The sequence below is a fragment of the Microcebus murinus genome, chromosome 6 (assembly GCF_040939455.1).
Source record: "Microcebus murinus isolate Inina chromosome 6, M.murinus_Inina_mat1.0, whole genome shotgun sequence".
Classification (NCBI taxonomy): domain Eukaryota; kingdom Metazoa; phylum Chordata; class Mammalia; order Primates; family Cheirogaleidae; genus Microcebus; species Microcebus murinus.
In genome coordinates, this window is record NC_134109.1 from 51,384,518 (window position 1) to 51,610,036 (window position 225,519).

The window sequence follows — 225,519 nt, forward strand, 5'->3', positions numbered from 1 at the left end:
ACTCTAAAACTATTTTTAAACAAAGTGGTAGCTACTCAATTAGGTAACAAAATGTTTGTCAATAATTAATTCTACTTTACCTGCTTTCTATTTGCTTTTAAAAGTTTTATATTTAATCTAGACTTCTGTAAGAATTCAATGTAATTTAAATCTGAACTTAGAATATTACTGTACAATTCATGTGGGTTTTTTTCTTTCAAATGAAAGTTAAATTGATGCAATCACATAACGTCAGGCTTTATATTTATAACACATTGAGTTTTTTTCTGTAGGTATCCCAAGATAACTAGAGCTCAGTAAAAATACTAGTTTTTCTTTACCTTGGGAAAGTAAGTGACTACATGGGCATAATTAGTAACGGGAACTGATCCCTGCAACCCCAGCCACTGGATAATGACATCATCTCAGGACATTGTGAGATAAAAAACATGACTTATTCAGTAGAATTAACTTCAGTGTAATTCACATAAAACAAACATAATATTCAGACATGAATAGTCTATTTTTAATTTAAATGGCATACTAAATCAGTAGCATTTCCTAAGCTTCCTAATGGATTCTTGGCCCATGTGCAAAATGCAGAAAAACAGAAAATTTTTAAGTTGTATTTATTATATAATTATAGGAGTAGGCTATTTGGGTATTTTTATTTGTATCATAGTACCTCGCTATCAAAGTGTGGTTTGTAGATCAGTAGCATTGACCTCACCTAGAAGCTTGTTAAAAATGCAGAATTTTAGGCCCCACCTCTACCTCCTGAGTCAGAATCTTTATTTTTAAACAGAACTCCAGTGGATTCATATGCACATTAAAGTTTCAGAAACATCGTCATTGAAAACTTTAAAAATCTCTTCTAGCTCTGTTTTTCCAGAGTCAGAATTCTGTACTCCCATTTAAATAACTAAAACACATTAATAATAGATGTTTTATTGAGTCCTGCTTTCCTTTTCAAATTAGCTGGAATAAAATATTGCATGAACTTGTCAAATAATGAACAAATAACTGACTATAATGGCTAGAATGAGGGTTATATGAAAATTGTGGTTCACCAGGGAAAACAAACCTGATGTATATGATAACATTCTTTCAGCATGCTAACTGCTTGTAAAATTGCAAAAGATGCTACTAAATAAGACAAAATGAAGCAGCTATAAAGAAATCAAAGAAGCACATCTAAGACAAAGACAAGAAGAAAATCATAATGTCAAATGGAAAATTTCATTAGAATAGGAAACATAATAGAATTGTTATGAGAAAGAACATATGGACATGACAGCGTTGTAGAGAATCATGAGGCAGATTCTTCTCTTTTGTCTTTCTGCCCCACTCTTTCTGTATGTGGTGGGGAGAAACTTGTGTCCTATCTCTGGGCAAAACATCTCCTAAACAACCTCAAGCAACCGATCACTTTAGGATTTTGTACAAATTTCTTTAATCTCTCCAAGTTAATGCCAGAATGATTTTTAACAGCTTTATTGAGATATAATTGCTATAACACCTCTAAAAAACTACACATGTGTAATATATACAATTTGATGAGATTGGAATATGCATACACCCTTGATAACTATCACCACAATCGAGGTAGTAAAAAATATCTACTACCGTCTAAAGTTTCCTTGTGTCCCTTTGTGTGTTCTGTTTTGTAGTAAAAACAATTGACATGAGATCTACCCTCTTAACAAATTTTTAAGTGCACAATACTGCATTGTTAACTATAGAAACTATGTTGTACAGCAGATCTCTAGAATGTATTCATCAAGCATAACTGAAACTTTATACCAATAGAGTAACAACTCCACATTTACCCATTCCCTGCCCCAGCCCCAGCCCCAAGCATTGTCCACTGGTCTACTTATCCATTTAGCAACCCAGCAGGGTTGGTGTCTCTGTCCCTATTTCCCAAAGACCCCTGTCTTGCCCCCTTTTCACTAAGACTTTGTGGCTACCTCCTTCCCATGCCTCAGTTAGACAGCTGGGCTGGCTCAGAGCACCCTAGGCCTTCTTGGTTCAGTCCTCCTTGACTTGTGGCTCAGAAAACAATACCGCAAAGTATGGCGCTTTGGTGTGCTGAGTGCTCTGAACTAAAGAAGCCTCTGAAGCAGCCTCAGAAGCGGAGTCTCTCTCTGGCCTCCTGCCTTCCTGTCTCTCACCGCTTTCTCTGTCTCAAAGCCAGTCATAGAAACCAGAATTCCTCTTCTCTAAGGCAGGTCACAGAAACTAGAACTTCTCTCCCCCAAAACAAGCCATAAAACCTGCGAAGGTCACTCTTTCCCTTCTCCCTTGAAGATCTCATTCCAGAGTGGTCCTGCTCCTTACCTGGGGGGAAGGAATGCTGCACAGAGAGGCCAAGAAGAATCTGAACAGCCGGCCTTGCTGGATTTCCCTCCCTCTCCCCTAGTCTACTAACATTAGTTTGTGCCCTTTTGTCCAATCCCATTTCTACACACTGTCTATTCTTCATCAAACGTAAGCATAAAAACAGTTTTCCATGGGTCTTTGGGTCTTCATTTCTTAAGGCTCCCATGTCACATAAAACTTTGATTAAATAAATTTGGTGTGCTTTTCTGTGCTTTTCTGGGGGATGGTCACGCTGGAAACTCAGACTTGTGGGGGGAGGGGGGAAAGGGTATTATTTGAAACCTTAAAATTTGTACCCCCATAATATGCTGAAATAAAAAAAAAAAAAAGAAAGAAAAGAAAATACATTTAATACACCTAACCAACAAACAGCCTAGCTTAGCCTAGCCTACCTTAAATATGCTCAGAACACTTACATTAGCCCACATTTGGGCAAAATCATCTAACACAAAATGTATTTTATAATAAAGTATTGACTATCTCATGTAACTTATTGATTATTGTACTGAAAGTGAAAAACAGAATGGTTGGAAGGGTAATTGGAGTTTGGTTTTCTACTAAATGTGTATCACTTTCGTACCATTGGAAGCTAAAAAAAATCACAAGTTAAATGATCATAAATGAGGACCATTTGTATACACATCCCTTCATGAGCTGCTTATAACTTTCCAAGCTCATATGCTGCTGCTCCTACATGCCCCACCATATTACCATTTCACTCCACCAACTCAAATTGTTAAACCTTTGCAGTTTGTTCCCTCTTCCTAGAATGGCCCTCTCTGTCCCTTTCCTCTTATCTTCTGGATACTTGTCTTCTACATCTCAGGTTTCAGTTATGCTATATAGAATTACTCTCTCCTCTGTTCTACTGATGTAGGAGCACTTAATACATTGTACTCTAATTGATTAACATCCCTGAATCTTCTACTGGGCTAAGTTCCATCAGGTCAGAAATGCCTTACTCATGTTTTTAACCCCAGCATCTAGTACAGTATTTATTTTTATTAATTTCTTGATTGGCTGGGCTCCATTTTATGATAGCTTAGTGTTTTGTTCTTTTTTAAAAAAGACCTCTTAAATATTCCCTAAAGCCTTTATATTTGAATGGTAACATGGGTGAATATAATATGTTGTCCAAGAATGTGGTAGGCATCCCTATTTCTTCTAGGACTAAATGTTTCTGTAAAAATCTGATGCAAGCAGACTGAATTTTCTCCTTTTTAAGTAACTTGCTTTTTATACTCAATGTCTAAACAATTCTTTTTTGTTGTTGTTGAAGCCTTGAGGCTCAATAACAAGACATTTTTCAATGTTGATAACTCAGTATCAATTTTTCCTATTGGATATGTACTTCCTTGTTTAAAAAAAAATTCCATTATTACATCTCTGAATACTTTTTATCACCATCTGTTGTCTACTTTGGAGATGCCAATTGTTTTGTCAATCATCCATGTCTATCAGCCTCTTCCTAATTGCTTTCATCTCCATCTTGCTTCACATTCACTACAATCTTATGCCTTTCTTCTATCACATTAATTTGAATTTTAACTATGTGTTTTCTGCTCCTTATTCTTTTAATATATTTATTAGATTTTAAATGCTTTTTTACATCTCAGTGAGTTTCCTTGACCTTGTGACTTGCTTTTTTATTTCATTCTGTTGTTTTATATTCTTGTCTTTAAACTTGCATTTTATTGTATTTGTATAAAATGCTTTCCATAACAAGACTCACTCACAGGGAATAGTTTCTTTTCCTGAAATTATGATTTCTTACAGATGGTTTCCTCATCTCTCTTTCGCATGAATGTTTCTCTCACTCTCTGTCTCCGTCTATATCTTTGTCTTTCTCTGTAGTACATTTATAGTGTTTTATGTCATTTCTTTTCATCTTGCACATGCTTAAGATAGGCAACATTGTACAGACATTCTTTGCTCTAATATAGTGTGTTTTGTAATCATTTTCATTTCTTTATACAGTTTTTTATAAAGGGCATGCTGGAAGATTTAACCCTGCTGATATCTACAAGAAAAAAATAATAAATACTTCTAAACATGATACTGTGCTAAATACTTTAAGTTGGTCTACTATAATTTATTTATAGTGGGCACGAAGATGAGGAATTAGGAGAATAGGCTTTGGGACAAACTGTGTAGGTTTAAATCTGTGTATCTTTACTGTAATCTTATCTGTAATATCTTTACTGTAAAATCTGTATATATTTACTGTATCTTATCTGTAATAAATTGTTTAATCTCACTAAGCCTCAGTTTCCCATTCTTTAAAATGAGACTAATAAAAACACATAATCTCATTGATGGGAGAGTAAATGAAACAAAGTATGAAAAACAGACATGAGGCACTGAGTATTCGTCAAATGAATGAATGAATTACATTCTCCAAATAAAACTTTTAAACATCACAATATATTTTCAGTTTCGGTTTGAATAACTTGATTCTAAATTTGGCTAAATTTGTGAATCAGTGCCTTTATCATTTTTTGATACAAGTGCAGCTGTCTCGTGCAAAGATGTAAGTTTTAAACAGCAGCAATTTTTTAGCTTGATGGCATTGCGAAATTGAAAGAGGATGCTTGCCATCTAGTGGAAACCTGTTAAATTCCAGCTGCTCTTCCTAGTTTTGGCAAATTCTTAAATTAAAGTAAATTATTCATTTTGTAATGTCTTTGTGAGAAACTTCCTTCACATACCTTATTGTGCACATTCATAGGGGGAAATGCTCTGTGGTAGAGCAAAATAAGAATGACAATAATAATAATCAGCTTGAATTATCCTCTGATCAAATAGGATCTGCTTTACAAGAAAAGATATATATCAAGAATTTTCATGTGTGGCTTGAAAGAAAATTCCAGAAAATAATTAACAATAAAAAAGGCACACATTTGTTTAAGGAAATGTCAGAATTTCTTCCACAATGCCCATGTGGTAGGGACAAGAATATAAGTAGGCTCATGCTCCCAGGTTTCTTTCTAATTTTAAGGCTCAGTTTCTTTGTATCTATAAGTAACCTCCTTTCCTTCTCCCTGCATTTATCTTTTTGTAGATAAAAGTCCAATCAGAAAGTTCTAACCTATTTGAATGATAATATGGGTGAATATAATATTTTGTCTAAGAATGTGGCAGGCATCCCTATTTCTTTCAGTATCAAATGTTTCTGTAAAAAGTCTGATGCAAGCAGACTGAATTTTCCCCTTTTTAAGTAACTTGGTTTTTCTGCTTGATGTCTAAAAAAGTTTTCGTTGTTGTTGTTGTTAAAACCTTGAGGCTCAATAACAAACAGAGCATTGTTCAATGTTGATAATTCAGCCAAAACCACTTCCTTTTACTGTCAAAAGCACCCTAAACAATGTTCTTTTTTTCTTTTGTGTGTGTGTGTTCTTTTTTCTTAACAGATTATAATGTTAGCATTATAATGAAGCATTTTTAAGTTTGACTTTAATATTATTCCTTTAAATACCATAGAGATAAAACCCTGAAGTAGCCAAGTCTTATGAAACTATTCCATATCCCAAGAAACAAATTACATAGGCAGGGTCATGAGCTATGGCAATGATGTACAGTTCTTGGGGCAAAAAGACAGCTAATCTACATGTTGAATAAGGTCCCCTCTCTAAAAAGAAGGAAGTTTGACAAAGTTATGGGCGATCATTCTTAAAAGAGGCAAGTAAGTGGATTCCATAAAATTATTTGAAAGGTTAATGGTTTTAAAATATAATGAGGCAAGAGCTAAGGTTAGGAAGGAAAAAATGTGCTAGTGAGACTAGGAAGAAATGGATTTGTGCAAAGGATGTAGTAGACAATAGTTGCCCAGACCTTCTGTCTTTCAAGGCAACTTTTAAATGGATCTATTTTTTGACCTTCATTTATATACTGAGGTGATCCATCCATAAACCAAGCTTGAGTTTTTTCTTTATCCTTCAGGTAGAATCCTCCATAGAACCACAGGCATGAGCTGAGAGAAGGACACTGATAAAACAGTGATAGGTGCCATGATGGTCTGTGATGCCCACTCATGAAATTTGTTTGCACAATCTGATTATGCTTGTACTTGCTCCCAAATGTAGCACCTTCATCTTGTGATATACTGTTGCTGGGCCTGTCTGGCCTTATTATTTGGTGAGTCCGACTGGACCAGCTCACAATAGGAATTTCTATATACATAGTCACCCGATGCTCCATGCCCAGGCATCTTTTCTCTTCCAGGGCTCAGGAACACATCAAAAGCCATATAATTCTCCACTGAAAATGGCATTGCCTTGCTCCAGAATCCAAGGGGTTAACATTATGATTTTCCCACTGAGACTTGCCACAAACTCCACACAGCATCTTGTCTTACCACTAACACATTTAATATCATGGAATCTACCAAATTGTATGACCCAAGTGGCAGGGCTGCTTGCACCATAGCCTGGACCTATTGCTGAGCTCTTTCCTACTCTGGATCCAATTTAAAGTTGGCAGGCTTTTATGCCACCCAGTATATGGACTGGAGAAGTATCTCTAGTACAGAATTATTCTGTCTTCAGAACTCAGAGACCCACAGGGTGTCGTGCTTCTCTTTTAATATAGGAAGTACAAGATGCAATAATTTGTTATTTGCTTTGGAAGACATATACAGGCACACCCCTGATCAATAATCCTCTAAAATATTTATAGATGTGGCAGACACTTAAATCTTCATAGGTTTTATCTCCCATACTCTAGAGCACATGTCTTACCAATGCCTGCACTGTGCTAGCTACCTCTTACAAATCCAATAGAATCAACATGTCATCAAAATAATTGATCGGTGTAATACCAAATGTCAAGATGGTCCAGATCTCTTCATTCTATATTATGACACAGATAAGAGAGTTAAGACAGCCCTAGGACAAACCTACAAATGAATAATAATGCCCATTCCATATGAATGTGAACTGTTTCTTAGTCTCTTATCCAATTGGACTAGAAAAGAATGCATTTTATGACTCAATGGCCCCATACCACATACCTGAGACCAAATTAATCTACTCTAGCAAAGAATCTCCATCAGGCACCATGAGTATAATCAGAGATACTATATAGCTGAGTTTCTAATAGTCTACAGTCATTTTCCAAGACCCACTGGATTCTGCAAGGGCCAGGTAAATTAAATGAAGATATTATATGGACTTCAGCATCCAACCAGAAGATGGCAAAAATTTTTCTGTAAAAAGCAAGATAGTAAATACTTTTGGCTTTGTGGCCATACAGTCTCTGTGACACAAACTCAACTCTGCCATCATATTGCAAAAGCAGCCATAGATAATACTTAAATGAATGGATATGGCTGTGTTCCAAAAAGTTTTATTTACAAAAACAAGTGTTAAGTCAGACACTAGTAATAACTATCCAATCTTGTTATCTATATATACCCACTCTTTCCTCTGTAAGTCTCAAGTGTCTAATATATTTCACCCACTAGTGCATTCTCCTCTACCACTTTATCCCATAATTCACTAAGGCTAAAAGCTTACTGATGAAACACCACCTTTGCAAGGAGCAGTTTGGGTTCCTCATTGTCTACTAGACAGAGAATAACCCAGTTCTAAAAGTCCATCTTAGCAACTCCTTTTTTACCCTATGCCTAGTACCTATCAGGTTTACTACTCCCTGTCAGTAGTTTAGGTTCTCTAGAAGCAGATGGGGATGCAGAGTTTGAGATATAAAATTAGGGATCAACACATATGAAAGAAAAAGAGAGAAAGCAGTATAGGCCAGGGAAAGAAACTGAACTGTGATACAGGTCTGATGAAGCCTCAGCCAATGTGGCAGAAAGCTCTGGGGTAAGTATTCTCCACTAAAGTGGAGCTGGGCCAAAATAGCCAGGCCTGTATGCCTTTGCTTCACTCAGTCACTGGATGCAAAAGGGTATGATCCCAAAAAGGGACGTGATCTCAAATAAAGTGATTCTCTGAAGCTGAGGCAGACACTGAAGAGTCTTGACAGGTATAATAAGCTGAATAATGGCCCCCAAATATGTCCCCATCCTAATCCCTGGAACCTGTAAGTGTTATCCTGCACAACGAAAGGGACTTTGCAGATATGATTAAGTTAAGGATCTTGACAGGGAAGAGTATCTTGCATTATTAGTGGATATGAGGAGTCACAGTCAGAGAAGAGGGTAATGTGACAATGGAAGCAAAGATTGGAGTGGTGTGCTTTAAAGATGGAGGGAGGGGCCACAAGCCAAGAAATGCAGGCAACTACTAGAAGCTGAAAAATGCAAAGAAACAGAATCTTCCCTCAGAGCCTCCAGAAGGAACCAGCCCTGCCAATACTTTGCCCTTTACCCAATAAAACTAATTTTAGACTTCTGTCTCCTAGAACTGTAAAAAAGAAACAAAACAAATTTGCATTGGTTTAAACCACAAAGCTTGTGGTAGTTTGTTAGAGGGGCCATAGTAGATTATTACAGCCAAAAATCTGGTTGGTGTTTGTCTCTGTCCACCACACTGTGCTAAACCATGAAGTGTCAGTCTCTAGGTCTTGTATGAGATGTATAAACTCCACTATAACACCTGCACCACAGAAACCACTTCATTGGAACAAAGAAAAGGAAGCAGGCAGGAAATATGATTTTGTGAGATTAAATACATTCTATAAATCATGAGGGATCATAGTCATAGTCTTCCATCCATCTGTGTGGATGTAATATATGAAAGAAAGACCTTAGCTTGCTCTACTGGTTCCCATATTTCCCACACTCAAGAGAATCATAAAAAAAGGTTTGGCTCTAAGGAAGTCTTCCTAACATAATAGATATAAGACTAACTACAGGAGCCCCAGACTGCAGTAAGAGTTTTGAGCTCTTTATTGCTCATCACCTAACTCACTCCTGCAGGGAGAAAAAAATTGTCAAGGTCGTTTCATCATAGGTAGAGGGTTTATCTCTCATTGCATATTTTCTCCTAGGACAAAGGCAAAAATATGAGAATATTGGTTCAACTACCAGTTTGATAAATCAGTACATTCATCTCTAGACTATGTTGATAAGAGTAAAAGTATATTTATAATATGCTTTGAACCAAAACATATTCAATATTTGAACCTTGGACATTAGGATGACCTCAGCTTCTATTTTCCAATGGAAGAAAAATATCTTCAGAAAAAAATTTCCAAAATCTAGCTGGAATAAACTTTACATTTGTTGTTGTTGCTGTTGTTCTATTGTCAACTCCCAAAATTAGATAATCATTTTTAAAAAAACACAGGAAATACATCTACAAAAGCTTTTCTTTAAAATGACTCGGGTTAAAAAAAAAAAAAAAGGAAGGGTGAGGAGTTTTAAAAATAAAGCAGCAAAAGACAAGTCGTATTTAAAATTTTTTAAAAATGAAAACAAAAAACCTGTAAAAGAGTACTGAAATGGCTGAGTAGGAATGTGTTGAACAATTGTTTGGTCATACATAGATATAACAGTAATTAATATTCTAACCTTCTTCTGGCTCCAGAGCTCATGATACACTTTCTGCAAACAAAGTTCTCATATGGGGCATTCTGAAAGCAAATAAATAAATAGAGAGAGATAGACAGACAGTATATTTCCCTTGTCCTAGGCCCTAAGTTCATGCTCAAAGTTACCTTATGAATCAAGATGCCTACTGAGCTCCTGCTATCACTTTTACATTCCAGATAGCACAAAAGGCAGAGTCGTCTCCTCATCAAATCTACTCCCATTAAGAATCTTCTCAGAAGTCCCACACAACACTTCCATTGAACTTAGTCAGTTGGTCACATCTACCTGCAAATAAGGTTAGAAAATGGAATATTTAGCTGAGGGTATTGCTGCTCTGGAAAAAACAAAAACTGGAGTTCTATTTCCCTGTTCCAATAACTAAGACTGTGAAAACTAGTTTATCTAATCAGAAAGATAAGTGAACAGCAAGAAATAGCTCTCAAAAATACACTGATGATTAAGTCTATATAGATAATTAAGAGCTGACTACAGTAACGCTACTTAACATTCAATTTGCTAATTTGGTACTTAGACATGTAACAAAGATGAAAAGGGAGAATAAAATACAAAGTTAAAAACAAGAACATTTTTTTTTAATTTCATGTATATTTTAGGCAAGGGAGATTTTCTGGCCTAAAAAATTCAAAATTATCTTTTTGACAGTCTACGAACAAAATGAACCTAAAAAACAGATTTACCCTTTAGAAAATCATAGAATTACAATTGAAGAGACCTAAGGTTACTTGGTTCAAATACCCTTTTAGGTATTTTACCCTTATGATATTACCTTCTCCAACTGATCATCTGGCTTCTATTTGAACCTTAATATTTCTTGAGGTAGTGCACTCCATTCTTAGAAAATTCTGATCTTGAAAATTCTATCTTATGTTTAGCCAATATCTCTCTATAGCTTCCATTCACTAGTTTTAGTTTTAACCCATAGGGCCATATATAGGCTTGAGGCTGTACAAATACTTTTAGACAAAGTAGCTAGCAAATATTTAAACAGAACTACCTTGTTCCTCTGAATCTTCTTTTCTGTAGATTTCAGTAATAAATTTTTATCTTTTTGTTTCAAAATTCAATAACTCTTTTACTCAGTATAAAAATAATAGTTTCATCATTAAAAATGTAAAATATATAGATGTATAAAAAATATAAAATAAAGATCTCCCTCCTAATTCTACCTCCTTAAAATAACCACAGTTAACATTTTAATGTATACTGCACACACACCTGGGATAGCCATTCAGTTCACAACTATTATCTCAGTGGCCATATCTACATTTCCCTCTTCTTACAGAAACAGTCCACTCACCTGACCAAAGTCCGACAGATCATAGAATCTCACCCTCCTAGTAACAGTGATTGGTCAAAAGTGTGGGCATATGATAACAAGGCTAATCGAAATCCTGCCCTGAGATTTTCACACTGGAAAGCTGAGAGAAGAATCTTCTTTTTCACTATGGTTTTAGAGTCATAGAGTGTTTCTCTGTAGAAGTAGCTGGCAGTCATGTTCCTGTCAATACGGAGAAATCTTGTCTGCAGTAGCAGAGAATAAAGCTAAAACAAGATAGAGAAAGAGAGAGAGAAAAAAAAAAGGACATGAAAGACAGGTTGAAAGAAAAGGCTGACAGTGTTCAGGTCCCACTCTATGGTCCCTGAATTCATTAAAATGTCTCTGGTTCTTGAAGCAATTTCTTTTATAGTGTGAGCTACTTCAGTGCTTCCAACAAATATATTTTTCTATATAAACTAATTTGAGGTGGATTTGCCACCAAAAAAGTTCTTGCTTAGATAGCCAAGAACTTTCAAACTTATAAAATGTATCAAAAATATGTTAAAATAAGCAGGATGATAACATAATTACTGATCTTTAATTTATTTTGCTTCTTAACTTAAAAATAATCATGGACTTCTTTCTATGACAAAGCCTCTACCTCTCTCTGATCAGTTTTAATAGCTATGTAAGCATTCATTTAAAAAAAGGTACCATTTTTTAACAAAGAACCTATTGATAAACATTTAAATAATTTTTTATTTCATTAATATAAATACTGCAGTTATCCTTGTATACATATTACTGCATATTTGGGCAGTTATTTATATAGAAAAAATTCAAAAAAGATTGTTAGATCAAAGGGTATAATTTAAAATTTTGATAGTTCTTATCAAATTTCCTTCAAGAAAAGTTGTAAGTGTTTATATGTGTAGCAACTTCATAGGAGAGGGTCTGCCCCTTTACATCCTCACCTGTACTGGGCATTATCACAGTTTAATCTTTGCCAATATGGTAGTCAAAGGTACTGTCTCATTGCTATTTCTATTTTCACTAATTTAACTGTTAGAAAGATTGAGCATCTTTTCACTTTGGCCATTTATATTACATTTCTTTCTTTTCTCCTCTTCTTCCTCCTTCCCTTCCTCTTCTTCCTCCTCCTCCTCCTTTTTTGAGCATGGCACCCTATAACAAACATTATACTTTTAGAACTACATATCAGGCCCAGAACAGGACAGGAATATCAGTCACCTCATTTATTCTGAATACTTAAGCTAATTTTGCCAAATATAAGTTTTTTAAATAACAGTGAATTGAGACTTTATCAATAGCAAGTGACGAAACAATCTGAACTGGCTTAAGCAGAAAGGGAGCAATTCGTTCATATAACTAAGCCAAGGGCTAATATGAGGTTCAGGTGCAGCTTGACTCAGGACCTAGTTTTGCTTTCTCCATATCTTTGGCTCTGCTTAGTCTGTGCTGATTCTTTCCTCAAGCAAAACTCTTCACATGTGGTTGCAAGATGTTCACATCCTCTCTGATTCAAGTCCATGAGAAAAAAAGAAATTCTACACTCTGGTAACAAATAAGATCCACTGTGAGTGGGCAGACTTAGATCATTTTCCCACACTGATCAAAACACTGTGGCATTGAGTGGGATATGCTTATTAATTAAAGCCCAGGTAACCTATTACATCACTAGGGCTAGAGGTGAAGCACCATTTTAAACCCTCTAGGACTGAGGGTGGGAAAGGACTGGATTCCAGAAACAAAATCAGAAAGTATCGCCAATAGGAGGATGAAAGGGTGCCAGGGAGGCAATTAGCAAATGCTTACTATAGATAGTCACATTTACTATTGACCAAATGAACTGTCAATCAAAATCCTGATGTCTTCTTCACAAACAAAATAGGCTACGACTTCTAAGTCACTTTCTGGAAAAAAAGACTAAATTGTCTACCTTCTCTTCAGTTTACTATTGGTGGGGGTGGAAAACACAGATAAATTGACCTAGAGCCCTAATTAACAATTTAAGAATAGAAAGGCCTAAATAAATGAAGGCATAAATGGTGTTCATCGATTGGAAGCAATGTTGTTAACAGGTCAATTTTCCCCAAGTTGATCTATAGATTGAATGGAATCAAGATAATAAATATACCAAATCACTCCCAAAAGTCTTATCATGCCATTTGTAATCTTTCTTTTTTTTCCTCTTCTCTTTCTTTCCCTCCCCTGCTGTTTTAGTCTGCTTGGCTGCCATAACAAAATACCATAAACTGGATAGCATAAACAATAGAAATTTATTTTCTCACAATTTTGGAGGCTAGATGCCCCAGATCATGGTGTAGGCCAATTTAGTTCTGGGTAAGGGATCTCTGCCTGGCTTGTACAAGTCCACTTTCTTGCTGCATCCTCCCATGGCTTTTCCTCTGTGGCATGCAGGAAGAGAGAGAAAGAGATCAATTTCTCTTGTTAAAAGGCCACCAAATCATCTAGAGGCGGAGCAAGATGGCGGAAGAGAAACATCGCCAGACATGGTGTCTCTGCAGAAAAGACAGATTCTAGGAGAAATTAGAAGAAAGAAGCAAGAAGATGAGCATACATTGGACGAGGGTCGGAAGGAGGGGTACCTGAGACCACAGGAGACTCCACGGGAGGGGGTTGTGGAGGAGAACTGGAAGCAGAGATCTCCTGAGTAGCCTGGAGACCATTGGCAAGGGTAGGTGGAGTGGTCAATTTTCCCCTCCCTTGCATCTTGGACTGCTGGTGGGCTCCCCAGTGGTTGGAGAAACCTGCAGACATCAGCCCAGAGACAGCCACCACCAGGGAGCAGTAAACCTGTAGCAGACATGGCAGCAGGCTCCCAACTTCTGCAGGGCACTTCCCTGTGAACAGACCCAAGCCCCGGGCAGGCGCCATATTGTCTCTTTCTCCCCTCCCCTGACCCTATCCGTGGCTGCCCAGAGAGACAATATAGCCACCACCCAGAGGTATCTCCAGGGAATGGGACCTTCCCTTTTGGGGCCCTACAGCTGACTGAGGGGTACTCAGATGGTGAGCTCCCTACCCGCCAGCCCTCCCAGGTGCTGCTGGCCCGGTGATCCCAGCAGAACTGGGCAGACCCTGAGGCTGAGAGACATCAGCCCAGCTTGGGCTCCCCATGGGTGAATTAGGACTGGCACTCCTCTCCCTGGTGGGGTTAGGGATTGAACCATAGGGCCCAGAGGTCAGACCTGCAGACCAGTTCCTGTGCACCCAGGTCTTGCATTGCCCGGGGCACAGAAGGGATATTCGTGAACAGCCTACTGAGGTATGTGTGTCTTTAAGGGCAGATCAGCATCCTTGAGGGCAACCCTCCTCCCAAAGGGGGGCTGTGTGCCCAGCCCAGGTGGGGACCCTGCACAGGGAACCTTCCGGCCGGCATCACAGCTAGGGGAGTCCCGGTGGCATGAGGTCTGGCCTGCAGGCAGAGGCCCAGGAGTAGCCATGGAGTTGGGGAAGGTGGAAAGAAGCAAGGCCCACTCCAGACTGCAGGTCTCAGACAGCCCCACCCCCACATGCAGACTTTCTGACTGAGCAGGGCCATTCCAGCCCCTCCCTGACAGCTTTTCATGGAAGCAGAGAACAGAACTTTGACCCCTGCTGAAAGCATTTGTGGTGCCTGAGGGTAGGCTTACCCAACCCATCCCTGCCCAGACTCACTCTCAGACCAGCCCTCACTGAGGTGGAGAATAAGGACACACCTGGAAGTCCCAGGGACTGAGGCACCAGAGTGCCTCTCCAGAAACAAGAACTGGATACAATACCCAAAAACAACAGTGTAGTTGTTCCTCGCAAGCACCACCTACTGACAGGGAGGACATTCAATACACCCTTTTCACGACACCTATTGACTCATCATACAGAGTGTGGTCAATCTCACCCACAAACAGCACCTAGTGGCTCAGAGACTAAACAGGGCATGTCATTATCCAAACAAAAACCTAAAGGCAAGAAGCAACAACTGATCTAGATGGGAAAAAATCAGTGAAGGAACTCTGGAAATATGAAGACTCAAATGGAAAGCACAACCCCCAAAGAGGAGCACCAGCCCCTTAGAAATGGCACAAACAAAAAGCAGACCACTAAAATGACAGAAGAAGAATTTTGAACGTGGATTGTAAGAAAATTCAATGACTTGCAAGAACAACTGGATAACCAACACAAAGAGAACACAAAAAGATTCCAGGACCGGGAACAAAAATTCACTAAAGAAATTGAAACAATGAAGAAAAGTCTAACTGAACTCCTGGAAATGAAGAATCAATTCAGGAAACTACAAAACACAGTGGAAAGCCTCAAGAACAGGGTAGATCAAACAGAAGAAAGAATCTCAGAGATTGAAGAAAACACCTTCTAATTAAATAAATCCATCACCGAGATAGAGCAGAGAAACAAGAGAAAAGAGCAAAGCCTATAAGAGATGTGGTATTATGTGAAGAAACCTAATGTGAGAGTCATAGGGTTACCAGAGGGGGAAAACGAAAACACTCAAGGCTTGGACAAGCTATTTGAAGATATAATGGAGGAAAATTTCCCAGGCCTTGCTAAAAATCTCCAGATATAAGTTCAAGAAGCTCAACGGACCCCTGGGAGATTCGATGCAAACAGGAGATGTCATGACATGTAGTCATCAGACTGACCAAAATATCAACTAAAGAGGCCCTTCTAAAAGCTGTAAGATGAAAGAAGCAAGTAACATACAAAGGAAAGCCAATCCAAATAATGCCAGACTTCTTTACTGAGACTTTACAAGCAAGGAGAGACTGGGGTCCCATTCTCACTCTTCTGAAATAGAATAATACCCAGCCTAGAATCTTATTCACTGCAAAGCTAAGTTTTGTATATGAAGGAGAAATCAAGACATTCTCAGATAAGCAAAGACTAAGGGAATTCACCAAGACAATACCAGCCTTTCAAGAAGTAATCAAAACAGTGTTACCCACAGATCAGCACAATAAACACTCATGAATGTAAATCTACTCAAAGCTAAAGATCAAAGCCCAGATACCACAATGGCTCAAGAGAGAAAACAAAGCAACAAAGTTAAACCCAACAAAATGAACAGAAATCTTACCCACTTACCAGTTATCTCAATAAATGTGAATGGTTTGAACACCCCACTCAAGAGACATAGGCTGGACGAATGGATAAAAAAAACACAAGCCAAGTATCTGCTGCCTTCAGGGAACACATCTAACCTACAAGGATGCATTAGACTAAAGGTAAGGGGTGGAGAACGATATTTCAAGCAAACAGAAGCCAAAAGAAAGCTGGCATGGTGGTGCTGATTACAGATAACTTAGCTTTTAAATCAACGAAAGTAATAAAAGACAAAGAAGGTCATTATATAATGGTGAAGGATACAGTTCAACAAGAAGACATAACAATTCTAAATATATATGCACCCAACCTTGGTGCACCCAGATTCACAAAGCAAACTCTACTTGATCTAAGCAAATGGATAAACAACAACACCATAATAGTCAGAGAATTTAACACCCCACTGACAGCACAGGATAGATCCTCCAAATAGAAGATCAACAAAGAAATAATGAACTTAAACAGAACCCTAGAACAAATGGGCCTGACTGACATTTACAGGACATTCTCCCCCAAAACCACTGAATATACATTCTTCTCATCAGCTCATGGGTCATTCTCTAAGATCGACCATATCCTAGGACACAAAGCATGTCTCAAACATTTTTAAAAAATAGAAATTATATCATGTATCTTTTCAGACCACAATGGAATAAATGTAGAAATCAATTCTAACAGGAGTTCTCATTTCTACACAAAGTCATGGAAACTAAACAACCTTCTGCTGAATGATCACTTCATAAATGAAGAAATCAAGATGCAAATCAAAAGATTCCTTGAACCACATGACAAAGCAGACACAAGTTACCAAAACCTGTGGGACACAGCTAAACCAGTCCTGAGAAGAAAGTTCATTTCCATAATGCCTATATACAAAGTTCATTTCCATAAATGCCTATATACAAAGTCGTAAGGATCACAAATTGACAACCTAATGAATCGTCTCAAAGAGCTGGAAAAAGAAGAACAGACCAACCCAAAACCCAGCAGAAGTGAAATCCTTAAGATCAAATCAGAACTAAACGAAATCGACAACAGGAAAAGCATATGGAAGATTAATAAAACAAAAAGTTGGTTCTCTGAAAAAATAAACAAAATTGACACACCTTTGGCTAGACTACTGAAAAGCAGAAAAGAAAAATCTCTAATAAGCTCCATCAGTAACAATAAGGGAGAAATTACAACTCATGCCCCAGAGATACAAGAAATAATTTATGAATACTACAAAAACCTCTATGCACACAAACTGGAAAATGTGGAGGAAATGGACAATTTCTTAGAAACACACGGCCTCCCTAGGCTCAACCAGGAAGAAATAGAATTCCTGAACAGACCAATATCAAGTACTGAAATTGAAACAGCAATAAAAAACCTTCCTAAAAAGAAAAGTCCTGGACCAGATGGTTTCACACCCAAATTTTACCACACCTACAAGGAAGAACTGGTGCCTATCCTGCAGAAATTATTCTACAACATTGAGAAGGATGGAAACCTCCCCAACACATTTTATGAAGCAAACATAACCCTAATACTAAAACCAGGAAAGGATACAACAAAAAAAGAAAACTACAGACCAATATCCCTTATGAATATAGATGCAAAAATTCTCAACAAAATCCTAGCCAATCGAATCCAGGTGCTTGCCAAGAAAATAATCCATCACAACCAAATGTGCTTCATCTCAGGAATGCAGGGATGGTTCAACATACACAAATTTATAAACGTAATTCACCATATAAACAGAAGCAAAAACAAAGACCATATGATCCTCTCAATAGGCGCAGACAAAGCATTTGACAAAATTCAACACCCTTTTATGATAAGAACGCTCAACAAAATAGGCATAGACGGGGCTTACTTAAAAATGATACAAGCCATATACGACAAACCCACAGCCAATATCATACTGAATGGGGAAAAATTGAAAGCATTCCTACTTAGAACTGGAACCAGACAAGGCTGCCCACTATCTCCACTTCTATTCAACATAGTGCTGGAAGTCCTTGCTACAGCAATCAGACAAGAGAGTGGAATTAAGGGTGTCCAAATGGGAGCAGAAGAGATCAAACTCTCACTCTTTGCTGATGACATGATATTATACCTAGAAAACCCCAAGGATTCAACCAAGAGACTCCTTGAGTTGATAAATGAATTTAGTAAAGTCTCAGGATACAAAATCAATACACAGAAATCAGAGGCATTCATATACGCCAACAACAGTACAACTGAGAACCAAATCAAAGATTCAATTCCCTTCAAAATAGCAACAAAGAAAATAAAGTACCTAGGAATATATTTAACTAAGGAGGCAAAAGACCTGTACAGGGAGAACTATGAAACACTGAAGAAAGAAATAGCAGAGTATGTAAACAGGTGGAAGAATATACCATGCTCATGGGTCGGCAGAATCAATATTGTTAAAATGTCTATACTACCCAAAGTGACCTACAGAGTCAATGCAATCCCTATTAAAATACCATCATCATTTTTCACAGATATAGAAAAAATAGTTTTATGCTTCGTATGGAACCAGAGAAGACCCCATATAGCAAAATCAATCCTAGACAATAAAAACAAAATAGGAAGTATTAATTTACCAGACTTCAAACTATACTACAAAGCTATAGTAATTAAAACAGCTTGCAATTGGCACAAGAACAGGGACATTGACCAGTGGAACAGAACAGAGAACCCAGATATAAAACCATCCTCATATAGCCAACTATTCTTCAACAAAGCAGACCAAAACATACACTGGGGAAAAGAATCCTTATTCAATAAATGGTGCTGGGAAAACTGGATAGCCACATGTAGACGACTGAAACAGGACCCACACTTTCCATCTCTCACAAAAAAACAATCCATGCTGGGTAACAGACTTGAACTTTAGGTGTGAAACTGTTAGAATTCTAGAGGAAAATATTGGAAATACTCTCCTAGACATTGGCCTAGACAAAGAATTTATGAAGAAGACCCCAAAGGCAATCACAGCAACAACAAAAATAAATAAATGGGCCCTGATCAAATTAAAAAGCTTCTGCACAGCCAAAGAAACTGTTAAAAGAGCAAACAGACAACCCACAGAATGGAAGAAAATTTTCACAAGTGACACATCTGATAAAGGGCTGATAACTAGAATCTATTTAGAACTCAGGAAAATCAGAAAGAAAAAATCAAACAACCCTATCCAGAAATGGGCAAAGGACAAGAACAGAAACTTCTCAAAAGAAGACAGAATAATGGCCAACAAACATATGAAAAAATGCTCAACATCTCTAATCATCAGGAAAATGCAAATCAAAACCACAATGAGATATCACTTAACTCCAGTGAGAATGGCCTTTATCAAAAAGTCCCCCAACAATAAATGTTGATGTGGATGCAGAGAGATAGGAACACACCTACACTGCTGGTGGGACTGCAAACTAGTGCAACCTCTGTGGAAAGCAATATGGAGATACCTTAAAGTGATACAAGTAGATCCAGCAATTCCACTAAGGGGCATCTACCCAAAACATCAAAAGTTACTTTATGAAAAAGACACCTGCACTCGAATGTTTATAGCAGCACAATTCACAATTGCAAAGTTGTGGAAACAACCCAAGTACCCATCAATACATGAGTGGATTAATAAAATGTGGTATATATATATATATATATATATATATATATATATATATATATACACACACCATGGAGTACTATTCAGCTTTAAGAAACAATGGTGATATAGCACCTCTTGTATTTCCCTGGATAGAGCTGGAACCCATACTACTAGGTGAAGTATCTCAAGAATGGAAAAAAAAGCACCACATGTACTCATCAGCAAATTGGTATTAATGGATCAACACCTAAGTGGACATATAGGAAAAACATTTATCGGGTGCTGGGCAGGTGGGCGGGGGAGGAGGAGGTGGGTATATACAAGCACAATGAGTGAGATGTGCAACGTCTGGAGGATGGTCACACTTGAAGCTCTGACTCAAGGGGGGGGGGCATGGGCAATATACATAACCTTAACATTTGTACTCCCATAATATGCTGAAATAAAAAAATTTAAAAAATAAAATAAAGGCCACCAATCCTATTAAGACTCCACACTTATGACCTCATTGAACCTTAATTACCTAATTAAAGGACCTATCTCCAAATACAGTAATATGAGAGGTTACAGCTTCAACATAAGAATTTGAAAGGGATACAATTCAGTCAATTATAACATTCTGCCCTGACCCCAAAAATTCACGTCCTTCTTGCTTGCAAAATACATTCATTCTATCCAAATAGCCCCAAAGGTTTTAACTCATTCCATAGTCAACTTTGAAGTCTAAGGCCCAAAGTCTTATCTAAAAATCATCTAAATCAGGTATAGTGAAACTCAACTTACAATTCATCCTGAAACAAAATTCCTTTCCACCTACAAAATTGTGAAACCAGAAAAGTTATGTGCTTCCAAAATACAATATTGGGACAGGCATAGGATAGACATTCTCACTCCAAATGAGAGAAATAGGAAAGAAAAAGAGGTGATAGGTCTCAAGCAAGTCTGAAACCTAGCAAAGCAAATTCCATTAGATCTTAAGGCTCAGGAATCATCCTCTTTGGCTGGATGCTCTGTCCTCCAAGTCCACTGGGGCAGTGGCAGTGACCCCTCTTCTCTGAACATCAGCTCTGTCCCCTCAGCTATCTGAGGGTGTCCCCTGAGCAAAAGCACCACCCATACAGCTCTCTGTGGCAGCCACCCAGCCAGCAAAATCTGAGGAGTCCCCAACCTCTAAAACCAAGAAGAAAGCAGCCACCTGGGCCTGTGGTAGAAGTGGCAACCCTAGTGATCCCTGAATTGCCTTCAGGGTCATTTTCTCTTTTCTTGAAGGATAAAGCATGTTGGCAGCCAAATTGCTCCACGGTTGCATCTTGCAGAATCCCAGAACTCTATTAGCCTTACTTTATTCTGTCGCACTTTCTCTAACCCTTTTAGTTCAAATTGGCAATGTCCTACTAGTATAATTCCATCTTTATTCCTGGCTTCTGCTGAGGTAGCTGATTAAATCCTTGAGTTGCACCCATGATCTCATTATCAAACAGTTGTTCATCTTCATGCTTTGTGTTCTCTTAGAGCAGGCTTCCTCATTTTTCGCTATATCAGAATTTTCCAAACCTTCAAGTTGGTTCCTTTTAGTTTCACAATTTCTTCAACTTCTCTCTCTCCTCTTGCATCTTACTATAAGTGATAACTATAAGAGAAACCAAGACACAACACTTCTTCAGTACTTCACTTAGATATCTCTTCAACTAAATACCCAATTTCATTGCTCACAAGTTCTATCTTCCAGAAAACACTAGAACACAATTCATCCAAGTTCTTTGCCTCTTCATAACAAGAATAGCCTTTCCTGCAATTTCCAATTACATGTTCCTCATTTCCATCTGAGAACTTGCCAGAATGGCCTTCAACATACATTTTTCTACCAACTTCTGTTCATGATGATATATGTATTCTCTAAGATGATAGAGGCCTTCTCTATAGTTCTCCTCTTTTCCTTCTGAACCCTCACCAGACTCAATATCTCTACCAATAGTACCTTTAAGGCAATGCTCAGCTTTTTCTAGTATGTACCTTGAAACTCCTCCAGCCTCTATCATCATCTAGTTCTAAAGCCACTTCCACATTCTTAGGCATGTTTATGGCAGCATCCCACTTCACGGTACCAAAATGTTTATTAGTCTGCTCAGGCTGCCATAACAAAATACCATCGAAGATGGGCAGCTTAAATAACAGAAATTTATTTTCTCACAGTTCTGGAGGCTAGACCAAGGTGCTGGCCAATTTGATTTCTGGGAAGGGCTCTCTGTCTGTCTTGTAGAGGTCTGCTTTCTTTCTGCATCCTCTTCCTAGCTTACAGACAGTTGCCTTTTTATTGTGTCCTCCCACAGACTTTCCACTGTGGTACATGGAGAGAGAGAGAGAGAGAAAACACTGCTGTCTCTCCCTCTTCTTGTAAGGACACCAGTGCTATCAGATTAGGAATCCATCCTTTAGGACTTGACTTAGCCTCAATTATCTCCTTACAAGTCCTATCTCCAAATTCAGTCACATTGGGGACTGTGAGAAAACAAAGATCTAATAAAGTACCACAGACACCTAAATTTAGTGACACCTAAATTTAGCCACTCAGTCACTTATAGCAGTAACAAATAGATTAATACAGGGCTTCAACATATGAATACGGGATGGGAGGAGACACAGTTCAGTCTATAACCCATTCCCTTTCCTTCTCTTCTCTTCCTAACCAGTCTAGTCCTTAAGCTATTAGATAGAGCAGAGCCCCTAGAGCAGGCTATCAGATATTGAGCAGAGTAAGGGTAGTCATACAAGAGCACTGTCTGACATGGGGACTCAGAGTCAAGTGGGGTGAAGAGAGCACTCCCATAAGGGACAGAATGGTAATAAGTGCCAGAGCACAAGTATAATAAGAAGTGTGTTTATATAGAGGAGTTGCCCAACATAGACAACAATACAGCCCTGTGACTATAAGAACAATCTAAGAGAAGATTTTGACACTTAGAAGCTCTCAGGTTATGTATGTGGTGCTTGAGCTGGGAATTTGAATCCCTGAGCTCTTCCTTTTCTTTCATCACATTTTTTAGTGGCGTTAAGAGCAATCAACCAATGTCATTATATTCCTTAGTTTTCCACAAATGTTCAAAAGTATCTTATACAGAGTCATTAAGTTCACCGCCTCTTATAAGTGGTTGATTCAGAGCATCCGATGCAAACATTTTGCATATCTCCATAAACTGTTCATACCATGGACTATCAATGCTGTATATGTATTATACATATTATATATTATATATACATATTATATACATATTATTTATTAAATATTATACATTGGATATACATATTATACATTAGAGTCCTTAGCATTTTAAGGTATAATCAAATTAGAGAACCAATTCCAGAAATCCCAAAACCAATAAAGGAACTCATCCTTAAAATTCTGTTCCTTGATAACCACTCTGTTTTGAGAGTCCCCAGCTAATCTGGGATTTTAATATCAAAGCAGCTAGCAACCTGGCCCTAACAGGAAATGAAGGGGAGCTGGACATACGTGTTTCTAGTGTGGCTTTCATGGGATATTTCTTTTACCTAGTGGACAGCCTAATTCCTAATTGTCCAACCCAGGACCAGGAGGTCCCTCACATAAGAAACTCATTTGTAATGATAGATGCCTTTGTGGATCTCGTGTGACCCATGTCCAGTATATGCCTGCCTAACCATAGCTCTGGCTCTGGGAGCCCAAATTTGTGTTCGGTACTACATCCCTCAGTCTGAATTTGTTTCCTTTGATTAGATTCAGGCTATGCAACTTTGCATGCATAGGCACACCCAGAAATAATTCCTTCCCAGCTATCTGGGTATTTCTTAATCCAATCAAGTTGACACCTAAAATTAAACATCACAGAACCCAAGAAGACTAAGAAGTGTGTCTACATAGAGGGGTTGCCTAGCATGGGATGTCAGGGCCAGAGTGAAGAGGGTGTCTACACAGGGTGAAGGGGAACCAGCAGTGGGTGGTGGAGCCTAAGTGTGGCAAGTAAGGCATCTGTACAAGGAAGGAGGCAGCAGTGGCAATAGCAGGATGGTTACACACAGGGTTATTGATTACATAAGTAAATATACTAAATCAATGGAACTCAAGTGTGTCACTGATGGAAAAGAGGGTTACAAATATCAAGAGAAAGAAAACTAGAATGAACCCTGTGTTATGAACAAAAATGAAGGGTGGGAGGTAAACTCATGGATTTCAATATAGACATTAATATATGGGCATAAAATTAAAGAGAGAGATAGAGTAAGCATAATTGTGTGTTTGGCCACAGAAAGGACCTGGGGGCAGTGACACCCAGCAATAAGCATACCTAGTCCCTGGATCTTGGTTTTTAAATACCATTCTCCACTAACATGCCCCAGGGCTCCTGGGAAAAATGATTGATTCTGAAGGTAGGTCAGGGAAAGCATAAGGTGGGTCAGGAACTTTTGTTGTTGTTGTTCCAAAAAGCAAAGAAATGCTCACAGAATGGTATGCAGGGTAAAATCACACCAAAGCCAGCTTGAAAAGACTCTAACAAATCTGGAATGATATGAGAACCAAAATAATAATAATAGAATTGGATTACAATCTATTGAATAAAATTGGGAAGCAAGAATTATTTACATAAATTAGTAACTGAACAAGTTAAAAGTTTGATAAACAATACTAGATACTGCATGGTTTCAAAGTATCACCCCACAACATATGTCTTTTGGAGGTCTTACTATGTTGCCCAGGCTGTTCTCAAACTCCTGGCCTCAAACAATCCTCTCATCTTGGCCTCCAGAAAGACTCAGATTATAGATGTGATTACATTATGCCTGGCTGGCCTTTTTTGTCTTTTCTTCATTTCTTTAGCAAGGTAGGGTCTTTCTTTGTCACTCAGGCTGAAGTGCAGTGGCCCAATTATAGCTGGCTGCTACCTTGAACTCCTAGGTTCAAGCAATTCTCCCAACTCACCCTTCCAAGTCCCTGGGACTACAGGCATGAGCCACTGCACTTAACATTTTCATTACAAAGAGAAGATTTACACTACACCGAGGAATTCTAGTTGTTACTACCTTAATTGAGTGATCAAAGTAAGCATCAGTAAGGGAACTATAGACATCATGTGACACTTGATAGGATACAGTGAAGAAAAACATATTACTTTTGTGATATTCATGCCAAAGTTGCATAGCCTGAATTTGATTATGAGGAAATAAATCCAAACTGACAGACAAAGTACCAAAAGACAGGCCTGTAAATCTTCAACAAAAGTGTTAAGGCCATGCAAGTCAAGGAAAAACTGAAAAAGAGATGACAACTACATATACCACATGATTCTGAAGCAGAAAGACTCTTTGCTATAAATGGTATTTTTGAGAAAATTGGCAAATCTGATTGGGGTCTGGAGATTAAAGGAGAGTAATGTATCAATGTAAATTTCCTGATTTTCATGGTATTTTGCAGTTATGTAGGAGAATGTCTTTATTTGTAGGAAATATACGCTCAAGTATTACGGGATGAACCAGTCAAAGAGTTGTTGTAAAATAGGTTTAGTACTGTACTTGCAACTTTTCTATAAATTTGAGGTTATTTTAAAATAAAAAGAGTGGGAGCTCCGGGGGAGCCCAGATAAGCAAGTTTGAAACAAAGCAAGCAAAACAAACTAAATTTCTTTACCATAATTAAATAACAGAAATTTTCTTTTTTTTTGCTTTCTACTTTTTTGCATTTCTTTGTGATAAATCATCCCATACTCTGCCAAGAATATTGATTCACCTTGAGAACATTTAAGTGTATTAAAGCAATAATGCAAATGAAAGAAAAAATTAATATTCAGCTTCTGGGAATCAAAATAGGATTTTGAAGCAAGTATTAAAAGCCAGGCTTAATATTTTCTAAATTGATTTATTCTAAAGAACGTCTCAGGACAAAGCCTAGAGGACTTAGAGCACAGGCAGAGAGGATGCACTCTTTTTGACTAAAATGGCTAGGACATGGCCTGAGGCTTGCTACATAGGACATAGAATAGCAGTTCTCAAAATGTGGTCCAGAGACCCACTAAGGATCCCCAAAACTATTTTCATAATATACTAAAACATTATGGGCTTTTTTCACTCTCATTCTTTCATGAGTATAAAGTAGAGTTTTCCAGGGGCTTCACGATGTGTGAAATTGCAATAAATTGAATGCAGAAGCAAATATGAGCTTCTATTAAGCTACCTTCTACTTAGCCAGATTATCAAAGGGAGTTGCAAAAATATAAAATAATGCCACTCTTCTCATTAATTTTATTTTATTCTGAAAAATAAATTTATATTTCATAAAATATTCAAATAACATTTATTATAATTACAAATAAATAAAGTTAAAATTTCTGTTTTAATTTCTAATATGACAAATTTTTTTTTTTTTTTTGAGACAGAATCTCACTCTGTTGCCCAGGGTAGAGAGCTATGGCATCAGCCTAGCTCATAGCAACCTCAAACTCCTGGGCTAAAGCAATCCTCTTGCCTCAGTCTCCCAAGTAGGAGTGGGACTATAAGCATGTGTCACCGTACCTGGCTAATTTTTTCTATATATATATTTTTAGTTGGCCAATTAATTTCTTTCTATTTTTAGTAGAGACAGGATCTCACTATTGCTCAGGCTGGTTTCGAACTCCTGACATTGAGCAATCTTCCCACCTCAGCCTCCCAGAGTACTAGGTTTATAGGGATGAGCCACCACACCTGGCCAACAAATATTAACAAATATAATTTTTAAAGCATAAAGGGGTCATGAAACCAAGAGATTTGAGAATCACTAATATAGAAGTAGAAAGTTATAGAAGGAAGAAAAAAGAGAAACTTAGAACCAAGAAGTCAGATACTTGGATTCTCATATCTCTATCTCTCCCTATGTCCCTGCACTTCTGTCCAAACCTTGAGTGAGTTTAGAAATATCCAGATAGTATGGTAAACTCAAGAATATTGAGACTGGATGGGCGTAGTGGCTCACGCCTGTAATCCTAGCACTCTGAGAGGCCGAGGCGGGTGGATTGCTCAAGGTCAGGAGTTCGAAACCAGCCTGAGCAAGAGCGAGACCCCGTCTCTACCAAAAATAGAAAGAAATTAATTGGCCAACTAATATATATAGAAAAAATTAGCTGGGCATGGTGGTGCATGCCTGTAGTCCCAGCTACTCAGGAGGTTGAGGCAGCAGGATTGCTTGAGCCCAGGAGTTTGAGGTTGCTGTGAGCTAGGCTGATGCCATGGCACTCTAGCCTGGGCAACAAAGCAAGACTCTGTCTCAAAAAAAAAAAAAAAGAATATTGAGACTAACATATATCAGAATGCTAAATCAAGAATTTTCACATATTTTGTACCATAGACCACCTCTGGAAGTCTAATAAGACTTGTATACCCCAAGAATGGGTTTAAATTCATAAAATAAAATACACAGAATTCAAAAAAAATATGTTGAGATACATTTCTATCCATATACCCAAAAGAAGTCCTGCATGTGACCACTTCCAACATGGTACAAGGGAATGGTGCAACAGCAACTGCAGGCAGTTGCAGACGAATAAGCCTGGAGCAGCACCCCTGATGCTTATAGCAGTCCTTTTTATGCATAGGATGCCCATATGCCCAGTGAATGGATACAGAAATCTGAGAGACTTGGGATAGAAAACAAGAGGCCATCGGGTGGGGATATTTCAAGACACCCCCAAAATAGCTTGGACCATGTACTCTAGTGGCAGATTTTAGCACACCACCCTGGTGAAGGATTTAATAATGTGGGGAAATATGCATGTATGGACATGGAGATATATGGGAAATCTCTTGTACTTTCCTCTCAATATTTCTGTGAACCTAAAACTGCTCTAAAATATCTAAGTCTATTTTTTAAATGCTCAGCTTTGCTCCTGTTGCTCATCCCTGAGTCTATCTAGACATTTAGACTCACATGACTAGAACAGATCTCATGTGGAACAAATTTACTCAAAAGGATGCAAGGACAAGAAGCACAGCATGTCAGCAGGGCAACATCAGGCATTTTCCTTATGTAGGAATTCTCAAATCAATCCACCAGTCCAGAGGTTTGTCTTCACCAACCACTGCCATGTAACAGCTCAAGTGGAGGAGAGCAAGACCATATGGGCAAGTGCAACAGTCATCCTGTGTTAGAAGCCCCATGTTCCCAGATAGGAACCAATATTTATGGGCATAGCTTCCAGGTTCCCACAAAAGACACATAAAGATATTTAGGAAAGCCCAGTTTGGGCTTCATACCAGGAATTTATAAGTTCTTCACAAACTTCCTAGTCCACGTAAATGCACCAATTAGGTCATTTTTACTATAAACACATTGCTAATTACAAAGTTGACATTCTACCTTTTCCAGGTTTCCAGGGAAATATAATTAGAAAGTTAACCCAAGTTCAAATTTGTCCACATAAAAAAAAAAAAAAAAACTCACATCAAGACCAAAAACTAAGACTGCTGTGTATTTCAATGCGGGAATCTGAGAGAAATCATACTTGCTATAAGACAGATGGGACTTTTCTGAGAAAAGCACTTGAACTTTGCTTCATGAAACAGAGACTGCCTGAAAAGGAGTTAGAAGATATGTATACTTCACTGCTGTTTCTAAAGTCAGGGATGTGGTGTTTCCATGAAGGCAAAATACAGAGTTAGGATGAAAACAGGAGAAATGGTTGAAAGTCTGTATTTTTTCAAACAAGTTTTCCTCTCTGAGGGAGACCAGATCCAGAACCACAACAACAAAAGCAGAACAAAACTGTCTTTGATCTTAAGATGGCAGCAGGCAACAGGCAAGACCAGAATAAAAGGCTCCCAGTGCAGACACCCACTTAACCACAAGATGGCATCAGAGCTAAGCTGCAGAACAGCCGTACCTGGAACCTCCTTAATTAAGAGTGGCAAAGCCATCACTTGGTGTTTGGGGTTTTGTTTGTTAACAAGTAAAGGCTACTTACTGGCAAAAATATGTTTGGACAGAGACACTGGAACATTCTAAAACAAAGTATACAGACCATACAGTACGGTCTAGCTAGGAAGATGACATATGACGAGCAGACAACTGAAGGGACCCAAAAGTTAAGCAGATGTGTGTTTAAATTGGACATCAGGGCTGTTGGAGGGCAGGTGTGAGCCTTCAATATAAACCACAAGGTGTGAAAAGTGATCCAGAAATTAAGTGAATTGGCATAACAATGAGAAATAAGAGCAAAGACACTAGCAAGTCTATGTGTTATCTGGCAGGACTCCAGGCTTCACCCCAGGTGGTTTGTTCAAGAGGCTCAGGTATCCCCAAGCCAAGTGTTTTTTGTTTTGTTTCTTTTGAGACAGGGTCTCACTCAGTTGCCCAGGCTGGAATGCGGTAGTGTGATTATAGCTTACCATAACCTAGAGCTCCTGGCCTCAAGCAATCCTTCCACCTCAGCCTCCCAACATGCTGGGATTACAGACATGAGCCACCATGCCCAGACTGCAGACCAAATACTAGATTAGACATATTCTGTCCTCTTGACTCTTAATAACTACCATTGCAACACTGCAGTTCCGTCACTCACTATGGATATAGATAAGTTAGCAAGAAAGAAACCAAATCAGTGTTGTCCTCTCATTCCTTCATCCTCAATATTACATGTCCTAGGAATCATCTCAGTGTGAAGAGGAGGTAGAGGCAGCATGACCAGAGTGACATTTAAGGCATTTCCCCCAAGATTGGGAAGAGGCTGAAATACTGTGTTTGGCACAATTAAGCCAAGGTGTTTTCAAAATAGCCACAGCGTACAGAAAGAGATATTTGACATATTACAGTTAAAAGCAGGAACTGGGAAAATCAAACCATTTCCTTTTGACTTCTTAATACTTTGAGATTCTTTAATAAAAGAGTTCCATTTCTAATGTTTGAATTCAAGCTGGTTTCAGTGTGGCTTCTGTATCATGAACTGACATGAGAGAATGCAATAAACTTTATAAAGTCACATCATATAAATCATAGATGCCACACCTCACTTCACTTTTAGCTATACCTAAAATATTAGTTATAATAGGCATTACAGACATAGCTATCACCAGGCCTTCCATATCACCCCAACCTCAGCCTACATCCAGCTGAACAATCTATATTAATAACCATTTCCTAAACTTTCAATTCTCTTAGAAATGACACGTTTTTGAACATTGATAATCTAATATTTCGCATGACTACCTCCAAACCCTCCAGTCTCTTATTTACTTAATTCTCACTGTCTTCAAACTGCTCAAGACCTCTTGTTTTTTAATCCCTCTAATCCTTCCAACAGCCTTCTCTTGCCTTTATTTTTATTCCCATTTAGCCAAAAACAAAAACAAAACAAAACTCCATAGTCTTATCATTTCAACTACTCTCCATAACTATATCTTTAACTCCTTTGTATTCTTGCCATTCTGCTATAACCACTCCAAAATAATCCTAGGCCTGGATTAATATTTTTCTGTTACAAAATTTATTGGAAACAAAAATAGCCAATCCTGTAAATTGGTGCAACTACAAATTCCAACTCTAACTTTAGCTTGATTCTCAAATACTCTCTCAAGACTGTTTCTCTCAAGACTGTTCTCTCCAAATTTCTATTAACAGGTGTTCCAAAACATAACTACTCTTCTCACGGAGCAATCATTGTAAGGATTAAATACTTCAATACTTGCCACCTTAAATTTGACCAATGATCTCTCTTCCTACATCACCAACAAAAAAAGGACATGAGAATATTTAAACACTATTTCCTACCTAAACAAACCATGTACATCTTTACCAACTGTTCCTTCCAGCTAGTCACTCTAAATGTCTCCCCACTTATATAGGGCTATTAATTCATTAATCTTTGCTCTAAGAAAAAAAAAAGAAAATAATCCCCCCTAAGTCAAAGACACAGTCTTTACAACTCTGGGGAGAAACATTTCCTTAAACCTAGCTGATCTAATTTTTTCTCTCCTTCCCTTTACACGTTTCTTGGGGGAAATATGTCTCTGTGTCTGTCTCCAGGCACTTATCTCCCAATCATTCCCTGACCTACTGTAACCAACTTCTGCCCTACTGAATCTGTTGTCCCCAAGGCTTCATCTTTGCTAAATCCAAAGAGTATATTTAATCCATTATCACATTTGTCTTTTGGGCAGCATTTGACATTTGAGAGATAATGGCTTAAAACTACAAATCTATTCAAGTTTATTCTTGTCGGTATTTAAAAAAAGATAATTGCAAATCTATAATAATAATAGCAACTACCATTTACTGAGTACTTAATACAGGCTAAGTGTTTTACACATTACCTTATTTAATCCTTACAATGAATCCACCTCATTAATGAGAAAATGGAAGTAAAGTAACTTGCCAATAGATACACAGAGAGTAAGAGAATCAGCTGGAATTTGTAATCAAAGCTGACACCAAAAATCTAGCCTTTTAATGACTATGCTATTTTCAGATCTATATAGCATGTTGCCCACTGGCCACTCCCACTTGGACATTACCCAGGAACTTCAAAATCACCAAGCCTAAAACTAAATATATCTTCTTAACCCCAGGCCAACACCTCTTCTGATATTATCTACTTTTATGAATGGTACCGTTATTCATCAAATTGCCCAAATGAGAAAGAAGGTTGTTTTAAAATATTCTCTGTCCCAGATCCCACATTTAATTCTGCCAATTATACTCCCTTAGCTTTTCTCCAATATGCCCACTCCCACTTCCAAAGCTTTGGCTTAGGCCTTGAGGAGCTCAGGGAATCTAACCTCAAAATATGACTCTTTGGTATAAAGACCATTTTGAATTAAAGACCTTTAGAGATCAACAGGCATTGGAAGGGGCTTTCCCTCTATCTTCATAAAAACCAGACAGACCCATCAATAGGAACAATTGCCTTTCCTGCCCCTCCCTGTTAGCTCCCTATATTGCAGGAAAGAAAATCAAGAATGCAACAAGATCTGGCCCAAATCATTTTAAAGATAATACCTGCCTCTCAGGTTAATTTAATTTCCAAAGAGAATTATTTACAAGTCAATCTATTTCCACAATCTATTCATTCTTCCAAGTATCTATTCATCTTCCTTAGAAACCATTTATTGCCCCTAAACAGAATTATGTATATTCCTCATCTTTCTCTTCCCTCTAAAATGAGGGTGTATAAACTTCTGGCCCCCACTGGGATATTGTGTTATCACTCTGGATTCTTCTTGTGCACACAGTAAATACATTTGTAATCTCTTTCTCTCATTAATCTGCCTTATTGTGAGTTGACCTTTCGGCAAACCTTTGTGGGTAAAGGGACATTTTCCTTCTTCCCCACAATTCTCATCATGCCTCACTATGACTACTACAAAAACTTCTGAGGCGAAATTCCCATCTACGATGTCATTCCCTTCTATCCATTTGCCAGTTGGCAGTCTGTTTTCATTTCTTGGTGTGCTCTTGGCTGAAGAATGACCAGACATACCAACAGCAAGGCCATCATGAAACAAAGTTTATTGAGAAAGAGCAAGATAGGTTTATAGAGCAAGAGCAAGATACATTTGCCACAGAGGATGAATGGGCCCTATGTCATAACAAGAAGCCCTGGTATGATCTGGGGTCCTGTTTTACACTGTCTGGATTGAGCCTTCTTTGTGGGTTAAACATCACCATTGAACCACTTTGATGGTTAATGGCATGATAATTAGCCTTAGGTTACTCTAGGTCATTTTCCAGACCCTCCTGTGCCTGGGCTATCTGGCCTATGCTGAGGAATTCCCTAAATTCTTTTGCATATTGGCAGGGTGTTCCTCCTTCCCCCAGGTGTGACAATTGCTTGGGGCAGCACCAAGGCAGGGCACCTACTCTTGTTCCTAGGAGAGCTGGAGGTCCCTCAATATCTACCCAACAGATTGTCCACACACTGTCAGAGTAATCATTCTAAAACTCAAATGGTGGTGAGAATGTGGACAAACTGGATCACTCATATACACTGCTGGTGGGATTGTAAAATAATATAGCCACTTTGGAAAATAATTTGATATTTTATTAAAAAGCTAAATACACACTTCTGACGTGACCCAGAAATTACACTCCTGGACATTTATCCCAGAGAAATGAAACCTAACTCCATTAAAAAAATTTTGCATGCATTTTCATAACAGCATTATTTGTAATGCAAAAAAATGAAACAACCAAAATATCCATCACTAGATGAATGGTTTAAAAAATTGTGGATTCATCCATAAATAAAAAGGAACAAACTACTGATCCACAACTTGGATGGATCTTAAGAGCATAATACTGACTGAAAAACAAGCCAATCTCAAAAAGTAACATGTTGTATGATGATTCTGCCTATACAACACCCTTGAAAAGACATTACAGAGATAGAAAACAGATTAGTGCTGCCAGAGGCTAGGAATCTTGAGGAGAGGGGAGGGATGTGACTATAAAGAGAACAGGGGTAATCTTCCTCGTGATGAAATAGTTTTGATATTGTGCTATAATTAAAATTATATAAAGTATAACCACTGCGGCAAACTGGATGAAGGGTACTCAGGAGCTCTCTATACTATCTTTGCAACTTCCCATGAGTCTCTATTCCAAAATAAAAAGCTAAAAAATCTATTTAAGTGTTCAATAAATTAGAAGCAGAAGGAAATGAAATGATTACAACAATATTTGCATCTATATTTCTAAGGGATATTGGTCCGTAGCATTTTTTTTTTTTTGAGACAGAGTCTCACTCTGTTGCCCAGACTAGAGTACTATGGTGTCAGCCTAGCTCACAGCAACCTCAAACTCCTAGGCTCAAGCAATCCTCCTGCCTCAGCCTCCTGAGTAGCTGGGACTACAGGCATGTGCCACCATGCCTGGCTAATTTTTTAGTTGTCCAGCTAATTTCTTTCTATTTTTTTAGTAGAGACGGGGTCTCACTCTTGCTCAGACTGGTCTTGAACTCCTGAGCTCAAACCATCTGCCCTCCTGGGCCTCCCAGAGTGCTAGCATTATAGGCGTGAGCCACCATGCCTGGCCTGTAGTATTCTTTTTTTGTTGTGTTCTTTTCTGGCTTTGGCATTAAGGTGATATTAGCTTCACAGTAGGAGTTGGAAAGGATTCCTTCATTCTTGATGTTATAATTTCTGCAGTATAGGTACCAGGTCTTCTTTACAGGTCTGGCAAAATTCAGCTGTGAAACCATCTGGTCCAGGACTTCTTTTTGTTTGGGAGATTTTTTATTGTTGCTTCAATTTCAATTTTTATTGTTGCATTATTTGATATTGGTCTGTTCGGGAGTTCTATTTCTTCCTGACTGAGGCTAGGAGGTTGAGTGTTTCCAGGAATTTGCTCATTTCCTCAACATTTTTGAGTATATGTGCATAGAGATTTTTATAGTATTCAGAGATGATATTTTGTATTTCCATGGTATCAGTTGTAATATTTCCTTTTTCATTTCTGATTGAGCTTATTAGGACCCTTCCTGTTCTGTCTGTGGTTAATCTAGCAAGAAGCCTGTCAATTTTATCTTTTCAAAGAACCAACTTTTTGTCTTATTAATCTTCTGTATAATTCTTTTGGAATTGATTCCATTTAGTTCTTCTCTGTTATTTCTTTTCTTCTGCTAGGTTTCAAAATGGTTTGCTCTTGAGAAGATCAAGGCATGAGCTAAAAAAAAAAACAACAAAATGGTTTGCTCTTCCTTTTCCAATTCCTTGAGATAATTCATAAGATTGTTGATTTGTGATGTCTCTGTCTTTTGGACATAGGCATTTAAGGCTGCCTCATAGGATTGCTTTTGTCGAATCAAACAGATTTCAGTAATTCGTGTCCCCTTTGTCATTTAGTTTGAAGAATCTTTTGATTTCCATCTTAATTTCATCCTTTGCCCAATAGTCATTCAGCAGTAGATTATTTAATTTCCATGACTTTGTGTAGAGTTGAATGTTACTGCTGCAATTGATTTCTAATTTTATTCCATCATGATCTGAGATGATACATGCTATATTTCTATTTTTTTTAATTTGTTGAGATATGTTTTGTGGCCCAGGATATGATCAAGCTTAGAGAATGTTCAGTGAGCTGATGAGAAGAATGTATATTCAGTAGTGTGGGGGTAGAATTCTCTGTAAATGTCTCTAAGGCCCATTTGTTCTAGTCCTGTTTAAATCCATTGTTTCTCTGTTTATTTTCTGTTTGAAGGATCTGTCTTTCATTCTGTCAGTGGGGTGTTGAAGTTCCAAGCTATTATAATGCTGCTGTTTATAATTTTGTTTAGATCAAGTAGGATTTGCTTTATGAGTCTGGGTGCAACTGTGTTAGGTGCATAAATATTTAGGATTGTTATGTCTTCTTGTTGAGTTATTCCCTTCACCATTATACAAAACTATCTTTGTCTTTCTTTACCTTTGTTGATTTGAAGTCTATATTATCTGATATGAGAATAGCTATACCAGCTTTATTTTTGGTTTCCAGTTGCATGGAATATTATTTCCCATACCTTCACCTTGAGTCTAAATGAGTCATGTCAGTTAGATGCATTTCCTGGAGACAGTAGATACATGGCTTATTTTTTTTTAAATCCATTTAGCTAGCTTGTGTCTCTTCAGTGAAGAGTTCGAGTCATTTGCATTTATTAAAAGAATTGATAAATAGGGTTGATTTCTATTCATCCTATTGAGTAGAACTTTATTGCTTTGTTTTCTATTGAGCCATTATGGTATCTGGGCTATGCACTTTAGCTTTTGGAAAGTTTTACACCAGTAGGTGTCTATTGTGCTGATCAGTGTATAATCTAGATCTAAGTAATTCCTGCAGGGCAAGTCTGGTCTTGACAAATTCCCTCAGCATTTGCTTATCTGAGAAAGTCTTTATTTCTCCCACATATATGAAACCTAGATTTGCAGGAAACAAAGGCTGGTTATTATTCTGTTTGATAAGACTGAGAATGGGGCTCCCATGCCTTCTGGCTTATAAGGCCTCAGTTGGTAATTCTGCAGTTAGTCTGACAGATTTTCCTTTATAAGTTACCTGATACTTTCACCTTATGGTTCATAGGAGTTCCTCTTTTGTGTTAACTTTGGCCAGTGCTATGACCATATGTCATGGTGATTGCCTCTTTGCAATGAATCTCCCAGGAGTCCATTGTGCTTCTAATTCCTGGATGTCCAGATTTCTAGCAAGACCTGGGAAATTTTCCTCAAGAATTCCCTCAAGTAGGTTTTCTAGCCCTTGCGTATTCTCTTCTTCACCCTCATGGACGCCTATATTTCCTTTGTTAGGCCTCTTTACATAATCCCATATTTCTTGTAGGCATTGTTCATTCCTCTTATTTCTCTGTTCTTTCTTTTTGACTGACTTGTTTAATTCAAGGGTGTTGTCTTCCAGCTCTGAGATTCTTTCTTCTGCCTGCTCTAGCCTACTCTTAAAGCTTTCCATTGTGTTTTGTATTTCCTTGAATGAACTTTTCATTTCCAGAACCTGTTTGATTTTTTTTCAATAATTCAATTTCTTTAGTGAATTTGTCATTTATTTCCTCCATTGTTTTTGTGGTTTCTTTGTGTTAGATTTCTATTTTCTTTTGTATTTCATTAAGCTTCCTTACAATCTATATTTAAAATTCTTTATCAGTCATTTCCATATTCTCATTTTGGTTGGTTTCCATTGCTATAGAGTTATTGTTTTATTTTGAGGGTGTCCTTTCACTCTAATTTTTCATGTATTCAGAGACCTTTCACTGATTCCTTCTCATCTGGAGCAACTTGCTTCTTTTGGGATTTTCTTTTGATTAGATAATGGCACACCTAGTTTAATCTCTGAGACAGTGGGTGGTGCTTGTTGGTGACACAGAACTACACCCTGTCTGATAGTGTCAGTAAAGGCTGTAATTAGAGTACAAACTGACCTCCCTGCCAGTACATGGTGATTGCCAGAAGGAACAAGCTGCAATGTTGTTTTTGGGTCCTGTGACCAGCTCTAGTCCCTTCAGAGAATTACTTGTTTACACCAGGTGGGGGGGGGGTCCTGGAACTTTAGGTGAGTCCTTATTCTCTGCCACAGCAGAGGCGGGTGGGGGAGTGTAGCTGGGAGGGACTGGGTTAGGTGAACTTGCCCTCAAACTCCAGGAAAGCTGGCAAGGAATCCGCTTCATCAGGGGTCAAAGTGTCTAGACAAAGCTACCAGGGAGGGGCTGTAATGTCCTCACCCAATTACAAATCTTGCCTCCTTTGCCCCCAAACAATGTGACTGAGACCTAGGGGTACAGGATCTGGCCTGTGGGCCTGTCCCCAGATCCCCAAAGATCAATCCTTATGTTAGGTATATAGTGAGGGATTCTGGGTCTCCTAGGGATGAAAGTGAGTACGTTGCTTTGGTGCAACAGCAAGCCCCCCATCTTGGTCCTGCCCCACCATAATCCTCTCCATACCTGGGGGAGGAGAGAACACCATATGAATCTGCCAGTTATAACTCAGTGCTCCAGCTGCAAAAGAATGCAGAGGATTCTGTAGCCGATGGGCCAAGTAGCATAAGTACCACAGAGTCCAGAAATAGACCTAGAACAACCCACATGCATAGTAATGCAACTCTCAACTGTCAACTCAAAGTGGTTCCATGGTGAAATCCAAACCATGAGGAAAGTACCAATCTAGGCATATAAAACAAGATGCAGACTATAACCAGGCCCTTTTGCGCCTTTCTTTTTGTTCTCCCTTTGCTGTGACAATGGGTCCAGTCATCATCTGTGGCATATGTATCATGTTCTGTAAACCTGTATCTTGCTCTTACCCTATAATCCTACCTTTCTCTCAATAAACCTCATTTTTGTGCTTGCTGAACTGTGGCGTGTCTGGTCATTCTTCAGCCATGAGTGCGCCAAGAACCGACATTTCAGACTAAAACCTGACAATGCCAGGAAGAAGTACACTGGTCCCAAGTTGCCCACAATGTGCCCGAGCAGGTTCAACATCCCTCCAACTCGGGGTGTGCCCCACACTGAAGGAGTCACTGGACAAGCAGCAACAGGGAGAGTCATTGAGCAGGGAGCTCACAGTCCAAGCATCCTTCAGTCTGCTGCAGGATCCCTAGAGGAAAGGTCTGAGTCCCATTCTCTATGGAATCCTTGGCCTGGTGGCTCTATCATCTATCTCGCCATCACAGGTGGGACATGGTAAGGAGAGGAAAGAGTCTGGAAAGGTTTGAACTCCATTTTCTGTGGAAGGTCTGGTATGGTTGATGTACCAATAGAGAGAGGAAGCAGTTCCTGTGAGCCCTGGTTCACTCATCTCTCAGCAACCATAACCAGAGTAGGGGAAGGGGAGGAAAAGAGTCTGAGTGGAAGAAAGCTAGCACTTCAGTCATCTCTGTTCCTCTCTCCAGAAGGCAGCCCACACAAAATGTCCAGATTCTGGGGTCATGCAGATCCCCGGACACACCAGCTCCCTGTGGCCCCTGCAGTCTCAGCTGGAGTTGGGAAATGTTTGTGTGGGAAGAAGCAACACAAATACTGAGGGGTTGAGGCCCCCTGGGGAGAACAAAGGTACACAGTAGGTGGAAAAGCAATATGGTGCCTGCCATCTTGGCTCAAGTCTGCAACGATGGGAAGTGGACTCTGAGGGCACCAGCTGCCTGGTGCTTCATCCTCAAGAAGCTCCCAGTTCACTGGTGGCAACAGCTTTTGGGCTTGTGAGGGTAGAAAAGCAGCAGCTCGGGAGGCCAATGACTGCCAGAGATGTGGGGGAGGGAGAAATAGCTGTTCCACCTACCCTTCTCACTGGACTCCAAATCTTTCGGGGGTTGATCTCTGCCAATATCCCGTTCCTTTCATGTTTTGCTCCTAATTCTGGAGGCTTGGACTTCTGATGAAAGGCTCAGGTGACAATGACTCTGAATCCAGCCTCTTCCTGCTGAGGACTCCTGTCTGCCAGTCACAAGCTCAGAGACAAGAGCCTGCAATGATCTTTTAATTATTGTTCTGTGGCAGCTATGGAAGTGTGTAATTCTGATCTCTTTTTGTAAAAAAAAAAACAAAAAACCAAAAAAACAGAGTCACTGAGATGTGAGAAATGCAGTTAGCTGACATCCTCCAGCTGCAAAGCCTTTTAGATCTGAAAGCCTTTAAATCAAGGCCGTATTCTTCCCAGGAACCTTCCAGCCTGGCAGATACCAGGGCCTGGCCATTTTTGCCCACTGCAGAACTCCTCTGATGGGCTACCCCTAATCTCCCTACTGGGTTAGATAAGATCTTGTTAAATATGCATTGCATGCTATTGAAATTTCTCCAGCAGGAAAACAAAAATTAAAAAAAAAATCTGCACTGCAATCTTAAGACTCCCCCTGCCCAATTCAGCATCCTTCAATCCTTCCTTTTATAAATGTCAGATCTGCATCAAGAGCTGAAGATTTACCAGGTCCAATCCTTCTTACCCCCTTTCCTCTTTTGTAGGATTTAATCTTTTGAAGGTTTATTCCCCAATAAACCTCTTGTACTCCTAACTCCAATTTGGCATCAGCTTCCTAAATGATCTGAAATGATACATTGTCATAGCATCACAATTTGTAATATGTGCACATGATTATGTCTGTGTATACTGTTTCCATCACACAACAATCTCCTTGGCAGTCTTTTCCACTGAAGGGTCCTTCTTTCACAAAGCCTAGATAAACTCCCCATATATGGCAGTAGTGGTTGTACACTTACGTAAGTGTACACCTTGCATAAGGGCACCCAGCTGACATAGTGAGGAGGGCTGAAATCCTGTCTCAGGGCATTATCTGTCAAGAACAGGACTTCTCAAATCTTGGCACTATTGAAATTTTAGACTGGTTAGTCCTTGTAGTGGAGGAGCTGTCCTGTGCACTCTAGACATTTTAGTAGCATCCCTGTCCTCTACCCACTAGATTCCAGTGGCGCTATCCCTAGTTGTGACAATCAGAAACGTCTCTATCTCATGGAAAATGGGACATGAAAAAAAAAAAAAAAAAAAGAAAAGAAACGTCTCTAGATACTGACAATGGTCCTATAGGGGGCGCAAAACTGTCCCTGCTTGAGAACCATTGGCCTTGAAGAAAGAACATTTTTCTAATTCCCTCAAAAGTGCCGTATGGTCAGTCAGTAGTCCTGCTAGAACTTACGTGGTCCTGGGAATATTTTTCCAGGCTAAGCAGTCCCAGATGCTTTGGCAGCAACTCCCACACAGTGGGAGTCATGAGGCTTTCCGTCCCTTCCTATTTCTGTTCTTTGGACCCTAGTTGTTCTTGGACCCTAGTTGGTCCTGTTAAAGAAGCAGCATTGGCTCGGGGACTTTTTATGCTATTTATATAGTGGTCTGAATAAAGAAGTCTCAATGCCAAAAAAGGCATATGCTCTGGTCACCTGTGGTCCCAGAACTGGCCAGGAGCCGGGGCCTGCATGTGATTGGTCTCACATAATAGTTCTGGGCATGAGTCCAGGATAAACACGCTCAGACAGCCTAGGATAAACATTCCCAGGCACATAGCCCAGAGCTATTAATTCCCATTTCCTCAAGAAGTGGCCAACTTCTCCAGGGGATGGGTGCATACCTTGAGCCTCATAAGCTTATACAACCCCAAGCAGGCCTTAACATTCTATACCTCAGTACAATTCAGTCCTAGGGCTGTTTTGAGGAATATGCATAGTGTACATGGGCTTGTCTGAACATGAAAGCATGATACAATTTTCTTATACTGCGATACATCCAACAATTACAAAGACATAAAATAATAAGCACAATCATGATAATCAATATAGGGGTAAATATAGCAGAGAAGCATTTGTGAGCAGTGGTACTGTTAAACAAGAAATCCCACCAATGATGGTTAGAATCCTGAGTTATAATACATGAGAGGTCTTTTACTTGGTTGGACACAATAGTTGTAGCCAATCGAAGTTCAGCTAAAGTTTTCTTGTTGCTGGCCAAGTGGCAGGACAATAATTGAGAATTTTGTAAAAGAGTTGCTAGAGTTAGCTTTAAATATGTAAAAGGAGGCTGCAAGCCACGAGAGATCCAGGTAAAAGAGTCATCATCCTCTAGATCGGGAGTCAAGTAGAAAACATCACCGTTCTAGTGGAGCAACTCGAGATGCTGCAGACATCCTGAAAAAGGTGAAGAAAGTCCCATAGCATGGAGCTCTGAAACATTAGAACTAGCAAAACAAACATATTGAGATTCTATGTCATATAAAACAGAGAAATTACGTATAGGATACACAGTGAGAATACATAGATTAACTGAGTGGGTTAATAGGCAAGGCTCTATTACACGCAGGAGGCCGTTGCAGGATGGTCCTTGGTCAGTAGATACAGTCAGTGAGTTTATAAGTGATTCATATAATCTATCTGAGTGCCTTCTATTTGAAGGTGTAGAAAATAATTATCCTTAATTATAGGCAAAGTGTGAAAAGCACATAATACCTTGGTAACTTTGGGCAAGTAGCAGATAACGGTGCCAGTACACCACAAGGCAGTACCAACAGAAGGAGTGTGTATGGTTACCTAAGTATCATTGTTGATAGAGAACATAGCTCTCCAAGTGTTAGGGCTGCCTTGCATGGGGGTGCGCTGGGCATTCTCTTTCTGTATTAGGGTGTATAATAGTTGCAAGGAGCATCTGGTCCAATTAAACAAAGCACTAATATTCTGTTCAATTATATATTGCTGCACATTTGATGTGTTAAAAGATATATAACATCTGCTCTTGGTAGGAGAGGGTTTTTTCATGAGAAGCAGTGGTAGTAGGCAACCATTATGTGTTTATAGTTACAGCCTAGGACACATCTGAACCAGTGTTCCTAAGGCAATGAGCTAAGACTTTTAAATCTATGGAGTTGGCAATTTCTATCCAGAACCTAGGCCTCCCAAGAGGGTATCATACCAGGCGCGACGTCTACGGTTGCATTATATGGCGGGCTCCCTTCCCATCTTGTTAAATTTTGTCCTTTTACTGTACCATTAACAACACAATAAGGTTGATTAGCCGGGCAAGTGAGGGAGTCCTGTTGGCAACCCTTCGTGGAATTCTTCCAACCCCATTGAAGGAAAATGGGGCTAGTCTGGTTACTATCGGCAATTGAGTTCTGGGGGTCCAGGCTTTGATGCAGGCGATCATCCATAGCAGGAGGCAAAGGATCAAATTGTGTAAAAACAATTGATTAGTGGGGTACATTTTAAGAAACATTTGGGAAGGCTTTTTAATATCTGATTATCTTAATTACTGCAAGGCCAAGAACAAGTTGTCCTTTTAATGGCCTGCAGAGGATCCCATCTTTCTTAATTTTTCTTTTAGTAGTCTATTTATGCGTTTAATTAGTCCAGCAGCTTGTGGATAATATGGAATGTGATATATTTACTCAATATTATTTTCCTCACAATATTCGTCAATTTGCCCTTAAAATGGGATTCATTCTCATTCCGAATCTGTAACGGTGTACCATAACACAGAGTGAGAACATCCAGAGTTCTAATTGTGTTGTTCTGTGTGGCCTGCTTATATGCACAGGCTACAGTGACTCCTGAATATGTGTCCACACAGGTGCAAATATATTTGCATCCCTTAGATTGGGGCAAAGGCCCAATATAATCTATTTGCCAAATTTGAGCAAGTGCTGTACCCCGCATTAATTCTCCAGTTACGATCTTAGGTAGTGGTCTATGCTCATCTAATTGACATGTGGTACATCATTTTTTTGCAGTTTTTAAATCAGATAAAGGGACACTTCTTCCCCAGTCCTGGGCCCAACTGTGCATAGCGGCAGAGCCTGCATGTCCTGTCTTGTGATGAATCTATCGTGCAAAGGCTAGTGCTTTGTCACTGTTGGGAGTAGACTGTTCCACTTCAGCTATGGCTGCTAGACAATCTGCATCAGCATTATACTTACGTTCCACTGAGGTCTTCTTTGCATGAGCATCTACATGGAACACAGACAGGTTAGTGGTCTTAGCAATTTCCATATATCTTTTAAAATATAAGCTCCCCAGAGGTCTTTATCATGGATTTTTTATTGATCTTTTTTCCATTTAGGCATCTAAGTGCCTAAACCTTTGGCCACAGCTCATGAATTAGTGAAAATATGGCACTCTTTGTCCCTTTCAAAATTCATGGCCTGGTAGTCTGCTTATAATTCAGCAAATTGACTGCTTTCCCCTTTGCCACTGGTTTCCAAGACCATTTTTGTTATGGGGTTATAGGCTACCGCTTTCCAATATCTGGTATTTCTAAGATACCGGGCTGAGCCATCAGTGAACCAGGCATGTTTTTTCTGTTTAGCTGAGAGGGAATTATAGCCATGATTATATACTATGGGGGAGTTGACTCTTTCTATTACAATTGGCTGAAAATCATCTTTAATTGGGGCTTCAATTACTTGTTTATGTAAGGCTAGCACCCCTGAGGGCCCTATTTTAGCTCTATTCTGGATATACCATTTTTGGTCAATTATCCAGTTTTATGCCTAGTATGTTGCTAGTAATTGTTGTTTAAAAGGGGACACTTATTTTGTTTCACTTCCGGCACACCTTTTTGCCTGGAAATTGAAAGGAGAGAACTCGTTTAGAGTCCTGTTTTTACCATCTAAGAGCCGTCAGTTTTCTTTACCAAATGCTGGCCAGAACATCATTTTAAACAGCGAAATTATGGGGATCATCACATTAGCATTTACATAGTTTTTAAATAGTCTGAATGATTATAGCATATCCTCCAGGGATTTTATATACTTACAATTAATAGTCTTTTCTGGTTCAGGCAAATGAATAAGATTGATTAACACTTTTCCACAATCACTAAAAACACCTTTAGGGCCCGAATAGCAAAATAGCAGGTTTTATTATTTAGTTTTAGTAACATGCCCCTTAATATGTCAATTCTAATGATATATTCAGGAATGGGGACAACAATTACTGAGTATTCTTGGCGTGGAAAATTTTCTATATTCATAGTAACTTTAATTTGCTTAGCAGGGACTTTATGGCCTCCCAGAAGGGATAGATTCCAGCGGGGGGAGCAATAGGGAACAGAACATTAAAAGGGGTTATTACTCTCTTTTGCCTTTTTTTTTTCACATTCACCCGGGTTTACTAGCTTTACTTTGTCTTGATACAACTGCTACATATCCTTTGTAGGGATCCCATCTAGCTTGTTGGGGGACATTCCTGCCCTTAGCAGGGCCTGAAACATTTTCTTACGGGAGGCCTGGTTGGCATTATTCCTCCAGGAGGAGGATTCATGATACTGTTCGGAATTGTTCCTCTCATTATGGTTCCAATCTCCCATGTCTCCTACTTCTGACATTTTCTCCAGGACTTGTTTTATGGGCTGGCCCATCTCTGCCAGCAGCAGGGTCATCATTAAATGCTTGTATGCTGGAGGAACAGTAGGGACAATCAGGTTACCATGGCAGTCATGGGATTCAGCAGATATTGATCTGCATTTCCCATCATCACTGCAGTTTTCATAGCCTCTTCTTTTAAGCGATAGATTCCGTCCCTCAAAGTATACCACGGACGGGTTTCCACCAGCTATGATGCATCGGTGGGGAATTGGGCAGTGCAACCTGTAGCCGCTAAGTCTAGCAGAGTGGTCATGGCTCCACCTGAGTGTTGATGATCACAGATTGCAGTCTGCACAAAAGGGTTATTGGACACAGTGACAAAATGGAAAGCATCCACATGATCTATCTGGATGCCTCCTGCTCCAGTATCTGCTATTCTAGTCATGCAGTCCAACAATTTCTCCCCTTGCTTCTGAGTAAACTTAGACAATATGTTATTAATTTCTTGTTGGGAGAAATCCTCATTAATTATCAAGAAGTCCCTCTGTCCCCCGTTAGTAATATGCTCCTGTCACCACTGCAGGAGCTTAGCCTGCAGGGCGGGAGGATACTTTTTCTGATCATATTTTCTAGCCTCGTCATCCAAATCATCCTAGTTCATATCATCATCATCTGTATCAACCCAGATATCTCCATCCCACTTGTCTGGGTCCCAATCAGCCCTAGCAGTGGCAATGACTATATGTACCTTGTTGGGGTTAACTTTCCCCCGTCTCTTGTTGTATTTGTACTGGATGCAGCGGACGGCTGATTTTTTGGCCACACTCTGATATCCCTGCACCTGATCTCCCAAAATAAAATTCTGACGTTGCAGCATAGCAAGTTTACTCTGTAACTCAGCATTCTCTTTCTCTAAAGTACTCTTTTCCTGGATTAAATCATTCACTCTCTGACACATGCCCCGGTATGCAGACGGTAAGATCCAGCCACACAGCGCCACAGCCATAAGTTCCCCTCCTTTCTCCACGGGAACAGTTTTAAGGACCTCTATTACTTGGGGCGGGCTAGCTTCTCGCAGCCTACCGTCCCAGTGTTCAAGTGGCATTGCTTCAGTGGTCATGCGGGTTCTGCTGACTACACCAATTTGCATTGATAATCAATTTTATCAATAGCTGTGCAAAGACTTTTTGCAATTTAAGCTCGATCCGCAGGACACACCACAAGCCACACCAGTTTTAGGTTTAGTTGTATTTATTAGGAAAAGAGAAAGGAAAAGTAAAGGGATTACTCAGAGTGTAGTAAGAAAATAAGCAAAGAGAAAGTATCAGTCATACCACTAGGACCTCATCATCATCAGCACTGGAAGTCAATCATCATGGGTAAGTCTCAGGCAGTGGTAAAGGCAACAACACGCTGGGATATCAAGCAGGCAGGCAGCTGCACTCTGAGATGCTAGACAGAGAAACCATGGCGGCTGGGGGACTTTTTATGCTGTTTGTATAGTGGTCTGAACAAAGAAGGCTCAGTGCCAAAAAAGGGCAAATGCTCTGGTCACCTGCGGTCCGGATCTGGCCAGGGCCTGCACGTGACTGGTCTCACATAACAGTTCTGGGCATGAGTCCAGGATAAACACGCTCAGACAGCCTAGGATAAACATTCCCAGGCACATAGCCCAGAGCTATTAACTCTCATTTCCTCAAGAAGTGGCCAACTTCTCCAGGGGATGGGTGCATACCTTGAGCCTCATAAGCTTATATGACCCTGAGCAGGCCTTAACATTCTGTACCTCAGTACACATCCTTATATAAATTCCTGTTATCATTCACCCTGGAGCATGCTGCCTATTTGCCACTTCTCACATAAGTGGCTAATTAAAAAAATAAAAGTCTGTGATTCTGAGTGTCTGCCCTTAATATTTCAGGGTTCTAATTTGCCTAAATCTGGGAGCCATGACTATCTCCATCACCAGGCACAGAAACTTCTTACACCTCAATTTGAGATACTTTGAAGGTTTTCAAATTCCCTCCATCCCACAAAGTGTATTTCATATACGCTGTTTAGTTCATATTTTAAGTCTGGCTTTTCCTACAAACTTAGTGCAAGTCCATGTCCAGTCATTTTCTCATTATGCCGTACAGGCCAGAAACTCTTTATCCATGTAGAATTTGCTTGCCTTCCCCCTACCTCCAATCAGTTTCGTTTCCTTACTTGCATTCATTTTGCTGTTTTAAATTTATATTTTGGATTCTGAATATTCATTGTGCAGAAAATTTAGTAGCTACAGGATTTAGAAAAGGGGATTGCAAAAGTCACTTGAAAATTAATCCATTACAATCTTTTCAGTCCAGTATTCTAAGTCTTAACAAGGTAATGAGACACATGACACTAGGAAGTCGAATACTTTTTCTTAGATGAAGTATAAAATTAAAAGCAGCTCTCTAGACCAGGCGCGGTGGCTCACGCTTCTAATCCTAGCACTCTGGGAGGCCGAGGCGGGCGGATTGCTCAAGGTCAGGAGTTCAAAACCAGCCTGAGCGAGACCCCGTCTCTACTGTAAAAATAGAAAGAAATTAATTGGCCAACTAATATATATATATATATAAAATTAGCCGGGCATGGTGGCTCGTGCCTGTAGTCCCAGCTACTCGGGAGGCTGAGGCAGGAGGATTGCTTGAGCCCAGGAGTTTGAGGTTGCTGTGAGCTAGGCTGACGCCATGGCACTCACTCTAGCCTGGGCAACAAAGCGAGACTCTGTCTCAAAAAAAAAAAAGCAGCTCTCTTATGCCTGTTAGGTTGGGAACCCGAAAAATATCAGAAAGCCTGTCAGTTGCAGCCACTCCGGCACTCCTATCCCCTCTGATAAGGACTAAACGATCCCTCTCCCCTATCTCTGCAGGTACTGCTCTCCTCCCGGAAAAACCCAAGACTTGCCCCTACCTCGTCGTGGACCCTTTTTCGCCTCCACCCATCTACACCCAGATGCTCAAAATAAAACAGCATTTTACTACACATAAGGCTTCGTGTGTCTCCCTCTGGGCTGGGGACCTAACAGTTGCAAACGCTGATTGGGGGAGGAGGGACAGAATTCATGCAAAGACAATGCAGAATTGGAGTTGGATGGGGTTCAGGGCTAAAAACACCTATCACCGCTTTGCTCCAAAACAAACGAGGCGCTCTACACAACGCCAGCGACTGGCGCTGAGCCGACGCATACACACTGTACTCCGCAGCGGCTCGTCAGAGCAGAGCATCACTGTGTACAGTCTAAGTCTAAGGCGGGACTCGCTCAGAAACGGACCACTGTGAGAAACTGCATCGCAACCCAAAGTTGTCGAGATTAATGCTTTTAGGATCTGAGACGAGACATGTTAAAAAACCAAAGAACTCCCACACAATTCCTGAGGGAAGAGCTCAAACTAACATACCGTGCGTGCGTAACTTTACAGTCAGTCCATTATTCCCTCAAGAACGAAACATACTTTCTCGGCCTCAAGTACATAAATACATGGCGGACCGAGAAAACTAGCAGTCCTCTACAAACCATTCAGTACGCCATTTTCCTCAACAATGGAAGGAACGGATAGCTAATTGCTATTAGTAAGTGCAGCCTGTAGGGAAGGAGGGTAGCCGGGTAGGGCCAAACTTAAGAACTGCAGTTGCGCGGGAGTGCGCTTGCAGCCTGCGACGTGACTTCTCCACGCAGAGCATTCCGGGAGGAGTGGCGGAACGAAGAGTGGGCACGTGCCCTAAGCAGACGAAACGAACTTTGAGGACTAAAGGAGCGCGACCCATACCTGTGACAGCTTAAGGTCACCCACTTTTTGTGGACACACCATTGTCCACGCGACACGGAGACAGCCTCCACTTTTCTTAAGTCCGGGTGTGACGCACGGTGATGACGCAGTTCCTAAGCGCACCAATTGCGGGCTGGCTGGAGGGCGGACTCTTCAAATTTGAATTCCCGAACTGTTGGTGTTAGGGAACCTGAGTGGGAAAGTGAGCGTCTGCTGGGGGTGAACAGCGCGGGGCAGGCTCCGACATGGGCTTGGGACGCTAACCCTGGGTTGTCCGGCTTCTTCTTCGCTCGAAGCCGAATCCAGACTGCTGCAGTCTCGCCTTGCCAGGCCCTTCACCCAAGGTGCGTGCTCCCCTCGCCTCCCGCCGCGGGTCACCGCCAGCGGTGCGGCTCCCAGCCCTTTCAGCATCTTGGCTCATGCGGTCTTTTGTAGATTTTTGGCTTTGGCAGTGAGTTCACCACTGTACAGTCACTCGGTGTGTATATGTTGCGTGTGTCCTGGAAGTTATCAAGAGAGTAGAACACTACTGCTCAGATTCATGCCGATGGTGAGCGCTCTAGGTCTTTGTTGTAAAATCACTTCTAGGAAGAAAATAAGACTCATTAGAATGATTACCAAGTAGGAAAATTGTGTGTGCCAGAGCCTTAATTTCCTTTTCTTCAAACTGGAAACAACAGCAGTACTTAACTCTTAAGAGTTGCTGTAAAATTATATTGTGGCTGGCATGTAGTAAATACTAAATATTGGCTGTTATTACCACATATATATTTGCATTCCTATGTAGATGTGTCTGTAGGGAAAAAAATTAGAAGAGGAATTTGTGTCAATGGTATGCAGACCTATATTTTGAAATTAATCTTTACCAATATGATAAGAAAAAGAAATCTCACTGTTTTAATTAGTATCTCTTCATTGATTACCAAAGTTGGGTGTTGACTCATTTATTGGCCTTTTCTATTTTTTCTATTAATTGCCTTTCATGTCCTTTGGCTATTTTCTGTGTTGATCATTTTTTTAATTGATTCATTAGGTCTTTTTGAATGTTATATAAATTAACCCTTTGCCATATGTGGTGCATATTTTGTTCAAGGGCTTCACTTGCATGTTAACTTAAAATCTTCTTATTTTCCCCTAACTCGACCTTCCAGTTTTGTTTTGTTTTTTGGGGTTTTTTTGGTAGAGATAGGACTCACTATGTTACCCAGGCTGACCTCAGCCTCCTAAAGTGCTGGGATTACAGGCATTAGCTACCATGCCTGTCCACCCTTCCTGTTTTGATTAGTGTGCTCTGGGATTTTTGACTGTTTCCATTATAAAAATTATTATTACTACTGCTACCACTGCAGTAAATTCTTAGGAAAACTTTCAGCAATCTTTTTGAGAAGAGGAATAACAGTTACATTCAGGGCCATATGCATGACAATTGTTTAGCCTTCGTTCTGTGTTTACATATAGAGTCATGTGTCACTGGGATATGTCATGAGAAGTGCATCCTTAGGTGATTTCATCATTGTGAAAACATCAGTGTACTTATGAAAACCTAGATCATAGCCCTTTGCTCTTAGGCCACAAACCTGCACAGCATGTAACTAAACTGAATACTGTGGGCAGTTGTAACACAATAGTATTTGTGTGTCTAAACATACCCAAATATAGAAAAGGTATAGTAAAATACTTTAATATTATATTAAAAATTTTATAAACTTATGGGCCCACTGTAATATATGTGGCCTGTTGTTGACCTCAACATCATTATGCAGTGCATGACTGTACTATATAAATGCTTATAGCCAGGCTTTTCATAAAATGGTTTTCCCATTCCTGAATCTTTATGTTGAGTAAATAGAAATTATTTTCTAAGTATATCAGCATTTGTTAGTTTTCAGAATAAGTTATAAAGATTAGATTTTTTCAGACAACTTTAAGTAGTTAATGAATATAGAAGCATACCATTTTTTAATTATATTCTCCAGTCTGAGGAGGAACTAACAATTTCTTGTTAGGTCAGGTGTGCTTGGTCTTCAGAACACACTGTTCTTTCCTCAACTTGAGGGATGCCACTTAGTGAATCCCCTTTGTTTAATGTCTGTCTATTTCATCAGAGGCTTTAAGCATTAATGATATGTTTTCTTTGTTTTGCTCTTTTAACTAAAAGGAAAATGGGGCTTCAGGTCTTTCTTGGGTGACCTATACTCAGTAGTTGGGTTTTTCTTCTGTGTCTATTCTGTAAAGCATCTGTGGTCAGAGGAAATCCTAGATAATTTTTTTCCTCTGCATTCTTTCTTCTACCAACTGCTGTCAAATATGGGCAGTTTTTTGGCTTATATAGAGTTGCTGTTTATCACATAGTGAGAAAGAAGGGCTCCTAGAGGAACTCTCTGTGTCTTTGGGAGGGAGAGTAGAATTTGAAGAATTTTCAGAATCTTGACTACTCACTTTTAATCCTACTATTGCCTGAATTGGGGGCAAAGGGATGTTGGGGAACATGGAGGTAAGGAGCTCTATGCTGGTTCTTGGAGCCTTTCAATGTGAACATACTTACCTGCCTTAGAAGGGAAATAGTTCTGTATATCTAGTATAGATTGGGCATGTTTTCAGTCCTGCTAGCTTATTTGCAGTTTTTCCTTCCTGTTTAGCATTTCATTAGGCTCTGAGGAATTGAAATTGTATAAACCTAAGCGTTCTTTGCCATTTTTCCCTGCAACTGCCTAGTTTATTCATTTTTGTTTTTGAGAGATGGTACAGCTTTACTGCTATTTAAAGTGAATGGCTAATGAGTATTATAACTCCCAGCACAAGATTCCTTACACCAAGCACAATGATGAACATATAAACATATGCATTAATACATACTTGCTGGATTGACATTCTGTGGGAGAATTACAATGGTTTTTGTGTTACCAGAGTTGGGGTATCCCAAGATACACTTCCTGGTCAGCTGTTGTTACAGAGCAATATTTTTCTTCTTTTCTCTCTTATATTATAAATTATTGGATAAAATAGTACTTTGTATATGAATTTTTAAAATATTCACTCTCCATAGAGACTGTTAAAAATTGCCTATGCTAACTATATTTGCAAGTCATCACAGCAGGGTATTGGGAAAAGTTTTCAATTAGTGGTGATCTTACCTTGGATAAATCTCATTGGCTATGATATTGCCACTGTACAAAGCTGTATGTGAATTTTTAACTTATTTATTTCTCACAGAAGTTACTGTACATAAAGACACTTAATGTCTTTTGGCTTGACTACATTAGTATTTTTTGTTATAGGCTTTTTATATTTATATGATGTCAAAAACTGATTGGAATAATTATAAATTCAGTGATAAGAGATGCTATAAATCTAGAATTAGTAAGTTCCAGGCTTCTTGAATTGAAATATTTGCCAAGTATTACTGAATGCAACTGTATGGTTCCTCACCTGGAATCTTAATTTCTAGGTGTGGAAAATAAAATTTATTATTGTAAAGTAAAAACAAGTCTAAAACTATGTAAGCTCAAGTACATGGTTTCCTCTAAAAACTGTAAATAGCATTACATTTTTTAAAAATTACACTTAATTTTTTATTTAAGGGTTTTTTCAACTAAGACCTTTTGTTTTTTATTTTTTATTTTTTGAGTCAGAGTCTCACTCTGTTGCCCAGGCTAGAGTGCCGTGGCATCAACCTACCTCATAGCAACCTCAAATTCCTGGGCTCAAGCAATCTTTCTGCCTCAGCCTCCCAAGTAGCTGGGACTACAGGCATGTACCGCCATGCCTGGCTATTTTTTCTGTATATTTTTAGTTGGCCAATTAATTTCTTTCTATTTTTAGTAGAGATAAGGTCTCACTGTTGCTCAGGCTGGTTTTGAACTGCTGACCTTGAGACATCCTCCTGCCTTAGCCTCCCAGAGTGCTAGGATTACAGGCGTGGGCCACGGTGCCCGGCCAAAGACCTTTTAATTTAAGTGTTCTGGAGCAAAAATCACCAGGATTAGGATTATTTAAATAATTGAATGGATTTTTTAGCTTTATTAGATCATTGTAGCTGCTGCTTTAAAATTTATGTGCCTAGCTCGGATGGTTTTAGCTCAGGAGTTCAAGACCAGCCTGAGCAAGAGCGAGACCCCATCTCTACTAACAAAATGGAAAGAAATTAGCTGGACAACTAAAAAAAAAAAAAAGAAAAGAAAAGAAAAGAAAAAAAAAAATATATATATATATAAATTAGCCAGGCATGGTGGCGCGTGCCTGTAGTCCCAGCTACTCAGGAGGCTGAGGCAGGAGGATCGCTTGAGCCCAGGAGTTTGAGGTTGCTGTGAGCTAGGCTGATGCCACGGCACTCACTCTAGCCTGGGCAACAAAGCGAGACTCTGTCTCAAAACAAAACAAAACTGTACGTCTGCATTATATGCATGTTATACTAAAGACCAAATTGCATATTATTGTTGAAAGAAAATAAAAATGAGACTTTAACAAAAAAAATAAAATCTTACTCTAATTTGTAAGCTATAGATTATTCAGTGTTACTGTGAACCAGTTAAACATTTTCATTAGTGTAATGTTGTGGAAAGCAAATAAACTTTAAACTTTTTCTATACCAAAGCATGATAAAGGTTGATTTCACATTGAATTACAGGTGTCTTTGGATCCCTGCTGAAGTTCTGTCCTGAAAATTGTGCTTAAGTGGAACTTTGTTGCTATTGTCTTACCAAGATGATTACAACTCCTTTGAAATATCCAGGAATTAACTTGCCATCAGAGATGTCTTGTCAAAGGAGAAATCTGCCCATGGATGCAGTCTTTTTGGACAGCATTCCTTCAGGCACACTTACTCCTGTAAAAGATTTGGTGAAATATGAGAACTCTTTAAAATCGAATGACCATAAAAAGAATCAGTTCCTAAAAATGACAACTTTTAACAATAAAAATGTATTTCAGTCAACCATGCTAACAGAGGCTACCACCTCCAACTGTTCTCTTGATATCAGTGCTATAAAGCCCAACAAGAATGGATTAAAAAATAAAGCAAGCTATGAATCACCAGGAAAAATATTTCAAAGAATGAAAGAAAAAGTACTGTGTGACAAGCAAGAACAATCAAGAAACAGTTTTTTGGAACCACAGAAAAATGAAAGTAATAAAATCTTCACTCCTAACAGAACTGAAAAAAAACTATTGCAGTATACCTACCTCTGTGAAGAAAAGGAAAACAACAAATCATTCCAGTCAGATAACAGTTCACTAAACGGTTAGTTTTATTATGTGTTCGCTAAAAAGCTACAATGTCTTAAGTGTTTAATGTGCCAGATACTGTTTTAGTGCTCAGAATAAGGCAGTGAACATAATGAACAAAAAAATCCCTGCCAGTGTATAGTTCACATTCAAGTGGTGGGGACAAAACCTAACATATTAAAATAAATAAATAATTTTTATGGTACAGTAAAGAAAGAAAGCAGAAAGAAAAAAAAGAAAAAGAGTAAGGATGGTAGAGTTGGAGGGGGTTATAATTTTTAGTGGAGTGGGCAGGGTAAGCTTCAATGAGAAGGTGTTTGAGCCCCAAAAATTGAAGGAGGTGATAGATGCAGATATCTTGAGCAATGGGAAAGCATGATCCAGACAGGTAACAGCTGGTACAAATGCCCTGAGATAGGAGTATGCCTGACAAATTTAAGGAGGTTAGTGTGCCATGGAATGAGCACACAGAGCCAAGGAGGAGGGGATAAATAAGAGTGGGTCAGATAATATAGAAACTTATAAGTAAATATAAGAGTTTTGGCTTTTACTATCAGCAAAATAGTGAGCCATTGGAGGGTTTTGAGCAGAGGAATGACAAGATCTGGTTTAATTTTAAAATATCATTTCTGGCTACTGATTTGAAATACAGTTACTATAGTTATCCAGATGACAGTTGGCTTGGTTCAGGTGGTAATAGCAAAGATAAGTTCTTGGACTTTGGATATGTTTTGAAGGTAGAGCCAATAGGATTTGCTCATAGATTGGGAGTGCAATATAAGAGAAAGAGATATAAAGGAAAATTCCAGGCCAGGCGCGGTGGCTCATGCCTGTAATTCTAGCACTCTGTGAGGCCAAGAGGATCACTCAAGGAGTTCGAGACCAACCTGAGCAAGAGCAAGAAGACCCTGTCTCTACTATAAATAGAAAGTAATTAGCCAAACAACTAAAAATAGAAAAACTTAGCCGGGATGGTGGCTCGTGCCTGTAGTCCCTGCTACTTGGGAGGCTGAGGCAGGAGAATCGCTTGAACCCAGGAGTTTGAGGTTGCTGTGAGCTAGGCTAATGCCACAGCACTCTAGCCCAGGCAAGAGAGTGAGACTCTTGTCTCAAAAAAAAAAGAAAAAGATAATTTCAGGGTGTTTTTGTTTGGGTTTTTTTTTCTGGCCTGAGCAACTAGAAGGATGATTTAACTGAAATAGGGCAGACAGAAGAAGGAATAGAATGGAGGCTCATTAATTATTAAAGTTTTTGTCATGTTAATTTTGATACGTCTGGCTTTTGTTTATTTTATTTTTTTAGAGATGGGGTCTTGCTCTGTCACCCAAGCTGCAATGCAGTGGCACAATCATAGCTCACTGCTGCCCTGAAATCTTGGGCTCAAGCAATTCTCCTGCCTCAGCCTCCTGAGTAGCTGGGACTACAGGTGCGTACCACCATGCCTGGCTCACTTTTTTTTCTTTTTTTTAGTAGAGCTGAAGCATCTCACTAAGTTGCCCAGCCTGGTCTTGAACTGCTGGCCTCAAGCAATCCTCTGCTGCTCCTCAGCCTCCCAGAGTGCAGGGATTACAGGCATGAACATGTCTATTAAAAATCTAAGTGAAGCTGTCAATTAGGAAGTTGGAAAAAATTAGTTGGAATTTAGGGAAGTGATCAGGCGAGAGAAGTACATTTCAGAATATTAGCACCTAAATGGTATCCAAAGCTATGAGATTAGGTGAGATCATTAGGCCAATGAGAACATGATGAGGACAGAGGAAAACCAGAAAAGTGATACTATGGACAGACACCAAGAGAACAAAGTACTTTAACACATTGACTGCCACACTAGAAAAAAAATTTTTTTCCTTGGGGCCATAGTGTTTTATTACGAAAATAGAAAACTTCGAAAACAAACTGATCCTTTCTAATTTAATGAAAAATTTGTTGTTGACTTCTATGTAATCCACGTTTTCAGAATTAAATTGTCAATGTTAATTGTAACAATAAGAACATCAACAAGATTTTCACGAACTAACTGCAGGGTTGTGCCCAGGTTTTGCTTCATGAGGCCCTGGGTTCAAAACTACAATGAGTTAACTACAACTCACTTGGCAGTTAATGTATTAAGGAGGGAGTCATCAGCTATATCAAATGCTGCAAATTGGTCAGGTAGACTGAGATTTGACCACTGGATTTAGCAACATGGAAGTCATTGGTGACTTTGATGAAAGTAAAGGTGGAATGGTAGGAGCAAAAATGTGATTCCAAGGGGTTTAAGAGAATGCGATGAGAGAAATTGGCAGTGGTGAACATAGACAATTCTTTTTGAGAGGAACAAAAAAATAATGAGAAGTGTAATTAAAGGCTTTATTGTTGTTTTTGATAATTGGTGAAATAACAGCATTTTTATATGCTGTTGGATATAATCCAGTAAGAAAAAAAAAACCCTGAGATTGCTGGTGTAATGCCCTTGAGTAGCTGAGAGAAAATAGAATCTAATGCATAAGTAGAGGTTTGCCTTAGCTAGGAACACAAACAGACCAATTGTTAACAAAAAAGAAAGCAACGTATGTAGATATAGATGCTGGTGGGTCATCACTGCATACCTTCACAGATAATCTGAAATAAGGTCATCAGCCTAGTGAGTATGGGAAACAGGCATTGAAGTTTTAGAAGGTAGAGGAATGGGGAATATAATAGGTAATAGTCTAGGTCTAAATTTGGCTTCTTGGGTAATATTAAAGAGCTACTTGAGATTTATAGGTATGAATTTAAAGTGGGAAGTGGGACCAGTAAATATGGTTGTGAGTTTTCCTCTAGCCCTGTTTAGCTGCATGGGTGCTGATGGGGGGAGTAGGTAGGGAGTTGGATTTTATCTGGGTTGTAATTTTGCCAAACAGAATGAAGTGACAGAGGACAAAGGGAATGTGAGGGTGTGTGCAAAGGGGTGACCATGAAATTTAAGCTGATTAATGAGGGGCAAGGATCTGAAGGAGATGAGGGAGTGTTAAGTGTAGGTCCTATTGGGATAGTCAGTGGGTTTGAGAGAATGATCTGGAAAGATAGTGATCAGAAACTGCAACAATTGAAATTGAGATTTTTGATGAATTTCAGTCATTGATAATGAAAGATGTTTTACATGTATTTTCTCATTTACTTCTTTCAGCAAACACTATGGGTAGGTGTTCATTTAATAGTCTATAAATGGGGCTTATAAAGAGGGTAAATCTGCTCTCTATCTCACAGGTAATAAGTGACAGGGCCAGAATTGAATACAGAGATATCTCTTAGCCACTTCTCTTAACTATTAGATTGTGGGTATACTGTTGCATTTCAAAGAGAGTGGCATATTCTGACGCAGAAAGAGAAATACCTGACTGAGAGTCTGATGACCCTTTCTCCACAAAATGTACACACAAATATAAACACAATTTTGTATGTAGTTTTAGAGACCTTTTGAAGAATCTGCATGAACCTTGGACTCCCAAATAAATGACCAAGGTTCTACAACATCTTATATTTGATCAAATTACCTACTTGTCTTTAATACATTGCCCTGTCATTTCCAGTAGAATGAGGTAAGGAAATAGAAACTTACTACTTCTTTTTATGACACATGTCATTATAATAAAATCTTTATATTAATATTTCTAAGGCAAAAGTGGCATACCTATTAAAGCATAATCACTAATAATTTTTTTCAGGTATAATCTTTGAAATTAAATGTAAAAGTAATTCAGTTTGTCCTTTTCTGGCACAAATTTTAAGTCTATTCCCCTTTTTGTGTGAAAGAGATTCTGTATTAAAGAAACATTAAGCTTTAAAGATCTAAGATGTAAAGCAGAATAAATGTAAGCATTAGTCTTTGTCTTATTTATAAACCTACTACTTTTGTGCCATTGAAAGCCTACTAAAAGGATGTCAAAAAGATATAAATTATGGTTGAGTCTGAGATTGAGTCTCAACATTTTGACTTTTTAAGAATAAGTTACAGGCCGGGCGCGGTGGTTCACGCTTGTAATCCTAGCACTCTGGGAGGCTGAGGCAGGCAGATCCTTTGAGCTCAGGAGTTCGAGACCAGCCTGAGCAAGAGTGAGACCCGTCTCTACCAAAAATAGAAAGAAATTAGTTGGCCAACTAAAAATATATAGAAAAAATTAGCCGGGCATGGTGGTGCATGCCTATAGTCCAAGCTACTCAGGAGGCTGAGGGAGAAGGATCACTTGAGCCCAGGAGGTTGAGGTTGTTGTGAGCTAAGCTGACACCATGGCACTCTAGCTGGGGCAATAGAGTGAGACTCGGTCTCAAAAAAAAAACAGAAAAAAAAAAAAAAAACAGAAGAAGAAGTTAAAATTCTTCAACTCTTCTTTCATGTTTTAGAGATTTACAGCAACCAGAAACAGAATCAGAATTTTCAAGACTGGGTAGCAATTTATTTGTAATCTTAAAATATACATAACTAATTTGTGGCAGCACCAGAATTTTATTGCAGGTTTTCAGACTTCTAAGTCTAGTAGTATACTTTTGTCTAGAACTGACAAGTTATGTCTTGAAAAAGTTGTGTTGTTGTTGTTTTAAAAGACAGGATTTCACTCTGTCACCCAAGCCGGAGTGCAGTAGTATGATACAGTTCACTGCAGCCTTGAACTCCTAGGCTCAAGTGATCCTCTGACCATAGTCTCCTAAATAGCTAGGACTACAAGTGTATGCCACTACGTTAGACTAATTTTTTTTTGAGACAAGAGTCTTACTCTCTTGCCTGGGCTAGAGTGCTGTGGCGTCACCCTAGCTCACAGCAACCTCAAACTACTGGGCTCAAGGGCTCCTTCTGCCTCAGCCTCCCAAATAGCTAGGACTACAAGCATGTGCCACCATGCCCAGCTAATTTTTTTTATATAATTTTAGTTGTTTGGCTAATTTCTTTCTACTTTTAGTAGAGACAGGGTCTTGCTCTTGCTCAGGCTGGTCTCGAACTCCTGAGCTCAAATGATCCGCCCACCTCGGCCTCCAAGAGTGCTAGGATTATAGACGTGAGCCACCATACCTGGCCTAATTTTTTAAAACCTTTTTTGTAGAGACGTGGTATCATTATGTTGCCCAGACTGGTCTCGAACTCCTAGCCTGAAGCATTTCTCCCACCTTGGCCACCCAAAGTTCTGGGATTATAGATGTTTGGCACATACCTGGCCTTGGAGAAACTTTAAAAAATTTTTTCCTCAACATGATACAGGTATAGAGAATGGGGAAGGCATGAGAGGACAATAAAAGGAAAAATTTATGTAACTGTCATATACTGCAAAAGTGTAGTATACTAGTCTGATCATTACTAAACCTCAGTTTCTTTATTTTAAGAATTTAAAAAGACATTTTTTTTCTTCTCAGTGACTAATACAATTCAACTTCTTCTTTCTTTAAAAAATAAAACCTCAACCTCAGTCCAGGAAGTTCCTCTAGAATCATCAAATAATAATATTTTCCTTCTGGACAAACACAAGACTCGATATCAGCAGGAAAAGAAAGCACCACTACACAATTTAACTTATGGTAAACTGTTTTTGTTTTGTTTGTTTTTAGTTTGTTACTTGAATGTATTGTTAGATATTCTAGGTAATTATTTTCCCTATGTGGGCATTAAGCATTGACTGTAGACAAAAGCTTGCAGCCAGAAGCACTCAGAGAAAGACTGGGCAGGAGGGTGGAGCATTCCTAACCAAAATTTCTCTTTTAATTTCATATGTTCCTTCTGTAAATTTTGTTTTGCTTTGTATTTTTTGCAGAACTTCCAATTCTGAACCAAGAACAAGAAAATTTTTCTGCTGCAGGAGCTTCAAACAAGGCATTAGCTACAGCTCAGGTGGCTAAAGAAATTCTTCATTCAAAGGAGAATATAGTTGCAACCACTAAGTCCAAAAAGGACACGTTTGTTTTAGAAGGCATTGATTCTACCAATGAAAAATTCCAAAATACTAATCTTGAGACTCTCAGTACCAATTTTGTTCTTACTAAAAATGACAGTCAGTTAATGATTTCTAACAGTGAGATGACAGAAGTGTCTTCACAACAGGAAGTTAAGGAAGGAAATGAAAAAACAGTATCCAGAGAGACTGATCTTCTAGGTTCTATGAAAGATACATGTAAAATTGTAATGGCAACTCCAAGACTTCATATAACAATACCTCGAAGGTCAAAAGGAAATGTTTCAAAGCTTTCTCCTCCAAGTACATTTCAAACTGTTCAAGCTGTTACAAATGAAGTTAAAAAAAATAAGGTAGGAGAACTTTTAAGGTAAACATTTGTCTGTTTTACCCCACATTCTTCAAGAATTTGAGCTCTTATGCTCTCTCATTTTTTTCCCCCTAGCTAGGATTTGAACCTATGCTCTATCATTATTAACAGTAGCTTCAGTCTCATGTTTTATTATTATTTACGGTAGCAACAGAATGGTCTAGTGGAAAAAGCAGTGAGCTGAAAGTAAGAAGACCTTATCTTACTCTTTTACTAGTTGTGTAGCCTTCAATTTACCTTTCCCTTTTGGGATGAACACTGAATTCATTCCTGCTCTTTTTTTTTTGATTCTTGGGGTACTATTAGGAGAATAATTTAAATAAAAAGGAATTACAGCATCTGAATATTTGAGAATTTTTTCCAATGTAAAGTAATACAGGATGATCAATAAAAGACTTTAGAGCATCAGATGATGTTATATTAAGTATAAATTCTCCGAAGGAAATGGAATAGAAATACAAGTTTAAAGAGAAAGACACAATGTAAAATTTCTAATTGTTAAAGATTTGTCCATTAATTTTTAAATGGATGATGGTGAGTATCACATTGAAATGGTATATAAATGCCATCTAAATTTTAAAGAGTAGTGTAACAGTTACAGTTTTATAATATATCTCAATGTATTCAATAGAATTGCATTATTTACAAATATTTATACTTTTGATGAAAAGTTTTAGAAGTTCACGTAAAAATGTAGGAGGTAGGCTGAGCAAAAACTTTGAACATAACTGTTTTAAGAGACTCCACAGTCCTAGTTTTGCCATCCCCACAGTGCTGTTTATCTCAGTTACCACAGGAAGTCCAAGCCTCCCAGGACTCTTACCACTGTTGAGTTCTTTACATCACCTAATTCTGACCCAATTTCTCACTCATCTCCAACTCTCTACACATTGCATTATGTCTTCTTGAACTCAAAGTATGTCATTAGCAAAATGTTATATTCTTAATTTTCTATGAACATTTCTTAACCTTGCTCTAACTAAAATGTAGCTTCTACAAACGAACCCTCTCAAGTGGTGGCTCTTTTTCTCCCATGTCCCATATTCCATTCCACTTAGAGATGATATAAGGTGTGTCTCTCTTGTTCTTCATTGCTACTTTAGGTCATTTTTCCTTATTTCTCTCTGAAGCTTCTTTGAAGCACATGTCATAAAACTTTACTACTCCCTGACCAATAATATAACCTACTTGTCATCACCTTGTATTCCTGTTGAAGTGTTTGATGCCTGTTAGTTTTTCCTCTACTACTACTTTTGTCATCATCTCTGGTGACATCAACATTCATACAGATGATCCATCTAACCTACCTGATATCTTGGTATTCAGCAACCTTTCTGCTACCTTTACCCTCTACCCTTGCCATACCCATTTCTTTTCATTACCAAATGACACATGCACCAAATTCTCACCTTCAAATATCCCACTCTCTATCAACTTCTGTAGTTCAGATCATTACCCTTCTAGTACTCTTTCCTACCCCTGACCATCAATGCTCTGACCCCACTAAGACAGCCTTCAGTCTATCAACTCTTTCGTGTTCTCATTTCCCTCTTTACCCTATAGATTCCATGGTTTGTTATTATAACCATTACAGGTTATAACTCTCAACCCTCTTCATTTCATTTTCCCCCATCTTCTGCTTCCCTTTTGTCTTCTGCAAAATGCTAATCCTGGCTAAATTTAACTCTTCTTTTGCTACATGACTGTACCTGAGAACTAAAGGTAGCTGAAGCAAAACACACAACCGTGCTGATTAGTCTTATTTTAAATTTGACAACAAACATTAAGTGGGCTCTCAGTATTGCCCACTTGTCCTAGAGCATTTCACTTGTCAATCCATTCTCTGACTTTCCTAGAAGAGTACATCACTCCTTTTCTAAAACCCCCAACCTTCTCCCTTGTACTCATTCTGAATTCATTGAGAACCTCATAATCTCATCACCAAATCTACCAATCTACCTGTTGCTATGTCCACGTACTCTGCTTTTCTTCCTGTTTAAATGGATGAATAATTTATGCTCATTTTCAGGGCCTATTCATTTCCTCTTACCACCTAAAGGACAATGCCCCTGAAATTATCCTTTCAATATTTTCCTCTCTTCTTGATCATTCTCATTACCATATAAACATGCTGAAACATAGGTTGCATTTTAAAAAAATGTAAACAAAAGCCCACCTTTCCTGTATCACCTATCAACTTCAGCTACTATCCCATTTTTGTTTCCCTTTATAGTAAAACATCTTGAAAGAGGTATATATTATCCATGGTTTTAATTCCTTCTCCATCCATTCCTTCTTGAACATGTTTTATTTTGGACATCCATATCCACTACTCTGTGAAAATTGCCCTTTCCAAGTTTACCAATCATCTCTGATCACCAGATCCGACGATTGATTTTTACTCCTTATTCTCAGTCAGTCATGAGGTTTTTGACACAGTGAATCAAAGTGTCTTAAAATGTATTATGATCACTTCTTGGCCTTATGGCTAAGAACAAGTATAGTATCTGATCTTATCAGTTTAAAAAGGTGTTATGCTTTTTCTTTTGGATTCCAGGGTATCTCTCTCCTGATTTTCTGCTATATCACTAGACATCTTCTCAGTCCCCTTTGTTGCTTCCTTTTCCTGTCTTCAGTATCAGTTCTATAAATGTTGGAATTCCTCCATATCAGTCCTAGAAATGTTTGTCTACCTACACACACCCTCTAGACTGTATTTCTAGTGCTAATGCTTTAAATTCCATCTCTGTGCTGATAGCTCCCAAATATGTATTTCTAGCCCAGAACATTTTCCTAAACTCCACACTCATGTATAATTGTCTATACAACTTTTCTGTTTTATCTTGAAATATTAAGGGGGCACCAATTTTTTTAATTACATGGATACATTTTATAATGCTTATGTTGGGGCTTTTGGTGTACCCATCGCTGGAATAGTGTTCATTGTACCTGATAGGTAAGTTTTTAGCCCTCTTCCAGATTTCCAACGACCTTTACATCTTCAACATTTATAGATATCTCAAATTTAATGTGTCTAAAACCAAATTCTTGGTTTCTTCATCATAAACTATCTCCATTGTCCTGTATTGATATATAGTAATACCATGCCCTCAGGTACTTACGCAAAAATTTTAGATTCATCTTGGACTCTTGTTTTTCTCTCATACTCCATATCAAAACCATGAAGAAATCCTGTTGGCTCTACTGTCCTGAATCTGCCCACTTCTCACTGCTCAAATACACCTCCTAGTCCAGTGATTATTGCAGTAGCCTAATAGTCTCCCTGCTTCCACTATTGCCTTCTTCCTCTTCAGTCTGTTTTCCAAACAGGATCTTAATCTTTTCACTCTCCTACTTAGAATTCTCCAGTAACTTCCCATCTTAGTAGAAAACACTAAGAGGGCTTTACATAATTAATTCTGGAGATCTCCAACCTTACCTCTTATTCTTTCTCGCTTACTGCTTTCAAATTGCTGTGCCTTCCATGCTACCTACTTATACACTTGTTCTTTCTGCTTGGAATAATCTTCACACAAACATCCACGTGGCGTATCCCTCATTTTGTCAGTTCTCTGTTCCAAGACTTTCCCTAGCTATGTTATCTAAAAATGCACCACATTTATCTAATGACTTATTTTTTATAGTAATTGTCACCACTGACATTTTAATATTTTTTTGTTTGGATACCACCATCCTGCTTACTTCCATACCCCTCCCCTAATACCCAAGAATACTTGCTCTAAGAGGGTAGCCATTTTGTTTCTCACTGAATCCTCACTGCTTAAAACTGTGTGGAACTCAACAAATATTTATTGAATGAATAATGAATGAACGTTTTTGACACCTTATATAAGCAGTATTATTATCTCCAAGATCTGACTGAAGCTTTGATATATCTCAGGTAGTTGCAAACATGGGAGTAGGAACAAAAAAAGGAATGATACTACCCCTTCCCCAAGTCCTATTTATAATTTTTTTGAATGAGTATAATTGAAAAGTGCAATAACACCCTCCCATTTTAATGTATTTTTCCGACTCAGTATAAAACTACCACTGGAGAATTTGTCTGTATGTATTAATATAAATGTACAATTTCATATATAAAGTAAATGGCTCAAATTATTCTATGGATTTTGGCTTTTTCTCATCAGAAATAGTTCAATGTTAAATTGTTACAATGAAATATAAATGATTTCTTTGCACAAATGTGCATAGAATTTTTTCAGTAAAAATGAGACTTTGTACTAAAATAAAGAATTCTCTAAGCTTTTCAGATGTTTGCTTTGGAATAGAATGCTATTAAATGTAGGTTACCAGCAGTCACCTTTATAGTCTATAGAAAATTAAAATGCAACTCTAAATCAACTTTACCAAAAAAAAAAAATTCTAATATTTTAGGGACAAGAGTGATGGTATATAGGAGTTTTACTTATTGCTATTTAGAATAGAATGTGATTCCTATATAGATGGACACTAAGGAATCAATTGGATTACTTAGATGAGTTTTTTCTTTTAATGTAAGTTAATTTTGCAATGCTTATGCTGCAGGTAATACAGGAAGTATGTTCTTTGCTTTGTGCTTGATTAGGTAGTCCAGCTGCAGGAATGGATAATTAAAATCATCAATGATAATACAGCTATATGTGTAGAAGGAAAATTGATGTAAGTATAACATTTCAATATTCTTTTAATAAAACTTAAGAGGATAGTTGTGTGTAAGAGTTTGAAAGGTGATGCATGAGAAATAGCATCTTCCTACAAAACAAAAATTTCCTAACGAGGTTATGAACTGAAGGCAAAAAAATAAAACGACTCTGCAGGTCCTAACCATGTTGATTGTTACCAGCTTTCTTGTTTTTGCCTGTTTACTCAAGTTATTTTTAAAATAATGACAGCTCAAATTTGTATAGTGCATTATTTTTTTCTAATGTGCTAATAGGTGCTAAGTGGACTGGTATTATTTGCTTAATTATATTACTTAATATTACATGCATTTTAGTTCAGATTTTCACATCTAAATTGGGACAACCCGGTATAAATTACTGATCCAGAAAAGGAATCAAAATTACTTCAGACTTTGCCATACAGCTACATATTAAGTAATCATTGGCACTTTCTGGTTCTCCCTAAAACGAGAGCACCATTATGTAAGTGGGCTTTGCCTAATTCTGCTACTCTATTATAGCACCATTTCCCATTCTTCAAGACCAGTTTCTTAGTGCTAAAAAAATTTGTAAGAAAAGGTTATAACAAAACAATATAAGATATCACTATTTGAGGTACTTATATGGAAGTTTATAAATTGAGTATATAAAATTTATGTTATCCCCTCTATATCTGTCTGCCTTGAGCCCATTTCCTTAATGTGTAAGATGCAGCCTTGATTGCCTTTGTTGGAATGCTGCTTTTGTTTGCTGCTGCCTTTGTTTGCTGCTGCTTACTACCTCTTTCAGTCTCAATTTCTTCATCTGTACAATGTGGATAGTTTTATTACATAGCTTGTTAGTTAAATTGAGGATTAAATGTAAAACTAGAGAACAGTGCTTTTAGAGTGTTATTTAAATGTTTGTTATTATTTAATGTTTTATCATTTAAAATAAAGCAAAAAAAGAATGGAAGAGAAGTGATACCATGTTAAGGTATAATGTATGAGTTTAATCCCATTTGACCAAATTAAAGGAACTTAACTTCCTTATTTATCATACTTGTAATTATTATATTTATTCTTAATAGTTATGAATAGGAGAATGTTCAACATTTAATGCATCTTTATATTTTGTTCTTTCTATTTTATATTTATTCTTAGCTTTGTTTAAAGAAATATGAAGAATAGATTTATGGGTCAGTGATTGAATACTATAGTTTGTTTTTTCCCAACTGGTACCTCTTTTTGGTACTTTCCAAAATGAAAAGTAAACACATTTGTCTGTGTAGTGAGGGTAAAAAAACACAAGATTAAATGGTTCCAATCTACATTTCTGCACAGAGGCTAATATATATAGTACAGATCCTGAGGGAGAGGGACAGAGAAATCATTCTTTGGAAGCTTAGCATCAAGTAAGCTGAAGTTGCAAGTATTGCCAGCACCAGATATTTAGAGAAGGCCTCTTCTTCCTTGCTAATAATATATTTTATGGTAGGGACATGGTTTGGCCACAGTACAGTTTCTTAGCACATAGGAGAATCACATTAGCCAAGCACTTGAGTTCTGCTGCATTGTTTGGTCCCCAGATGTTTTGTAATTAGATTAACAATATTGTTAGTGTTGCTGTAGCTGGAGTGCAAAATTATTACTTTCTGTTATAACTTTGTATATACATGTACATTGTGACTACTGGTAAAATGTGAATATTTCAGCCTTAATGAAGTTTTTTTGGTTTTGTTTTGTTTTTGTTTTTGCCTAGAGACATCACTAACATATATTGGCATAGTAATGTAATCATAGAACGGATTGAGCACAACAAAGTTAGGACTATAACAGGCAACATTTATATACTAAAAGGAATGATAGACCAGATTTCCATGAAAGAAGAAGGTAAATGACTGTCATTAATTGATAAATTATTTTTATAAGCAAAGCAATTAATCATGTTTCTAATAGTGATATATGTTTTATACTTTTTAATTAGGTATTTTAGAATTAGGAATAAATCAACCCTAAAATTAAAACAGAATTGATCACATTATATAAAACTTGTATAGAATTGCTCTTTTTTCTGATTTAATCACTTATTGACAATTTAAATAAGTTCAGTGATTTAAAAAAATTCAAGTTAAATACTCTTTATAAGGAATGCTTTATAAGAATATAATTTAATCCCCTGATTCCTCTCTTTGTTGAATTTGGCATAATCTCAGTCCTGGTATAATCTAATTTTCTACCTATGCCTTGCACACAGCTGAATGTAGCTGGAGAAAAACACACCCAAGTAATCTACTTTAAATTTTATGATTACTAGCAATAAATTATAGTCCCTTAGTGGTCCCTTGGTGCTGCTTGGCATCCTACCTTATTCCCTTAATCATTCATTTTCTTATCCTCCCTGATGACCATTTCATATATTTGGAAATGTCTAATACCTCTTCCTTTACCCTCCAAAATGGGAGAGCAGGGGAAAGAGGGATGCATCTGAGCAATAGGAACAATCAGAAGAGTTTCTCTACCACATCTACTTACCTACTTACATATGTGCCTGCTATTATTATGGATGAACTATTCATGTTCCTGTCTATGTCAGCCTCTCCATTTATACACTAGCTCCCATTTCCTTCTTTTACTCAAGGACATCGTTCCAGTAATTCTCCTTTCTCCTGTTTTAGAAGAAACCCCTCTTTTAACCATACTTCTTCTTTCAGCCACTATTGCTCTCATTTACAACAAAACAACTCAGGTGATTTGTCTATACTTCTTAATACTATTGCATATCTAGTTTCTCTTAAATTATTTGCCAATTTTTCTTGAACTCTCTTTAAGCATGCCTTAACCCACAATTCTTAACCAAAACAACCCATATTAAAGCCACCAATGGCCTCCATATTGCTAAATCTAGTATACACTTAACAGAGTTAATCACACTTACCTCCCTGAAATATTTTATTTGGCTTTTTTTTTTTTTTTGAGACAGAGTCTCGCTTTGTTGCCCAGGCTAGAGTGAGTGCCGTGGCGTCAGCCTCGCTCACAGCAACCTCAAACTCCTGGGCTCAAATGATCCTCCTGCCTCAGCCTCCCGAGTAGCTGGGACTACAGGCATGTGCCACCATGCCCGGCTAATTTTTTATATATATATATTAGTTGGCCAATTAATTTCTTTCTATTTTTATAGTAGAGACGGGGTCTCGCTCTTGTTCAGGCTGGTTTCGAACTCCTGACCTCGAGCAATCCGCCCGCCTCGGCCTCCCAGAGAGCTAGGTTTATTTGGCTTTTGAATACCATATTCCAATTTTCATGTTGCCTCACTGCCTAGCCTGTTTCTTCTTAGTTTCTTTGTGTATTTCTCTTTTTTGCCTCTAAATAATGGGGTAGCTTGGGGCTCTTTCTATACTCAGTGCTGTGCTGATTTCTTTTAGTCTTTAAATATCATCTATATAATGACAAATGTCAATTTTATATCCCAAACCAAAACCTCTTTCTTAAGTACCCAACTCATTTTCCATGTGCCCATATAATGTTTCCACTAGTATGTGTATAGGCATCTCAAACTTGATATGTCTAAAACCTGATCTTCTCCCTTAAATTTGCTTAGCCTATAGTTTTTCCCATCTTTTCAAGCATCCAGTGGCTGACCAAAATTCTGGAAGGCATCCTTAAATCCTCAGTTTCTCTCACACCCACATCTAGTGTGTCAGTACATCCCACTGGCATATTTCCAAAATATATCTAAAACCTAGACCTCTCCTGCATCGTTGTGGTCCAGACTACCCTCATCTTTTGTCTGGATGGTTACAGCGACCTCCTGACCGGTCTCATTCTTTCTTCTCTTGCTCTTCCACAAACTCTTTTCAAAATAACAGCTTCTATGATCCTATTAAAGTAAGTCAGATCTATAACTCCTCTTCTTGAAATCATTCCATTGCTTTCCATCCCAAAGTAAATAGCCAGGTCCATAAAATGACCCCAAGGCTTTATATTATAATTTTCCATGCTCCCCCACTGATTCTGTTATTGATCTGAGTAGGCTCCTAGTACTAACTCCTCCTCATCCCACTTCAACTGCACTAGTCTCCTTATTGTTTCACAAACAGACCAAATATACTCTTGCTTTGTAGCCTTTCACCTTAGTCCCTCTGCTTCTGATATTCTAACCCCATATTGCTACTTGGCTCACTCCCTCATGTCCTTTAGGACTTTGCTCAAATGTCGCTATTTCAGTGAGAACTTCCCTGGCTGCCCTTTTTAAATTGCTCTTCATCCCTCTACTCCCCCATGAACATACTGGTATTCCTATCCATTTTCCCTGCATAACTGCGTAGCAAACAAGACATTTTAGTTATTGGTTAGCTTTCTCTGTCACATTAGAAGGCACATTCCATGAGGGCAGGGGTTTTTGTCTGCTTTGTTAACAGCTGAATCCTGAGTGTCTGTAACAGTGCCTGGTACATAGTAAACAAAATAAGTACATATTTCTTTAATGACTTAATGAATTATTATCTCTTTAAAATTCTAGGCTTTTAAATAATTTTTTGTTTATCCTTAAATAGGATATCCGTATTATCTCATAAGAAAATTTATGTTTGGATTTCCAGAAAATTGGAAAGAGCACATTGATAGTTTTCTAGAACAATTAAGGTAAAGTGTTATTTTATAGTTTTAAGAGTCAACTTTATTGAGATATAATTTACATTTAATCAAATGTACCCATTTAGGTATTAAATTGTACATACTCATGTAGCCAATGTAACATGGTTTTAGTTTTTTGGGTTTTTTCTTTATTTGGTTTTTTGTTTGTTTTGTTTCGGAATGCCAGTTTTGAAGCCCTCTTTGGTCTTAGAAGAGTTTTAGAAGCCAAAACACTTTACTAGAATTTCTGTTACTTTGAGTATATCTAAAAGGAAAATAACACTTGACATATTTCAAGGAGTCATCTCAGTTGCCTACTCTTCAAAAGGCCTGTGTAGCTATTAAATATGAGTCTGAAGTTTTGGGTCCTTTTTCTTTCTTTTTCATTTGTTCTCTCATTAGTTACTGAGTGTCAACTCCTTAATAGACACTATGGTTAATACTGGGAAAACATAGAGAAATTTGATTAATTCTTATCCCTAATAAGCTTATAGGAGATACAGAGTTTAAAGTTAATCATAGTACAGTGTATTAATAATAAGTTATAACAGGAGCTGCCAATTTTTTTCTGTAAAAGGCTGGCAGTGAGTATTCTTGTGGGCATGTTGCTTCTATTTTACTCTTCAACTCTGCTTTTGTAGCAGAAAAGCAGCCATAGGTAGTATGTAAATGAATATGGCTATGTCAAAAAACTTCATTTACAAAAATAGGCAACTGGCAGTGGTCCTCTAGTTTCTTACAATAGCAGGTTAAGTAGGAATTATAAGAGCATAGAATAGGAAGCAGTTAGGAGGTTATGTTTGAGTCCTTTAACTTAAGACATTATGCTTAAGTTCTATGTGGGGGAGGCAGTGGAAAAAATGAAGGATTAAAAATGTAAGATTAAAGGTAGTACTCTTTGCTGAGGCAGAAAGAACTTTACTTGAGGAGCTTTTATTTGTTTATTGGTGGGACCTTTTTTTTTTTTTTGGAGAACCAATATTAGAGGGTTTTTATTGTTTTTAGAGCTGATGAAAAGAACAGAGAAAAGGCCAAACCAAAACAGAAAACTGGAAGATTTGTCCCTAACATACAAAAATCAAAGAAAAATGAAGCAGGAAAAAACCAAATAGATGTCCTCCAAAGGGCCATCACCACTTATGACCTCGATTATGATAGCTGCGGTATGTTTGATCTTCACTTCTATTGATACAGTGGTAAATTCTTACATGAGTTCTATATCATTTATTGTTTATATTATACATAGTATTATGTTCTTATACTACCCTAAAATTCAAACTTTTTCACTATTAAATGGGAAGTAAGCACTAGCAGGCTGCTCATGGTCAACATTCATCTTACTTCATTAAATATCACCTTTTAATTAATCAGAATACCAAAGAACACTGATAAAGATGATGAATGATCGATGAAGATGATCAATGATCGTTCTTTCATTTTCCAAGACCCAAAGTATTTAGTCTACCAGCCTATCCCAAACCTGTAGTAAAGACTCATGTATTTTGGTACTAAATTTCATTCCTGCTAATAGACAAAACCAGTTTTCTTTCATAGAGATAATGTCATGTTTTCTTGAATAACCATTGCTATAAAGGTAGATGGCAGAACTGTTCTTTGTCAGCTTTTTGCCAACACTATAATCTGCCTCACATGTATGAAAAATGTATGAATGTCCCTGAAAAAAATGTATAAACATTAACTTACAGCCCTTTCTAAATAATATAGATAAGTGAAAGTGACCAAAATCTGTTACATACATTTCTGCCAATTTTACCTTGATTTTACTAAGACCTTTACAAAACTTGAAAAAGTTCAGAATTGATTTTGCCAAAACATGACACCATACCAGATACAAATGTACCTTGGGCTGGGCGCAGTGGCTCATACATATAATCACAGCACTTGGGAGACTGAGGCAGGAAGATTGTTTGAGGCCAGGAGTTTTGAAACCAGCATGAGTAACATAGCAAGGCCTCATCTATACAAAAAATTTTAAAATTTAGCTGAGTGTGGTGGTGCACACCTGTAGTCCCTGCTACTCTAGAGACTGAGGCAGGAGGATCCCTTGAGCCCAGAAGTTTAAGGTTAGGATGAGCTATGATCTCTGAGCTCACTACTGCACTCCAGCCTGGGCAACAGAGCAAGACCCTGTCTCTTAAAAAAAAAGTACCTGTATCCCACTCTAACCACACTGCTTTCCTGATTTGAGCTTCCACCCTTGAAATTTTGCTTATCCTTTCTAGTACAGAGAAAGGAATAAAGTAAATATATAGCTGACTGCCCGGTCATCTGTACTTACCACTGCTCCAGTTCCTTCCTTCTCAACCCTTCCTCATTCGATCAAAAGTCATCCTGTTTCCCCCAAATAAGGCATTTTGCTTATTGTCATTGCTATACCATCTTTAGTTTCTGGAGTCCTGGTGCTGCAGCACCCACTATCTGCTTTTTTTAACTCCTAAGTAAAAAAGAATTCCTGAAAGTATATGTTACTTTTAAAACATTTGTTAGTCTTCTTTAGTCTTAGATCTTATCTCTTCATTTTGCCTCGTTTTGCTCAGAGCCATCACTTTTTAGGAATTTGAGGTGAATGTCAATATTATTGGTAAAGTATTTCCAAAAACAAGTGGCAAGTGGGGTGGAATACAAATTTAAAAGACTAAAGTTTGGTAAACTATTTTACATGCCAGCTGTATCCATTGGAAAATCACTCAACAAACATTTTTAAAGCACTTCCTCTAAACCTTGATCAATGTTAAGTATTAGGAACTTAGAGATAAATAAGACATGATGCCCCCCACCTCAGGAATCTCAGCATAGGGGCAGATATTACAGTATTTTTCTTGTGTGATGCATTAGATCTTGGTTTTAAATTATTAGACACTTCTGAAGGATACACCTCAGGGTCTTTGAGGAAAAAAGAAAAACATTAAACACTATCTGCATATCACAAAATTATTTTGAGTGGTAGTTGGTACTGTGATTGTTTTTATTCTCATTTTCATTACATTTTGTGGAAAAAACAACTAAAATAAAACTATGTCTAACATTAAATAACTATGGTTATGTAAAGGGGCCAACCCATGATAATTTACGATGATATGATTTTATTTTTGTGTTTTAATGATTTACCTGAAAGGTAGTTTTTCATATTATATTCTATAACCTGTATGTCATTATATTGCTCTTAAAGTACTTTGTCTCTGATTATTATACTTACCAGAGTATATTACAAATGGTCTATACGATTCCAGCCTCCTTCACTACATAGTAATATTCTCAAGAGTAGCTACCATTCATGTACCCTTTAAAATACAGCTCTGGGCCGGGCGCTGTGGCTCACGCCTGTAATCCTAGCTCTTGGGAGGCTGAGGCGGGCGGATTGCTCAAGGTCAGGAGTTCAAAACCAGCCTGAGCAAGAGCAAGACCCCGTCTCTACTATAAATAGAAAGAAATTAATTGGCCAACTGATATATATATATATATATATATATATAAAAGTAGCCGGGCATGGTGGCGCATGCCTGTAGTCCCAGCTACTCGGGAGGCTGAGGCAGGAGGATCGCTTGAGCCCAGGAGATTGAGGTTGCTGTGAGCTAGGCTGACGCCACGGCACTCACTCTAGCCTGGACAACAAAGTGAGACTCTGTCTCAAAAAAAAAAAAAAAAAAAAAACAAAAACAAAAAAAATACAGCTCTGGAAGAATAACAAAAATATTTTTATACTTTATATGAGTTTTTTTAACTTTTCTAGAATTTCAGTGCAATAAACATTTAGCATAATTATATACTGTATGATTTAGTTTTGCTCAAAATTTTCATTAGCATGGATTTAGTTACTACATATTAGAGTACATAGGCTAATTGAAACATAATTCTACATACATGAAGAACTATAAGAGAAACAATTACTAGCTTTCTGTTTAGTTGATGTGCAGTTAGGATGAACAGGAATTTGTATTTACAAAATGGATTAACCTTACTATTTTGTCTTTAGATATGACACAGGAGATCCAAAACAGTTATGAATAATACGGCTGTCTAACTTTTCTTTATTTTTCTTTGAAGAAAATCAAATTGATTGAAACAAAACATGGCCCTGTACAGAATGATTCTATACAAATAAAATTGCTTTACATCATAGTCAAATTATAACAAATATTTGTGACATTAGATCTTTTCAAAGTTAATTCCTTTTTTTTTTTGAGACAGAGTCTCACCTCTGTTGCCTGGGCTAGAGTGCCGTGGAGTCAGCTTAGCTCACAGCAACCTCAAACTCCTGGGCTCAAGCGATCCTCCTGCCTCAGCCTCCTGAGTAGCTGGGACTACAGGCATGCACCACCATACCCAGCTAATATTTTCTATATATATTTTTAGTTAGCCAATTAATTTCTTTCTATTTTTAGTAGAGACTGGGTCTCGCTCTTGCTCAGGCTGGTCTCGAACTCCTGACCTTGAGTGATCCTCCCGCCTCGGCCTCCCAGAGTGCTAGGATTACAGGCGTGAGCCACCATGCCCGGCCAAAGTTAATTCTTTAACGTGGAAAAAGCAGCATATCTTTTTTGTAATCATTTATTGAATTCTCCATCTTTGTACTTACAGAACAGAGGAATGATAGGCACAGTGGGTTGCCAGAAGCTACTGAATTAAATGGTTGCCATACTAATTGCCAAAATAAACCACCATTAAGGCTCCCAGATAACCAAATATATAAAACTGTTCAAAATGGAGGATATGACTTATCTAATCAGGTACACTGTTTGATTTTTTGAGGGGTGATGTACCACTGAAAAGGTTAGGGACCATATCAGAAGATAGGAGTTCTGTTTGTTAGGTATTAGCTTTCCATTAACTTTGGGAACTATAAGTAAATGTCTTGATATTAATTTTCCAAGTCTCATTGAAAAAATGCAGGCAACAAAAATTTTATTAGCTGTTACAGTAAAGGTTAAATTATATAGAAAAACACTTGAAAATCCATAAAGTGTTTAATTAATAAAGGAAAAAATGTAGGATGATGATACCCAGGTGGTACTTCTAAAGCTCAAGTTCTAGCAAATGAGTTTCAGAGCCTCCACTAATTAAATTTGTAGAACTATGAGTACCTAGAAGTTTGTATGCTTGATATACATTGTGAAGTGCTTAAGATCATGTTTAGGTAGTAATTGTTAAAATAAAACCATGTTATCTTTTTTATTTGAAGGAATTAATAGGAAAAAAAGAATTTAAAAATATGTCTTCAAAGAAACTAAAAAATTGTGAAAGAACAAATGAAAGGATAATTCAGAGTCAGAAGCAAGGTAATATATCTTTGATGGTTTCATAATCATATAATCTAGAAAGCTACTATTTTAAATGTTTTTTATATAAAAGTGATCTTATAATTTTCCTAATCTAAAACAGTAAACTATTTTAATGGTTTTAAATGTTTTGTTAGTTATTTTTACATGAGGTGATTTGCATAATAAAATAATCCATTACATTAAATACCATATGTACTTACAGGTTTGCCTCCTTTAATATCAGTACTAAATAATTTTGTATAGATCACAAAATTATATATCATTTGAAATATGCTTGTAGGAATATTTAAAAACTTGATCCTTTTATGAATTTAATATCATAATTTAATTGTATATAAGTGTATATTTTCAGAGAGATTTAATTGAAATTCTGCATACCAGTCTTTCTCCACGTGTGGAGAGTGACCCGTTCTTCTCTCTCTGGAATGTAAAAGAAAAAGAAAGAAAGAAATCTTGCATACCAAAATTTAATGAGCCTTTTCTCTAAACACTAAAATTTCATGTTGAGTTAGACCCATCAGTTTAATAACATTTTTGCTATTTTATTTTTTCTTATAAAAGAAAAGTGAAAGTGAAGAAAATTTGTAAGTGTTCAAGGAAGTTGAGAGGAAAGCAATATTGCTTAGCTTACCAAATTCACATGAACTAGGTTAAAGAATCTAAGAAAGGCTGAATCTTTATTCAAATTCTTTAATAAAATGGACAAAAATATTCTAAATAGAAATGTTTTGTTCAATATTAGAATGTTCACAATTTTAAAATTCCCAGTTGAACTTTTGTTTTTTTTTTTTCTTTTTTTTTTTCCAGTTGAACTTTTGAATTGGATTTATTTGAGGAATTAGAAGATACTTTCTTCCTAATTCAAAGATATATAATGCTAGTGAAAAAATCTTACAGAAACTTTCTAGGTTACTTTTGATTAGTACCACTTTTCCATGAATTGTAATTTAGAGGCTTCTTTTCTCTGCATTCAGTATCATCTATCATTCTTTTTGTTGTTCATCTTGTAAACAATGGCACATAGTTTGTGTAGGTTGTTGCAGTATTTCTCTATGATGATTGGTGGGTTGATTTATAATTTATATGCATTTATAAATTACAATTGGATAATTTAGAGTTTCAGTTAGTTTGGCTTCTGGTTACTTACATTTCAAATTAGCAAATTGTGCCTATTTTAATGTGCTTTCTTTACCTGGTGACAAGGTATGATAAAGATTCTCAAGTTGTTCTGTTTTGCATATTTTCCCATTACCCTACTGTTTTTTTTTTGTTTTTTTTTTTTTGAGACAGAGTCTCGCTTTGTTGCCCAGGCTAGAGTGAGTGCCGTGGCGTCAGCCTAGCTCACAGCAACCTCAAACTCCTGGGCTCAAGCGATCCTTCTGTCTCAGCCTCCCAAGTAGCTGGGACTACAGGCATGTGCCACCATGCCCGGCTAATTTTTTCTATATATATTAGTTGGCCAATTAGTTTCTTCCTATTTATAGTAGAGACGGGGTCTCGCTCTTGCTCAGGCTGGTTTCGAACTCCTGACCTCAAGCAATCCGCCCGCCTCAGCCTCCCAGAGAGCTAGGATTACAGGCGTGAGCCACCGCGCCCGGCCTACCCTACTGTTTTTATTATGTCTCCTAAATATTTTACCTCCAGAGAGTTGATTTAACAAATATTTATCATCTCTCATATATGCAAAAGACTCTGTACTAACTGCAACAAAAGCATTAAAACCATAAAGACAAAGTTCTTAACTATTAATGACTTTTTTCTAGTCTAATTGAACAGTAAGTGTGTAATTATAATGCAGGACATATTGTGAAACATGGCGTTATTTAAAAGTATTCTGAAAGCTTTAAAGAAGGCAAGCTTTCATGCAGTTGAGGGAATCAGTACAAAGTTTGTGGATTAGGTGAGTTAGAGAATAAAATTGAAGCAGGTTGTGATTTGTTTTGTCAGTGAGTGAAGGAAACTTTCTAAGTAGAATGAACAGCACTAATGTAAGTTGGGAACCAAGAAAATTTGAGAAACATCAATATATTAGATTTTAGAACAGCGAGAGATTGGAACTATATCAAAGGCCAGGCAGTAGAGCTTATATGTATACCAGAAGACTGTGAGAAGTCACCGACAAGTTTATAAACAATAATATATGTTTACAGGCAGAAGGGCAATGATCTAAGTAGACCTGTGCTTTAGGAAGATTAATATGACAGATATACAGTGGACCTTGTAAAAAGAAAAAAGTATTATATTTGTGAAAATATTTTGCCTATGCTTAAATTTGTTTATAGCTAATTTGAGATTTTGATTTTTGGTTTTGTCTTACAAAATTAAAGAGAGAACTGAAGAATTGGATGTATCCATTGATATTCTAACCACAAGGGTACAATTTTTCACAGATGAAGAAAGAAAATACGTGGCTGTCACTCCAAAAGAAGCTTATATTTTAATGACCCCACTTAAATCTAGAAAAGTGATAGAGGAAAGATGCATGAAGTATAATCTGTCTGCTCACTCAATTAAAGCAGTAACAGATTTTGTATTGCCAAAGCATCGAAAAGAAAACCCCATTACTAAGTCCTCAGGGACTTTTGAAAATACATTTGAGTATAGTGTAGGTTATAAAAGTAAAAGCAAGGAAGATGACATTGAACGTGATTTGCTCACTATAGACCAGAAAATAAAAATACCCAGCTCTAAAAAGGAACAAATGCTCACCTTTAAGAAAAATACCAGGTTGCCACCAGAATTGAAGAAACTAAAAAACCAAGTAGCTATGCCATTTTATAAGCATCACTCCTCATCAGATTCGTCAAGTGGAGAGAGTGAAACAGAAAAGGAAATTAGAAGGAAAGCTGCAGTTGTTAAGAAAACAAGAGCAAGAAATACCCAAGAAACAGGAATTCACCTTAGAAAAAGCACAAGAAACACCTCAAGGAATATTCCAGTGCTTTCAGAATCTGAAACTGAAGAAAGTGAACATGAATTTTATATCAAACAAAAGAAAGCTAGATGTTCTGCTAAAGAAACTGTTCAGAAATCTGGTGTTAGGAACGAATTTCCAATTATTGAGGCGATGGGATCTGATAAGACTAATAGGCATCCCTCAGAATGTTTACCTGGTTTAATTCAGGATGAGGAATGGAATGAAAAGGAATTACAGAAACTTCATTGGTAAGTAGTTAGATTTGACTTTGAAATATCTACAGAGTATCCACAAAATAGTTGAAGACATAAAAACACCAATAAGGGGCTGATTTAGTGACTTCTCACAATTAATGTAGAAGATGTCATTTAAAAAAATGAGGAGAAATTACAATTTGTACAGGGAATGGAGGGGAAATATGAATAACTAATAGTGGCACTTTGTGACTATGTCCAAAGCCCACGTTTGAGGAAAGTAAAAGTGACCTTTTCATTCTCATTTAATATTTCAAGATAGCCAAATGCTGCTCTCTTACTTAGTTTTACATTGTAAGAAATATTTTATAACTTAATTTATTATTATAAAACCTTAAACTGAACTTAAACTTGTAGATTATTTAATATAATCTTTTCTCCATCATTTACAGGGTAGAATGTAGCTCAAATTAGGTGATTTGTCCAAGGTTTCATAGTTAGTACAGAAATTGAAGTAAAGTTCAGTAAAAACCTGCTCTTTTGTTCATTCATTCAACATTTATTTGTTAGGTGCCTTCTATATGCCAGTCAATATGAAATGTTTAGAAATACAGAAATAAACAAAACAGACAAGATCCTTTTCCTAGAGGAGCAATTTAGTAGGGAAGACAGATAATACAAAAGTAAACCAATAAATAAAAATAGCTAACAAATTGTGACAAATAGCTAACAATTCTATGAAAGAAGCAAATACGAGACTGATATGGAAAACTATATAGGTAGTGTGGTCAGGAAAACTCTCTTTTGGGTGATGACACTTAAATGGAGGTCAAAGGATAAGATGGTATCAAAGAACTAGAGAAACAGCAGGAATAGAAAACAACTTAAACAAAGCTCCTAAGGCTAGAAAAATGTTGATATAGGAGGAACTAAAATAAAATTACTGATATTAGAGCATAATGAGTTGTAAGGGAATGGCTTGAGATGAGAGCAGAGGGATAGGCTATGATCATTATCACACACAACCTTTTAGGGAATGATTAGGAGTTCAGTGTGTTTTGCCTTTTTTTCAATGTTTTTTAGGTGTAATAAAAAGACATTTAAGGATAACATGATACAGTTTGAGAAGATTTGTTTGGGGAAGTAGACAAGGCATTAATTGCAGGTTGTTGGAGTAGTGCATTCTGTTCTACATTGATTTGGGAGCTGTAAAAATGGAAAAAATTGAATTAAATCTAGCAATATTTGGACAATATCAAATACAAATTCCAAAAGTTATGTGACACCTGAACTAAATAACTTGGTAAGTGGTGGTATGGGCAGTATTAGAGCAGGGAATAGGTTGTGATTGGGAATTGAGTTTCTTTCTGTTTAGATTGTCTGTTAAGAAGTATGTACAAATACACTCTGGAGTTCAGGAGAGGTCTAGGTTATGATATACCTTTAGTAAGCATGAAAATAGATGTAAATTATGAAAACATATGAGGAAATGGTGTGAAAAGAATAAGGGCATAATTCAAGCTCTGAGTAAAGTATTTAAAGGAGGGAGAGGAGTGGAACAGTGAATTATCTTTTCTATGTGCTGTTGGATTTGGTTTGGTAGTATTTTGTTGATTATTTTTGTGTATATGTTCATCAGAGATATTGGTCTATAGTTTTCTTTTTTGTTGCATCCTTTGTGGCTTTGATATTAGAGTGACACTGGCTTCGTATAATGAATTAGGGAGGATTCACTCCTTCTGGATCTTTTCCAACAGTTTTAGTAGGATCAGCACCAGTAGTTCTTTGTATGTCTGGTAGAATTTATCTGTGAGTCCATCTGGTCCCGATCTTTTTTAGGGGGGAGATTTTTTTTATTATTGATTCAATCTTAGTACTCATTGATCTATTCAGGAGTTCTAATTTTTCCTGGTTCTATCTTGGAAGGTTACATGTTTTCAGGAATTCATCCATTTCCTCCAGGTTTTTTAGTTTGTGACTATATAGTTGTTTAGGTCTCTGATAATCTTTTATATTTCTGTGGTATCAGTTGTAATGTCTCCTTTTGCATTTCTAATTGTGTTTCTTTGGATCTTTTCTTGGTTAGTCTTGGTAGATGCATGTCAATTGTTTTTATCTGTTCGAAGAACCAACTTTCTGTTTTGTTGATCCTTAGTATTTATTTATTTATTTATTGGTGTCTATTTCATTTATTTCTGCTCTGGTCTTGTTAATTCTTTTATTCTGCTAACCCTGAGTATGGTTTCTTCTTGTTTTTCTAATTATTTGAGGTGCGATGTTAGGTTAATTTGTGATCTTTCTACTTTTTTGATGTTGGCATTTAATGTTATAAACTTTCTTTTTAGCACTGTTTTTCCTTAGCCCACTGGTTTTGGTATGTTGTGTTTTTATTTTCATTCATTTAAAAAATGTTTTAAATTTCCATCTTTATTTCTTCATTGATCCAGTTATCATTTAGGAGCATGTTGCTTTATTTCCATGTATTTTTGTAGTTTCTGAAGTTCCTCTTAATATTGATTTCTAGTTTTATTCCATTGTCATCTGAAAAGATAACATGATATGATTTTGATTTTTTTAAGTTTGTTAAGACTTGTTTTGTGACCTAAAATGTGGTCTGTCTTGGAGAATGTTCCATGTGCTGATGAAAAGAATGTATATATTCTGTAGTCGTTGGGTAGGATGTTCTGAAAATGTCTGTTTAAGTCCATTTGGTCTGAAGTCCAATTTAAGTCCAGTGGTATTTTGTGGTTGTTGATTTTCTGTCGCAGTGATCTGTCTAGTGCTGTGAGTGGGGTGTTGAAGTCCCCCACTCTCTCTCTCTCTCTTTAGGTCTACTAATAAATGTTTTTTAATCTGGACTCTCTAATTTTAGATTCATATATATTTAGGATCATTATATCCTCTTGCTGAATTGATCCTTTTATCATTATATAATGACTTTCTTAATCTTTTTTTTTTACTGTTTTTGATTTGAAGTCTTTTATCTGATATAAGTATAGCTATTTCTGCTTGGTATTGGTTTCCATTTGTTGGGATATCTTTTTGCACCCCTTTATTTTCAGTGTATATGTGTCTTTATAGGTAAGGTGAATTATAAATTCTTTTCTTCTCTTTTTATCTTTTTGGTTTGCTGAACTTCTGTTGCCATTTAATTCCTTTCTCTTCTGCCTTTTTGTGACTGTTTTATTAGACCTTTGAGTTTTATATTTTTGTATGTATTTTTATGATGATGAATATTGACCTTTCATTTCCATGGTATTACATGGAATTCTTTTTGGTTGGAATCCATTGCCAGATAATTGTTGTGGTCCTTTGGTGGTGTGATAAAATTCCTTTTTCATGTTTCGTGTGTGTTTCCATTGTTATCTGCTCCTGTGATGTAGCAATCACTTGTTCCAATTTTTTGAAATTGCTCTCAAAGGGAAGATTTTTTTCCTCAAGATGTATATATGTTATTTTTGAGTAGGACACTTTGACTTTGATATTAGTTGCCTGCTATAGTGTGAACTTTGTATGATTTCTTAGGCGGTACACAGAGTCAGTGTTATCTGTGATTTCCTTGGTGGTTTAGGGGTACAGTTATTCATTAAGGCTGTGGTGAAGTTTTGCAGGGGACTTATACACCAGCTAAGCCACTCTTCGACCCCAGTGGTGCAAGCAGTGCACTAAGTACGGCTGATTTTAGGCCCCTAAAGTATGGCTGATTTTAGAGCAGCTTACACTGGCAGTGGTGTTGGTAGGGTGCAGGGTACAATAGGAAGGCACGATTCTTGGGCCTTCAGGAGTCTTACTCAGAAACTAGTAGTTGGAGCAGAGGGCAGGGCAGGCTCTCAGGCCTCTGAGCAGCTGGTGTGATGTGGAAGGTGGCAGTAGCAGTTGAGGAGCCATCTACTAGGACCCAATTGGTCTGTGTTGGTGTTACTGGTAGCTGCAGTGGACTGGGCAGGCTAGTCCCCAGTTGTACAGTTGCCTGTAACAGGGCCATGGGTATTGTCCTTAGGAGAGCTTGGTCTTCCTTGTTCCTTCCATGTGATGGTAGCTGCAGCCATATCACCTTGTATTCAGCCAAGGGATAGGGTGTGTTAAACTTTCAAAATGGCACTGGCTGTGTGCTTACAATCAAAGAGGGCAGGGCCCCTTTTAGGCTAGCAGCCTGGGCAAGAAACTATGGGGAGTGTGATTTGCTTAGATCTCAGTCTCACAGGAGCCCATTGCAGGGCGGTGGGTGTTGTCCTAGGTGTGTGTAAAGCTTGGTTGCCTTGTTGCCTCAGCTGAGTGGGGCTGCAGAAGGAGAAGGAGGGAGCTCTGTCACCTGATGCTCAACTCAAGGGCGGGTCCTGCCCGGCTTTAAACTCCCAGAATGGCACCTTGGACCTGTGACCAGAGAGGCTGGGACTCTTCTCAGGCAGGCTGTGTTGGCAGGAAACTGCAGTGACAGTACAGTTTGCTCAAGACTCAGTCTCACAGTATCCTGCTGCAGGACAGTGGGCTCCATCCCAGATGCATGCTGGCTGGAAAGCCTGGTTTCACTGCTCCTCCTCAGCCAGGTGGGGGTTGCAGCCACATCAGCCCAAACTCAGTCTGAGGGCAGGGCTTAGCCCAGTGTCAAATGCTGAAAATTGCACCTGGGACCTGTAATCAGAAAGGCTGAGGCCCACCCAGGCAAGCAATATGGGCAATAAATTGTGGAAAATGCTGTCCACTCATGTCTGTCTCAACAACAGCTTTCAGGATGGTGGTGGGGCACCTTCCAGGGGTACATGGTAATGCCTCAGTTCTTCTCTTCTTCCTTGAAGGCACATAGTGGCTGCAGGAGCGCCCACAGTTCTCTGGTATCTGGGCTCTCAGAATGGCACCCAGCTCAAGCTGCTGTAGGCTCAGATGCCTGTGGGATTCCATGTGGATTCCCTTTTTGGAACATCTTTGTGCAATCTCCAAGCAGCTCCCTATGTTAGGCCTGAGACCTGCCTGGGTTGGAAGGTTATTGTAACTAAACTGTAAAAGTGTATCAGAGTTTGGAGCTCTGGGGGTTTCTCTCTTATTATTTCCCTGTGTCCAAAAGCTTCTCCTGACTCTTAGCTAGTGCCCAGCTGAGCAAGTTTCCCTGAACCCTCTCCTTACGCACTTTTGGTGCTTCCCGGGTGAATCCTAGCATTCTCTCCTAGACAATCTGTTCAGACATGAGAATCTGCTTACTATTATAGTTCCTCTCCATTGAGGAGACACATACTACCTGTGTCTAGTTGGCTATCTTGATCCTGTTCCTGAGGACTGGAATTTTAACTAGCACCAAACCAGCAATGAGTTTCCAGTTTTTTCCTCGGGTGTCCCCCAAGGTAGACTCAAGGTCATCAGAAATCTGGAGAGTCAGCACTGAGGCACAAATTAGTTTAAAGAGAGGCCCTCCAGGTCTGATTGGAGGAGTAGAAAAGGGAACTTCTGAAACTCAGAAACAGTTGATGAATCTCCCAGTTTTTCTTTCTTTTCTCCTTTATCTTTAATTCAGTCCCCATGCAGTCTTGTAGGGGCTATAATCACAGCATTATTTGGGGCTGAGACATAGCTAAAACTCTGAAGAGATAAGAACCTTCCTCTCCAGTTAAGGGAATGGTTGTCTCAGAAGAGTGGGGCATACTCGTGTTGCTTTTTTCTCTTTCTGTCCCCTGATGTACTGGACATAAATGTGGTCATATGCAGCATACACAACAGCAGGATAATTAAAGCCCCAGCTTTTCAGCCAGAGAACTGAAAAAGGGGAACTCCTGGGAACCAGAAATCAAGAAGAAGGAGTATAAGAGAAAGAGACCTATTAAGTTGTGTTTAAGAATTTCTTAGCTCCTTACTCCTGAGTTGTACACATGTGGGTGGATTTCATCCTAAATAGTATACAAAAGACTTTGAGAACTGAACTAAGCAGTTCAGTATGAACTAAGTTCATTCTGAACTAAGCAGAACTAAGTAGACCATACCTAGTTTCTAGGCTAGCTGCTGCTTGTCCCACACACAGGGTGGATCCTAACAGTACTGCAAAGCTTTGAAAATGCAGTGGACATAGAAACGACCACCACGTTAGACTGGTTGGAACTTATAGCTCAGGTTACAACAGGTTGATGGCCTGCTAAAATAAAAAAAAATTAACATTCTCCATAGGATATAAACAAGACCCAGAGTTATATAATATTCATAATGGCCTAGGAAACAATCCAAAAATTATACAGCATTCAAGAACCAGGAAAATTTCAACTCACTTTGAAAAATAAATACCACTGCTGAGATGACATAGGTGTTGGAATTATCTGACAAGACTCTGAAGCAAGGCAGATAAGGAGAAATAGAGGAATTTTTAAAAAGGAACAAACAGTAAACAAACAATAAAATAGCTAATCTAAATCTAAACATAATTACATTAAATTTGATAGTCTAAACATGCCAGTTAAAATACATTGTCAGAATGAATTTAAACATGATCCAACTATATGCTATATATAAGAAACTCACTTCAAATATAACGATGCAGGTAGGTTAAAAGTAAAAGAATAAAAAAATACCATGTAAACGCAAATCAAAAGAAAGCTAGAGTGGCTATATTATTTGTTGAAGATGTCAAGATGAAGAAAATTACCAGGAATAAAGAAGAACATTGCAAAATGATAAAAGGGTTAGTTCACTAGGAAGCCATAACATTCCTGAATGTGTATGCAGCTAACAATAAAACCTCAAAATACATGAGTTAAACATGAGTTAAAAACTGATAACTGAAAGGAAAGGAATCAACTGAAAGGATAGTCAAATCTAGAATTATATTTGGAGACTATCTTGGTAATTAATAGAACAGAAAATTAGCAAGGACATAGAAGAACTGAACAACACCATTAATCAACTATATCTAATTGACATTTGTAGAACACTCCACCCAAAATTAAAAAAAAGAATACATTATTTTCAAAGGATAGGTTGATCATTCATCAAAATAGAATATATACCATATCATAAAACATATCTTAACAAATTTAAAATAATTGAAATCATTGTACAAAGGGTATTTTCTAATGATAATTGAATTAAATTATAATAAAAGATAACAGGAAATTTTCCAAGTTATTGAAAATTAAATAACATAATTCATGGATCAAGGAGGAAGTCTCAAGGGAAAGTAGAAAATATTCTGAACTAAACAAAAATGAAAATATATCAAAATTTGCAAGAACAGCCTAGGAGTTCATAAACACTTTATGGGGTTGTTTTACTAAATTCTTCACTCTCCCTGATTCCTGTGGTACTTTCTGCATAAAACAAATTATGGTATACTCTTTTAGTGGACTATAAACCATTAAAAGGAAGAACTATTGATACATGTAACAACTTGGATGAAGCTCAGAGGCATTATGCTGAGTGAGAGAAGCCAACTCAAAGGGTTACATACTATATGTTTCCATTTATATGACATTCTGCAAAAGACCAAACTAAAGAGAAAAACTAGATCAGGAATTGCCAGTGGTTAATGGTGAGGGAAAGGACAACAAAGAGGTAGCATGAGGAATTCTTTCATTGTAATAGAACTGTTCTGTATCCTAATTGTGATAGTGATTATATAAACCCATATGTGAAGATTCATAAAACCATCCACCAAAAAGTCAGTTTTACTGTATGTTAATTTTTTAAATTGATATAAAAATGCCTGTATTTTATACCTGTGGTACCCAATGGGTACTGGTCCATGGTTTGTTAGGGACCAGGCCACAGAACCCCTCCACCTGCTCCATGGAAAAATTGTCTTCCATGAAACTTAGGAAGTGGGTGGGGAGCATACAGCAGTAGTTGAGAGGCCAGTGAGGGAAGCTTCTTCTGTATTTATAGCTTGTGTCACCACCTGAACTCTGCCTTACCACCCCACCACCACGGACCCCCCCCACCCCGTCCGTGGAAAAATTGTCTTCATGAAACCCATCCCTGATGTTAAAAGGTTGGGGACTGCTGCTTTATACTATGAAAATATTCCAATATGGCAGGCCTGGGTTTGAGCTATGCTTCTCTAGGTTTTTCAAAGTTCCGACCTACAGCCATTACCTTCAAATCTGTGGTACTATGAATATGAACTACTTGCCATTCTCTTACCACGTGTCATAGTTTCTCATCTTCATTTGTTTGCCAGTGATGTTGCTTCATTGTCACCTGTTTATGTTTTATCCATCCTTCAAATTTTATCTCACGTCACCTCCTTCCTGAAACCTTTGTCATCACCTATTCTGACTATCTACTCAAATAGACAGAGTATCTCCTTATAAACAACAAAGAGCAATTCCAATCCTAACTTCACAGCAAAATAATCACCTGGGGTGCTTTTGAAAAATGCGAATTGACTGACAACTGAGACCTATAATAAATTGAAATCTTTATAGGTAGTGTCTATGAGTCAAATTGCTTATTTTACTTATTCATTTGCTTGATTGCATTTTTGTTGTAAGGTCCTCAAGTGATTCTGAGTTACAGTCCACTGCCTTGTACCCCTCATTATGCTTTTATAGCCTAATAGGATAGACAGATATTTAGCAAATAATTACTGTAAGCAGTTTATAAGAATATATATCAGGGCATTCTGACCTACCTTATGCAGGTACTTGAACTAAGATCTGAAGGATAAGTAAGAACTATTTAAGCCAAAAATTCAAAATAAGTGGATTTTGTATAGAACAACATACATAAAAGTACAAAGGAAGAGCATATTTAGCAGTATTAAAAGAAGGCCAGGATGACTAGAATACCAAAAGTACAGGGGAGAGCAGTACAAGATAAGACTGTAGAGTCAGGCAAGGAAAAATGTAGGTTATATTAAGGATTTTGGTTTTTATGTGAAGATTAATGAAATAAGACTTAAGTAGGACTGGGGTGACATATTTAAATTTGCCTTTTAAAATTATCTGGGATAATGTAGAGAAGGTGTATTAATTACTCATTTCTTATTAAATGCATTATTAAATATATTTTTTTTCTACTTGGAGTTGCTGTTTTAGCATTAAGTATTTTTATTATGAAAAATAGACCTTTTAGATAGTCATCGATTTGCAAATTAGCTACACACACAAATAGAGAAGCTTGGACCCTTAAATCCTTCTAGTTCCCTACTTTAGAACACCTGTCCAGTGATTAATTATGCAAAAGAAAGCATCCATTAACAAATGTTTGCCCATAAGTATTTGTTTTTTTCTACAGGAGTGGCAAGACATAGTTATTTGGTAGCTGTTCATCTCAAGAGCTGATTTTTAAATTTTGGGAAATTTTGCAAATTGTTAAAATCATTACATTTTAAAAACCTACAATTAAATAAATTAAAAACAAAGGTAATACTCAAAACTCAATACTAATTATTTTACTACATTTTATTATCTGTGCCCTTGAAGTTCTTTACCTCTATTATATCTATAGGGTGGAAATACTATATAATCCTATACTTTTGCACATTTCTTATCAATTACACATTCAGTGATGTCATATGGGTAGTGACCTCAACTGCAATGGAAGTATTTACCATATTGAAATTGGAAAACATTACAAATCAGGGCTTTTTAACCCAGGGAACTGGTTGAAACTTTACCAGCAAACCACTAGTTGGAATCCAAGTTGAAATAAAAATATGTTTTGTCAAACAATATTAAAAATAAAGACTTGATACCATTGAAATAAGAAGGTTAGTACTATTTTTAGGCTAATTGGTGAGTTAAATAGATGTTTTCTGGCTGAACTGTCAGCTTAACCATAATATATTAATATAAAATATTTTTATTGGGCAGGTGGTAATGTGTATACTAGGTTCTAAACAGTCATTTACAAATACACTTTTAAAAGTAACTCATGTTAAATTGGGGACTACCTTATATTGATACAATTTTCTATTTCAGTTTCCATTTCTCAAGAGCATTTTATCTAAAATACTGAGTATTATAAATTACAGTAGAATGAAAGCAAGCATAGTACTTTTTAATATTTAGAATTTATAACCTGGGAGATATAAGAACTGAGAGCTTATCTTCTAATATAATTAGCACCAATAACACTGTAGAAAAATTTGTCATGTCAGAGTCTCCCAGAAGACCAAACCATTGGTCAGTTGGACTTAGAAAAAAATGTCAAAAGACTAGGGATGATTTTTCAGGGTTTATATAATACAACAAAATAGAAGACATCTACTAGATATGTGAAGTTACATCTTCATCTAGAATAAGTTATTGAGTTGAAGGAATACTGTCTTCTTTCCAAATAGTTATCTAGAATGATTTTCATAAAATTCCTTCAACATGGTAAATTCATTGATTCAGTGGTATGCTTTCAGGAGGTTATTTTTATTGATTTGAATTTCTTGTTCTTTACCTGTTTTTTGGTCTTCCATAGTGCTTTTGCATCTCTTCCAAAGCACAAACCTGGTTTCTGGTCAGATGTGGCTATGGCTGTAGGTTCTCGGTCTGCTGAAGAATGCCAGAAGAAATACATGGAAAATCCCCGAGGAAAGGGATCCCAGAAACATGTCACTAAGAAAAAGCCAGCCAATTCCAAAGGCCAAAATGGTAACCTTTGTAGTAAATAGTTTTTTCCTAGTGCTCAGTGTAGGGTACTAATTAATTACTAGGTACATTTTATATTTATCCATGAGTATTATATAAGTATTTTCTTAAAATGTTAAAGCTAGAAAGAACTTCAAAGATCATCTGTTTAATTTTTTAAGTCTTACTTAGGTAGCTACTTCTATCAATAGTAGCTTAACAGTGTTTTGCTTTGAGTTTGTTCTAGGAAATCTGCAGTTGGATCTAGAGGTTTCAATATCTAAATTATTATTCTAAGAATCTAATCTAATTTGAGGCCATACAGGTAGGGTCCTCTAGTAATTCATAAGAAAACTCAGAATAAATTTAATTTTCATAGTCTCACGACTGTCTGTAGTTGGCAGTAAAAGGTGTTTTGTGCCAGAGAAACCCTATAGTAAGCTTTAGGGAATACCCAGCATCCCTACTATTAATATAATTTAATAAGGTTTATTATATTTTGGCAAAATCAATAAATGAGGCACCAGCAGGAGCAGGGATGGGAGGTAGTCTTTCTCACAGCATAAAGAGCTTTAAAATCTTATCCTGCCTAATGTTACATAGTTTCTTCATGAGTCTCACATAGGCTAATCATATTGCACAGATCCCAGTGTAGAAAGAACCATTTGTTATAGGAGACTTGTAAAATAATGGAGGCTGGGTTTACTTAATAGGAGTGCACAATTTAGAGTTTGCAAAGGTGGTTAACTTTATAAGGCAGTTACTATAAATGACCAAATCCTTATCAAAATGTTTTGCTGACTCTTAAGGCAAGAGAGAGAATACTGATAAGAAGCAAACTATTAAGATAACTGCCAAAGTTGGAACTCTTAAAAGGAAGAAACAAATGAGAGATTTTCTGGAACAGTTGCCAAAAGATGACCATGATGATTTTTTCAGTACAACACTTTTGCAGAATCAAAGAGTACTGGTAAGAGTCTTAAATGCACGAAATTATTGTTTTGTCGATACTGAATTTTTTAAAATGTTTTTAAAAAAATTTTTTTTTGTTTCCATTTGTTTTTATCTATATTGATGTTTATATCTCTCATTTTTATCTGTGGTTAATGTTCATCACTAATATTTAGGCCAAGGATCAATGGTCTCCACAAACATGACCAAGGTATTATAGGAAGCAATCTGTTGGCACATGCTATTCTCACCAGTTTCCAGTGTGCATTTCAATGGGGTTCAAAGATAATGTTTGCAGAACCACATAGTAAACTTAAGAATAATAAAAAGTATCAAGATCACGGGGAAAAAGTGAACAAGAATTCAAAAGGCTGAACAAACACTTGGGGAAGTGGTCATTTTAGCTAGTTATCAGAGAAAAGTAAATTATATGTATACCTTCTAGATTACAGAATCTGGCCAGGCACAGTGGCTCACACCTGTAATCTTAGCACTTTGGGAGGCCGAAGCAGGAAGATGCATGAGGCCAGGAGTTTGAGAACAGTCTAAGAACAAGCAAGACCCCTTCTCTACAAAAAATAGAAAAATTACAGGCATGGTTGCATGCACCTGTAGTCCCATCCAGGAGGCTGAGGCAGGATGTTCACTTGAGCCCACGAGTTTTCAGGTTGTAGTGAGCTATGCTGATGCCCCTGCACTCTAGCTTGTTGACAGGCTAATCATATTGCACAGATCCCAGTGTAGAAAGAACCATTTGTTATAGGAGACTTGTAAAATAATGGAGGCTGGGTTTACTTAATAGGAGTGCACAATTTAGAGTTTGCAAAGGTGGTTAACTTTATAAGGCAGTTACTATAAATGACCAAATCCTTATCAAAATGTTTTGCTGATTCTTAAGGCAAGAGTGAGACTCAGTCTCAATAAATAGATAGAAAACTGGTATTAACTGAGTAGCACCTAAGTGGACACATAGGTGCTACAGTAATAGGGTATTGGGCAGGTGGGAAGGGGGAGGGGGGCGGGTATATACATACATAGTGAGTGAGATGTGCACCATCTGGGGGATGGTCATGATGGAGACTCAGACTTTTGGGGGGAGGGGGGGAAATGGGCATTTATTGAAACCTTAAAATCTATACCCCCATAATATGCCAAAATAAAAAAAATAATAAAAAAAATAAATAAATAGATAACTGAGTCTTTTTGTTTGAAAAAAAAAAGTTAAAATATCCACTGCAAACAAAAGCAATGGTGATATTAATACAGTCATACATCAATGTATGCATCAGTTGAATCATACTTTTTAGAAAGCATTATGGCAGTATGTTATAAAAGCCATAAAGATTAATTCTAGAGTTTATCCTATGAAATTCAAAAGCCCAAAATCTTCATAGAGGTATTCGTTGCAGGTTTATCTTTACCGCAAAAAACTGAAACAATCTGTATATTCAATAAGGATGTTTTTCATAAACACAGTGAAATATAATACACATATTAAATGCAAGACTATTTCTAAAATCTAAATATAAGTGTTAAGAATATTAAGATTAAAGTAATGCAGAAATGTGTGGATATAAACAACTGGACTGTTAAGTGTAAAAATTGAAAGAGTTGTGTTAGTGAGTTAGATTTAACGGTAATGTTTTCATCTACCAATTTCTTGATACTGTCATTAAATTGTCTTCAATTTAAAAAGGATATACAGTGCTTTAGAGTTTAGTAATATGATTATCTATGCCTCCTTTTTGCTTACACATGTTATAGAGGGAAGTATTTTAAGAAAATCATCTCATGCCCTTACTATATTCTCTCACAACACCACAGTTCTTTAGGGGCTGTTACCTTTATGTTATCCCACCATCATATCAAGTTGTATCTATATATGTATGTTTTGGCCTAAGTGAAATAGTAGCAACATTAAAAACAGAGATAAAATAGAAATGGACAGCAGTGAATTTGCTCATTTTCTGTGATTTAAGTATACTCTCTCTAAGGTTTTAATGTAAAAGTAAGTCAAATGTTAAGGATTGAATTGTTTGTTGGAAATATATATGCATAAAAGTTTAATACCACTTGAGTTCCTACTAAGTGCCAAGCATAAGTGTAAATGAATTACAGTTTTATTTTGTTCTGTCCATACTAAAGGTCAGCAAACTATGGCCCTGTGGACCAAATCTAGCCTACCACCTGTTTTTGTAAACAATTTTATTAAAACTCAGCCATGCCTGTTTGTTCACATATTGTCAATGGTTGCTTTCATGCACCAATGGCAGAGTTGAGTAGTTGGGACAGAGATTGTATGGACCACAAAGCCTAAAATATTTGCTATATGACTTTTTACAGAAAACATTTGCTGACCTCTGGTCGACACAACCTTTAGAAATAGGTGTTTTGTGTCCATTTTACCCAAGAGAAATTAAGTTTTAGAGGCTAAGGCTTTGTCCTCTATCTAGTACTGTTTTTAATTATCTAACTTAGAAAATTATAAGTAGGAAAACAACTTACCAGCCCACCAAAAAACATTTTGTGATAATAATGAGAACATCCATTTTTGTGGGGTGCCTGCTGATAATAAATACTTGTTTTCTAGTTGCCAAGCTTCCAGGACAGTGAAGACGATGAGGATATTCTGCCAAATATGGACAAAAATCCAACAACTCCATCGTCAGTTATCTTTCCATTGGCAAAAACTCCTCAATGTCAGCATGTCAGTCCTGGCATGCTAGCCTCTATAAATAGGTAAATATTCATGTAGATGATGTGTTAATTCTCTGCATGAGCATATTGAGTAACATTTAAACATTTCATGAGGAGGATAGATGCCAGCAATGGGAAAAGTCAACATTATAAAAAAATTAAGAATGAGTAGTTCCTAGAAGTTAAGGATGGACAATTTCAGCAAGTTAGGGGTGTTATTCAGTAATAGTGTTGAGATATAACTCACACTCTACAAATGGATAAAAGTTAAACATGTAAAAAGTTAAATGTAAAGTTACATGTAAAAAGTTAAACTATTGGCTGGGTGCGGTGGCTCACACCTGTAATCTTAGCACTCTGGGAGGCCAACGTGGGTGGATTGCTCGAGGTCAGGAGTTTGAAACCAGCCTGAGCAAGAGCGAGACCCCGTCTATACTATAAATAGAAAGAAATTAATTGGCCAACTAGTATATATAGAAAAAAATTAGCCGGGCATGGTGGCACATGCCTGTAGTCCCAGCTACTCAAGAGGCTGAGGCAGAAGGATCACTTGAGCCTAGGAGTTTGAGGTTGCTGTGAGCTAGGCTGACTCCACGGCATTCATTCTAGCCTGGACAACAAAGCGAGACTCTGTCTCAAAAAAAAAAAAAAAAGAAACAAAAAAGTTAAACTATTAAAAAATACCTACAGAAACCTTGAAGAATTATTTTATGATCTCAGATTAGTGATGGTCTCTCTAACTCCAGTGTAAAACCCCGAAGTCACTAATGAAAAGATTAATAAAGTCAACCATATAAAAATTTATTTTTTTTTTTTTTTTTTTTTTTTTTTTTTTTTTTGAGACAGAGTCTCGCTTTGTTGCCCAGGCTAGAGTGAGTGCCGTGGCGTCAGCCTAGCTCACAGCAACCTCAAACTCCTGGGCTCGAGTGATCCTTCTGCCTCAGCCTCCCGGGTAGCTGGGACTACAGGCATGCGCCACCATGCCCGGCTAATTTTTTTTTATATATATATCAGTTGGCCAATTAATTTCTTTCTATTTATAGTAGAGACGGGGTCTCGCTCTTGCTCAGGCTGGTTTTGAACTCCTGACCTTGAGCAATCCGCCCGCCTCGGCCTCCCAAGAGCTAGGATTACAGGCGTGAGCCACAGCGCCCGGCCAAAAATTTAAAGTTTTACCTGATACCAACTACTGTAAATAATCAAAAGACAAGTAACCTGAAAAAAGAACACATGCAACTCATCACAGGTAAAAGGCTAATTTGCCTAATATATACAGCATTCCTACAAATTAATAAGAAAAGGGAAGCCATTTTCATGCATTGCTAGTGAGAAAGTAAATTATTACAGTATCTGCAGCAACAATTTGTCAATATCTATCAAAATGATACATGCCCTTTGACCTAGGAATCCTACTTCTAGAATTGTAAATATATAAGCTTATTCATTGTAGCATTGTTTATAATGGCAAAATCCAAATGTCCTTCAACAGGGACAAAAGTAGCCCTTTGTGAATTTCCAGAGCCTTCTATTTAATTTTATGTTAAACAGAGGGAGGATTATTCATAAGATTTCTGGGAAAGGGATTGGGAGTTCTCCCCTAACCCCTAAGGTTCTTCCTTTAAACTATATATGGTAACTTCCAGGAATTGCTATGGCCTTTGTAAATTGTCATGGCATTGGTGGGAGTTTCTTTTAGTATGCTAAATGAAATGAGTACTGGTATATTATGTAGTTGTAAAAATTAATGATGGGATTTTTTATTACTGTTATGATATAATGCCCAAGATAAATTAGCTAGATATAGTGAATAATGTGCTATACTATTTGTGTAGAGGCTATATATATTTATGTGTATATATGTATATACTTGTATATACACATAATTGCTATCATTAGATTACATACCTCTGAAGGGTACATAAGAAACTGAAAAATTGGTGATCTCTAGGGAGAGGAACTAAGGTAGCTGGGGATGAATGAGGGGGGCTTTTGAATTTTGAATGAATATAGGAACTATTTGAAATATAAATAAATGAAATTAAAAGTAAGGGTAGCCAACAGTCAAATGTCACAGAGAAAAGATGGAAAGTGATAAGAATAAGGCCTAAAAATAGGCTGTTCCATTTGGAATTAAGAGGCCAGTGCTAATCTTAGTAAGAACAATTTCCACAATGTGAGAAGCCAAAGCCAGATGATAGTGACTGAGAAAATACTATTCAGTACTCTCAGGAAGCTTGGTGAAATTTTTTTCCCTAGCAATCCACAAATTTTTATTTTGTTTTAGTATTTAGTACAGGGAAAGCATACTGAGAGTATAATTTTAGACAATAGTTTTTGGTAAGCACTTTGGCCAAATCATCAAAAGCCTTAAATATTCATCTGTTTGGCCCTTGACTTTTATTAGTCAATTCTTAGGAAATATAAGATTTGGGCAAATGTATATTTATATTTGTGCGAACAAAGATGTTCCTCACAAAACATAATATACAAAATTTGAAAATAAGCTAAAAGTCCAAAATAAGGAAAGAGTTATGAAATTGATTAGAGTTATGAAATTGATTTATCTCTGAATAGAATATGTTGAATTAAAAATTATGTCTTTAAGAATTTTTAATGACATGGAATAATGTTCAGTGGATAGTAGTTTTAAAAGCTAGGAAATAAAACTGTTATACATACAATATGAACCTAATTTTACATAATATATATTCATAAAAGAAAGTGATATAGGAAAGTAGACCCCAACACGGGGGTCCAGCCTGAAAGCCACGTTGGTTCTTGGCTTCACATGGGAAAGAATTCAACAGCAAGCCAACAGAGTAATACAAAAGCAAGCTGATTGAAGTAACAGATGAACGGAAGGCTGCTCCACAGGCAGAACAGCAGCTCTCTCTCAGAGCAACAAAAACAAAAAGTAGCCCTTTGTGAATTTCCAGAGCCTTCTATTTAATTTTATGTTAAACAGAGGGAGGATTATTCATAAGATTTCTGGGAAAGGGATTGGGAGTTCTCCCCTAACCCCTAAGGTTCTTCCTTTAAACTATATATGGTAACTTCCAGGAATTGCTATGGCCTTTGTAAATTGTCACGGCATTGGTGGGAGTTTCTTTTAGTATGCTAATACATTATAACTAGCATATAAGGAATAGTGAGGTTAACCGAAGTCGTTTTCCATCACCGTTTTGGTTCTAGCTGGTTTGGGCTGGTTTCTCCACCTATTTTATCAGAGATCTTGGTTTGGGTCTTAATGACTCCTTATCAAGCAGAGCCATCTTGTTCCCTATCTCAACAGGACATTTCTTGTCCTACACATCACCAACCATTTTTATCTCTAGGCTGTAGAATGACACTGGTGTGGGTTGTGGGCTTTTGTTTTGTTTTTTTTTTATTTTTTGGTGGGGGGGGTTTATTTTCTGTAAGTTTATATCACTTTTAAAATTAAGGACATGTGGTGGTTATTTTCTTATAGAACACATAATGGACTTACTTATGTCATGAATCTTATCTTTCCTTAAACTGTTTTCTTACTTTAAAAAAGTGATTTTCCGGCCGGGCGTGGTGGCTCACACCTGTAATCCTAACACTCTGGGAGGCCGAGGCGGGTGGATTGCTTGAGGTCAGGAGTTCAAAACCAGCCTGAGCGAGAGTGAGACTCCTTCTCTACTATAAATAGAAAGAAATTAATTGGCCAACTAATATATATAGAAAAAATTAGCCAGGCATGGTGGCGCATGCCTGTAGTCCCAGCTATTTGGGAGGTTGAGGCAGCAGGATTGCTTGAGCCCAGGAGTTTGAGGCTGAGGCAGCAGGATTGCTTGAGCCCAGGAGTTTGAGGTTGCTGTGAGCTAGGCTGACTCCACGGCACTCACTCTAGCCTGGGCAACAAAGCGAGACTCTGTCTCAAAAAAAAAAAAAAAAAAAGTGATTTTCCTGCCAGCGGCCGAGGCAGGCAGATCATTTGAGCTCAGGAGTTTGAGACCAGCATGAGCAAGAGCGAGACCTCATCTCTTCTAAAAAAAAAATAGAAAGAGATTAGCTGGACAACTAAATATATATATAATATATATATTATATATATATATATATATATAAAAAATTAGCCGGGCATGGTGGCGCATGCCTGTAGTCCCAGCTACTCGGAAGGCTGAGGCAGTAGGATTGTTTGAGCCCAGGAGTTTGAGGTTGCTGTGAGCTATGCTGATGCCACGGCACTCTAGCCCAGGCAACAGAGTGAGACACTGTCTCAAAAAAAAAGTGATTTTCCTTGGCCTCTTCACTATCTCTTGACTTCACAAGCTCCATTAATTGGCTTACTTTTATAACAATTTTAAATAATAAAACAGTTTTATCACTTCAGATATGAAAACTTCTCTTAGTTGCAAAAAGAGATATCTTTGACAACAGACTTATGGGGTACTGGTCTTGAACAACTGGCTAGGCCTACTCATTTGTTAAGCAATTTGCTAACAACCTGCTAGGCTTATTCACTTGCTATATAGCGGTGTTTGTGATTCAGATAAATATCTTAATACAGTCATAACATTTACATGTTATGTGCCATGCCTTTAAGTTTGCTCCCAAATACTCATAAAGGAAAGAGGATAATCCAGGATAATGAGATCTTGGAGCCAAGGGAGAGGATGGGAATTGGTGTTCAGTTGGTGTTTACTGTCATTAGTGGGACTAGGAATTGTAGAGATAGGGAATTAAAAATAACAATCCTATTTGGCTTTTCATCTTTAAATTATGAGTCAAGCCTATTTGCTGTGAATGGAATGGGGGGAGAGATAATAAAAATGAAATGAAAAAAAAAAAAAAACCCTTCCTGGTTGGTATGGAGAATACAAGAAAGTTATAATTTTATAGAAGTAAAAGCCTTGCTGAGCTGGATTGACAACCAAGCACAGTTGGAAAAATTGAGGGTTTTCAGTCACCAGGCAGTTTTTTTTTTTTTTTTAGACTAGTCAAGTGCAATAGTGAGAAGAGAGGAAAGTAGTAGAACAAGGAGTTCAGTCTATAACTATGAATAATCAATTGAGATAATTCCGTACCCTCAGACCAGCCAACCAGGCATATCCTGAAAGTGGATCAACTGTGAGATTCAATCTGGAGAGGGAAGGAAGTAAACAGGAGAAAAGGATAAATGGCATAACAGAAGGGAGTCCAAGGACAAGAAGTCTCAGAGTTTTGGATTAGAGGCAGCAAGATATTAGAAAGAACATAGATGGGACAATGAACAATAATTATTGCAAAGCATAATTTCCTGGAATATTCTTATTTATTGCTTATATCAAAGTGCTTGAAGCATTTTATCCATCTCTATAGACACCGCACTGTCTTATTTAATATAGAAAAAATGTACTTTTTAGAGAGTGAGATAGATTTTAAATTTTGTCAATTGCTGTTTCACCTGTGGATGAAAGTATGACAGTTAATGTTGACTTGAAATTATTTGTATTCAAACAGGAATGATTGTGATAAATACGTTTTTTGCATGCAAAAAAATCATAAAAGTAATGGTGGCATTGTCTGGGGCAACATCAAGAAAAAAATGGTAAGTATTTTTATTTATCCAACACTTACCTATGAAACAACTATAATATGTGATAAATTGTGATAGTTATCAGTTATGTAACAGTCCCTGCTCAAGGTACTTTTAACTCAATACAAGTAAACTATAATATGAGGCCATGAATGAGGTAAGTACGTTAGGTACTGTAGGATTATAGGAGGGGTGGCAGCTCATAGACTAAAGCCTTTGTTTGACCAAGGTGAGAGTAGGTAAATATTTTCATTTGGGAAGTGAAGTAGGGTAGGGAAATAGATATACAAGTCAGGGGAGGACATTTCAGGCAAGACAAAAAAGCATAGTGTTTGTTCAGTGATTGGGGAGTAATTTAGACTAATTGGGTCATGATTTTCATAGAATAGGAAATTTCATCAAATCCCATGCAACTTTATAATGCTTTCAATGTTTTTCAGATTGTTACTTTTTTTTTTAACATTCCAACATTTAAAATCCAATTAGGGAAAAAATTTTAACTTAAAAGATGCCTTAATAGAGTGATCTTTGAGAAAAGATTAGGAGAATCCTTTATTCCCTTGAATTACTTTTTGAATTTCTAATTTTAATTTGAATAACTGATAACCAAATATAAGTACTAGTATTCTGAAAAAGTTATGTCACCTCAAATTTCCTCAAAATAAATAGCTAATCTTAGAGAATGATAGTTTATGGTGGTAGGGGACCACCTGTCTCCCTGATGGTACTGCTTCAGATGAGGTTATGGCCACTTCTTCCTTACTCATTTTGAAATATATATACTGCAAACTAGCCAAAGTATAATTCTTCTCAGACCTCTAAATTAAATACTGTGATTACATAATTATATCCAAACTTTATGGGCTTTACTTGATCATAGGAAATGGTAGCTACCTCATTGGGACCTTGGTTTAAAGTCAGACTGGGGACTAAATTCAAAAGAAATCTGTAGTCTATAATTGAAGGAGGCACATTACGTCTCTGTTTAAGATTCCCTTTTTCCAGTCCCACATACTTTAATGAGAATGAAATTTTGGTTTGTTGGAAAGGACCTAGAATTATTTAATAAGAAAGCCTTGGAATGGAAATCCAAAGACTTGGCATTACTTCCTGTTTTGCCAATAAGAAGCTGGGTTGCATTGAAAAGTGCCCTAATGTTTCTGAAAATTTAATGTGCATAGAAGTCATCTGGGGATCTTGTTAAGCTCCAGTTCTTATGCGGTAGATTTAAAATTCTTCATTTCTAACAAGTTCCTGGGGATGTCTGTGCTACTGATCCATGGACCATACTGAGTAATAAGATTCTAATCCACTCAGTCTGTTTGCTCTGCAAAATCAAGAGAGGCTGATATGGATATATCTACAGGGGCCTTTCCTAGTAAGAACTTTTACTCTTAACTACTTCTGATTTTTTTTTTTATAGGTTACAATTTCAGCAGTCTACCAAACCATAATTTGTGGTTTAGCCCCATTTTTTTCATAGCATATTTTGTAGCCAATGTGTTAGGATTGTTCTAATTTCAAGGTCTGACTCCACATTACCAACTTTATGACACTGAGCAAGCTACTTGAATTTTCTAATCCCAATTATGTGTAGTATAACAATGGTGATCACGATTATACTGGTTTATGTCCTGAATAATTTTAAGAGCCAAATAACATAATGCAGTGTTTTGCCTCATCTGATATGAAAAAACTACTATGTGTGGGCCTAAGTTTGTATATCAAGTTTTTTACAACAATACTTACCCTTAGTATGGGAGTTATACACTATCATGTTTTCTATTCTATTCCTTTTGGTTTTTTAAATATTGCCAGTCATGGCCTATTGTTTGATAAGCACTGATGTATGTGAGCATGTACTTCAAATTTATTGTATACGTTACCATTTTAGCCAAGAATTTGAAGAAAATTAGTTTTGCTAGTGTAATGTTTTCCAAGTGCATATTTTTACCTACAGTCAGTTGTAATAATAATAATCATGATAAATTGTTTACATTTTGAGTTAAGTTTACTAGCTCAATATATAATTATTTGAGTGAAATAATAGTACATTTTGGCAACTTTCAAAGGCCCATAGACTATCCTCCTTTAACTACTGTAGCATTAGTTTGTAATATTTTCATACAGTAATGTTTGTCAGCAGTGCGAAACACTAAGTCATGGTTTTTGCCCTGGGTGAACTCAACTTAAAAGAGAATTAGCCATCTCACAGATAATTATAATGTGATTACATATCATGAGCATATGTTCAAAGTACTCAGGCCCAACGTATGCTTAATTTTGTCTAGGTTTGAGGTAGGCATCACAGGAAGTACCATTTAACTATTAATATGAATTCTTTCATAGGTTGAAACGGATTTCACAACTCCAACATCAAGAAGAAAAAGTCAATTTAACAAAGGTAATACACTTATATCTTCTTTTGTAGCTCAGTTCTATTATATGGTAGTTTATTTAGTTGATATTAAAATTAATTGCTCTCAAGTAGACAGATCTACCATTCTTTGTAATTGTTTTCAGTTTCATTGAAATTACATGTAGAAATGTATTAATCCTTTCTATTAAACTTCTCTCTCTTCACAGATTTAGGAGAAAACTGTGGTATTGGAAAACTTTTCACTAATGCTATGGAATCTTTAGATGAAGAAGAGAAAGATTATTATTTTTCAAACTCTGATTCTGCATAGTAAAAATGACAAAATATAACTTCTAGGATTTTTACCATAAATCCTGGAAATCATAAAGCAGACAATGTATTTGTATCTTCATTTGGAGTACATGTATTTTCTTTGTAATGTAGCTTCATATGAAAATGATTTTTTTCCAAAGGTTTCATGTGTTTATATTCAAGGTAACAAATCCTTGTATAGAATATTCTCATTGTTGTACGTAACTAAAAATGTAAGGAAAATTGTTTCACTTATGGTTTGTAAATTTGTTTTACAATATTAAAATATATAGATAAGTTTCTTATAAATATCTAAGTCTGTTTACTTTTAGAAAATCATGTTCCAAACAGATTTTTAAAAAGCTTTCAAGAAAATGTTACTCTACTATAAGTGAAGTGAGGTTGGAGAGGGGATGAAAGAAGTTGTATTGGTGGCTACTGAATTCATGAAAACTTCTAAGTTAGCATTTACCACCACTTGATACACAAGCCAGAGTTGATGTAATGTTTAAATTACACACTCGTAACACTATGTGACATGCTTCTCTCCTGATAGTTTTCTTAAAATTTGTGATTGACATATATCTATGAAATCTATGTGAATTTCATTTATTGATTTTTCATTATTTTATCAGGTAGAATTAGATAATAGCTTTGTTCCATTCTTAAGCCTTATTTACATATGCAGACAAAGCTTAAATTTGGTCTCAATATTTTGACTGGATTAGACATTCAGTTAATACATCCACCATTAGAAAGGAGTCAAGTTTATGATATATCATGATAAACATCCTTTTTCTTTCTTGATTTCTCCTTTAGAAATAAACTGCTTTTAGATTATTATGTTTTACAATTTGATATAGAATATCTTCCCTCTGGCTACACATTCACCTACCCTTTGTCTCCAGTTAGAGTGTCCAAATAAAGTTAGACTGCTTTTATATTATTTGTTTCTTGTTTTTGTTGTTTATTTTTAATTACTAGGTCATAGAAAAAGAAATAAGCATTTTGTTACTGGTTCTGTTTTAGTTTCCTCAAAAAATATCTGAACTTTTAGTAGAAAATAACATTTTCTTCTTTCTTAAAAATTTAGTCAGCCAGGTGTGGTGTCATGTGCTTGCAGTCCCAGCTACTCAAGAGGCTGAGCAGGAAGATAGCTTGAGCCTAGGAGTTTAAGTCTGTAGTGCCCTATAATTGCACCTGTGAATAGGCACTGCACTGCAACCTGGATAACATAGTGAAACCCTGTCTCTTTCAAACAAAGCAAAAAAATAAAGAATTTAGTTAGTAATAACCAGCTGGGCATGGTGGCTCATGCCTATAATCCTAGCACTCTGTGAGGCCAAGGTAAGAGGATTGCTTGAGCTCAGCAGTTCAAGACCAGCCTGAGCAAGAGCAAGATCCTATCTCTACTAAAAATTAGCTGGGCATGGTGTTATGTACCTGTAGTCCCAGCTACATAGGAGGCTGAGACAGGAGGATCACCTGAGCCCAGGAGTTTGGGGTTGCTGTGAGTTAGGCTGACGCCATGGCACTCTAGCCCCAGTGGTGGAGTGAGAGACTCTGTCTACCCCCCCACCAAAAAAAAAAAAGATTAGGTGGGCAGAGCAAGATAGCCAAATAGAACCATCTAGCAATCATCCCTCCAGCAGCCAAGCAATTTCCTGTGCCACCCCACCCCAACTCCAGGCAGTGCAGCTCAGGGGTAGTAGTCTTCTACTTGGGGAAAGGAAAGGAAAGAGTATAAAGAACTTTGTCTTGCAACTTGGTTACCAGCTCAGCCACAGTACGACTAAGTGCCAAAGAGACTCCTGAAGTCCCTGATTCCAGGCCTTATTCTGAAGACAGGCTATTTGAAGACATTGAGATAGCCTGTCTGACTTCTGTCACAGAAGAGAAAAAAAGGAACAAGCATGTCTACAAAATCTAGAAAATAGCCTCGAAAGGGCAGTCTAAGAATTACTGGCCTTAAAAGAGGAGGCAGAAAGAGAGAGAGATTGAGGTAGAAAGTCTATGTGAAGAAATAATAACAAAGAACTTTCCAAAACTTGGGAAAGATATCAGTATTCAGGTACAAGGTCATAGAACACCAAGCAGATTTACACAAACAAAACTACCTCAAAGCATTTAATAATCAAGCTCCCAAAGGTCACAGATAATGAAAATGTCCTAAGGAAAACAAGAAAAATATAACATTGGCTGGGCGCGATGGCTCACGCCTGTAATTCTAGCACGCTGGGAGGCCAAGGTGGGCAGATTGCTCAAGGTCAGGAGTTCGAAACCAGCCTGAGCCAAGAGCGAGACCCTGTCTCTACTATAAAATAGAAATAAATTAATTGGCTAACTAATATATATATAGAAAAAATTAGCCAGGCATGGTGGTGCATGCCTGTAGTCCCAGCTACTTGGGAGGCTGAGGCAGTAGGATTGCTTGAGCCCAGGAGTTTGAGGTTGCTGTGAGCTAGGCTGATGCCATGGCACTCACTCTAGCCTGGGCAGAAAAGTGAGACTCTGTCTCAAAAAAGAAATAAATTAATTAATTAAAAAAACATAAAGCACTTCTGCATAGCAAAGGAAATAAAGTGAAGAGACAACCCATAGAATGGGAGAAAATATTTGCAAACTACCCATCTGATAAGGGATAACCAGAAAATATAAGAAACTCTAGAATATATAAAGGAGCTACTCAGTAGGAAGAAATGAAATAATCTCATTAAAAAATGGGCAGTCTGAATAGGCATTTCTCAAAAGAAGACATACAAATGGCAGACAGGTATATGAAAAAATGCTTAACATCATTAGTCATCAGAGAAATGCAAATCAGAACTACAATGAGATATTATCTCACCCCAGTTAAAATGACTTTCATCAAAAAGACAGAAGAAAGGGGGACTCTCTTACACTTTTGGGAATGTAAATTAGTGCAACCTCTATGGAGAACAATATGGAGATTCCTCAAAAAACTAAAAATAGAACTACCACATTACCCAGCAATCCTACTTTCTAACAGAAAGCAAACCAGTATATCAGAATGATAGCTGATGATCCCATGTTTACTGCAGCACTATTCACAATAGGCAAGATTTGGAAAATCAATCTAAGTGTCCATCAATGGATGATTGTATAAAGAAAATGTAGTACATATACACAATGGGATATTATTCAGCTATAAAAAAGAATGAAATCCTTTCAGTTGCAACAACATGGATGGAACTATAGAACATTATCTTAAGTGAAATAAGCACTGAAAGATAAATTTCACATGTTCTTACTCATATGTGGGAACTACATATTAAAATAATTGATCTCATAGAGAGTAGAATGATGGTTACCAAAGGCTGGGAAGGGTTGTGGGTGGAGGATTACATAGAGATGGTTAATGGGTCCAGAAATACAGTTAGATAGAATGAATAATATTTGATAGCACAACAAAGTGACTTTAATCAACAATAAGTTATAGTATACTTTAAAAATAACTAAAACTGGAAGTAGAATGTTCCTAACACAAAGAAATGACAAATGCTTGAGGTGATAGATACCCATTAGCCAGATTTGATTGTTATACATTGTATGGCTGTATCAAATAGCACATGTATCCTATATATATATTTATTTATATATATAGCTATTATGTATCCATAATAATTAAAAGTTAAAAACAAAAATAGATAAATAGAATAGTATAATTGGACTAAGATCATTCATCTTTAAACTACCATAATTATTTCTACCACAAAGACCTTTGGTGGATGTAGGATGGAACAAAAGCAAGCATTATTTTAGAATGGCCCTAAAAAATACTATTGTAGAACTTAAGTTGCCAATGTGCTGCTTAAAGTGTTTTAGGAGTTAAGAAGGTGGTTAATTGCCTTAGCAAAAAATAAAAAGGTAATTTTGAAATGGCATAGAGTTGACTCAAACCAAAATTCTGACCTCTCCTGCCCATATTCCATGTGTCTATTCTATTCTAAGGTATCTCACTGCCAGGTACTTGGTTAGTCCCATTTCTTACTATCAGGTCATAAGATAAGCTAATAATAAGCTTTAAGGTAAGTAACCTCCAGAGGAGACTTAAACGTGGAAAAGACTTTAAGGAGTCAAGGACTAGAATAAGGATGGATTGACAATCAATAGAGTTAATTTTTTTCTTTCTTTCTTTTTTCTTTTTATTTTTTTTTTGAGACAGTCTGGCTCTGTTGCCCGGGCTAGAGTGCCATGGCATCAGCCTAGCTCATAGCAACCTCAAACTCCTGGGCTCAAGCGATCCTTCTGCCTCAGCCTCCTGAGTAGCTGGAACTATAGGCATGTGTCACCATGCCTGGCTAATATTTTCTATATATTTCTAGTTGGCCAATTAATTTCTATTTTTAGTAGAGATGGAGTCTCGCTCTTGCTCAGGCTGGTCTCGAACTCCTGAGCTCAAACGATCCCCTCTCCTTGGCCTCCCAGAGTGCTAGGATTACAGGCGTGAGCCACCGCGCCAGGCCTATAGGGTTAATATTAATAGTTAAGGGCAACCAATGAAAGTATGGGAGTAGGCTATTGCAAGCTTAAATGTGGAGAGAGCTCACCACACAACAAGCATAAATAAATGAAATTCTCTAGGTTATGTCCTTCACACCACCTTAATTTATGTTATTTTTGGTCTGATGGGCGGACACACAAAGGGAGTCTGAGCATGTGAGAGGTGCTCCAAGTAGATCAGCCAGCCCACGTCAATGTTTGAAGGACTGCATGCTTCTGGCATGCAGCTGGGGCACAATACCACCAGGTGTCCCCATCCTCACACCATTGACAGACCATGTAGCAGGAACATGAAGCATCAAGCAGCAGCACAGTGGAACCAGAAAGAGAAGCCCCTTTCCTCCTGACAAAGCTTAGCATTGTGCTCACTGCTAAAGGAGAAATGCTCAGAGTCCAGTTGTTTTTGCAGAATGAGTACTGAAGGGTGAATTTGGATCTGAGAGGTAATAAACTGGTAACTACACACCAGCCAATAAATTATAGTGCTTCTCTCTCTGGCTTTGAGAGAATTATTGAACAGCAAATATATGAGGTCAGCTGCTTTCAGAAGAATTTAGAGTTTATACTACCTTAAAGGAGCTGTGTTCACAATTAGAGTAACTTTTTTTGGCCCCTTTTAATCACTATAGTAGAGTAAAAGAGAAATATTAATATATCTAGTTCCTGGGTTGTGGTTCTAGATTTGCCAGTCTAAACTTGATTAAGTTACTTGTTTCTGGGACTTACTTATACCATCTGATAAGAAAGGAAAGAGAAAATCAATTTGAATTAGATGAGCTCTGAAGTCCCTGCCAGGTCTAAGGTGAGGAAAGCACTCTGCTGTGAGGTTAATTCAACTACCCAACAATGTAACAAAAAAATACAAACAAACAAAAAAAACCCAAGGCACCCCAGAGGATGCTAAATGGGGGCACGGGGGAGAATGCCTATAATTAAAGGTTTCTTTAGTAGTAGACTGACTAGCAGACAGAGACTCATACATGTTGCAGATATACACATGAAGCCATCCTAATAGCATCACAGACAATATAATAGGTTGATAAAATGGGTCCACATTCAGTAATTTATAGTAAAAAGAAATTTTCCAAGTCTAAGCCAATATACTTCTTCTTTGAATATATTTTGACAACAAAAAAAAGTAATGTAACTTGGAGTTCATATTAATAGGATTTGACTGTACTAGAAATACTTTTGGTAAGATAAACATATTCAGTTAAATTTTCTACTTTCCTAATTACAGGTCACTTACCTCACAGCACTCCCACCACCTACATCTTACCCAGTATGGATTAAGTACATTTAAAATATTCTAGATGTTATAGTTTATATATGGGAAAACTGTTTATGATCATATTGGGAGCAGTCATAGACATATCAACCTTACTATACTAATAATAACAATAGTACATACTTTAATCTTGAGGAAAATTCCAAAATACTTCTCTAACTCAGCTTTTACTTTCTTAAACTATTCTCAGTAATACCTTTAATAAACCTTGTTTTATTTAATAAAAAATGGTTTCACAATCTAGTCAAAATAATTATAGAACATCAGGTTTTCTTTTTAAATAATTTCTATAATCTATATAAATAAAAATGGACACAATATAAAATATCTTTAAGTGATAAGGAAATATTCTCTTATTTACAAATTTTAAACTGATAATCACAAACCATAGCAATGATTATTGAAGTGCATTTAGTATTGTGAAAGTTCTTTCATGACCACATCTTGAGTAGTCTAATCATGCATCAGACTTCAGTCTACTTTGGTTAATATCATTTGGTAACATTTGAATGTCAAATACACAGTGAATATATCTATAGATTTCCTCAGCCTTTTGATGAGTTACTTGTGCATACATGGAGATTTCTTGAGGTGAGCTGAAAAATAAATTAGATAAAATCATTACACTAGAACTTCTGACTTTTATAAAATTTAATATCTTACTTAATACCAAACACAATAGCCTTTAAGAAAATCATCTCTTCCTAAGCATTATACGTCTAGTTGATATTTTAGCTAGTTTAAACAAAACAAAAACATACTTGTTTTCTTTATTTAAAATCATCTGTAATAACAATGATTTTGACATATGCAATGAATCAAATGTTTATGTCCTCCCAAAATTCATATGTTGAAACGCTAATCCTAATGTATTTTGAGGTGGGGTCTTTGGGAGGTAATTAGGTTATAAGGGTGGACCCTTCAGTGCTCTTATAGGAGGCCAGAAAGCTAGCTAGCTCTATTTCTGCCATGTGAGGATACAATGGGAAGTCAGTAGTTTGCAAAAAAGTAGAAGGCCCTTGCCAGAACCCAATCATGATGGCACCCTGATCTCAGATTTACAGCGTCCAAAACTGTAAGAAATACATTTCTGTTGTATATGAAGCACCTAGTTTATGGTATTTTGTTATAGAAGCCTGAGCGAATATAACATCTTATATGGGCCTTTAATTAAAAAGAACCTGTGTTCTAAAATCTCCATCTTCAGGTGATCAAAACTAGTAAAATTCTCAGCTTGAACATTCTTATTATAGAACTGAACAGCCCAGAAATGTTAGAATGCAAGGTCAAATGTAAATACTTTTATTGTGTATTTCCCCACAAGGCTCTAAGCTCTTTGATTTGAAGGCAATGCTTCTATATTTTCTTTTTCATTTTTTTTCCTTATTAATTTCCCTCAGCTTCATACAGTAGCTGATACATACTGGCAGGCAAAAAAAAAAATCTTTACTGAATATGATAATCTAACAAGCACATACCTCTTAATTTTTTAGAAATATTAAAATTCTGTTAAATGCTTTTAAGAATCTTTAAAAGGTAATCATTTAAAATTATTAAAACCGACATACCTGTTAGCCATCTTTTTCACAGATGAAAACTGGTGACACATATTCAATGCCGTTACATAACTTATATTTGGAATACTTAAATAAAATAGAAGTGCCTCACATTTACTACTATTTACCACTGTTGGAACATGAATACCAACATTCTTTCTTTGTTCCACTAAAGACAATTCCTTTAGCAAATCTGCAGTTTCTTCTTGGCAGGAACTGAAAAGAATTCGGATTCCAGCACCAATTAAGGTAGTCAGCAGGCTGTCATAGCTCTTTGTTCTCCTAAACATCCTTGATATGTCTCCTAAATATTTCATATTTAGGAAAATGCAAACGTTAGCCACTAATATTAAGTAGAATCATTAATATACATTGTTACTAAAATCCCAAGATCAAGATCTATACCATTGAGCAAACCAGTGTCATATTCTGCTAATGAGAAACCCTAGAGCTACAATTTTAAAGTGATTCTCAAATATCTGAGAGATAAAATAGGGAGAACTATATGAGTATCTTGAACTGGAATCAACATAGGAAGGGTGAATAGGTAAAGAAAAGCTTATATTCCTAGATAATTCATTCCTGAAGGCCAAGACAATATTACTCATCTCTATAATTTTTCATTCTAGCACTGATGAAGGGCTCATTAAGTATTGGTTTAACTGATATAAAATTATAAATTTATTCCAATGAGTAACTCAACAAATACCCTTCATACCATTTTAATGTCATCTTGCCAATTAATTTATACCCCTACTTCTGTTCATTTTCTCTTCCATATTCTACTTACATCCTTTTATTGGCATTCCCTATTATGCCTCCCCACAAGATACTTCTCCATAACTTTTGCTATGTTACTTTCATCTCTATTCTAAATCTGTTTCCTTTATCTCTTTATCAAATTAAAAAGAAAAAAAATTGGGTTACTGAAATTTAAAGTGACCTATGTAAGGTCACGTGGTTCACCAATGATACCATAAAGATTAAAAAGTTGCCCAATTTCCAAAACAATCTTTTACCCAAACTGCACTATTTTCTTTTATGTATAATTCTTCAATTCTTCCATAATGGCTTTCACCTACATGATTTCACTTAATCCTCATAATATCACAAGATGAGTAGGACAACTATATTATCAGTGCCTCAGAGGGAGTGATTTGTCCATGCAATGTCACATAAATACTGAGAAATCAGTACATCTTCTGATTCCACATCTCATGATCTTTTCACTATTCTTGAGGGCTCCCCACACAATTGAATAATTTCCACAAAAATTCCCTAACTGAAGCTCCAACCCTGCATTTCCAAATGCATCCTAGGCACCTACTTCAGTGACCCACTAAGAACTCAACATGTTCAGAACTGAGCTCCCCTTGCCCCTCAAATCTGCTGCTTCTCTTATATTCACAATTACAATAAATAACACCTAACTGCCCAATAACCAAGAAGTGGGTTAACTCAGAGTCATTCTCAATTCCTCCCACCGACTCCTGCTAATCCTGCTCTTAAACATCTCCTGAATCCTACTTCTCCTCTCCATTGCTGCCTTAGTTAAGGCCCTCATCCTTTCTGGGTTCCTGAAAAAGTCTAATGTTTAGTTCACTTGTTTTCAACTTCTTACCCTTCAATTCTCAGAAGCTGCAATTAAATACAATGACTAATGAAAAGAATCATGACATTATGAAAATATGAAATGACATTCATCAATCAGGTACTTATATTTTAAGAGTTTCCCACATTCTGGCAGTATAACAGTCAAGTTCATGTACAGTCTTATAAACAAAGATTTTTAAAAATACAAACCTGTTTTTTCTCTGTCCTTTTCCACAATCACACATATTCTTTCAAACATGCTCTGCAGGTGCTGGATCTGTTCAATTAGCTTGTTCTTATTGACACTATTTAACATCTCAGATTGAGACCTCCTTTCCACCACCATGCGGTTACTCACAATGTAATCACAGCCATTAAGAGGACAAACCTCTACTTGTAATCCATGAATTGCTCTTAGGGAAGAAATTACTTCTAAACCAGAAGTGATTTCATGACTATCTACAAGAATACAGGTTCTTTCTCCTTTCTGTGGAAGTCTAAGAGAAGTATATGTCCCAGACAAATATGGTCTTGAATTGGAACAGTATGCTCCTGAAATGCTAGAATCCTCCAGAACACCAACCTGAAAAAGTAGAAAACACTGATCGCAATCAGATTAAATATACATTAGCACCATAAACTTCTCACACTGAAGTAGAGCCTCCTTACTGATAATGTTCTTTTTTCTTTCTTCAACATAACCAATGTGACAATAGGTGAAGGAACAAACAAGCCACCACTCCTAAAACTCAAAAAATATTGTAAAGCTATAATTAAAAACAAAAGCTAAGAAAAGAAGGATGTGAATAGGAGAAAGCCTAAAAATGAAGAAGAGAGGAAATAAATGCATAAAGGAAAATTATAATTCTTAGCCCAGAGGAAAAAACAAATGAATGGAAGGTTAAATAATAACCTTAGGCCGAGCGGGGCGCAGTGGCTCACTCACGCCTGTAATCCTAGCACTCTGGGAGGCCCAGGCGGGCAGATTGCTCTAGGTCAGGAGTTCGAAACCAGCCTGAGGAACAGCGAAACCTCATCTCCACTATAAATAGAAAGAAATTAATTGGCCAACTAATATATATAGAAAAAATTAGCCAGGCATGGTGGCACATGCCTATAGTACCAGCTACTAAGGAGGCTGAGGCAGTAGGATTGCTTGAGCCCAGGAGTTTGAGGTTGCTGTGAGCTCTGCTGATGCCATGGCACTCACTCTAGCCTGGGCAACAAACCGAGACTCTGTCTCAAAAAAAAAAAAAAAAAAAAAACCACCTTAAAAGCAGATTAGACTTTATCTCAAAGAATAAGGAAATTAGCAAGATAATCGGAAAATAATTGGGGGATAACCAGAAAGTATATCTAGCTGAAAGCAAGTAAACCTGGTAAACAAAATGTTTTTAAAAAATATTTAAAAATACTTACCTAGACTAACAAGTAAGGAATGCACCAAGATAAAAAACAGTAAAAGTGAGACTCCTGGAAGGTAATTAAGCCAGAAGAAAAACAGGTTTCCTTTGCAAAATATCTGCCAGATCCTTTTGAACGTAAGCTCCTCTTTTGACAGAGGCACCCAGCAGGGGGAAAAATCCTCTTAGAATTGGTATCCACAAACTAGCCCTCTAGCCCTCATGTGGGTTTGTAGCAAGAATACACAATACCGGTGTGGTCTACAAAAACCTCAAACAATTTAAAGTGCTCCCAGAAAAGAAATGCCATATGAATGAATGTATAAAACAGTAAGGTGCTTTCAACATTGCTATAAGAAAAACATAAATTTGAAACTATATGGAAATACCATTTCTCACTAGATTGACGACATTCTCTGTTCATGAGGCTCTGGAGGAATCAGGAATTCTACAGTCTGGCAGTAATAAAAAATGTTACAACACCTATGGAGAAGTTAGCACTTTCTGGCAATATTACATGGGCATTTACCTTTTACAGCAAAAACACTTCAAGGAATTCATCCCAAAGCCACACTGGCAAAACATGAGAAAACATGCACATGGCTATTTGTCTTATAAATAAGACTGTTTATAAGAATGATAGATTAGAAACAACCCAAATGTGCATCAATATGGAACTGTTGAATAAATTATTATATCATCATACAATGAAGGAGTACACAGCTATACAAAGTAATGAGGAATATATATCTATATGTTACTATAGAGTGAACCCTTAGGACATATCTTTCAGTGAAACAACAAGGTAGAAAAAAGTATGTGTTGTATGCTGCTGTTTATCTAAGGAATGTTAGAAATATGATTGTATCTGGCCAGCTGTGGTACTCACACCTGTAATCCCAGCACTTTGGGAGGCTGAGGTAGGGGTACTGCTTGAGGCCAGGAGTTTGAGGTCAACTGGGGCGAGACCCAATCTCTACAAAAAATAAAACAATTAGCTGGGTGTGGAGACACCCACCTGTGGTCCCAGCTACCCACAGAGGAGGCTGAGGCAGGAGGATAGCTGGAGGCCAAAAGTTCCAGGCTGCAGTGAGCTATGATCAGGCCACTGCAATCTAGCCTCAGCAACACAGCAAGACCCTATCTCTAAAAAAAAATAAAACAAAAACAAACTTGAAATCCTGTCATTCATGGCAATATGGATAGAACTAGAGGACATTATGTTAAGAGATATAAGCCAAGAACAGAAAGTTAAACACCACATAATCTCGTTCATATGTGGATGCTAAAAAATATTGATCTCACAGAAGTAAAAAGTAAAATAGAGGCTACTAGAGGCTGGAAAAGGTAGGGGGAAGATGGTTTAAAGAAGAGATTTGTTAAAGGATACAAAATTACAGCTAGGTAGGAGGGTAAGTTCCACTGTTCTATCCCCCTGTTAGATAACTACAGTTAATAACATATTGTTATTATTTCAAATTGTTGAAAGGAGGATGTTGAATGTTCCCAACACAAAAAAATGATAAATGTTTAAGATGACGGATATGCTAAGTACACTGACCTGATCCCTATATGTAATATGTAGATACATCAGCATGTACCCCATAAATATACACAAGTGTTATTTATACGTCAATTAAGAATAAAATTAAAAATTAAAATTTGATTTAAAATATTATACATATAATCTGCTTCTTGGGTACTATCTTGAATATGATAGATAAGGATATTGAAGCTCAAAGAAATTAAGTACTTTTTTTCCCAATCTACTTTAAAAACGTAATCTAGTCAATTTTATCCTAATTATGTCTTCAAGAAATAACTATATGGGCCAGGCGCGGTGGCTCACGCCTGTAATCCTAGCACTCTGGGAGGCTGAGGCGGGCGGATTGCTCAAGGTCAGGAGTTCGAAACCAGCCTGAGCAACAGCGAGACCTTGTCTCCACTATAAATAGAAAGAAATTAATCGGCCAACTAATATATATAGAAAAAATTAGCCGGGCGTGGTGGCGCGTGCCTGTAGTCCCAGCTACTCGGGAGGCTGAGGCAGTAGGATTGTTTGAGCCCAGGAGTTTGAGGTTGCTGTGAGCTAGGCTGACACCATGGCACTCACTCTAGCCTGGTCAAAGTGACACCCTGTTTCAAAAAAAAAAAAAAAAAAGAAATAACTATATGAAAAGCAAAGTACAATTTAGAACTGGAACACCAATTTGAGGACAATTGTGTGGACACTGTGGAGCATGTTGCTAAGGCAGAATGGAGTAAAACATCCTGGGAATAAAAGAAAAATAGAATCAGAGAGTAGAATGCTGATTAGCAGAGGCTGGAGGTAGGGGCCAAGGGTGTTAGGGAGTTGTTGGTCAAAGAATAATAAAATTCAGTTAGATAAGAAGAGTAATTTTGAGAGATCAAATGTACAACACGGTGACTATAGTTAACAATTTTTTTGTAAAGACAGGGTCTCACTATGTTTCTCAGGCTAGTCTTTAACTCCTGGTCTCTAGTAATCCTCCTGCCTTAGCCCCCCCCAGAATGCTAGGATAACGGGAGTGAGCCACCAAGCCCAGCAATAGGTACTGTATTCTTAAAAAGCATTGAGAAAGTGGCTGGGTACGGTGGTTCACATCTGTAATCCTAGCATTAGAAGGCTGAGGAGGGTAGATCCCTTGAGGTCAGAAGTTTGAAACTAGCCTGAGCAAGAGGATCTAGACCCTGTCTCTACCAAAAATAGAAAAAATTAGCCAGGTGTGTTGGTGTGGTCCCAGCTATTCTGGAGGCTGAGGCAGGAGAATCATCTGAACCCAGAAGTTTGAGGTTGCAATGATGATGCCACTGAATTCTACCCAAGGCAACAGAGTGAGACTCTGCCTCAAACAAAAGGAAAAACAAAAACTGAGAGAGTAGATTTTATTTTATTTTATTTTTTTGAGATAGAGTCTCACCTTTGTTGCCCAGGCTAGAGTGCCATGGCGTCAGCTTAACTCACAGCAACCTCAAACTCCTGGGCTCAAGCAATCCTACTGCTTCAGCCTCCTAAGTAGCTGGGACTACAGGCATGCACCACCATGCCCGGCTGATTTTTTCTATATATATTTGTTGGCCAATTAATTTCTTTCTATTTATAGTAGAGACGGGTCTCACTCTTTCCCAGGTTGGTTTCAAACTCCTGACCTTGAGCAATCTGCCTGCCTCAGCCTCCCAGAGTGCTAGGATTACAGGCGTGAGCCACAGCGCCTGGCAGAGAGAGTAGATTTTAAGTATTCTCACCAGAAAAAAAGGTATTTTTGGTGCCTATGTTAATTAGTTCAATCTAGCCATTCTACAATGTATACATATGTCAAAACAAGTTGACATGATAAATATAATTTTTATTTGTAAATTTAAAAATTAGTTTTTTAAAAGTCTATGTTTCAGTCTCCTTAGATAATCAAAGAAATGAATCATTATTTACAGTTAGAGGTTCCTATTACTATCACTTTAATTAACCCCCATTTAGCAAACTATAAACTCTTTGAAAATGGTTTCAGTGATTCTTTCAAAAATAGTAAGAAAGAGAGAAGGTAAATAAAACTGGACTACTTAGCAGTCACTCTGGAAAGAAATGGAAAGAAACTTTAAGGAAGAAAACCAGATAGTATACCCAAACTCCTTTCCCTAATAGAGTCACATACTTGAAACTCTTTGGAGAGAAGAAAAGTTAATCTGGGAACCAGTTCTGAAAACATCATTTCTGTTAATTTTACCTTGTAGAAAGCTCTATTTTTCTGCATCCTTTTACCCTATAGAGTATTAAGAAAACAATTAATACATAAACCTAAGTATCCTATGAATTGCGTATATAATTTAGTGTACTGTTTCCTAGTTGAAGATATTTCCTTACAATTTTGCTAATTTTTCTTTGACATAGTTATTTAATACAACACATACAAAAGAAGAAATTAAAAAGAAAAACTTTTGGTAAACCTAAAAAGGTATAGTGGCATGGTTTTTTATTTTATTTGATCCATACCTTCGGTGGAATTGGAAATTTTCTATAGTCTTTCTGTGAATCAACAGAAGTGAACGGTGGTGAGGTGGATTCAATTTTATTATGGCTCTGAGGTTTGAAGTCCGAGACTTCGGAAATTATATCCTTTAAATTAAGTGGTGTCTGTTGTCTCTGCTTTGCTGATTGATTAGCTATTGGATTAGAATGGACTCCGGATTGCAAGGAAGGCGCAGAAGATACTAAATTCAAACAATGGTCCTGTTGTTTGGTCTTGTTAATAGTGCTTGGGTTAACCACAGTATTAGATTCTCTTTCACCATTTACATTGTTTTCCTCCTCACTTGAATCATCTGGCAAAATAATTCTGGAAAATTTCTTTTTTGAATGTGCACAATTTTGTTTCATCATTTGTTTTAGCATTACTGCACGTCGAGTTTTATATTTTTTACTCCCATTTGCAAAGCAATCTTCATTTATTAAGTTGAAATCAACACAAACTTCTTCTTCACTTGATTGGCTTTTGCAAGACTCCCCTTCATCAACACAAAAACTATCTTCTAAATAGGTTTCATCTTGTTCAGGAATCTAAAATAATAACACAAAAATATTTTAAATAACAGGTATTTGACATATACTTTTAAGCACATGAGATCTTCATTAATATTCATTTCATTTACTTTATTAATTCAGTCACTTACCAACTAATAAATACATATACTGAGTAAATTCTTTATGGAGGAAAATGGCAAGTTTCAGGATAAAGAAAAAGGATGATTTACCCCATAGAAATTTATAATCTAGTGCAGGTAGCCAGAAAAGTAAACAGGTGATAAATTATAAATGCTATATAATAAGCACAATGGAAATACAGAGAGTACATATTACCAAGCTGAACGTGGTAATTTATAAGCAAGCAATACTAATATGAATTTTTATTTATAAATGAAATATAATCTAAGTTTTAGACTCTAATATTTTTATGACAAAAATTAAAGCAAACTATGACAGTGTATGAAAATTTAAAAAATAACTAGATGGTGAAATTCTATTCACTTCCTTTAAACATTCTAATTGAAAATTTCATAGTATATTCTAGGTAGCTCAAATTAAAGAAAAGATAATTTGATCAAATTAAGACTAAAAGGGATCTTGGGAATTCATTTGGTCTACAGCAGAAATTATCCCAAACAGTGCTGGTGGTCTAGTTTTAGAAACAAAATGGAGGCTTCATTGATAGAACATATTTCAACATCACCACTAGGAAATTCTTCATTATATTTCTATAGTTCATACCTGTGAGAAAATGTTTATGTTGCTATGTTTCTTATGGATTATTTTGTACTTAGTGCTCATCAATGGACTACGCACAGATTTCATGTAAATAGCTCTCATTTCAGAATCTGTATAAAGATAATAAGAATTTAAAATAATATGGCAAAATTATTTAAACGAAAACTGTCAAAGTATTTAACTTCAGCTAGTTATACATGATTCAAACACAAAAGATAATATATATTGAAAGATGTCTAAAAGCAATTATTCAAAATTGCAAAGTTAGGAGTTTTGCCTTTGAAATCATATCTAGTTGTGTAACCATGGACAATTTATTTAAGTTCTCTGCCTTAGCTATCTCTCTATTCTGAAAAATGATGATTAATTAGGACAGTGCCTTTTCATTAAAAATAAAGGTATATAAGGCCGGGCGCTGTGGCTCACGCCTGTAATCCTAGCTCTTGGGAGGCCGAGGCGGGCGGATTGCTCAAGGTCAGGAGTTCAAAACCAGCCTGAGCAAGAGCGAGACCCCGTCTCTACTATAAATAGAAATCAATTGGCCAACTGATATATATATATAAAAAATTAGCCGGGCATGGTGGCGCATGCCTGTAGTCCCAGCTACTCAGGAGGCTGAGGCAGAAGGATCACTCGAGCCCAGGAGTTTGAGGTTGCTGTGAGCTAGGCTGACGCCACGGCACTCACTCTAGCCTGGACAACAAAGCGAGACTCTGTCTCAAAAAAAAATAAATAAATAAAAAAAAAATAAAAAATAAAGGTATATAAAGACCTTAGGACTATACCTGATTTATAGAAGTATTCAAAACACAGAAGAAATCCAGGCAGAAAAGAAAACATGCACTAAAAACATTAAAAGTCATAGTCAATAGTAAGTCTGTTTCATAATTTTCATTAAGCAAAAATCAGGAAACATGGGGGTTTTTATTTATGTCTATCATTTTTAAAAGTTATAATAAAGGGTACTTAAGAAATGATACATAAATACAAAAGATATATGATTTTCAAAGTATTTTTTAAAAAGCTTTGAAATCATACATATTTCAAATGCATTGTGTCTAAAATGGAATTTCAGATCTCTCCACTCTCCGTCCAAACTGCTCCATCTGCAGTTTTCCAAATATCGGATAACAGCAACTACATACTTCCTGTTGCTCAAGCCCACTGACTCTTCTTTGTCTTTCTAATCCATTGGAAAATCCTGTCAGCTTTATGTATCCAGAAACCAATCTTTCTCACCCTCCTCAGTGCTACCATCTTGGTAGAAGCCACCATCATTCTTGACTGGATTAGTGCAACAGCCTCTTAACTTGTCTCCTTCTACTTTTGTTCCCCCATAGGCCATTATCAAAACAGATGCTAGTGAAATTCTACTAAAATATATCAGATCATGATCTAACTGCTCACTATTTCATTTCCTGCTACTTCTTTTCTCCCTCATTCCAGCCACAAAGCTGTTCCTAGAACAGGCCAGATGCACTCCTGCCTCAGAGCCCTTACACTGGCTGTTGTCTTTCTATCAACATTCTTCCACCAGATTATACTGTAAATCTGCAAAAGCCACTTCTGTTAATGAACATCTAGGACATAAAACCTTATCTTGCAAATCATATCAGTATCAAAGATATAGTACTGAGAACTTTATCTTTAAACACTTTTTTTTCTTTAAAGTCATGAACTTTGGGAAACTTTGCTGTTTTAAATAACATCAGAGATTGCAAGAGCAGACTAAATGGTGAGATCTGTGAAAGATCAGAATACTGAAGAGCCAATCAGAGTGTTTTTCACTTCTGTTATAGCCAATCTGAATCATCTGCTACAAATTATTATATATAAGATCTGCTCAAGCAGGTCTTCCCTACTTGGCAAATTTAATAAATTTATCTTTGTGTCTCAGTTTGTTTTAACAATCCACATCACTAAAGACCTCTTCTTCTAGTGTTTGATCAAATGTCACATTCTCAATGTGGCCTATTACTAAAGACCTTAATTATAATTGCAACTTATCCACTATTTATACCCTTAACGCCATCCAGCCACTACAAATCCTTATCCTGTTCAATTTGTTCCATTTTTTCTATAACTTTTTCTTTTTTTTTGAGACAGAGTCTCGCTTTGTTGTCCAGGCTAGAGTGAGTGCCGTGGCGTCAGCCTAGCTCACAGCAACCTCAAACTCCTGGGCTCGAGCGATCCTCCTGCCTCAGCCTCCCGAGTAGCTGGGACTACAGGCATGCGCCACCATGCCCGGCTAATTTTTTCTATATATATTAGTTGGTCAATTGATTTCTTTCTATTTATAGTAGAGACGGGGTCTCGCTCTTGCTCAGGCTGGTTTTGAACTCCTGACCTTGAGCAATCCACCCGCCTCAGCCTCCCAGAGTGCTAGGATTACAGGCATGAGCCACCGCGCCCGGCCTCTATAACTTTTTCATCTTACAATATACTAAATAATTTCATTATTATATGTACTGTCTGTTTCTTTTTATTCAAATATAAGCTTCATAAGGAGACATTTTTGTCTATTTTGTTCACTGATATATCCTTCTTAAGTGCCTTACATAGGCACTTAGTAGGCACTAAACACTTATTAAATGAATATTTGATATTTAAGCCACCAAGATCAATTGGGAGAGAAATATTCAAATTAACAGAAACCTATAAATAACCAAGTCTAAAATAAAGTCAGTATTACAGAATTTGAATAAAAATGACCAAATAACTATTTTGCACATACTAAATTTAATTCCCTTTAAAGTCTAATTTCTTTGAAAACTTATTAAGATATTTAAATATAAGCACAATAAAAACATTGAAAAAATTTAAGGCATCATTATAACATTTACCATTTATAGCCTGTGAAAGTTGAGTCTCATCATTTAAGAAATCAAGTAATGACGAATCTTGTTCATTTTCTGACTCATCATTTTCATCTGATGAAACACATTGTGCATCTTCTTCAGAAAGTTCTGCTTCATCATCTAAAAACCTCCGAGCTACATGCTAAGACAAATTAGAAAACATGAAGATACCTCTGAGAAAAATCATTTTATTTCATGATTGGAAATAGTTCTGGGAAATGGACGTCTTGTCAATGCTTTTAAGATAAAAAATAATAAAAATAGAAAACTCTAAGAAGAAATGAAAAAGTAGCATACCTATTTCAAAATTTCTCTTAATAATTCTGTTATTAGTAAAATAAAGTACAAGTCAGCATATCAGCTTCTGAATGTTTCTTAATAAGCATAAAGTCTCCTGAGTCTTCTGGCTAATTGGTTTTTGTCAGGAAAAATACCACACCAGAAAATAACTAATCAGAAGGCAAAAGCACCGAGAACACTTTTCCAAGTATTTGAATATTGTACAGGGATGAGAAAAACAACGCAATGATTGTAAAAGCAATCATTCTAAAACTTGGATTTCTGTATCTATATTTCCTTCAATTTGATCCATAAGTTCTCAATACATAAGTTTTTTCATCTCATTGTTCAAAATCACAGAATATTGTAAGATAAAAGTATCAGAACACAGAGAAGCAAAAATACTACACTTTTAGATTTTCATGAGAGTAAAAATAACTAAATTATGGGCTGGATGCAATGGCTCACACTTGTAATCCCAGTACTTTGGGAGGCTGAGGCAGGAGGATCACCTGAGGCCAGGAGTTTGAGTATAGCCTGGGCAACATAGTGAGATGCCATTTCTTAAACACAATTGAAAAATTAGCTGGGGGTGGTGGTACATGCCTATAGTCCCAGCTACTTGAGAGGCTGAGGTGGGAGGATCACGTGAGCTGAAGAGTTTCAGCAGGCAGTGAGCTATGAGGATACCACTGCACTCAAGCTTGGGTGACAGAGTAAGACCCCAACTCTTAAAAAAACAAACAAACACTAAATTGGTATCAAAATACTTTTAAAAATTGAAGGTTTTTTTTCTATAAAGAAAATGTATAAAGAAATCTACTTTGATGTGAAAACTTGAAAACAAGATGTTAATAATGATCTTTATTAATAAGATAGATAGATAGATAGATAGATAGATAGATAGATAGATAGATAGATAGATAGATATAGATAGTAAAGAAAGTAAAAAAGATTACCTTTAGGTGCCTCTGTCTCTTTTGGATTTTGATGCCCCTTCTGGCATTCCTGTTACAACCCCTGAAGTCTTCTAATTGTGGATATGGTTTGTAAACATTCTCACTCTCGTCACTAGATGATAATTCTAACTATAATAATTCAAAAAGATTCTTGCATAAGAAAAAAATAGTTGGATTATTTTATCTTAGTATATTTCTAAAAGTTGTCACATTTATTTTCATTTTTCTTTTAAAATATTTGGCCCAATAATTTCTTCTTAGACAAATAATATTGCTCTCACAAGTCAGAGTCATGTTATAAAAACATACTACTTAAGAATTTAAAAACCAGTAACTTAGGTAACCTAAATACTAAATTACGTAATATAAGTAATACTAGTATAGGTATTCATTCAATTTAGTATTACATCAAAAATATTTGATGAAAATTTGTATGTTTAGTTTAACAGTGTTTTCTTCAGAAGATCCTCAAGGGCTTCACAAAAAATAATTAAGTCTGTAAATTTGGCTGTCAACATCAGTCCAAACATACAGGAATCTTTTCGAGTCAAGAATCCAATATAATAACAAATTTTTACTATGAGGCCTAGTACTGTATATCTTATAGAATCATATAAAACCAGTCAAATGAAGCAAAAGTTTATCAAAATAATTTCGATTAACAGGAATAATTTTAGTTTGAAACAGATTGATCATCAACATTATTGATATTTTAATTTACCTCTCATAAGTCAATCAGATGTTGTAGTTAAGGTAGCAAATTCAAGCAATTTTTCTAGTAAAGTTTTATGAGTACACAAGGTTAATATGAACTGGTTGCATTTTTAATTATACAGTCTCTGACTTAACAATAGTTTGGCTTATGATTTTTTGACTACAGTGGTGCAAAGGCAATATGTATTCAGTAGAAACTGTACTTTAAGTACCCATACAACCATTCTGTTTTTCACTTTTAAGTACAGTATTCAATAAATTACATGTGATATTCAATAATTTATTATAAAATAGGTTTTGTGTTAGATAATTTTGCCCTACTGTGGGCTAAAAGTGTTCTGAGTACATTTACAGTAGGCTAGGCTAAGCTATGATGTTTGGTAGCTTGGGTGTGGTAAATGCATTTATCAGGATATTACTCTATTATTATGTCAAAGAGAATGTGTAATTTTACACAAATTGTCCTAGATTGTATTAGAAAATTAAAACACAGAAGATTTGCTCATCTCCAAATTTAGCTTTCAGCCATAGCTGAGGACAAATGATTATTAGCCTTAAGACCTGCACACCTACCCAAACTTCAGATTCACAGCCATCAATGCCTGCCAGACACTGTCACTTTACTATTCCACAAGAACCTCAAACTCAAACATGTTCAACATGGAATCACCATTTCTTTCTTATCTTCTCTAAATTTGTGACACACTTGCCAAACAGTCCAATCCCAAAACCACAGGGTCATCTTAGACTCTTTCCTTTCCTTCTTTCAAACCCACTCAGTAATCAAATGAATGAATAAGGACTTCCAAAAACTGACCCAAATTTTTCTCCAATTTTACTTCCTGGAACTCTTTTATCTTTACAATCTAAAATAGAGACAGTGTTTTCCACCTTTGAGTCATTCTTTAAGCTATTCATTTGTTAATGCCTTCCCTCTCCCTTCTTTTGCCTAACTGCCACACACACTTTAAGATTTAACTAGGGTATCATCTTCAAGAAGCTTGCCAGAGGCCGGGCGCTGTGGCTCACGCCTGTAATCCTAGCTCTTGGGAGGCCGAGGCGGGCGGATTGCTCAAGGTCAGGAGTTCAAAACCAGCCTGAGCAAGAGCGAGACCCCGTCTCTACTATAAATAGAAAGAAATTAATTGGCCAACTGATATATATATAAAAAAAAAATTAGCCGGGCATAGTGGCGCATGCCTGTAGTCCCAGCTACCCGGGAGGCTGAGGCAGAAGGATCACTCGAGCCCAGGAGTTTGAGGTTGCTGTGAGCTAGGCTGACGCCACGGCACTCACTCTAGCCTGGGCAACAAAGCAAGACTCTGTCTCAAAAAAAAAAAAAAAAAAAAGAAGAAGCTTGCCAGAACTCCAAATATCTGGGCCAGGCGTCCTCAAACTACAGCCCGTGGGCCACATGTGGGTGTTTTTGCCCGTTTGTTTTTTTTACTTCAAAATAAGATATGTGCAGTGTGCATAGGAATTTGTTCATAGTTTTTTTTAAACTATAGTCCGGCTCTCCAACAGTCTGAGGGACAGTGAACTGGCCCCCCATTTAAAAAGTTTGAGGACCCCTGATGTAGGCTAAGGAATTAACTTTTCTTATCACTCAATGTAAAACATTATATTGAAATTATCTGTTAATTTATCTGTCTCTTCTATTAGATTATAGGTGATTTAAGGCAGCATCAGGATATATTCTTCATAGTATCCTCAGCATCTTACACAGTAGATACATAGTAGGTATTTAATGAATGTTTGCTGAATTGCTGAAGTGTACTGATAAATGTAGGATGCTTTTAAGGGAGTCTAAAATTATCCAATATTTATATTTATTGTGCTTAGAGTGACTGTATTCTGAAAACTAACAGAAGATAGAAATTCTAATCACATAGGATATAATATCAATTTTTCTATTAACCACATACTTGTAAGATTAAATATATGTATTTATCTATAAACATTTTTCCTATAATATTTATTCCAAAGGAATTTGGATTACTATGCATTATCTGTTATTTACTTACTCTGTTTAAAGGAACCCTGCGTTTTTTGACAGCATGAAGTGGAGAATCAACTTCACTATTTTTCTGATCCTAGGTAAAGTAAATAAATAAAGTAAAAAAGTAACAAAAGTCTCAGCAGAAGCTCAAGACAGAGAATAAAAAAGAATAGCCTTTTATAGGATTACATTATTGTAATTACTGAATGACTTACCTCAGGGGATTTTAAGACATTTTCTTTTGCTTTTTTACTTTTTCTTCGGAAAATCTCATCATCTTCACTTTCATTACTTGTTAGTAATTGTTCATCTATAATTTATTTTAAAAAATAATGAATCTGGTCAATAGATTTAAGTTTACCCAATGATAACGATCTATTTTATTAATGGCTACAATAAGAATTGTTTCTGGCAATCTCAACATTTATTCACTTCCCAAAAAGACAGTTTTTCAGAAATAAGTTTGGCTGAAAAGTCAGCATGGGAAGAGATAAAAAAATAAAAGTGCTGTTGAAGAAAATAAGATAATAGCTTTTGCTAATAAACACATATTTGAATGGGGTTCAAGTTTATCTGAAATGAGGGCAGAAAAAGGTAGAGAAATAATTTTATTAGTCAATGAACCTAGAATTTACCTCTAAAATCTATTGTATTTTTTCTATCTTTTGTGTCTTATTCTCTTCCTATTTAAAGGAGTCAAAACATGAAAATGCAGGCTATAAAAGAATACATGAAAAGATTCTTTATGTATGGGTACACATGCATATGTATATGTGTGTTTGTATACAAGAATGAAATAAAATTTGGTAAGATATTCAATAAAATATTATAACTAGAACTACACGTTTGGGGGGGTGGAGGAATGTTAAAAACAAAATCCTCATGGATGAAATCAAATGCTTCACATTTTCAGGTTCTTAACCAAAGTTCTATTTTTGCACTTTCATAAAGTTTTAATAGAAGACACCTTTTTGTGTTTTCATGAAACCTTCCATAAGAGCTTTGTGGCAGTTGTGTGTTCACAAATTCTTTGATACTCCTCTCTTTGACAAGTGGATCATAATTCCTCTCCCCTTGAGTGTGGGCCAGACTTAGTGACTTAACAAAAGACTATAATGGGAGTGAAAGTGTATTATTTATGAGTCTAGGTCATAAAAGGCATTGTGGCCTCAACCTTGCTCTGTTTTATTGCTTGCACTAGGAGAAGCCAGATGCTATGTTTTAAGGATGTAGCAAGCAACCCTATGGAGAGGTCCACATGGCAAGAAACCAAGGCTTCCTACCAACAGTGATATGAATGAGCCATCTTAAAAGCAGATCCTCCAAACCTATTCAAGCTTTCAGATAACTGCAGCCCTGGCCAATGTCTTGACTGCAACCCCATGAAATATCCTAAGCCAGAACCACTCAACTAAGCCACATTTGAACTCCTCACTCACAGAAACCTTGATAATAAAAATGTTTTATTATTTTAAGTCATTAAATTTTGGGGTTAGTTTGTTATGAAGTAATAGGTACATAAGACAGATTTGGGGACCTAGAAATAAGGAGTTGCCCTAACTTAAACTGAGAAAGTAGTTTTCGAACAAGATAATGGGCAGAAGATGAAAGAACTTTCAGGAGAGTTTTCACGAAGGCTTGAAGAGCCTCAAAGAAATTGTAGAAACAGGCTGGGCACAGTGGCTCATGCCTGTAATCCTAGCACTCTGGGAGGCTGAGGCCGGTGGATCGCTCAAGGTCAGGAGTTCAAAACCAGCCTGAGCAAGAGCGAGACCCCGTCTCTACTAAAAATAGAGAGAAATTAACTGACCAACTAAAAATATATAGAAAAAATTAGCTGGGCATAGTGGCGCATGCCTGTAGTCCCAGCTACTCGGGAGGCTGGGGCAGAAGGATCGCTTGAGCCCAGGCGTTTAAGGTTGCTGTGAGCTAGGCTGATGCCAAGGCACTCACTCTAGCCTGGGCAACAGAGTGAGACTCTCTCTAAAAAAAAAAAAAAAAAGAAAAGAAATTGTAGGAACAATAAGGCCATTGAGGAGGCAATGGATATAGCCTTAAAGAAAAGTAAGGAAAATCCTACTGGAAATTGGAGGAAAAGAAATCCTTTATGTAGTACCAGAAAGTTTAGCAACATTGTAGTTAATATGAAAAGCATAAAAAGTACCTAATAAATGAGGCAATCTAGCAAAGACTTCCAGACAAAATATTTTAAAATACCATCTAATGCTTTTTGCTGTTGGAGTTAAAGGCAAAAGGAGAGAAATAAAGGCAGGACTATTAAACATGAAACAATTGGGACTTGCTGATTTGGAAAATTCCCAGACTCTCCACGTGGCAAACAATGCTAAAATTAAGAAATCTTCTAATCAAAGATCAAATCCAGAGGACTGCCAGGAAAATATTGTAAAGCTGAGGGTGCAGTTGTAAATGCTTTGTTAAGACCTCAGAAATATCAAAGGTGGTACCTCAGAGTACCAATAAGTCAGACAAAAGGTCCCTTAAATATTTCAAGTATGCTCGTCAAACAACAGACTTTCTAACAATCTTAGGGAATTGCCTTCAGATATCTCAGCAGAAGCTCAACGTAGAGAAGAACTTTTCTTCCAAAGATTTGTGAGCATGGATAGTGTTAATGGAATGAACCCCAATAAGATTCATAAGAGACTCACGAAGATTTATGAGAATTATATTAGAAGAAATGCATATAGCTACAAATGAAAAGAATGGAGACATTAAAAATTGAAAATAAGCCTTGGGACCCACAAATTTTTACAGCAGGAAGCAGGCTAAAAAATTCAAAGGTGCTGCCTGTTATGAAAAGGACCAAGTACCTAAGATCATGGAGAATCATTCCTAGGCTCCGAGTACTAATGAAGGAACTTCCAGGCTCGGCTCTGCTGGATTTCAGAATGGCCATGGACTAGTGATTCCTATGTACCTTCAATCACTCCCCAACCCCTTTTGAACACACCATCTTGGAAGCAGATTCTCCATGCCAGTCAAGCCTTCCTTCAGATGACTACAACCCCAGTTGAAATCCTAAGCCGGAACCACTCAGCTAAGCAACTTTCAAATTCCTGACCTACAGAAACTGTGAGATAAATGTTTATTTTTAAGCCACTCAGTTGTCTGGAGTAATTTATTAAACAGCAATAGATAACTAACACAAACTGCTCAGGAAATTTTTCCTCACGCTCTATTAATAAAACATCTGTCTAGACAGATAAACTTGAATGATTCATTTCTGCAGATCAGCACTATATAAATCAACTGTTTTTCTTTCTTTGTTACCTTCTAAGGAAGCCAGAGTTAAATGCAGGACTCAGCTATAGTAACCAACTCATTCCAGGAGACTTTCTTTTTAAAACTGCTTTAGTGGTATTTTAATGAAATAGTTTTATACATATAACGTGGTAAATGACTTTAAATTCTCTCTTTGAATTAGGTGGAATGAAAAATACTAAAAAAAATTCACTAATAGTGTTAATCAGTGAGTGACAATTTGATGGTGAGTACAAGTGGAGCCTATTCTTCTGATCTTGTGATACCTCACTTCGGATAATGGGCTCAAGCTCAATCCAGGAAAATATAAGAGGTGCTAGATCACTGTCATTTTCTTATGATTGAGTAATATTCCATTGTATACATATACCAAATTTTAATAATTCACACATGAATTCACAGGCACTTGGGTTGTTTCCACATCCTTGCAATAGTGAATTGTGCCGCCATAAACACTGATTAACACTATGGTGCTCATATGGTAGCAATATTCTCCAGGGATTAGGGGGTTGCGGGGGTAAACTCACAACTAAAGGACACAGTGAGCATTGTAGAGGGAAAGGGCATGCCTCTAACCCTTGCTTTGGTGAGGCAAAGATATAAAATGTAACCGAAGTGTTTATACCCTCATAATACCCTGAAATTAAAAAAAAAAAAAATCACTAATAATTCCCTAATATATATGTGCTCATAATTATATTGCTCATGATTAATAGTTAATTATCATGCTAGAAGGAAAGTTTTAATAAAAATCTGACACAATGATTTTACCCATTAACATAACAGTATTAAAGCAAATATTGAAGGCTCACAGGCAACATACACTTAGTAAAAATACATATATCAGGTACACTCTGAATTATGCAGAATAGTTAGGTTTTAAAATTAAATGTATTTAACTTTTTCTTTGAAATGCTTTCATCTTAAATAGAATATTCATGAATCATGCCTTCTATGCTAATAAAAATAATGTAATAAGGAAAAGATTTACAGAGGAAACTCATTTTTTTTATTTCAGGATATTATGGGGGTACAGATATTTTGGTTACAAGTAATGCCTTTGCCTTGCCCACGCCAGGGCTATAGCATGCCCTTCCCTCATACAGTGCACTCCGCCTTCTTTAGTTGTGAGGAAAGTCTCATTTTATCCTACAACTGCTTTCTCTTCAACCATAAGGAGTAAAGTTCATAAATGGCCTGATACAGTAAGAATTTATAAATAGAGTTGTGTTATGTAGCAGGATTTAAAGCATACTTAAATCATCTTAATACCAAATATCTATCTCTATATTTTCTAATTTTTCTGTAACTGTAAAGTTAGATCACAAAAATCCAGAGATTCCTCTAGATCTTCTATCATATATGGTCTCAATGCTCCAAATACAATTTTTATTTCTCAAATATTTAATACATAAATCCTCAACTTCAAACTATCCTTCCCAAATCTTACATTTTTATTCTTTCTCTTTGCTTTCATCGTTTTATAACACCAAAATTCTTGCTTTACTATTTTCATATCCAAATAGTAAATATTCCTAAGGAGTCAAAATGAAAATCTATATTATGTATATTTTCCCAGTCTAATCTAACTCAAAATTTTATCATCCTCTGAAGATCCTAAATAGCCAATCTTTTATTATTCATTTGGTAGTTATTTCCACAATTTACTGGCATCTTTTCAAATGTGTATCTCACATAATTATGTCTTATAATCAAGACCTGGGGCCAAATCTTATACTTTTGTGTATATTTCAGTGTCTAGCACAATACTTTCCAAATGGCATGAGTCTCAGTAAACATCGATTTAAGAAAAATGTATCAATTATCTAATTCAATATATATTGTAACCATATATTGAGAAATTACATTTGGAAAAATTATATAATTATTCTAAAGTAGTTATTCTAGAAAAAATAATCAGTTTTATAAGGATGGAATCTTACCTTGCCAGGACTGATGTAGATACATTTGACCACTACTTCTAGCTTTTTCTAGAGAAAATTCTGAACAATCAAAAGTTGAATTCAATATTTCTTTGAAACTTTGTAGATTTACTTTTTCTTTACTAGAATCTGGCATCTTAGGCATTTCCTTTCTCATCTTAGAAAATGAGTTCAGTGTCTTTGATTCAGAAAGTGGTGTACTCATAATTTTTTCTCCTACCGGCAAAGAAAACTGAGAATAACCAGGAGACATAAATTCTTTATTTTTTTCTTCACTCAGTGGAAAACACCCCAAATTTGGACTCCGCATATCTTCATTTGATGGGATAGTAATGGTTCCACTTATAAAATTTTCACCATGATCTCTTGCTATTACTGCTTGATTTGAAACATAATTTGCATTGCTTTTCTTCTTAATATCCAAATGCCTTCCAGATAGATCATCTAGAAGTCTATTGTTATTTGTATCTGATGCATGTCCTAATATTTCATCATCAGAATCTGGACTATGAAATCCTAAATCAAAAGTAACAGAAAATAAATCTCTAGAGCAATCAGAAACATGTTCATTACTCTTCATTTTTTCCTCATGTGTACCTCTCAAATCTTCATGAGATTTCCGAAGATTAGTATCACAGATGATTTGATCTTGGGATTCAGAATTACTGTCCAACAAAAGTTCATCAGAAATTAAGAACTGAGAGACTAGAGCCGTTTCACTTATCATAGTTTTGTCTGACACACATATAGATTTGCCTTTACTGTTCAAGGGAGAATGCCTCACATCATTAAATTCTGTAGTAACATCTTCAAATAATGGTAAACTCTCATCCTGATCGGTGAACAATACTGGGAGGTCATTGTTACCGACATCATTACTGTTTTCTTCAACTAAATTGTTGGCAGGACCTTTGTGTATTTGAACATGATTGTTAAGTACTAAATTTTCCTTTTGAATATCTTTATGTACTTTATCATCACAGTCATAGAAGCTTGGTGCATCAGAAATCTTATCATTAGTTGTACCATAATGGCAACTTTTTTTAGAATGATGATTAGTAAGTTTAAGTGAATTCAATTTTAAATTCTGTTGAGAATTCACAGTTAATTGTGACATCAAATAGGTGGATTTATTATTTTGTAAATGCTCTGCGTAGGGTAATAAAAGCAAATCCTCAAGTGCAAAACCCTCAGCAACTTCATATTCTAAATCTGAGAGTCCACTGAGAGGTGGAGGAGAATGAGATAAAAATCTCTCTACATTAGCTAGTACCTCTTTTGTCAATGAGTGACAATTATAAAACTGATCATCTATTCTAGTAACATAAAGCTCTTCTTCAAATGGAAGAAGCAAGTTAGATGAAACAGATTTTTCACCATTGAAACTGTTATAACCAGAATCTAAAAAATTTCCAGCCAATGAACTAGTAGTTTTATTTGCAAACTGACATTCCATTAATATACATGGCTGATTAATAACATTTTCAGTATTAGTACATGTGGAAGCAACTTCACCTGTATCTAATATCATTGTATCATTTGGTAGGTCTACCTGAAAAATATTTTCAACAGTGGAACTTCTGTCAATGTCTAAAGATTCTATAACACCATTATTATTTTCTTTTGTAAGCTGATCTCTTTTCATTTCTTTAGAAGACTTTCTATGAGTTTGTTTAAAAATTTCAGCACATTGTTCATCAGATTCCATCACTGAGAATGAACTGCCTTGATTTATATTCCTTGTAAAAGAAAATTTGTTGTGAGTAATAAAGGTGCCATTGGCAAAGTCATCATATTCGTTCCTGGGAGCACTAAATGTTGATCTAACATCTTCCATTTGTAAGTAAGATTTAATTTCCAATTCATAGCTGCACTCTCCCTATAAATAAGGAAAATGAAAAAGTCACAAGAAAACAAAATAACAAATCTAAGAGATGAGTTTCATTCTATATTAAAATATTTTCTAAACAATATTACATTGTTCTAATAATTTTCTTTTATACCTTAAAAATTATTCTAATAAATCAAATAAAGTGATAAATTATACTCCTATGGAATTGTGTTATCTTTAGTTGGTTAATTTTTTTGTATAACAGTACTTAATACACAAAAGATTCACGATAACTATTCACAGATATAAATTTAATGAATATATAAGAATCTAAATACTATTTTTAATTTAATTTAACATTTAATTAATTATTCTAACTTCCTAAAAATAGATACTTAAGAAATTAATATATATATTAATGAAAAACACATACAGATGTTAAATGTACTCTTAATGGCAGTAAACTAAGAACGGGTTTTAGAACTTCTGAAATAATGGTATCTGTATGTCTACTAGGCTGTAACCTGGAATGTACTTGTATTCTTAACAAAGTCTTCAATCAAGAACTCTTACAGTGAATTTCTAGGTCTTACTCATCTCTAAGTCAGTACCTAAAACTACAATCTCTAATGTTCTTATTTCTCTTCAAGAATGCTACTTTAATCAGGATTCCTCCACTACTCATGGACCTCAGCAGTTACCTCTCTGCTTTGCTAAATAATAATGTGAGCAAGGCCGAGCGTGGTGGCTCATGCCTGTAATCCTAGCACTCTGGGACGCTGCGGCAGGAGGATCTCTCAAGGCCAGGGAGTTCAAAACCAGCCTTAGCAAGAGCGAGACCCCATCTCTACTAAAAATAGAAAGAAATTAATTGGCCAACTAAAAATATATAGAAAAAATTAGCCAGGCATGGTGGCACATGCCTGTAGTCCGTTATTCAGGAGGCTAAGGCAGGATTGCTTGAGCCCAGGAGTTTGAGGTTGCTGTGAACTAGGCTGATACCACGGCACTCACTCTAGCCTGGGCAATAGTGTGAGATTCTGTCTCAAAAATAAATAAATAAATAAATAATAATGTGAGCAATGTCTGTCTCCGTGATAGTATATATGCTCCACGCAGAATATTTTATCTGATTTGTTCACAGATATGGCCATAAGGCATGGAACAGAGCATGGCACAGGGAAGGCACTCTATAAATATGTTAATTTGAAGGCACACATTTTTCTGGGATCCGCAACTAATTACTTTATTTACAAGTATTCATGAATAATTGCTGATAATGAAAACAGCAGATACAATTTATTGAGAACTTATTATGTGCCGGTTACTATTCTAAGTGCTTTATATATATTTGGTCATTTAATCCCCACAAAAACTCTACAAAGTATCATCATTATCCCTATTTTACAGATGAAACTGAGGCACAAGAAGTTACTTATAGACACAATCACTAAGCAGGAGTTTGAGGTTGCTGTGAGCTAAACTGATGCCACAGCACTCTAGCCTGGGCAACAAAAGTAAGACCGTCTCAAAAAAAAAAAAAGAAACCAATAATTAGCTAAACTCCACCAGGAGATAAGAGAGATACCAAATTACCTACATGATAGAAAATATCTCAATAAATCTCAATCCAACATGAATCCTAAATTAGTTTTACAGTTTATATAAACCATCAAATTTTATACTGATCAATATTTACAGATAATATTCTTCTTCAATTAAATCTATTGCTTCTCTTAAGGTAGAAAACTCATTCCTTATTGAGATCACAAGGAGCTCTACAGAAAAACAAAATATTTCTTATGACTTCAAATTAGGAAAAATAAAAGAACTCTAGTTTCACCATCATACCAGCAAGACAAAGTTACAATAAAACCCTACCTCTTCGTGTCTCATTTCCTCTATCATTTGCATAAGGCTTATAAAGTGGCGGCATCGATCTGAATGATCGACTTGATGCGTAGGAAAAGGATGATCTTGCCACACTCTCCATTCAGAGAGAGAAAGTTGATGAATTCCAATGGTTGGTTCTTGAGTCTTGATTATTTAAAAAAAATAATAAAAATAAAAACTCTCACTGATATTACACAAACTGATTTTTAGAAACATTTATTAATATATAGATAATAAGCCTAATATATTTCAATTCATTTAGGTACTCCCATCTGAAATCTCAGGAGAATAAAGGGAAATGATTTCATAAAGTACAAAGATGCCCTTTTAAATACATTTAAAAAAATTTTTTTAAACACGTTTTTAAAATAACTGTTATATTAGTTACAACTTGACCATATTCCTATTCATATAGTTCCATGATAACTATATGAATATAGTTATATAAATATATTTATATATTTAAGAAAATGTTTAGCTTTAATACTACTAGTTTGCTAGGTTTATATTCCTACACTCTAATAAGAAAGCATTCATCATCTCTCAGAGATCCTAACTCTTCATTATGCCTGCTGCCAATCCTTATTCTCCCTTTTAGTGAATAAAATAAAATTTCTCATAGTCTTTTAAGGCATGTCTTATAAATCTAAAGGGAACAACTTTTCCTGAGGTGGTTCTCCCCAGCTTTTTAGGCACAATGTGCAACCTTTGATCAGTTCTCTTGACTTTCATTCAGTTCTTCAATAATTTGTTCATAATAAACAAAATAAAAAACAACATTTGATTTAGAGTTTTAACTATAATTTCAAAAAATAAAAAAGTTTGTATGAAGATGCTTATGGCAATATAATTTATGTTAGTGAAATATTGAAAAAGACAGGTGTGATGGTGCATGTCTGTAGTACCAGCTACTCAGGAGGCTAAGTGAGAGAATCACCTGAGCCCAGGAGTTTGAGGCCAGCCTGGGCAACAAAAGGAGACCCTAGCTCTTAAAAAAATAAAAAAGAATTCCAAAACACAAAAAGAAAACAGCCAACTGAACTATGGTATATTGCAGAGTGATGTGACAACCATATAAAATTTTGCCTATATAGAAATGTTTAAATTGCAGAAAGTAATAAAAAAGGCAAAACTTATAAAAAAAAAATCACAGCTGTGGAAAAAATGTATGTACAGTAAATAAGAGAATTAGTAGTTTTATAAACTTAAACTTTATGATTCTTTTTCAAATTGATTTACCTTCCAAATTTTTTAAGTAAGTTGACATTCTAATCATGAACATCTCCCAGTACTCCCAAAGCTATTTATTACATGATAATTATAAAGAGCATGTGAAAACATGTTCAACTTACTTGTCTATTTTCCTCATTTTGTAAAGATGGAAACTGAACTTGAGGCAATATTATCTCCTTAATTTCATCATTGCCTCTTAATCTATAAAGCCTGTTCCATAATTTAAATTCTTCTTCTGATAAGAACCAATCTTTCTTTGAGTTACTTTGCTTCATTCCTTCAATTTGAAAAAATAGGTGAAAAGAGGTTAAAAAAATCTGGAAGGCACATACAAAATATCAACTCAAACTCTCTACTTGTTTATGTCTACTCACCTCTACTAAACCACTGATTCTACTTCTTAAAACTAGCATTCTTCATATAAAACCCCTCAGTTTATCACTTCTAGCTTCTAAATCTCCCTCACCCCTTTCTGTCTATGAGATATCCTTTGGTAATTACTTCATTAATAGAACAGGGCCAGGTAGGTGGGCTCACAGTCCTGGCTTCTTTTGGACTCTCTCCATTTTGTTGTGTAAGACATAGCATGAAACAGGGTCAGATAACTTATGAAAACTAGTATCATGATTCTATCCTAACAGTATTGGAAAGTTCATCTGAAGCTTGAGGGGGGAAAAAAGGCCAAGACTTTTAAAAATGGTTTTTAGCTTAAGTCTTAAAGGGAAGGGTAGGAAGAAGAGGAGTAAAGAAAAAAGGAAACAAATCTGTTGTTTTAAAAAAATGACAGAATAAGGCTGGGCGCGGTGGCTCACACCTGTAAATCCTAGCACTCTGGGAGGCGGGTGGATCGCTCAAGGGCAGGAGTTTGAAACCAGCCTGAGCAAGAGCAAGAGCGAGACCTCGTCTCTACTACAAATAGAAAGAAATTAAGTGGCCAACTAATATATATAGAAAAATCAGCCAAGCATGGTGGCGCGTGCCTGTAGTCCCAGCTACTTGGGAGGCTGAGGCAATAGGATCGCTTGAGCTCAGGAGTTTTAGGTTGCTGTGAGCCAGGCTGATGCCACGGCACTCACTCTAGCCTAGGCAACAAAGAGAGACTCTGTCTCAGAAAAAAAAAAAAAAATGACAAAATAGGCCAGGCATTGTGGCTCACGTTTGTAATCCTAGCACTCTGGGAGGCCAAGGTAGGAGGACTGCTTGAGCTCAGGAGTTTTGAGACCAGCCCAAGTAAGAGTAAGACCCTGTCTCTACTAAAAATAGAAAAATTAGCTAGGTGTCACGGTGTGAGTCTGTAGTCCCAGCTAGTCAGGAGGATCACTTGAGCCCAGGAGTTTAAAGTTGCTGTGAGCTAGGCTGATGCCAGGGCACTCTACTCAGGGCAACGGAGTGAGACTCTGTCTCAAAAAACAAAAGAAACAAAACACTCAAAGTAGCATTTCAGCCTCACCTAATTGATACCATCAAGGCACCTAAAGAACTACAGATGGAATTGATTAAACTCTCAGTAGATAACATTTTAAAATCATTGATACTTAGATCCAATTGAAATACGGAAAAATGCAGTAGAATACCCATGCCTTCAGCAACATGCCTGAAACATGCTTTCTTGCTTTTCAAACACTTATTGCTGCGAATCTACATTCTCCTCCCTAACCCAAATCAAGCCATCCTTAAGGTCACAGATGACTGATATCCACCTAGAGAACTAACTCAAACTGTGGGTCTCCATTCTGCAACCAAATATCCAAATTCTTTTCAAAGCAGACACAACAAAGTCATTAAAAGGTTAGTTAACTTTAAAATTAACAAATAGTTTTCATTTTTTGAAATTATTAAGTACACAGTAGTTAGATTTTTACAAAATAATGTACATTTTAAGTATATCTGATTGAAGTTTCTTGAATATGGCCTTCCAACATGAAAAAGTTCCCTACCTGTGTCCTAATTGCTTAAGAAAAACATTTCTGCATAGCTGTGGCATCAGCCTAGCTCACAGTAGATATACTTAAAAATGAAAACTATTAGTCTAGAGAACTAACTGAAACTGTGGGTCTCCATGCTGCAACATGTCTTTCAAAGCAGACACAACAAAGTCATTAAAAGGTTAGTTAACTTTAAAATTAACAAATAGTTTTCAATTCCATCTGTAGTTCTTTAGGTGCCTTAATGGTATCAATTAGGTGAGGCTGAAATGCTACTTTGAGTGTGCTGTCATGATTCTCAAAGTCAGTGAACCTTTCATTGTATTCTCCAATTAATAGTTTATAACAGCTGTGTATTCTTCAGATGGATTCACATATATCATCCTGCTCATCAATGACCTTTGCTAACTGGGGAAAATGTTCATCTGAAATTTCCTTTTGAAGAATTGTTTTGAACAAAGATATGTTTTTTCAAAATGCTTGGATTTTTTGCCACCTATCATATATAGACTTAGTTTTACCTGGCAAAGAAATATTCAAGTTGTTTTGATTTAACATGATACCACATAGAAATGCTGCATTCCTATAGAAATCTTCTATCAATAATTCACATTATTGATTCTGTTCTTCATGAAATTTAACTGTCTGTTCTTGCAGAGATAAAATTTTGGGTAACACCTATCCTTGCAATAGCCAAGGTGCTTTAGAATGATATGGCAAATCCACACTAAATACCTCATGGTTCAACTTTAGCATGTTACAAAACTGACCAAGCCAATGTTGCATTTGTACAAATACAGTTAACAATACTTATAATTTGTTGCAAAGTGTCACTTCAAATAGTTTTAGCACAGAGATTTTGTTGATGCAAGATACAATGAAAAGAAATGACAGCATCTGGATCTGTTAATACTTTTTTTTTTTTGTAATAAGATATCACATGCATAATACTTTTTTAATCTGTTCAATAAACACTTCATGTTTTCCTGTCATGGAAGGTACACCACCTGTACATATATGCACTAAATTTGTCAAATTCATTCCAACTTCATGACATTTATCTTGAAGCCGTTGAAGATATCTATTCCCCATGTTCTGTTCACAAGGGTGCCTAGAGCAAGTAACTCTTTGTAGCAAAGAAAAATTTTAACTCTGGGTCATGAAAAAAAAAAGAAAATCTTCTGTTATGACCCGAATGAAGTATAAAACCTGTGCCAAGTGTCAGTAGTATCAGTTGATTCATCCAAAGTGATTGAATAATATATATTTTCCTTTTGAAGTATTGCAATAAGTTGTTCTGTTAAGTTGAAGTTTAATTTATGCTGCTGATCAATTATGGTTCTCCTTGAAAGAGGCAGCTGTTTGTATTTTGAAACATGAGAGTCTAAGCATCCTAAGATTTTGACAATGCATTCTTTCACAATTTCTACATTACTGAATGAATGGCTTCCCTTTTTTCTTGAATATATAAGCTACTTTATAAGTTGCTTCAGTGGGCATTATTTCCAGATCTTATCACTGCTTGAAAGAATTGTCTTTGCTTTTGGTTTTCATATTTTAATTTCTGCAATACAACCTTTCACACCTCTCCCTCTAATTCAAAATATTTGTGGTCCCTATGAGTGTTATAATGCTGATGAGCATTAAATTTCTTTAATGTTGATATTGCAGTATAACAAGACAAGCTAATCATTTTATCTTTAGCAGAAAGAAGATAATATTGCAATTCCCAATCCTCATTAAAAAATCTGTTTTCTTCCTTCAGTGTTCTCTTGATCTTCTTTGACATGGATGGATTATGAAGCAGACAGAATTAGAAAACACTGTCAAGCTATGAAACTATTCACAAACTCCACATCAAACAGAAACAGTACACCATTGTCAAATGCTAATGACAGACTGGTGTACTTGACTCCCATAAACTCGCCAACCAGCCTCCTGTGGTAGTGGTGACAGTCGGGTGGGGAAGTTAGAACTAAACCATGAGTGTAGCAGCCATCAATTTAGCCCTTATGGCTTACTAATGTTCTAACTGTGCCAGTCAATCTGGGGGGATTATTTTGTTGAAACTTATTTTGTTCTTTGGTATTTTAAAAATAAAATAAAAATATAAAAGATGAACAAAAATGTATTAATAAAAATAAAAGGATTTGTTCTGTAAAATTTGGATTCAGTCAAAAGGCTGCACTTTAGGACCTAGAGAAGGTCATGTGTGACCTTAAGGCTGCAGGTTCCTCACTGTTGGTTTAGGAAATATCTCTTTGAAATCAAGGAAAATAGTGGCCCTATATGCCAATCTCCATTGGTAGTTTAGCCTAGGCATCGTTTTATGAGCTGTCACTATTTGCCTGTCATATAGATAAGTTTTATTATTCCTTTAGATAAAGGCAACTAACACAAATGGCTACCAGGTGCATATGGGATGAACTATGAAAGAATATACAGCAAATGGTGCCGTCCTCTCATATGAGGACAAGTTACTGTTAATCTTGAGAACATGTATGAAAATGACTGTAACTGCCTGGGGGTATATTATAGGAGACTATTTCTTTCTGGACTATCTCTTAGCAGATAGTCCAACAATGTACACTGTAATCTGGTTTCATGCTTATTCGATAAAACTGTTTTCTTTCTTTTCTATACTTTATAGAGAGGATGGACGGGTATAATACTTTTAGTTTCCCCAACACTGAGTTTCTATCACCCTGTACTGACATTGTTTGTCTCCTTCCCTTGGCAACACAAATCTCTTATCTTTTCCAATGTGAACACACATAACATCTTAGAACTTTCATTGAGTTTTTCAAAGAAAAAATATTATATCAAGATATGACCTGCTAACCAAGAACAGGAGGGAAAAAGCATATGTTAAATGCAAAATGTTTTACTTACCATTCCTACAGGAAATGATGGATGACTTTCGCTGCAAGTTCCGAGAAGCCTTTTCTGGTTCATAGACACCATGTGTGATGAACATTTTGTGTAATTCTGGATTGATTCCATCAGGAACCATTCGTGGACTTCTTTGATAAAAATGAATGACCTGCCTGTTACCTGAAATAGCTTTATAAATGTTTCTTTTGTTCGACTGACTTTGATTATAAATCTGTAAAAACAAATATAAAATGTCAAATTATATTATTTCTCTAATAATCATTTATCCATAACAAGCAATTAATACACTAGTTTGGGGTTACTGTAAACATAAAATTAAACCCTGATCTACTTAAATACTTAGAGAATAGAATTTCTGTTGTCTTGAATTTTAAAACCTGTCAGTGGCTGGGTGCAGTGGCTATAATCTCAGTGCTTTGGCAGTCCAAGGTGGGAGGATTGCTTGAGACCAAGAGTTCAAAACCAGCCTGGGCAGCATAGCAAAACCCTATCTCTATAAAAAATAAAAATAAAAAAATTAGCCGGGTGTGGTAGTGCACACCTGTATTCTTAGCTACTCAGGAGGCTGAGGCAGCAGGATCACTTGAGCCCAGGACTTTGAGACTGCAATGAGCTATGATTGGGCCACTACACTCCAGCCTGCGTGATATAGCACAACCCTGTCTCAAAGAAAACACACACAAAAAAACTATCAGTAAACTATTAGATTAACTCAATTAAAATCATTTCAAAACCTATTATTAGAAAAGCTTACCTCATCCCTCAGCAACTATATTACACAAAGGAAATCTATTTTTTATTAATTATCTTGTTATTTTCGAATAAGGCTGATATTTACAAAAGTATATGGTTTAGGATTTTTTGTTGTTGTTGCTTTTTCTTTTTAACTATTCCCTTCCTTCAGTTTGTTCATCTCTCTAAACTTTGGTTTTCTTTTGTATATACACCAAAAGCATTACTCTTCTTACAAGAGGTTCACAATTAATTAATATAATAAATCTGAAGCAATCAGAACATAGCAAAGCACCAGACTAAGTGCTCATTAAATGTGGGCCATTATTACTATTTTACAGTAAGAAAACTATTAATAATACCTTAATAGAGAAGTTAATTCATTTGGCTAGGCAACACAATTAGTTAGAAGTCAATTCCAGTAATTGATAATACATAGCCTTTTATAAGCTACCAAATATTACATTAGAATCACTTTATGGATAAATTGGACATTATATATGAATACACTATACTTACATGAAAAGTATTAGGGGAAAATTCATTTTTCAAGATGATTTTAAAGGAAATAGAAGACAGTTTAAATTAATTTTTAAAAACTGTTATAGTTGATGAGGAGATCTCTAATATGAAACTGTATATCTGGCCACTCAACTAGTCCCAATGGATTATAAAAATCAGTTAATACTTAAGCGTATCAAACACAAAATAACATTAACATCATATTTAGAAAGGCCTGTCACCTATGATTATACCAAAATATGAATATAATTCAAGTTCCTTATCACCTAGAATAGGCGTCAGGAAACTTCTCTAAAGAGCCAGAAATAAAATAGTTTAGGTTTTGCAGGCCACATACTGTCACTGGTACATATTCTTTGGTTATTATTCCGTTAGTTATTTTGGCAGCCCTTTAAAATATAAAAACCATTCTCACTTCACTATAATTAAGGGAAACTAAACTAAAAAAACCAGAAAAAATAGGCCTTAGAAACACAGGGAAATAGTAAAACAAAGTAATACATATTCATTTTTGTATCTACATATTTCTGAATTAATACTTAATAAAATGTGTTTTTTTAATATGGCTAAAAATTAGGAAACTGAATCCAGTCAAAAATTCTTCTAATTACAAGAAAAGGTGGACTCAAACACGAAGGAGGAAAAATAACCATAATTACTTGAATGTTGTTTGAACTTTGAATGCTAAAATGTTGACATTTGTCTTTGGGCTGTATTTCTGAAATTTCGAGTGTCAAATCATATTTCTATATGACTACTTACACGTTCTTCTCGTCCTTCAGCAAGGATAACAACAATCCTGCCTTGACGTTTACGGCCAGTTCTGCCCATTCGTTGTACAAGACGAATTGGGCTCTTCTGAGCATCAAAACATATTATAAGATCAACTTCCCCTATATCCAAACCTTCTTCACCAACACAGGTAGAAACCAATGTGTTGTAACCACCATCACGAAATCGTTTCACTACCTAAAATAAAAATGGTTTAAAAATAACTAGATGCAAATGTAACAGAATTCTAGATCAAAGCATATTGTTCCCACTCACCCCCAAAATAGTGAAATTAGGTTAAAAATCAGCATCAAAGATACCATAGAATAGGGAAAAAAGTCACAAAATGGCAATATAAGCCAAAGAGATTATGGTAAAATGGAAAGAGCAGTTCTAATTCCTTTGTTCTAATAAAGGTTGTAATACCAAAAGGATTTGTCAACAATATAACAGTTTCTCATTGAATAAGAAACTCCAAATTTTATTTTTAGCACCATTAAAGGGGGCATAGAGCACATAAATGGCCTAGAGAAATTGCTCCTATTTATCATACCTTAGACCTAAATGTATATTAATAGTTTTATCTGAAATGCTTTATAAATATTTCTTATATTTATAAGAATGTTTTATTACTGCTAGAATCCATATCTTTTATACTGCCATTACAGGATTTCTCTCCATTCAGTGTAATGAAACCACAATAACATAAGAACAAGTTAATGAAAAAAATTAACAGAACATTTTGAAAAACTTCCCTATGCCTATAAATTCAGTCCTCAACTGCTCTAAGCCTCAGTTTCTCCATGTATATCAACACCCACTTTGCAGGTTTACGTATTGTGGAGTGGTGATGGTGATAATTAAATGAGATAATACAACACCAAGAGCTAAATCAGCTGATAAAAATGGTAGCATCTAGGTATTGTACTAAGTATTTCATATACTAGTTACTACTGCCAACAACCCTATGAGGCAGATGCACCACTGCATTTTATTTAAAAAGAACTGAATACCTGAGAAATTAAGCTATTTGTCTAAAGTATCACTAATAATTGTCAGCATTTGAACTTGTGTCTCTGACTTAAAAAAAAAAACTATTATCTCAATCCTTAAGCTAGTTCTATTGTTAAGAGCAACAATCTTCAAAGTGGATAATAAGTATAAATTTATCACGCTAAGTCCTCTTATTAATCTTTACAGTAGCACTGGTCAAAGGATTTTCCTTCAATATGGAAATCCTCAGAGTACAGGGAAAAACAATGATTATAATTAAAAGTTAAGAATAATTCATTTCCTTTTGGAATCTGTAATGACATTATGCCAAGGAAAGACTGATCTAATATTACCTGTATGTAATTTAATAAAGTCAATAGCCTTTTTGTTCAGATAAAAAATAAGGCCAGGCATGGTGGCTCACGCCTGTAATCCTAGCACTCTGGGAGGCCAAGGCAGGAGGACTGCTTGAGCTCAAGACCAGCCTGATCAAGAGCAAGACCCTATCACTACAAAAAAAAGAAAAATTACCCAGGCATTGTGGTATGTGCCTGTAAGTCCCAGCTACTTGAAAGGCTGGGACTCAGCAGGAGGATTGCTTGGGAGCCCAGGAGTTTGAAGTTGCAGTCAGCTATGATGATGCCACTGCACTCTACCCAGGGTGACAGAGAGACACTCTGTCTCCAAAAAAAAAAAAAAAAAAATAGGCCACAGTGCCAGAGATACAAAAAAAATTTCTTTAATATAAATATTTAACAGATGAATAGAAGATGTCAAATAATTTCCTTTTTAGTTAATATGTATAAACTAAACTGTTACTTATTTGCCCAGGACCGACATTGACCTGCCATTGAATATACAATTCCATGAACTCAAGACTTTATATTCAATTGTTTATTCAATATCTCTGCTTGATATTTAAAAGTATTACTCAAAGTATAGTCCATGAACTGTTTATTACTGGCCAACAAGATGATAAGTACAAAAATTAAGGGTTTAGAACCTTGACAGAGTAATTTTATGTTTGTTGTCTCTAATAATTTTTAAATGTAGACTTGAACTTTTTCATTAATTTCACTTTTCTAGTAATTCAATTTTAATATATTATTCAAAAGTATCAGTATGTAATATAGTAGGAGGAAATAAACTGGTCCTCCACCAGTTTTGATAGTTCAAAAAGCATTAATCTAATAGACATGTCAAAGTTAACTTATCCAAAACCAAGCTCCACTCATCCAAAACGAAGTTCCTGATATTCTCTCCCAAGTCTGCTTTTCCTGCAGTCTTATCCATCTTAGTTAATAGCAGTGCCTTTCAGTTTTTCAGGCCAAAAACCTTGGACTCTACCCATACTCCTCTATCTCACACCCCACTCTACTTTGTCAATATATCCTGTCAGCTTGACCTTCAAAAAATATATATTAGGTTATTAAGTATGAAACATCCAATTTCCTTAAGTACTAAGTTATACAGTTGATAACTCTCACATTTCACTTGGATGCTTTTTGTTTTATTATTATTATTGTAATATATCTTCTAACTTGGTCTCTGGGCTTCAACTCATACCCCCACCCCTTGCCCAGTTTGTTCTTAGAACAGCAACCAGTGTGATTCTTTTAAAATGTAGATCAGGACAGGACTTTCTGCCCTAAACTTTCCAAATGCATCATCTCATCTCACTGAGAGAAAAAAAAAAAAAGTCTCTAAGATGGAAATAACCTACAGGGCCCTAAAAGATCCGATCCCCATTCCCTTACTACCTTAATATCCCATTTCTAAATAAATCAATAATTCAATCACAATTATTTAAATGAAAGCTCATTTCATAATAAAAGTGCTGTTATGAAAGCAGTTATGTATAGGAGTAATAAATAGGGTTATTTTTGCCTACATAAAAATTTTATTGGCCAGACTCAATGGCTCAAGCCTATAATCCTAGCATTTTGGAAAGTCAAGTAGGGAGGATTGATTCAGGCCAGGAATTTGAGACCAGCCTGAGCAAGAGCGAGGCCCCATCTCTACAAAAAATACAAAAATAAGCCGGGTATGGTGGTGCACACCTGTAGTCCCAGCTACTGGGAAGACTGGGAAGACTGAGACAGGAGAATCTCTTGAGCCCAGGAGTTTGAAGCTATAGTGAGGTATCATGATGCAACCACACTCTAGCCTGGGTGACAGAACAAGATTCTGCCTCAAAAAAAAAAAAAAAAATTTACTAATATAAAAACTGGCCAGAGACCAGGTAAGGTACTATGGATATTTCTAAAACTGAAAATGCTTGACCTCCAAGGCAATAATTCACTTCAGTTTTCATTCATAAATATTAATAGTAGTAATAATCACCCACTAGATGTCTAAACCCCTTAAATTACTTATAATCTGACTTGACGATTGGAAAAGGTGTTATCATCAGATTCAGGAGGATACTCCCCACCATATCCAACCAGCTTAAATAAACTCTTTTCAGTATAGTGAGAAGTGATATAAAAGGTATTTAAAGAATGAGAATTCTTGCCTGGGGTGGTGGCTCACATCTGTAATCCTAGCACTCTGGGAGGCCTATGCGGGAGGATCCCTCAAGGTCAGGCATTCAAGACCAGCCTGAGCAAGAGTGAGATCCCATCTCTACTAAAAATAGAAAGAAATTAGCCGGACAACTAAAAATATATAAAAAAAATTAGCTGGGCATGGTGGCGCATGCCTCTGGTCCCAGCTACTTGGGAGGCTGAAGCAGAAAGATTGCTTGAGCCCATGAGTTTGAGGTTGCTGTGAGCTAGGTTGACGCCACAGCAATCTAGCCCAGGCAAGGGAGCAAGACTCTATCTCAAAAAAAGAAAAAAGAAAAAAAAAAAAAATGAGAATTCTTTATCTATGTCCATAGAATAAAAAAAAGGATGTGTCAAAATGAATTAGACATGAAAGACACACCTAATTGTCCATGATTACCCAAGTGTAGACCTAAATAGCTAATATGCAAAAAATCTATGTAGAATTTATAAAAATCAATAGTCTAAAATTTCCCTCAAAATGTCACAGCACTTAGAAAACTTACCAGCTCTTATTCAGAGCATAGGGCTACCTTAAATACCACTATGGTTTCTTAACAACAAAAAAGAGATAAACTCATTATTTATTTAGAATAAGTTGTTAAGGAGACTTAAATAATAAACGTTTATTGATGGCTGTATAATGAGATCTCATTTAATGCTTACAACAACCCTTATCAACGAAGTTTATAGATAACGAAAACTGAGAGACAAGAAGTAAAAAAACTTACAAGTGCAGAGTCAGGATTCCAACCTACATAGTATGATTCCAGAACCTTGCTGCTTAACCATCTCACTTTACATTACTTTAAAAAAAAAAGTTTCAAAACCACATAAAACATTTTTATGGTCTTTCAATATGCTTATTTTTATTTACATTCTTGCTACAAAATTATCTTCAAGTAGCCAATTGACTGGTGAGTCAAAACAAGTCCAACGATAATCAATTTTATTTTTATTTTCATCACCTTCAAAAATGATTACCTCCAGTTGCTCCTTCTGGGTAAAACCTTTCGTGCTTTTTCCTGAGGCATGGCCAACAAATGTCATTACTCTAATAACTGGCTGATGCTGTAAAAGCATTTGTGCAATTTCTTGAACACTGTCTCGAAATGAAGAGAAGATCATAACTCTGGTCTCATCGCATTTCTTTTCAGAGGAGTTTTTAGCTATATAACAAAAAAATACTTTAATTAAAAAATTTTTAAATGCATTTAGATAAGAACTAGCTCAAAAGACAAGGCTGAAACTATGTACTAATAAATGATAATTCTTTCAAAAAGAATACAGGCGGTGCACACCTGTAGTCCTAGCTACTAAGGAAGCTGAAGTGGGAGGATCACTTGAACCTAGGAGTTCAAGAACAGCCTGGGTAACATAGTGAGATCCTGTCACTAAAAAATAAATGAATAATTTAAGCCTTCTTAAACCTTTGCTACTTTTTCCCCCTACATTCTTTAGTAATTTTAATTTAGCTAGAAATTTCTCATTGGCTGTCATAAAATAAGATCCTAAACAAGTCAAATATGAATTATCTAAATCATTTTTGACCAGTCTTTCAATTTAGGAATATTATTTCCCTTTACCTTCTAAGACATCTGGAAGCATGAACTGTGGAGCTCCCCACTAACTTCACAAATCTTCCCTTTCCTTTCTATTCACTAAAGACACTGTCTGAATCCAGGCCATGGATTCTGTCCCTGAATCTATTATATTTTCAAATTCTCCAAAGATAACTGCAAAATATACCCTATAGTCAATCCCAAAGCTCCCAGTATCTCTGTGCTTGGGAGGCAGTAGAATGCACTAATAACATGACTTTTGTGGCTGAGTCACTTATTCTCTAGGTGATTAGTAACCATGATAGTTAAATAATCTCTTTGGGCTGTAGTTTCTTCATATCTAAAATGGACTGATGTATAAATGAAACAGTAAAGTATTTGGTTTTGCACATAGAAATAAGTTAATAATTGCAAGTTGTGTGGGTTTTCTGGTTGTTATGCTTTGTTTTTAAGTTTCATTGGGATTTTGACAATCCTTCTTTATGATTTATATTATATCAATTATGTATGTGTGCCAGTGACTGCACTGAGCATTTTATATATTAACTTATTTAATCTTCACAACAACCCTAAGCAATAAATGACTTAATAGGTATAAGGTTAATTCACAATACATAAGCAAAAAATAGGACTTGAAGAGGTAGTTGTTGCAAGTAAAATTATTCTGGATAAACTTACTTTGAATCATCATAACATCAAGCATTAAGCCTCTGTATCTGACCAACTGATGACCTGCTACTTTCACTGCAAAGCCTATCTCCTTCTACCAGCCACAGCCTGACTTTCTATATTCATGCCACTGAAGCTCCTAGGAAAATCAATAACTTCCATATTATCAAATTCAACAAACACTTTTTAGTTCATTTTGTCACACATTCTAACTGAATTTAACACAGTCCACTCTTTCCTACTGAAATAGTCTCTATCCTCAGCTTCTCTGGCACTTTTCTTGTCTGGTTTCCTCCCCAAACTCCTTAGTGGCTTTTTTCCCACTGAATTCTAAACGTTGATATTCTTCAGGTCTCTATTCTGGACCCTCTTCTGTCTCTAAACTGTCTTCCTGGTAATCACATCTATTCCTAAAACTTTAAATATGACCTTTATGATGATGACTACAAAATGTATTCATATACATGTAAATATATACCCATAGCCGAGACCATTCTTCTGAGATTCACATTTACTTATTCAATCAATGCCTACTTGACATCTCCACTTAGATGTCTCAAAAACATCTTAACATGTTTGCTCTTTCTTCTCTATGTTCTTTTGTTTTAATTGAAAAATATAAAGTTCATATATATTTATGGTGTATAACATGATGTTTTGATATGTATACATTGTAGAATGGCTAAATCAAGATAATTAACATATGCATTACCTCATACTTATCTCTATGTTGTTCTTAATTTTCTCTTTGCTCATATAACTATTTGTAAATATATACGCAATTATACATAGCTATGATTCCTTTTTTGTTCTCATAGCCTATGTCCAATCCATCAACACATACAATAAATAAGTTGGATCCAACTTCAACATATATCTAGAATCTAACACTTCTCAACACTTGTACCACTATTGCCTTGGTACACACCACTATTATCTGTCTTTCATAAATTAAAAACCAAAGTCCTAATTTGCCCTACAAGTCCTACAAGACCTGGCTTCTGGCTATCTCTTGCCTTTACCACTCTTAGCTTCACTTACACTATTCTACCACATTGGTCCATTTACTTATCCTTCATCATATCAAGTACCCTACTGCTCAGGACCTTTGAATCTGTTATTCTTACTGACTGGAATGATCCTCCCCCAGAAATCCACAAGGCTTGCTCCGGTAGCTCCATCAAGAATCAGTTCAAACATCACTCTGCAGACAGGCGTTCTCTAACCACTGTGAACAAATGTGAACTTGAAAGAGCCAGTCCTTCAAAATGGATCCCAAGTGGTTAACTGGGCCTAAATTTAAAATAGAGCCAAGCAGTCACTTGCGGACTAGAGGTCACACACATACACTGGGTTCCCCCAAATGTGTACCTTTCTAACTTTGGAACTTTCAGAACTCATCTGAACCAACCAATCAGAGTCTACCTGCCTTGGCCAGTCAGGGCTCAGCTGTATTGCTCAATCAGAACTAAGCAAGTTCCAATCTTTCATTTGTATAAACAGACCTGATTGGATCCTGGACAGAAACTTTTGCTATAAAACCTGAGCCCGCCCTCGTTCTCTGGACTACAGCTTCATTTACTCCCTGGTTTGCAAACCGTTAACTGCAATAAAGTCTCTTCCCTCCATATTACTTTTCAATGAACTTTTGTTCGCACCACCGTATATAAAACTGCACTCCTCCATGACTCTCTTTCTCCTTACCTACTTTACTTTTCCCTACCAGATGCTTTACTGCTTCCCCTATATTGCCCCAAACTAACTTTTCTTTTTCATGTAATACCTTATTCTTAACATTTCCATCATTGTCCTTCCTCCCTCCCTTCCAAAATGTCTCCGTGCTTCTTAATATTCATTATCCAGAGTAATTAAAAGTCCAAATTCTCCATAAGACATCTTAGCCCAAAGGAATGAGTTAAAGTTTTAGCTATTTCAATAGCTTTGTCTTATGTTAAAGCTACTAAATATGACCTACCATTCCATGATCTGAAGTGTTCAACTACAACTTCTTCTAATTTCTTTAACTTTGGATGACTATAAAAAAAATTTTTATCTTTATCTCCTGCAAAAAAAAAAAAAAAAACATTACTTTTTTTCCATATTCAATTACACTAATTTATATTAAGTTATCCTTTTCAAAATACATACGTTAAAACTCACTTTTTTCTTTTTATTTAAAAAGTAGCATCTAGGTAGCACATAAGTCTTATTGGTAAAATGAACTTTGGATTTTTATGAAATTTTAATCTGAGAGAGAATCCAAACAGGAATCAACAGCAAACCAAAAAGGCAAAAATACACATTTAGTTAAACTATAAATCAGTTTTTGGTAGTTCTGGAGAATTTCCACTACCAGGAACCACTAACATTATATGTTTAAAATTTATAAACCTGTTTAAAATTTATAAACTTTAAACTTGAATATATATTAATCCTAACTTAAAGAATAAAATCTATAGGCATTTAATAGGTCTGTTGCTACAGAAACATAACTATAGATAATCTAGACATATGCATCAATGGAACAAAATTTCAAAATTAATCTTGAGAAAGAAAAACAACACAATATATAATTTTAAATGAAAAACCAGACCTTTTTGCATAGTAGAAATACCACATGCTGAAGTACTACGTGTATGTGCAAACATACACTCTAGATGATTATAGAGTTTCATGAAGTCCTCATTTCGGCTAAGTTCATTTTTTGACCGTGTCATTCCTTCAGAAATTAAGAAAAGGTTTCCCAGATAAATAAACTTAATAATAACATTAATCAGAATTTATTATTTATTAAAAAGATATTAAACTTTAGCAATGAATGCAAGTTTTTCAAATTTAAACATGAAAACTAGCAACTTTTTCCAGTTCCACCTTCATACATGTATTAATGAACGGCTTTCTTTGTTCTAGCAATTTATCTAAAACAGAAAACATGGCCATGTTATATAACTATTCCACTGATTTTTAAAATAAAGCATTTTAAGTAATCCAAACTGTTCAATATATGTCTATAACCAAAATAATATATGTCATTATTTCTTTAAATAATTTCATGTAACTTACCTTTGGTTCCATCCATAATTCCACAAAGGAAGAAATATAATGATCTCATTCCCATTTGCTGCAATAATTCATAACCATGATATAAACTAATACAAATAGCAAACTCTCCCTCGATTATGCCTTGTTGTTTTCCCTAGAAAAACAGCAGTATATGACGAAGTTAATGAGAAAAAGAAACATACATGCTTCATACCCAAGTTGTCAGGCCAACAGTCAGTGTAACATTTACAATATACCAAATGATCATAATAATTATTCCCTTCTATCTTGATTATAATTGATTGGTTCTATTGAACATCATGTTATAGGATGTTGCTATGGAAAGGTGACAGTGTATTTTGCAAATAAAACCTGTCCCTATTTTTTCTTTTAATTAAATAGGAAACTTTTTAATTCTTTTATTCTTTAAAGACTTTTAAAGAATAAAAACTTTTATTCTTTAAAGAGACTAAAGTGAGAAACATTCATCAAATACTGTTTCTCTTTATAGTTAAATTATTAGCAGTATATACATTCATTTATTCTTTCAAAATTATATAATTAGTACCTACTACATGGCAAACAGTGAGCTAGATATTTGAGATACAATGGAAATGGAAAACAAGTCAGATGTGGGCCCACCCCCATTAACCCCCACTGTTATTAGCAAAAGGACAAATATTTAATCAGACTGTTTAACACCAACATTTAACACCAAGTATACATGCCATAATAATATCTGACACTAAGCACCAGATGCTGTTCTAAGCACATCACTAGCATAAACTCATTTAATCTTAATACCTAGGAGGCAAGCTACTATTGTTATGCCCATTTTACAGCTGATGAAGCTCATACAGGTAGTAAGCAGTAAAGCCAGTATTTAGACGTAGGAAATTTGGATCAGTTGTTCATTAAATACAGTTAAAATATAAATTTATCTTAATTCAAATCATTAAACTGTATGTCTGCTAGGTTTTTTCCATGCTTTTATAAACTATGTAAATCATTTCTGAATTCTTAATATATGCCCCCAAAGAAGTCATTATTTACATTTTATCCTATCTCTGAGTAAAAAATTTTACCTATCACCAAAATTTATTTAAAAATACCTACCACAATATTTGGAGGTGGGTTTTTCCTAAATTGATCTCTTGCCAGAATTATCTGGTATTTTGTTAGATTGGGGATATCCCTTCTCAAAACCTTCCTCTGAATCAAAGAACTGGCAAATGCTTCCAAAATCTGCAAATTTGAAAGAAATCTAGTTTAAGCTTTTTTAAAGTCCTTTGCCAAATAGAATCATTTTCTCACATATTAAAATAGGAGTTATATATTTAATAAAGTTTGTCTCACAATGAACTGTTAAGTAAACACAGCAAAGATAACAACAAAATTTAAAAGTACTTGACATCTAGCTGGGCACCATGCCTCAGGCCATTAATGCTAGCACTTTGGGAGGCCCAGGCAAGAAGACCACTTGAGGCCAGAAGTTCAAGATCAGCCTCAGGCCGGGCACAGTGGCTCACGCCTGTAATCCTAGCACTCTGGGAGGCTGAGGCAGGAGGATTGCTCAAGGCCAGGAGTTCAAAACGAGCCTGAGCTAGAGTGATACCCGTCTCTACCATAAATAGAAAGAAATTAATTGGCCAACTAATATATATAGAAAAAATTAGCAAGGCATGGTGGCACATGCCTGTAGTCCCAGCTACTCGGGAGGCTGAGGCAGGAGGATTGCCTGAGCCCAGGAGTTTGAGGTTGCTGTAAACTAGGCTGATGCCACGGCACTCACTCTAGCCTGGGCAACAAAGCGAGACCCTGTCTCAAAAAAAAAAAAAAAAAAAAAAGACCAGCCTCAGCACCATACTGAGACCTCGTCTCTACAAAAAATAGAAAAATTAACCCAGTGTGGTGGCACATGCCTGTAGTTCTATCTACTCTGGAGGCTGAGACAGGAGGATCACTTGGGAGTTTGAGATTGCAGTGAGCTATGATGATGCCACTACACTTTAGCTCAGGAAACAAAGTAAGACACTGTTTCAAACAAAAAAGGAAAAAGTTATTTGACATCCCCAGATAACATCCATATAAGAGTCAACACAAGCGATTATTATAACCAACTATAATTTTTTTTGCTTGACTTTTTTATTTATTATTATTTTTTATTTCAGCATATTATGTGGGGTACAAATGTTAGTTAAGGTTACGTATATTGCCCTTGCTCCTCTCCCGCCTCAAGTCAGAGCTCCTAGCATGACCATCCCCTAAACGCTGCACATCTCACTCATTATGTTTGTATATACCCATCCCCTTCTCCCGGCTCCCACCTGCCTGACACCCGATAAATGTTATTCCTATATATGTCCACTTAGGTGTTGATCCATTAATACCAATTTGCTGGTGAGTACATGTGGTGCTTGTTTTTCCATTCTTGAGAAACTTCACTGAATAGAATGGGTTCCAGCTCTATCCAGGAAAATACAAGAGGTACTATATCACCATTGTTTCTTAAAGCTGAGTAGTACTCCATGGTATACATATACCACATTTTATTAATCCACTCATGTATTGATAGGCACTTGGATTGTTTCCACAACTTTGCAATTGTGAATTGTGCTGCTATAAACATTTGAGTGCAGGTGTCTTTTTTATAGAGTGTCATTGGATCTTTTGGGTAGATGCCCCGTAGTGGAATTGCTGGATCATATGGTAGATCTACTTGTATAACTTTAAGGTATCTCCATATTGTTTTTCCATTGAGGTTGAACTAGTTTGCAGTCCCACCAGCAGTGTAGGAGTGTTCCTATCTCTCCCCATCCATGCCAATATTTATTGTTTAGGGACTTTTTGATAAAGACCATTCTTACTGGAGATAAGTGATATCTCATTGCAGTTTTGATTTGCATTTCCCTGATGATTAAAGATGTTGAGCATTTTTCATAAGTTTGTTGGCCATTATTCTGTCTTCTTTTGCAAAATTTCTGTTCATGTCCTTTGCCCACTTTTTGATAAGGTTGTTTGATTTTTCCTTACTGATTTTCCTGAGTTCTAAATAGATTCTGGTTATCAGCCCTTTATTGGATGTGTAGCCTGTGAAAATTTTCTCCCATTCTGTGGGTTGTCTGTTTGCTCTCTTGACAGTTTCTTTGGCTATGCAGAAGCTTTTTATTTGATCAGGTCCCATTTATTTATTTTTGTTGCTGCTGTGACTGCCTTTGGGGTCTTCTTCATAGATTCTTTGCCTAGGCCAGGGGTCCTCAAACTTTTTAAACAGGGGGCCAGTTCACTGTCCCTCAGACCGTTGGAGGGCCATTGGAGAGTGCAGCATACATTCCACACATGCGCACTGTGGGCCCCGGACTAGTTGGCTGCTAAACAGGACAGGCAGCAGCATCAAAAATACCTGGCGGGCTGGATAAATGTCCTTGGCTGTCCGCATGTCGGCCAGAGGCCATAGTTTGAGAACGCCTGGCCTAGGCCAATGTCTAGAAGAGTATTTCCAAGGTTTTCCTCTAGAATTCTAATAGTTTCACACCTAAGGTTCAAGTCTGTTACCTAGCGTGAGTTGATTTTTGTGAGAGGTGAAAGGTGTGGGTCCCGTTTCAGTCATCTACATGTGGCTATCCAGTTTTCCCAGCACCATTTATTGAATAAGGATTCTTTTACCCAGTGTATGTTTTTGCCTGCTTTGTTGAAGATTAGATGGCTATATGAGGATGGTTTTATATCTGGGTTCTCTGTTCTGTTCCACTGGTCAATGTCCCTGTTCTTGTGCCAGTCACAAGCTGTTTTAATTACTACAGCCTTGTAGTTTAGTTTGAAGTCTGGTAAATTGGTACCTCCTATTTTGTTTTTATTGCCTAGGATTGATTTTACTATACGGGGTCTTCTCTGGTTCCATATGAAGTGTAAAATTATTTTTTCTATATCTGTAAAAATGATGATATTTTAATAGGGATTGCATTGACTCTATAGGTCACTTTGGGTAGTATAGACATTTTAACAATGTTGATTCTGCCGACCCATGAGCATGGTATGTTCTTCCACCTGTTTACATCCTCTGCTATTTCTTTCTTCAGTGTTTCATAGTTCTCCCTATAGAGGTCTTTTACCTCCTTAATTAAATATATTGCTAGGTACTTTATTTTCTTTGTTTCTATTTTGAAGGGAATTGGGTCTTTGATTTGGATCTCACTTTTACTGTTGTTGGAGTATATGAATGCCTTTGATTTCTGTGAATTGATTTTGTATCCTGAGACTTTACCAAATTCATTTATCAACTCAAGGATTCTCTTGGTTGAATCTTTGGGGTTTTCTAGGTATAATATCATGTCATCAGCAAAGAGTGAGAGTTTGATCTCTTCTGCTCCCATTGGACACCCTTAATTCCACTCTCTTGCTTGATTGCTGTAGCAAGGACTTCCAGTACTATATTGAATAGAATTGGAGATAGTGGGCAACCTTGCCTTGTTCCAGTTCTAAGTGGGAATGCTTTCAATTTTCTCCCATTCAGTATGATATTGGCTGTAGCTTTGTCATATATGGCTTGTATCATTTTTAGGTAAGCCCCATCTATGCCTATTTTGTTGAGCATTCTTATCATAAAAGGGTGAACCAACTATAATTTAAAAGCATATTTACCTGTTTATTTCTGAACTCCTCCCTCTCTCAGCCTACACACACTAAATCTAAGTACCATGAAAGGAAAGCTTTTGATTTCTTTACTGTTACTTCCTCAGTGCCTACATAGAGTTTGGTACGTAGGTCCTTAGTAAGTATTTGCAGACTGTTGAATAAATTGAAATATCTCAAGTATATTAAATTTCATTCATTGATTCATTCTTTCAACAAATTTATTAAGTATCTACTATATATCAAGTAATGTTTAAGTGCCAGGGATAGTGTGGTTAAGACAAAGTCACTACTCTCATATAGTTTATATTCCAATGGAGGGAAGCAAATAAAGAAGTGAACAAAGACAGTAGGTCATTTCAATTACGATAAATGCATTTAAGAATCTAAAACACAATAATGCTATAGAGTCTTTGAAAGAAAAAGGATCACCATTAAATAAGGTCCACAAGGACTGTCTCTTTGAAGAGATAATATTTGAGCAAGCTATGTCTACCATTTGATTTTCTAAGGACAGAGAATTCCAGAGAAGGCAAATAGTAGACAAAAAGGTCCTGAAGAAGGAATGAGCTTGATGGGCCACTGAAGGAAAAAAAGAGACCTCCAGATAAAAGACCAACTACAATAATATGTAATTACTTGCTTAAATTTTTGCCTAATTTTTATTTCCTAAAATAGGGCTATTTTAATACATTTTTCTTTCCTCCCTTCCAGCTTTGCTGATCACACTGCCCACTGCCTAAATAAGCACCCTAAAAATATCAAAATTAAATTCTATGTAATCATACAAATTATAATTTTTTTTAATCAGACTCTCACTCTGTTGCCCTGGCTAGCGTGCCAAGGCATCAGCCTAGCTCATAGTAACCTCAAATTCCTAGGTTCAAGCCATCCTTCTGCCTCAGCCTCCAGAGTGGCTGGGACTACAGGCATGCACCACCATGCCTGGCTAATTTTTTCTATATATTTTTAGTTGGCCAATTAATTTCTTTCTATTTTAGTAGAGACGGGGTCTCACTCTTACTCAGGCTAGTTTCTAACTCCTGACCTTAAGCAATCCGCAGGCCTCAGCCTCCCAGAGTGCTAAGGTTACAGGCATGACCCACCGCTCCCGGCCCATACAAATTATAATTTTTGTATTGTTATAAATGGAAAATTTTTTTTAAGAGACAGAGTCTCTTCCTGTTGTTCACGCTGGAGTACAGAAGCCCAATCATAGCTCACTGCAGCTCACCACGGCCTGAACACCAGGGCTCCAGGGATCCTCCTGCCTCACCCTCCCAAGTAACTGAGACTACAGTCCCAGCCACCACAGCTGGCTAATTTGTTGTAGAGACTGGGTCTCACTAATTTGTCTAGGCTGGTCTCAAACTCCCAGCCTCAAGTGATCCTCCCTCCTCAACCTTCCAAAGTGCTAAGATTACCAGTATGAGCCACCTCATCCAGCCTGGAATGATTTTAATCAAATCAAAATGTATTAGTATCTAAGAGAGTACTAAAAAGACTTCACCATATTTTAATAATCCTTAGAATTTTGTTACAAAGAACATAAAAACAGGAAAACTATATTCCTTTAAACCCCCTCTTTAAGAAAGACATTATAGATTAAATAATAGATGAATGTTTCAGTTATCTATTCCTATTAAAGTAACCATCTTTAATCCATGGCAACGACAATGTGAAAACATGCTGTTCTCCTACCATAACACTAATTATGAACTATAAAAAAACAATTCATCCCTTGTTATCTCAAATTTCTTCCAATGAAAGTGACAACTGTCTAAGCAGTTTCTCAACAGCTACAATATTGACATTTGGGCCAGATTATTCTTTTTTGTGGGTGGCTGTCCTGTTCATTGTAGGATGTTTAGCAGTTTCCTTGTCACTATACACTAGATGCCAGTAACTACTAGGTACTCCATTCCCTGCTTCCCCCTCTCCCCCACCCATAGTTGCACCAACCAAAAATGTATCAAGACATTGCCAAATGTTAGGTAGGTAAAATCATTTCTAGTTGAGAACTACTGCTATATACAAGGTCAGGGAGGAAAATATTGAAAATGTATTTCATTACAAAAGAAACTTCTGGCTGAATCTGGGTACGTGTTACAGGCATATTCACACCATAAAAATTCACTTATGTTTTATGCACTTTTTTATATGTGTGTGTGTGTGTTTTAGACTACAGTTAAAAGGTTTACTCAAAAAAATACAAGGCTATTATTTACTTTAGAAATGGTCTATCTATTGTATTTCTCCTTTAAACAATAGTTTGCTAATACATATAAAACATGGTGCTCGGCCAGGCACAGTGGCTTACGCCTGTAATCTTAGTACTCTGGGAGGCTGAGGCAGGAGGATTGCTTGAATTCAGGAGTTTGAAACCAGCCTGAGCAAGAATGAGACCCTGTCTTTACTAAAAATAGAAAAAATTAGCTGGGCGTTGGGGCATGTGCCTATAGTCCCAGCTACTCAAAGCTGAGGCAGGTGGATCACTTGAGCCCAGGAGTTTGAGGTTGCTGTGAGCTAGACTGATACCATAGCACTCTAGTCTGGGCAAAAGAGTGAGACTCTGTCTCAAAAAAATTAAATGAAAAAAAAAAAATGGTGCTCCTTCCAAAATTTTAATTTCAAAGAATTTTCAACATATGAATCATATAAAATGAGATAACTGTATATTATATAACAACTGTATATTATATAACAACAGCCAAATCCTCTTAACTAAAATAATTGTATTAACAGTTCATGTATCAAAACCCTGAATTATGATAAAAATAGCTTACCTGGACATATGTCTTTTGGATGGCTGCAAGTTCTTCACCAAGGGGAACAACAACCTTTTCAACTCGTCTTTCATGAGAGTATGGCAAAATATCTGGAGAATCTTCAGACCGAAGCTCTATTTGCCCAATTAGTAGGTTAGTAATAACCTGTTGCACAGCCTATACAAAATCAATTAAATATGATTATAAATTACATTACCTGTTAAACGTTTTTAGTTTATCACTAACAGAAATAACAGTAAAATTTTGAAAGTAGCACTAGACACTCTGGGAGGCCGAGGCGGTCAGGAGTTCGAAACCAGCCTGAGCAAGAGTGAGACCCCGTCTCTACTATAAATAGAAAGAAATTAATTGGCCAACTAATATATATAGAAAAAATTACCCGGGCATGGTAGCGCATGCCTGTAGCCCAGCTACTCGGGAGACTGAGGCAGTAAGATTGCTAGAAGCCCAGGAGTTTGAGATTGCTGTGAGCTAGGCTGACACCATGGCACTCACTCTAGCCTGGGCAACAAAGCAAGACTCTGTCTCAAAAACAAACAAACAAACAAACAAAAAAAAGAAAGTAGCACTAGAAATTCATAACATTAAATATCAAAAAAAGAAAAAAGATAAGCCCATAAGCCGGGTGTGGTGGCTCACACCTGTAATCCTAGCGCTCTGGGAGGCTGATGTGGGCAGATCGCTCAAGGTCAGGAGTTCGAAACCTGCCTGAGCAAGAGTGAGACCCTGTCTCTACTAAAATAGAAAGAAATTAATTGGCCAACTAAAAATATATAGAAGAAATGAGCCGGACATGATGGCGCATGCCTGTAGTCCCAGCTACTCGCTACTCAGGAGGCTGAGGCATAAAGATTGCTTGAAGCCCAGGAGTTTGAGGTTGCTGTGAGCTAGGCTGATGCTACAGCACTCTAGCCCAGGCAACAGAATGAGACTCTGTCTTTACCAGGGGCCTATATACATGTAAAATCTGGAGTACATTTATCATCATTTTACAAAAGTAAAGAGTTTAATATTTTTAATAATTCATTCAACAAATATTTGAGTAACTCACACATGCCAGACACTCAGTTAATGACAGAGCTATGATCAAAATAGACATAATTCCTGCATTCTTGTACCTGATATTTTAGTGGAGTGGAAAGACGATAAATAAATAAGCAAAAGAATGAGAGATTATGATAAATGTCAAGAAGAAAATAACAAGATTAGGGAAAGCTGACTTTATAGCTTAGAATGGCCTTTCTGAAGTGATAACATTTAAGCTGACTAAAAATCAATTTATCATGTTTAAACAAGATTAAAGGAAAAACCAGAGATAGGATAGAAAACTTTAAATTCATCATGACAAATAGAGGAAAAAAGACATACAGCTTGGCAGAGTTAAAAGCTATCATAGAAAATATCCAGTTGAATCCCTATCCACTATAGAAGACCATTCAGAGATACTAAAATCAGAAAGTTATGGAATAGGGCTCAGAATCTGCATTTTTACCATTCTCCAATAAAGAAAACCAGAGCCTGCTTGAGAAATGATAGATTACAATGAAATGAGCTTTAAGTATCTTGTCATGCCAGAAAGTTAGGAAGTGTTTAAAAAACAAAGTGCATATCTAAAAGGCACAGAAGCCATCTTGAAGGAGCCATCAATGGCAAAAGCTGGAACAATATCAACAACAAAACTTGACATAATCGTACTGGATTATAGCACATAGAAAAAAATAAATATCTATTAGTCCATGCAGATATAAAGAATTGAATTAACAAATAAATAGGGGAAAAGAAATACATCTTCATAACAGAAGAATTTAACTTAATGAATGTAAAAGAAATGAGGGAAAGAAGAAACAATGATTAGGGAAACACGATAGAAATAACAGTTGCAAGGAAGAACCACCATTGGATGCTAACACAGGGTTATTTACATAATCTCAAAGGATCTCCCCTATAAGATACTTACCAATTACAAGGAGAAAAATTTTACAATGGAGAAACCAAGAAGGCATCATCTTAAGCAAGTCAAGATTAACAGCACCAGAAATAAATTGACATTATGTATTCCCTGAGAGGATGCACTGAGAAAGGTAAAGCATCACTTCTGGGTATTCTTGGCAAAAATGCATAACTTCATTCCATCATGAGAAAATATCAGATGAATTCAATTAAGGGATATTCTACACCTACTCTTCAAAAAAATCAAGGTGACAGAAGACAAGAAAAGACTTAGAAACTGTCACAGATTGGAGTGACTATGGAGACATGACAACTAAATGCAATGTGAGATCCTAGACTGGACCTTAAAGCAGAAAAGGACAAACTTTTCTGTGAGAAAACTGGCAAAATTCAAATAAGATCTGCAGATTAATTACTACTATATCATTGTTAATTTCCTAGCTTTCATCATTTTATTATGATTACATATGTTAATATTAGGGGAAGTTGAATAAGAATCATAGGAAAACTTCAATTTTTGCAAATTTTCTGCAAGTCTAAAGTAATTTCAAATTAAAACTTCAAAAGAACTGAAAATAGTAACAATTTTAAAAAACATTTTTAAGGCCAGGCGCGGTGGCTCACGCCTGTAATCCTAGCACTCAGGGAGGCCAAGGAGGGAGAACTGCTTGAGGTCAGAAATTCAAAACCAGCCTGAGCAAGAGCGAGACCCTATCTCTACTATAAATAGAAAGAAATTAATTGGCCAACTAATATACCTAGAAAAAATTAGCCGGGCATGGTGGCACATGCCTGTAGGCCCAGCTACTTAGGAGGCTGAGGCAGCAGGATTGCCTGAGCCCAGGAGTTTGAGATTGCTGTGAGCTAGGCTGACACCACGGCACTCACTCTAGCCTGGGCAACAAAGCGAGACTCTGTTTCAAAAAATAAATAAATAAAATAAAATAAATAAAAATAAAAAACATTTTTACCATTTAAAAAAATTCAGTATCTTTAACAAACAGCTTAAGTGATTCTTAGGCACACTGAATTCTGAAAACTACTAATTTAAAGAAACTCTTGCAACCACAGAAGAAAAGAAAGGCAGGTTGTAGGAAATGTTGTAATCCTAATGTCAAACTGGATAAATAATAGAATGGAAAATTGATCTGGCCCCATATAAAAGTTCTTATTTTCTTAAATGTTATTAATAATAAATGGAGAAACATTTTACTTACCTTTATATCACTACCTGGTGTGGCAGTAAGAGCCAAGATTCTAAAATGATTTGTATATTTGACTAGTTCTCGTACAACCTTAAAAAAAAAAAAGTTCTTTAATATCATCTGTACAACACAAAAATAACAGCAGTTCTTTAAATAAACTATCATAGATGGCCCATTATCATTATTCCTTAATTGGCGTATTGATGGTCTAATGAATAGAACTACTATTAGTCACAGTATCTGAAGAGCAATTTAACTTTATATTCCACACCAATCAAGAAAACATTAGGGCTGGGAGTGGTGGCTCACGCCTGTAATCCTAGCACTCTGGGAGGCTGAGTGCTAGGAGGAGGATCCCTCAAGGTAAGGAATTCGAAACCAGTCTGAGCAAGAGCGAGATCCCATCTCTACTATAAACAGAAAGAAATTAATTGGCCAACTAATATATATAGAAAAAATTAGCCCAGCATGGTGGCGCATGCTTGTAGTCCCAGCTACTTAGGAGGCTGAGACAGGAGGATTGCTTGAGCCCAGGAGTTTGAGATTGCTGTGAGCTAGGCTGATGCCATGGCACTCACTCTAGCCTGGGCAACAAAGTGAGACTCTGTCTTAAAAAAAAAAAAAAAAAAAATCCAAAAAAACCCAGATTACCTAAAAATCACCTCATTTCAACCCAAGTCAAAGATAAATTCAAGCCAGGCATGGTGGCTTACACCTATACTGCTAGCACTTCCAGAGGCCAAAGGAGGAAGATCACTTGAGGCTAGGAGTTTAAGACCAGCCTAAGCAAGAGCAAGAAGCTGTCTCTACAAAAAACAGAAATTAGCGAGGCATGGTGGTGCATGCCTACAGTCCCAGCTCCTCGGGAGGTTAAGGCAGAAGAATCACTTGAGCCCAGGAGTTTGACGTTGCAGTGAGCTATGCAGTAAGCTAGGAGTGCACTGCACTCTAGCCTGGGTGACAGAGGGAGATCCTGTCTCAAAAAAAATAAAGTCAATGAGACTAACACTGAATCCTGATTAATACTCAAAAAATATTATTTATGGCACTTTTTAAACATGATATAGATTGCATATAAAGACATAACATTAAACTTAATCTTCAGAGACCTAAGTATAATTATTCTAATTAAAAACTGAAGTGGGGAAGAGCACAATGGTAATCCTAACATTTCGGGAGCCCAATGCAGGAGGATTGCTTGAGGCCAACAGTTCTAGACCTTGTCTCTACAAAAAAATAGAAAAATTAGCCAGGTGTGGTATCACATGCCTGTAGACCCAGCTTTCCAGGAGGCTGAAATGGAAGGAATGCCTGAGCCCAGGAGTTTAAGGTTGCAGTGAGCTATGACGAAACCACTGCACTCTAGCCCAGATAACAAAGGGAGACCCTGTCTCAAAACAAAAAAGAAAAAAAGAAAGAAAATATTTAGGTGGAGAGAAAAAAAATATGTTCATAATATTAGGTTCATAAAAAAGCTTTTAAAAAGTTAAAAAATTTAAAAAACTGACGCAAAACAAAATATCCCTAATGACTATTTCCATTTTAGCTTAATGCTAGAAGTGATGTCCTTAAATAACATAAAAGAAAAATCATAAATGCAGCAAGGAAGACATAAAAAGACCACTTATTGGATTGGTGCTTTTAGAAATCTTTTTTGTATGACAGCCAAAATTCAAAGGATTCTTTCAGAATGTGAGGCAGTTGTGGCAGTTCTGACTTAAAACATTTTATAGTTATACGCCATATGTACCAATACACTTACCAGAATTGTTACACATGAAAAGTGAACCAAATACATTACTTCCTTTCAGGAGGGATTCTCAAGCATCTTGCAGAAGAGGAAATGATATGTTTATAACCCTGGAAGCTACATGCTTCTTGGAGCTGGTGTACCTGTTGGAACCTACATCTAGAATATTCAATGGAGTATAAACTCTCAGGGCTGTTTTGTTATTAATGAAGTCAATGCATGCTTAACTGTATTCACTAAAAGCATAAATCTTGCACTTATTAAAAAAAAACAAAATCATCTAGGCTGGCACAGTGGCTCACGCCTATAATCCTAGCACTCTGGAAGGCAGGATGATTGCTTGAGGCCAAGTGTTCAAGACCAGCCAAAGCAAGAGTGAGAGGACCAATTATAATGTTAATTTCTATAGCAAGAAGATTGGAACTTTACAAATGTATGCTGACAAAAATATAGAGAATGCATGACAAATCCTGAGTACCAGACTGAGGAGGAAATAATTTTAGATTAGGCTAAATATATATGTATAATATTAACATATATTTATATATGCATATCAATATAAATAAACATACAAATTTATATATGTATACATTGATTAAATATGCTAACTTAAACATCCAGGAATGGTTCTAATCATTTGTTTAGTAGGAATGTTGAGGTGAAAAATTCATGGACAACCTTCCACTCATCTGTAACTATGTCTCCTGAGTGCTAGAGACATTCCCTTCATTAAGAAATAGGCCGGGCTTGGTGGCTCAGGCCTGTAATTCTAGCACTGTGGGAATCCTAGGCAGGAGGACTGCTTGAGGCCAAGAGTTCTAGACCAGCCTGAGCAAGAGTGAGACCTCGTCTGTACAAAAAAAACCAGAAAAATTAACTGGGTGTGGTAGTATGCAACTGTAGTCCCAGCTACTCTGGAGGCTGAGGCAAGAGAATTGCTTAAGCCCAGAAGTTTGAGGTTGCAGTGAGTTATGATGATGTCACTGCCCTCTAGCCCAGGTGACAAAGACTCTGTCGCAAAAAAAAAAAAAAAAAAATCATCCAATGCCTACAAAAACTATTTTAAAATACATTAAATATAAGCTAAATCTTCAGAATGAATTCCATATAATTTGAATAAAAATTTGTAAGCGCCACTCTTGAGCAGAAATCTTAACACACTGTGTATTCATTTAATTTGGAAAGATACAAATAAATGGAAAAATATATATTTCCTGGATATAGTTAAGAAGATCAACTATAAGAAAGATGATAATTCTAATACAGACATAATACAATAACATTTAAAGTCCCCAACAGAAAATACTTTACAAATTCACAAACTGGCAGTAAAAGTCATGTCTTTGCACCAATGAAATCAACTTTCCCTTCTCTTTCCCTCGTCTATTCTTACTCTATTATAGTTTTAACTACCACCTATATGCTGAGGATTTCCAAATCTGTATCTATAGCTCAGTACTCTCCGCTGAAATCCACACTTGTCATCTGCTTCCGAATGAGTATCTACAGCTGGACTCAATCACAGACACCTCAAACTCAACATATCTAAAACTGCACTATCTTTCTACACTCCCCCAAATCTGCTCTGCCTCCAGAATGCCTACAATCCTCAGTTTTCCAAGTCAGAAACCTGGGAGTCATCCTATATTCCTCCCACCCCTCATGAGATACCTTGCAGTTAGCCTTTTCCCTTCAAATCCCTTTCAAATCTTTAGTATTATCTCAACTAAACATCTTTTTAATGAGTCTCTACCACCTATATTTCTTATGGCCTACAAAGTACAAACTGTTAAACATAAAATACAAATACCTTCATGACCTGGCCCTTAAGTAAAAGAGGCAAAGTCCCCCTTTAAAGAAGAGGGAAATAGAAAAGTCAATTTCATTTAGCACAAAGATATGAATGACCTCTAGAAGCACATCCCACTTTGCTTCATTTTATATTCCTAAGAGTACTCAACAAATAGAAGGCACTATGTTAGGTATGTTGCATATATTATGTCATTTAATCCTTATAACACTGACATTTAAGTATTATTTTACTCAGCTGCCAAGGAATGACACTACACATGTACTATCAATCTTCGGATTATTACTTACAAAACTCCACCCATATCCTGCTTTAGATCACAGACCCAACCATTACCAAGTTCTCATGATCCACATCTGACACTAATAATCATTAGGATATATAAAAAGAAAAAAGACAGCAGCAACACTGATTCGAATGGAAGAAAGAAAGTACAGGTATGTCCTATCACCATCTGTTCTGAGATAATAGATGTAAGGCATTTTATAATACCGTCAATAAGTTCCATCACTAACTATTCTATAAAATAATCCTTAACAATATGGTTACTACAAAATATCATTTAGCAAAATTATTACCTGGCAATAAGCATAGTTTCCGAGAGCTTTATGGGCTTCATCAATAACTAGGCACTTTATTTCAACAGCAGGACATGCTCCTCTAGAAAGGTCATTTACCATGACCTGAGGTGTAAGAAAAAGGACTCTCTTACTGCACCATATTTCCTTCCTGGTGAGAGCTTGAGTAGATCCTGTAAATAAAAGTGATATTCTAAACTTCAGACTGTTACCTGTAAAATATAAATAGTCTGGCCTATTTTCAGAATGCATACATGCTTTTGTAATCTGCTTAAGAAGAGAGTAATTTGACAATTCATTGGAATGTTTCATTTTAAAGCTCTGGTGTGGTCCAAATTTCAAAGCTGGCACTTATCTAAGACCACAACTAGATTGTCTTTAGAGAATTCCTACAAAATGCCATAATATTTAAAGAGAAGCAAATCATTCGACTGGGAAATCTTTCTTGGGAAGAAAGCCAGGAAACATCATGTTCACTTACCCATGGGGTATACACATATAATAGTTTCAAAATACTCTGACAAGCTTCAAGGATTCTCTGAAGATTGAATAAAGCCACCCTATTTATCAGTGTTGGGATTTGATAAAAGTAGCCGACGTTTTAAGGGAGGGGATACAAGATGCGCATATTGTGGTTTGGGAACTATTTCACATGAATCAGGAATTTAGCATTCCATCAGAATGCTGCTTTTCCCTGGGTACCCAGCTCTTAATTTCATATTAGCCCACTCTTTCTAAAATACCTGTCATTTCGGCCATGTGGAACTGTGGGATACCCATCACCTGGTAGCAAGCTTCGATCTGCTGTGTCACCAAGGGTTTCGTGGGGGCCATAAAGACCACCTTGCCAGAAGGAAACCAGCGATAGAAATTGTACATGACCACGGCGGCAATAAAGGTCTTTCCCAGCCCCGTAGGCAGACACACCAGCGTGTTGCAGAACAGAGCGGTCCGGGAAATATGCAGCTGGTAGTCCCGCACTGGGCAATTGGTAGGGTAAATCCACAGGGCCCCAGCTGAGGTGCAGAACCCGCCATTCTCTAGACTTAGCTGCCTCTCAGCCTCGTACACCGCGACCAGTAACACATCATCGTCCGACTCCGGCTGAGCCTCCGCCGTTGCTGGCAAACGCGCCTTGGAGCCTCCAGGTCTCTGAGGTCGCTCAGTTCCCGAGCTAGAACAAGAAGTCCCAGAGGATCGGGAGACGCTAGAGCCCCACGTCTGGAAAAGTGTTCTTTGCCGTCCGCTCATTAGGCCGACAACCACCAAAGGCTTCACTCAGAAACCTGTAGCTGCAGCAGCTCAACCGCCAAGGTTCCAAGCCCCATCGGTTTCCTCCGGACAAAACTGCGGAAAGAGAGGGCGGGCTGCGGCCAAGTCTATCCAGTTGAATATACCGCCACAGAGTTTGTATTGGGAATACGATTGGCTGGCTACCCGGAAACCCTCTGGGCCTGAGACGCATGCGTATTGTGAAGGAGTTGCTCCAAATTTGGTCCCCTTTCCAGGTATTTTAGACTCTAAGTTTGAGTTCCGTTTCCAACGATTAGGTGTCTGGGCGTCATTGCTAATGTGATATCACTTATCTTAAAATGATAACATAAATAAACCTCGAGATCCCAGAAACAATGGAATACTAATAATTTCGTGAATTTAACGTTATTAAGTGTCTAAAGTGTCTGATTCCTTGTTGGTTGTATTTTTACACTTGATCTTAGCCAAAAGGCCGAGAAGCGATTGGTTGTATTTTTAAATCGGAAGATGACATGAAACTCAAAAAGTGTGTAAATAGAGTAACATGTTTATCTAGGCTGAGAAAACAAAAATGTTTCTTTTTCACTGTATTAGGAATAGCAACTCATTATTTTAATATTTTTTTATTGTTCAAAATCCTGTGGATTTACCCTACCAATTGCCCAGTGCAGGACTACCAGCTGCACATATCCCGGACCCTCTGTTTTGCAACACGCTGGTGTGTCTGCCTACGGGGACTGGGAAAGACCTTTATTGCCGCGGTGGTCATGTACAATTTCTACCGCTGGTGAATGTGGTCTGGTCCTGTTATTCATTAGAATTTTTTTTTTTAATGTAAGGCATCCTGATGTTCCACCATTACATCTTTGTTACAGATAAGAACAGTAAACATCAGTGTGCAGTCATTCTACTGAAGCATAGCTTTCTCAGACAATTTCTGGCTTCTCCACACTAAACCTGACAACTTTGAGTAATCTCTGTAAATGTGTTTATTTGTGTACTGAGGAAAAGTACACACACAACGTGGAATTGTTATAAGCATTTATAATGCCATCCTCATGACCATCAATAAGCAGCATCCTGGGTACAGCTTCATTACATTGTTTCATTTGTTCAAGCCTCTGAACTGGCTTTTAGACAAACTGTTTCTAGTGATTCCATGGGGCCAGGGAGAGGAGCTGTTTGCATTTAAGTTTTATTTGTGTACTCTTTAAATGGGAGATAGTAAAATATGGATTGCTCTGATGGACAAGTACTGAGCCAATTCAAGTGTGAATTTTTAGGCTAGAACTAGAGAAAATGGGAGATTAGGAGACTGAATGCTGCTGTTTTCTTTAAATAGGTGTCAACAGAAAAAAGCCAAACTCTGTAAAATAACTTTAAAGAGATTTATTCTGAGCCAAATTTGAAGACCATGACTGACTCGTAGCCATCCTCAAGAGGCCTTGAGCCAAGTGGACTCGCTGTGGTTGGGTTACAGCTTAGTTTTATACATTTCAGGGAGACAGGGGTTACAGGTAAAGTCATCAGTCAATACGTGGGAGGCAAACATTGGCTTGGCCCGAAAAGGTAGGCTATCTCAAGGGGGGGGGGGGCTTACAGGTTATAGGTGGGTTTAAAGATTCTTTGGCTTGTAATTGGTTAAAGACAAGAAGCTTTGTCTAAAGGCTTGGAATGTTTTAATATAATAAGCTGTTATCAGAGATAAACCACCTGACATAGATTTGTTGTGTAAATTGAGGACCTATAGATTTGTCTTACATACCCTTAGGCTTGTTAATGGGTTATAAAGGATGTCTCCAAGAAGGGAGGGGGGCATGATGAAGCATTTCTGACTTCCTCCTCCTGGCAGGCAATTTAGTTTTAAGATATTCCTTTGGCCAGGAGGTGGTCCATTCAGTCAGGCGGTGGAGGGAGGACATTTAAAGGCATAGCAGCCGGCAGGTAATAAGTGTGGGTAATGGCTGGTAAATATCACTACCACCAGAGGTCGCCTTATAAGGGGTCCAGTTAAGAATAGCTGACCGCTACAGTCTTTCCTGCTGTTGGCTGCCAAGGCCACCTCCGTAGGTTCTTTACCCGGACTCAACAAAGAAGCCCTCACCGCACAAGTTTACGTCACCCAAGGACAGGCCCCAATCTGGCGGGAGCAGTGACCCGCCCCTAGCCCTGGGTGAGTGTCCACGCCACGCCCCGGGGGCGGGGCGATGCCGAACCGAGGCGGGCTGGCTCAGTAAAGCGGAGGCAGCGGGGGAAGATGGCGGCAGCCATTCCGCAGCGGGCGTGGACCGTGGAGCAGCTGCGCAGCGAGCAGCTGCCCAAGAAGGACATTATCAAGTTTCTGCAGGACCATGGTTCAGATTCGGTACCAGAGGCGGCGGGGCGGCCGGGATGGTGCGGCTGAGGGACGCCTCACCCCCCTGGAGATGCCCATACATACCGTATTCCTCCGTGCCCCCGCCCTCGTTCTTCCGCGGCCCGTGGCCGGCAAGGCCGGAGAGGCCTCGCGTGCACCGGGGAGCCACGCTCCCGCCTCTCGGGCGGGCCTACTTCGGCGTGGGGAGCAGCTTTATTTCGTGGGGCACGCAGGCTGCAATCGCAGAATTACAACCTTATTGGGATCCTTCAGTGGGGGTGGAGGCCATTAAAAAAAAAAAGGACCCCTTAGTTGTTGGGGGCTGAAGCGGGAGTGGGGTGTGGCCGCCAAGGAACAGTGGCCTGGATAAGACCCCAGGAGCGCAGTGCTGGCCACTAGGGAAATGGGAAGGATTATGAAAATGTTTATGGGAACGATGTATGCAACTTGCTTTTCTCAACAATTTACTAGATACTGAACCTTAGTGGGTGTAATTTTTTAAAAACCCTTAGATTGTGGTTTAACTTTTGCTTAAAATATGGACCCGTTAAATGATCTTTTCACCTATATACTTAGGAGAGCTACACGCGAATTTCTTCTTGTGCCTTGGGCTCTCATTGTTATAAACAAACTAAGGAATTTATTTGGCCTTCTTTATACTCTACGCCCTGCATTTTCCAGCATAGTCTCCATCTTAACCGTCTATCTATAATCAAGTTATTTTTGTCAAACCAGACATTTTTGTCCTTTAGAAATTAAGATCATACATACCTCTTTTTAAATTGCTTAACTACTGTACACTTTGTTGTGCACGCACCATTCGCCACTTATCAGAAACAGAAGCAGCAACCTATACGTAGCTTCTCTGCAATTTTTTAAATTCTAAACTTGCATTTAGAAAAATGGTGGGTTATTTTGAGGGGATTGTATTTTATTTTCATTTGGGGGAGTCTTAACGGGAAGAATCAAGAACTCTCCAACCTCCATTTCCTTACTGGTGAATCATTTTGGTGGCATTCTCATCTTAGATTAATGAAGCAGATAACTAACAACATAAATACAAATAGCTATATGCTAAGTGTTTAGAGATACAAGGGTGAAAAATATTATGCATCAGGAATCTTAACACCATTTTAATGCAATTATTGTCTTTTAAGCCACTTTGTATTTCAACTAAATAGAATAGAGTAGGCATATCATTAACATTTAATGCTTTAGTACTGTGTACCTCCTCAAATTCTTATAAAACAGATCATCCCAATGTGGAATCTAATGTAAAACTGGCCCAGGTAGGATAATTTTAGGAGACTTGGATTCTCATAATATTTTTTTAGTATATTAATTTTTAAAATGCATTATTCTTCAGTGACCATTCACATACTTAAACCTATATTTGACAATGATTGTTTGATCGTAAGATATCAAGGAGATGTTTATATTTTGATTTTTTTTTGGAACTTTGCTAAGAAATCACAAGAGTGGTAAAGTAACTGATTACTTCCTTTTAATCAACTTTAATCTCCTTTCCCCATCACTTGTTAATCATTTAGAACATTAAGAAGGGAAAAGGAAGAGAAAAAGCAAAAGATAAATACAATAGTGATAGTATTAGAAAAACTGCTTTATCAAAAGCTTAGAAGATGCTAAAGGACAACTTTGAGAAAGTAACAAAATGAGAAATCAAGCAGGGACCGCAAGGTAGAAAAGGAAGCAGAATAAAATAAGAGGGAAACCCTCTTATTAAAAACCCTCTTATTATTAAAACCCTCACATTACATGATTTGAGATGAAAATATATTATGACTTGGTATTTCAGTAGTAATATTTTAGTGTCCATCTGTCAACTTAGCAGTATTATGTTTGAGAGAAAGGAATTCTATTGTTTTCTTGAGTTATTAAATACATTGTTAGGCTAAGTGTGGTGGCTCATGCCTGTGATCTTAGCACTCTGGGAGGCTACAATGGGAGGACTTGAGGTCAGTAGTTTGAGACCAGCCTGAGCAAGAGTGAGAATCCTCTACAAAATATAGAAAACTTAGCCTGACATGGTGGCACACACCTGTAGTCCCAGCTACTTGGGAGGCTGAGGAAGGAGGATCAGTTGAGCCCAGGAGTTTGAGGTTGCAATGAGCTGATGATGACACCACTGTACTCTAGCCAGGGTGACAAAGTAAGACTCTCAAATAAATAAATACATAACAAATAAATAAATTATTATTATGTGACAGGCTCTATACTAAATGCATTATATATATTACTGTATTTTATCCTTACTGCATCCTTTGACATAAATGCTATTTTTAATATTTCACTACAGATATGGAGATGATTCTTCAGGAAAGCTTAGGCCCTTGTCTAGGGTCAAACTGCTAGGATTTTACTCCAGATAATAGGACTCCACAGCCCATACATTTAACTCATTTACATAACTGCCTCCAGTCACCACAGTGTGCTGATGGTATAAATGTTCTTTTCTTTAAGTCTGTGTTAGGAAAAAGGAGGAACCACTGTGTCCCATACATAATACTGCAGTTCTAGTCTTGTGAATAATTCTTTTACATAAGCCCAATTTTTTAAATCTAGCTTACATATCTTTTGGTAATGAATTAGGATATAAAATATGTTTTTTATGTTATTTCTTCTTCATTAGCAATACTATTAAAAACATAACTGCTGATATAAGATAGTCACTTTCTAATTTTAGATTCTACTTAAGGGAAATTATTTTGACTACCCAGCTTTTTTCTTTATAGTTTCTTGCAGAACATAAATTATTAGGAAATATTAAAAATGTGGCCAAGACAGCTAACAAGGACCATTTGGTTACAGCCTATAACCATCTTTTTGAAACTAAGGTACGTGTATTGCTACATTCTATTATCAGAATATCATTTTAGAAATTTATTTCCAAAAGGACGTTTTAAATGCATTTATTTGCAGAATGTTGGAGGTTTTCCACCTGTAAGTTTTCTTAGCTGTAATCATAAGTGGACTAGCTATTAAATCTATCAATATGACAGAATGTTTTGGTATTTTGAAAGGGACCAGATTTTGTAGCTTGAATTGAGACAACAGATTCTTAAGGCCACTGAAGTTATAAATCTGTTAGGTCAATAGGTATTACCAAACTACTTAAACATTCATACTGCTTATTAAATATTATACAAAATTAATTTTAAGTTCTTTAATGTCTGTTCACTGTGACATGATCATCTTCCACAGAAAAGAATCTTTATTAGGGAGTTTGAATAGTATTCATATCTTTGGGTCTGAGTTGGCCTTTCTAAGATCATGGTTCTCATTTCAGAATTTATATTGTGAGCTGGTCCAACGGTCATAATTATTGATTAAAATGCTGAACAAAATTCCTCCTTTCTTAGTCCATTTATTTATAATTGAGTTACATAACCTGTATATTTTGTGCAGATAGTCATTTAATTAAGAGGATGAAAATCTAGATGTCCCTTCTAGTTTTTAGCTTCCCCCAAGTATGATGTTACAACATTTTCTTTACAGCGTTTCAAGGGTACCGAAAGTATAAGTAAAGTGTCTGAGCAAGTGAAAAATGTGAAGCTTAATGAAGATAAACCCAAAGAAACCAAGTCTGAAGATGCTTTGGATGAGGTTTGTGTATAATATTTTCTTGTTTTATTACTTATGTGAATTTTAGAAATAGTAGTTTCTGTATAGCGCTGATTTCTCATAATAAGGGGTGGTTTGGCCACTTTCAGTGAGCCAAACACTGATTTGGAGTATGCCATCTTTCTTAAAATGTTCTGGGACGAAATAAGCCAAAGAACTAGTGCTTTACTAGTAGTAGTCTAGCCTATGAAATACTCTTTGTATTTAAGTCACATTAACCTTCACATCTGGCCAGACCTTCTGAGCTTTCAAAGCTATTTTAAGGTCTTGATTCTATAGCCAAGTTGGACTGAGTGAAAAGAAATTTTCTTTTGAGTATTTTTAGCTTTTTCTAATGTACATGGTGTCCCTGGCAATAGAAATAATCCAGGCCTGGCTGCATGGTGTGAGTTCATCTGTCTCAACTTTGCCAACCCAGGTTTTATATTTTGGTACAAAGGTTTAAAGAACCAGATAAAATTATTTCTGTAAATGGACAACCTTAGCAGAGCTGAATTGATTGTAATCTAGCCATTTCTGATAATACTTTGCCAACTAAGATCACTCATTGCTAGCCTTACTATCAGTGATAATAATCTATCTTTAATTCTTGTATAGAGATGTAGTCTATTGATGGTTTGGTTATTTGTGGAAAGAATTTAAGTGCAAGTATAATATTATAGATGTTTGTATGATTGAAGCTAGTTAATTTTTATGACCTTTTCCTATTTGAAAAGCACAAATTAATGTTTGAGTATATATATACACATATGAAGCAATTTTAAAGTTTATGCAGCTAATATTTGGTAAATGTTGTATCTGTTGAGCAGCTACTGAGGTAAATAGATTAATGATTACTAAAGGGTTTCAGAAGCAATTGGCAACATACTTTACATTCCAGAAGATTAGAATGAGGATAGTATTAGCAGGCAGATAGTATATCATTAAGAGGTTAAGAAAAGGAGTTACAAATAAATTAAAAGGCAAATTTATAAGGGCTAGGGACAATCTAGAGAGATCTTGTGTGGGTCCTTAACTATATCATTTTATTTAAGACCAGCTTGGTCTTAAATAAAATGATATAGTTGAGCAGGGTATGCTTTTACCTGGCCAGTAACTGGCCAGCTTGGGCCCATTTATAATATGTACTCATCTTCCTAGCACCCTAGATACCCTAGCCTCTTGTCCAATCTGTTGCTGATCTACTCTTGTTCATGCTTTGGGACTAGAGAACAAGCATTGTAAAGAGACACATAACCATAAAATTAATTTGGTCTGGTATAAATTCATGCTCAGTATCAACCAAGCATGTTTTCTAGTTTCACTGCTACTCAGCAACATTTATACCATCCCTCACCAGGTTCCCCATCACATGGCCCAAATAAACTACTTGACATTTTTCTCACAAATTCTCAATCCTGTCTTCCTTCCTTCTCATTATATGCTCCTGTGTTCTATTTTACCAAAATGTGCATATCTATAGCAATAACCATTCCCTTCTTCCCAGCTTAAAAGTTCTCTGAATCTTTGGTTCTCCTTTTCTTTTTCATTCTTTTTCTCCTTCAGGACTAATGTTTTCAGATATCTTATTTTTATTTTATTTTATCTTATTTTTCAAATCTTTATTCTTTTTCCATTTTTAAGCATTCCAAGCCAGGTCTCAGACTGGAATGTTGGAAAAGTTGCTCATCATCTGGCTCCATTCTCTTTCTTCATCCATTAAATCCCAAAATGGCTGTTTTAATAAGCTCTCTAAACCAATACTTTGTAAAGCATACCCTGCTCAAAAATCTTCAGTAATTCTGTGCCTTCTAGACCTGCACTGTTCAGTAAGGTAGTCACTAGCCATGTGTGGCTATTGAGCACTTTGGCTAGTTTGAATTGAAATGTGCTTCAAGTATAAAATACAAAGGCTTAGTATGATTTTTTTTTAAAAGAATGTAAAATATCTCACTATCTTTTATTTAGATTACATGTTAAAATGATGTTATTTTAGATGTATTGATTTAAATGACATATCCTTTTTTTTTCATTTTTAATTTATTTTTTAGAGATGATGTCTCACTTTGTTGCTTAAGCTGGACCCAAACTCCTTTGGCTCAAGTGATACTCCAGCCTCAGCCCCCCAAGTAGCTGGGCCTACAGGCATATGCCTCAACAACTGGCTAATTTTTAAAAAAGTTTTGTTTTGTTAGATAGAGGGTCTCGCAATATTGCTTAGGCTGGCATCTCTTGATCCTCCCACCTCAGCCTCCTGAGTAACTGGGATTACAGGTGCAACCCACTGTGCCTGGCTTATACTTAACTGCATACATTTCCATAGCACATTGTGTCTTTATTATTTATACCTTATATACTTTAAAGAATCTTGTCTAATCGCTATTACTGGACTTTAAGTCAGTCATAGTCGATATATTTTGTCCATTATCAATTAAATATTGTTAAGGAATATTTTCAAGTGTAATTGAGTATTGTACAGGGGAAAAAATATAAGTTGGGGCAAGAACTCACACTCAGCAGTCAGAAATGAGTATAAAAGTACTTAAGCCAAAAACTTGATAACTTCTTTGTATGTAATCATTACCAATTTCTGTTGATGCTGCCTCCAGAATATATCTCAAAGCCATTCATCTTTATCATCTTCACTGTTAGTACCCTGGTCTAGACCTAGACTACTATAATTTTCTTCCTAATAAGTCTCTCCATTTCCACTTTTGCTTCCCAATTCATTCTTTATACTCTGGTCATAGTCATCTATTTAAAATACAAATCTGATTCTATAACTTCTCTGTTTAAAAAGCTTATTTGGGGCCGGGTGCGGTGGCTCACGCTTGTAATCCTAGCACTCTGGGAGGCCGAGGCAGGCGGATTGCTCAAGGTCAGGAGTTCAAAACCAGCCTGAGCGAGACCCCGTCTCTACTATAAAAAAATAGAAAGAAACTAATTGGCCAACTAATATATATATATAAAAATTAGCCAGGCATGGTGGCTCGTGCCTGTAGTCCCAGCTACTCGGGAGGCTGAGACAGGAGGATCGCTTGAGCCCAGGAGTTTGAGGTTGCTGTGAGCTAGGCTGACGCCACGGCACTCACTCTAGCCTAGGCAAGAAAGCTAGACTTTGTCTCAAAAAAAAAAAAAAAAAAAAAGCTTATTTGGGGCCGGGCGTGGTGGCTCACGCCTGTAATCCTAGCACTTTGGGAGGCCAAGTCGGGCGGATTGCTCAAGGTCAGGAGTTCAGCCTGAGCGAGACCCTGTCTCTACCAAAAATAGAAATAAATTAATTGACCAACTAAAAATATATATACAAAAAATTAGCCGGGCATGGTGGCGCATGCCTGTAGTCCCAGCTACTTGGGAGGCTGAGGCAGTAGGATCGCTGAGCCCCGGAGATTGAGGTTGCTGTGAGCCAGGCTGACGCCACGGCACTCACTCTAGCCTAGGTAACAAAGCGAGACTCTGTCTCAAAAAAAAAAAAAAGCTTATTTGGGCCAGGCATGGTGGCTCACGCCTGTAATCCTAGCACTCTGGGAGGCAGAGGCGGGAGGATTGCTCAAGGTCAGGAGTTCAAAACCAGCCTGAGCAAGAGTGAGACCCTGGCTCTACTAAAATAGAGGGAAATTAATTGACCAACTAAAAATATATAGAAAAAAAATTAGCCGGGCATGGTGGCGCATGCCTTTAGTCCCAGCTACTCAGGAGGCTGAGGCAGAAGGATCGCTTGAGCCCAGGAGTTTGAGGTTGCTGTGAGCTAGGCTGACGCCACAGCACGGAGGCAAAGGAGTGAGGCTCTGTCTCAAAAAAATAAATAAATAAAAAGCTTATTTGGCTGCTTAATGACCTAAAGATAAAAAAAACTAGATTCCTAACATCATGCAAGTCTTTCTAGCCTCATTTCATGCCATTCTGCCCTTAATTCCTTCCTTGCAAACAATAATATATTCATGTTCTTCCCTGCTATGAAAATGTTATTCCTTATTTTAAGCCTTTTCCTTCCATTTACCTAGCTAACCTCTTCTTGTCCCTCAGATATAATTTAAATATCACTTCTTCAACCTCTCCCAGCCTATGCCCTCTACTGGTGTTAGGTCACTGTGCCATTCCTATCTTAGCACCTGGTGTTTCCTCTATAGGTCTCACATGTAATTATTCCCTGCAAGAAGTACAGCAGGGACCCTGTGTGCCAACTCACCTATGTATCTCTAGTTTCTAATGTTGAACATACTTCGGTATTCCTTGAGTTTAATAATTAGAATAACTATGTAATATACTCTTTTTAGAGACTAAAATGTGATCCACTTAATTGCAATTGTAATAATTACTCTCAAGAGTTCCTTTATCTCTGGTTCTGTAAGTATCTAGTTCAGACCCAATCTCAGGAATGTAGTTCTTTTCATCACTCTGGACTGAGAAGTTGCCGGAAAGCCAGAAAATTGCCTAAAAGCCAGGCCGTTTCAAGAATATAATTTCAGGTTGGCATTAGGACTGATCTGACCTCGTACCATGAACCAACCAGGTTCTTGCAATGAAATTCAGAATCAGATGAAATAACTAGAGCAGCATTTGTCAAAGTGTGGTAGATAGGGCCAAGAAGCTCCAGGTTGCTTTCTGGGGTCATTAAAACATGAACCTATGTCTCCTACTTGAGGATTCACAGTGCATATCAGCTAATGACAGCTCTGAGAAATCATGCATAACAGAGGGCTACTTAACTTGGTTAGTAGTGTTTCCCAAACTTAATTACATTAGACCCCTTGCCAAGGAATGAGTGATCCATAAAAAACACTTGTGAAATACTGAAATGAAGGCCATTTGTGGGAAGATTGGGACGACCACCTTTCAGACTGAGCCATAACCACCTATTTAATATATTTGCGTTATTCTAGAATCTCTAATGGAACAACAAATAAGAAAACAGTGCAGTGACATTAAAATTTTAAATGTAGCTATTATTTACTAATCAAATCTTATCCATTCAACTGATTAAATGCAATTTCTTTAATAAGGCTTAAGAAATTTTGGATATTCACACATAATTATTTTCTAATTTGGGACATGTTACTAGATTTTGTCAATCAACTTTATTAAGATTAAAATCCTGAATGGCCTAGGCCTTTGGTCACAAAACTATAAGCAGTAATTATTAACATCACTCCAAGAATTACGTGGAGGACTGACTGAAGGTGTCAAAGACATTAAAATTGTGAAAACAGATTTTATTCAGTCTGCTGACAGTTGGGAAAAGAGCTGAGCTGCCTTCCACTGGGTTTTTTGAAAGAATTGAGGGAGTAAGGATGGACTTGAGCAGTTAGGGAAGTGAAAATTACAAAAAGCCAGAAGAGGAGAGATTGCTCCATATGAAAAAACCAATCTGGGTTTGCTAACTGGTGCTCATCAAAGTTAGACTCCTTCCTACCCTCTGGAGGCTGGGAGAAGGGTCCTATCTTTAGATGTTAGGTAGAACAAACAGTAAATTCCTTTAGCAGCCTTGAGCTGTTAGTGTTTGTTCAAGTCTTTACAGGCCACAGTTGAGGCCTAGTTGAGAAGAGCACTCTCAGAGGATCTTGGCTAGAGCTTGGTCAAGGAGAAAATTTTTGTCAAAGGAGTAGACTCTTTGAAGGGAGATGAGACTTTCTTTCCACTTGACAAGTTTTGGATAGAGATAAAATTCCGGACTAGGGAAGTGAAAGTGAATTAAAATTTGCATGATTTAACCAATTATAGACAGATGAAGTGTAAACAAAAAGTTTCTCTTGCTTTCCAAACTCAGGAACCCAATCTTTGAAATCCAACCACACACTTGCTACTTGTTTTATGAAATTTAGGAACCAAATAATGGTTTTGGATAATGTAGATTCCTCCCTGTGTGAATTCAGAAACCAAATATATTTAAGTAAGGAAGATACTTTTACATTTGCTCCAACTTTTTTTTAATCCCCTAAAGAGCCTTTTTTGTTGTTTTGTTTTTTTATAGTTTTTTAAATTTATTTTACTTCAGCATATTATGGGGGTACAAATGTTAAGGTTACGTATATTGCCCATGCCTCCCTGCCCCCTCATTATATAGTTTTTATTGAGGTTTAATTTACGTAAAATGAAATGCTCAGATTTTAGATGTACAATTCTCAGTGTTATGATGAATTTACTCCCCCAGGTACCTCCCATCCTAATTAAGACATGAAACATTTCCATCACCCCAAGAAATTTGTTTTGTGCCTCTATTTAATTCTTTCCACGTGGGCAGCCACGCCACTAATCTTTTCCCTGCTCTAGGAATTCATATAAATGGAATTATAGAGTATATAGCCTTCTGTGTGTTTCTTTTGGGCCACATAGTGTTTCTGAAACCCATGCCACTTACTGCAAGCCTGTCTACCTCTTGCGTTCTCCTGAATGGGAATCATTACATGTGGCCTTTTACGTCTGGTCTCTCCCTACTTTGTAGAGGTGAACAGCCAAAAACATGAGGACTGAAGTGTGGAGAGCCAACCTGGGATTCCACAGTGGGATAGAGGCAGTAAATGTTGGGGTCTTGGCAGCAGCCAAAGTGGCCAAGGAAGACATCCACAGGGCCCTTGACATTGGGGTATAAGCTGAGATGGTATGAGGGTGCCTGGTGGCCTGTGTAGACAGGGGCTACAGGATAGGTGGGGTTCGGGGATCTGGGTTGTGTGTCTGTATTTCTCTGGCTGGGATTGGTCTTGATTCCATCTTCAGGTATCGGTGGCTGTCAAGGGGCTTGTTTTTGCTGCACGTTCTTGCATTTTGCTTTCTTAAGTTTTGCTCTGTGGTTCTTGAACCAAACTTGTAGTACTGTCAGGTGTATGTCAATTTTTGAGGCCATCTCTCTCTGAAGGCTGGGGTTTGGGTATGGGTTCTCATTGAACAAGATGTTCAAAGCTTCCAATTGCTTCTCAGTGAACATGGTTCATTTTCTGTGTGGATGCATCTGGTGTGTGCCTTGAGGAAGCTCCTCGGAGCCTGACATCTTCTAATCCAGACCTGCGCCTCTCATCAGATCCAGTGACAAGGGCTCCCCCTAAAGAGCCTTGACAGATCATTTTCTCCATGCTTTCCTCACACATGTGAATTAGCATTAATTGCCTGTAACCTTTTTTGTTAAAGGCCCTGATAATCCTACTTTATTCTAGAAAATATGCCAGTTATGGCAATTTTTATAGGTAATTTCATTCATTGTGTGAACTTATTTTCAATTCCAGAGACAGAGGCAACATCATTGTATTCATTCTAATTAGATGTAATAAAAACATTTGGAAATATCAATTATTGTTGCTAAAACAATTCACATGTTTGGGGGGAAAGTCAATATTTTATTTAATGCATTATAATTTTGTGGGAATTAAATAGTAATGATTTTTTTAACCTTAGGAAATAGATTCATTTTATAGTTTGTTGAATAATAAACAAAACAAAATCTTGTCAAAATAATTTTTGGTTTCCAAAGAAGCTGGAAGTTATTTGAAATTAAATTATAGAAGTATAAGTTACTGATTTTCACATCACAGCCTTGAAATGAGAAAGTTTATTTTTAACTTACAGAGGTGGACTAGAGTATGCATAACAGCAGTTTGTTATCAAATCTATCAAACTCAATGATCGGACTCTAGTCATTGTTGGCTATTTAGATATTCTCTTTTTAATGACAATGAATTAATTTTGTTTTTAGGGTCCACCAAAATATACAAAATCTGTTCTTAAAAAGGGAGATAAAACCAACTTTCCTAAAAAGGGAGATGTTGTTCACTGCTGGTATACAGGAACACTACAGGATGGGACTGTTTTTGATACTAATATTCAAACAAGTAAGTCTAAATGTAATCTTATCTTTTTGGCTTAAAGACTTTGCAAGATATTTGTGTGGCAGAAAGATGAGTGGTTGGCATTATCATTTTCTTAGCTGTCCATCTACTGTTTTCCAGAGACCTTTTGTACTTATGATTTACTTGAAAGAGGTCTTTGGCTTACTGATTATTGGCTGGCTAAAGACTTCTTATTCATTGGGAAGTAAAATATAAGGAAGCTTAATGTAAATTTGGTTAATGCCCCAAAGTTATGCTTTAGTATTTTAACAGAAAAGGTAGTTTCCTATTTTATTGGTATAAATATAGGTCCTACTCCTTTACCCTTGACCGTATAATTATTTTAACATCTAGAATTTCTTTATGAATTACCTGGCTTTCTAAATATTTCTTTCTTTTCAAATACATAGTATTATAACTCTGAAATCAATTAAACTATATTTTTCCAATGAAACTTAATATTTCAATAAAAAATTAGTGTATCATTAATTATAAGGAAAATCTGTTTTACAGGTTCAAAGAAGAAGAAGAATGCCAAGCCTTTAAGTTTTAAGGTTGGAGTAGGCAAAGTTATCAGAGGAGTAAGTAAAGAATGGCAGTGAATCAACAGATATTCTGGCATGTGCTGTTTGTGGTATGGTGTGGTAAAAAATTAGGATTGGGGATATAATGAAAAGAGATCAGTCTCTGGAGTATGACAGAGTGGGTGCTATCATTGCTTGCTGATCTGGCACAGTTTCCCCATCTATAAAATGAGGACAGTACTGCCTTACCTCAGGGTTTTTACAAGATTAAATGAGCATAACTTAAAGCACCTAATATAGTAGAGACTCATATATTAGTTTCTTCAGTCTACCCCTTTTATTCTTTTTCTTCATAAAGTAATTCTTTGTCAGAATGTTTGGCCCATGATTCTTGTAAAATGTTACATAGCTATTGTCCAACTTACATGTAATCAGGAAAAGTAAAATTATTTATTCCGCTGAAGTATTCATAGAAGCAGGAGTTTGTTTTTGTAGTCTTCTCACCTCTCACCTGGGCTCCAACTCCAGAAAATCTTTCAAATATAAGCATGCTTTTACCCACAATTTCAGAAAAGGGTAAGTATGGCTTGAGCTGTAATTACCATTACAGTGTACAAAAGGAGATAAAAGAGCAGAGCTGATTGTCTGCTTTGCTGGATCAGGTTTTCATGTTAGAGCCCACCCATTATTTGTTTTAAATTGTATTACTGGCCAGCCTGAGTGGCTCAGGCCTATAATCCCAGCACTTTGGGAGGCCAACATGGAGGATTGCTTAAGGCTAGGAATTTGATACCAGCCGGCTGGGCACAGAGGCATGCACCTATAGTCCTAGCTATTTAGGAGGATCACTTGAGCCCAAGAGTTCAAGGTGGCAGTGAGCTTTGATTGCACCACTGCCCTCCAGCCTGTTTTTTTTTTTTTCTAAAAAAAAAAAAATTAATTAAAATTAAAAAATTTGTGATTACTTAGTATATCAAATATTGATAACTGAAATGCTTATTTAAATGCAGGACGAACTCTCAGCATACTACTCTTTGTATTGTGGGTTCAAACAATCATATCCAGAGTCCAAAACAAAATATAAAACATCTTGAAACTTTAAAATTGAGTTGAGCATAACTGTTTTGCTACTTTTCTATTTAACTTATCTGCATACTGGTAAATTTTTCCTAATCCACCATAGTGTTAATTTCCAGATATGACAGATCTAACTGTATCCCTTGAGCTTTATGTGATTGTTGTGTTTCAACAGAGTATATAATATTAGGAATATACTTTTATCTTTGTATCATGTTGATTTAATTGTTTTTGGCAACTGCCTTTAAGATCTAAATTTGTAAAAAAAAAAAAAAAAAAAAAAAAATGGAGCAGTGACCCAGAAGCCTTAATCATTTCTTCAAAAAGTTAGTTTTACTTTTTACAATAGATCTTAATGTGCTAACACTTTGTTTTTATTTTATTTATTTTATTTTTATTTTATATGCCATAATGACTCCACTATTATAATTTGATAATCTTAGAGCAGTTTTAGAGTAAGTACTTGATATTTCATTTTTTTCTTCTAAGTCCCCATTAACCTTGCCACCATCGAAGACAAAGATTTAGGGACTCATCCAAGGACATTACCTTAGGATATAGTAAAATCTAGTAACAGAATGCTTATATATATGTAAAATATATATTATATATATGTATATAAAATAAAATCTTGAGTCTTCAGGTATTCCATGTACTTTTTACAAAGTTGTTATTAGCTTTCATTTTGTTCTTGCCTTTAGTGGGATGAAGCACTCTTGACTATGAGTAAAGGAGAAAAGGCTCGACTGGAGATTGAACCAGAATGGGCTTATGGAAAGAAAGGACAGCCTGATGCCAAGTATCCTTTTTTCCTTTCATAATTAAATTTAAAAAAAAAAACAGTAAAGAAAGATTATTGGAAGGTATGAAAGATGCTATCTAGTCTAACCTCCAAATCAGAAATCCTGTCCTTCCTGATATTTAGATATTTAATGTCAACACACCCAATATAGAAAACAGTTAATATTTTCTATTGGTACAATGTATTACCACTTGAGCTAGAATCTTGCTTTTATTCTCTTATTCAAGTTCTTAATCTTAAGACCTTAACTGTTATGTTTAAGTTTTTATCTTTGAAAGGCAATTCTTAATGTTTAAAGGGTTTGGGTTTACTTCAAGAATTTATGCTGTCCAATACAAACAACTATAGGAACTGATACAAATATGGCTCATGGTATTTTCATGCTACTGATAATTTCAGGCAATTCAATTCAAAGCTTAGAAATGGAGTACATGTTGGGGATTATCAGTTGTAAAATGAAGGAGACCATAAGACCAATGTAGTGTTAGTAAGCATTATTTATTACTACTAATGATGTATTTCTCTGATAAGTCCAGTTTGTGAACATCTAAAAGAAAAAAAGCAATGACTCCATTTAGACTAGACCTATCTAATAGATAAGTGGGTAGGCAGTTTATAGCTGTTGTTGGTTCCATTCCCATTGGACCAGTTAGAATCTAAGTTTGGAAAAAAATTTTTTAGGTCTCTCTACAGTCATATGCGTTAAACTTACTTGGGAATATAATAGCTGTCTTCTTAGCTTATCAAAATTATGGCCATAGGCTGGGCATGGTGGCTCACGCCTATAATCCTAGCACTCTGAGAGGCCGAGGCGGGCGGATTGCTTGAGGTCAGGAGTTCGAGACCAGCCTGAGCCAAGACCGAGACCCCTGTCTCTACTGTAAATAGAAAGAAATTAATTGGCCAACTAATATACATAGAAAAAATTAGCCGGGCATGGTGGCACATGCCTGTAGTCCCAGCTACTCGGGAGGCTGAGGCAGAAGGATTGCTTGAGCCCAGGAGTTTGAGGTTGCTGTGAGCTAGGCTGATGCCATGGCACTCACTCTAGCCTGGGCAACAAAGTGAGACTCTGTCTCAAAAAAAAAAAAAAAAAAAAATCATGGCCACTTGCAACTCCTCCTTTCCCATGTGAAGCATCTCAGGACCAATCGGATACACATAAATTACACCCTTCTCTGAATTTAGCATCTTAAAATTCACAGGAAATATGTACTACCTCACATAAACTTTAATACAGCATATACACAGAGACTGAAATTACCTTTTTTTTGAGTACTTAGTAGCAGCCTTCATTAAGTGGTAGCTAATTTTAAAGTACTAGTAAGGCATCCAGGTAAGGATGATCCCAGTCCAAGCTCAACTCATCTAGTTAGTTTATACTGATAAGTTATGCTCTCCATTTATCATTATAGATACTTCTAGGAATTTCTTTGCTAGTTATGTATTAGCCTCTGAATTAACTACAAAGCTCTTCCCTTTAGGGTTGTTAATATCCAGTATACCCAATTACAGTTTTAGACTAAGGTTGTTGGGGGTAGGAAAGAGGCACTTTTTGTCAAATTCACCTTGACTTTTTCAACAGAATTCCACCAAATGCAAAACTCATTTTTGAAGTGGAACTAGTGGATATTGATTGAAATAGCAGATTCAGTTCTAAAGACATCAGTAATGATAAAACTTGGCCTTGAAAAAACTTATGTAACTAATGAGAGCTTGTTACTATTGTAAAGGAAGAGTCAACTGGAAAATTCAAGGAATTAAGTTAAAACTTGTTTACTGGACCCCAACTTTTGAGAAATGTAATCCTTATAAATCCCTGAAGTCAAATATTTTACTACAGCTGTGTAAAATATTAGTCAAGGAGAACGTTTTCCTTTTACCTCATGTTGTAAACTAAAAGGCTCAATAAAAATTTATCCACTGTCTTGATGTGATTTGTTTGGTGTTAATATAGTATTGTTCTGATTAGATAATCAGGACTAAGACCTCATCATACCAGGGAGTAACTCATAGTAAAACTGTCTAGGCAGATTTGCCAGAGACACTCATAAAATCTTTAAATATTCCTGTATAGTGAGAAGGCAAAAGCATAGAGCTTAAGAGGAAGCAAAAAGCTAAAAGGTCTAAGAAATACTGGCAGGAAGATAATGGCTAAATTCAGGAAAAGTGCACCTCAAAACCAAGGAACCACTAATAAAGTTATTATTAGTTGAACCACCCCAAAATAAATTCATAAACGATTGCTCGATAAGTCTTCAGTTTTATTACAAAAATGAAGATGATCAGTTTGATCAAAACAAAAGCTTGTTCACAAGTTTTACATGAATATTCTAAATACAAAGTCTCCTGAAACAACATATTTTTGATATGATTTTCATTTTTTAAAGGGATGCAAACATTCCATTTCTCATTTATAATCTCTATTCCAAGGCATAGTATTTTAATAGTGTATCTTTTCTGCAGTTAGATCACAATTCACAGGTATAACTGAAACACGCAGACAAAAAGCCTTGTCAGCAAAGGTTAAAAATCGTTTGTTTTTTTTTTAACAGAGGAAGTAAATCCTTAATAACCAGCCCTTATGTGTTTTTAAAATCTTGTACTACACTGACATGATTTGCAGTCAGGTTTTTTTTCCTACCCTTAAGGCTACAAAACTCTTGCAAATGCCTTGCAGAAGAATTCTAGACCACGTAATGCAAAAATCAAAAAAATAGTTCTCCAATAAAAAGTAAGTTTTACAAATGGTAGGAAATAGTATCTGTGGTAAGCTAATAACTGACATTTTCCCCTATTACTAAACAAATCATGTTACACAGAAACAGGGAAGACAAGTTATCAAATACGACAAGCTTATGCTATGTTTACATCCCTCATTAAAAAAAAATAATTTCATACTTTTCACACACTCCATCTGAAATTTACATTTTCCCATCAGGTTGGAGGGGGAGGGTAATACTGTCCATAATTCCAAGGATTCTGATAATTGTACTGAAAGGAAACAAGTAAACATGTTAGCATACTAAAACTATGGCTGAGTTCCATATATAAAAAAATAGTTAAAACAGGTATGTTAAAAAAAATAAGCATGTGTTCACTGCTAAAATTCTAACTTAGCCACCAAAGATGAAGTATTATACAATCTGGAACAAAAGCAAAGAGATGTATTTCTAAAAAAATGTCCTGATTTATGCTTCTAAAACATCTATGAACAAAGAATTATAATTATGTGGACTCACTTGATACCAGGCACTATAATTATATACAGCTTGATTTGCCTGTAAATCACCATCAATCATCTGTGCAGATGATGGAGTTGTATCTTCTGTGTGTGCTTTCTTTTCTTCTGGTTCTTCTGATCTAGATAAAAGGCCAAAATGGAAACTTTCAAAACTCCCACAGATGAGAACTTTGACAAATAGATGAATGTCATCTGTGTATATTTGTTTTACTCAAGGTTTCAACCACCCAAGATTTTTTCAAATCACAAAGCATCTGAATTACAACATAAAAGTAACACTTAAAAATATTTGTCATTAAAGGCATTTCCACAACAAAATTTCTATTAAGCATCCCTTTCTGATTCAGCTAGAAGCTACATACCCATTTTCTGCTTTCCTTTTTAAAGAATCCTGTTCTTTTAAGAGTGTTTGATGTTCATCATAAGCATTCAGAAGCCTATGAAAGAAGAAAAAAAATACTCTGGAATATACAATAAATCAAACTTTTTTTTTAAAGATTTTAAGTTATTTCCACTTAGGGAAACTGCCTAAGTAAATTTATAAGTGGCTCATTTATTTTTCATTATCATTCCCTTTTAAAATAATACAATAATCTTAGTCTGGATATTCAGACCCTCCATTATGTATACTTGCAAGAGACTAAATAAAATTGTGTTGAATCTCCAATTTCTCTGCCTATAACTGCCAAAATATGTCATTTCATTTCATAAATAGTCAAAATTCCAATAACTTGCTACTGTCAACTGCTTACACGTGCTTTTCAACTCAGTCCAGCTTTCAAGGCACAGCACTATCAAAATTATACTTACACTACTTAAAAAATCCTCCAATTAATCATATGGTACTTTTATATGACTTTAACTTCTGTCATTGTGTCCTACCCCCAAGCTTATCAGAATCCAGTAGTAACTAAAAGTAACCACCTCCTCTGTGAAGCATAGCAAATGCGTTCTGATCCACAGAGATCATGGCCTTCTTAACAGTTATGCTCCCTCACACATACACTTAGTTATTTCCTCTGATAATGATACCATTCAACTAGACTAAAACTTAGAATTACATATCTTGTTTCTTTTGTATACCTTCTTCAGTGCAAAACAAACAGAAGACACTAGATATACAGCACATGAAGAGTAGAAACTTTGAAGTAGGTTCCAATCCTAGGTCCACAATGTACTAATAGCAAATTAAATGGAGAAATTGCGGCCGGGCGCGGTGGCTCACGCCTGTAATCCTAGCTCTCTGGGAGGCCGAGGCGGGCGGATTGCTCGAGGTCAGGAGTTCGAAACTAGCCTGAGCAAGAGCGAGACCCCGTCTCTACTATAAATAGAAAGAAACTAATTGGCCAACTGATATATATATAAAAAAATTAGCCGGGCATGGTGGCACATGCCTGTAGTCCCAGCTACTCGGGAGGCTGAGACAGAAGGATCGCTCGAGCCCAGGAGTTTGAGGTTGGTGTGAGCTAGGCTGATGCCACGGCACTCACACTAGCCTGGGCAACAAAGCGAGACTCTGTCTCAAAAAAAAAAAAAATAAAAATAAATGGAGAAATTGCCTAATCTCTTTTTAATCCCCTCTTCATCTATTCATAGAACAATACCTATAACCTTCATTACATTGCTATGAATTTTACATTAGATATTAAATATATAAAGCATTTAGCACAATGCCAAGTACTCAATATTAACTATTAATATAAGTTAAACTAAAATTTTACACAGTCATAAAAAAATATATACAAAGAGACAACAAGTAATTCTGTTTATCTATAGTGGTTTCAATGGAAATCACTCTAAATGAGAATAATCAGAGAAGGCACATGCCTAATAGGCACTGAAATACTTCCTTACTAGAATCAGATAAGGCTGGGACTTCAGCAATGCTCTAGCCAATTATTTCTACTCTTCTGTTTAGCAAATTTAAATATTAAACTTGTACTCTTCCCAAATCCCTTAGAGCAAACCCTCTACTACCTTCAACTTTCAGGCTTTTACAATGCAAGAAGATGAGGCCATTAGGCGTGATGTGTGGGATTATTTCCATCCTCTTCTCCAATCTCGGACAAAATGGCATTCCTATTCCAGATTAACCCCATCCATCTTTATTCACCTATATACTAAATGTTTATGTGTTTCAGGGTTCAATCCTTGTCTCATTGCCCTTTTCACAAATTGCTGCTTCCTGCCTTCTTTCATTCACTCATGGTTTAAATTATCATTCTAAAACTGGGAAAACAGTTTTAAAGGAAAGACAAACCATATGTCCTCCTGTTAAGGACATACACATTTACAAAACTATATTATATTCCCCACATATATCTGAGGAAAAAGTAACCTAAGCAGGAAACATTTTAAAATTTAACAATGTATTAATCTGTACTAACCATCAAATTCCCATACAAAAATATCAATGCCCATTGACAATTCAAATAGATAATATAATTAAGATCTTACTTATTAACGTCTGAACCAAAATCTTCAAGAAATTCCACTTTTCTCTGAGAAAATGTAATTCTCATTTTGATAGGTAATGAACCATGTACAGCTTTGTCAAAACAATTTAGAATATTTTCTTCATTTTGTTTGAGGTCACCACTATATTCCATTTCAAGTAAATTGAGGTATAACTTTGTGTTCTCCTGTGTAAAAAGCAGTATCAATTAATAATATTTCTAAAATATTTTGATTAAAGCACAGATACTTAAAATGCCATAATTTTTATGTCTCAATACTGAAAATTATATTGCATAAAATAGAACTCATACTAAAGGTTTTTAGCATACATCTAAAAGAGTGAAAAAAAATTAGTTAGCACATTAATAGGTAGTGACATCAACCTAGTATCTCCCCCAAACTATGCAAATTATACAGGGTCTCACTCTGTCACCAGGCTAAAGTACAATCAAACTCCTGGGATCAAGTGATCCTCCTGCCTCAGCATCCTGAGTAGCTACAACTATAGGTGTACACTACCACACCTGGCTAATTTTGTAACTTTTTTGTAGCAATGGGGTCTCGCTATGTTGCCCAGGCTGGTCTCAAAGTCCTGGCCTCAAGTGATCCTCCTGCCTCAGCCTCCCAAAGTGCTAGATTTACAGACATAAACTACTGTACCCAGCCTATAAGACTGTCTCTTAACCAGACCTAGCAATAGCTAAAAACCTAAAAATGAGGAATTTCCTATGTACTGCCTTTTATCAATTGATATAAAAAGAAATACTCTGAAAAAGAAAAATCAACTCACTGCTACATTTGCTATAATATAGGCAACTACTATGCTTTTGTTTATGAAATGTTCCTCCAGGCCCTCTGTTCTACTTAAAAATCTGTAAATTTCCTATAAAATTTCTAAAGAGAAAACAAAGTATCATCATAATGTCTTCACTTTTTAATCCATTAATCTTAATTTTCTCAAACTTTTAGTTCAAAACAATTTGAAAACTTTTTTTAAATGGCAACATCAGTTTAGAGGGACTGTTGTCCTCATTTAGTAATAAAATATATTACATACAGACCAAATCTTTCATCACAGTTGCCAAACTTAAAGAAGATTGACCACTGATGTTTTATAGAAATTATCCTAAAAAATACAAATACATACTTTGTCTCTTTCAATTGCTTCCAAAAGCACCTTTCTTGATTTTGGAAGATTTTTTTGTATTTTGAAAAGATGTCGGGCTAGTTTGACAGCATAGAATGAAGACTCATTATTTGATTTGGCATTCTTAATGGCATCCTGAAGTAAATGTTCAGCTTCTTCCATATTTCCATGCCGTCGTTCTAAACTTACTCTTCGCAAACGAACCATTGCCAATCCTAGAACACATTCTTCAAATGTTCTCAAGATATTCCTGGCTTCATTAATATTACCTAGAAATGGTAATTAAATGTTTATGCTTTTGTTTAAATTTCTGAAATATACTTTATGCCAGATATTGGCAAACAACCACCCATGGGCTAAATCCAGCCCTCTGCCTGATTTTGTAAAAATAATGAGAAACAGCTATGCTCATTTATGTATTTATTTACTTTTTATTGTCTATGGCTGCTTTAGGGCTGTAACAGCAGAGTTCAGTTGTTAGAAAAGAGATCATGTGGCCTGCAAAACCTAAAATATTTACTATCTGGCGCTTTATAGAAAAAGTATGCCAAACTCTGCTTTACATCATCCCTCAGCATTCCTGTATTTTTATCCAGAAATAACTGACAATCTCAAATATATCAACTGAATTTCCTCATTCTTACCCTGCTGTTCCTCAAAAGCTGCCCAAAGCATATGCACCATGGGTTTCTTTGGGAGATGAATAGTACAAGCTCTGCTGAAGACATGCCTCACTCCTTCAATGCTATGGTTTTCCATGTACTTGGCATACTACATATAGAAAAAAGGAAATACTGAATAATTTACCGTTGAACAAGCCATTAAATATGTGACAGAACGATAAAATTCTATTTTTAAACCCATTCAGCACCTTTATTGAACCACTAGACTAGTTTCTGTAAGGAAGGACGAAGAGAGGCAACGAGGTTGGCATATGCAGCAGTCAAATCTGGTTGCAAGCAGACCATCTCCTAATGCAACAGATATAGTTATATGAACAACATTCAACAGAAGTACAAAAAAGGTTAGTCACTAGATCAATGTTTATAATATATTCAAGTTTAAGACCATATAATTTTCTTACCTTAATCCAAAACTCCTCATAGAGGGCACATGATATGACACATCTTTCAAAGAGAACCACAACTCGTTCATGAGTCCCATTTTCAATTTCAAATTCTAAGTATTCTTTCCAGTTTTTTAGTTGTGCCTTTTCCAATGGTTTCACATGAAAATAAGGTCTTTTAATCTGTAATAAAATTGTAACATGGCAATGAAAGTAAACCAATACCTATGCCAATATATGTAGTAATACAGTAATAATATAAATTACTTTAAATATAAGATTAATGATGAATCAAAAAAATCTCATCACCATATTTCTCTTTATATATTTTTTGAATCAAAGTCATGTTCCGTTGCACTGGGTAGAGTGCAATGGCATCATCGTAGCTGGGACTATAGGTGCATGCCACGATGCCTGGCTAATTTTTCTATTTTTAGTCGAGAGCAGGGTCTTGCTCTTGCTCAGACTGGTCTCAAACTCTTGAGCTCAAGTAATCCTCCTGCCTCACCCTCCCAGAGTGTTAGGATTGCAAGCCTGAGCTACCACACCAGGTCTTAAAAACTTTTAAAATTAAAATCCCTTAATTTCTGTAGGCTTTAAAAATGAAATCGAATTATATTTTCCATTTCTTCACAACCATTTTAATAGAATCACATATTTTTTATGTACAGAATATTTTATTCTTTGTTGAGTATTTTAAAATTGAACAATTACACCACTGTGACGGAAAAATCAGTGGTTGCCTAGGGCTAGGACTGGGGTGGGAGGCACTGAACAGAAACAGGCCAAGGGACCTTTTGGGGTGATAGAATAGTTTTTGTATCTTGAGTGTTGTGATGATTACAATGCATATACATTTGTCAAATGATTCCATACTATATGATTCCATTCACCCATGGTGCATATGCTTTGGGCAGCTTTTGAGGAACAGCAGTAAGAATGAGGAAATTTGGTTGATATTTTTGAGATTTTCAGTTATTTCAGGATGAAAATATAGGAAGTGACTGTTGAGGGATGATGTATAGTAGTAGAGTTCGGCAAACTTTTTCTATAAAAGGCCATTATAGGGAAACCTATAGAGCAAAACGTAAATTAGTGGTACTTTAGAGCTGGGTGTAGAAATCACAGTTGAGGAGGTTGGGATGGTGATTGCTAAAAAGGTAAGGGGTTTCTTTTTGAGGTGGTGATAATGTTCTAAAATTGACTGTAGTGATGGTTGTATATATCTGTGAATATACTAACAACTACAGAATTGTACATTTTAAATGGGTGAATTGTATGGCATGTGAACAATATCTCAGTAAAGCTGTCAAAAACACAAAGAAAACTGTGGGGGAAAAACTCATTTTATTATAGGCCTAAAATGTGTATATTTTATTGTATGTAAAGTATAACTCAATGTAGTTGATTAAACAAATTGAACAATTATAATAAAATTGCTCAGATTAAGCAGATATCTTACAATTCAAGTTAAGTCTGAATTCAATAAGATTCTAAAGTTGATAATGGAAAATGATAAAATTGATAACGGTAGCAATAAATGAGATGAACATCTTAAGTTATTGCTTAAATATGCAAAAATAAAGTTATACTAGAGACATTCCTATCAAAACTGAAAGAAAAATACATTATTCTTACTTTATATGTTAAAGATTATTACAAAACAAAGCCACTTACACCTTCTTCAAATGTCCACCTTTTACTAACTTCATGTTCATTATAATTAAACATTTCTTGATGAATCTCAATGATTCGATGTCTCATGTTTTCTATTTCTGTAATTAGCTTGGGGAGAAAAAGAAAAAAATTAAATCTCACAAGCTATATACTGAAAATTTTCAATATTACTGCTTACATTTAAGTATTATTATCTGCAGATGCTTTATAGTCTTACTAAGTAGTGGGTTTTTAATATTAGCTAAAGTTAAGTGCAAAGTCAAATTAACACTAAAATAGATTCTTTACCATAAACCTATTATTTAAACCCTATCTGCTAAAGAATCCCCACTTGTCTTAATCAGAAATTAACTTTGTACAAGCTACAAGTCAATAGTTAAATGGCCAGCTGTATAACTCATCACTGTGCCACACACATAGTCAAAGGATATAAGGTCTAGTTTCTCATGCACTGAAGAATTTTTAAATAAGTCTCGTTACCTTCGCTGGATCAGTTATGTCTTCAATTCCCGATGGTAGATCATCACCAGGAGGACCATCATCACCACTATGCCCATTTACAGAAGCTAATTCCCTTCGTAGCTGAATAAACTGTTCACCAGTTAAAAGATCTCTAGGTAAGTTATTCTGTACATGTTCTTTAAATCTAAAAAAAGACAATAGAAATACATGGTCTATGTTTAAATCATAATTTTAGATCCCATATAAAATTCCCACTACATATTACTCTTTCAAAGAAATTGATTTAAAGAAAGATCTTTTTTCTTCCCCTTCTCCCCCCTCCACCAGAAAAAAAAGAAAAGAAAGGAAAGAGAAAAAGAAAGAAACTTGGCCAGGTGCAACGGTTAACTCCTATAATCCCAGCACTTTGGGAGGTCAAGGCTGGAGAATTGCCTGAGGTCAGGAGTTCTATACCAGTCTGGGTATAACAGTGAGACCTCATCTTAACTTTTTAAAAGATTAGCCAGGCATGGTGGGATACACTTGTAGTCCCAGCCACTAGGCAGGCTAGGCCACAGGATGACTTGAGCCCAAGAGTTTGAGGCTGCAGTGAGTTATAATCAGGCCACTGCACTCCAGCCAAGATGAAAGAGTGAGATTCTATCTATAAAAAAATAAATTCAATAAATAAATAAATAAATAAATTCATTAATTAAATTAGATTTAAATTTAAATAAATAAATAAAACCAAAATATCACACTATTTCTCCTTCCTTTCTATAGTGAAAACCTACTATTTAAAGAAACAGTCTACAGATATCTTCATTTTCTTTCTGCCTTTGCAGTAAATGGAGAAGCATGCACAGGCATAAATTCAAACCCCAGTTCTGTTATGAGTTAACTGATTTAAGAGAAATTTTTTCCTTCTCTAAATCTTAGTTTCCTCATCTATAAAATGGGACAATCAGATTTATCTTGAAAAGTTACAATAAAATTAAATATGGCAAATACTTATCCTATGTTATGGAATGAAGTGTTACCCGATTCTAGAATTGCAAATAAAGCCAACTGAAATGTTTAAACTCAAAAAATAAATAAATCTGGTAATACATACTTAAATTGTAAATGATCACTTATAATCAAATGTTAGCAGCTCCTTCCCACCTTCCAATTACTCAATTCACATGTGCGCACTCAATTGGGCAATGAAATTGCCCTAATTAAGGTCACTAATTATTCCCTATATATCCATTTTTATTTGTTTTAGAGACAGGGTCTCACTCTGTTGTCCAGGCTGGAGTGCAAAAGTATGATAATAGCTCACTGCAGCCTTCACAGCTCCTGGTCTCAAAGGATCCTCCTGCCTTAACCTCCCAAGTAGCTGGGACTACAGGCGTATGCCACTTGGCTAATTTTCATAATTTTTTTGTAGAAACAAAGTCTCACTATGTTGCCCAGGCTGGTCTAAAACTCTAAGCCTCAACTGATCCTCCTGCCTCAGCCTCCTGAAGTATTGGGATTACAGGTGTAAACTACCGTACCTGGTCGCAAAATTAGATGGACACTTGTTTTGCAGTGTTTTCCTGAGCCTTTGACTGCTACTTTATCTCCAATGGTACCTCCTTCTTACCTGTCCTAAATGGTATTTCCAAGTATTCCACTAGTATTCCCAAGAATTCCACTCTCTACTTTGTTCTCATCTATTTTTACATACTCTAAGCCAATCTTATTAATACAGCTTGAAATAAGTATACTATAATGACTCTCAAGCTACAACCTAAGTCCAAACCTTCCTAAATTCCAGACTAGCATATCTATCCAATTGCCAACATTACACACTAAGAATTATAGATTAATGCTTAACATAATTCTTAACTATGGATTCTTAAACTAATCTATAAAGAGATTTTTTAAGAAAATCTATTTTATCCACACATGCTAATTTGTGTACAGACATTTTAATCGAAAACGCCAGGAAGAGAAGCTAAAATATTTATACTATCTCAGTCTGAACATACCAAAGGAAGATCATACACAAAATATCTTAAACTCTGTCATCTTCATCTAATATAAACACCCTCAGCATTTCTTTTTTGTTTATTTTATTTTGTTTTTTTTCAGGCTCTTGACCAGGCTAGAGTGCAGTGGCTTCATCATAGCTCACTCACTGCAACCTCAAACTCCTAGGCTCATGCGATTCTCCTACCTTAGCCTCCCAGTAGCTGGGACTACAAGTGTGCACCACCACACCTGGCTAATTTCTCTCTTTTTCGTAAAGCTGGGGTCTCTCTATGCTGCTCAGGCGAGTCTTGAACTCCTGGCCTCAAGCAACCTTCTGCCTCAGTTTCCCAAAGTGCTAAAATTACAGTCATTAGCCACTGCGCCTGGCCTGTATTTTGTTTTCAATCTTTCACACACACCACACACACACACACACACACACACACACACCTTTTTTAATCCATTCATCCTTTGATCACCACTTAAGTTGTTTCTCTATCATCTTACTTATTGTGAATAATGCTGCAATATTTGTTGTAGTGTAGATTATCTCTTTGAGATATTGACTTCATTTCCTTTGGATATATACCTAACAGTGAGATTGCTGGAATATATGGTAGTTCTATTTTTACATTTTGGAGTCTCTATACTATTTTTCATAATGCCTGTATCAATTTTCATTCCCACAAAGAGTACACAGGGTTCCCACATCCTCAGCAACAGTTGCTATCTCTCTCGTCTTTTTCATTTTAACAGCTGTGAAGTGATAGCTCACTGGGGTTTTGATTTACCTTTCCCTGGTGATTAGTAATGTTGAGCACTTTTTCACATACATGCTGACTATTTGTACAACTTCTTTGGGAAAAATATCTATTCAGGTCCTTTGCTAGTTTTCTAATTGTGTTTTTTTGTTTGTTTGTTTGTTTTGGTTTTCTTTTCCTTTTAAGTTATGTGAGTTCCTTACACATTTTGGAAATTAACCACTCATCAGATATGTGTCTTGAAAACAAATTCTTCAAATCCCAAAGTAGCCTTTTCATTTTGTTAACTCTCTCCTTTGCTGTGTAAAAGCTTTTTATAATAGTTTTGATCTTGTCCCACTTATTTATTTTTGCTATTGTTGCCTTTGCTATTGGTGTTATATCCAAAAAGTCATTTCAATGTCAATAACAATGTCAAGCAGCTTTTTGCCTAAGTTTTCTTAAAGAAGTCTTAGTTTCAGATTATGCATTTAAGTCATTAATTCATTTGAGGCTAATTTTTGTTTATGGTATAATAAGGCACAGATGTAATCTTATTCTTTGCATGTGGATTTCCAGTGTTCCCAATAGCATTTATTGAAGATACTTTATTTTGTCCATTGTGCAGAGTCAACGATGCAAAAAAAAAGAATTAATGAACTCATAGGAACATAATTTTTTTTTTTTTTTTTGAGACAGAGTCTCGCTTGTTGCCCAGGCTAGAGTGAGTGCCGTGGCGTCAGCCTAGCTCACAGCAACCTCAAACTCCTGGGCTCAAGCAATCCTGCTGCCTCAGCCTCCCGAGTAGCTGGGACTACAGGCATGCGCCACCATGCCCGGCTAATTTTATATATATATTAGTTGGCCAATTAATTTCTTTCTATTTATAGCAGAGACGGGGTCTCGCTCTTGCTCAGGCTGGTTTCGAACTCCTGACCTTGAGCAATCCGCCCGCCTCAGCCTCCCAGAGTGCTAGGATTACAGGCGTGAGCCACCGCGCCCGTCTAGGAACATAATTTGAAATTAGCCAATTAGAGTGACAAAAAAGAAAAATAATACATTAAAAAAGAGTGACGAGCCGGGCGCGGTGGCTCACGCCTGTAATCCTAGCTCTTGGGAGGCTGAGGCGGGCGGATTGCTCAAGGTCAGGAGTTCAAAACCAGCCTGAGCAAGAGCGAGACCCCGTCTCTACTATAAATAGAAAGAAATTAATTGGCCAACTGATATATATATAAAAAATTAGCCGGGCATGGTGGCGCATGCCTGTAGTCCCAGCTACTTGGGAGGCTGAGGCAGAAGGATTGCTTGAGCCTAGGAGTTTGAGGTTGCTGTGAGCTAGGCTGACGCCATGGCACTCACTCTAGCCTGGGCAACAAAGCGAGACTCTGTCTCAAAAAAAAAAAGAAGATCAAAAAAAAAAAAAAAAAAAAAAGAGTGACGGAAACATGACAGTCTTATGTGACACTATCAAATATGCAAATACATGAAATTTGTAATTCCTAGAAAAAAAAAACAGAGAGAAAGAAGAAAGAAGCTTAAAGAAATACTGGCTGGGCCCCGCACAGTGGCTCATGCCTGTAAATCTAGCACTCTGGGAGGCCGAGGCAGGCGGAATGTCAGAGCTCAAGAGTTTGAGAACAACCTGAGCAAGAGCGAGACCCCATCTCTACCAAAAATAGAAAAAATTAGCCAGGCATGGTGGTGCATGCCTACAGTCCCAGCTACTAGGGAGGCTGAGGCAGTAGGATCGCTTGAGCCCAGGAGTTTGAGGATGCTGTGAGCTAGGCTAACGCCACGACACTCTAGCCCAGGCAGGAGAGTGAGACTTTGTCTCAAAAAAAAAAAAAAAAAGAAATACTGGCTGAAACTTCCAAATCTTGGAAGGGATATAGACATCCAAATTCATGAAGATCAAAAGTTCCTAACCAAAATAAACTCAAAGCCAAATATGTCAAGATAATCAAATTATCAGAAGTCAAAGACAAAAAGAGAATCCTGAAAGCAGCAAGAAAAAAAGAGATTTATCGGCTGGTCATGATGGCTCATGCATATAATCCCAGCACTTTGGGAGACAGAGGCAGGAGGTTCACTTGAGGCCAGGAGTTCGAGATCAGCCTGGGCAACATAGTGAGACCCCATCCCCATGGCAAACAAAAGAAAGAGATTCCTCAAATATAAGGGAACCCCAATAGGGCTATCAACAGACTTCTCAAGAGAAACCCTGCAAACAAGGCAGGAGTGGGATGATATATTTAAAGGGCTGAAATTAAAAAAAAAAAAAAAAGGAAAAAAACTGCCAACCAAAAATACTATACCCAGTGACACTATCCTGCAGAATAAAGGTGATATAGAGTTACTCTCTGGCAAAAGCTGAGGGATCTCTTAGGACAAGAGAACTGTTGTAAAAAAAATTGCTAAAGGAGGCCGGGCGCGGTGGCTCACGCCTGTAATCCTAGCTCTCTGGGAGGCCGAGGCGGGCGGATCGCTCAAGGTCGGGAGTTCGAAACCAGCCTGAACCCCGTCTCTACTATAAATAGAAAGAAACTAATTGGCCAACTAATATATATAGAAAAAATTAGCCGGGCATGGCAGCGCATGCCTGTAGTCCCAGCTACTTGGGAGGCTGAGACAGAAGGATCGCTTGAGCCCAGGAGTTTGAGGTTGCTGTGAGCTAGGCTGACGCCACGGCACTCACTCTAGCCTAGGCAACAAAGCGAGACTCTGTCTCAAAAAAAAAAAAAAAAAAAATTGCTAAAGGGAATTTTAGTTTAAAAAGAAATAATGCTAAGTAACATCACAGAAACATGAAAGTATAAAACTCACTGGTAAAGAGTCAAATTGAGAATATTCTAATATTATACTGGTGAGGTGTAAATCACTTTTAATTCTATAAAGTGTAAAAGTTAAAAGACAAAAGTATTAAAATAATTATGTAATAAAAATTAGTAATAAAATAATCAATAATTTGTTAATAGATACACAATATAGAAACATGTAAAATGTAATATCACTACAAAATGTGTGTGGTGGGAGAAATAAAATTGTAGACTATTTGTGTTTGATTGAAGTTAACTTATTATCAGTCTAAATCAGAATGCTATAACTAGGATACTTTTTGTAAATCCGATGCTAATAATTAAGAAAAAAACTGCTAGTAGATACACAAAAGATAAAGAAAAAGTAATTATAGTGTATCACTACAAAACTTCATTCTAGGCTGGGTGTAGTGGCTCACGCCTATAATCCTAGCACTCTGGGAGGCCGAGTTGGGCAGATCATTCGAGCTCAGGAATTCGAGAACAGCCTGAGCATGAGACACCGTTTCTACTAAAAAAAATAGAAATTAGCTGGACAACTAAAAATATATGTAGAAAAATTAGCCGGGCATGGTGATACATGCCTGTAGTCCCAGCTACTTGGGAGGCTGAGGCAGAAGGATGGCTTGAGCCCAAGAGTTTAAGGTTGCTGTGAGCTAGGCTGACGCCATTGCACTCAGCCTAGGCAACAGAGTGAGACTGTCTCAAAAAAAAAAAAAAAAGAAAAAGAAAAAGCTTCATTCTATCAATAAAAGGTTAGACCAGATTCAACAAGTGGATGAATTGAATACATCTTGATGGACAGAGACAGTTTGTAATCTATTGAAAATCAACCAAATTTATGTGGATTTTCTTCTCTTTCTTTAGTTTCTCTACTTTTGGTAGCTACCATTATTTCATTATTAATTTTAGAGATATTAATTACTCTCTTTGTTAGCAATCAGTGTTGCACCCTGTTTACTCTAGATTAGGCATCCACAAACTAAGGCCCTCGAGCCACATGTGGCCCGCCAGGTGTTTTTGCCACTGCTGCCTGTCCTGCTTAGCAGCCGATTCCTTCCAGGCTCACAGTGCGCATGTGTGGAATGTGCTGCACCGCACTCTCCAAACTTGCCGCCTGTTTAAAAAGTTTGAGGATCCCTGCTCTAGATCTACTGTATTTTTCTTCTAGGATTTTTTAAATTGTCTTGATATGAGAATTAGCTTTAATGACAATTTTGATAGAGAGATATTCTCATGTGCTCAATATTTCATAAAACTTATTATTCATGGATAGGATTGAATGTAAATATACTCAACCTAAATTTAAAATTCTAATATAGTCTTAAGATACTGAAAACTACATTTCTATTAATCTTTTTCTGCCAAAATTCCTCTAGTACCATTTTAAAAAATGCCATCATTGCTTTACTATCTTCCTTATATTTCTACATATATTAACAAATTACATTATTATATAACTGTAAGGTTACTGCATTTTTTTGTTCAGTAATTGTCATTAAAATTATTTATAAAATTATGCATCTGTATGCATATTAGGTTGCTTTCACAAATATTGGCCCAAATAAATTAAATGTAATAATTGTTCTTATATTTTTTAAAGTTATGATGATAGCATAAAATTACTATGTATGCTATTTTATTCTCTAGATAATTTTTCAAACAATGCCATTTTCTGAAGAATGCAATATATATGGACACAGAAAACGATCATGAATACTAGTGAACATGCTAAGTTTTGTTGATGGCCACAGGGGTTTGAATAAAGCTTTTGGGGAAAAAATGTAGAAACTGTATATTCAGCCACCTTTTTGTGCTCCTCCAATGCAGCAGTCTTAGGACATACCATTATTTATCTTTGTTGTTCCTGTATTTGCCTTTAGAGTGTTAAGCAAAAATTCTGTGCCTAGGCTGATGTCTACAATAAATTTTACTGTTGGCCGGGCGCGGTGGCTCACGCCTGTAATCCTAGCTCTCTGGGAGGCCGAGGCGGGCGGATCGCTCGAGGTCGGGAGTTCGAAACCAGCCTGAGCAAGAGTGAGACCCCGCCTCTACTATAAATAGAAAGAAACTAATTGGCCAACTAACATATATATAGAAAAAATTAGCCGGGCATGGTGGCTCATGCCTGTAGTCCCAGCTACTTGGGAGGCTGAGGCAGCAGGATGGCTTGAGCCCAGGAGTTTGAGGTTGCTGTGAGCGAGGCTCACGCCACGACACTCACTCTAGCCTAGGCAACAAAGCAAGACTCTGTCTCAAAAAAAAAAAAAATAAAATAAAATAAAAAAAATAAATTTTACTGTGCTTTCTTCTAGAATTTTTATGGTTTCATGCCTTACATTTAAATATTTTATCCATCTTGAATTAATTTTTGTATATAGCAAGAGATAAGGGTCTTATTTCATTCTTCTGCATGTGGCTATCCAGTTATTCCAGCACCATTTATTTATTCAACAGGGCTTCCTTTCCCCTGTGTAGGTTGCTATCTGCTTTGTCAAAGATCAGTTAGTTGTAGGTACATGGTTTTATTTCTGAGTTCTCTACTGTTCTGAGTTCTGTTACATTGGTCTATGCCTCTACTTTTATACCAGTATTATGCTGTTTTGGTTACTATAGCCTTGTAGTATAATTTGACTTCAGCTGGTGTGATGCCTCCAGATTTGTTCTTTTGCTTAGAATTGCTTTGGCTTTTCGTGCTCTTTTTTGGTTTCAAATGAAGCTTAGAATTTTTTTTCCTAGGTCTGTGAAATATATTAGTATTTTGATGGGAATTGTAGCATATGTGCATTTTTTTATTTTTTTATTTTTTGAAACAGGGTCTCACTTTGTTGCCCAGGCTAGAGTGAGTGCCCTGGCGTCAGCCTAGCTCACAGCAACCTCACACTCCTGGGCTCAAGCAATCCTCCTGCCTCAGCCTCCCGAGTAGCTGGGACTACAGGCATGCGCCACCATGCTCGCCTAATTTTTTCTATATATATATTAGTTGCCCAATTAATTTCTTTCTATTTATAGTAGAGATGGGGTCTCGCTCTTGCTCAGGCTGGTTTCGAACTCCTGACCTCGAGCAATCTGCCTGCATCAGCCTCCCAGAGTGCTAGGATTACAGGCGTGAGCCACCGCGCCCAGCAAGTTAAGTTCTTTAATTATAGATTTTTTTTTTTTTTTTTTTTTTTTTTTTGAGACAGAGTCTCACTTTGTTGCCCAGGCTAGAGTGAGTGCCGTGGCGTCAGCCTAGCTCACAGCAACCTCAAACTCCTGGGCTCGAGTGATCCTTCTGCCTCAGCCTCCCCGGTAGCTGGGACTACAGGCATGCGCCACCATGCCCGGCTAATTTTTTATATATATATCAGTTGGCCAATTAATTTCTTTGTATTTATAGTAGAGACGGGGTCTCACTCTTGCTCAGGCTGGTTTTGAACTCCTGACCTTGAGCAATCCGCCCGCCTCGGCCTCCCAAGAGCTAGGATTACAGGCGTGAGCCACAGCGCCCGGCCTAATTATAGATTTTAACTACACTTTAAATCATAGAAGAATTACTCTTATAAAAAGGTACCCTCTTTTGTCCATCTGTCTTTTAAGTACTTTTGTATTGATTCATTCAACAAATATTTATCAACCACTTCCATATGCCAAGCCTTGTGTTAATGTCTTTCAGCCTTGTGTTAATGTTTTTAAGTATCTCCCTAGCTCATCACAAGCTAGAAACCTACAGATAGCATATATTTCCAATTCTAATCTGAGTCTGCATAACAACTTCTATCTCTGACAAACTGATCCACAATACTTTACAAATGCTTCAAAAAGTCTTAGACATTCTGCAGTAAAGAAAGACTTAGAGGCCGGGCGCAGTGGCTCACGCCTGTAATCCTAGCACTCTGGGAAGGCAGAGGCGGGCGGATTGCTCAAGGTCAGGAGTTTGAAACCAGCCTGAGCAAGAGCGAGATCCGTCTCAACTAAAAATAGAAAGAAAATTAATTGGCCAACTAAAATATATAGAAAAAATTAGCCGAGCATGTTAGTGCATGCCTGTAGTCCCAGCTACCCAGGAGGCTGAGGCAGCAGGATTGCTTGAGCCCAGGAGTTTGAAGTTGCTGTGAGCTAGGCTGATGCCACGGCACTCTAGCCTGGGTAACAGAGACTCTGTCTCAAAAAAAAAAAAAATTTCTGGGTTTTAACTGGTGGACTACTTTGCATGCGGCAGAAAGAGAACATGGAAATCAGAGCATACAGAATTAGTTTTTTAACAATTATCATTGAAGTGAAAGGATATCAATCATAACAGAAAATCATGGTGGAAAGTTAAAATGGAATGATAATTAACTGTTTGGAAATAGATCAGACTTAATGCATAAAATAAGTCTTTTTCTGTTTCAGATATATGGTGTTATATGAATCACAAGAATATATGTCTAATAAATCATTAAGTTTTAAAAAATAGGCATCTACTATGTGTCTGGCACTGTGCTAATTTAGTGCCATAAATAAATAATTTAACTTAGATTCTATTTTCCCATTCCTTCACTACTCTGAAATACATTAGACAAAACAGGATTCCTGTGTTTCCTCATCTGTAAAATAGATAAGAAGAATCTTGTATCTAAAAACAGTAAAATTCCTAAACATTTCATAAGGTATATGAAAAAAATGTCAAAACTAAGTATATAAACTGTGATTATCTAGCAAGAAAATTTATTCCTCTTTTCATCTATTAAAATATTATATAACATTTCAAAGAATTATTACTATAATACTTAATACTAAAATGAGTTGTCTGAATAATCAAAGATATTTCAAAGATCAGATTTTTCCACCTACCTCTGAAAATGGTGACTATACAGCTGTGTTGGAATACCAAGAATACGATCATATATAGCTGTAACTTCTCTCAGGTTGCCCTGTTCATTTTCCCAGTTTATATACATTTCCCACAATCTGTCAGATCGAAAATCTGTTCCTGCAGCTAGAACAGCATGCTCAAAAGTTCTGAAAAATTAAATTACTCTTAAGTTATCTTTTCAAGATAAAAATCACTTTTAATATATTATTTCTAAATTTAAAAGGCAATGCTAAATTCAAAAAATTATATACAACTGCTTCCTACGCAAGTAGGGAATTAAAAGTTAGAAGAAGTGATAGAAAAAGTATAGAGTAGCTCCTTAAAAAAAGAGTGAGAAGGATGTGTGCAGTGGCTCACGCCTGTAATCCTAGCACTCTGGGAGGTCGAGGCAGGAGGATCACTCAAAGTCAGGAGATCGAAACCAGCCTGAGCAAGAGCGAGACCCTGTCTCTACTAAACATAGAAAGAAATTAATTGGCCAACTAAAAATATATAGAAGAACTTAGCCTGGCACGGTGGCACATGCCTGTAGTCGCAGCTACTCAGGAGGCTGAGGCAGAAAGATTACTAGCTGATGCCATGGCACTCTAGCCTGGGCAACAGAGTGAGACTCTGTCTCAAAAGAAAAAAAAAGACTGAGAAAATAAAAGGAATAGATAAATGTACTTTTCATGTTACTTTTTACAATACAAAAATATACACACTATAAACAGGTAAGAGTGACACAGAAAACATTTAAATATCTGTTAAACTTAAAGTATCTGTTGTATAGATGCATTTAGTGCAGAAGACAAAACTAAAACAAGTAAGAATTTAGAGAACCAAATTTTACCTCAAATTAAGGAATATTTTCTAGCAAAATTAACTCTCCATCAAGGAATCCAGCTGCCTTATAAGGTAATGAGAAGTAAAAATATATTTTAAAACATACACAAGCCCTACCGATTGTAAAAATCTATAATAACAAAAATACTTACTTTAAAATACCTAGCTCATTTCAAGAGATTTCTAAAAGCAATTTTTTTTTTTTTGAGACAGAACAGTCTTGCTGTGTTGCCTGGGGTAGAGAGCTAGAGTACCATGGCATCAGCCTAGCTCACAGCAACCTCAAACTCTTGGGCTCAAGAAATGCACCTGCCTCAGCCTTCCAAGTAGCTGGGACTATGGGTATGCACCACCATGCCCGGCTAATTTTTTCTATTTTTTTTAGCTGCCTGGTTAATTTCTTTCTATTTTTAGTAGAGATAGGGTTCGCTCTTGCTCAGGCTGGTCTCGAACTGCTGATCTCAAGTGATCCTCTTACCTCAGCCTCCCAGAGTGCTATGATTACAGACATGAGCCACCATGCCTGGCCAGCAATTTTCATTATTGGATTTGATACCCCAATAGGATAAAACTTACACATACAAATTTTCAAAGTAAGTATCTTAAAATCCAGAGGTATTTTCAAATAGTATAAAACTACATTCCCTAAACTAACCTATAATTTTATTACAATTCCAAAAAAACTCTAACAACTTTTGGGTGGGACAAGAAAATCAAATTCTAATATTCATCTGGCATACAAAAATATAAAATGTTTTTGTAAAAGGACAATACAGCAGGCATTTTCCTGAAAAATATCATTAAGAAACTAGGAAGCTATAGTAATTACAAATATGGCACTGACCTGGTAGAGAAAAATGGACTAACAGAACAATGCCCAAGAAACAAAAACAAAAAGGAGATCAATGTATATGTGAGTAGTTAATAATAAAACAGGAGGTATATTAAGTCAATACAGAAAGGCTAGATTATTCAAAAGGGAAAAAATATAAAAGGTTAAACACAACTGATACTGTACCTCACAAGAGATACAAATGCCAGATAAATGAATGACCAAAACAACTATTAAAAAATTAGAACAAAATACAGGATTTATATATTCTTTATATATTCATATATCTATACATTTGTGCAAGATAGGCCCAAAACTCAGAAACACATATAAGACTGAAAATTAAATCACATTAAGATAAAAAAATAAACCTCCATATGATAAAAGACATCCTAAACAAAATTAAAGATATATCAACACTGGAGGAAATATGTTTAATGTGTAGAGATAAAAGATTAAGAGTGTGGGAATGGTGTGGTGTCTCATGCCTGTAATCTCAGCATTTTCAGAGGCCAAGGCAGGAAGATCACTTGAGCCCAGAAGTTCAAGACCAGCCTGGGCAACAATAGCAAGACCCTGCCTCTACAAAAAAATGTTTAAAAATTAGCCAGGTGTGGTTTCACATACCTGTAGCTCCAACTACTTGAAAGGCTGAGGTGGAAGGATAACTTGAGCCCAGGAGTTTGAAGTTACAATGAGCTATGACTGCACCACTGCACTCCAGCCTGGGTGACATGTGCATGTTTAAGTGTAAGGTTTTCAAGAGAATAAAACAGATGTTACTGTTCCTGCAGAACTCTCAAATTATTCAGAAAATTAACATATTAGACACTGAGAAAAGTGTGGATAAACAGAAAGACAGTAAACTGGGTAATGAAAGAAAGAAAGTTAGGCCAGGCAGGGTGGCTCACACTTGCCTGTAATCCTAACACTCTGGGAGGCTAAGGCAGGAGGGTTGCTTTAGCTCAGTAGTTCGAGACCAGCCTGAGCTAGAGTGAGACTATCCCTACTATAAACAGAAAAATCAACCTCGTGTGGTGGCATGCCTGTAATCCCAGCTACTTGGGAGGCTAAAGCAGGAGAACTTGAGCCCAGATGTTTGAAGTTGCTGTGAGTCACGGCACTCTAGCTCAGGTGACAGAGTAAGACTCCATCTCAAAACAACAAAAAAGACAATGTTTAGAAGAGGGTCGGCTTAATGAATGGTGAGAAATCTTCAACGCCCTTTTACTCCCAACTCTGGGATTTCAGAAGCTAAGTTTCTATTCCCTAGGCAGATCAGATAACCCTTTTCTGAAGAAACTGCTTGGCTCAGGAACAAGATATAAGGTTACCAACAATGGGAGTCCCCCAACAAAAAACTGAATTGCCACATGATCACCCTACTGCGAAACCCTCCAGGACAGCTAACAATGCTCCATACAAAACACACAGAGTTTCCATGTATTCATAGCTTGTTAATATCTAATGTTTAACAGGAACAGAAATCCAAAGATCATATATTTCAGAGCTGAAAACAAATAACAAAAAAAATTTAGATCAAACAGATAGTGCTGGGAAAAGAGGAAAGCTCCAACTATGCATAATATCCTCAAAGAAATAATAAAAGATATGCAGTCTTGATACAAGAATAGGAGGCTATAAGAAAATGAACATTCAGAGAATGAGAAAGATTCTTGAATATTAATAATCTGATGGCAGATGTTAAAAAAACAATACAAGGGTCAAGGAAATACCTCAAAAAGTAGGACAAAGTCCAAGACACGAAAAATAGGAATGGAGAAGATAAGAAAATTAAACAATTTTTTTTTCCAGAAACAGGGTCTCACTCTGTCACCCAGGCTGGAGTGCAGTGGCATGATCATAGCTCACTGCAGCCTCAAACTCCTAGGCTCAAACAATCCTCTTGCCTCAGTCTTTCCTAAGTAGCTAGGACTATAGGTTCATACCACCATAGCCTGCTAAAGAAAAATAAATGACTAAAACAAGAAGTTCAATATCCTACTATTAAAAATAGAGAAAACCAAGGGAAGGAAATCAGCAAAATAAGAAAATTCATAATAATAACATTTCTAAGAACAAAAGGACATGAGCATCCCAGATTGAAAACACTCACTCAATAAGCACAACGAACCGAGAGAAAGAAAATCCATACCAAAGTACATTATAAAACTGCATTTATATCAAAGATAGAACATCCTAAAAGCTTCCATAGAGAAAAAACAAGTTATAGAAAGAGAATGTAGAAGAATGGTTATCAGATTTCTCAACAGCAACATCAAAAGCTATAAAATAATATAGTGTCTTCAAAGCCCCAAGGAAAAATTATCTTCAACCCAAAAGTCTATACTCTATCAAGCATTCAAATTATGTTTTCATTCTAAGCATCCTTTATCAGGAAGTTATAGGATGCATTCCTCTAAAATATGAACATCAATAAAGAGTAGGATCTAATAAACTATAATGAACAAGGCATGAAAGCCAGGAGTGAGGTAAATACATCTCCTAGAATCACGATAAGGAAATCCTAAGACAACTGTTGCACAAAAAGAACTAGAAGAGAGCAATCAATCCAGATTAACAGTAGAAAGGGTTACAGGAGGGATAGCTCAAAGGAGGGGAAAAAAATGGGACTTATGAATTATCTGACGGGTCTGTGTAGAAAGCCATATTTAAAGCTTTTTGCAAAGCCAGTAGAGTGCACAATAAAAGCTTAAATGTTCAAAGAAAATTAGACAAATGGGAAAAAAGGAAGGCAGGGAGATTAGTAATTAACTCCAGGAGAAACAAAAGGTTTTAAATAAAGGGACAATATGATGAAAAATATTTAAAGCTTTAGAATGATTTAGAAAAAAACAAAAACACTGAAACACACTTATTGAAACTTATCCTGTAGGTATATTGGAAATATTTAAAATGGGATGACAGGGTATAAGTGAACTAAAATTCTCACCTACCATAACAGACACATAATGTGCACAATAAAGAAAGAAATATAGAGCTACTATTATACACATGGTGGAAAATACCAGAAGACACAGTTAAAATATTTGAAGGAAGGTGGAGAGATTGCTTTTTGTTATAAGTAAACATTAGATGACTCTTTAAACTAAATGCACATACTTTTTTTTTGAAAAACAAAAACACATTAACCAATTCCTATAATCAGTAAGAAAAAAACAATCTAAGAGAAAAATGAGCAAGTAATATGAACAGGCTATTAAAAATGACTTATAAAAAGCATATAAGAAAGTAGGCTGGGTGTGGTGGCTCATGCCTGTAATCCTAGCACTCTGGGAGGCTGAGGCAGGACTGCTTGAGCTCAAGAGTTAGAGACCAGCGTGAGCAAGAGCGAGAAGCTGTCTCTACTAAAAACTGAAAAAATTAGCTGGGCAGTGTTGTGTGCCTGTAGTCCTAGCTACTGAGGCAGGAGAATCCCTTGAGCTCATGAGTTTGAGGTTGCCGTGAGCGAGGCTCACACCATGGCACATGGCACTCTAGCGGCAACAGAAAGAGACTCTGTCTCAAAAAAAAAAAAAAAGTAAACCAGTCCAGCGCGTGGCTCACACCTGTAATCCTAGCACTCTGGGAGGCCAAGGTGGGCGGATTGTTCGAGGTCAGGAGTTCAAAACCAGCCTGAGCAAGAGTGAGACCTGCCTCTACTATAAATAGAAAGAAATTAATTTGGCCAACTAATATATAGAGAAAAAATTAGCCGGGCATGGTGGCACACGCCTCTAGTCCCAGCTATTCGGGAGGCTGAGGCAGAAGGATTGCTTGAGCCCAAGAATTTGAGGTTGCTGTGAGCTAGGCTGACACCACGACACTCACTCTAGCCTGGGTAACAAAGTGAGACTCTGTCTCAAAAAAAAGAAAAAGAAAGTAAACCAGGATGAGCAATCAAGATACACAAATTAAGGCTGGGCGTGGCTGCTCAGCCAAGGCGGGAGAATTGCTCAAGGGCAGCAGTTCAAAACCAGCCTGAGCAAGAGTGAGACCTTGTCTCTACTAAAAATAGAAAGAAATTAATTGGCCAACTAAAAATATAGAAAAAATTAACCAGGCATGGTGGCGCATGCCTGTAGTCCCAGCTAGTTGGGAGGCTGAGGCAGAAGGATTGCTTAAGCCCAGGAGTTTGAGGTTGCTGTGAGCTAAGCTGATGCCATGGCACTCCAGTCTGGGCAACAAAGTGAGATTCTGTCTCAAAAAAAAAAAAAAAAAGATATACAAATTAAATAAAGGGCTACCATCAGAGGTTAAAAATATACATATATGGAAAAGCTATAAGAATTTGACTACTTTCATGCACTTTGGGAGTTTAAAATGGATACCATTTTTGAAGAACACTTGATAAACCTTAGCTGTGTATGCCCTTTGACAGAAGCTCCATTTCTAGCACATTCTACAAAAATATTGACTTGGACAGAGATGTTCACTGGAGCACTTATTATTCCCTATAAATACGAATTTGATAAAAAATAAAATATAGTAATTTGACACTATAAAATACTTTTGCGAGGTTAAAAAAATATGGGAGGGTGAGATTGCAAAACATTCTCTTAAATAAAAAGTCAAAGAACAATGTCAAATACACACGGAAATATGTACATCTACATATATCTGAAACAACACACACCAAGCCATTAACAATGAGGGGAGTGGAATTGGGGACATAAGGAAAGGGAGTGTGGAATAGAGAAAGGCTTTATTATCTGCATTTTTAAAATAATCAAGCATAATCTTATTACATGTATCCTTTTTTTTAAAATAGTGAAAAAGAAACAAAGGTTAAACTTCCAGGTTAGTATTCAACATCTATTATAGAGTTCTATTATCAACATAAGAATACTTATTTACATCTTCAAATACATTTGAGTATTAATGTTTCACATACCCTCTTATTGTACTGTTTGTCTCAGGATCACTAGGTTCCAATGTTTCCTTTAAGAAGTTTATGTAATGTATCCAAAGATCAACACTAAGAGGTATTGCCTGAAGCCCCCGCCGATAAACCTAAGAAGAAAACAATGAACTGTACTTCAAATATTTCATTATTTCTTAACAGAGAGGCAACACTGTGTTATCCGGTGAACCTTAGAAATACTAATTACTGGAATTTTGTTTAAATAATCTACCATTACCATTTGGGTGGAGGTTGGATAGAACATGGCAATGTTCTGATCCCCACGTGCAGAGTCTTGATCTTCAAAGCGCAGCAGTCCCTGCATTCTGACCGGGTTGTGTGGGCAGGCTTTGGGTTACAGACCATAGGGCACAGACCCATTAGAGCATCAATGACAGCGTCTGACCAAAAATGCAATAAGACGTAGCAAATGTGACTAGCAAACCAACTATATTGTTTGGAAAATGAGAAATAAATGTAAGTGAGAGAAAAGCCCTGCCCTACTTGTTAAGCTGCAGTGTAATACAGAGGCTTGCACTGCAAAGCTTGACAAACTGTAGAGGTTTAACGCACCTGCCAACAAAGAGAGAAAATATTAGCTACAAATGCCACAAGAGTGACAAATGCAAATAAAATACCCTATAAAAATTGTTTGACCATAAATGGTAGGTACTGCCAGCCAAAAAAGAAAAGTCTTTGTTTTGTTATTAATTGGCTTACAGTACCTAATGGAGATAACTTTATTCAGTGATGTACGCACCTCATCTGACTGTTTAATGTTGTCATGCCGCTTTTCAAGGTCTGCATACTTTTTCCAGTAACCATAGCAATACGGATAGTGTATGAAAAATTTGTCAAAAGCCTTCCTGGCAGCCATCAAGTGATTCTGATGAAAATAAAACAAGGTATTTAAACATCTTGGAAGATTTTGTCAAAAACATTTATTATCCTTTCAAATCTATTATCTCAAAAATAAACTACAGGCTTAAAAATCACACACACAGCAGCCCATTTTTCTATAAATGCAACTGAAACAGAAGAAACTAATTTTTTAAACCTTTTATTTCAGTAATTTTACACACACCCCCCCCAATTATTATAAAATACTAGGCTTTGACTCTACTTATACTGACTCTCCACAATATACAAAAGCTATAAGCTATTTTCAAAGCTAAAAATGTATCTAATGTTATTCAACTTAATCTGAAAATTTTAAGAGCCCATTTTCATTATAAAACAATGAGGCCTATTGTTTTGTTATAAACTGCTGTTAGTTAATTATCTGATTAATCTGTCCCTTCCAATACCATTTAAATAGTTACTAACCTCCTGTTCTACATACTGAAGTAAATATACCCAGCTTGTAAAATCCTGAGGATTATTTTCTATAGTTTTCCAAAATTTTTCATATTCTGCAGGGAAATTTGCTTCTGTTTCTGTCAGTGTCACTGGAAGGTCCACAGCATTTGCCATTTCACTTTCTTCTGTAGATGCATTGATATTGGGAGAGTCATCAGGTGACTGTTCCATTTCTGTAACATTCATAATCTCAGTACTGAAATCAGCAGGATGTTCTGCCACTACCTCTGAATTGGTGCCTGTGCTGCCATTACTAGAATTTTTGTACTCATCTATGTGAGAATTTTGCATTGCTATTTATTCTGTCTTCAGTTAATGATCTGTGGAAACACACAAAAGAAGAGAAACATCTTCCAAATGTTAATAAAATAACCATGGCTTTAGTTTCTTCATTCTAAAACAAGTAAGTATCACACCTGATCCCTAATGAAGCAACCATATTTAAAATTCAGTGTTTCTTGGCTAGCTAAAAATCTAAAATTAAATGCCTGAATGCTATCTTGCTATCAATCACTAGAAAACAGCAGTATCTTTCATATCTGTCCTGAAGGCTAAGTGTAAAACTGACAAAACAAATTCTGGTCATGGATATAAGCATTTCAGAAGATATAAGCAATTCAGAAGGAAGTTAGTACACCACTTAGCTCAGGAGAAAGCTTTAGAAAACAGAAAGTTATTTCTAAAATATATCTATATATTTACAATAAATTTTAAATCCTGGCAACTAGCTTTCAATGTTATGATAGAAGATATATATTATGGTCTTAAAAAAATAAAGAGTGATTTTTAAAGTGAATAAATGTTATTTAAAACATTTAAGTCCAGGCACACAGCTATAATCCCAGCACTCTGGGAGACAAGGGTGGGAGGTAGGATCACTTGAGGCCAGGAGTTCAAGAGCAGCCCAGGCAATATAGTAAGACTAGGTCTCTACAAAAAAAAAAAAAACCAACAAAAAAACAAAAAATGTAGGCTGGGCACAGTGGCTCACGCCTGTAATTCTAGCACTCTGTGGCAGAGGCAGGAAGATTGCTCAAGCTCAGGAGTTTGAGACCAGCCTGAGCTAGAGTGAGAGTCCGGCTCTACTGAAATAGAAAAAATTAGTCGGGCATCGTGGTCCATGTCTGTAATCCCAGGTACACAGGAGACTGAGGCAGAAGGATTACTTGAGTCAGGTGTTTCAGATTGCAGTGAGCTATGCTGACGCCACTATTCTCTAGCTGGGGCAACAGAGGGAGACTTTGTCTCAAGAAAAAAAAAATTTTTAATTAGCTGTGGGTGGTGCCTGCCTATAATCCCAGCTACTCAAAGGAGGTTGAGGCAGGGGGATTGCTTGAGTTTAAGAATTCAAGGTTACAGAGAGTTATGATCAGGCCACTGCACTCTAGCCTGGGCGACAAAGTGAGACACTGCTTTAAAAAAAAAAAAAAGGCCATAAAATAAGAAATTATCCTTTCAAGGTAGTACCATAATATGTTTTTACAATTGCCTTCATCTCTTCCACTAACAGTTTAAATGGAAACCAAATCATTAAATTACAAGGCATTATCTCATTTTTTTTCAAGTGAGGGATTATTTTCAAAACAAAACAAACCATAACACTGATTTACTATTTGAAATACACTCAGAATACAATACTACTTAATATTACTGTGTAACTTAAAAGATGATTAAGACTTTCAAGGCAATAATGCAAAGAAAAAAATGCAAATGACTAATAAATGTATGAAAAGATCATATCTTTTCTAATAAAGATATAAATTAAAAGATTATCAAATTGGTAACAATTAAAAAGATATCTCTTATTGTTAGAATATGTAAAAAAATAAAATAAAATAAAAAATAAATAAAAAGATATATTTCTGGAGGACAATCAAGTAAAATGTACCAAATAGCAATTGTGCATATTTTATGCTATGGAAATAATCAGGAAAAAAATTTAAGAGCATTCAGTATCAACACTGTCTTACAGCAAAAGAGGAAGGTGTATTAAGAAACAGACTGCTTTTCTATAATCCTAGCACTCAGGGATGCCAAGGCGGGAGGATTGCTTGAGGTCAGGAGTTCGAGACCAACCTGAGCAAGAGCGAGACCCTGTCTCTACTAAACATAGAAAGAAATTAATTGGCCAACTAAAAATATATAGAAGAACTTAGCCTGGCACGATAGCACATGCCTTTAGTCCCAGCTACTCAGGAGGCTGGGGCAGGAGGCTGAGGCAGGAGGTTGCTGTGAGCTAGGCTGACGCCACTGCACTCTAGCCTGGGCAACAGAGTGAGACTTTGTCTCAAAAAAACAAGGAAAAAAAAAAAAAGACTGCTTTAACAAATGGTATATTCATACAATGGGATAATAAACAATAATTTAAAAGGAAATAGGTATGTCTGTATTGATAAAGAAAAGTATCTATCTATATATACATATATACATGCACACACACGCACATACAGATTTGTTAAGATTTACATGAAACAAAATACAGTAAGAATGTCAGCTGGTGTTAACAACTGTTCTCCATACAAAAGTGGGATGAGTGCTATATTCTTTTGGCTTTATCTGCAATTACTTAACCAAACTGTTGGAGGTGGGGGGTGTTCTTCTGTTATTTTAAAGAAAAGCCAGCCTATGGATTAGCTGGCTAAACGTTTTTTTTTTTGCAATTTTATGACTACTGTACTTTAACAATCTGGATTTCACTATAGTTCATACAGAAACTCTCAAATATAGCTCCAAACAAAGGTCAACTAGAGTAAGGTGTTTAAATTAAAACAAATATAGATTCCTTGGTCCCAACTCCAATGATTCTAAGATCTAGGCTAGGGCCCAGAAAGTTGTACTTCTAGGATGTTCTCTAATTCAGAAAAACAGAAATTTATTCATGGGTAAACTCTGAACAATGGAACTTTTGGATCAAAGAATAAGTGTATATTAAACTTGGACTAACATTTTAAGTCTAGAAAAGTTGCACTAGTCATCTAACAGACACTTTTAGTTGCCTATCAAATACCCCTTTCTCATTAATAAAGCACTGATTTTGTTCAAAGCAGTAATATTCCTAATCCCATGTAAGGGATCATGAAACTGAAAAGGACATCTGCAGTACAGTTCTGGGAGTGCCTTTTGCTTTCTTGATAAAAACGGACAATCTCAACTAGTGTGGTATTTCCTTCTACCAATTTATGCTTACCTTGAATTTGAACTTATCTGAAACAACTCATGTCCATGAAGCAGTTAATAAGGGACTCGCCAAGAAAATTAAGAAATGCACCACTGACATCATCAATTTGCTAACAAAATGCCAGCTTCCTATTATGTGAGAAAATAAATTCCTATGTGTTTAAACTACTATTAACAGACAGGTTTTTTATTACTTCTAAACGAAATACATTCCTAGCTGATTAAGACACTAACAGAGCATGAGACAGTAGTAGCCCATTCCTCCATCTCCCCTTGTCAGCACTAACTATGGTGAAACTTAACATTTGCTCACCTAATTTTAAAAAAAAAAAGTAGTACCTCATTTTGATTTTAATTTAACTATGGGGGAGGTAAAATTCGTATTTCTTTTTTTTCATAAATATTTTTTTCATATCTTTTGTCCATATTTCCTATTGCATTACTTATTTTTTTCCTCTTATTAGTTTGTACAAGCTCTTTGTAAACTGAGAAAATCAGATCTTTGCAAAATATTTTTTGAGTTTGTCTTACTAGTTTTACATTTTGGGTATGTATGTGTATGTGTGTGGGGGACATCTTTTAAATTGTCATATAAATACAATACAGATTTTAAAATATTTTCATTATTTTAAAATGCAGAATGAACCTAATTTTTTCCTAACAAAGGATAAATTTGAAATGTTAAATCAAGAGGGCTTCTGAGTCTGAACGCCATTGGAATAATCAGTTATATAACCAGGAAAATCATACAAAATATGAAGGAAAAAAAGTAACATGGCAGGGAGATTAGATGGGGACAAAAATTTTCAATGCTTGATGTATGTCCAGCACACATATTACATTCCCTGTAGAGATATATGGTAAGTGTAAGATAAGATCCTCTTTCTGCAAGGTTTATAAACCAGGTAGAGACAGATCAAAACACAAAACAGGCTGGGCACGGTGGCTCATGCCTATAACCCTAGCACTTTGCGAGGCTAAGGCAGGAGGACCACTTGAGGCCACGAGTTTAAGACCAGCCTGAGCAACATACAGAAATGCTGTGTCTACAAAAATTTTGAAAATTAGCTGGTTGTGGTAGTACACACCTGTAGTCCTAGCTTCTTAGGAGGCTGAGGCAGTAGGATCACTTGAGCCCAGGAGTTTGAGGCTGCAGTGAGCTATGACTGTGTCACTGCACTCCAGCCTAAGTGACAGAGTGAGAACTGTCTCAAAAAAAAGTACAAAACCATATCTATCTAGAAAGAGAGAGAAATTAAAATATCAAAAGAAGCAAAATCAAATATTAGAGAAATCAGTTGAAAATGATAGCAATCTAGAAAGCTTTGTGATACACAGAAGTTGATCTTAACTTTGAAAAATCACAGATTTTGGAATAATTTAAAAAGAATGATTAATTATTCCAGAATGCAAAACAACCTATTTGACAACACTTTTTGACAGCAGACAAGAACATAGAAAAGATGATTGTCAAACCAAGGTAGAGAGAGAAATGACTAGAACAATGAGGGTTTGTATTGGGGAAGTGGAAGGCAGAATAAGCAGGGTGCAGCCAGATTATGGACACAACATTTGATAAAAAATAATAAAAAAAGCAAATCTAGCCAGGTGCAATGGCTCTTGGACTTTGCAGCCTCCAGAATCATGAACTAAATAAACTTTTCTTTATAAATTACTGACTCTCAGGTATTCTGTTATAGCAGCAGAAAAGAGACTAAGACACAGTCCCACAAGAATTAGTAGCAACCAAAGTTTTGTCCTCAGCCCTCTCCTTTTCCATTCAATACTCTCCCTGGGCTAAACATGTCCTGTATCGGGGGGTTCCATATTAGCAGATTCAACCAATGTAGATCAAAAAATAACAGTATTCAAATAGTACGGAGTTTTAGGCTTCTGGCTGGAGGCTCTGCTTTCTAGCCTTTTAGAATGGCAACCCTGCAGACTGAGAAAGAAGGGAGAGGAGAGGAGAAAAAAGAGAAGAGGATGGGAGGGAGGAGAAGGAAAAAAAAGAGAAGAGAAGGGAAGAGGAGGGAGGAGGAGGGAGGGGGAGGAGGAGGAGGTAAATACAGTATTGGAGCAATGTAAAACCTGAGGATATGGAGGCCAACTTCATATCCGCAGGGCCATTGTAGGACTTGAACATCCAGAGAGTTTGGTATCCACAGAGGGTTCCGGAACCATTTCCCTGAGATTACTGAGGGATGTCTATACTTTCTCCATTTGGCTTCCAAGTCACACCAATTCATGGTATTATTCCTATCTCATTGTCACTCCCTCTCCTGAGTGACAGACTCCTGAGACAGACTAGGTGCTGCTCTTCTCTCTGATCTTCTCTCTGATCTTTCAATATGAGAAGGCCCCAGGACTCAGTCCTTGGTTATCTTCCCTCTCTATCTCCATTAACCACTAATTACACATGGTTTTAAATACTAATTATATGCTGACTCCAAAATTTCTATCTCCAACCCAGATCTGTTTTCCAAACTCCACAGTCATACATCCAACTGCCTACTTGACATCATTTGCATACATGTAGTCATTTCAAACATTAAAATGTCCCTGAGTTAATTCCTCATTTCTCCCCAAAAGCCTGCTTTACCCACAGCCTTCTTTTTTTTTTTTTTTTTTTTTTGAGACAGAGTCTCGCTTTGTTGTCCAGGCTAGAGTGAGTGCCGTGGCGTCAGCCTAGCTCACAGCAACCTCAAACTCCTGGGCTCGAGTGATCCTCCTGCCTCAGCCTCCCGAGTAGCTGGGACTACAGGCATGCGCCACCATGCCCAGCTAATTTTTTATATATACATCAGTTGGCCAATTAATTTCTTTCTATTTATAGTAGAGACGGGGTCTCACTCTTGCTCAGGCTGGTTTTGAACTCCTGACCTTGAGCAATCCGCCCGCCTCGGCCTCCCAAGAGCTAGGATTACAGGCGTGAGCCACAGCGCCCGGCCTACCCACAGCCTTCTTATCTCCACTGGTACAAACTGCTTCCTTCCAGTTACTCAGGCCAAAAATCTTGGTTTCATCCTTGACTTCTCTCTTTCTCTCATCTGTTAGGAAATCTTTCAAATATATTCAGAAATTCATTTCTTACAATCCTCCTTCAAACCACTCATGTCAACTGGAAAACTACTATTGTCTTCTATAACCTCCTCTATGTCTCCTGCTTCATCCTTGCTGCACCCCATCCCCACCTCGGTGTCCCCAATTTTCAATACAGCAGCTAGTTATGGGGGGGTTGTTTGGTTTAGGGGTTTGTTTTTTTTGAGACACAGACTCACTCCGTTGCCCAGGTGAGAGTACAGTAGCATTATGATAGCTCATCTGCCTACAGCAATCTCAAACTTCTGGGTTCAAGGGATCCTCCTGTCTCAGCCTCCCAATTAGCTGGTACTATGGGAACATGCCACCATGTCTGGCTAATTTTTTCTATGTTTTGTAGAAAGAGTCTCGCTATGGTGCTCAGGCTAATCTCAAACTCCCGGCCTCAAGTGATCCTCTCGGCTTGACTTCCCAAAGTAGTAGGATTATAGGTGTAAACCACCGTGTCCAGCCTATTATCTTTTAAAAACATAAATCGGAGTATGTCACTTCACTGCTTCATTTCAGAGTAAAAGTCAATGTCCTTTCCTATCCAGGCACCACGTAGTACATGTCTATAATCCCAGATACCTGGGAGGCTGAGGCAGGAGGACCAGTTAAACCCAGGAGTTTAAGGCTACAGTGAGCTATAATAGTGCACCACCATACTTCAGCCTGGGAGACAGAGCAAGACTCTATCTCTAAAAATAAATAAATAAATAAATAAAAAGAAAAAAGTGCAAAAAAAAGTCAACGTCCTCCCAATGGCCCACTGCCTCCTCCTCGCCAATCATTTACCTCTCTGACTTCAGCTTCTACTACTCTCACTCTCTCACTCAGCTCTAGCCACACTGACTTCTTGCTATCTCTCAAACAGACCTCACTCTACAGGGTTAAAGCCTTTGCACTACTGTTCATCTGCCTAGAGCAATCTCCCAGATACCTACATTGCTACCTTGTTCACCTCCTTTAAACCTTTACTGAAATGTCATCTTCTCAATTAAGACCTACCTGGGCTACCCTATTTAAAATTGTAACTTGCTCCCATGACCAACATACCTGATCCCCTTTACCTTGCTCTACTTTGTTTTCTTTTATCCACAGAATTATAATAGTGAACAATTTAATTATTTAGTATACCCTGCTATAAGAATTAACCAGCCCTTTTTATTTACACTCCCATGCTACTGTTTAAGTAATCATTATCTCCCCACTATATCAGTAATTTTCAAACTGTAGATTACTTCTTTTCCTTTTTTCAAATGGAAAATAGAATAGAAAAAAATTCTGATCACAGTGCTTTGCCCAGTAAAAGTATATCATTTCATAACATTTTAATGTAATTATACACCCACATGTGCAATTCACCTATTGTATACTGAGTTGCCTGGCCCATAGAATATACTATTATTTTTGAAAGAATGAATGAAGTCATGTCATCTGCATTGCTATGACTGCAATTACTAGCTATTACTGATAAAGATGTTATTTATTGTACAAATATTTTGTTAAATGCCATTTTTTTCTCTTAAGGATAGTGAAACCAAAATTTCTTAAGGTTAAATAACTTGTCCAAATGTATACAAGTAGTAAAGAACAGAGCCAGGATTCAACCCCATCCTAACACCAAAATTCTTCCTCTTCTTTACTAACTTTTACAGCCAAGAAATTCTATTTGTTTTTTGTCTTTTTCTTTTCCCCCAATCCCATTCCCTTCATCACCTTAGGAACCTTAGTATATGTCATTTCTTCTACTTGGAATGCTCTCCCATCCCTTTTCACTACCCCTACACTCCCACTCAATACCTTCAAACTAATGCCAAATCTTTGTTTTGGGCCAAGTTTCAACATCACTTCCTGAAAAATATTCTCATATCCTCCAAATAAATTAGATTTCCCCCAATAATGCTCCCAGAGCATTCTGTCTTTATCTCCATGGCACACATCACAACTGTGATACTTTGTTCAATGTCTATTTTCCCTACTAGACTATAAATTTCTTGAGGGCAAGGACCAGATCTACCCATATGTAGAGATATACCTGGAGACCCAGTACACATTCAACTCATTGAATAATAAACAAATAACATCAGAGCCCTTAGTTACCTATACTAAAACCTGGTATATTGCTTTCATCACCAAATAGGAATCGTTAAGGGTTTAGGCTTTCTAAGTCAACAAAACTGAATTAAAGATCTAACCTGGCGACTCATTAGGGAACTTTGAGCAAGTTACTTTAGCTCTCTAAGCCTCAGCAAGAAAATAATCACACATACCTCGCTATAAAAATTAACTATCCCCTGCCCAATAAATGTATACAATTATGATCTGTCAATCAAAAATAACAATAAACTTTAAAAAGTTAACTATCCCTCATGCTCACTTTGGCAGGACATATACTAAAACTGGAACAATACAGAGAAGATTAGCATGGTCCCTGCACAAGGATGACACAAAAATTCATGAAGCGTTCCATATTTTCTATTAAAAAAAATTAACCAGGCTGGGCGCAGTGGCTCACGCCTATAATCCTAGCACTCTGGGAGGCCGAGGCAGGAGGATCACTCAAGCGCAGGAGTTCAAAACCAGCCTGAGCAAGAGCAAGACCCTGTCTCTACTAAAAATAGAAAGAAATGAATTGGCCAACTAAAAATATATAGAAAAAATTAGCCGGGCATGGTGGCACATGCCTGTAGTCCCAGCTACTCGGGAGGCTGAGGCACGAGGATCACTTGAGCCAGGAGTTTGAGGTTGCTGTGAGCTAGGCTGACGCCACTGCACTCTAGCCTGGGCAACAGAGCGAGACTCTGTCTCAAAAAAAAAAAAAAAAAAATTAACTATTCCCTTCTTTTCATTCATTCTAATAATAAGTAATTAGTATCAACCCAATATATCAATGTTTTTCAAAGTACAGACTGCTTCAAACCAGTGTCTCATTTTTTAAAAATGGATAAATATAAAATAGAAAAAAACATGTATGAGTGCATACACACATTAAGGCATATTGTTGAAACACACAAACAATTCAACTGTTTATTGGGTTGTAATGTCACATGTACATCTTATTGTGGGTTGCAGTCAAAAAAATTTAAAAACATTACTGCACTACTGCTCCAGATAAACTAAATTAATATCACTAGAATATTAAATTCAGTAAGAAAGAGGCCTTGGTTTTGTTCACTGCTATGTCCCTAGAACTTAAAATAGTGCCTGGTATATAACAACACAATAAATATCTCTGAACAAGTGAGTGATATATCTGGTCCCAACTTAACTTTCCAAAAGTATTTATCCTACAATATTCCTCCTCATTGCCATTTCCAGAACCTTTTAGATTCTTTGTGTCTGAGCCTTAACACAAGCTTTTCCCTCAGACTAACAAAAATGCTCTTTTTCTCGACTCCACAAACCAGTGATGCCTTTTTACTCCATTTACATTACCTATAAAGTCATATGATAAGCATAAAGTACACAAGTATAAAAAGAAACATAATAAATTTTAAAGTGAATATGTAGTATACTAAAAAATAATACATTTAACTTTCAGTATAGTTATGATATCCATTAAACATATTCACCACGTCATTTTAAAATTTAAAAGGTCTTCTTTTGGAGGATGATTTAAATGACCAACAATTTAAAAAAATGGGACATCTGATCTAATACATTCTTTTTTTTTTTTTTTTTTTTTGGAGACAAGTTTCTTGCTCTGTTGCCTGTGCAGTGGTGTCAGCCTAGCTCACAGCAATCTCAAACTCCTGGGCTCAAGCGAGATCCTTCTGCCTCAGCCTCCCCAGTACCTAGGACTACAGGCATGCGCCACCATGCCCGGCTAATTTTTTCTATATTTTTTTAGTTGGCCAATTAATTTATTTCTATTTTTAGTAGAGACGGGGGTCTCATTCTTGCTCAGGTTGGTCTGAAATTCCTGACCTTGAGTGATCCTCCTGCCTCAGCCTCCCAGAGTGCTAGAATTACAGGTGTGAGCCACGGCGCCTCGCTTAATACAATCTTTTTACTCTCTATATGCCTCTTATGCCCATAGAGATACTGAAAAATTGTACCATTGGTTATTCTTTTTCATAAACAGAGCAATATATAAACATCTTAAGTCATCACTAAAGATTAAAAGTCAGGAATTAGGGTACAGCAATTCAACTAGCTTTGCAATCCACAAATCACTCTGTTCCTCATCTACAGATAAACCAATTTAGAGATCTCGGATGTTAGAAGAAAAGAGACTATCATAAGCACTGGTTCTGACAGCTGTTTTTGGAGGCTAACTAAGCAGATTATTCACAGACTGACCTTTTTTAAGTTTCCACATATTAAATATTTATTATGTTCCAGAAATTAGACTTTGTGTATATATATATATTTACATAAAGGTTTGCATCATCTCCAGATCTTTGAAAAAATTACTATTTGCCTGGAACTACTACTGCTTTCTTCCTTCCTTGGCCATTTTTAATTTTTAAAATGTCCTGTATTTTATGAAGAATTGTTAACGAACCTCAGAAAACAGCACACAATTTTTATCACTTGACTTTGAAAATCCTTTTCCTTATTCAACTATAAGGCAAGCAAGTAAAACTACTCTGAGACTAAAAAAATATTCTGCTTTTCTATTCTCACTTGAAATACAGTATCTCCTAATACCTACTAAGTAGCCATCTTTGGTCAACCCCTAATATTTCAGAGTTCACAATTTAAGAAATAGTCTTCTTAGTGGAACTCCTTTCCATCGCCTTTATTCTCACCAGGGAATGGACACTGGAAAATTCCAACTTTTGCAAAACTAGAATGAGGTTATAAATCTGTGGGAAGGAAGGAAACCTGACAGTAGATGCCTGGTTTTTATTTCACTCCGCCTCACTCTCATAGAGCCTAAAACTGTTAAGTGCTACTAGCATATAAGCTTCATATTTCCCTGCATAAAACTTTTTCTTAAACTTCACCCTTTCCAGGCTGGGCGCGGTGGCTCACACCTGTAATCCTAGCACTCTGGGAAGGCCAAGGCGGGCGGATTGCTCCAGGTCAGGAGTTCGAAACCAGCCTGAGCAAGAGCGAGACTCCCGTCTCTACTATAAATAGAAAGAAATTAACTGGCCAACTAATATATATGGAAAAAATTAGCCGGGCATGGTGGCGCATGCCTGTAGTCCCAGCTACTTAGGAGGCTGAGGCAGCAGGATTGCTTGAGCCCAGGAGTTTGAGGTTGCTGTGAGCTAGGCTGAGGCCACGGCACTCACTCTAGCCTGGGCAACAGAGTGAGACTCTGACTCAAAAAAAAAAAAAAAACTTCACCCTTTCCAGCTGTAGAAGAGTTTAAAGTATTTCTGAACAAATTAGATCAGTGGCCAAATAACCTGAAGTCCTCAAACAGAAGACAACATGAACATCAAAGTAAAAAGCAGCATTTGAATCAACACAAAATTATATGGTTAGCATCATCAATAATACATTAAATGATACTATTTATTAACTTCAAGTAGTATTTATTAACTTATGTGATTTTAGAGAGAAGAAAACACCAGTGGTGGTTTCTGATTGCAAAAGGTGAACATTCTTAAATAGATTCCTCTAAAAGATCCCACCAGGATCTCTAATGTTTGATTTTTCTGCTTTTATCCTATTCTGCCAGAAAGCTTTGGCTGATCTTCGGAGTGCTGTGACTTAGGGCCCCGAAAATGTTGCTTATGTAGTTAAAAACGCCTATAAGGCGCGCAAATGCTTTATTAACAGAATTTATATTATACCCTCCCAGTCCTCTGGCGGCTGCTAATGGGCCCCTTCCACTTCCAGTCCTCCTCGTCACGCTGGTTTCCAGCCCTGAGGTAAGCGAGAGCTTCAGCCTTACCCTCAAATCTCTTCCTCAATCCAGGTGAACGAGGCCCACACTTACCCGCCCCACCTAACGCACCCGTCAGGAGAAATGTTTGGTGTAAGAAAACCTCGGCCCGCTCCCCCCAACAGGTGGGAAGGAGAAAGGAATGGGCAGCTGGGCGCCGGGACCGAGCCAGGCCTCAAACAGGGCGGGAGAGGGAGGCCGCGGCCACAGTGCGGCCTGAAACCCGGCAGGCCCCTTCCCGCCCCGAGTACCACCCCTTCCAGCTGATTTCAAGGCACCCACCCCAGCTGACCTTACGATGGACGCCGCTTGATGCCATGAGCCAACGCCTGGGCCAACCTAGTCGAAGATGGCACTTCCACCGCCTGGGTCCCCACAGCTACAGCAGCTGCCGCCACCAGCGACGCGGCAGCCTAGTCGAAAGCGCGGTGCGCATGCGTCGGTGTCCCGGGAGGCGAAGGAGTCACGTGGGTCCGCAGCGCGCAGGCCTCGCCCTCCCCCGGCTGAAGGCCGTCGCGGCGGCTCCAGCCCCGCCCCCGCCGCCGGCTCAGACCTGGCTTTCTACCCTTGGGGAAGTCCCAACCCCCCCCCCCCCAAAACACGGTGGTTAGGGCCTTAGGGCCTTTCACACCCCTAATACTTAAACACAGACAGTGCCCCGACCCCTTCCCTCACCCCTCGGAAAAGTGAATATCGTTTTTCTTTGGGGTCAAGGTTTCCCAACAATTGCCCAGGCTTTACCGCTAAAAATTTACCTGAAAATGAAAATGGGCAGAAATTCAGCCTTAAACCCTCAAATTTCAAGATAGTATGGATTCTGGACCCACTCAGGTTTCCTGAAGATGAAGCTAGTCGTGGATTTCAGGGTTTGCAGAAAAGACTGTCGTTACAGAAAAAAACTATCCAGTGACACTTGTCAAGGCACGGTAAGGAAGATTAATTGAGGACCATGGGAATAAGTAAAGGGATGACTGCGAAGCAATCTTGCAATGGGGGAAGAGATGTTGGGCTCAACTCCCAATACAGCATGGGCAAGTGGGAACGCATAGCCAAGGAGCAGGAAATGGTGGAAAATTACTAAGAGGAAATATCAGGGGTAAGAGGCATTCTGGCTAAAGACAGGTCAGGATAATCAGATGTCACGTGGGGAGTGGTGGAGATGAGGAACCTGATCAGGTATTGGGAACAATCAGATACCCAGGATGGGGAGGGGGGTAAACTGATTTAGCAAGGTTCTTTGCTACAACTAGATTTTACAAGGACATGCACAGATGATGGGCCTAGCAGAAGATTCAGAAACCAGACTAAAGTTGGCCAAGCAAAGAATCTTTGTCACTATTAAAGGGATATGTAGGAAATGCACATTTTATAGCCCAGGCTACGTCTCCTAGGGGAAAAAATTAAATTTAAATCATGAAAAGAAATTTTTAAGATATGTAAAATTATCTTCTGGACAAATGGAGGGAGCCTTGTATTGGCAATTTTAGCAGTTTTCTTCAGTTGTACCCTTCATCGCCACCTTAAAATTTTTTTTCCTTCTTTCAAATCTGGTCTCTCTCCCTTTAAGATTCTGTTACAATTGTGCCCCTGCATTCATCCATTACTTACCATGTAATCTTTTACCCAAGGATCAGTAGTGTCACAACTGGACTCTAACTTCCCTCTCTGGAATCTCTTTGCTTCCAGAAATGTTTCTCTGCAAGATACTGTTTCCTGTCCACAACCCTGTTAATCATAAATTCCCTCAAACAGCATCTTTGCTTCCAAATATCAAATTCAATCTTCTTTTCTACCTTTCCCTTCCATTAAACTGCACCTAGTTGCAGCTTTCCCTTTCCAATTGCCTCCTCTGCTCTTCAAGGTAACTTTTTTGGATTCTCTGACAGGGTGGCCATGCTTTTTACAGGTTTAATCATTGTTGTTTGCTATGGGAAGGAGCTGTTATGGGAGTGATTTATTGGGAAGAAAGGTCAGAGTTTACTGCCAGCACTGTTAGTGGCTTTGAGTAACACAGCCTTCACTCCCTTTCTAGTTCTTTCCGTCTTTCCTAAGATGGCCTCAAATTCTTCATCAGAAAATAAGATTATATCTGAGATCCCATCCCCTTGAATAGCCATTTTGTAAAACTCCACCTGCTTCTTCAACTTTATTCACTATAGATACATTATTTCCCTTTATCTAGTTTTCTACATTTTACCTTTTTTGCTCTCAGTCTCTTTCTTAAAAACCTCTGCTGGTTTCCCCCATTTGTTTATAAGAAAAACCTAAACACTTTCACACTAAAAATACAGTCTTTAGTAATCACACCAGCCTTCTCAGTGTTTCTAACCCCACAGAACCCACTGTTCCCAGAACCCTTTTATGAGTCCTTTCAACGTGCTTTCCCCTCTACCTAGAATGTGCTCCCTACTAATAAAAATATAAAGTATTTGAAATATTGATTTAGCCTTAGATGACTTTTAAAAATTGTGTATCCAAATCATAAGCGTTGGGAAGAAAAAAGATATTATACCAAATAATGTGGTTAAGGAGGTAGTGGGCTCTAAAATACAGTATTTATTGTCAGGTGATCTCACAAACAGAACAAAGAAATCTGGCAGATGGGAAAAGGTGTTGTTTATTCATAATTTATTTCTTCCATTCGCCATTCCAGATCAACTGTCTGCCCTGTTCTTCTCTGAAAAGACTGACCCTTTGTAGGAGAACAGCTTGTTACATAGAAAGAGTAATGTCATCTTAAACTAAAATTGCCATAATGGAGGATGGGATTTTTGACTTCTACATGCCAAGGCATTCCCACGGCAAGGTCAAAAAACACTGCCGGTAACATAGATAACCCCTCATAAAGAGAAGTATCTAACTTCTCCACTGGTCACAAGTTTTGCAAGAGGGTCTGAGACATGACCAGCTACACCTGTTTTATGAAAAAAGCTTGCTGTATAAAGGATAGTTTTTGGAGGGCCAGGTGCAGGAATGCTCTGTCTTGAGGCTGCCTGATACATGGCTTCTGTTCCTAAATCCCTATTCCAAGTTTCTTTCTGAGAAACTAGATATGTTAGTCTCTTTCTTTGTCCTTCAGCTCCCCTGGCCTTTGAAGATGGGTTTACATACATGTGCTCACTGTGAAACACCCTTATAAACACATCAATGTGTTCTCTTCTTCCTTCTCTCTGGTTAGGTATGGCCAACACAGAGTCCTGACAGAATGGAAGGAAAGAGTGAGGCCACGGTATTTATTCCCTAGCTCCCTCCATGTGGGGATCTTAGCTCTGATCAAGGTGGCCCTCTCCGTATCTCTTTCTTCTTCCAGATTCTGGGTTTCCCTAAACCCTGCCTTTGTAAATAGTCCCTTCTCAAATTGTCCTAATTTTGATTTGCCATCTGTTTCCTTCTGAGGTCCTGATTGATAAAAGAGTAAATGTTTCTTGTGATACCTATTGTTAATCACAATTTCTTTCTGAGCTATTTAGTACAAGGTTCCTGTTTATTCTCTTCAAAATGTAACATGCATTGAAAAGGTGTAGATAACACTACATGGATCATTTAATTTCCAGAATATATTTGCTCTGGGGAATGGAATTTGTTCATTTACATTATAAATAAATCCATCATGAAATAAATTGTGGTGGCTCTTCTATTAGAAACAGACTCCTATATTTAGTGTTTCTCCTTATTGGTAAAGCAAGTAAACTTAAAACTGTAACTCAGGAGATTTAAACCCAAACACAACATGAAGCTTGTTTCTTCTCTATGATTACTTGATCTTTAAGATTTGCTTCAAATGGTATCTCCTTAGTTCAGTCTTCCTGAGAGTTATTTATTTGGATCCTGTTGTTCCTCTTTCTGGATAGTATATTAGATTATTAATTTTATAATGTTTTCACAGCTTTACAAATGTCCAAATGAAAGAGATATTTGTGTTTTAATCTCTTATCCTTTTTGTTTTTTTGCCATTTCCCTATTCCAGGCCTTTTGTGTTCTCTTGTCACAGGGGTAAGAAATCATATCTGTAATTGGTCTTAGTTGGAGCAAGTCTCAATGATTCTGCTGGAAAAAGGAAAGAATTATTCTGGGATAAATATCTGTGTTTGAGGCACACTTCCTTTTCACCCTGGCCTGCTCATGTTGTATAAGAGATTTTTAGTTTCTCCTGTGGCCACTAAAAGAACAAAAAGTTGCTAAAAGGGCAAAGGGGGTCAAGTAGAAATTTCATGACTAAAGGCAAAAGGCCAGGTGCAGATTCTGGTGATGGGCACCAACAATACAAGCCTAAAAGGCTGGGTCAATGGCCCAGTCCACGGTGCAAGTCTCGTCCATACACACTGAAGCTGAAACCAGCAAGGTCGGTAGAATTGAGGACTGCATCGGTGACACAGTGATCCCCCTCCTACATTCAGATATTTTAGCAGAAAAGAGGAAAGGGTAAAATCTGCAAAGTAAGTGATCCAAAGAGTGATCCATAAATTAGTATCAGAAATGAAAGAGGGGTTCATACTACAGACCCATATTTTTGCCAAACAGTTTCATCATTGTTCAGTCTTTTGTTTTTAGAGTGACCATTTTTATCCCATATAGCAGAAATTACTTATCTTCAATTAGAAGTGGAGCAGATATGTCTGGTGAATCCTATAGGGGCCATGAAATGCACATCTCAGATCCACTAATATGGTAAGCTAAAAATAGCCAAACTGAAAGTTTGTGTCCACACGTTACCAACTTAAAATATCAGTTGAATTCATAATCTTGTCAGGACTCTTCTGTCAAGAGTAAAGCATTAATCATGAAAGAGCAGGACCAAAAAAATGGAACAAGTCCCTGGGCAGAATTTAAATAATATGGAGTACCCCGAGCTCATAACCAATCACTGGGTCTCACTCACCAAACAAAAGCGGCAACCCCCTCCAGTCTGAGGAGACTGTTCCTACATCATTTAGAAATCTGCATAGAGGATGTTGGTGCTTTGAGATAGGAATCTGCCAACCTCCTCATTTGCTGGCAAATTAATAAACTCCTCTTTCCTTCTCCTCGAAAGAAAAAGAAAGAAAGAAAGAAGGAAGGAAGGAAGGAAGGAAGGAAGGAAGGAAGGAAGGAAG

General features: G+C 36.9%; 4 protein-coding genes, 3 non-coding genes and 2 pseudogenes across 15 annotated transcripts; 4 read left to right on the forward strand and 5 right to left on the reverse strand.

The window, feature by feature from the left end:
• Positions 1-47,914: 47,914 nt before the first annotated feature.
• On the forward strand, positions 47,915-100,841 carry MIS18BP1 (MIS18 binding protein 1). 4 transcript variants are annotated; one of them, XM_012782803.3, is made up of 17 exons: positions 47,915-48,290; positions 52,574-53,185; positions 58,588-58,695; positions 58,929-59,419; positions 64,025-64,098; positions 65,841-65,971; positions 68,635-68,722; positions 69,719-69,876; positions 73,313-73,461; positions 73,914-74,010; positions 76,341-77,178; positions 87,511-87,683; positions 88,469-88,629; positions 91,201-91,349; positions 96,774-96,861; positions 99,199-99,253; positions 99,436-100,841. In XM_012782803.3, the coding sequence occupies exons 2-17, from the start codon at positions 52,651-52,653 to the stop codon at positions 99,537-99,539; spliced, it is 3,399 nt and encodes a 1,132-aa protein (XP_012638257.2). In that variant the 5' UTR covers positions 47,915-48,290; positions 52,574-52,650; the 3' UTR covers positions 99,540-100,841. The 4 variants fall into 4 exon arrangements, with proteins under 4 accessions (XP_012638257.2, XP_075860167.1, XP_075860169.1 ...); XM_076004052.1 differs by having other exon boundaries at positions 47,915-48,148; XM_076004053.1 differs by lacking the exon at positions 47,915-48,290 and adding an exon at positions 48,297-48,496.
• LOC142871599 (U4 spliceosomal RNA) lies at positions 50,984-51,125 on the reverse strand. The gene has a single exon (XR_012919839.1). It is a non-coding gene; the product is annotated as a U4 spliceosomal RNA (small nuclear RNA).
• Positions 61,905-62,047, forward strand: LOC142871581 (uncharacterized; annotated as a pseudogene).
• A 4,749-nt stretch (positions 100,842-105,590) lies between the features above and the next one.
• Positions 105,591-164,111, reverse strand: FANCM (FA complementation group M). Its single transcript, XM_012782791.3, has 23 exons — positions 163,268-164,111; positions 162,525-162,697; positions 158,399-158,476; positions 155,229-155,387; positions 148,927-149,055; positions 147,832-147,964; positions 147,362-147,487; positions 146,744-146,830; positions 143,522-143,706; positions 138,990-139,196; positions 136,971-137,184; positions 132,273-132,430; positions 130,909-131,064; positions 127,197-129,075; positions 122,187-122,281; positions 121,997-122,065; positions 119,259-119,387; positions 118,006-118,162; positions 115,166-115,272; positions 113,894-114,457; positions 108,692-109,064; positions 106,901-107,192; positions 105,591-105,928 (listed from the first exon to the last, which is right to left on the reverse strand). Exons 1-23 carry the CDS (start codon positions 163,773-163,775, stop codon positions 105,790-105,792), a joined length of 6,117 nt encoding a protein of 2,038 aa, XP_012638245.3. The 5' UTR covers positions 163,776-164,111; the 3' UTR covers positions 105,591-105,789.
• Positions 164,112-165,980: 1,869 nt separating this feature from the next.
• Positions 165,981-181,903, forward strand: FKBP3 (FKBP prolyl isomerase 3). The gene is made up of 7 exons (XM_012782800.3): positions 165,981-166,143; positions 168,888-168,989; positions 169,651-169,758; positions 177,440-177,575; positions 178,086-178,153; positions 179,875-179,972; positions 181,561-181,903. Exons 1-7 carry the CDS (start codon positions 166,036-166,038, stop codon positions 181,613-181,615), a joined length of 675 nt encoding a protein of 224 aa, XP_012638254.3. The 5' UTR covers positions 165,981-166,035; the 3' UTR covers positions 181,616-181,903.
• Positions 173,739-177,441, reverse strand: LOC105881221 (divergent paired-related homeobox-like; annotated as a pseudogene).
• A 315-nt stretch (positions 181,904-182,218) lies between the features above and the next one.
• On the reverse strand, positions 182,219-220,869 carry PRPF39 (pre-mRNA processing factor 39). 6 transcript variants are annotated; one of them, XM_012782792.2, is made up of 14 exons: positions 220,719-220,869; positions 208,288-208,640; positions 207,722-207,847; positions 206,953-207,071; positions 200,380-200,547; positions 190,047-190,212; positions 189,567-189,674; positions 187,908-188,072; positions 187,468-187,594; positions 186,824-187,092; positions 185,677-185,861; positions 183,582-183,656; positions 183,218-183,338; positions 182,219-182,969 (listed from the first exon to the last, which is right to left on the reverse strand). In XM_012782792.2, the coding sequence occupies exons 2-14, from the start codon at positions 208,609-208,611 to the stop codon at positions 182,913-182,915; spliced, it is 2,010 nt and encodes a 669-aa protein (XP_012638246.2). In that variant the 5' UTR covers positions 208,612-208,640; positions 220,719-220,869; the 3' UTR covers positions 182,219-182,912. The 6 variants fall into 6 exon arrangements, with proteins under 6 accessions (XP_012638246.2, XP_075860170.1, XP_012638251.1 ...); XM_076004055.1 differs by lacking the exon at positions 220,719-220,869 and adding an exon at positions 212,586-212,824; XM_012782797.3 differs by lacking the exon at positions 220,719-220,869 and adding an exon at positions 207,200-207,362 and having other exon boundaries at positions 207,466-207,847; positions 208,288-208,309.
• LOC142871799 (small nucleolar RNA SNORD127) lies at positions 186,675-186,760 on the reverse strand. The gene has a single exon (XR_012919984.1). It is a non-coding gene; the product is annotated as a small nucleolar RNA SNORD127 (small nucleolar RNA).
• On the forward strand, positions 216,953-217,057 carry LOC142871626 (U6 spliceosomal RNA). The gene has a single exon (XR_012919860.1). It is a non-coding gene; the product is annotated as a U6 spliceosomal RNA (small nuclear RNA).
• Positions 220,870-225,519: the final 4,650 nt, after the last annotated feature.

Bases quoted from the DNA above. Each gene is read 5' to 3' on its own strand.
- MIS18BP1 (XM_012782803.3), top strand. From the start codon at position 52,651: ATGATTACAACTCCTTTGAAATATCCAGGAATTAACTTGCCATCAGAG. The intron at 58,696-58,928 runs GTAAACTGTTTT...TATTTTTTGCAG, and splicing joins ACTACACAATTTAACTTATG to AACTTCCAATTCTGAACCAA. The intron at 96,862-99,198 runs GTAAGTATTTTT...ATTCTTTCATAG, and splicing joins GCAACATCAAGAAAAAAATG to GTTGAAACGGATTTCACAAC.
- FANCM (XM_012782791.3), bottom strand. From the start codon at position 163,775: ATGAGCGGACGGCAAAGAACACTTTTCCAGACGTGGGGCTCTAGCGTC. The intron at 114,458-115,165 runs GTATGAACTATA...TTATTATTTTAG, and splicing joins ACATAAACATTTTCTCACAG to ATTCCTGAACAAGATGAAAC. The intron at 109,065-113,893 runs GTATGGATCAAA...CTACTTTTTCAG, and splicing joins AATTTCCAATTCCACCGAAG to GTTGGTGTTCTGGAGGATTC.
- FKBP3 (XM_012782800.3), top strand. From the start codon at position 166,036: ATGGCGGCAGCCATTCCGCAGCGGGCGTGGACCGTGGAGCAGCTGCGC. The intron at 168,990-169,650 runs GTACGTGTATTG...TTTTCTTTACAG, and splicing joins ACCATCTTTTTGAAACTAAG to CGTTTCAAGGGTACCGAAAG. The intron at 178,154-179,874 runs GTAAGTAAAGAA...TCTTGCCTTTAG, and splicing joins TAGGCAAAGTTATCAGAGGA to TGGGATGAAGCACTCTTGAC.
- PRPF39 (XM_012782792.2), bottom strand. From the start codon at position 208,611: ATGCAAAATTCTCACATAGATGAGTACAAAAATTCTAGTAATGGCAGC. The intron at 190,213-200,379 runs GTAGGTGGAAAA...GTCTTTTTTTAG, and splicing joins TATAGTCACCATTTTCAGAG to ATTTAAAGAACATGTACAGA. The intron at 182,970-183,217 runs GTGAGTCCACAT...GTTTCCTTTCAG, and splicing joins ATTATAGTGCCTGGTATCAA to TACAATTATCAGAATCCTTG.